Here is a 215,780-nt window from a genome sequence, read left to right on the forward strand (position 1 = left end):
GGCCTACCTGCTGTGCTAGCGCTCCAGCCCAAGACAAGAAATTATTATTATTTTTATTTCTTTTTGTCACATCCTATGGTGTTCCACCAACAATGTAGCATTGAGAATTGAACTGGGGTCTGAGCATGAAGGCAAGTTGTCTTAACACCTGTACCAATTTCTTGGGTTCAAGAAAAGCAAATTGGGGGCACTTGTCTACTTAGGGAGATTTATGAGCAGTGTCATGAGACAGACGCAAGCTTCCCATGGCAGTCAAAACTTCATGAGTTCCCAATTTGGCAGGTGAAGCTCAGACTCTGTTATTAAGTAGGTTTGATCACCCAGACTCCCATCACCATGCTGCCTCCCGGCCGAGAGACTAACACAACTTATATTGTATAATTTGAATGCAAGAACCCCAGTTTGATCCCGGGCACCTCATGGTTCCCTGAAAACCGCAGGGAGTACAGCCCCCAAGGTGGGTAAAAATGAATACGAGGGGAGTAAGTAAGTAGCAGGATTTGGGTCGTCAGCGGAAACTGGCGACTCCGGAACCTTCGGTCTGGGGTCTCGGCAGCGGCGGACTCCGCGAGCAAGCGCACAGGGGGCATGCCGGGAACCAGAGCCCGTTTCCGGGAGTCGCGGGCCTGGCAAGAGTCGGCGCGGTGCAGTTCCCCACGGACGCGTTCCTCGGACGGGGAGCTGGGCGCCGGGATTTGCGGGAAATGTGTCCCAGAAAGTTACACACCCACTCCAACACAGAGACACCGCTGCGGTGGCCGCCGGCACAGTCCCAAGGCGCCTTTAGGCCAGCCGGGAAGGGCGGGCAGGAGAGAGCGCGGCGCCGACCGGAAGTGCCATGCCGTGGGCGCGGGGCCCGCCGGGAAATGTAGTTCCTTCGGGTGTCCTGAGGCGGTGGCCTCCAGTCCCGCGGACCTGGTAGACGATCGGGCGTGCTAGACACGGGATGGCTGGGCCCGTGGGCTCCGGAGGCCCGATCGGGGCCGGGGGCCTGGCAGGAGGAGCACGGTCCAAGGTAGCCCCGAGCGTGGACTTTGACCACAGCTGCTCGGACAGTGTCGAGTACCTGACGCTCAACTTCGGGCCCTTCGAGACAGTGCATCGCTGGCGGCGCCTCCCGCCCTGCGACGAGTTCGTGGGGGCCCGGTACGTAGGGGCCAAGAACCTTGGGAACGGGAATGGGTTTCTGAGGGGGTTCCCCAGGGTGGGGCTCAGGGTTGAGGCCGGGACGTGGTGTTCGGGCTCTGATAATGGATGAGGGTGGTGGGGGTGCTGCTGTCCCCGGGAGGGGCCAGGACGGGGCTAGGATGGGATGGTCCTGGAGAGGGTAGTAAAGCTTGCTTTGTGGCTTTGGAGCTGGGGCTCCGAGGTGTTTGGCGGCGGTATGGAGTTTAGATAGTACCAGGGGAGTGCCAGCGATCCCCACATGTGGAGCCCTTTGGGGGAGTGGAGCCCTATTTAGAGTCTCCATGGATCGGTTGTATTGGTCCAGCTCCTTGCCTTCCTCCTTTGCTGAGACTCATTCCTGGGGTGCTCCCTGGAGGAACCGGACCTCAGTGCTGTTCACTCTTCTTTCCTTTCCAGACGCAGCAAGCACACGGTGGTGGCCTATAAAGATGCCATTTATGTATTTGGTGGAGACAATGGGTGAGTCTGTTCATTAGGGTGTTTGCACCAGGCAGGGAGAAGCCCGAGACTCTGCAGCCCCACTGCCTTCTTTCTAGATATTTGTTCAGCAGTGAGCCTGCTTCCTGACCCGGGAGGTTTTCAGCAAAGCACTGGATGAGTAGCACATGTTCAGTTCATGGCAATGTCTCACTTGTCCTGAGTGAGTGTACACAGCCTTGGAAACAGCACGTCCAGGGGTTGGGGAGATAGTTGGGACGTCAGTGGTGCCTGCCTTGCATTCTCAGTGTTCAGCCCTCCCTCCCCCCGCACCAGAGGCCACTTAGCACTTCAGGGTGTGTCGTTACTCTGAAACAAAAACAAAAATCAGGGGCTGGAGCGATAGCACAGCGGGTAGGGCATTTGCCTTGCACGCGGCCAACCCGGGTTCGAATCCCAGCATCCCATATGGTCCCCTGAGCACCGCCAGGGGTAATTCCTGAGTGCAGAGCCAGGAGTAACCCCTGTGCATCGCCAGGTGTGACCCAAAAAGAAAAAAAAAAAAAATCAGGAGATGTGGGATGCTTTGTTGGTGGGCCTGTCTCCATTCCTCTGAACTGGCCTCCGTTTTTTTTTTTTTTTTTTTCTGGGTGAAAGATAATGGCCAAGGCACCATATGTGGTCAGTTCTGGCATGATTTCCTGTGACGCAGTGCCCAGGAGCTGGTATTGTAGGGAGGGAAAGGGCTCGGCGTCTGCGCGATAGGCATGTTTGTGCAGGGTCAGAGGAGGTCTGCTGCTGCAGACAGAGAGGCCCTTCCGGAGAGGGGGCCTGAACCACGAGTAAGAATGAACCCAAAGCAGAAGTGTGCGCTCTGCAGGGTGATCTGCAGGGGCACTGGCCAGAAGCTGGTAGTGGCAGTGCAGAGCAGCACGGGGCAAGGATGCTGGACAGAACTTTCATGTCTTGAGTGTTTTCTAGTGTGGTCAGGAAGGACCAGAGGTCCCTGCCAAGGCCCCTGGAAGTAGGAACCCTGGTGGATAGCTGCCTGTGGCTTGGTCTGGACAAACTAGATGGGGTTCCAGGTTGGCAGGTGCTTCAAGGCACTTATCTGCATTTTGGGCTTTCCCTTCGTCTAGTGAGGGTGGCCATATGCCTGTCCCAGCTTTGTTCCCCAGGGGCCCTGGCCTGCTGCCCAGGTAGGGCTAGCTTCTTTTGATGCTTGCACCTGCAGAGCTCTCTACGGGGAGAGGCCCTGGCAACACCTACAGACTGGGTAGCTGTCTTTGGGCGTCGCCTGCCTGGCGTCCAGCCAGCCTCCCCAGCGGTTTCTTCCCATGGAGCAGCAGAGGGATCCGTTTGAAAAATGTAAGCTGTAGACTGTTCCTCCTCGATCACGGCCCTGGGCAGGTGCCTTCCATGTCTGGGAAAAACCAGATCCTCCCCACAGCCCTTGAGTGCTACATGCTTATGTTCCCTTATCCCACTTTCTCGGCCACTTCCCCACGGCTGGCTGAGTTTTCGTTGGGCTGGCACAGCTCTGGCCTCCCTCCTGCCCTTTCCCCACCCATGTGTATCTCTCTCTCCCTCTTCCTCTTCCTCAGTGCATCCCACCTGCTTTGCTGGCCCCCAGAGCACACAAAGGTTCATCAGGGTCTGAGGAGTCAATACAAGTTTGTCGCAGGAAGGAATGAAATAAAGGAGCAAAATCTAACCACAGATGGTTACCAGAACCTTAAGGCCTTGCCTGCAACCCTTGAAAGACCTGGGGGCCAGTGCAGTGTGGGGACAGCCAGGGACACCACAGGAGGGAGCTGAAGCTGGCCTTTGCATGAGAGCTACATGGTGGCAACCAAAAGAAACATGTTTGCTACAAGATGGCCCTAGGAAATAGAATACAAGGGCTGGAGAGATAGTACAGTAGGGTGTTTGCTTTGCATGCAGTTGGTCGACCTGGGTTTGATCCCCAGTGTGTGTTCACAAAAGAAGAGCCGGGGGCAGCAGGGCTCTATATCTCCTGCTGCTTGCCCGGGGAGGCTGATAAAGATGGGCAGGCAAAGGAAGGAACGAGTGCCAGGCTAGTTGGTGTCAATTGCAGTTTATTCCATTCTCCATTCCCATCATTCCCATTCTGCTTCTCTCTCTCCCAAGCCCCACTCATTCTCACTTCTTTCACCATGTGCTTTGCTTCTTTGTCTTCCCCCTGCTTCTATGTGTGTTCCCCCCCCCCTTCTGTGTGTTTCTCCTACTTCTCCTACAGTCTTAGTTTGTATAGCAATCACATAGGGTGGTAACAAAGGTGGGTCGGAACATTAACACATCAACAAACAGGTACGACCACTCCTCAAGGACAAAAATCTCATCTAAGGAGATTACTAGGAGATCCTCTCAAGGGTGGGATCCAAACAAGGGTGTGTCACTTTCTTCTTTTCTCAGCTAGTAATCCACTTAAATAGTTGTAGTAAATCTACTTCTAATGTTTCTAGCAATGTCATTTTGTATGAGCACAGTAAGAGATATAAACTTAAAGTTTGGTTCTTCCTGAGGACATCTTACTATATGTTCCAGATCACAGTCCTCAGGCCAGGCTAGTCTTCCTAACCCCAGCAAGGTCCTAGTCTCGTCATTACCTTTGGATCATGACAGCATTTGTCTATGATCATGCCTTCAACTTATGAGTATTGTGGCGCTTTGGCCTGGCCCATTTTGATGCCAGGGTAGCTCACAGCCTGCCCTGGGTCCATTCCGTCCCTCGTCAGGACCCCGCTTTTGGGGTGTAAGGAACTAAGGGCAACTGAGTCGAGAAAGCAGATGCCCAGGAGTAAATATTATTCTCAGTCAATCAATTCCCAAGTTACAAGAGCATACTATTAACTGTCTTCCTGTGTCCATACAGAAAGAACATTGCTTTAAGGTAAACTATGCAAAAGAGAGAAGAGCAATATTTATCTTACAATATAAGTTCAATGTCTTAGAAGGATCTGATCTTACAAGTTAACAGAATCTGATTAGGGGAAAGGTGATTAAGTGGTTGGGAAGGAGGGTGCAGAGAAGAGTTTACAGATAAACAAAGGAATGGGAGTGTCTCAGGAGCACTGTGATGGGTGTAACCAAAAAAACCTAAGTTCCCTGCAGCAAGGCTGAAAGGACAAACCCAATGTTCTCCTACATCCCAGCACCCCTTATGGTCCAGAAGGCCCTGTGAGGAGTATTCCCTGAGCCTAGAGCCAGGATTAATCTTGGATTGTGGACCTCAACAAACAAAAAAACAATAAAAATAAATAGGATACAAATGTGTGCTGCTGTTGCAACTTTGTGAAGACTGCCTGGGTACAAAGAATTTGTACCTGCCCTTGGTTGAAGGATTGGGTACACCCCAGCTTTTGCTATTGGCTGTTGCCAGGGCCTTGGGCAGGCCCTCCCTCTCCTGGCTGTGCTTCTCTCCCTGGAGGAGAAGACTGAGCCGCACAGGGTGCCTGTGCCACTTTGCTGACCAGGAACTGGAGGTCTGTCTTCCCTCTTGCCCACGAGGGCTGTGTGGATTTTGTTGTTACTTGTTTTGGAGCCACATCCAGTGCAGCTCAAGGGACCTGGAAGCCCCCTGCCCCGCATGCCGAGCCTGCACACTGGCCCTTTGAGTTACCTCCCCAGGCCCCTGTTCCATCATATCTTTCTATTTGGAGGGGGTGCCCACCCCTAGCGATGCTCAGGGGTTCCTCCTGACTCTGCACTCAGGAATTATTCCTGGTGCTGCTCAGGGGACCATATGGGATGCTGAGTATTGAACCCATGTCGGCCGAATGCAAGGCAAGCTCCCTACCGCTATATTATCATTCCAGCCCCTCATCCTGTCTTTAATGCAGCACTTGCAATGGCTTTGCTGTAGAGTGAAAGTATATCAGGTGACCCAACGGGCAGATCAATACCACCTTGTGGCAGAGTCTCAGAGCTGGGCATGCTCACACACACACACACACACACACACACGCACATGCACGCACATGCACACGCATGCACGCACGCGCGTACACTCTTATGTGGGAGGCTGGTGTGGGGAAGCATGAGCCACGTCAGACTTTGGGGCTCTGGCCCAGGCCCACAGGCTGGTCTGGGCCCCTCTAGTGCAGGACTGTCCTTCATGTTCACTGTTCATCCTTCAGGCATCAGCAAGTTGCCTGGGACTGTTTGGGGCCAGATTCTCCCAGATAGGTTCCCTGTCCCCTGTGCCATTCCTTTCTGGGAGTGCAGAGGGGACTCACCCTGCAGAGCTGTGGGGGAGCCAAAGTCCTCTCCGCTGTCTTTCAGGAAGACGATGCTCAACGACCTCCTGCGCTTCGACGTGAAGGACTGTTCCTGGTGCAGGTGGGTGTCCTGTTCTCTCTGTCACGGTGGGTGGCTGCACACTGGCTCCAGCTCTCCGGCTGCAGCATCCCTCTCGGGGGCCCCAGGGGATGGTCCTGTTGAATTAGGGGATCTATTTGATCCCCTGGCGATCTGCAGAACCTGTATTCCCCATGTGAGTCTTGTGTCCTGTGCATGTTTGTGTGTGTGCTGGGTCCCACACATGCCCTGCCAGGAATGGCTTGGCGCTAAGGGTGAAAGGCTCTGGAGTCAGGAGACTGTTTGCTCCTGCAGAGCTCAGAGCTCAGCGGTTCCCCGTGACTCTGTCCCCTCTGGTCACAGCCGTCCTCGGGTGGGTTTTCACTATACACACTCACCTTTTTTCTGCTGGTGTTACTTCTAGCTCAGGGCCCTTTTATTTCAATATTGTTTAAATATGTTATTGTAATTTTTCCCCTCCTGTGCTCGCCTTCAGGTTGCAATGCTGGCACACTGACGTGGCACTTCCATGGGGTCCTTGCACATGTGCTCACCGGGGGTCGCGTTCCTACCCAGGCACACAAAGCTGGTGGTGGAGCTCTCCAGATGCCATGCTCCCTGGCCCGGGCAATCACATGCCCTTTGAGTTGCAGCACTCACTGGGGTTGTGCCTCATTTTTGTTTTGTTTTGGGGCCACACCTGACAATGCTCAGGGGTTCCTCCTGACTTTGCACTCAGGAATTACTCTTGGAAGACTCAGGGGACCCAATGAAGTATCGGATCGAACCTAGGTTAGCCGCCTGCAAGGCAAATGCCCTACCCACTGTACTATTGCTCCGGCCCCAGTTGCACTCCATTTTGTGGTGCCCACAGATACGGTGCACCAGTAACTGCTGTGATTCTGGGGATTGCAGACAGAAGAACTTGGTGCATATGGAACATGGTGGATTTGAACCCATGACCATAGACTTGCAAGGGATTCAGCCACTGCACAATTCCTCTGGCTCTCACTGCCCCTTTACTGGAGAAGGATATGGGGACCCAGGACCCACGACTGCCAGGCCAGGCACTTATGGTGGTACCACTGCACATACCCCCAGGAGGCTTGGGTGTGCTAGGAGTCAGCCATTTCTGTGACACTTGCTGGTAGAATACGGTCATCAGTGATAAAATTATTTTAAAAATATCTCTGACAATCTGACAGTCCTTTGCTAAAAGTCGATTAAGTATAAAGTTTTGATAGAGCAGCCCCTGGGAGCTGGGGGTGAGATCATGATCTGTCCCCTTCACCCAGTGCCCCAACCAGCACTGCACTCTGTCACCTCCACCGCCCCACCCCCCAAGTGGCTCTGGGCCACGGAGTTGTGCTGAGTGGGTGTCCCTCCCCAGAAAGAGCAGCCCGAGAAAAGCGACATAGTTTTTCATTCAGTAAGTTAACTCTCGGGAGCCATGTGGCGCCATACCCTGTGCCGTGTCTGGGTATGGATGGTACTAGAGTAACACTTTACTGTCCAGTTGAAACAGCAGATTATAAGATACCATGTGATTGAATTTTTTTGTGGCAAGGGGGCCACGCCTGGCACTTCTCAGAGGTTACTCCTAACTCTGCACTCAGGAATTAACTCCTAGCAGTGCTAGGGGAACCATATGGTATGCTGGGATCAAACACCAGTTGATTGCATTCAAGGCAAGCACCCTACACGCTCTACTATTTACCTGACCCTTCACGTAATTCAGAGGGTTTTTTTTTTGTGTTTTTTGGGCTACATTTGGCGATGTTTAGGGGTTACTCCTGGCTCTACACTCAGGAATTACCCCTGACAGTGCTTGGGGAACTATATGGGGTGCCGGAGATCAGACCTGGATTGGCCGCATACAAGGGAAGCAACCTACCTGCTGTACTATTGCTCTGGTCCCATGATTGAATTTTTTCTACTTTTTGTTTTTTCTACTTTTTGTTTTTTTAATTGAATCTCCGTGAGATACAGTTGAAAAGCTTTCATGATTGAGTTTCAGTCATACAATGATAAACACCCATCTCTCCACCAGCGCACATTTTCCACCACCCGTGTCCCCAGTATCCCTTTTGGGCATTATGGTATGCAATTCAGATACTGAGAGGCCATCATGTTTGGTCCTTTGACAACTTTCAGCACACATCTTGCTCCCAAGCCATGATTGAATTTTTAATTTAAAAACATTAGAGGGTTAGAAAGATGGACTAGGAGGTAGCAGTTTTGCATATTGTTGATCCTCTTTCGAATCCTCAGCCTCACATATGTGATCCCACAAAGCACCACCAGAGGTCACTCCTGAGCATAGAGCCATGAATAACCCCTGAGCATGTGTGTGACCCCCCCCACCCCCCAAAAAAAGAAAAAAAATCACGCAGACATAACTGTGTGTAGGAAAGGCGCAGGATACAGACAAGATTTCTGATAAAGAGGTTACACATAAGTTTTAGTGGTTTTTTTGGCCTGCAGGGGTTTCATTGTTTCTGCTCCTTCTGGGCAGCTTATCTTTGCATGTACAAGTGCGTGTGCTGTGCTGGGGGAGGAACTTGGGGCCTCACCTATGTCAGGTGTGTGCTCAGCTGCCGAGCTGCGCTCTTATTGGCAGTTTTTTAAAGTTTTTCTAATAGGACAGGTATTAGCCCAAAAATACAAAATAAAAGGAAGCAAGGGGGAGGCAAGTTTCCTGTGTGTATGCAGACCACATGTCTGACACCCCCCCCAACACTGGCCCCCACTGTCCCTTACGCTCAACCCCAGGGCCTTCACCACTGGGACCCCGCCAGCTCCCCGCTATCATCACTCGGCCGTGGTCTACGGAAGCAGCATGTTTGTCTTTGGTGAGTGGCCGTCCCCAGGGGTCTCGCTCCCACTCCCCGCCTCCCCTGTATGCCTGAGGCCTTCTGCTTCTGGGCTTCGTTCGGTCCCTGAGGGGCCAAGGATGCTTGCTGGGTTGGGGGCCCTCGTGGGGCTGCTAGGCTAGCCAAGCGGGGCTGGAGCTGCCTGCCTCTGTTCTGGGGCTCTGTCCACCAGGTTTGGGGACTGTTTCTGTTCATTTCCGTGTCCTCAGAACCGAGCACAGAGGTGGTGCTCAGGGGGTGCACTCCGGGGAGTCCCAGAGGCATTTACTCATTTCATTCATTCATTTACGTGGGGGCCTGCTAAGCTGTGCTCTGGGGGTCACTCTTGGTGATACGAAGCCAACCAGGCCAGACAGTTGACTGCTTAGGCATGGCTGTGTGCTGCTCAAGCCCTGAGAGGCTTCTGGGAGGCACCAAGGGCCTCCAGGGCTGTACTGGACATGATGTGTTTGGGACCAAGCCCAGGGCCTCACACATGCACACCATGAGGGTGACCCTGGAGCCATCTCCCGGTCGCCCAGAGTGCATTTTCCTTGTGTTTTGGTTAGTTTTGGATCAGCTGTTCTGGGGAGGGCCAGGGTGCGTTTTCTTGAATCAGATCCCATCCTCCTACTGGGGTGGAAGATTTGGAAACTCGGCCTTCAGGTGTGACAGCTTCCGCCCTCTCCACGCAGGGGGCTACACGGGCGACATCTACTCCAACTCCAACTTGAAGAATAAGAATGACCTCTTCGAGTACAAGTTTGCAACGGGCCAGTGGACAGAGTGGAAGATTGAGGGCCGGTGAGGGGCTCTGCCGGAACTCTGGGGGTCACCAGATGCTGAGTGGCCGGGACTGGGCCTGAGCGCAGGAGCACAGGATGAAGGGGGTGGGGGGCTGCAGCAGGAGCGGGCATTAGTGCTCACTCCTGACTGCCCCTGGCCTCGATGCCTGGGCACCCTCTGCCAGGATGTAGAGGGACTTGAGTGCTTGCCAGGAGTCCTGCTTTGTGGCACCACCTCTGGGGACAGACTCTGTGCCCACTCTGTGGGTGCCAGGATTCCACGTCAGCCTGATGACCCGGTCCCAGTGAGGGGCCCCAAAGTCCCCAGTGGGGGTCTGACAGCTTGCAGTGACTGCTCCCCAGGCTTGGGGTGGTGAGGCTCGGGGACCCCCGTAGCCTTTCCCCTCATCCTGTCTGCATGCTGCAGGTTGCCCGTCGCCCGGTCAGCCCACGGCGCCACAGTGTACAGCGACAAGCTGTGGATCTTTGCGGGTTATGATGGCAATGCCAGGTGCGTAGCGGCCTAACCTCTGCACAGCCCTGCTCTGGGTGGGCCCTCCGGAGTGGGGGAGAGGAATATTGACAGTCCAGGGGTCAGGCTTCTGATGGAGTCATACAGGGGTGAGAAGGGGCCGGCTGCCCTGGGGTGGGAGGTGGTACCTGGAGGTGGAGAGTAGGGAGACTGGGAGATGGGGAGCAGCGTCCCTGCAGGGTTCACCAGTGTTTTCCTCCTGAGTATATAAAATGGGCGTGGCCATATTTTTCTTCCTTTCTCTTCTTGTTTATTATTCTGACTATAACTATAGCCCACATGCATTGGCCCACACTCAGCTCTGTAGACATCAGTGTGTTTTAGTGGTGATCTTGTGTGATGGGACCTCGCCAGGATCCTCCCCTGGTCCTGGAGGGGTGACCAAGCAAGCTGTGTCTTGAGTGTTCCTGCCCTGGACGTGGTGTGCCACTTGCTCCTGTCTCAGCAGAAGCGCGTGACACGGCCTCCCCCTGCCCCAGCTCAGTGCCTACCTCGAAGCCACCTGTGGGCCCCGGGCCAGAGTCCCCGGCATGGGATGCTTTGTTCTCCTGGGAGCCATCCCTCCCGGCCAGGCCTCAGGTCTGACCCCTCTGTGCTCACGCAGGTTGAATGATATGTGGACCATTGGCCTCCAGGACCGGGAGCTCACGTGCTGGGAAGAGGTGAGGAGTGGAAGGGCACCCTGACCTCAGCCTGGCTCTCCCTGGCCACTGCTGCTGCGCTGAGAACCCATTCCAGCCGAAGTCACTGGTGATGAGAGGCTGTGGGCCCTAGGGTGGCAGGATGTCAGGTGGGGGCGGGGTGTCCTACGCACCGCCCCATCCAGCTGCTGTCAGCTTGTTACCCCTCTACCCCCTGTTGTAGTGATTCTAACCCTATTTCTTTAACTGGCCCATTTGGGTGGCGAGATGAGACCTAAAGCTATTTTGTAGGGCCAGGGAGATGGCTTATAGACCGGGCACAAGCTTATATGCAGGAGTCTTGGATTCTATTCTGGGCACAGCATGAGCCCCTGAGCACCACCAGATGTGCTAAAAACAAATCAACACAAGTTGTTTTGCAAAAATTTTTCAGTGAGGCCATGATAGTGTGCACGCCTGGCATGAGCAAGGCACCGATTCCAGTCCCTGGTACCACGTGACCCCCTGGACATTGCTGGGATGGCCCTGTACTGCAAGGGCCAGTAGCCCCTGGGACCCCCAGTCACTGCTGGAGAGGCCTCTCCCCACCCCACACAAGAAAGGAAAGCAGAAAGATCAGAACCCACATTTATTGAAGTTTTGAGGTGGTGCTGCGCGCGGGGCAGACAGGGCTGCCTTCCCTTCTCCCGCAGGTGGCCCAGAGTGGGGAGATCCCCCCATCCTGCTGCAACTTCCCTGTCGCCGTGTGTCGGGACAAGATGTTCGTGTTCTCAGGGCAGAGTGGGGCCAAGATAACAAACAACCTCTTCCAGTTTGAATTTAAGGATAAAACGTGAGTGCTCTTGTGTGGGGCCTGCAGACAGGGCCCCACTGCTCTGGTCTCCCCAAAGCTCCTCCCAGCCAGGGCACTGTGTGCATAGGTGTGTATATGTATGGGTGTCTGTGTGTATGTGTGTGAGTATATGCATGATTGTGTGTTAATGTGAGTATACATGTGTGTGAATATATATGTGATTGTGCATGAGTATGTATAAGTGTGCGTGAGTATGTGTGTGAATTGTGTTTGAGTGTGGGTGCATGTAGTGTGTATGTGTGATGTTTGTGATGTGATTGTCATTGTGCATGTGTGTGAGTGTACGTGTGTGCGTGTGAGTCCATATGTGTATATGCATGATTGTGTGAGTGTATAAGTGTGTAAATGTATGTATGTGCATGATTGTGAGTATGGGTGTATATGAGAATGTGTGTGTGTGTATGTATGTATGTGTGTGGTGCCTCCTGGAGAGGGAGCTAAGGCCCTGTCAATGGTCATGTGTTCACAGGTGGACTCGCATCCCCACCGAGCACTTGCTCCGGGGATCCCCACCGCCCCCACAGCGGCGCTACGGGCACACCATGGTGGCCTTTGACCGCCACCTCTACGTGTTCGGTGGCGCGGCTGACAACACGCTGCCCAACGAGCTACACTGCTATGACGTGGACTTCCAGACCTGGGAGGTGGTGCAGCCCAGCTCTGACAGCGAGGTGCGGGCCCCAGGCCACCCGGCAAGTGGGGCCTCCTCACCCACCCCCAGCTCCGACCAGGGCCTGGTTCCTCTGGCCTGCTTTGTCATGTGGGCTGCCACTCTCTGCGTCCCCTCGTGTCCAGGGTGTGGTGCATGTCCCCTGGGCCTTGGTTCAGTTCTCTTAGCTGTGCTGGAAGGGCCCTGTCTGTGGCCTTCCTTTGCCTTGTCCACATCACTAGGGTGGGGACAGTGCGTGGTGTGTGGGCGCCTGCTGGCCTGTGCTAACTGGTCCGTGCCCACTTATCTGTCCGCATCTGTCCACCCCAGGTTGGTGGGGCTGAGGTGCCAGAGCGAGTGTCCACTTCTGACGAGGCGCCTACCCTGGCCACTGAGGAGCGAGGTGGCTTCAAGAAGTCCCGAGATGTGTTCGGCCTGGACTTTGGGACCACCACAGCCAGGCAGCTCGCCCCGCCAGCCTCAGAGGTGGGAGCCTGTGCCCTCATTCCCGTTCCCTCAGCCCTGGAGTCTGGCCACACGTCACCCTTCTCACAGATGGGGAGACTGCGGCTCAGAGCACTCCTGGTCAGGTCATGGCGAGTGAGCGGGAGCCGGCCCTGGGTACAGCACGAGGATGGAGCATCTCCTCTGCCCTCCCCGGGGCCTGCAGGGGCCTCTTTGCCCACTTGCCCACTCCTGCCATGCCCAGGGGCTGCACCTCCCTCTGGGCCAGTGGTGCCCGTCCTGGGCCACAGCCCGGCCACCTAGCCAGCCCGGATGTGGGATCCTTGCCCCTCCCGGACCACCTGCTGAGTGGCCCCTTCCTCACAGTTGCCCAGTGGGAGGCTCTTCCATGCGGCAGCTGTGATCTCAGACGCCATGTACATCTTCGGGGGCACCGTGGACAACAACATCCGCAGCGGTGAGATGTACCGCTTCCAGGTGGGGCTCCTGGGCCTGCGGGCAGTGGATGGGCCCCATGTCGGGAAACCAAGACCCAGTGAGTGGGGGCAAGGTGCCTGGTGCCCTTGCGACGTGGCAGGCTGGCAGTTCCTCCGGGAGGCTTGGTGGCTGGGGTGAGGACTTTGGAAAGTCCTCTCCGACTGAGGGTCTGGCCCTGCAGTTCTCCTGTTACCCCAAGTGCACGCTGCACGAAGACTACGGGCGGCTGTGGGAGAGCCGCCAGTTCTGCGACGTGGAGTTTGTGCTGGGTGAGGTGAGTTCCCTGCCAGCTCGTGGGGCACAGTCTGTGCTCAGCTGCCCTGGGTCCCTGCGCTGGGTCCTCCACCCAGGCCCTGTTTCTCCTGCAGAAGGAGGAGTGTGTACAGGGCCACATGGCCATCGTCACAGCCCGAAGCCGCTGGCTCCGGAGGAAGATTGTCCAGGCGCGGGAACGGCTGGTCCAGGTGAGGTGCCCGCCCTCCTCTCCCCTCTCCAGTCCCGCCCCACATTTGTCAGAGTGCCCTCCAGCTCGCCTTGCTCCCACAGAAGCCAGAGGAGGAGCCCCCTGGGCCGGCTGTGGGTGGTGTCCAGCTGCCCCTGCTGCGTGTAGCCATCCGTGAGGCCGAAGCCCGGCCCTTCGAGGTGCTCATGCAGTTCCTGTACACAGACAAGATCAGATACCCCAGGAAAGGTTGGCCAGCAGTGGGGCGGGAGGGCCCGGGGGCCAGGTGGGCAGCTCGAGGCTGTGGCCAAGCTGCTGCCTGGTCCCCACAGGCCATGTGGAGGACGTGCTGCTCATCATGGACGTGTACAAGCTGGCCCTGAGCTTCCAGCTGTGCCGCCTGGAGCAGCTGTGTCGGCAGTACATCGAGGCATCTGTGGACCTCCAGAACGTCCTGGTTGTGTGTGAGAGCGCTGCCAGGCTGCAGCTGGGCCAGCTCAAGGTGCGGGCCGGGGACTGCAGCCATCCCCCTGCCCCCCCACCCGCCTGCCCTGCATGCTGAGGCCTGACCCTGCCTGCCTCCCCCCGCCTCTCTGTCCCAGGAGCACTGCCTGAACTTCGTGGTGAAGGAGTCCCACTTCAACCAGGTAATCATGATGAAGGAGTTTGAGCACCTCTCGTCCCCACTCATCGTGGAGATCGTCCGGCGGAAGCAGCAGCCACCCTCGCGCGCCCCCTCAGACCAGCCCGTGGACATTGGTAGGTAGCCCTCTTCCGCGCCCTGCAGGCTCTCTGCTGAGGTGCCTGCCCTGACAGGGATGGCAGGGCTGTGGGGCCTGAGGTCTGAAGTGCTCAGGGCCGCAGCGACTCATCACCCAGCCATGCTCGGGGCAGCTCTGAGGTGGCTGGGGGCCTGTGCGGATGGGGATTGAACCCTGAGCACGCACTCAGCCTTAGTAGCTCTCTCCATACCCTTCTGTTTCATTTTGGGGTCATGTTTGGTGGTTCTTAGTGGATCATGTGGTGCTGGGTGTTGAACCCGGAGCTCCTCCCTGCACAGCACACTTGGCCCTTTGAGCCCCCTTCCTGGCCCACTTAATCTCTTTAAAAAAAATCTTTGTGGAATTGGGCTTGAGCAATAGTACAGCAGGGAGGGCGTTTGCCGTGCATGTGGCCGACTTGGGTATGATCCCCGGCATCTCGTATAGTCCTCTGAGTACCACCAGGAGTGATTCCTGAGTGTAGAGCCAGGAGTGACCTGTTGAGCATCGCCAGGTGTGACCCTCAAACCAAACTAACCAACAAAAAGCCCTTCTTCTTGGTGTCAGGGCCTGACATGCAGGGCAGGTGCCCCGCCCTGAGCTAGTCCCTGGCCCCAAGTCTCTCTTGGTGGCACGGCTGCTGTTCCAGTCTGCTGCGGCTTACAATAGCCTGTTGGCCTCTGAGGCCCCCTCCTCAGGCCAGTGCAGGAGCAGAGTGTGGGTCAGCTCTGGCCAGGCTCAGGGAGCTGCACTTGGAGTTCAGCGACTAGGACCAGCAGGCCCAAGTGCTGTTTGGGGAGCGGGAAAAGGTTTGCTGTGAGGCCCCCGGTGAGGGGCCGCTGTTGAGAGGGGCCACTGTTGTGTTCAGGTCAACAACGGGCTGATGTGAGGAGCCTGTGCCTGTCTCTAGGCTTTCCAGGGCACAATCAGATGCTGCCCTTGGGCCCGTGCCCTGGAGGTACCTGCTCAGGGCCCCCCTCCCCTTTACCTTTTATCCAGGCACGTCTTTGATCCAGGACATGAAGGCGTACCTGGAGGGGGCTGGTGCGGAGTTCTGTGACATCACACTGCTGCTGGATGGGCACCCACGACCAGCCCACAAGGCCATCCTGGCAGCCCGCTCCAGGTGAGGAACGTGGCTATGGGCTGGGCGGGCACAGACTGGGCAAAGTCTCCTGAGAGCCAGCCCTTGTCTGCAGCTACTTTGAGGCCATGTTCCGGTCCTTCATGCCTGAGGACGGGCAGGTGAACATCTCCATCGGGGAGATGGTGCCCAGCAGGCAGGCCTTCGAGTCCATGCTGCGCTACATCTACTACGGCGAGGTCAACATGCCGCCCGAGGACTCACTGCATCCTTGCCCCGAGAGTGCGCCCCAGGGGACCTGGCCCCCACTGGGGCATGGCTGCCCTGCTCTAGTTGGGCATTCCCTGAGGTTCCGCCGTCCCTTTACTGGGATGGAGGACCCTGTGGGGGCTGAGGCATTCTGCAAGTATTTACTAGGGTATTTGCCAGGCCAGAGGGTGCTGTGGTTTCCTTTGGCCCTTCTGTTTTGTTTGGATCACACCCAGCAGTCGCTCCTCATGGCTTACTCCTGGCCCTGCACTCAGGAATTTCTCCCGGCTGTGCTCGGGGGACCATACGGGATGCCAGGGATGGAGCTTGGGCCATATGCAAAATGCCCCCCTTTCTCTACTATTACTGCTCTGGCCCCTCCTTTGGCTCTTAAATTGGGCCTTTGACATTCCCTGTGTCCTGCCTGGATTGGAGCTCCAGGCCTGTCCCTCAGGGTGGGGTCAGGAGCCAGCAGGAGGAAGCGGCCACATAATGGGGGTAGGTACCCAGTGGGTGGGTTCTCCTCTGGTCCACAGCTCCTTAACCAGCCTCCAGCTACCTGTTTGCGGCCCCCTACTACTACGGCTTCTACAATAACCGGCTGCAGGCCTACTGCAAGCAGAACCTGGAGATGAACGTCACTGTGCAGAATGTGCTGCAGGTACGCCAGGTCCCTGGGCGGGCAGGCAGTGGGCGAGGCCAGCGGTGCTCATGCACCTGCCCTTGCAGATCTTGGAGGCGGCGGATAAGACGCAGGCGTTGGACATGAAGCGTCACTGCCTGCACATCATTGTGCACCAGTTCACCAAGGTGAGCCCCCCCCTGCCACCCTGCAGCCCTCACTCCCCTTTCTGTGGGCGAGGGCTTAGCCTGGAGTCAGCCATCTTCCATGGTAGCAGACCCTGGGGCTGTCCGCCCTTCACCCCAGCCTAAGCTCTGCACTGGGGGTGGCCCCCACCAGAGGCTCCACAGCCCACCCTGGCTCACCCACAAACCCAGCGCTCCTGCTCGGCTCTGCTTGCCTCCCACAGGTCTCCAAGCTGCCCACACTGCGCTCACTGAGCCAGCAGTTGCTGCTGGACATCATCGACTCTCTGGCCTCCCACATCTCTGACAAGCAGTGCGCAGAGCTGGGCGCCGACATCTGAGGGCCTCAATGGTGCCAGTGGACGGTGACCACACCTGGCCCCCCTCTGCTCACTGCAGACTGCAGGACTCGGGCCTGTGGGTCAAGGAGCAGCAGGATGCCCAAGGCCTCTGAGGGAGCTGAGGGGAGAGGCCACAGCTAAAGACACAGGCAGTCCCGGAAACTGAAGGAGGCCTGAGTGAAGGGCTCAGCAGTGGGGGCAGGCAGAGATCCTGTCCCTGGCCCCACTGTGGGGTGGCCATTGTCCCCCACCCACTAGGTTCCTGAATGTTGCCCCTCACTCTTGCCAAGGTCAGCATAAGCTTTTTCTGCCACCCAAGTGTGGCCAAGTGATGTGGCAGCATCTAACTCAAGATGAATTTTTGTTTTTATTAGCCACAGCCAGGGGTGTTCAGGGCCTACTCCTGGCAGGGCTCAGGGGACTATGTGGTGCTATGGATGAAACCCACGTCGGCCGTGAACAAGGCAAGCGCCCTCCCCACTGTACTGTGGCTCAGGCCCCTGACTCTAGATGAATTCTGAAGTGTGAAGAGGATGCGCACTAGCCACCAAGTCAGCTTTCTGATGGGCTGAGGGCATCGTCCTCTCTGCCATGCTGCCTCACTGGCTAGTACCCACTGTGCTCTCGGTACAGCCTGCGGCTTCCCATGGCAGAGCACCCAGTTGCCTGCCTGGTTCTCCCCTGCGTGGTCAGCACCTTCTGGGGTGCTGAGACCCAGCCAGGTGAGCTCCTCCCCTGATCAGGGGACCTCTGGATTCTGGAGTTGGGTCTCCTGGCTCCTCTGCTCCTGCCTTGCTCTGTAGGCTCCCACCTGAACTAGGAAGCCAGGTACAGCATACAGTGCTCTCCCTGTGTGTATCCTCCCACCCCCATAGACACTGGCAGTCCATTCCAGCTAAAAGCAGATCAGTCTTCAGAAACAGGATCCTCAGGAACCCAAGGAAGCCGCTCTAGGGGGACACCTTCCTGACCTTCCTCTGGCTGTGCTTTTTACCTTCCTCTGGCTGTGCTTCCTGCAAACATCTGCCAACCCCCTGCTTAAGAGCCCAGGGGAAAGTGGGCCCTCAGGCATGGAAAGCCCATCCACGAAGCTAGGAAATGGCCCTGGGCAAGATAAGCTTCCCAACACTTGCCAGCCCTGCGTCCCAGGTGACCCCTATGACCAGTCATAGCTTCCAGACATAGGTGTGACACAAATAAATGAAATTACATCAGAAGCCCCCCCAAGGGAAACCTGAATGTTGTGTGGTGGTTTCCAGAACTAAAGGAATTACACTGGCACTTGAGTCTGTGTGCACACGTGTGTGGTCCTGGGTGCTTGGGGGTGCACACCCAGAAAAGGTCATGGGGCTCAAATGGCTCCAGGCTCTGTGCCAGACAAAAGTACATGAGTGAGGCTGCCCATTTCTAAGGGAGCTAGAGACAAAGACAAATGACACGGGCTGGGGCCCAATTGCTTTCAGGCTCCCCACACTTGCCTCACATGGCAGCCTCAGTTCAGAGATGATGGACACCCATCTACCTGCCCTGTTTTGCAGGCTTCCAGCTGCCAGACAGGCAGCAGGCGGTTGGCCTGCTTGCAGAGCCCCTGGCCAACACTGGCAGAGCAGGCCTGTGGATGGAAACTGGCTGTACCCCCATGGTGACTTGAGTATTTCCAGAAAACAAGCTTGCTCATGTCACGGAGGTTTCAAGTGCCAAGGAAAGGGTGCTTGGCCTTGTTCCACGTCTTACTCCTGCCGCCTGGTGCTGTGCAATACTGCATAGATGGGGGCCGTCAGACTTCCACAGTCAAGAGTTGGGCTGATACTGTGTGACCCCCCTCAGGGCCACAGTCCAGCCTGGGAAAGGAACCTGGTACCCAGAGAGGAGCCCCCAACCTCCAGCTGAGTCAGATAGCAGGTCCTCCTTCTAGAATCCACTTTATTATGGCATCTCATGGTTCTGGTAGACGAAGAACTGGTTGGGTACCTCGGCAGGTAGATTCAGAGGGTGGCCAGAGGACTGGCAGGGCAGTCTGTTAGGCCTGGTCCAGTGGCTTCTCCCTCAGGCCATGCTGCTGCTCAGCTGCATGGCAAAGTCCTGCACATGCTCCTTGAGAGTCTGTCGGGCATCTGCCTGTGCCCGCTTCTCCCGTGCCCGCTCCTGCTGTAGCTTGGTCAGCCGCAGCCGCAGCCTCTGTTCTCGCCGCTTGCAGGCCTGCAGCTGGCGCTGAGCTTTGTCCAGGGCATCAAGTGCGGCCTCAGCCCGCCGCTTCCAGAGCAGGGCACTGCCCACCTGGTAGCTGTGTTCGTTCTGGATATAGGCACCCGCGGGTGGAGGGAGACGCAGCATGTAGGCAGAAGGGGAGACTGGCCGCGGCTCCAGGGGGGACGACTCCCTCTCTGGCGACGGTGATGGCTGGGCGCTGCAGCCCGCTTCGTCTGCCTGGGCACCCAGGGGCCCCAGGAGGTCTGAGAAGGGGCTACTGAGGCCGGGCTCCAGCCTCCCCACGGGGGAGGCAGGTAGAGTGGCAGGTGCTGAGGCCTCTTCCACAGGAAAGCAGGCAACATCCGCGGGGGGAGGTGACGGGAACGGAGTGCTGGGCCCTCGGCCCTCAGCGCAGCTGGGGGAAGACACCAAGGGGCTGAATCCCGGGCTCCCAGGCCTCCCAGTCCCGCGCCCTTCAGCAGGGTAAGAGGGAGCCTGGACCTACCGCTTTCTGCAGCGCCGGAGCCGGCTGATGTCTGCGGCCCCAGGCGGGTAGCTATGCCCCTTGGTCTTACTGGTCCGGCGCAGCTTGGAGAAAGACTCAAATATGGTGGGGACGGCGCCCTCTTTCAGCCTATGATACCCGCTGGGAGGGAAGCAGCGGGATGAGAGGGGGAGCGAAAGCCCCTAGGTGTGTACTGGGTGGGGAAAGGAGGAGCCACCTCCAGGCCAGGCCGCCCCCCCATCCCACCCTGTGGCTAAAGGGTGCGAACAGGCTCCCCAGAGGGACACCGAGGCCCAGGCGGGCGGCAGTCCTCACCTAATGCCCACCAGCTCGAAGCAGGTGTCCTCGAAGTGCTTGGAGCAGAAGTAGATGTACTCGGACGCGGGGTCCCACAGGCCCTGGCCGCTGGGGTCCAGCCGCTGGCAGTTGGCCAGCCACAGGCCTCGCCGGGGGTTGTCCTTCTTGGGCAGTCTGCGGAGCTAGTGACGCGTGAGCGCCCGGCCGCCCGCCCCCTCCGCCCGCACCCCGGGCCCCGCCGCGCCGCCCGCGCGCAGCGCCCCGCGCGCCACCACGCACGCGCGCTGACCTATGGAAGGAGATGCCGCGGTTGCGCGTCTCGCGCGTGTCCCGAGTGCAGCAGCCGGCGGCGGAGCAGTGACGCGGCATCTGGGGAGAGGCGGGAGCTGGGTGGCGGGCGGCCGTCCGGGCCCGCGCCGCCTCCACTCGCCCGGCTCTCCCCCGGGCCTGCCCTCGCCCGCACCCCGTCCCAGCCCCGGCTCCGAACTCCCGTCTGCGGCACTCACGATCTCGCCATTGCTGCGCCGCCGAAATCTCGCGAGGAGCGGCCGGCGGCGGAAGTTGATACCATAGAGACGAGGAAGCGCGTGGCACCCGCTGCGATAGGGACGGGCCCCGGAAGCGGCGGCAGCGGGCCGCCTGCCAAGGCCCCACCTGGGGCCTTCCCCTTTGTTCTTCAGTGGCTAGCCCCTGGCCATCAGTCCCCGAGCACCGAAGGAGTGGCTGCGCTCGGCTGCGCCGATGCCGCGTGGCGCCCGAACCCGGCGGGCAGCGGGCAAGGACACGCCCCCGCGGGAAAGGGCGGGACGAATGGTCCCTAGAGCCGCACTGCCGCGAAGGGTGGGCAGTGCGCACGGAGTTAATGGGTCGGGCAGGCTAGGTCGTAGCGCGCCGGGAGGGAAAATGGCTGGGAACAACTAAGACCTGCACTTAAAAGGGAGCCTCAGGAACTGGGGTGCTGCGGATGTTTGCCTCCCTCGCCCCTCCCACAACACAGGTTGAACAGTCTTTCCAGCACCCAGTTGAAAGATTACTATTCTCTGATCTAGAGAAATTGTAGAGGTACAATAAGGTGCTTGTCTTCTTGCATTTGACCAACCCCAGTTCAAGCACCAGCACTGCATACCTTATCTTGAGCAAAGAATATCAAGTAAGGCCTTAAAAGGACTTACGAATGCTGAAGATTAGACAAAGCAATAGCACAGTGGGCACTGTCTACTGAGTAAGATGCTTGCCTTGCACATGGCAGACCCTGGTTTGATCCCCATCACCATATGTCCCTGAGACCTACAAGAGTGATCTCTGAGCACAGAGCCAGGAGCAGCCTCTGATCACTGCTGGGTGTGGCCTAGACTATCCCCCACCCCAATAAAAGAAGATTGTCTATTTGGGAGTCATGCCTTGTACTCAGGGGCTATTCCTGGCTCTGGGCTCAAGAGTGACCCCTGGTGGTGCTCAGGGTGTTGGGGATTCAAACCAAGGTCATGACTGTTACAGCAGGAAGACAAGGGACTAGCCTCCTGTACTATCTCTGGTCCTGAAAAGAAAGATCTAGACAGGCAGTTTTGTCACAGTGAAGTACAAGCAACAGATGCCAGATGCCGCAATACAGAAACTTTAATAGGGAAACATATCTTGTTATAGCAGAGGGTGGGGATGTGGGTGCAAAGGGAGGGCCTGCCAGCCCCATGCTCCCATTCAGTACTCCTCCCCTTCTTCGGCCTCTGCTTCCACGGAATCCACGCCCACCTCTTCGTAATCCTTCTCCAGAGCTGCCAAATCTTCCCGGGCCTCCGAGAACTCCCCTTCCTCCATGCCTTCGCCTACGTACCAGTGCACAAAGGCGCGCTTGGCATACATGAGGTCGAACTTGTGGTCCAGGCGGGCCCAGGCCTCAGCGATGGCGGTGGTGTTGCTCAGCATGCACACGGCCCGCTGCACCTTGGCCAGGTCCCCCCCAGGAACAACGGTGGGGGGTTGGTAGTTGATGCCCACCTGCCAGGCAAGAGGAAGATAGAATGAAGTTGATATTGTGGTCTCAGAAGTGGGTAGCTTAATTCTAAAATCTAGCTGCAGGGGTCAAAGAACTAGTATAGCAGGCAAGTCGCCTGCATTGCGTGCAGCAGACCTGGGCTTGATCTCTGGCCTTCCATATGGTCCACAGAGCCCTGCTTGAAGTGATCCCTGAGAAGAGAGCCAAGAATAAACCCTGAGCACCCCCAGGTGTGGCCCAGAAAATAAACCCAAACTAAAACCTGTAGCTGTGAACTTATATAGAAATTGGTCTTTTTTTCTGGGGGGTGGGGGCTATGGGGGTCTCCCAAGCAGTGATCAGGGACTATAGATGCCTCAAACAGTTGTCAGAGATCAAACTTTGGTCTTGAGTATGTAAGGCATTCACCCCTGACCCCTGAGATACCTCCCTGATCCTTATTTAAATCTTGTTTTGTATTTTGGGGTCACACGCTCAGGGATTACTCTTGGCTCTGCACTCAGTAATTACTCCTGGCAGTGCTGGGAGGGGTATATATGATGCCAGGGATCAAACCCAGCTTAGCCACATGCAAGGAAAATTCCCTAAAAGCCGTACTATCTTTTATTTAATATTCCCTGATTATAGGCTTTCACTTTTTGCTTCTGAGCTACACCCAGCAGTGCTCAGGGATTCCTTTTGGCTCTCTAGGGACTGCATGCAATTTCAAGGCTCAAACTTTGATGTTCACATGCAAGCACCTTACCGGTTGCAATCATTCCAACCCCAACTTGCACTACTACATTCACCCACATAATAGAATAAAAGCACTCAACTGACCTCAGCCCTCAGGGGACACCAGGGCCCCACCCAGCAGTGCTGGGGATTGAACTCCAGACCCATTTGAGACCTATGTCCCCAGACCCTACCAAAGTCTATATGCATTGGTTTGGTTTTTTTCAGAGGAGCGTACCCAGTGGTTACTCCTGGTTCCACTCCTGGAAGGCTTGGGGGACTAAACGGGGTGCTGAGGATTGAACCCGGTTGGACGAGTGCAAGGCAAGTGCCTTGCTTGCTCTTCTATCTCTCTGGCCCCTTTATATGCATTTGTAAGGTTCTACTTGTGATGGCAAAACTGGAGACAATCGTCCCCATCATGGAGAACTAGCTAAAGTATAATATACTCAGCGTGAAACACCATACACAATCATGAAGAAGAATGGGAAACCTATCGTAGCATTGAGATATGTCCAAGATATAGTGTCTAGTTGATATAAAGAAGGCTTGACCCATTAATTATTAACGATAGAGCCCTGTGCAGCTAGGGGAATAGGCTAGCGAAGGGTAAACACCTGGGAGTGTGCCAGTGATCTCTCCTGGTTGCAGCAGCCAGGCATAGCCAGATACAAACCCGTCTCCAGGGCAGTTAGGAGGGGCAGGAAGAAGGCACAGGGGTTCTGACCCAGAGCTGCTCGCCCATGTCTAAAGCCAGGCCTGCTGGCTCCTCTAAGTGGAAATGCTGGATGTCCCTACGGCTCCTGTGAGCAGAGTAGTGTGCCAACTTCATCAAAGAAACATGCAGCCTTGCCCCGCTGCTGTCCGCATCACCCATGCAGTACGAGGCACGATACGCCATGCTTGTGGAGTGAGATCTGAATCTGTCCTTTTTTTCAGAAGGGGAGGAGGACTTTAGCTTCTTTGGCTTCTGCACTGAGCAGTGTGATCGCTTGAGCAGACGGATGTTAAAGAAAATCGAGTGTCACACACTCGGTCTGACAAAAAGGCCTTTAGTGAGGGCTCAATGCCCTGGGGACCAGGGCGCAGGAGAGCTCGGGCTGCCTTTACTCCCCACAGACTGGCCTCCTACTGCCTCACGGAAAACCCGGGCACAGGCATGGTGCGGCCACACGTCTCCAGGAGGCTGCTCTGGACGTCCTTTCCTCTCAAAGCTCTCCACACTGAAAGAATGTTTCCTCAGTTTACATCAAGAGCTAGGTATCTAGACAGAGAATAAAAGATTTCAACTTCAAAGAACAGCCTCTAAGGTTTGTAAGGCTCCTGTGTAAGATTTACAGAGTATTTTCAGATCCACCAAAAGCTGTTTAATCTTACCCTTTTCTGTGATTCACTTTAAATCTGTCAACTGAGGGCTGGAAAGGCAGTCCAGAGCTTAAGGCTATTGTCCTGCATGTAGTCAGCCCCGATTTGGTACCCAGTACAGCATATCATGCCGCTGAGCACCACCAGGAGTGACCCCTGGAGCCAGAGCCTGGAGTAAGCCCTGAGCATAGATGGCTGCAGCCTCCCCCCACCCACACACATCTGTCAATTGGAAGGGGGGCAAAGGAGGTAACAAACGGATATTAAGGTTCATGCCTTGCATGCAACTGAGAATGGTTTGATCCCTGGCACCCCCTGGTCTGGCCAGGAGTGACTCCTAAGTAGAACCAGGAGCACCGCCAGCTATGACCCAAACCTGAACTCCTGCCAACTCTGTCAATTATATACCTTCAAGAGATGCCCAGATGTCTTAAGGTCGGGAGGACAGGCTCAACAACTTTTGTTTAGACAAGACAGAAGCTTGGCCATTTCAAACAGGAAAAGAACAACACATTCTGCTTCTGCTCATTTTCAATACTGTGTGATCTTGGAACTTACAAGTCCCCAAACACCTTAGGTACTCACTAGACTTTACAAATGCAGGGACCAGGCCAAAGTGATAGTCTAGTGAGTAGAGGTCTACCTTACATACGGTTTGATTCCCTAGCACCTCATATGGGTCCCCCTGAGCACAACCAGGCATGATCCCTGAGTGCAGAGTTCAGAAATAAACCCCGAGCACTGCCAGATGTGATGCAAAAGCTCATCTCTGCCCCCATCCAAAAAAAAAAAATCACCCCAGCACAAACGCAGAAGCATTATCTGTGTCACACATAAAACTGTGAACAAGGACTTGAACAAAGAAGGCAGAGTATGAATAAACCCAGGCATGGCAAGGGGCTGAGCTGGTCATCAAAACGTGCCTGGTGTTCTATTTGGCCTTCAAGCCTATTCTGCGTCCCTCTGGACGAGCACATTACAACACTAGCGTGGCTGAAGGAGGCACCTAATTACTGATCGAATTTGTGTCCGAGCCAGTGTTCCCAACCTGGTTTGAGGTAACAGCAGTGAACCATCATGTGCCCCCCCCCCCGCCCTGCCCACTGAACACAGAATAAATTTAAAGTTCTCTTTACAAGAAACATTCTGGAAAATTTAGGGACAGCAGGTGATGAAGACCCTGGAAAATCTAAAAACCACTTTTCTCTTTTGGGGACCATACACAGTGCTCAGGACTTACTCCTTGCTCTACATTTGAGGGGGCATATATGGTTGCTGGGGATCGAGCCCAGGACAGCCACATGTAAGGCAAGCTAGTATCTACCACCATTCCATTATCTCGCTGGCCCCTAAACACCACCGTTTCTAACTTGAAAAACAGTTCCATAGGCTGACTGCTGCTTGGTGAGCAGCAGAGGAACACAGGGACACATCACTGTATCAGACTGTCAGCTCTCTAGCACTGCTGCCCCGCAGGCCTTGGTGTGAAAGGTGTCTCAGGCTACAAAGTCCTATGTATTAGAAAAACCAGCTCACAGACATTGCAGTGTGCCTAAGCTAGAAGATAAATATGGTATTTGGGCAGTTTGGGGGCAGATGTGTGGCTCTAGTGGTAAAAGCACAACTTTACATCTATGAGGACCTGGGGTATGTGCCAGGCACCAACTTCCGTGGACAAATCAGCCTGAGGGATAGCAGAGAGGCGATGCAGCACCCTGGAGGGTGGGCCCCGAACTCTGAAGTCCAGTACCAACAGGGCTCAACACAAACAATAAAAATATAGAAACAAACATATACAGGATTTGGGAATTAATTACTCAGTTTATCCTCCTGCAGCCTAGTTGGCACAGATTAAGGACAGTCTCTGCACAGGGGCAGCTGCCAGACCCACCTTAAAGCCCGTGGGGCACCAGTCCACGAACTGGATGGTGCGCTTGGTCTTGATGGTGGCGATGGCGGCGTTGACGTCTTTGGGCACCACGTCCCCCCGGTACAGCATGCAGCAGGCCATGTACTTGCCGTGGCGAGGGTCGCACTTGACCATCTGGTTGGCCGGCTCGAAGCAGGCGTTGGTGATCTCGGCCACCGACAGCTGCTCGTGGTAGGCCTTCTCGGCCGAGATGACCGGCGCGTAGGTGGCCAGGGGGAAGTGGATGCGCGGGTAGGGCACCAGGTTGGTCTGGAACTCGGTCAGGTCCACGTTGAGGGCCCCGTCGAAGCGCAGCGAGGCCGTGATGGAGGACACGATCTGCCCGATGAGGCGGTTGAGGTTGGTGTAGGTGGGCCGCTCGATGTCCAGGTTGCGCCGGCAGATGTCGTAGATGGCCTCGTTGTCCACCATGAAGGCGCAGTCCGAGTGCTCCAGGGTGGTGTGTGTGGTCAGGATGGAGTTGTAGGGCTCCACCACGGCCGTGGACACCTGGGGGGCCGGGTAGATGGCAAACTCCAGCTTGGACTTCTTGCCGTAGTCCACCGACAGCCGCTCCATGAGCAGGGAGGCGAAGCCGGAGCCGGTGCCACCGCCGAAGCTGTGGAAGATGAGGAAGCCCTGGAGGCCCGTGCACAGGTCAGCCTGCGGGGAGCACAGCAGTGAGGCAGCGCCCAGCAGGGTGGGCCCCGGACCCCCGAGCCCGACCCAGTCACCCCCAGACTGGCCACTCTGGCCCGAGTCTCGCCCTGTGCCCTCCGCGCCCAGGACCAGCGCGCGGCCCCCTTCACCAGTTTGCGGATCCGGTCCAGGACCAGGTCCACGATCTCCTTGCCGATGGTGTAGTGGCCCCTGGCGTAGTTGTTGGCCGCGTCCTCCTTCCCGGTGATGAGCTGCTCCGGGTGGAAGAGCTGCCTGTAGGTCCCTGTGCGCACTTCATCTGCAGAGAGGGAGCACGCGTGTGCCGGACACTCCGGGCCAACCGGGAACCCCCTCCACCAGACACGCTCTTCCTCGCGAGTCCCATCTCCCGGGAAACGTGTCTGGGTGACTTGCCGGACACAGGGGTGCTCCTTGCCTCCAGGCAGGGCCCGTGGGCTCTTGGTGCTGGTGCCAGCTCAGCGGGTCCCAGACCTCCACCCGCACAGGCACCGGGCCCCAGGGCCACGCTGTGAGACCAGGTCAGGCTGCAGGGGGATGGCCTCTCACTCGGGGGGCTACTGGAGGCCACTCTGGCAGCTGTCCATGCCCCCACCCCCTTCTCATCTGGAGGATGCCAACCACTGTGCTCTCCTGCCTCGCCCTGTCCGAAGGCAGGTCAGGCTCCTCGTGCAGCAGTGGTTCCGGCACCCGACACTGAGGGGTGCCCCACGGCAGGGTCCCGAGGCAGCTTTTCCCACTCAGGTTCCCTGAGGTGGGAGCGTCAGGCCCACGCTCCTGCCAGCCTGGGATTTGCTCACGTCCCTGGCCGCAGCGTCCCACCCTCCCACAAGGTCACCCAAGTGCCTACCAACCACAGTGGGCTCCAGGTCTACAAACACTGCCCTGGGCACATGCTTGCCAGCCCCTGTCTCGCTGAAGAACGTGTTGAACGAGTCGTCCCCACCGCCGATGGTTTTGTCGCTTGGCATCTGCCCGTCAGGCTGAATCCCATGCTCCAGGCAGTACAGCTCCCAGCATGCATTGCCGATCTGGACCCCCGCCTGGCCCACGTGGATAGAGATGCACTCGCGCTGGGGACAGGAACACAGTCGTGAGACCCCTGGTTGCCTTGCACACACCCCGCCGTATGAAAGACAATGTCACGTTTGTTTGTGTCAGGGCTGTCCCCAAGCTCACCCCACTTGAGCCTGCAGCCCGCTCCTGCCTGTGCACTGACCTGCTCTCAACTGCCCGAGTGCCCAGTCAGACCTGGGTCCTAAGTGTCTGTTGCCACCCCCACCCGTCTCCTCGCAGAAGCCACACAACACAGACAGTAAATTCCTCATTCCGGCCCGCCACAGTAAACCTCGGCAGCAGACACCAGCATTATGTCGTTGTCGGAGTATCAGGAAACAGCTAAGGAAATCTGGGCAAGCAGAGTATACCGGGGCCAGGTGGCCGAGGCTCAGGCAGTAGGGGTGCTACTTCTCCCCACCCAGCCGTGCTCCCTGCACTCTGGCTGCCGGGTTACTTGCTCAGGCTGGCAGCGCAGGCTCCAGGGAGGCAGGGGTCAGGCTGGCATTCTCCAACTGCTGTGGCTGCCAGTTTATCGGGGCGACAGCATGCAGTGGTAGCATACCCCGCACTGCTACCCTCTCTGCCCAAGCAGCCACGCTCCCCTCACCCTCCCCTCTAGCCTAAGACGTCACGGTGCCCAGACATGAGAAACGCTGACTTCCTGCTCTGTCATTTAGTTATTCTTGCATCACCCTTACGTTTAGGAGTAGCACCTTTCAGAGTCTCCCAGAGGACACCCCCTCTCTTACCAGGAGCCCGATCACACAGTCACCTGCCACTGGCTCCATTTTAGTCACACGCTCTTCACAGTGAAATCTGAGGTGTACCACCCAATTTAAATTCTAAAGGCATAATTCCAAAAACTTGGTTTTTTGAATTTATGATTCCAAATCCCAGTTTCTATGATACACGCACAAGCCAGAACCACCAAGGGATCAGCACGGCAATCCCTTCCCATCTCCCCTAGAGGGAACACTCAATGTTTTCCGTTTGTTTTTTAGGGATCACGTCCAGAAATGCTCAGGGGTTACTCCTTTTTAAAAAAAAAAATTTTTTTTCAGGTGTTACTCCTGGTGGTGCTCCGGGGAATCATAATGGATGCTGGAGGAATGAACCCAGGTCAGCCATGTGCAAGGCAAATGCTCCACCTGCTGTACTATTGCTCTGGCCCAGGAGCACTCACTCCACAAAGAACTTCTTGGGCCAGAGAGAGAAGAGTACAGGGGCAGCCAGCCTCACACCCTGCCACCCCTAGTTCAGCTCCCAGCACTACACATGGTTCCTCAAGCACCATTGGGGGGTCACTTCTGTCTTTGTTGTTTTTTTTTTTTTTTTTTGCTTTTTGGGTCACACCTGGCGATGCACAGGGGTTACTCCTGGCTCTGCACTCAGGAATTACTCCTGGTGGTGCTCAGGGGACCATATGGGATGCTGGGATTTGAACCCGGGTTGGCCGTGTGCAAGGCAAACGCCCTACCCGCTGTGCTATCGCTCCAGCCCCTCTGTCTTTGTTTTGTGTTTGAGCCTCGGGTTACTCCTGGCTCCACACTCAGGAATTACTTCTGGCAGTGCTTGGGGGACCATACAGGATGCTGGGGATCAAACCCAGGTTGGTGATATGCAAGGTGAGTGCCCTACTTGTTGTACCATATCTCCAGTCCCCAGGGGTCACTTTTTCAGGGAGCACCTGAAATAACTCCTGAGCACTGCCAGGTGTGATCCAAAAAACACAAGATGAAAAATCAATAAATGAAAGAACTCTGCTGACAAGGAAGCAACTGCTCGGCCCAAGGAGCTGAGAAACCCAGTCACACCATTTTTAAATCCAAATCACTCATTTACCTCACATATATCCAGACACCCTGAATTTCACAAGATGCCTCATTTGGTCTTTAAGTCACATGACCCCATTAATATCAGAGTAACCTCTCTGATCTGATAAAGTACCCCAAGTCCTTCATTTACAAAATGGGAACCAGGGGGCTGAATGGGTTGCAAAACCACTTCCTCCTGCTGCTTAACTTAAAAAAATTTTTAATTGAATTACTGTGGAGCAATAGCACAGCAGGTAGGGTGTTTACCTTGCATGCGACTGACCTGGGTTTGATTCCTCCATCCCTCTCTGAGAGCCCGGCAAGCTACCGAGGAGTATCCCGCCCACACGGTAGAGCCTGGCAAGCTCCAAGTGGCATATTCAATATGCCAAAAACAGTAACAAGTCTCACAATGGAGACGTTACTGGTGCCCGCTAGAGCAAATCAATGAACAATGGGACAACAATGACAGTGACTGTGAGATTACAAAGCCCATTACAAAGTTGTTCATGATCTGGTTTAATTCATACATTGTTCCAACATCCATCCCTCCACCAGTGTGAATTTCTCAGCACCAGTGTCCCTCAGTTTTTCTACCAACCCAGATCCACACCCCACCCCCGCTGGCAGAATGCTTCTATGGCAGGCACTGTTCTCCAGGAAAATCATTCCTAGCTTTCAACAGAATGCTACTGGGAGCAAGGGATTAAGATAAATTGAGGAAATAAGGCAGAATGGGAAGGTAGCAAGACTCAGAAATCCAAAAAACAGGCGCCAAGGTGGAAAGCTACTGAGAAACAAGGACAGCTGACTGCTCTTTCTGCTCTGTCTCTGCTCCTCTGTCAGAAGAAAGCATCCATTAAGACAAGCTCATCTTGGAGAGGTGTGTTCTATTTGTCCCAGTGTAGAGACCCTTTGATATGTAAAAGTTTAGTCCATTTAGTCTAGGAGACACGTAACAGTCTATAGAATGCAGCCCTTGTTCTAGTGATTTTTGGCTTAAAGAAATACAAAAGGAACCAGAGCTTAGTACAATGAGTAGAGCATCTGTCCTTGTGTCTTCTGGACCACCTCCCTCCTGGAGTAACCCCTGAGCATTGCCTGGGTGTGGTCCAAAACACAAAAACTCAAAAAATATGGAATGTGTAGGACAGACAGGGACCTTTGGCTCAAAACTCTTCTTCCTTCTTTTTTCCTAATCCCTGCGGCAACCCTGCTTAGACCCTATTCATCTATACTGGCCACCAGCAGAAAGTCACTATCAATTCTTTATTGCCATTTTCACCTAATAGTTAAAAACATTTATTTGCTCAGCTGTCTTTCCCTATAAAAATAGTCTCAAACCTCTCTTATTCTCCTCAAGCTCCAGACTTATCAACTTTTGGGAAGGTCGCACAAAAATTTCAACTTCCTGCCACCAAAACCATCTTTCTGGGTTTTGTTTGAGCCAGACCTCATGAGGCTCAGAAATTACTCCTGACTCTGCACCAGAAATTACTCATGGTGGGGATCAGGGAACCATATAGGATGATGGAGATCAAACCTGGGTTAGCCTCCAGCTACGCAAGTGTCCGACCTGCTGTACTATTGTTCTGGTCCCCAACTGGCTGAAGCTTTACCTGCAGAATGCAGGAGTCCTGGGTTTGCCCTGAGGTCCTGCTGTAATCGTCCCAAGGCACTGACAAAAGACAAAAGTAGCCCTGGGAGTATGGCAGGAAGGGGAGTGGTCAAAAAAGAAAAAAGAAAAAAATGGCATTTCTGTTTCCAGTTACCAGCTAAACTAGATACTTTGAGGACAGCGCGCGCTCTCTCTCTCTCTCTCTCTCTCTCTCTCTATATATATATATATATATATATATACGTTTAAAGTTTTTAACTTAAGTTTTATGTTTTCTAAAATTTTTTTTACTTGTTTTTGGCTTTTGAGCCACACCCCGGTGGCTCAGGGTTCTGGGGATCAAACCTGGGTTGGCTGCATGCAAGTCAAACACCTACTTACTGTACTGTCACCCTGGCCCTGAACTAAGTATCTACCTGCTATGAATATATCGTACATATTTATATGTATTGTTTTTTTTTTTTGCTTTTGCTTTTTGGGTCACACCTGTCAATGCACAGGGGTTACTCCTGGCTCTGCACTCAGGAATAACCCCTGGCAATGCTCTGGGGACCATATGGGATGCTGGAAATCGAACCCGGGCCCGCTGAGTGCAAGGCAAATGCCCTACCCGCTGTGCTATCGCTCCAGCCCCTATATGTATTATGATTTGGGGGCGACTCCCAGGACAGTGCTGGCGGGGAGCATGCAATGTGGAGATGGGGGTATGCTCCCACAACCTAGAACTGCAATGTTTACTGGAGAGCAGCAGCAACTCGTGGGGCGACTGAGTCTCAGGGCGATAACATGCCCTGTTCTAAGGGTGGGCGCCGGGAATTGAACCCAGGGTCTCCAGGCTCTACAGTGCACATTCGTTCAACCCTGAACCAGTCTGTCCCCCTTTAAACTTTCTGCATTGATTCGCGTTAAGCGCAGATGTGCAAATAGATGTGCAAAAAGATGGGCTTTTTGGGGTCTCTGTCACTTTGAGTAGCACAGGAAACCCAGACACACGGGAGGAGATGCAGTCCCCCCCTACACCCTATCCCCCTTCCCCCCCACCCCCGGCTTCCAGAGCCCACCACTCCCTGAGGCATGCAGGCAAGGCTGCTGCCCTGGGACTTGGTCGGGGCCGATTTCCGGGGCTCCACCCATGTTTCCGAGCACTCTACATGCTGGGCTCGCCCATGCTGCAGACGTCCCTGCCCACGGGGGCCCACAGGGGAAGAGGGGGCATCCCAGGGTACCAGTTCCGGACGCTCCTGCACGCCCCAGCCCCCCTCTAGCACGCACAGCTTTTGGGTAGTCTCACGTGGCGAGCATCTTCGCTCCTCCTGCCTGGCCGCAGGCAGAGTGCAGAGGTCCCGGGTCTGGGCAATGCACACTTGCTCTGCAGCAGCGCTGCTCTGCCCGGCCCGGGGTCTTACCATGGTGAGCTCCGCAGCTGCTGCCCGGTACCGCGCCTCGCTACTCGACCTCAACCGCCTCCGCCTTCGCCAGCGCCGCGCGCCCAACTGTCTCCGCCCCCACGCTCTGCGTGCTGCTGATGCGCAGGCGCCCTTGGGTCTGGAGAGCTAGTGGGGTGGACCGAGGCCCGGAACTCCACTTCTGATTGGCTGTTGCCCAAGCATCAATGCATGACGTTTTGTGATTGGGCATGTACTTGGCGGGAAGGCTGCTGATTCCTTGAAGACAGCGAGGGGGCGGGTGGAGGGCAGAAATCCTTGAACTTTAGGCAGAAGGAGCCACAGCGGCCTCTGTGGGAGGTCCCGGACATTCCATATACGTATGCCTCCATGCATAAAAATGTCTGGACTATGACCTTGTGCTGCTATCCCCTCCTGGGGCATCCCAGGCCTTTCATTTCTCTGCACTATTGAGGCTTTTGCCAACTTGGCTGCCTCCAAGAGGCCTGCTCGTCATCTATCCAAAGTCACTTGTTGTTCCCCCCATTTATGTATTTGTTTGTTTGTTTATTTATTTATTTGCATTTTGGGTCGCACCCGGCGATGCTCAGGGGTTCCTCCTGGTTCTGCACTCAGGAATTATTCTTGGTGGTGCTTGGGGGACTATATGGGATGCCAAAGATCAAACCGGGTCAACAGCATGCAAGGCAAAGCCCTACCTGCTGTACTATGGCTTGGCCGTTTCTCTTTCCCCCCCCCTCACCTCTTTCCTAGTTTTTGTTTGTCCGTTTGTTTTTGGGTCACACCCAGCGATGTTCAAGGGTTATCCTGGCTCAACACGCAGGAATTACTCCTGGCGGTTCTCAGGGAATATATGGGATGTCAGGGATTGAACTCCGGTCCACTGCGCAAGGCAAAGACCCTAACCACTGAGCTATAGCTCCTGCCCCTGCTTTCCTAGTTTAGAAACTCCGTTTGCAGCCACCACTAGATAGATTTACTTACTACTTCAGGGAGGAATGAACTTCTGGTTCCCATATAGGAGGGTAAACCCCAGGTTCTCTCCTACGCAAGAATGATGTTGGGGCATGGAGTGCATCTAAAGGACTTCAGAAAAAACTCATCTGGCTGTTTATCCCCTAAAGACCAACTTAATTTTCTGTAGGCTCCAATGTATATTTACTTCTGGTTTTTGTTTATCAGTTTTGTTTTGTTTTGGAGTCACACATAGCAGTGCTCTGGTTACTCCTGGTTCTGAACTCAGAAATCACTACTGGTGGGCTCAGGGGACCATATAGGATGCCAGGGATCAAACCCGGTCAGATACATGCAAAGCAAGCGCCCTACCGCCCCATCTAATGTGTATTTTGAGAAAATCAGGGGAAGCAGAATCCCCCTGAGCAGAGCCTCCAATTCTGGTAATGGCACACACTAGAAGCAAGAGTTGGAACTTTCCTGTAGATCTTCCCTCAAAAAGGCTTTGGCAGCATGTGAGGGGTCAAGAGAGAGTCAAGGAGACATAAAGAAATCCTCCCTGGCTCTTCTCCCGAGGAGAGATTTTTGTTTTGTTGTCGTTGTTTTGGGACCATAAACTTGTGATGCTCAGAGCTTACTCCTTGCTCTGCACTCAGGAGCATTCCTGGTGGTGCTCGGGGAACCATATGGGATGCCAGGGATTGAAGCCGGGTTGTTTGTGTACAAGGCAAATTTCCTGTTCATTGTACTATTGCTCCAATCCCTAGGAATTTTTCTTTTTCTTTTTCTTTCTTTCTTTCTTTTTTTTTTTGCTTTTTTGGTCACACCCGGTGATGCATAGGGGTTACTCCTGGATTTGCACTCACTCAGGAATTACTCCTGGTGGTGCTCCTGGGGACAAGATGGGATGCTGGGAATTGAACCCGGGTCGGCTGTGTACAAGGCAAATGCCCTACCCGCTGTGCTATGGCTCCAGCCCCTTTTATTTCTTTTTCTTTTTTAAAAATTATTGATTTGTAGGATTACATAGCTTCAGGTAGTTTAGGTTTATTGGGTTACTCCCGTCACAGTGCTCCCATTCCTCTGTGTTTATTTGTAGCTTCTTTCTCAGTGTTCTGTTGACTTGTAAATAATGTCTTTCTCTTCTCCTTGAGTCCTTTGCATAGCTTATTCAGAGCAAGTCCTTTTTGTATGGACAAAGAAAGACATTTATTAATATGCCTTTGCAATTGGGATTTAATTGGCTTTGAATATTATTAATTCCCGGGCATCTGCTTTCTTGACTGTAGCCTTGGTTGCCCTCAGTTCCTAGCCCTCTAAAAGGCAGGGTCCCAACGGGGGACGAGACGGACCCAGGGCAAGCGGTAAGTTATGTGCTACCCTGACATTGAGATGGGCCTGGCCAAAGTGCCTCATTCTTAACTATAAGTTAAGAGTCTGATCATGGACAAGTGCTGTCATGATCTTAAAGTAATGACGAGACTAGGACCCTGCTAGGGATAGGAAAGACTAATCTGGCCTGGGCACTGTAGTCTGAGATTGAGATGGCCCCAGGAGAGCAATTCTAAAAGTTTAATGCATCTCTTGCTATGCCCATACAAAACGATTAATATTATGAATGCTCATGTTTGTTGGACAAGGAGAGGAGAAACACAACCATGGGATTTCATCATTGATGGGTCCTGCTGAAAAAGTATCTGTCCTAGAGAATAGGTGTTCTGCTATTGTTATTGAACCTTTTGTGCCTAGCATTCTATTTTCGTAAACAACACCTGTTTCTTGTTAATTGCACCGTGCTTCGAAAACAATTCCTAATAAGGAAACACGATGTCCTGTCACGCCCACAAGGTGTAACTAGCCTATCAGCTGTAGACACTTGGGCATAAACAAGCAGCGAGAGGGATAAAAGGGGGGAAGTCACCTAGCTAGAGGTTCCTCCTCCTGGGTTCTCCTCTTTCCCCGTTTCCCCTCCTTCCCAATGCATGAGAAGGTCTCTGAATAAATTGCTGCAAGAAGAATCTCCGGGTTGCGTGTTTTTTTTACATTGATTGGTATTCTGTGGTTTACAATAGTATTAATATTGGTTTCTCATTCACATCATTTCCAGTACCACACCCATCACCCGTGTATTGAGTTCTCTCTCCCAAGGGCCGCAACCTCCCTCCCCTCAACCCTGCCAGCTCAGTAGTGTGGATGAGTTCTCACATTATGTTGCCTTTGGTCCTTTGTTGTTACCTCACCGTGTATCTTTAAATCCCACATATGAGAGAGATCATTCTGCATCTGTTCCTTTTCTTCTAACTGAGTTCACTCATGGTACCCTCTAGTTCCATCCATTTGTGGATGGAAAAAATACCATCGATTTTTCCACCTGGATGACAAGATGACACTCGGGCATCTCACAGCCCAGAATCCTCCATGTGGAAGTCAAAGTGTCCCATAGGAAAGGAGGAAACAAGATCCACAGTCACTGAGGGGCAGATGCCGGCAGGGTGGGGCTGGCGACAGGCAGCAGCTCTCTTTTGTACTCCACTCTTCGAGCAGCCGTGTTTATGCGGAGCCCAGGAAGAATGGTCTTCACGGAGTTAGCGAGGGCATCAAACTCTCGGTTCACCTGAATATCCTAATAAGAGGGTACATGGTCACCTTCTGGTTCTTCTAGACCACAGAGGTCTCAAAGAAAAGCCCCGGGAAGCTTTTGTCTCTTCATCACAACAGTCTCAGTATCTCCTAAATCACTCAAAGAAAGAAAGAGAAGGGGCCCAAGGGGGGGCTTTAGGGGACCGGCTCTATTTCTTGGTCTATATTCTGGTTTTTGGATATCTGCTGTTTCCGAAATTTTACCGAGCTCCAGCCTTCATATTCAGGCACCTGAAACTATTATTAATAGTACTACATACCACAGGGCATTGCCTCAATCAATAAAGATTTTTTAAAAATTAAAGCAACAAAGGGCTAGAGAGAGAGTACAGGAGATAAAGTGCTTGCCTTGCACTGGAGTCTATCCCTGGCATCCCACATGATCCCCTGAGCACCACCAGGGGTGACCCCTGAGTGCAGAGCCAGGAATAAGCCCTGAGCATTGCCTCCCAATACTCCCCCCCACCCAAAATGAATTCTTTACCTGTCTTAAAAAAATAAAAGTGCTGTTTGTTTTTTCCCCCTACACTAAAGGGGGGATGTGCTGGGAAGACTTGGTGTCCTGAACTCCCTCACACCCACACAACTGAGTCAGCACCAGGATCTGCCTACAGTTGGGTAAGAAGCGGAGGGGGCCGCCTGGCAAGAACTGAACGTGCAAATCCAAACCTCCCGGAGCAGAGGGCATTGTGCTGCCAGGCCACCTGCTCTCCTTCAGCCCAGAAAGAACCCAGGCAGGGGTCCAAGGTGAGACCCTGTACCAGCTCTCACTGAGCACGTGCATCGCGCTGCGAACTGGAGGGAGCCAGAGTGCCATTGCCACTTAAACTCAGGCCCGGTGGAACTCAGCCACCACGCACAGTGCAGGGCACTCTGCTTTCCTGACCTCCGCTATCTTCCTTTCACCTGGAGAAAAGGACACCTCCAAGGGCTGCTGGGAGGAACCGAGGAAAAATTTGTGAAAAGCTCTTACAGAGAAGTCCAGCAGCTCCAGGGCAGACACGGGATTATTCTGCACAGACTTGAGGAGGCCCAAGCAGCCTTTACTTTGCATGGGGTTCCTGGATACCTAAGAAACACACACATCCACACACAGAGTATGAGAGAATGAAAGAGAGCAGAGAGAAGCAGAGAGGGTGGGGGAGTGTGAGAAAGGCAGAGACTGGGAGAGGCAGAGGGTGCCCGAGAAGCAGAGGCCAGAGGGCCATATGAAAGAGGGTCTCTGTTCTGGCTCAGACCCCCACAGTCTCAGCTCAAAAGGTGTCTCTGTCACACAGAATGATTTGGGTGAGGCTTTGGGGCCAGGGAAGGGAAGAGACTGGGTGTACCTGGGGGGAATCCACCCATGCCTGATTCTGTGTATGGTGCCTACGATGCAGACACATCCCTGTGCTTCCCTTGCTGGGGGCAGGAGAGGAAAAGGAGATACCACAGAAACAGGGTGAGAAGTGCCGGCAGAGTTCTCAGGTCAGAGTCTAGCGGGGTGTGTGTGTGTGTGTGTGTGTGTGTGTGTGTGTGTGTGTGTGTGTGTGTGTGTGTGTGTGTGTGTGTGTGTGGGTAGGGGGTTGCAACAGAGCTGGGCATTTTAGCAAGAAAAGCAACAGGAGCAAAGCAGCGATTTGTGTGCAGAGAATGTGGAGCAGGAGGGGTGAGGGCTAGGAGCTTCAGGGAAGGAGTGAAGAGAGAGGCTCAGGCCTAGCTCAGATCCTGAAGGAGAGTCACAGGCTCCTGTACATTTATGCAGAGAGGAGACCCTGGTGGGCTTAAAGGAAGGAGAGACAGAGACAAGGATCTGGTTCTGAAAGATGACCTGCTAGCAGGGGAGAAGGCTCAGAAACCAGGGAATTAATGGTTGTGGGGCTGGAGTGAGGGCAGGGCATTTACCTCAAGTGTGGTTGACCCAGGTTACATCCTCTGGACAATACACGGTCCCTGGAGCCCAGCCAGGAGTAATCAAAGAGTAAATAAATAAACATTTATTTATTTATTGAACTGGAGTGATAGCACAGCAGGCAGAGAGTTTGCCTTGCATGCAACCAACCCAGGTTCAATTCCTCCATCCCTCTTGGAGAGGCGGCAAGCTACTGAGAGTATCCCGCCCGCACAGCACAGCCTGGCAAGCTCCCCGTCGTGTATTCCATATGCCAAAAACAGTAACAACAAGTCTCACAATGGAGACGTTACTGGTGCCCACTCGAGCAAATCGATGAACAACGGGATGACAGTGCCACTAACTAATAGTGCTACTTATTTATTTATTACAATTTCAACAGAACTCACATGGAGGAAATGGGGAGTTGAGGGTGGCAGGCAGCTGGTGCTTTCTGCAAGGACTGAGAGATGGAAGTGAGGAAGAGGTGATAGAAAGAGGGTCCAGTCCCATGAGAGAGAGCCTCTTCTTCTTCCCCATGCATTCCTGCCCAGCCCCCGTTTTTAGATGATGTTCAGATTCCACCCTCAGAATCCATGGGGGGACTGTCCAGTAGGTGGAAAAAGAGTTCCAGAGCTTAAGAGAGGTCTGGGTTTCAGCAGGAAGGGCGATGGAGAGGGATGTGGACCTCAGGCTGGGGACAATGATGTCTGGGGGAATCTTGGGTATCTTAAAGAGCTGAGGACCAAGCTGGCTGGATGTGCCCCTCGAGCTGGCAACTGTGTTCCCGAGCTCTTGCAGGAGATGGATCTGTTCCACCATCCATGGAGCCATGGATCGCCCCCACATCCCCTCCTCCCTGCTGAGTCCTGCTCTCAGTCCTGCACTTTTGGCAACCTTGGACACAGGGCACCGGGCTGTGCATGCAAAGCCTCAGGAAGGTCTAAGTGGAGGCCAACAGAATGCAGCTGATCCTGGGTGCCACGAAGGCCAGGAAGAGTACAGAAGATGAGGAGGAGAAGCAAGGATGCTGGGGGCAGGGCAGGGGACATCAGCAAGAGGCTGAGTGGGAGAGAGCACAGAGCAGGTACTGACTTTGCTGGGAGGGAAGGGGTAGGATTCTGTGGGAGAGGGTGACGCCTGTCAGGGCCTGGGCATCCAGGAGTGGTCATAGGAGGAGGCCAGGAAGTCTCAGAGAGAGGCCACTGGGCTCCCAGCCGCTGCCCCTGGAGCAGGGAGGTTGGGGGGAGAGTGTGTGTGCCCATGGCCTCCCAAAGCCGCACTCACTGCGAGTTTCCTGAGTGTCTGATTGACCCCAAGGCCCAGGCCCAGGTTCACAGCTCCATCCGCCGAGATGCGGTTGTTGCTGTAACAGAAACACACGTGCTCAGGACAGTCCCCAGAGGACCAAGGGGTCCCAGCAAGCAGGACTGCTTAAGAGTCCAGTAGAGCAGGTCCTACTGCACATCCCAGTATTCCCACTCCCAGGGGCCCGGGCAGGTCGAGACTTACTGACCCCACGTGGCCGTGTGTGCTGACAAGGAGAGCTGCGTGGCTTCAGGCTTCCCACAACCCTGTCTCTGCATGGCCCCTGCTGAGGCCCACTGCAGGCCCCCGTGCTCTCTCCAAGTGCCACCACCTGTTCTCTCTAAGTCCCCTTCTCACCTCCCACTGCTGAGCCCAAACTCCCGGTCTCCGTTCTCTGGTCTCTGTCTCCAGTGGTCCCCCATCTCTCGGCTCTGCAGACCCCAGCTCTGGCCTCCAAACCCAGCTTCTCTTGTTGCCATCCTTGACCTTTGCCCTTTCAGCAGGAGGAAATCAGGATGGCCAAAGGCTAAGGGCACTGGGATGGCTGTAGGCTGACTCTGCTCTTCAAAAGCCTGGGCGGGCTCAGCCACAGCAGCGTGACTTATAGGGCCTCTGCCTGGTTCCTGACCAGGCCTTGAGGCCTCTCTCTGGTTGTGTCCTAGGCATCTGGCATGGCGGAACAGGTCCCACATGCCAATCCTCACCGCCTCCACCACACCCCCACATGCCGATCTGAGGAAGAATATAGACCCACGACCCAAGGTTCAACCCCATTATTCAGACTCAGCATCTAAAGGAGGAAAGTTCTCTCAGGGCACACCCCCACATACACAGACACCCCCACACATCCCACACCCCTTACACACAACCTCACATAAGCCCACAAAGACACACACACATGCATGCATACACGTATATACCACACACATACATACATCTACGCCCTCACACCCACCCACATGCAAACTCACACATGGCCACACACTCACACCCCCTACACATACTTACACCACACTCTCGCACACTCCCAATACGCCCTCATACCTATATACACTCACACACCCACACACCCTCATACCACTCACAAATCCATAAATCTTCACACACAAACACACACACACACCTACACGCACTCACCCACACACACTCACACACCTACACACAGTCAAACGCTAACACACTCTCATACCCCCAACCCCCCCCCACTTAACCCAGGCTCTGCTGAACATGCTTCACACACTCCTCCTCCTATGCAGCAGGAGCTACAAGGCCCAGCACACAAATGAAGAAGTTAAGCAGGACAGTGCTGGACTTTTCACACTGTCCTGGTTGATGGCAGGAGTTTCAGGAATTAAAATAGTGAAGGAAGGGTGATGGAGCAATGGCACAGCGGGTAGGGCATTTGCCTTGCACATGGCTGAGCCGGGTTCGATTCCCAGCATCCCATATGGTCCTCTGAGCACCACCAGGGGTAATTCCTGAGTGCAGAGCCAGGAGTAACCCCTGTGCATCGCCAGGTGTGACCCAAAAAGAAAAAAATAGTGAAGGAGGAACCAGAGAGGTAATATAGTGGGTAGGAAGCTTGCCCCGCACTCAACTAACCCAGGTTCAGTCCCTGCCACTGCATATGGTCCCCCAAACCTCACTGGGAGTGATCTCTGAGCACAGAGCCAGGAGTAAGCCCTGAGCACCACAGAGCACACCCCCTACCCTGACTGAAAAAGGTGCAGACGCAGCAAGATCATAAAGACTGGTCCTCAGGGTGGATGCAGTCTGGTCTCTGGGAGCTGGGGGCACCCCATGCTCCTCACCTCATGTAGAGCTCCTCTAACACATTGTTGGTCTTAAGGGCTTCACCCACTGCAGCAGCTCCAGGGTCCCCAAAGCCATTGTAGGAGATGTCCAGAACTTTCAGGAAGATGTTGGCCTGGAACAAAGAATAGCCCCAGCACACGGCAGGTTACATAGGGAAGGCCTGGGACACAGCTTCAGGAACCTGAAGGCTGAAAGTACAAAGAACACAGCCCAGTGGGCTGGAGAGTCCAGTGGGCAAAGCTCTTGCTTTGCATGCAGCTGACCTGGGTTTGGTCCCCGGCACCATACACAGTCCCCCTAGACCTGCCAAACACGATCCCTGAGCACAGTGTCAGAAGTAAACTCTAAGCACCACCTGGTGAGGTCCAGAAACTTAAAGTGCAGGGCCCAAGTGGGGCAGAGTAGGCAGACTTGTGGGCAGCCTTGTGACTTGGTAATAGTGGCCTTTGAGGTCGAGGCCCGGCAGCTCTGTGTGTGTTTGAAGGAGGGTGAGAGTCTGAATGGGCCTAGAGATGGGCAACTGCCGAGGGGCTCAGCAGGCCTCATATACCAAGAACTCAAGAGTCCATATGCACTTAGAGGCCCCCTGAAGGGCAGGGACCCCAGGCGCAGAGTGGTTTGGGAGCTCAGAGGAGGCTGCAGGGAAGGCTGAGGGCTGGAACCTTTCATGGAGCTGTGACGGGGGAGATAGCCTGGACTCTCCAGGATCTCAGGGTCACCCTTGATGAGCAAGGCAGTAGCATCTGCTCCTTGAAGATGACCCTCCCCCAAAAAAACAAAAAGCTGGCACAGGGCTCATTGCAGGCACCCTTCACCACCCCCTGGCAAGACTGGAGCCAACCCCAGCACTGGTATCCAGGGCGCTAGCATCTTAGACATAAAGGGGTCTTCTCAGAGGAGAAGCTGCAAAGAGTGCCAGTCGGCCTGTGCCCTGAACTGTGGAAAGTCCCCCATCAGCCAGCTGTGACGTCAGAAAGGCATGTGACATGCAGCAGCAGATCCTTGGTGAACGATGTGAGACTGGGCACAGGGCACTGTTGTCATGAAGTGAGGCTGGAAAAACAGAAGTCACCCAAGAAAACCACTCCTGGGGCTGGAGGTGGCCTCGCCTGCAGCTGTTGTGGACCACCCGGGATCAATCCCTTGATCACCTCCAGGGGTCAGTCCTCAGCACAGCCCCTGAACCCTGCCAGGTGTGGCCCCACCAGCCATCACCCCCTCCAGAGAAATCCTGTTTCAGGGTTCATGTCCAAAGAGTGGCAAAGATAGAGGTCGAGGCCCCCAGGAGGTCCCCAAGAATAGCCCTACAGTGTGGTGGGTCTATACCTCCAGTCCTCTGGCGAAGGCCACAGCTCCTGGGCCTCGGAGGTGATTCCAGCTTATGTTAAGCTCCGTGAGTCCTGTGTTTTCTGCTAGGGCTGGTCCAAGCATCTCCCCTTCAGAAACGGCAAGAGAGAGAGAGTTTCATAGGATGCCGGGCACTCTGCTGGGATCGAGGACCAGAGCAGAGCCCAACGGGAGCCTGTGCAGGGACTTCACATGGCACGGAGGGGCTGCAACCCTAAATCTACGGAGTATAAGTGATGGCAGACTACAGACAGGCGGGGTGCGGGGGAGGAGTGAGAAAACAGACCATATGCTGGAGACAAAGAAGCGGCATGAGCATGCACGCACACGTGCGCGCGCGCGCGCACACACACACACACACACACATCATGGAGCACAGGAGCAAGGTGGTGTCGCCGAGGGAGCAGGTGAAGGAAAGATGGGAGGGCACCAGACATGCTGGGAGGTCTCAGGTATTTGGGCCTAAAGCCTGCCCAGTAGATAGGGGGCTTTAAGAAGGCAGGATTCCTGCATGGTAAAGGGGGTGGGCTGAGTGAGCAGGAGTGGCCGTAAGAGGCTGGGGGAATGGTCAGGACATAATGGGCAGGAGGCCACAAGCTGCTGCAGCTGAGGAGAGTTAGGAAGTGGTGGCAGAGGAAGGAAAGGCAGGGTGGAGTGTGGGATAAGAGAGCCAGAGGGGCTGGAGAGGTAGTACAGCCGATAAGGCGCTTGCCTTGAGCATAGCCAATCTGGGTTCAATTCCCAGCAACCCATATGGTTCCCTAAACACTGGCAGGAGCAATTCCAGAGTGCAGAGCCAGGAGTGTCTCTGGGTGTAAGACCTAGGGGAGGGGGTGCGGAGTCATAGTACAATGGATAGGGCACTTGCTTTACACACATCCAGGCTCTATCCCTGGGAACCCATATGGTTCTTTGGGAGGAAGGAAGCGAGGGAGAGAGAGAGGGAGGGAGGGAGGGAAGGAGGGAGGGAGGGAGGGAGGGAGGAAAGATTGAAAGGAAGGGAAGGATGGAAGTAAAAGAAAGAAGGGAAGGTGTAGGATAACATTGGTTTGCCCTTCCTCCTTGGCCACAGGGAGCTTGGGTTTGTTGACTGCCCCCAACCTGTCAATTACCTTTGCCTCCTGATCAGACTCTGCTGACTTGTAAATATTTTTAGGTCCTTTGCATAGTTAATTCAGAGCAATGTCCTTTTTGTAAGAAGACAGTTAATGCTATGTTTTTGTAACTTGGTTAACTTAACCAAGGTAGTTAATTCAGAGCAATGTCCTTTTTGTAAGAAGACAGTTAATGCTATGTTTTTGTAACTTGGTTAACTTAACCAAGGTAGTTAATTGACTCTGAACGATATTCACTTCTGGGCATCTGTTCTCTCAAATTTAAAAAATTTTTTTTTTCTTTTTGGGTCACACCCGGCAATGCACAGGGGTTACTCCTGGCTCATGCACTCAGGAATTACTCCTGCGGTGCTCAGGGGACCATATGGGATACTGGGATTCGAACCCGGGTCGGCCACGTGCAAGGCAAATGCCCTACCCGCTGTGCTATCACTCCAGCCCCTGTTCTCTCAAATTAAACCTCAGTTGCCCTTACTTTCTAGCACCCCAAAAGCAGGGTCCCTATGAGGGACTGGATGGACCCAGGGCAAGCAGTGAGCTACCCTGGCATCGAAATGGGCCAGGCCAAAGCACTGTAATATTTAACTATAAGTTAAGAGCATGGTCAGGGACAAATTCTGTCATGATCCATCTAGATTAGGACCCTGCTAGGGTTAGGAAAGATTAATCTGGCCTGAGCACTGTAGTCTGAGACCTATAGCGAGATGTCCCCAGGAGAGTTTATCCTACAAGATCAATGTATCTCTTACTGTGTCCATACAAAATAACTAATATTAAGAAGTGGAATTAAGATGTTAATTAAGAGGGGCTGGAGAGATAGCACAGCGGGTAGGGCGTTTGCCTTGCACGCGGCCGACCCGGGTTCAAATCCCAGCATCCCATATGGTCCCCTGAGCACGGCCAGGGGTAATTCCTGAGTGCAGAGCCAGGAGTAACCCCTGTGCATCGCCGGGTGTGACCCAAAAAGCAAAAAAAAAAAAAAAAAAAAAAACAAAAAAGATGTTAATTAAGATACTGGACTAAGGTGAGGAGAAACACCCCTAGGTAGTATTTCCCTCCCTTGAGCCTGATCAGCAATCAGGAAGGGCTTTTGATATATTGATTGTGCTACTGGACGGGACGTGGTGGCTACCCTCAATGCGGGGAGTTGGACAGAGATTAGAGAGAGACCAGGGCAGCAAGATGGAGTGGAGAGACTAGCAAGGGGGACAGAGGGAGAAGAATGTAGGGGAAGACTGCATGAGCAGGCACGTGGAGAAACGAGAAACGTGGCTGAGAGAGGGAGCGCGGAGAGATGAGTGGGAGAGACAGGAGGAGATGGGAATGAGGGGCAGCGTGAGACTAGAATGGGGAGCTTAGTGAGACTGGAACAGGTGTGTGGGGAGAATGGAATAAACAGCAACTGATCACCAACCAGCCTGGCCCTCGTTTCCTCCTTCATCTGCCCATGACATTGGTTGTCCCGGGTGGGCGAGTGGCCCAAGTCCACCGAACGCAGGTGGTGAGAGAGAGCCGTGGGGCTCCCTAGCCGCCCGGAGATCATACAGGAAGAAGAGCTGCAACACTTCATTTGTGAAATGGGCAGAGCCCCACCCACCACTAAGCCAGTATCACCTGCTTAGTTCTCAAAAGCACCAGCACAAACATGCCCCCAGGAGGCTGCTCTATGGGAACTCTGCCCCTCTTCTTCGCCTGGCTAACAGCTCCTCATCCCTGGAACCTAGGCTTCTGCCATCCGCCAGCTTTGCCTGCCAGGCTCACTGCAGTGCACTGTGGTTCTGCCCTTCCAGGCCCTGCATTCCACTGTTCCCTCCCACCAGCCTGGTTGTCCCTCGGAGACCTGAGTTTGACACCTCTCCCAGCACCTAGCACCACTCTGCTGTGCCGGGCAGAGGGAAAGGCTGAAATAAACTGAGCAGCCAGCCTCATCTAGCACCACAGAGAGTTCCCCGGGTGTGTGTGTATGGAGGTGGGCAGGGTGGGACCTGAGAACTCAGAACTCAGGTGCTGGAACCCAGCCAGCTCTAGAGAGGATCAAGTATTTACTGGGTTGGGAAGGAAGAAAAAGTGTCCCCCAAGGTGAAGGGAAGCCCCCTTTTTTCTTTTTTCTTTTTTTTTGGTTTTTGGGTCACACCTGGCGATGCACAGGGGTTACTCCTGGTTCTGCACTCAGGAATTACTCCTGGCGGTGTTCAGGGGACCATGTGGGATACTGAGATTTGAACCCGGGTCGGCCGCGTGCAAGGCAAACGCCCTACCCGCTGCGCTATCGCTCCAGCCCCCGCTTTTTTCTAAACAGATAGATGGCAAAAAGTTTCTTCTACCACACATACCCACCTCCCAGAATTCCAGTGGTTGACTTTTTTTTTTTTCTGGGGGGAGAGGATTTAGATCACACCTAGAGGTGCTCAGGGTTTACTCCTGGCTCTGCACTCAGGAGTCACTCCTGGTGTTGCTCAGGGAGCCATCTAGGATGCTGGGAATCAAATCTGGGTCGGCTGCATGAAGGCAAGTACCCTATCCACTGTACTATCTCCCTGGCCTCAGCTTGGCCTTCTTGACCCAGGGCCTGAGCTGGGTGCTACCATTACCCTTGTGCCAGGTGGGACCAGATCCAAGTTCCTTCAGTCCCTTGTGGGAGCTGGTCCCACTTACAGACCCTCGGGGAAACAAAAGCCTGTCCTTTGAATATCCCTCCCCACAGACACATGTGTAGCTTTCTGCCCCTCCTAGGCTGGGTGGCTCCCTGGCATGCAGCAGCAGAAGCACAACTATACATAGACTGATGAAAGTCTGCAAGGAGCTTCTCTTAAACTTCTCCGTGTTGTTGCAATAATTTTCTTAAAGGGCAAAATGAGTCTCTAAGCCATTAAATTTTAGGGCTGATTCTCCCAGGCTGCCACCTTGCTTACTCTAAAACAGAGTTGTGGGGCTGGAGCGATAGCACAGTGGGTAGGGCGTTTGCCTTGCATGCGGCTGACCCAGGTTCAATTCCCAGCATCCCATATGGTCCCCTGAGCACCGCCAGGAGTAATTCCTGAGTGCAGAGCCAGGAGTAACCCCTGTACATCGCCAGGTGTGACCCCAAAAAGCAAAAAAAATAAATAAAAATAAAAATAAAATAAAACACAGAGTTGTGACTCTCAAACACTTTAAATCAGACACATGTCCTGGGGCACCTGTTAAAGTATGGGCACAGAGGCACCTCCTCCAAGAATCTGATTTAGACAGACCAGGGCCCAGGAACCTGTGAGATTTTTTTTTTTAAATAATTAATTAAAATTGGGGCCGGAGCGATAGCACAGCGGGTAGGGCGTTTGCCTTGCACGCGGCCGACCCGGGTTCGATCCCCGGCATCCCATATGGTCCCCCAAGCACCGCCAGGAGTAATTCCTGAGTGCAAAGCCAGGAGTAACCCCTGAGCATCGCTGGGTGTGACCCAAAAAGAAAAAAAAAATAATAATAATTAATTAAAATTGGTTTAGTTTTTTTTTTTTTCCACACCCAGCAATGCTTAAAGGTTACTCCTGGCTCTGAACTCAGGAATCACTCCTGGCAGTGCTCAAGGGACTATATAGGGTCCCAGGGATTGAATCCAGGTTGGCTGTGTGCAAGCAAATGCTCTATCACTCAGCCCCACCTGTGAAATTTTTAATCCCCGGTCACTGATCATGCTTCTAGTTAGACTAGATAGATGAAGATTGGTGGGTAGGACTGTGATCTTGACAAAGCTAATGGTCATGCAAAGGTCCTGGGGTGAGAGACAGGGTGGAAGATCCAGGAATCCCTCTGATGTCTTCCATGGTTCTTGGAGTAAAATGTTCATGCCTTTTGTTGAGACCTGCAGCCCCGAAGGCCCTGTTGCCTCTCCACTGCTCAGCCTGGCTGTTCCCCCACTGGGTTCCTGGCTCATCACACAGTCAGTCAGGCTGGGAATACACCTGCTTGCTCACTGTTTGGCTGGAAGTGCTCACCCTTTTTCTTGCACGGTTGGTCCTTTCCCACTCTGCACACTTCAGCTTAAATGTCACCTCCTCGTGGAGGCCTCTCCAGCACCCCTCTAAATAAGGAGCACCCATTCTTCTCTGGAGTCACACCTCGGGTATCTTTTGCAGCATTGGGATTTCTCCTATTCCTTAAGTCAGAGGCGATCTTTTTTTTTTTTGTTTGTTTTTGGGTCACACCCGGCGATGCTTAGGGGTTACTCCTGGCTCTTCACTCAGGAATTACTCCTGGCGGTGCTCAGGGGACCATATGGGATGCTGGGATTTGAACCCAGGTCGGCCGCGTGCAAGGCAAACGCCCTACCCGCTGTGCTATCGCTCCAGCCCCCAGAGGCGATCTTTTGTTGAGCCCCAACGCTCCAGTTGTCAGGGCGAAACTGACACCATGACAGGCGGCAGAAATGAGAAAAATCAAGTAGGCCTCAGGTTCAGTTCCTAGAACTGAAACAGATTCAGTTTCCCAGCAATGAAACAGTGCATAACTAGTCAACCTGAACCCACCGGGAAAGTTTCTGGGCTCAGCAAGTGGGTTCAATTAATCAATTCTCACAATGCCCCAGAAGTTGCTTTTTGTTAACCCTAAAAGAACGAGAAGTCTATGTAATCATAAAATTGGTACTGATACTGGAAATTATTGTTTAATTGTTGCCCAACCACTGTTACCCTAGGCACTTGCCAAAACACCTTTGTTCAGTAACTAAGTAAGATTCTTTTCTGAAACAATAAGGCATGTGGTGCTTATGCAATCAAACCCTATATAAACTGCTTGCTGTCTAAAGTCGGGGTCGCTCTCAAGAGACCGCTCTGTGGGTGAGATAGTTGACCCCAGTATGTCACTGTCACTGTCATCCCATTGCTCACTGATTTGCTCAAACGGGTACCAGTAACGTCTCCATTGTGAGACTTGTTGTTACTGTGTTTGGCATATAGAATATACCACGGGTAGCTTGCCAGGCTCTGCCATGCAGGTGAGATACTCTCGGTAGCTTGCAGGGCTCTCTGAGAGGGGTGGAAGAATCAAACCTGGGTCGGCCACGTGCAAGGCGAACGCCCTACCTGCTGCACTATTGCTCCAGCCCGACCCCAGTATACTGGAATAAAACTCCTTCTGCTTTTGCATTATTGAGTTAGTGTTTCTGTCTGTCTTGCCGCTTGGGAGCCACGAATCCCGGGCTTAACACAGGGGCTAACTCTGAGACTGGGAAGCAGACAGCAGGAGGCAGTTTAAGGGTTTTGTCTGTAAGGAGCAGCAGGCCCAAGGAGGAGGCGGGAGCACGACCAAAGCATGGGTGCTCTGAGGACTCCTGCACCCTCCCCGAAGCCCTGCCCCAGGAGGCTGAGAGGCTCCGCGCCACACCAGCTGGGTGTTACCTGCTCGGTCGTTCAGCTGGTTATAGCTCAGGTCCAGGCACTTCAGGCGGGTGTGGGTGAGCAGGAGGTCAGCGAGCGAGCGGGCAGCTTGCTCCTCCAACCCGTTCCCTGCCAGCTGTGCCCTCCAGATGCTGGGGCTGGCTGCCAGGGCGGCACAGATGGTACGGGCTCCTGCTGCTCCCAGCTGGTTTTCCGACAGGTCCACATCTGGGGGCGAGCACCCCTCCTCAGGCAGAGCGACCCTCCACCTCCTGTCTCCCCACCCCCCTTCTGTTTCCCTTTGCTTCTTGGATCATCCTCCATTCAGCCCTAGCCTCTGTGTCCACAAGCTTCTCTGTCAAGGGCTAAAACCACCTACTCCAGGTGTGAAGGCAACGAGGGGACAAGGCAGTCACCTGCTGTAGATTTAGGTGTCCACCGGAGGACCCACCCACAGTGCCCTCGAAGTCTCACTTTCAGAGACTGGCAGGGCCCAAAGACTCTATTGGACAACAGAGACTCACCACAACCCAGGGGCTGGTGGGATGGTGGGGGGGGTATGTCACAAATTGGAAACTGAGGCTGAGTGAGGGTGAGCATCTGGTTCAGGATCACTCAGGTGGATCACTTAGGCGGGTCACTAAGGATCACTTAGGCAGCAGAGACAATATTTGTCCCCAGGTCCACACCCTCAGCCGATCCTCCCTCCTCTCGGAGTGCCGAGGCCCTGCCCTGCTGGATCTCAGGAAGCTCCCAGCCTGACTTCAGCTATTGAGGTCACCCTAAGCTGGGAGATGCTGGCCTGCAGGGAAAAGGAGGGGCGAGGGTGGGGGAAGCCAGGAAAGGAGAGGCACCCAAACTGTACTCCCACCACACCAGGATGGAGGAGACCCAGTTGTCGGGGGCTCGAATACCTAAGGACAGGGAATATGTAGGAGTTGGGCAGAAGGCTCCATGTTTTCGAGTATCTGATCTTCCTGTGGAGCCCCAGTTTGGTCCCCAGCAGTGCAGAGAGGACTCGGGCCTGCTGAACACATACCACAGAGCGTGCTGCTTCTGCTCAGGACTGCCGCGAGCGCCCGGGCACCAGCCTCGCGGAGTTCGTTGTCCCGAAGGTCCAGCCTCTGGATATAAACATCGACGGCCAAGGCGGCAGCCAGAGCCTGGGCCCCCTGGGTCATGGAGAAGGGCCTGAGCAGGTGCTTCCAGGGCTGGAGTGCCTGATGCTGCCCACCGCTGGCCTGGCTGGTGTCCCAGGCTCCACCAGCTCAGTGCTCCCCAGAGGGAGGCATACACATGCCCAGAGGACCCAAACTTCGCTAGGCTTCTCCCTGTTCTCCCCTCCAGGGACCTTCTCTGTCACCCCTCCCAGGAGCTCTCCCAGAAACAGGGGCCCCCACCAGGCTTCTTAGCCCCAATATTTTTTAAAAGAGTTTAAGATTATTTCAGAAATATGGACCACTGGGGCTGGAGTGATAGCACAGTGGGGAGTGCATTTGCCTTGCATGCGGCCAGCCTGGGTTCGACCCCTAGCATCCCATATGGTCCCCCAGGCACTGCCAGGAGTAATTCCTGAGTGCAGAGCCAGGACTAACCCTTGAGCATCGCTGGGTGTGACCCAAAAAGCAAAAAATAAATAAAAATAAAAAATACGAATCACTTCACAAACTTGCATGTTGGGACAGCAGGATAGTACAGTGGGTAGGGCACTTGTCTTAAACATGGTCGACGGCGGGTTCTATCCCTGGCACCACTTATGATCCCATGAGCCCACCAGGAGTGGTCCCTGAGCACTGCCAGGTGTGCTCCTCACCCCCGACCCCCCCAAAAAAAACCCTTGTATGTCATTCCTATGCAGGGGTCTGGCCGACATTCTCTATATTGTTCCAGTTTTAGTACATGTGCTGCTAAAGTGAGCACAGCCTGTTTTTATTGGGGAGGTTTGGGTCACCCAGCTATACTTGGGGGCTACTGAGGTGCTTGGGGGTCACTCCTGGCCATGCTTGGGGGACCATACATGATGCCAGGGGTTGAACCAGGGTGGCAAGCATGCCAAGCAAGCATCTGTACTCTCTCTCTGGTCTTCCCCAGTCCTTTTATTGCTCTGTCATAGACAGGATCCCATCTGGGACCCAAATGTGGGGAATGAGCCATGCCAGGGACAGAAGAAGGCTCGGTGTAGGAGGGCACAAGTAGGCCCACCCTCATGGCTGCTGCCTCCAGGGTCCTCTCTCTCCAAACCTGGCCCCATGATCCCTCCAAGGAGTACCTGAGGCCCCAGGCCACGGTGCCGCAGATTCAGCTCTGGGGACTTCCCTTTGCGCAAAAAGCAGGAGGCAGGCACAACTCCATGAGCCCTGCAAGAGCTCAGGTAGAGCGTGTCCTTCACCAGTTCTCCAAGATCGTGGGTGTCTGAGAGGAGACAGGAGTGAATGTGGGTCCTCCCCAGGTACCCACCAATTCTACCCGGCCTGTGTGACCCCTCCAAAGGCCTCTCCTTCCTTGTCAGGGATAGAGGTCCAGAGAAAGCAAATCCATTCCCCAACTCCCACATTTTATAGTAGCTAATCCTGGTTCCAGACGGGGTCCTGCCAATCTGCGGGTACCAAAATGTACCTCATATCAGCTGTGTGAGCTTTGAGGGGAAAACACCAGAACCCCTTGGACGGTCTACGCAGTCTATATGTCTGTGAGTTTAGATTATCCTACCCGTTGGAAAAACAGTCCCAAATTGATCAGGACCAGATTCGCCTTCCTAGGCTGCTGGGTGGAATATTTTTATTTGTTTGTTTGTATTTTGGGTCACAGCCAGTGGTTCTCAGGAGTCACTCCAGGCTGTGCTCAGGGAGGGGATCGAACCCGGTGTTGGCTGTGTGCAAAGCAAGCACTTTACCCTCTATTCTATCTCGGGCCCCATGGTGGGATTTTTTTTTTGTACATTAACATGGTTCTGGAAGGGGACTGTGAAGGAGGAATTCCAGATGCCTTCAGGAGTCAGGTGGCTAGAGGGGGTCTGGGGTCCCGTGGGGTTCCACGTAGGAGTGCGCGCCTGGCTGCACAGGACTTCCGGTCTCGTGCCCACTCTGTCCCAGCTTGCCCCCACAACCCCTACGGGAGTAGCACCCACGATGCTCCCGCTGCCACTCCACCCAGGGGCACCTTCGGTCTCCAGGTCGGAGTCCGAATCCGCATCGAAAGACTCTTGGGCTTCCTCTGCTTCCTCCGCCCCTGGGAAGCCCGCAGGACGTGGCGCGGCCTCCTCGCCCTCCCGGGACCGCGGCTTCATGATGACGCCGCCTGTTTCGCCGTCTAGGGCACCCAGCTTCAGTGCCGACCGAGCCTGGAGAGCAGCCCCGGGGGTGGGGGCGGATACCCTGGCTGCAGGGACCAACGGCACGTGGGCTTTTGCAAACTGGCAGCCCGCTCAGCCAATAGACTCTCAAACACGCCCACCCCCGCCGTTGCCCGGGCAACCCTGTTGTTGGTTTCAGAAAAAAAAAAAAAAAAACATCGCTGGCTCGTGCTGACCTTCAGCAAGTGTCCCAGGCTGTGCAGTAAGAGCACTCGCCAGGGCTGCGCGCAGGGATGGATGCCCGGAAGGCACTCATTCTCCCTGCCGCCCCCAGACGTTGCAGCATCACCCAGCCCGCCTCCAGAACTTGTACTTGAGCTTTGCGCCTGCGGAGAGGCGGCTCTGCAGGGCGTCCCATGGGAGGGACTGGGGAACTTGGCAGAGCCTTTGCAGTCTTCCCCTCTGGAGTCACACTGAGGCTCTTTGGATCTCAATCCTCTGTCTGCACCAGAACATACTCCCTTCTTAGCTCTGGAACTTCAGGATCTACTAGTACCTGTATAGAAATTAGTTTATTTCTTTTGGTTTGGCTTGGGAGCCACACATGGCTGTACTCAGGGCTTACTCCTGGTTCTGAGATCAGGGGACCATATGGAGTGCCGCGGGCTGCACACAAAGCCAGCATCCTACACACTGATTTACTCTCTTGAGTCCTCTTCTGGGTTCCTGCTGTCCCCAAATCAGCCTATCATAGTAATCTATAACTGTCATCCACCCTACCACCAAGTTGGGGGGCAAGGGCTGCTCCCCTCCACTTGCCTAGAGCTGGGCAGAGGGTGCAGGGAAGGATGGAAGGCCCAGGCCAGAGGAGCCCCACAGAGGGGGCGGGGAGGAGGCTGGTCCCTGCCGTAAATGGAAGTGTCCCTTTAATAGCTGCTGCCTGGCCCTGGCTCGCTGTGTCCAGTTCAGCTGTGGCAGCGGTTCTGGCTGTGTGCTGACTCACACCCAGCAGGAGCAGGGGCAGGAGCAGGAGCTGAGGGCATGGGCTCTCCTGGGGCCGAGGCCTGCTGGGGGTTCCTGGAATACAAAACTGAGAAGTATGTGTTGACCAAGAACTGGAGGGTGGGTGCCCTGCAGAGGCTGCTGCAACTGGGGCTCCTGATCTACGTGGTGGGGTAAGAGTGGCTCCTGGCCACGGGGGCTGGGGCCTAAGGACTGCACCTGCTGGGCTGAGGGGAAATTGCCTGACTTTTTGGGTTCGTGGGAGTGGAGGGACAGAGTGGGGCCAGGCAGGGGGTGGGGTAGGGAGAAGGAAGGAACACCATGGGCATAGAGGGCATAGAGGCCCCCCAGGGGACACACATGATCCCTCTCCTGGTTCCTATCCCTGGCTCCTTGTGGGGTTCTGAGCTCATTCTGGGTGGAGCAGGGGTGGTACTTAACAATCGTGGCAGCTGGAGCACTGGTGATAGTGGGGGAGACCCTTCGGAGTTGGGGGTCAAAGGGCTTTTTCAGGAGACAGCCGGGTAGAGCCGGGGGCAGGGGACTAGCTGGTGAGGAAAGTGGCATCTTGGTCTGAGGGTATCGGGGCCCTGATGCACAGCTGAATTCTGGCCTGAGCTGGGCATTTGGGGCAGGAGATGATGCCTGGGAGCTTGTAGGGTGCTCGGGGAGGGTTCAGCTCTTCCCGCACTCACTGCCCACCTCCCACTTCCCCTAGGTGGGCACTCATAGCCAAGAAAGGCTACGAGGAGCAGGACCTGGACCCCCAGGTTTCTGTCATTACCAAACTCAAGGGGGTTTCTGTGATCCAGCTGGAGGATTTGGGGAACCGACTGTGGGATGTGGCTGACTTTGTGAAGCCATCACAGGTGGGTTGGCCCCATGCTGCTGCGGGAGGTGAACACCCCCAGACCCGCCTTCACATCGAGACGGCCCCAGGGGCCTATGATGGTGGGGGAGGGGGGAGGGGGCAGGTAGTGTCACAGGGCTGTCTGGAAAGAGCCTCCTAGGAGAAATGGCTTGGGGGGCTAGGAAGAGGTTTTGGCGTGGCCTGGGAACAGGTCAGGAAGCTGGGCCAGAGGTGTTGCAATTACAAAGGCGGCCCCCAGGAAAGAGGGCCATGTCTGGGCTCGCCTGGCCTGGAGCTTTCTGAACACTCTTCCCCTCCCTAGTCAAATACTCCTGTCCTGGCCCCTTCTCCTTTGTTTTGTTGTTGTTGTTGTTGTTTTCTTTTCTTTTTTTGCTTTTTTGGTCACACCCAGCGATACTCAGGAGTTACTTCTGGCTTTGCACTCAGGAATCACTCCTGGTGGTGCTTGGGGGATCATATGGGATGCCAGGATCGAACCCGGGTCGGCCGCATGCAAGGCAAACGCCCTACCCACTGTACTATCGCTCCAGCCCCCATTGTTGTGTTTTTGCAGTACTGGGGATCAAACCCAGGACCTCGCACAGGCAAGGCAGTTGCACTGCTCTGAACCCCTTCTCCCTTTATCCATGTGGTCCATCCCTGTAGTTTTCATCCCTGTGCTACTGATGTCCAAACTGCAGTCACCGCAGCTACTGGCCCAGGGCCCTGCTGCAGTTGCATGCAGGCAAACAGTGTCCACAGAGGAAACAGCTCTACCTCCCACTGCAGCCTTTCGGCAGGCAGCGAGGGCCCTGACAGCCCCCAGTGCCCTGTCCCTCCCTGTGGTCCAGCCCATCTCCTTTCTACCCCTTGGATGAGGCTGAGGTTTCAGTGGGTCCTCTAAGTGGCCAGGTTGAGATTTCTCAGGGGACCTCACGGGTGTTCTTGTGGTGGGCCATCTTGCACCCCACTCTTGGAAGTCCAGATTGTGGCCACCACATTTCTTCATATCCTAACTGCTGCTCCAGCACCCCTTCCTCATGTGCAAACCCCGGCCCCTGATCCCTGGCCCCAGCTATGTGTAGGTTCACCTTCCTAAAAGCCCAGGTGGACATCCAGTCCAGCCCAGTCCTGGCTCTTCTGTGGTTCTGGGAAAACTCTGATGGGTAAATGGGAACATGAGAAATGGACAAAAGAACAGACAGGGGCTCCGGAAAGGTGAAACCCAGGCAACCTTCCGGTCCAGCCCCAGTGGGCCTTGCTAGAGGTGATTCTTTGGGACATAGTGCTGATGACTGGAGGGGTCAAGCCCACCCCTCCCACTAGCAAACTGCAGCCTCACCCCTTGAAGGAGGGATAGTGGGGCCAATCCTGGTACTTGCCTTCTAGGGAGCGAATGTGTTCTTCTTGGTGACCAATTTCCTTGTGACACCACATCAAGTCCAGGGCAGATGCCCAGAGGTAAGGCCACCAGCCTTCCGGCACCCCTCGATTCTTCTGCCACTGGCCCTGGGTCACTGTCCATGTCTTCCCTTTTCCTTCCCAGGAGACAGAGGGTTCAGCATATATCTCTGTATTCCAGTCCCCGGGCTAAAACCTTTCCGTGATTCATTTCCTTTAATTTTCGCATTAAAGTTCTGCTTGCTAGAAATTTCTGTGACTCCCATTTAAAAGGCTCAGGGGACAGAGACATAGTACAGGGTTTAAGACACTTGCCTTGCTTGTGGCCAAACCTGGTTTGATCCCTGGTACCTCATATGGTCCCATGAGTACAGGCTGGGAATAGCCACTGAGCACTGTGGGGTGTCTGTGGGGTGTGACACCCCTCCCCCAAGGACAGAGGTTTAGTGAGAACAAGTCACCTGCTAAGGTACTCCAACCCATAGGTGACAAATGCTCTCCATTATCCCATAATCCTTGAGAAGTATCCAGAGCCTCTCCATCCTGACCCTTTTTTTTTTTTTTGGGTCACACTTGGCGATGCACAGGGGTCACTCTTGGCTCTGCACTCAGGAATCAACACTGGTGGTGCTCAGGAGACCATATGGGATGCTGGGAATCGAACCTGGGTTGGCTGCATGCAAGGCAAACGCCTTACCTGCTATGCTATCACTCCAGCCCCCTAGCCCTACTTCTGAATCTTTTGAGGTTCTCAGAGTAACCTCTGACTGGACACATGCTCAGGTGGGCTCTCAGATCTAGATCTGGCTAGAACAGCTACCATTCTCTAAGCCTGGCTCTGTGAAAGGGTCCTTCCATACTGGAGAGCAAATACAGCACTTCCTGCTTATGCTGAGTGCAAGCTCATTGATAGCTGGGTATTTTTCACCACAACTGGGGTTTCACCACAACTGGGGTCAAGCCATAGTTCCTCACCTTATTTTTCCCCATTTCTCATCTGGAAACAAAAGAGATTTCCCCTGAAATATTTTCAGGAGTAAAGGAAATTTTAATTTTCCTTTCCTCCTTGATGGCAGATAATATAGACCAGAGATTCAGAATCTGAACATTCTGGCTTTCCTCCAGAGTTGAGGGCTTTTTCCCCCTAGCTTTTTCATTGTGATAAAATATACATAATGGGCCTGGAGAGATAGTACAAGAGATAGATTAAGACACTTGCCTTGTATGTGGCTGATTCTGTGTAATCCCTGCCACTGCATACAGTCTCTGGAGCATTACAAGAGTGATCTCTGAGTACAGAGCCAGGAATAAGCCCTGAACACAGCAGCATGTGGCCTCCAAACCAAAATATATGTACATATTTATAGAAATATATAGTGTGGTATTTATTATTAACCATTTGTAACTGTACGATTCTCCAGCTGTAGGGTTTTTTTTGTTTTTGCTTTTTGGGTCACACCCAAGCGATGCTCAGGGATTATTCCTGGCTCTGCTCTCAGGAATTAGTCCTGGTAGTGCTTGGGGGGCCATATGGGATGCCGGGGATTGAATCCAGGTCGGCCGCGTGCAAGGTAAACGCCCACCTGCTGTACTATCGCTCCGGGCCCCGTGTAGGTTTTGTTTGGACCATTGGGGCATGGCCCTGGAGGCTGACCTCTACAATGATGTCATTCTTATTTATTTTTGGTTTGGGGGCCACACCCATCAATGTTCAATGCTTACTCACTCTACACTCAGTACTCAGGAATCACTCGTGGAAGGCTCGGTAAACTGTACGCAGTGCTGAGGATCAAACCTGGGTCAGCCACTTGCAAGCAAGTGCCCGATCTTCATGCTATCACTCCAGCCCAGGGACTGCCTGTATATACAGATTAAGCCAGGGTGGCCAGGAGGTGATGGCTGTGGGAAATCCAGGGTCACACACCTGCTAGCCCTGGGCCCCAGGAAAGCTCCCAGGAAACCCACTCTTAAGTGGGGAGTTAAGGAGAGCAAGCAACAGAGACTGCCTGAGCCAAGGCCTCCACTGTGTAAGCTGAGACTGGGTGACATCAGCCTTGACTGGGACAGAGGAGGGAGGGGACTCACCTAAGCTATTGGGGCCCTGGCACTCTGCTAAGGAGTTGGACTTGACTGCTCACTGGAGCGCGGCTGGGGTTCGTGGATGGGCTCAGTGGAGGGATGCTTGTATCTCTTTGCATTAGGATAAAGCACTCAGGCTGCCCGAGATATAATGTGGGGGGTGCATGCTAGTCGCCTGGATGAAGAGGGGTTCCTTCAGAGGAGGCAGAGTGGAAGGGCATAGTTATGACACAGCCAGGAAGAACAGTCAGGGCCTCACTCTCCTCTGCCCAGCAATCACAGACACCCCTATCTCATTTGGAATCTGAGTCCTGTGACACCTGCCCGCCCCCATGTTGGGTGACCCTGGGCAGCAGCATCCACTCACCCAGGCAGATGTCTGTGAGACCACCTTCCTCCAGGAAGTTTGCTGCTTGCCACCTAGCTTATTATTCTGTTTTGTTTGGGGGCCACACCCAGCGGTTATCAGAGCTTACTCCTGGTTCTGTGCTCAAGGAGCAATCTTGGCAGGACTCAGGAGACCATATGGGGTGCCAGGGATCAAATCTTGGTCAACCCCTGCAAGGCAAGCACCCTACCCACTGTACTATTTCTCTGACCCCTCCTAGCTGATTCTTGCCCTCTGAGGTCATGTACTGGCATGATGTCCCTATGCTGCAGGAGAATAAGCAGGGACGAGAAGACACTGTAGGTCCCTCAGCAAGTGGGCGAGCCTCCTTTGCATAGGCCCCTTTGACTAGGCCCCCCTGAGCCTGTGCACCAGGAACATCTGTCTCTCACGCACATTTATTCCTGGAGTCCATTTCCATGTGCTGTATCAGACCGGTGGAGTTGGTCTCCATGAATCATCTGCCCCACCAAGGAAGGGCATCAGGAGAGTCTGCCTTGGGAAAAAGCACCCATAGCCCTCCAACAGACTGGGGCTGCTCCCTGCTCTGAATACCCTTTATTTCGGTTTTTATTTTGGAGGGGGCATTCACCTGTGATTCTTGGCCAACTGGGCTTGTGGTTCAGCACAAAGGTCTAAGGCTGCTCAGGTCCTGTGGTGCTGGGGATACTCAGGCCACCCCAGTTATGAGGTGGGGGCTTCCACGGCCGTGCTCAGCAAAGCTCAGGGGACCATGTGACCTTGGGAATCAAATCTAGGTCACTATACTATCCCTGTACCACCTTCCTGTCCCTGATTGAAGTTTTATTTGCTTGTTTTGTTTTGGGGCTACACCTGGTGATGCTCAGGGTTTTCACCTGGCTTTGTGCTCGGGGATCACTCTTGGTGGGGCTCAGGGAACCATATAGTATGCCGGGGATTGGACCCAGGCAAGTGCCCTACCTGCCGTACTCTTGCTCCAGTGCCATTGATTATTTTTTTTCCCCGGGGGTCACTTCCCATGATACTAAGCCTGAGTTATGGGTCTGGCAGTTCAGTGCTGGTGCCCAGTGGTGCTGGGGGCCACCAGGGCCATAGCTGGCAGTGCTCAAAGGGCAGGTGGTGCCAGGGATTGGAGCCAGGGCCTTGAACATGCCAGACCTTTCCTCTATCCCATGAGTCAAATCCTGGGCCCTGGCATCTCTTATTTACCTCCTCCAGATTTCCCATGAACCCCCAAACTCAGGGCAGTGTATGAGGCGAAGGCTGGGGAGGGCGTGTCACTGTATACTGCGGAGCAGGGTGGTGGACAGGAGGCGCCCTTGGGGTCACTCTTTTCTCTGCCCCCCTCAGCACCCCTCTGTCCCTCTGGCTCACTGCTGGACTGATGCGGATTGTTCCGAAGGGGAGATGGGCACTTACAGCCACGGTAACTGTGGGCTCTGTCTTCTGGGGCCTCCTTCAGGAAGGGGTTCTGGGTGTGTGCTGAGACCCCGCATGGCCCCCAGCTCTGTCCCTCCTTGCTAGTATGTTTGGGGTCACACCAGGTGGTGCAGGCGGGACTGTGAAGTGTCTCTCATCACAAAGTGCTCTTGCACCCACAGCCATGCTCCATGCCTCTGGGCCTTCTCCTTGGCCTCACCTGGCTCTCCTTCCATCCCACCTCTGCCCTGTGTAGCGCTGTGGGGTCTGGCTTGTCTTGTGTTTCCCAGGCATGAAAACTGGCCGGTGTGTGCAGTTCAACGGGACCTATAGGACCTGTGAGATCTGGGGCTGGTGCCCTGTGGAGAGTAGAAGGCCCGTGCCCATGTGAGTCCCTCTGCAGCCCAGGGCAGGGGCCAGGGTGGCCAAGCATCCCCCTTACTTTCCTATCCCTCTCAGGAGACCTTTGCTGGCCGAGGCCCAGAACTTCACACTTTTCATCAAAAACACAGTCACCTTCAGCAGGTTCAACTTCTTCAAGTAAGCAGGGTGGGTCCCAGAGGGCCCGAACACTGCTGTCCCCGACCTACCATCACCTCTGGCCTCATCCCCACCCCCAGGTCCAATGTCTTAAAGACCTGGGACAGCAACTATTTCAAGCGCTGCCGCTACGACCCGCACCACAGTCCCTACTGTCCCATCTTTGCAATCCGGGACCTCGTGACCCAGGCCGGAGGGGATTTTGAGGACCTGGCGCTGCAGGTGGGTGTCTGGACGTCAGGGTTCTGGGAAGGTCGGGGAGCAGGCCCGGGCTGGAGAGCAGAGATGTGCTGTGTGCAGGGTGGCGCTGTAAATGTCTACATCTCCTGGGACTGCCACCTGGACGCTTGGGACCCCGACTGCCAGCCCCAGTACTCCTTCCAACTGCTGGAGAGAAGCTACAACTTCAGGTGTGACCCCGGTTCCTGGGACAGCTGCAACACCCACCCTTCCCTGCCCCACTGTGTGCAAGGGGTCGAGCCGCAGGAGGGGTGCTCATAGCCCCGGCCCCCAACAAACACTCCCCATCCTCTCTAGTCCTCCCCACCACCAGCCCCACACAGCCTCTTCCACCACTCAGGGACTTGCATATTTTAAAACATATTTTTTTATTGGGGGCCACACCCAGTAGTGCTCCTGGCTCTGTGCCTAGGGATCACACAGGGATCACTCCTATTGAGGCTTGGTGGAGATCTGGGGATCCTGCAAGGCAAGAGCCTTCCCCACTGAACTATGTCTGGGGCTGGGGGGATGGAGTCAGTGGAGAGTGGGCAGAGCAGGCCCCAGAGCACCCCTCCTGCCTCCAGGACAGCCACTCACTGGTGGGCAGCCTCTGGCGTGGAGGTCCGGAGCCTCTTCAAGCTCTATGGGATCCGCTTCACCATTCTCGTCTCCGGGCAGGTAGGAGGGACCTGGTGGGGGGCGGGGAGTGGGGAGGGGGCCACAGTGTGGCCTGGAGGCTCAGCCTGGGGCTCTCTCAGGCAGGGAAGTTTGGGCTCATCCCCACGACCATCACGCTAGGCACGGGATTGGCATGGCTGGGCCTGGTGAGTCTGACCTATGGGGCTTCCTCGGTGGGAGCAGACAGGGCCTGGCATGGCTGTTGAATTTTGGGGATGAGGGATGGGGAAATGGAAGGAAGGCCGGGAGGGGGCTGCAACGTGAGTCTTCCCTGCTCGTCCAGATCAATGTCTTCTGTGACGTGGTGCTGTTGTATGTGGACACAGAAGCCCCCGTCTACCGGGACGCCAAGTATGAGGAGGTACGTGGCGGTCGGCCTAGGCTCTGCTGCACTCCGGAGAACAGTGGCCTGAGGCCTGGCTGTCCCTGACCTACTGACCCCATCTGCAGGCAAAGGCCCCAGAGATGAACATCTCCACCGAGCAGACGGACCTGGAGTCTGCACACCCATCTCCAGATGCCCAGGTGCCTTAGAGGGGGCCTCGCACTGGCCCCATTGCTGCTGCTGCTGCTGGTAACTGCTGGTAGTTGAGCACTGGTGCACAAGTGTGGATGGGCCTTCCCGGGCTCTGGGGCCCCTCAGTGGCCACTGTTGGGGGACAGGCATGGGAAGATGAGGTGGGGGAACCCTACCTTTTGTGATCTGACAGACATAGCCCCAACAGGGGAAGGGTGCTCCGGGATCCACCCTTCACTCCCAGATATGCTCTGTCCGCTCCCAGGTGGCTGCTGGCCCTTTCTGGGGTGCTGCCCGGGTAGCAACAGAGCCAGATTTGTGCAGAGACCTGTAGTGCAGCAGGTGCCTTGAACAAGGGGGAGTCGGGGCCCGCCACATTGCAAGTGCTGATCCAGGCGGGCACCACTGCCTCTGCGTCTGGAGAAGCACCTCGAAGGCTGCAGAATTCCCGGGGGCGCCCTCTCATCAGCTGTCTGCACCGGCTTCCGCCCACTCTGCCTGGTTCCAGCCTCCTCCGCCGCCAGCACCTGTCAGGAGGAGCTCTGGCACTGAGGCCTGTATCCCAGCACCCCAGGCAGGGAGAGTCAGGCCTGATCCCCCCCAGAGGGTGTCTCAGGTGGTCTGGTGCTGGGTGCCTGGACAGATGCCCCTGAGCAGACAATTGAGTCCCAGAAGGGACACAAGCACCAACCTGGCTCAGAGCTTCTCAGCTCATGCGCATCCTCCACTTCCTGTGGCTGCACTTGGGCTCAGGGATTGTTGGAGTGGGGGAGTGAGTGGAGCGGATTTGGGAGCCTCCCTGGTGACCCCAGCTTGACCCCTAGGAGCTGCTCCTGGGGACTGTTGTGGTGGGAGGGTATACACGTCAACATCCCTGAGAACCTATCTGGGCATCTGCTCATGCCAGCCTAAGGCAATGGGAGATCTTAATCACGACCAAGGGGAGAGCCCAGAGACTGGCAAGAATGTCCTCAGCACAGCATAGTCCTCAGGCTGGCCCAGCTCTCCTGGGAGACTATCTGCAGGAGCCTGTGCACCACGGCTGGGAGTTTCTCTGGCTTAGGCTGATGGTTAAGAGCAGAGGGATGGTGTTGCAGGAGCCACAAACCTCTGGGTTCTTGGATAGGGGGCAGGGATGGGAGCCCCCACCTCACCCAGGGAACGAGGGCTGCTGTCTCCAGGGTTCCTGGTGGCCAGGATGTGTTGGCGGCTGGATCAACATGGGCCAGGCTGGGGCTCAGACTGGGCCTGCATCTGGCATCATCTGGGCCCACATCTGGCATCATCTGAGCCTGCATTTGGCTTCATCTGGCACCTGAAGGCTCAGCTAAGACTTGGGAGGAGGGGTCCCTGCTGCTCTCAGAGCAGCACCCATGGGGAGGTGATGTGGGTTCAGAAGGTCTTCAGGGGTGTGTGACCCTGAGGCCTAGTTAGCGGGGCTTACAAGTACCTGGTGGTCCTTGACACCACCAGAGGGGGATCCCATGTCACCAGTGCTGAAAATGCCAGAGTAAAACCTGCCTGAGCCAGCAGCTTTCCGCATTGTTCTTATAGGCAGGATGCAGGGGTGGTGTCGATGATGAACGGACTCTGGTCTCGGAGAGGTTATGGGGTGTGTAGGGTGAACCTGAGGCTGGAAGTCAAGAACTGGGCTACACAGCTCAGGGTGATATAAGAATTCACCGATTCCTCTGCTTCTGTTTTTTTCTTTTGTTGCTGTTTGTTTGTTTTGAGGTTTTATTTTTGTGGGGGTCAACTGCCAGTTGTGTTTGATTTGGGAGAGGGGCAAGGGCACTTGCTAGTGACTCAAGGTAAGGGCCCAAGGAAGCGGTGCAGCTCAGGTCCTGCAGTGCTAGAACACCCTGGTGGGGCTCAGGGGGCCTCTAAGGATGTATCTGGAGATGCTCGGGGGACCCTGTGGTGCTGGGAGGAACCAGGGCTGGCTACATACCAGGCAGGGGCCCTCATCCCCATCCTCTCCCTCCTGCCCACTTCCCCTTCTTCATGCAGGGGATAGTTACAAGCAAGTGAAGCGGACCCAGAAGCTTAGACACCAGAGTTCCCCACTCTAAATCTGGATGGGTGCAGGGAGGGAGCCCCACATTCTGTGCACTATCAGGGGTCGCCAGGTGAACACCCTCCCCACACTCCCTGGCTTGGGCCTGATGGTGGAGGCAACCCTGTGAGAGCGCCTGCACATTCCCGGGCAGGCCTCAGCCACTGGCATATTCCCAAACAACCAAAGGGGACCCTGGAACTCCACTACCCTGTCTAGACAGCCTCCTAGTGGAGGTGAGGTGTGGAGTCAAGACTCTGCTTTGGGGAATCCACCTGCAGGAGACATGGGTGGGGAGCCTGTGGGGAGGAGCCTGGCCCCACCCCGTCGTGCCCCCTTCTTTGTCTGCTGTATGAGTGCCTGCAGCACCCTGGAGTTGGGCAGGGGTCACCAGCCTGTGGGCTGAGCGGTGTCCCACTCTCAGCACTGCTCTGCCCCCTTGCAGAGTCTTTGCTGCACATGGGGGGGGGGGGAGGGTCATCACTTGGTTCTGGAGGAAGGAGGCAAGTGAGGACTCAATGCCACCAAGAACGCCACAATGGACACAGCAGGCGGGCCACAGGGCCAGCCAAGTGGTTATTATTGTGGAACTCTGGGACGGGGGCTCTCCCCCCATGCCCTTTCCACCCGTCCAAGGTGCTGAACGGTCATCCATTGCTAGGTGCTGAGCAGTGAGACCATGCCACCAGCGCTGGGGGGGAGGGGGACTGCTCCAGCCCCAGCACTAAGGACATAAGGTGCTGAGACTCCTGCACCAGGAAAGGGGAGCAGACCTGAGCCACCAGGGATGAGGGGGCTCCCGGACATCCTCATGGACAGGGAGGCTGCTCCACACTGTCAGGCTCCTGGGCCGTTGCCTGGCTGGGCGGCTGCACGGCTTGCACGCTCTCGTCCAGGCTTCCGTCGGGGAAAACCACATAGCGGGAGTCAGTGAGCCCCGGCCACTCCCGCTGGTTCTCCTTGCTGTGCCTGATGCCATAGCCAAAATAGACCACGAGTCCTGCAGGGGCGACAGGAGCCTGAGGACCAGGGCCCAGCCCCACCTGCCCTGCTCCCGATCCCCCCACCCCCAACCCCGCCCCAGCCCCGCCCCCGCCCCTTCACTCACCAATCAGCAGCCAGATGGAGAAGCGCAGCCAGGTCAGGTAGCTCAGCTTCAGCATGAGGCAGATGTTGAGGAGAATGCTCAGGGCCGGAAGCAGCGGCACAAAGGGGATCTGAGGGGGCCAGGGCAGGAAGGGCTGGGTGGTGGGTGACAGGTGGCTGTCTGCCTGGCCTGGCTTCCCAGAGAGTCTAGAGATCACTGCCCACTCAGCCGGGTCATGCAGAAAGTGGGGAGCAGGGCTCTCATGCAACCAAAGGGTTGGCTGCACTGACAGCCAGGGGGTGTTGGCTGGGAGGAGGGGTACCTGAAAGGTGTCCTCTTGACGCTGTTGCTGGTGGGCCCCGAGGACAAGGAGGCTGAGCAGAAACACGGTCACGCTGAGCAGGAGTAGCAGGGTGTAGGCCCAGTATGGGAGGTGCAGAGTGGACTTGCCGAAGACCAGGACACAGCCCAGGGTGATGGCGGAGGCCACCAGGATGCCAAGGGCCCATGCCACAGCCACGCCAGGGCCACACGCACCTAGGAAGCTCAGGTAGGGCCTCAGAGCTGGCCGGAGTTGCCCGGGCTCAGGCGCCTCCGAATCCACCAGCTGGATGTGGTCAGAGAAAGAGTTGTACTCCTTGGTCATGGGGCCGGGGCTGGCCAGACCCGGAGAACTGGATGGAGGCGCCTTCTGGAAGCGGAGCACAATGATGCTGGAGGCCACAAAGGTGTAGGCCAGGAGCGTGCCGATGGACAGGAACTGCACCAGCGCCTCCAGGTCCAGCAGCAGCGCCAGCAGGGCCATGAGAACCCCAAACACCAGGATACCCACCACGGGCACCTGTGTCCGGGGGTGCACCTGGGCAAACACCTGAAAGAAGAGCCCATCGGCAGCCATGGCATAGACGATGCGTGGCAGGGAGAAGAGGTTGCTGAGCAGGACGGTGTTCATGGCTGGGGCGGAGGGTGAGCAGAAGGTTAGCATGGTGGACAACACCCCCCACCCAAGAGCCAATGCTAGGGGCCAGGGGTGGGGGGTTCCGTAGGAACACGGGCAGGAGGGGCTCTCAGGATGAGAGCTGTGGGGTGCTGGTTGTTACCCTCCTACCCCAAACGGGGCCTCCTGCAATACGTGACAGACACTGGAGAAGCTGGGTAGGGTTTGCTTCCCCAGAGCTGCTCTGCAGGGGAAAGGGCCTAGAAGCACAGGCCAGATCAACAGTGGTGCACACAGCTGGGGAGGGGGCGGCGGCAGTGGCAAGCAGAGCCCTCCGCAACAGGTCTGAGTGAGCAACTAAGGATTGGCAACTTCCTGGGCCGGTTTGCAACTGGCAAAACTGACATCCAGATGGGGATGTGATCCCCTAGGGGCTGAGAGCAGGACCTCCCTGCCCATGTCCTCCCACCTTGCCCAAACAAGCCTCTTACCGCAGATGGAGCCCGCTGCCACGATGAAGCCAGCCCAGCTGTAGCCCCGCCGGTAGAAGGCATCGGCAAGCGCAGAGTCAGGGTCCAGGCTGTGCCAGGGCACCATGAGGGTCAGCACGGTGGACACGAGGATGTAGGCCCCTGCCGCCAGGCCCAGGGAGATGGCGATGGCCAGAGGCACGGCCCGCTGAGGGTTCCGAGCTTCCTCACTGGAGGCGGCAATGACATCAAAGCCCACGAAGGCGTAGAAGCAGGTGGCGGTGCCCGCCATGATGCCCGAAAAGCCAAAGGGCGCAAAGCCACCTTCCTCAGCGCTCCAGTTGTGTGGGCGGGCCAGGATGAATCCCAGGACGATGATGAAGAGGATGACAACCAGGCTGATGGCTGAGAAGGTGTGGTTGAGCCAGGAAGAAACACGGGCTCCACAGGAGACAAAGGCGGAGGCTACGAGCAGAATGCCAGCGGCCAGGAAGTCTGGGTAGTGGGCCAGGAAGGGCACCTGCCACACGCCCACATGGACCTCAGTGAAGTTGCGCAGGCGGTGGCTAAAGATGGCATCCAGGTAGCCGCTCCATGCCCGAGCCACCGCGGCACCGCCGATGAGATACTCCAGGAGCACATTCCAGCCAATAAGGAAGGCCCACAGCTCACCCATGGACACGTAGGTGAACAGGTAGGCAGAGCCCGTGCGGGGCACGCGCGCCCCGAACTCAGCATAGCACAGGGCGGCCAGCAAGGAGGCCACTGCAGCCACCCCAAAGGACACCAGGACGGCAGGACCTGCCATCTCCTTGGCCACAGTGCCCGTGAGCACGTAGAGGCCAGAGCCCACCATGCCGCCCACGCCCAGCAGGGTGAGGTCCAGGGTGGACAGGCAGCGCCTCAACGATGTCTCCATGGTGGACTCCTCCAGGGGCTTCAGCCGGTTCAGCCTGTGGCAGAGGCGAGCCAGCCCTGCGGTGCTGGGCAGCCAGCGGGCCATGGTGGGCAGCTGGGAGAGCACCAGGCCACGTATAGCACCTACAGAACCAAAGGGGAGTGACAAGAGGCTTCAGGGGGTTCTGGCTAGCCTGGGCGGCCCCTGTTCATGCTCTGGAGACCAGTTGGCTAGAGACAGGGTGTTTTGTTTTGTTTTGAACCGCTACTCCCCACACAAGGCTGAAAGGACCGGCAGTCCCAGGGAGCAGCTGGGAGGCGCCCTGAGCTGCGGGATCCAGGACAGGTGGAAACCGGAGTGGGTTTCCCTGCAGCCGCCAGGCTGGGCCTCCAGGAGCCGGAACTGGGGCGGTTCTGCAGCCCTGGGCGTGGTCCAGGCGGACACCTGGCTGGCCTCCTCCTAGCCGGTCGCCCGGGGAAGGGAGGGGGGGAGGGGGAAGGGGGCGGCGCGGGGAGCGGGGAGAGGGCGGGGTGGGGGGTTGTTCCCGGACCCTGAGCAACAAACCAAACACCCACTGCTCCCCCATCCCAGTCAAGACCGCACGCCCCGGCCCCGCGCCCCGGGACCCCCTGCCCCCGGTATGGCTGGCTCTCGGCGCAGGTCCATACCGTGGGACTTGCTGCGTGCGACCCACCTGCTGTCGTCGTCGCCGCCGCCGCAGCCGCCGCCGCCGCCACCGCCGCCGGGCGCAGCACAGCGCCGCGCCCGCCCCGCCCGCCGCCCGCGCAGCGCCCGCCCCACCCCGGGCCAGACTGCGGGGTTCACTGCGTCCCGGGGAGCCCCACCCGGGGCCGCCGCTCCCGGGGGGTCGCGTCACCCGCGGGCCGGGGGCGCCGGGGCTCACCTGCTTGGAGGGAGTGGGCCTGGAAGGGCACCGGCCGGACCCCCGCTGGGTCTCAGGGAAGTTGCACGGAGATGGAGAAAACTGCATCCAGGTAGCTGCTGCTGCTGCTGCTGCTTCCAGCGCCGGACTCGCTGCCTGACTGCCGGCGTGTGGGAGCTGCCGCTCCGGACCAGACTCGGGAACGGGAGGGCCTGGGCAGCCCGTCGTGTCCTGGACAATGGGTGGCACCGTGCCACCCTCCTTCAGGGCCAGCCTTCCCAGGTCTAAGCTGCTTCCTCTGAGCCCGGTGCTGCAGAAAGTGCGAAAGATCGAAAGGAGGTAAGCAGTTTCCTGGGCTCCATAGCCCTCTTGCCAGTAGGGCCCCTTGAACCCCAGTGACACCCCTTTCTAAGTGAGGAGCACATGTCAGGCCTAAAGATCCTGGGGGACTCCAACACTTCCTACTCAAGGCTCTGAGTGTCCAGCCATGCCCATGTCCATGCTATCAAATTCCCCTATCAAGGTTATTCACTCCTGGGCTGGAGGACAGTACAGTGTGTAGAGCACTTGCATTGCATACTGTCAAGCCGGGGGATTCCCAGCATCCCGTATAGTCCCCAGAGCTGTGCCAGGAGTGATTTCTGAATGCAGAGTCAGGAGTAACCCCTGAGAACCACTGGGTGTGGCTCAGAAACAAAAGAAAAAGATTGTTCACTCTTGACTGGGGTATTTGTCCTTCTACAACACCCCTCATTTCTATAACAGCCCCAATTTTGTTGGGGTTGGAGTGATAGCATAGTGGGTAGGGTACTTGCCTTGCACATGGCCGGCTCGAATTCTATCCCCTGCACCCTATATGGTCCACTATGCTCACCAGAAGTTATTCCTGAGCACGCAGGCGGAAGTACCGCCTCAGCACCACTGAGTGTGGCAAAAAACTAAAAGAAACTTATTTTGTTGGGCTGGAGCAATAGTACAGCAGGTAGGGCGTTTACCTTGCATGCAGCCAACCTAGGTTTGATCCCCAGCATCCCATGTAATCCCCCAAGCACCAGCAGGAGTAATTCCTAAGTGCAGAGCCAGGAGTAACTCCTGAGCATCATCGGGTGTGGCTGCTCCTCCGCCCCCCCCAAAAAAAAAGAATAAAAGAAAAGAAACGTATTTTCTTTGTCTTGTGCCACACCCAAAGGTCTTTAGGGCTTACTCCTGACTCTGTGCTCAGGGATTACTCCCGGTGGTGCTTGAGGGACCATATACAGTGCTGGGGATCTGTATATCTGAATTTGGCAAGGCTAGCGCCCAACATGCTATACTGTCTCTGTGCCGCTCCCTCCTGCCCTTTTATAATTTTATTAATTTTATAAATGAGATGCTGATTCATTATTGAAGATTTATAAAGTTCCTTAGCATGCTAGGAATAAACATGCCTTTCTTTCTTATAATTTTATCTATCAATTACACAATACTGAAACTGATAAGAATGTATTTAACATATTTCTACTTGTGAGGAACAAAATATACAGAATAAAATTAAGGAAAAAATTTGGCTTACAAAACATCAAAAAGGATCATTTTATCAAGGTAAGGGGGTTAAGCATACAGGAGCCCCAGCATTGGTCTCTAGTAACACATATTTCCCTGAGAAGCCCCAGGAGCAACCCCTGAGCTGAAAAATCTGTTGTGCAAATCTGTTTTGCAGAAATGTCAACCTGATCTTAACAGTCACATAGAAATACAAGAAACCAAGAGTTTTCAATACCATCTTTAAAAAAAATTTTTTTTGTTGAATCATCATGTGGAAAGTTACAAAGCTTTCAGGCTTAAGTCTCAGTTATACAATGCTCAAATACCCATTGCTTACCAGTGCACATATTCCACCACCAGGAGTCCCAGTATACCTCCCCCCACCCCGCCCCGCACCCCCAACCTGTGTAGCTGATAAATTTCATTTTACTTTTCTCTTTACTTTGATTACACTCAATATTTCACAAAAAAACTCACTATTATTGTTTGGAGTTCCCCCCCCCTCCCAAAGTCAGACCTGTTGAAAAGAAAGCATTTGATAATTTGTTTTCCATTGCTGACAATGAAGAGATATGGATTTCTGTATTTTAGTAACTAAGTCCAGGGAAATTTCTGCCAGAAATTGCATCACTGTAAGATCGTACCTCCCTTTTGTGGTCGTCATAAGATGGTGGCCGGGGCTCAGTTCACAGTCTAGAGACATTTCTGCAAGAAGCTGCTGGTGCCCAAAGTAGTTTAGCTGGCCTCCGGGGCCATGGTCGTGCAGCAGCGAAGAGGCTGCACATGTGCGGCCACAAGGATTACATCTCGGCGGAGGGAGACGTTCAATACCATTTTGAAAAAGAACAGTCAGGGCTGGAGCAATAGTATAGTAAGCAGAACCTTTGCTTTCACGCAGCTGATCTAGGTTAGATCCCCTGCACCACATAATATCCCCTGAGCACTGTCAGAGTGATCCCTGAGGTCAGAGCCAGGAGTAAGCATTGAACACAACAAAGTGTGCCTCCTCTCAAAACAAAACAAAACAAAACAAGATAAAAAGAAGTAAAAGAAGAAAGGAAAAGAACAAAGTCAGAGGACTCATACTTCATGATTTCCAACCTCATGACATAACTAGTAATCAAGTCATCACCTTATTGAAATAAGAGTAGACATATAGATCAGTGGCATACAATTAAGACCCCAAAAATAATGCTCATATTTTTCAACTATGGCCAGTTTAAATATATGGTCAATCATTTAAAAATGAATTTTATTTGGAGAGGGATGTGGGCCACACCTGAATGTATTCAGGGACTATTCCTAGCTCTGCTTAGGAATGGCCCCTAGTGGTATTCAGGGTTCTAATCATGGGTGGCAGGACTCAAGGCAGGCACTATAAATCTTTACTATATGTCTGATGCAAAATATATATATATATATACTTATATACATACACATATATTTCTTGGGTTTTGAGCCACACCCAGCGGTGCTCAGGGTAAGTCATGGCTCTGCATCCAGGGATGACTCCTGGCAGGAACTGAGAGATCAAATGCAATGTCAGGACTTGAACATGGCTTGGCTACATGCAAAGCAAGGGCCTTGACTGCTGTACTATTTATTGGTCCCTGACTTTATTTTTTTTTTTTTATTTTTTTTTGGTTTTTGGGTCACACCCGGCGATGCACAGGGGTTACTCCTGGCTCTGCACTCAGGAATTACTCCTGGCGTTGCTCAGGGGACCATATGGGATGCTGGGATTTGAACCCGGGTCGGCCGCGTGCAAGGCAAACGCCCTACCCGCTATGCTATTACTCCAGCCCCCTTGACTTTATTTTTAAGAGCAATTTTAGGTTCTCAGCAAAATTGAGGAGAAGGTATTGAGAGTTCTGTCTGTCCCCCCACCCCTCCTTACAACCTCCCCCACTATCAACATCTCCCATGTGAGGTATACTTGTTACTGTCAAGGAAACTGTCTGAACATACCACCATCAGCTAAAGTCCCAAATTTTCATGAGAGCGTAGGCTTGGTGTCTGACACATGTGCATTGCCATAAACCCGCCATTACCATTCTAGATTCACACAGAATTGTTTCACAGTCCTAAAATTTCTCTGTGCTCTGCCTAGTCATCCTTTTAGCCCCATGAACTCGCAGCAGCCATTTATATTTTCTTTCTCACAGAGTTGGAATCATTGTATGCGATCTTTTCAGATCTGTTGTTACTCCCCCCTGCAATTCGGACCAACAGGGCCAGACATCTGGTGCATGGAGTCTGCATTCTGGGAATCACCAGGATTGCCTAAAGGTGCTCAGGGACCTCCACATTGATCATACTCAGGGGGCCTTCAGGGCTGCATTGAGCAATACGCTAGGGGCCATGTGGTGCTAGGGATCAAACCCAGAACCCTCACAAGCAAAGTATGTGCTCTAACCCTTTGAATCATCTTTCTGGACCACTAGTTAATTTTTTGGGGGGTGGGGTGGGTTTGAGCCACACACACAGCAATGCCCAGGTGTTACTCCTGGCTCTGCACTCAGGAATTACTTTTGGTGGTGCTTGGGAACCATATGGGATACTGGGGATTGAACCTAGGTCATCCGTGTGCAAAGTAAATGCCCTAACCACTATATTATCTCTGTAGCCCCATCACCACAGTTGATTTTTTACAAAGATGCCAAAACAGTTCAATAGGGAAAAGAATAGTCTTTTGGGGCTGGACCCCTAAAGAGAGTAGGGCACTTGCCTTGCATGCAGCTGACCTATGTTCAATCCCCAACATCCCTTATAGTCTCCCAAGCATCACCAGGAGTAATTCCTGAGTGCAGATCCAGGAGTAACCCCTGGTCATCTCTGGGTATGGGTTCCCATCATTATCATCATCGTCCCGTTGATCATTGATTTTCTCAAGTGGTCTCAGTAATGTCTCCATTCGTCCTAGCCCTGAGATTTTAGAACCCTCTCTTTACTTGTTCTTCCCAACGGTGCCGCATTGGAAGCTCTTTCAGGGTCAGGGGAATGAGACCCATCATTGTTACTGGTTTTGGCATATGAATATGCCATGGGGAGTTTTCCAGGCTCTCCCATGCAGGCAGGAAACTCTCGGTAGCTTGCTAGGTTCTCCGAGAGGGAGAACTAGGATATAAGGGAGCTTGGTTTTATAATCTCTGGATGTTGGCCGTTGATGGGATTACACAGTGCCGGAGGCAGTTTCTGGGTGTGACCGTCTAGCTACTGGAAAATGGGGGATCTGGGTGCAAGAGGCCCAGTCCTGATCCAAGCAGGCTTGGAGATCTCAGCCCCAGGTCCCACACACCTGGGTTCCTCTGCCGGTTCCTTGCTCGTCCGAACGTGTGGAGAGGGGCCTTGAGCATGACTGTGGCTGTGCTCTGGAGGTCTTCAGCTGTGGGGGCTCTGCTTGGGAGAGGGGAGAGAAACTCAACCCACCCCCTCCAAGGGGCCCTGGTGAAGACAGCCAGGCGTGGGTGCAAGAGACTGCAGAGTCTTATGGGTTTCTCACTAAATAATCTTTTCAATGAACTGTGCTGGGGTGACTGGATATACACGTGCATATGAATTAATTTGTGGAAACTGTGTACCACATCACAGACAAACAGTAACTAATTACTGGATAGAAGATTTCATATTAAAGCTGAAACCATAAACTCACTACAGAGAGGCTGGAGGGTGTGCCTTGGGTTAACAACAACAACAAAAACCACAATGGAATGGACACAGAGAAGTTAATTACTGGGCCCTGGAGGCGGTACACAGTGCACTCTAAGGGCCCTGCCAGAGGGTAAGGCAGGGTGCAGGCAGAGTGTGCCAAGACCCAGGACACATGCCTTTATTAGGGCTTGCAGGCTGAGTGCTCTGGCGTTCCAGGGCTAAGACAGGATAGGTGGAGACAAACAAAAAGAGCAGGGTTTGATAAGTCTCGTGGAGGTTTTATCTAACGGCACACAGGGGAAAGGACCCCCGACAGACAGGATGGGGGGTGTGGGGGGATGAATGCTTATCATAAGGGCTGTTCGGGGAATCTTATCAGAAACTCACATTTACTTGTGACTTCTGGCTGTTATCTAGAGCGTGCAACCTCCGGAGGAACTATTACCAGCTTAAGTTCCTTGTAGACCAGGCACTTCACAGAATGCCTGCCGAGGTAGCAATATAATAGAATAGCTTAAACTCTTTTTTTTTTTTTTTTTTTGCTTTTTGGGTCACACCCAGCGATGCTCAGGGGTTACTCCTGGCTTTGCACTCAGGAATTACTCCTGGCGGTGCTTGGGGAACCATATGGGATGCCGGGGATCGAACCCGGGTTGGCCGCGTGCAAGGCGAATGCCCTACCCGCTGTGCTATCACTCCGGCCCCAATAGCTTAAACTCTTAACGAACTCTTAGAGGAAAACATAGAAGTAAAGTCTTTATGTCCTTGGATTAAGTTATGTTTTCTTGTTGCTGGGAGGACAAATAGTGCCCAGGACACCTGGGGCACGCCCGGGAATTCTTGGCCAACCTGGCTGATGGCTTAATGTGAGAACCCAAGAATGTGCCACCCTGGCGGGGCTTCAGGGGTCTCCAGGGCTGCTCCTGGGGATGTGCGGTGCGGTGGCCCATGTGGTGCCAGGGATCAATTGAACCAAGATCATCTGCATGCAATGTGACCCCTGCGTTATCTTTCCAGTTCCCATTTCTTTCTTGTAGAGGGGTCACACCTGGCTAGGCGCTTGGGGGTTGGGGGTTGGGCTCTACCTGATGGTACTGGGGGAGGTATGTAGTGCCCAGATCATACTTAGGACCACACACATGCAAGTCATGTGCTATGCCTTGAGCTCTTTCCCCAACTCCTAAGTAACAATTTCTTAATAAAATACCAAAATTTGAAACAACCTAATAAAATTGTAGATCATTCATCAAAATTATCAGCATTTTTTTTTCTTTCTGGGTAACACCTGGAAATGCTCAGGGATTACTCTTGGCTCTGAACTCAGAAATTACCCTTGCTGGGGGCTGGAGCAATAGTACAGCGGGTAGGGCGTTTGCCTTGCACGCGGCTGACCCAGGTTCTTATCCCCAGCATTCTATATGGTCCCCCGAGCACCGCCAGGAGTAATTCCTGAGTGCAGAGCTAGGAATGACCCCTGAGCATCATTGGGTGTGACCCAAAAAGCAAAAAAGAAAGAAATTACCCTTGCTGGTGCTCAGGGGATCATATGGGATACCAGGGATCGAACCTGGGTCAGCTATGCGCAAGGCAAATGCCCTACCCACTGTACTGTTGCTCTGGACCCCAAAATTATCAGTTTTTATGCTTCAAAGGACACCATCAAGGAAGTGAAAAGAGTGTCAGGAGAGATAATACAGCTGGTAGAACACTTGCTTTTTTTGCGGCTAGCATAAGTTTCATCCATAGCACCCTATATGGGCCTCTTAGTCCTGCTAGAAATGAGCCCTAAGTGCAGAGCTAAGAGTAAGCCCTGGACAGGGGCTGGAGCAATAGCACAGCGGGTAGGGCATATGCCTTGCACTCGACCAACCCAGGTTTGATTCTGAGCATCCCATATGGTCCCCTGAGCACTGCCACGAGTAATTCCTGAGTGCAGAGCCAGGAGTAACCCCTGTGCATCACCAGGTGTGACCCAAAAAGAAAAAAAAATCTCATCAAAGAGTAAGCCCTGGACAAAGCCAGATTTAGCCCACAAAAAAAAAAGAAAGAAAAAAGAAAAGATAATCCCCACAAACAAAAAACAAAGTGAAAAGGTAATCTGCAGAAAGAGAAAAAATACTTGTAAATTATATCTGATGAAGGCATTATATCCGGAATATATAATGAATACTTATGCAGAGATGACTCTGTACCCTGCTCGAGGTTGAGTTGTCTGGAGCACCCCAGCATCAGTCCAATCAGAGCCCTAATAGCTGGAAACTTTCACACTCCTCAACCACTGCCATGCTCACAGCCAGACTCCACTACTGGGGATAAGCCTCATCGGAGAAATTAATCTGTTGAAAAACTCAGGATTTGGGTTTTGTGACTGAAATATCCAGGCTTTCATGAAGTCGGGGATGGCCTACCTCCCCCATCTTTCCTGTACTTCTGGAAGCCTTGGCAGTCACACTCATGAACCACCTCTGTGGCCAATTAATCTCATTAGCCAGCCATGATCCAGAGACTCAAAAATAAATCTTGAAAGAGATCAACAGATTGCAGAGATGCTCCTGGATCCCGTGAGAGGCTAAGTCTTCAGGGGCACCCAAAGTTATCATCCAGTTAAAACTTTAATCCAGCTGTACCTCCCCACTCAATCTTTTGAAATTACCGGAGTGCATAGCCACATTCACAGCCACATGACACTTCAAACTCTACATCACTGATCAACTGAGAGTAGCACACAACATTGGATGGGATGTAAAGTAGAAGGCAATGAACCTTGATGAACAAAATATAAATACTCAAGGCTTAACCTGTAGCAACATGTTAGTAATCTCTTATCAGGGATTTAATGGCTCCATGGTGATATACAACAATCTTCACTTTCTCCTAAGAAAGCATTTTTAGCAAATTATTTATAACAAGCAATATAAAATAAATTACTGAGGACCTGCTATAAACTTGAGGGGTAGTAGGGAAAATTAGAAATAATGTTGGTGGGAAGGTATAATGGTGGTGGGATTGGTGTTGAAATATTGAATAACAAATGATCATGAATAACTTTAAATAAATAAATAATAAAGAACACTTGGAGCTGGAGCGATAGCACAGCGGGTAGGGCATTTGCCTTGCACGTGGTCAACCCGGGTTCGATTCCCAGCATCCCCTGAGTACCGCCAGGAGTAATTCTTGAGTGCAGAGCCAGGAGTAACCCCTATGCATTACCAGGTGTGACCCAAAAAGCAAATAAAATAAAATTTTAAAAAAAAGAACACTTATAATTCAACAATAAAGAGATAAGCAATCCAGTTTAAAAATGGGCTGGGGGAAGGGCAGATAACATAGGGGATAAGGTTGACTCTAGTCCACCCCAAATACTGCATGATTCACCCAAGCATTACCACAGGTAGTCCTGGAGGCTCCTGGGCACCTTCAGGTAGCCTGGGCAATAGCCATATTATTTTCTGCCCCCCCTTTAGCTATTTTTTAATATTCCATTTAATTTCTTTTCAGTCCAGCCTTTCATATGAAAATTCCAATGCACTCTGGGTGTGTGCTTAGAGTTAAGAGATGGGGTTCTTCTTCTTTGGGGGTAAGCACTGATTCTCCCGCTGATGCAGGAATGGGGGAGAATCTTGGGGACAAAGAGTGACAAAAAGTCACTCTTCCAGGACTTTGCAGTTTGAGGTGTGCTTGTTGAAACAAGGTGTGTGGGTGGACAATGGCCTCCAGCCATCAATCCCCATTTGCACCCTACCCACGGCCCCAGGTCCTCCTTCTGAGAAAGTATCACTCCTGAATTGTATGTTCTTAAGAAGTCAGGTCACATGGTTGCCTCCAAGATTCAGAACTTAAAAGTTCTTAGTGACCTAGGATACTTACATCAGCATCAGTAAAAGGTTGCTAACAGGGGGCTGGAGATGTAACTCGTGATAAGATACTTGCAGAGTTCCATTTCAGAAACCTTATGAAAAAGGTTGCTAGCCTTATAGTCGTTTTATGTATTTGCATAAGCTGAAGTCTGCAGCCCCTATAACTTCTGACATCCTGTAAAGACCACTCTTAAGTACGTTTCTTGGAGGATTATATTGTTGGGTGCAACGGTGTCAGCCACAGAAGCAAGAGGCCGGGCTGACCACCGACTGCTTCCTTGTCTCAGCAGCAGCTCCTCCCCAGGCGTCAATCACGCCGATTCCCGCCAACTCTGCACGAGAAATTAATTGAAGGCGCCTCTTCCCGCCCAAAGACTTAACCAATCCGTGTGGCTGTTTCAGTCACCTGTGAGAACAGCCGATTCTGGTTGGGCTTCAGGTCTGGGCTCCGCCCCCCCGTCGGGCGGTCAGAGCCAATGGCAGTTGTGGGGGCGGAGAGCCAATCACGACGTGCTGCTTGGCGTGGTGGGGCTGGCAGTTGATCTCTTGGCGTTGGACTGAGCGGAGGTGGAGTGCGGCGCAACCCAGCAGCGACCACCATGGTATGGCGGGCGACAGGGTGAGGGTGGCCGTCGCGGGAGGTGGTGCTGTGGGGCACTGGCCCATGGTAGCATTGGGGCGTATGCTTGGCCAGATAACGCCAGGAGCAAGCGGGCACACGCCGCTGGTGCAGCCGTCTGGGTCTCTGCCTTGCAAACTCTCCGCTAAGCGGCACCAGCTCTCCTGTTAGTCCCTGTGAGCATCTTGTGCAGACAATACTGACGAGTCTTGAAATAGGAATGCTAGAAAACCATATATGTTGAGGATCCTGCTTCCTCCATAGAACGTGGGGTTTTGTTTGTTTATTGGTTGTTCGTTTATACTTAAAAAAGTCAAAACCAGGTCTGGAGAGATAGTACAGAACTTAAGGTGCTTGCTTTGCATGCTGCCAAAGCCTGGTTCCCCGGCACCAAACAGTCGCCCCGGTACCACAGGGAGCATCCCCTCCCCCAGGCCCACTAGGTGTGGCCCAGCCCCCTCCCCAGTGAGATTAAAAACAAAACCAAGTAAACAGACTAAGAACCGGAAGCGGAAGCGGTAGTGCAGGGGGCAGGGCTCTTGCCTTGCACGTGGCCGAACAAGGTTTGATCCTTATCTGGTCCCCCATGTGCATTGTTACTCAGAGTGTACTGTTCCACCATGGAGGCAGCAGTGCAGCCTTTGCTGTGGGTACTTGGGTGGTTCACAGTGCATGACACATAAAGCTGTAAGGAGCAACTCCGTGGGAAGTCTATAGATAATAGTTTTTGTAGATAATGCAGACTGGAAAGATAGCACAGCGGTAGAGCGCTCGCCTTTCACTCGGCCGACCCGTGTTCGATTCCCCCGCCCCTCTCGGAGAGCCCGGCAAGCTACCGAGAGTATTGGGCCCGCACAGCAGAGCCTGGCAAGCTACCCGTGGCGTATTGGATATGCCAACAACAGTAACAATAAGTCTCACAAATGAGAGACGTTACTGGTGCACTGGTGCTTGCTCCAACAAATCGATGAGTAACGGGATGACAGTGACAGTAGATAATGCCAGATTTCCTTATATCATCAATACTCCAAAGCAGGGTAGGCTTTGCCTTTATATTGTTTTGGGGCTAGAGCAAGAGTCTAGTGGATAGGATGCTTGCCTTGCATGTAGCCAACCAGGGTTCTATCCTTGGCATACCATATGGTCCCTTGAGTCCTCCAGGAGTACCAAATGTCTTCCCCTGTCCCGTCCTCAGTCGTGTGGTTCCCCCCACCCTGCAATCGCAGGGAGCAACCCCTGAGCACTGCCAGGTGTGGCCCTCCCAAAATTAGTAAAGTTTGCTTTTATATCCTCAGCTCATAGTTGACCTAAGTTACTATTGAAATCATATACAGTTTTTTATCAGTGACCCCCCAAGTATCTCTCCTGCATTTCTTCTGGGGGGGCACGTTCTGTGGTGTTCGTGGGCTCCTCTTTCCTGGCTCAGGACTGACCCCTCTAGCTACTCATACATACATACAGTGTATGATAGAGGGGGATCCAACCCAGAGTGTGCCAAATGCAAGGCAAGTGCCTTAACCTGTCTCTAGCCCCTTCCTGTTTCTCAGAAGGGATTGTGACTTGAGATAAATTGAATGGAAACTCCAGAAGTAAGTTTTATTTTATTTTATTTTTTGCTTTCTGGGTGACACCTGGTGACGCACAGGGGTTATTCCTGACCCTGCACTCAGGAATTACTCCTGGCGGTGCTCAGGGGACCATATGGGATGCTGGGAATCGAACCCGGGTTGGCAGCATGCAAGGCAAATGCCCTACCCGTTGTGCTGTCGCTCCAGCCCCAAGTTTTATTTTTCAATTCTATGATATGCATCTAAGAGTTTTTTTACGAGTTTCATTACCTTCTCAAATATTTGTCCCTCTGCTCAGTCTCTGGTAAAAACAAAGATTTCCATCCCCCACCCCCAGCTCATTATATATTTTTAAATTACAACTAGATTGAATGATGACCATGCCATTAGTTTCTTGCTTACCACTTTACCACATGACTGTCACAGATATTGCACTTTATTTGCAAAAAAGTGGGGTTGGTCATCATGTAAAGCTTTATTTATTTACCTGGCTTTTTGGGTCACACCCAGTGTTGTTCAGGGATTATTCCTGGCCTTGCACTCAGGAATGTATCCTGCTGGTGCTCAGGGAACCAGATGGGATGCCAGGGACTGAACCTGAGTTGGTTTCGAGCAAGGCAAATGCCCTACTCTCTGTGCTATCGCTCCAGCTCCTCATGTGAAGCTTTTTTAGGGAAAAAAGATGTGGGTCCAGAGAGATATTACAGGAAGTAGGGCATTTGCCTTGCATTTGGTTGACTCAAGTTTAAATCCTGGACACCATGTAGGGACCCCAGAGCCATGTCAGGAGTCACTCCTGACCACAGAGCCAGGAATAACCCCTTAGCACTGCTGGGTGGAGCCCCAGTCCTCCCCACTCAAACAAAACAAAACGGTGCTGGCTTCCCGGCAATGAGTGAGAAATTGTCCTGAGCACAAAAGCAACAAAAATAACCAAAAAATTGTGTAAGGTTAAGGCACTTGCCTTGTGTGCAGGGGACCTGGGTTTGATCCCTGGTACTACACAAGGACTCTGAGCTCTGCCAGGAGTGGTCCCCGAACACAGAGCCACAAGTAAGCCCAGTACACTGCCAGGTGTGGCACAAAACCGAAAACTTAAAAATTATGCAGATATTACTGGGAAAACAACGAAAACAAATAGGATTACATGATGGAATGATGATACCAAGGATGAGGGCAGAAGCAGAATTACTAGGCTTCAGGCCAGAGCAATAGTACAATGGGGAGGGCGTTTGCCTTGCATACGGCCAACCCAGATTCGATCTCTGGCAACCCATATGGTCCCCCGAACACTGAGTGCAGAGCCAGGAGTAGCCCTTGAGCATTACCAGATGTGACCCAAAAAGCAAAAAAAAAAAAAAAAAAAAAAAAACCACCAGAATTACTGGGCTTCCAGATGGTTGGTCATAAGTACTAGGAGATCACAGTGGCTGTTAGAAAATTAGACTATCTGAAGTCACTTGAGATTTCTAAACTGTAGTGTAATCATAATTATATGATGGGAAAGTAATCCATGTGTGCTTAAAGTCTGGGTCAGGATGTGGTCCTCTTGATTGCAGGTTTTATTTCTTGTGCCAAGGATCAAACCCAGGGCCTCCAGCATGCAGAGCAGATGCCAATGGCTGAACTGCAGCCTTGGCCGTGGGCTCAGTGCCGGGGCATCTGCTGTGCATGTTGAGATTAATAATTTGTGTCTTCTCTTTTCCTGCATCCATTGGTAGGAGAATTTTCAGTTTGTTCAGCTGAAATAAAATAACCTTTTAAAATTTGTTTCTGGGCCCCACCTGACTGTGCTCAGGCCTCTGTGCTCAAGAATCACTCTGGTGGGCCCTTGGGGATATCACGGATCAAACCCCAGTCTGCTGCATGCAAGACAAGTGCCCTAACTATTGTACAACTGCTCCAGCCCCTGCTCTTTTTTTTAATTGAGATTCTGTGGTTTGGTTGATTTTAATTGATTGAGATTCTGAGATTCTTTTTTTCTTTGGCTTTTTGGGTCACACCCAACGATGCACAGGGGTTACTCCTGGCTCATGCACTCAGGAATTACCCCTGGCGGTGCTCAGGGGACCATATAGGATGCTGGGAACTGAACCCAGGTCGGCTGCGTGCAAGGCAAATGCCCTACCTGCTGTGCTATTGCTCCAGCCCCTGAGATTGTTAATAATGGTTTCTCATGCACTTAATTCCAGCACCACATCCATCACCAGTGTACCCACCTCCCTCCCCCAAGAACCCAGCACCCCTCCCTTTTCACCATCCCGCCTCACTTATGTGGACTGGTGTCTTGTTATGAGGCCTTTGGCCCTTTCTCACTATTTTGAGTGAACTTTGGTAGTGTGTTTAATGGTAGTTTGTTTAACATGGTCAGATGTAAGAATAAGTTTTTTTTTTTTTTTTTTGCTTTTTGGGTCACACCCAGCGATGCTCAGGGGTTACTCCTGGCTTTGCACTCAGGAATCACTCCTGGCAGTGCTTGGTGGACTATATGGGATGCCGGGGATCGAACCCGGGTCGGCCGCGTGCAAGGCAAACGCCCTACCCGCTGTGCTATCGCTCCGGCCCCAAGAATAAGTTTTTTAAAAAAGAAAATAACCAGAGTGACTGGTCTGTTTAAAAAGTCTGTTTAGTTGGGGAGAAAAAAATATATATAAAACCGCCTCTTTTTTTCTCTTCCAAAAAAAAGATGTATTGCCATGGGTTGTTCATGGTACCTATAGCGTGTTAATATCTTTGTCTTGGTAGTCATAGTCACTCATGGTTGAAATTAGTCATTTGTGTCTTCTCTTTTTTACTGCATCCATTGGCAGGAGAATTACCAATTTGTTCAGGTGAATTAAGGCTTTATTGTCTTCCTCCTGTTTTATATTTATTTCTGTTCTTTTTCTTTTTTTCCTTTTGCATAATTTGGAAATCTGATCCTGAGAATTTTCCCCCTCTTCTGGTTGGAGTAGGCCTTGTGAGGTCCAGCAGTTCCTTGACTGGGGTCTCCCGCTGGGTCACAGGCTTGCACACTAGGTCGTGGAGTGTGTACTCGCTTGCAGTGCCCTAGAGCCAGACCCTGCTCTCTTGTGGTCATGGCTGCGTGGGGTGAGACCTGCCGCCTTTTGTCTCCGAGCAGGCATTTAGCCACTGAGGTCCCCTAGGCTCCAGAACACTTGTGATGCCCTTTTTTTTTTTTTTTTTTGCTCTTTGGGTCACACCCGGAGATGCACAGGGGTTATTCCTGGCTCTGCACTCAGGAATCACCCTTGGCGGTGCTCAGGGGACCATATGGGATTCTGGGAATTGAACCCGGGTCGGCCATGTGCAAGGCAAATGCCCTACCCGCTGTGCTATTGCTCCAGCCTCCGCCTTTTGTCTTCTTTTTTTTTTTTCTTTTTGGGTCACACCCGGCGATGCACAGGGGTCACTCCTGGCTCTTGCACTCAGGAATCACCCCTGGCGGTGCTCAGGGGACCATATGGGATGCTGGGATTCGAACCTGGGTCGGCCGCGTGCAAGGCAAACGCCCTACCCGCTGTGCTATCGCTCCAGCCCCCTTTTGTCTTCTTTATTCATTTTTTAGTTATTCCACTTCATCATCTGTATTTATTTTGTGATTCTTTGGGGCTATAATTTTCAGTTTGTATCAGTCTACATTGAAGTGATAGTATCTTATCACTTAACAATATACAACATTTTCATTTCTCTTTTTTCAGTCTTTGTGCTGTTGTCATTTTTTATTTCTATATGAATCCTAAAATTGAAATAAATCATTTTTTTCTTTAACATTCATTAAAAAACTTGAGATATGGTTAAAAAGTCATGCTTTCCCACGTTTTTAGCAATTTTGGAGTTCTTGCTTTGTATAGTTCCAGTTTTCCTTCTAGCATTGTTTTTCTGCTCTCCAAAGGAAATTGCTTTAATATTTTCTTGCCATATGATCTAATTTATCCAATTTCAAATGTGTGAAAGTCCTTTACTTTCTTTTCTAATTTTATTGACAAAATTGAAGTATGTGCTTTGACAAGATTTAACATTTATTGACTTAACCCGAGAAAACTATCACCTCATTATATATATATGTATATATACATATATATATATATAAAACATATCTATATCCACTCCCGGTTTCCTTGTACCCCTTTGTTTTTTTTTTGCTTTTTGGGTCACACCCAGCGATGCTCAGGGGTTACTCCTGGCTTTGCACTCAGGAATTACTCCTGGCGGTGCTTGGGGGACCATATGGGATGCCGGGGATCGAACCCGGGTTGGCCGCATGCAAGGCAAACGCCCTACCCGCTGTGCTATCGCTCCGGCCCCTCCTTGTACCCCTTTGTAAAGCCTCCTACCTGCCCTGACCTTAGTTTGCTTTTCTCTGTTTTCTGGAGTTGTACATGTGTGACAGCATTGAGTTTTTTGTTACTTCTTTATTGTGATTATTTTGAGATTTATTCATGTTCTTGCATGTGTCACTATGACTTTTTTTTATTGTTGAAGATCACTTTTTTTCCTTTAGTAAGATTTAGATGACCCAAAATTTACTTTTAACATTTCTTTGGTTTTGATTTTTGTATTTAAGCCACACCTGGCTATGCTCAGGCCTTACTCCTGGCTCTGCCTAGGGATCATTCCTGGCAGGGCTCAGGGGACCATATGAGATGCCAGGGATTAATCCAGGGTTGGCTACCCACGTGCAAGATAAGCGTCCTGCCTCCTATATGCTGTACTATTGCTCCAACCCCCTGTTGTTACCACTTTTAAGTAGTGTTTCTTGTTTATTTGTGTTTAGGTCATACGCTGCGTTCCTCAGTGCTTATACCCAGTTGTGTGTTAAGGGGTCAGTCCGGGTGGGTCTGGGGGGCATGCAAGAAGCCAGGGATCAAACCAAGGTTGACCGTGTATAAGGCAACCACCCTCTGGACTATGGCTTAGTGTCCAAGTCCAAGTAGTCTGTTCCTATATACAGTAGGCTGTATATCTGCCTGTTATATAACCATCATCACCACGTCCAGAACCTTTAAAAATCACCCTCTAATCCTTCCTCTGTAATACATCACCTGCTGTTAGCCCCACTTCTTGTATTTTTGTAAAATATCAGATACTGATCTTTGTTTGATTTAGGTCTCTTTCACAGCACAGTGTCCCTCCTGACCTTGTTATTTTCCCTCCTTTACCCATATGAACATATTTTAATGTTCCTGTTTAATAATCCTACATCTGTCATTTCTGAGTCTGTTTTTGTGTGTGGGTGTCTCCCAAGTAGTTCTCATGAAGACTAAGGGCCCTCTTGGGGACACTCAGCCCAAAAGTTCAGGGCTGGGACCTGCTCATGTGCACTCAGGCCCAGTGTTGCTGGAGGCCGCACCTAGCAGTGCTCAGGGGGCCCTGTGCTGAGAGTTGACTTGGGGTCTCTGCATGTGAGGCCAGCCCTCCCTCCCTGTGAGCCAACTCCCTGGCCTTGCCCAGTCCGATTGCTCTGCTGCAGGGAGCAGGTTTGGCACCCAGCATTCCTCTGCTCAGGAATGTCCCCTGGCAGTGCTTGGGGGACCATATGTGGTGTAGAGGATTCAAACCAAGTGCCTTAACTCCTGTAGTATCACTGTGGACTGTCATCATCACTGTCATCACTGTCATCCTGTTGCTCATTGATTTGTTCGAGTGGGCACCAGTAATGTCTCTCATTGAGAGACTTACTGTTACTGTTTTTGGCATATCCAATATGCAGGGGTAGCTTGCCAGGCTCTGCCGCCCTGGCGGGCTCGATACTCTTGGTAGCTTGCCGGGCTCTCCAAGAGGGGCAGAGGAATCAAACTCGGGTCGGCCGCGTGAAAGGTGAACGCCCAACTACTGATTGATTTTTCTCTTCACATGGTCTCATTTCAGGGCCCTTAAAAATGTGTGTTTGTGTGTTTTGAAACTGGATACCAGACACTGGTATTGTTATTGGGTGCTAGATTGGGGTGGGGGGGCACTCTGTGGGCTGGTGGCATTCTCTGCTGATAGCTGCCCCAGTGTCCTGGGTCACTCTCTTCCTAGCTTCCACTGCCTCAGCCTCCCTGATGCCGAAGCCTCCTCTTGGCACAGGCCCCCTGAACTGGGTCCATGGGGCAGGGCTGACTCTGCTCCCTCTTCCATGGCCTGGAAACTCCCACACAGTTTTGGGGGCAGTTGGAGGGCTGTGAGGAATCACGACTTCGTCTGGCGGCTGACAACTGCTCTGGGATTCTTCAGGCCTTGCCAGACAGGCAGGAAAGCAAGTCATCTCTCGGCGGAAGGAATGTTTCTGCACTGTGTATGCTATTGTGCAGTACAGCTCCCCTGCAGTACTCCGTGCCCCAGGGCTGCTCCCAGCCATGCAGGTCCAACAGGCGGGCCCGACAGTTCAGTCCTCAGGCTAACTGATGCTGAGCGTCTTATCCAGCAGTGAGGGGGGTTGGTGGGGATATGTGATGCCAGGCATTAGCCATGGGGCCTGGTGCAGCCAGCCTTTGAGACATCTCCCTGGCCCCTAAGGCATGTTTTATAGGTTAACAGTTTTTACAAATTGCCTGGGATACAAGTTTATGACTAGGTCTATTCATAGTTCAATAGTGTTTCGGTCCATATTGGATAACAGTATTCTGATATAAAGTGATCACTGGAGGTTGATGAGATGGATTGTCTGAGAAAACATTAAGAAACAAAATGCAGGGGCTGGAGCGATAGCACAGGGGGTAGGGCGTTTGCCTTGCACACAGCCGACCCGGGTTTGATTCCCAGCATCCCATATGGTCCCCTGAGCACCGCTGGGTGTGATTCCTGAGTGCAAAGCCAGGAGTAAACCCTGAACATTGCCAGATATGACGCAAAAAGCACAACACACACAAAAAAGAAACAAAATGCTGGGTAAATGATAACTGTATGAGTGAAATGCAAACACAAAAGTTCATAAGTTTGTAACTGTACATCACAGTGATTCTCCAATAAAAAATAAAAAATTAAAAAATTTTTTTAAAAAAATAAAATGCTGTAGGGCACTTGCCTTGAACATGGCCAAACAGGTTTGATTCCCTGTGCTTTGCCTGGAGTGATTCCTAAGGGAAGAGCAAGGAAAAATGTCTAAGCATCCCTGGGTATGCCTCCCAGCAAAAAGAAAAAAGAAAATGTTGAGGCCAGAGTGATTTAAAAAACATCCCCCCAAAAGTTTTACAAATACTGAGTTAGGGGGCTGGAGTGATAGTAAAGCGAGTAGGGCATTTGCCAGGCACATGGCCGACCCAGATTCGATTCCTGGCATCCCATATGGTTCCCTGAGCACCGCCAGGAGTAATTCCTGAGTACAGTGCCAGGAGTAACCCCTGAGCTCTGGGTGGGACCCCCCAAAAAATTAAGTTAGAATAGCAGTTTGTATTTCAATGGACAATGTTTACTGTGGTGAGTAAAAGTGGGTCTCATGACTGTGTTCCTGTCCCCAGCGCGAGTGCATCTCTATCCACGTGGGCCAGGCGGGGGTCCAGATCGGCAATGCATGCTGGGAGCTGTACTGCCTGGAGCATGGGATTCAGCCCGACGGGCAGATGCCAAGCGACAAAACCATCGGCGGTGGGGACGACTCGTTCAACACGTTCTTCAGCGAGACAGGGGCTGGCAAGCATGTGCCCAGGGCAGTGTTTGTGGACCTGGAGCCCACTGTGGTCGGTAGGCACTTGGGTGACCTCGTGGGAGGGTGGGACGCTGCGGCCAGGGACGTGAGCAAATCCCAGGCTGGCAGGAGCGTGGGCCTGACGCTCCCACCTCAGGGAACCTGAGTGGGAAAAGCTGCCTCGGGACCCTGCCGTGGGGCACCCCTCAGTGTCGGGTGCCGGAACCACTGTTGCACGAGGAGCCTGCCCTGCCTTCGGACAGGGCGAGGCAGGAGAGCACAGTGGTTGGCATCCTCCAGATGAGAAGGGGGTGGGGGCATGGACAGCTGCCAGAGTGGCCTCCAGTAGCCCCCCGAGTGAGAGGCCATCCCCCTGCAGCCTGACCTGGTCTCACAGCGTGGCCCTGGGGCCCGGTGCCTGTGCGGGTGGAGGTCTGGGACCCGCTGAGCTGGCACCAGCACCAAGAGCCCACGGGCCCTGCCTGGAGGCAAGGAGCACCCCTGTGTCCGGCAAGTCACCCAGACACGTTTCCCGGGAGATGGGACTCGCGAGGAAGAGCGTGTCTGGTGGAGGGGGTTCCCGGTTGGCCCGGAGTGTCCGGCACACGCGTGCTCCCTCTCTGCAGATGAAGTGCGCACAGGGACCTACAGGCAGCTCTTCCACCCGGAGCAGCTCATCACCGGGAAGGAGGACGCGGCCAACAACTACGCCAGGGGCCACTACACCATCGGCAAGGAGATCGTGGACCTGGTCCTGGACCGGATCCGCAAACTGGTGAAGGGGGCCGCGCGCTGGTCCTGGGCGCGGAGGGTACAGGGCGAGACTCGGGCCAGAGTGGCCAGTCTGGGGGTGACTGGGTCGGGCTCGGGGGTCCGGGGCCCACCCTGCTGGGCGCTGCCTCACTGCTGTGCTCCCCGCAGGCTGACCTGTGCACGGGCCTCCAGGGCTTCCTCATCTTCCACAGCTTCGGCGGTGGCACCGGCTCCGGCTTCGCCTCCCTGCTCATGGAGCGGCTGTCGGTGGACTACGGCAAGAAGTCCAAGCTGGAGTTTGCCATCTACCCGGCCCCCCAGGTGTCCACGGCCGTGGTGGAGCCCTACAACTCCATCCTGACCACGCACACCACCCTGGAGCACTCGGACTGCGCCTTCATGGTGGACAACGAGGCCATCTACGACATCTGCCGGCGCAACCTGGACATCGAGCGGCCCACCTACACCAACCTCAACCGCCTCATCGGGCAGATCGTGTCCTCCATCACGGCCTCGCTGCGCTTCGACGGGGCCCTCAACGTGGACCTGACCGAGTTCCAGACCAACCTGGTGCCCTACCCGCGCATCCACTTCCCCCTGGCCACCTACGCGCCGGTCATCTCGGCCGAGAAGGCCTACCACGAGCAGCTCTCGGTGGCCGAGATCACCAACGCCTGCTTCGAGCCGGCCAACCAGATGGTCAAGTGCGACCCTCGCCACGGCAAGTACATGGCCTGCTGCATGCTGTACCGGGGGGACGTGGTGCCCAAAGACGTCAACGCCGCCATCGCCACCATCAAGACCAAGCGCACCATCCAGTTCGTGGACTGGTGCCCCACGGGCTTTAAGGTGGGTCTGGCAGCAATCCCTGCCTCGTGCTGCCCCTTTGCTGAACATCCTTGTTCCAGTGAGCTGAGATCTGAGCCGTAATAATGACCCCAAGCAATCATTTATCTTGCTGGTTTTTTTTTTTTTTTTTTTTTGCTTTTTGGGTCACACCTGGCGATGCACAGGGGTTACTCCTGGCTCTGCACTCAGGAATTACCCCTGGCGGTGTTCAGGGGACCATATGGGATGCTGGGATTCGAACCCGGGTTGGCCGCGTGCAAGGCAAACGCCCTACTCGCTGTGCTATCACTCCAGCCCCTTTTTTTTTTTTTTTGACTAACAGGAATAGCTTCATGTTAAGGATTTCTTTTTTGGTTTTTGGGTTGGGGTGGGGGGACTGTAGAATTAATATGAGAAATGTAGGTTGCACTTAAAATGTAAGACTGTAGGGCCAGAATGAGAGCACAGCAGGTAAGACTGTGCTTTGTATGCTGCCCTTCCCAGTGCCCCATATGGTCCTCTGAGTTCACCACGATTGATTCCTGAGCACTGATCCAGGAGTAAGCCCTGAATACCACCAGTTGTGAACCAAGAAACAAAAAAGAAATATAGGACTGTCCATGATTCAGGTGGATTTTTGAAATCAAGTAAAGACATAAACATGTAAACATATTTTCATGACTATAATCATCAAAGTATACTAACAGTAAACAAAAATATTTTATTTATTTTTTTTTGCTTTTTGGGTCACACCCAGCGATGCTCAGGGGTTACTCCTGGCTTTGCACTCAGGAATTACTCCTGGCAGAGCTTGGGGGACCATATGGGATGCCGGGATCGAACCTGGGTCGGGCGCGTGCAAGGCAAACGCCCTACCCGCTGTGCTATCGCTCCGGCCCCATAAACAAAAATATTTTAAACTAAAATAAACTAATTTAAAATTACTTGAGCTGGAGTGATAGCACAGCGGGTAGGGCATTTGCCTTGCACACGGTGGACCTGGGTTCGATTCCCAGCATCTCATATGGTCCCCTGAGCACTGCCAGGTGCAGAGCCAGGAGTGACACCTGAGCATTGCCAGGTGTGATCCAAAAAGCAAAAAACAAACAAACAAACAAAAAACCCCTATAAAATTACTTATAATTAGTTATAATTTACAACTGTTTATCTGTTCCCCAAAACAAAAATATTGTTTAAAAAAAAAGGTTACATTACCAAAGATAGTACAGTGGACAAAACACTTGGTTTGCATGTGGTCTATCCAGGTTCAATCCCTGGCTCTCTATATAATCGGGAGTACTGCAGGAGTGATCCCTGAGTGCAGAGCTATGAGTAAGCCCCGAGCACCCCAAGGTGTAGCCCCAAAACAAAAGCAAATAATAAAAGTCATATGAAAACAAAACAAAAAGTTCTGGCATTACTATGAAGTGTTGCGACCACATCTCACTTTAGCCATATGTAAACATTTAATATAATTTACTTTTCTTATGCAATGTTTGATTTTAAAAAGTCTGTCTGAAATATTCTAATGACAAAATAGCAGCATGTCTATTTCCCTGTGTGTACCCTGGCCCAAGTTTCCCTAAGAAACGTCCCTCTTTCCAGGGGTAGGAGTGTGGGGGCCCATAGCAGCCGGTTGTCAGGCTACACCTAGTTCTGTGCATAGGGATCACTCCTGGTGGACTTGGGTGACCATATAGGGTGTTGGGGATTGAACCCTGGTCAGCCTGTCCTCAGTCAGCTGGGGGTGGTGGGGGAGATGCTTCAGCAGAGACAGGAGCATCATCTTATTGACGCCTGTGGAGAAAACCTTAAGAGTTGTGAGCAGTGTCCCTTTTCAGACCGTGGGCCGGCCTCTTGCCTGGCATACTGTTAGGTGTTGTCCACAGTCACTGCCCGCAGGCCACTTGGTGCTGAGCCAGGGTGGCTGGCTCCCCGGTTCTGTTTTGTCTGGCAACCAGCTCTCTGCCCTTCTTGTCCAGCACACAGCGGCCCAGGGTCTGTTTGCAGGGAAACGGAGCCTTCGCCAGCCGCCAGCACACACTTCTGTGCCTTGATTTCTGTGAAAGCAGCCCTGAGGCTGACAACCTTAATGTAGTGTTTTCTTCTTTCTCTGCCAGGTGGGCATCAACTACCAGCCCCCCACCGTTGTCCCTGGGGGGGACCTGGCCAAGGTGCAGCGGGCCGTGTGCATGCTGAGCAACACCACCGCCATCGCTGAGGCCTGGGCCCGCCTGGACCACAAGTTCGACCTCATGTATGCCAAGCGCGCCTTTGTGCACTGGTACGTGGGCGAAGGCATGGAGGAAGGGGAGTTCTCGGAGGCCCGGGAAGATTTGGCAGCTCTGGAGAAGGATTATGAAGAGGTGGGCGTGGATTCCGTGGAAGCAGAGGCCGAAGAAGGGGAGGAGTACTGAACGGGAGCATGGGGCTGGCAGGCCCTCCCTTTGCTCTCAGATCAATCATTAAAGTTTCTGTCTTAAAAAGCTTTCGTGGTGCTCTTGTGGGGCTGCGCCAGGAGGGGGGTGTGCGTGACATGGCTGCTTCTGTGACCCAGACCCAGGGAAAGGTTCCAGGTCGCAGAGGTGTGCCCAGTTCCAGGAACACCTGATTTTGAAAATCACGCTGGCCGTTTTCGAGGCCCCTCCATGGATGGTACATGCGAGAGCTCAGCACTGGGGTTTTGAAATCTGAGCCAAAAAAAAAAAAAAATCTGAGCCAAAACGTCCTGAAAACTCTTATCAAATGTATCCATTCGGGGCATGCTGGGGCAGTTTTTACTGGGTTCACCCCAGCACATTGGATGGAGAAGTTATGACGGTTCATCTTTTTACAGTGCCTGGGATCAGAACCAGGTCTCATACATGCTAGGCAAATGTTTCACTCTAAAGCCCTATCTTTTTTTTTTTTTTTTTTGCGTCACACCTGGCGATGCACAGGGGTTACTCCTGGCTCTGCACTCAGGGGACCATATGGGATGCTGGGAATCCAACCCAGGTTGGCCGTGTGCAAGGCAAACACCCTACCGGTGGTGCTATTGCTCCAGCCCCTTGAAGCCGTATCTTTGACCTCACTTTCCCTCTGATGGCAAAGATTCCTCCAGAGCCCTGCCCCCAGCCTACCCCGAGCCCCACTCTGCCCCCATTACCCTGGGAACAGGCTCAGGACTTCAAGCAAAATGTTGGGCTGTTTAGTTTATAAATAGAAACACTTAGAAATAACACACAAGCTATTTCTCACACCTGAAAACAAGGTCCAGCAGGGTGAGGTAATTGTTTGAAGTCACCTGATTCCATCAGCTGTAGTGTGACCGAGTCAAGCACACAACAAATTCTCCATCTTCGTACTTTAATATACATAAGAGGTGACAGAAACAGGTGTTTTGAGTGGGATCCTGCATTTCCCAAAAACGGTTTATTACGAACTGCTGCCCAGGAAGCCCCCATGGGGAGGCCGTGTGGATAGTCTGTGCCCCTTAGGTGCTGCTCCGAGGGGGACTCTTCCCGGGCCCAGCCCCCTTGGGCAGCCGGGTTGCACTGGGCTGTCGGGGCATCCTCTGGCTGGAACCTTCCCGGCCGCTGCGTTCTGCCAGTGCTGAGCCTCCACTGAGGGCAGTGCTGCCTTTGTTTCTCCCTGAGCAGACATAGAACACAAGTGTTAGGGCGCAGGGCAGCTGCCGCCGTGACTACACACCTGCCGTCCGTGTGGTCCGTCCAGGCTGACAGCCGCCTGGGGCCAGCACTTCCGAGAAAAGGCCTGGTCAGAATACAGGATGGTGGCAATGCAAAGGGCCTGGGGCGGGGGTCACCAGTCCCCAGTCCCACCCCTCACCCCCAGACTGCCAGCAGGATGCACGTGTCACTTGGCCCATGTTCAGGACCCACATCTGACCTACAAAAACCAGCATGCAGGGAGCACGTGGGTGAGGTGTGGAACCTGTGGGCTTTTCCTCAAATGCCTCTTTTCCTCCCAGCACTCGGCAGACAGTTGGTGGTGGAGCCTTGGGCTCCTGGGGTATCCCATGTACCCCAATGAGCCTTCTGCCAGGAAATTGGCGCACAGGATGCTTGGCAATCGCTCAGGTGGGGAACTGCTCATTATAACTGCCATTCCTTGATCTGGGGCTTTCCAGGGGGAGGTAGCACACCCAGGGGCTCTAGGGGCCGAACCCGGGCCTCCCATGTTGCAGAGCATGTCTCTGCCCTCGACATGTAATTTTCCTATTTTACTTTGTTACAGGGCTGGAGCGATAGCACAGCGGTTGGGCTTTTGCCTTTCACTCAGCCGACCCGAGTTTGATTCCTCTGCCCCTCTCGGAGAGCCCGTCAAGCTACCGAGAGTATCGAGCCCTCTCGGCAGAGCCTGGCAAGCTACCCGTGCGTATTGGATATGCCAAAAACAGTAACAATAAGTCTCTCAATGAGAGATGTTACTGGTGCCCGCTCAACAAATCGATGAGCAACGGGATTACAGTGACAGTGACTTTGTTATGAAAAGCTGTGAAAAGAGCTCAATTTTAGTTGCAGTGCTCAAGGGACTGCTCTAGCTCTGCTCAGAGATTACTCTTGGTATTCTGGGAACCGTAGGCAGTGCCAGGGACTGAACTGGGCTGGCCACGTGCAGGACACGCTTCTTAACCTCTGCACGGTCTCTCCAGCCCCAGGGGTCAGTCTCAGTCCCTGGGCTCAGGGTGCTGATGGAATGAGCAACCCTACGGGACATGGCTGGCCCCTAGGTTACAGTCCTCCCTACTGGCTGGCTTGGTCTGTCCCGAGAGTTCTGGGAGAGTATCTGACCCTCCTGTTCCATTCCAGTCCTTAGGTCGAAGGCCTGCAGTGGAGAGTCAGTTGTGGGAGAGGAGGTGCAAAGGGGTCTCTCCCAGGTGCCTGTTTCTGTTCTACCGCCTGCCACCAAGCCAGTGGAGGGCTTGATGGAAAGCTGCTGACCCCTCCAGGGTGTCAGATTCGACTTTCTACTGAATGCAACAAAAATCCCCCAAGATCCTTTGAATTTTTGAGCCACATCTGGTGGTGGTCAGAGGAATCACTCCTGGCAGGCTTAGGTGGACCACCAGGTGAAGCCTACCCACTGTATGATCTTTCAGGCCTCCTTCCCAAGACTCCTGCAGGGAGGGGATGACCTTTCTTAAGAGTTTCTGGAAAGTTCTTCCTCTGAAAATACGGGGCCCTGGAGCCTGAGAAGGTAGAAGTAAGCAAGGTAAGAATCTTGCCTTGCATGCAGCAGACCCAGGTTTGATCCCCAGTACCCCATATGGTTCCCCAAGTACTACCAGAAGCAATCCATGCGTGCAAAGCCAGGAGTAAGCCTAAAGCACTGCCAGATGTGGCCCAGAAAGAACAAAAGAAGGGTTCTTTGCTGTGGGTGGCCGGGGCCTGGAGCAGTGCTACTGAAGTGACAGCCCTGACTGCATCTGCTCACGTCTCTTAAACACTCGATTTGGCAAAGGCATTACAGTTCTCGAGCGACCGGTAGAAGCAAGGCAACTTGGTCTACCAGTGAGTTACGAGAAAGACACTGAATCGTCACCACATGTTTCCTTTGGGGGGGCAGAAAGCCAGTATTTTAGTCCCTAGGGACTAGTCAGCGAACAAGGGTCCTCTTTGCTTGCTGGGGACATGCTATGCCCTGGAAGCCCTAGATCTGCAGCATCTGGTCTGACACAAACTCTCAGCAAGGGAGAAACACTCCCCAAGCACAGCTCGGGCCTGGCTTGGTCCCAACAATTGGCAGGGCAGGTGGGTGGTCTGAGGCCTAATGTGGACGCTTTCCTGTACCTGCTATTCATCCTCTCCTCCTTCCCCATCTCTGTGTAACCACCAGGGCCCTTCTAAAATATCCGAGTAAGAAAACAGCAAAGTCATCTTTAAATCTTATGAGGTCAATGTACCCTGAAAATACAAAAACTAACAGAAGTTGAGTGATGAAAACCACTGAACAAAGCAGTCTATTTGACCCAGCTCTGCAGTTCTGGGAAACCTTCAGGGGTCAGGCCATCAGTTTGTGGGGGGACCTCCCCATTTTACACCAGGCGGTGGGGGAAATGAAAAGTGGTCTATAGCGCCCAGCAATGAAGACCTGCTTTTTGGGGTTTTGTTTGGGGACCACACCCTGCAGTGCTTGGGGGACCATGCACTGGCCAGGATCGAACCCAGGACTCGGGAGTCCCGAGAAGTCCTCAGGAAGCAGGTGCTCAGCCTGAGACCTGCTTTGGGAACCCCGGCTCAGCCATGCCCTCCCTGGGAGTTGGTCACTGGGTCTCCTGTGGTGAGGACTGTGACTGTGGGCTGTGCAGGGGGGTGGTGGTGACGTGTTCCCCGGCCTGGTTCCCAACAGTCCTGGTTCCCAACATTAGGCAGCGGTGACTGAACACCAAAACTACCCAGCTTAGGTGGCTCACAAGCCAGTGCTCCTCTTGCTCCCTAGTTAGGCCTCTGGCCATTTAGCATTTTTTGTTGATTCTCCCCCTCCTACACAAAACCCTGAAATGCACAAGCTTGTCAGTCAGTGGTGACTCGGGGCGCCACCAGACCTGGCTGGACCACTCTGCCTCTTAGCTCTGTGGTGGCCTGAGTGACCTAAGCTGCCACCCTGCAGGCTCTGTGGTTAACTGTGGGAAGCTGCGATTCAGAAAAAGCAGAACGCAAGGAGCTGGAGACAGTGTAGCGGGGAGGGCGCTGGCCTTATGCGAAGCTGATGCAGATTTGGTCCCCAGCATCCCACAGGGTCCCCCAAGGCCTGCCAGGAGTAAGTCCTGAGAGCAGAGCCAGGAGTAAGCCCTAAGCACCAGTGGCGTGACCCCCCCAAAAACTGCAGCATCCAGACCGTCCCTTCTCTCTGGTGCCCAAACCCCTTGTTTCAGTGATGATTCGAGACCCCTGAGGTGAAGAGTAGTGATGGGGTGGAAGGGCTGGTGATGCTGGGGGAGAAGACACGACAGCAGCACTGGGAGGCTCACAGGATGTGTCACAGGACTGGAGGCGGAGGTGGGGGTGTCTCACTGTCACTGCTATGCCCTCTGGGGCAAGGCACACAATGGGGGATTAACCAATGTTTCCCCAACACTGACCTAACACTGGGGGTGGTGCACGCATACTGGGACCACGGAAACTCAGTCCTGTGCTAGTCTAGTGGGTAGGGTGCTTGCCTTGTACACGACTGATCCAGGTTCTATCCCTCGTGCCCCACAGAGTCCCATAGAATCACACTGCCAGGAGTGATTCCTGATTGCAGAGACAGAAGAAGCTTCTGAGCATCACTGGGTGAGGCCCCACAGCAAAACAAAGATTCGAGTGTAACTGGAAAATTCTTAGGGGCCACATTAAGAAGAAAAAAAGGAATGCAATAAATTTAATAATACATTTTAAACAATCCCAAGTATCTGATATGGAAACATTTCAACATGTAGTCTGTCAGAAACTTATTCATGAGATGTTACCTTCTCTTTTTGTACGCTCCTTTGGCACTGGAACCCATTTCCTATGTGATGGCGCCTAACTCCCCAGTGGGCTACGCAGCAGACAGCACAGCTCTCTGCCTGGGGTTCAAATTCTGGATGGAAGCTCATCTCGCAAGTCCTCGAGGAGGTGCTTCCCAAAGTGGCCTACGGAATCCTCACTGGGGGACACTGCCACAACAGAGGGGGCTGACAGTAGCCTCAGGGACAGCTGTCATGAAAGTAAGGGGTATTTTTTCCCCTTCTGGGAAGGTGGCAGTGGGCCAAAAGAGTTTAGGAATCTCTGTCCTAGAGAGGCCTTTCCCCCTTTGGTTTCTGGACCACACTCAGAGCTATGCCTGGCCTCATGCTCCTGGTGGTGCTTGGGGGACCAGATGGGGCGCCAGGAATTCGAACTTGGGTTGGTCATGTTTAAGGCAAGTGCCCTGCCCACTATACTGTCCAGCCCCCAGGACACTGTTTTTCCAGGGGTGAGGCACACCCTCCTGTGCTCAGGGCTTACTCCTGCTTCTGCACTGAGATCATGCCTGGCAGGACTCAGGGGATATGGGGTGCCAGGGATCAATCCAAGGTTGGCGGCATGCAAGGTAAGTGCCCTACCTGCTGTTTTCTAGCACAGGACATCTTTTTTTTTTTTGCTTTTAGGGTCATACCTGGCGATGCACAGGAGTTATTTCTGGCTCTGCACTCAGGAATGACCCCTGACGGTGCGCAGGGGACCATATGGGATGCTGGGAAAAGGCCCTATCCACTGTGATACTGCTCCAGCCCCAGCAGGACATCTTTTTGTTATGTAAGTTTCCAGATGCCTGAGAGATACTGCTTGCCTTGCATATAGTCAACCTGGTTCTATCCCTGGCTTGATCCTTTGCACTGCATTTGGTCTTCTGAGCACCACCAGGAGTGATCCCTAAGCACAGAGCTAGAAGTGAATCCGAAGTACTATCTGATGTGGCCCCAACACCCGCCTGGCCTGCCAAACCACCCCCCACAAATGTCTGTCAATTTAGAAGCCATGGAGCTAGTGAAGGGGTTAAGGTGCTTGTAATGTGCTTGCTTTGCATTCAACTGACCCTGGGACCACATGGTCACCTGAGCACCTCCAGAAGTGATCTCTGAAGAGCCAGGAGTAAGCCCCGAGCACTGCTGGGTGGGCCCTAAACCCCTCAAGAAAATAAGAACAAAATAACAAAAAGTAAAGTATGAATTTCCTAAATTTCAAGAGAAACACTCAGCAGAGGTGAGTTTCTCCTCAGCCCCTAACTTCGACAAACATCCCCATTCTACTTCTGCGGTCTTCTGAGGCAGAAATGAGCAAGCTTGTTGGTGACAACAACAGCCCCCAAAGCCAGGTGGATGACCCACGGTGCCTACCATATAATTCATCCAGCCCAGGGTCTGGAGCAGCTCCACCCCAGTTCTGTGGGAGCCTAAATCTCACTAATCCCAACAACCCTGAGCTCCTGTCTCCACTCTAGCTGATCACCAAAAACCCATCTCAAGTTTTCCCCTTTTTAATATTTTTTTGGGGGGGAGAGAGGGGTGTTTGCCAATACTTGGCAACGCTCAGGGGTAACTCCTGGTTCTGCACTCAGGAATTATTCCTGGCGATGCTCAGGAGACCATATGGGATACTGGGGACTGAACTGGTCAGCCACGTGCAAGGCACCATGCTGTCACTCTGGCCCGCATCCCTCCTCATGTTCTGCACCCCAGACCAGGCCATCATGATGGGCAGAAGCACTGGACAACCTGCAGCCTTGCACGCTGGTGGGGGCGCCTCTGCCAAGGCCCTCGTCTCCTGCCACCAAGCATCCCAGGTTGCCCTCTGTTCTTGGTGCACATCTTCCTAAGCCTCAGTGCCACCTACTAATTCCCCCAATCTAACGGGACCCCAGGCCTGAGCACCGGAGAAAATGAACCATTTCCCTGTACCCTTGCAGGGCTCCCAGTGCTACCCCAAGATTCCCTGACTCTACCCACCTCTCTCCCCCAAGGTAGAGGCTCTACCTTGCAGCTCCCCACCCCTGCCCTCCATACAGGGCACTGGCACCCAGAGGCTCTGTGGGTGGAATCTGGGTGGGACCTCGACAGGCAAGGTGGGTGATACGCAGAAGCACCTACGGGATCTCAGGCCCTCCCCCACCTGGGCCCTGTACCTCCTCCTCACTGCCTTGGGCAGTGCCTGGAAGGTGCCCCGCAGCCCCAGGTCCAGAACCAGATGGGAAAGAGGAATCAAGGTCACCCCCATCAGGCCGCCACTGAGGTGCTGCCAGCAGCTAAGAGGCCCCAGCAGTGCTCACGCTGGCCTGGGGCCCGCCTCTAGGGTGTGGGCACCACTACAGCAGTCGTGAGGGCAGGAGCATGGGTGCCCTTCCCAAAAGAACACAACTTTACTATTGTCCCTATAGCACAGGGACTTTGTGCTGTGCCTAAGCTGTGCCAGGGGTGGCCTGAAACCCTGATGCTCCTGCAACCCAAAGCTGCTCTGGCTTGGTTGCGAGGGGGGGAGGGGTAGAGGAGGGGGAGGGTGACAGTGGTCTCCATGGCAGCTAGTAACTAATACCAACCCGTACCCCTCCCCCCAGCAGAGAAACCAATAAACGCGACCTGCGAAAGGAGAGAACAGGCAGCAAGAGAGGCGGAGGGACCCGGGGGGCCCTGGAGAGAGAGGCGAGTAGGTGGCAGCCGGGCCGTGGAGCAGTGCCGGAGAGGCCGCAGGCCTGGGGGCCGAGGAAAAGGAGGGCCTTGCAGGGGGGCTACGGTTCTTGGCAGAGAGAAAGGCCGCTGGAGGTCGGAGAGAGACAAACAGAGCAGACATTGCGGGTCAGTGAGGCAGCCCACAGCCTGGAGTCTCTCAGCACAGGGGTGCAGATGCCTAGGGCACTCTTGGAGGGGAAAGGGGAATCCCTACAGCGTCCTGGCAAGAAGCCAGCCTGGAGGGTTCTGCCTGCCAGTGGGAGAAGCACCCCCAGAAACCAGCATGTGTTCAGACCCGTGGTAGACAGAAAATTAGGCGGGGAGGAAGCCTGCAAAGCTGAGCCCTGCTCTGAACCTGGCAGGGGACTGCTATCCTGACCACGGCAACAGGCTCCAGGGTAGCTCTGCGAGCCCAACCCAGGATAGCCCCAACCAAGTGTGGGCTCCCCCAACTCGTCCCTGGAGGCTGGACAAGCCCCAGAGGGAGCTGTTTTGCAATTCTTGGAATGAAGGTCCAACAAGAGGTGAGAAGCGCCCGGACCACGGGTGTCTCCCACTTGGAGTTGCCCTGATTGGGACCTACGAGTCCAGGGAAGCGGCTGACACCGAGCTGGGGACTGCAGGGCATTGCTGCCTTCCACTGGGCCAGTCCTGGGAGGGCCCAGTGGGTCCTGGGAAAGTATCAGTACAAAGACCTGGCCGCGAAGAGCCATGCAGAGACACATCCCGGCGGCGGGGCCCCGTCCCTCACCCCATCCTCATGCCCACTGCCAGGACCACAGGACACGGCGCCGTGCCCAGCTCTGACCTCTGCTCTCCGGAACGGTGGCCGCCGGTGCCTGCACGGCCGCGGGGTCCTGGGGCTCGCTGGCCAGCCTCTGCCCGGCACACATGGACTTGAGCATCTGGAAGACCGCGAGTGGCGCCACGTTCAGCTTCAGCAGGTCCACCAGGATCCTGGGGGGCACAAAGGCGGTACACAGTGAGCCCTCCCTCCGCTCCGGCCTCGGCAGGTCAGGCGGGGCCGCAAGAGGGCCAGCAGTGACGCGCGTGTGGAGGGGTGGGGGGCTGGGGGCTAGGGTAGGGGGCTTGGATCTGGTAGACCCGTGGGCTGGGCGGGAGCGGGGAGAGGACCGGGCGTCTGGGAGGGTCTCTGGGGGGCGCCCACCCGCTCACTTGAACACGTCGGGGTCGATGGCGCCGCCCGCCGCCTGAGCCAGCTCGTACAGCTCCATCTCCTCGGCGCTCAGCACCTTCTTCTGCCGCAGCACGAGCTTGTGCAGGGCGGCCTCCACGCCCGCGGGCGGCCCGCGCCCGGGCCCGGGCCCCGCGCCGGGCGCCGCCATCCACCGCGCCGAGCCGGTGCGCGCGCCTCTCCGAGGGGCTCGCGCGCGCCCCCTATCCCGACGCGCACGGGCGCTGCGGAGGCGGCGACGAGCCGCGCTGGGGCTCCCCGGCCCGTTAGCCGATCATCAGGGGCTTCCGCGCCCGGCGGTGGCGTTAGGCGTGCGGGCAACCGTGGCCGACGGCGGGCACCAGCTCCTGGCTACTCCGGTAGCCCGCATCGGTCGCTGGCGCTTAGGCGGCACTCGACGCTCGGCGCAGAGTGGGGCCACCCCGCGGTCCGAGCCGGTGCTGTTCCGCCTCCCTCCCTTTAGGGGCGCTTCTCGAGAGCCCTGTTAGAAACGGCCTCTCCCGACGCGCGCTGTTGATCCTGCGGGGCGTGAGCACCGGCGCACGCGCATTTTGAGCTGCGTAACTAAGCCCGAAAAGGCCGGCGGGGGTGTGTGTGTGGGGGGGGGGGGGAAGTCGCTGTGCGCATGCGTCCCTGGCGTTGGCGCCCGAAGGAGGAGGGGGCACGTTTCCCGCCAGGCGTTTTGGGGACGCGCGTCTTGATGACGACATTTCGGCGCCGGGCAGCCGAATGGCGGCTCCCATGTCTGAGGCAGGCGACGACGTTATGGATTCGGCAGGTGGGTTGGCGCGACGCGCGCGAGGCGGCCCGGCATACGGGCTGCCTGTCAGAATCTCGGACGAAGAATTCTCCGTTCGTCCGCGAGCCCTCGGCTTCGCGCCGGGCCTCGGTGTCTCTGCTCGGGCCGGCCCGGGCGGGCCGAGGAGCCGAGGGTCGGGGCTGTGCCCCCCATGCCACCTTCCCGGCGCCTCGCACACCCTGGCCCGGTGGGTGCTCGGTTTAACCTTTGTGGAATGAGTTGGGAGGGGGAGAGATGGAGCCTTGGGCTCGACATGGGGGTGCGGGAAGAAAAGCCGGGGCGGGAACCGGTAATCTCCTTGGAGCCGTCCTCCCCCACTGGGAGCCACGACGCCTTCGTTTCTAAAAGGGGCCCCTATGCGCTCCGGGTTTGGGGCGGGGGGGGTCATGTCCTACTGTTCAGAGGGCGGCCGTCGCAGTAACGCTGGTTTCTCAGAAGCTAACCCTGCCTGCACCACAAGGTCCCGAAGGAGTTTGTGGGGTTGAGTTGGGGGTGGCGGGATGAAGAGGACGTGTGAGGCACGCGGGGAGTGAGCCTGGAAACCCGCACGGAAGGAGTAAGGGACATGACCTACTAGCAGATTCCCCCGGGTGGGAGCTATTGAGTAAGCGCTGGCCAACCTAGCCGAAAGGTAAAGAATGTCGGGCCCGAGCGGAGGTTTGCCTTGCATCACTCGAGCCCTCTAGGAGTGACCCCTGAGCGCAGAGCCAGGGATAAGCCCTGAGCACCGCCGGGTGTGCACCAAAAACAAAACAAACAGAAAAGGAATGTCGTGCTTTACTGCATCTGCAAGGAAGACCTGATGTCTAATGAGAAATGCTTGGGATTCTCAGATTGCTAGCGTCTGAATAAAGCCTGTGTGTCTCAGGGCCAGCAGACAAATTCATTAATAGGGGCAGTCACTAGACTGGTACGACACATGGCCTTTCCCCTACCCTCTCTCTTCTCCCCCTTCCCTGTCTAGCTCCACCTGCTCGAATTCCACTGAACTTTTATCAAGATGCAAGTCTTTGGGGGCAGAGTGATAGTACAGAGGGTAGAGCTTGCTTTGCGCTCAGCTTCTCTTCCCGGCATCCCGAGATAGTCCCCCAAGCCCCACCAGGAGTGATCCCCAAGCACAGAGCCAGGAGTAAGTTCTGCACACCACTGATTGACCCAAGCTGGATGGCGGAGTAAAGATTCTGCCTGTTGTGAACAGAGCTTCCTTCTGTTCTGGTCCTTTTCGAGTAGAGTACAGCATAGTCTGGGGCATCTCTGAGTCATCTCTCAATCAGTCCTTGCTAACTGGTCTAAAGATGAATTGGGGGAGACCCAGTAAGTGTTCCTAAGAGTAGGTGGGTGCTATAGGCAGCTCCTCCCAAGCCCCCTGACTGCCTAAGCAGTCTCCTTGTTTTTGTCCTCTCTGCACAAACACCGCAGAGTTGCAGTCTCAGTGCCCTTCCTGGGGCCTCCAGGAGAGCCGTGCCAGGACAGCCCAGCAGCAGCTCAGTCCAGCACTGGGCACTTTCCTTTTCTAACCTGGAGGTTGCGCCTGGTTTTTGGAGGGCCTCTTCTGAGACTCCCTTCTCTGGGGAGCTTCCTTCTCCCCTCAGCTCACTTGTTTTCACAAAGGACAGGTAATGAAGAGGAAATTTACCAGTCTTTCTGATGGTGAGGAGACCTAGCTGTGTATTCAAGTCTTGTTCCTGCTGTTTACCCGCTGGGTGTTTGAACCCGCCCCCCCCACCTTGTCCTCTTTTTTTTTTGCTATACTGATCTCATTGGGTTTAGCTTAAGATTTAGTACAGGGGCAAAGGCACTACCCAGTTCCATCTTGGACACCACATATGGTCCCCAAATACCACCAGGAGTGATCCTTGTGCATTTCTGGTTGTAGCCCCAAAACAAAACATGGGACTTGACTGATCTGTGTGCTGACTTGATTTTGTCTTTTTTTTTTTCCACAGTGGTTTCTTAAGACAGCCATTTTTGACTCTCCAAGGGCCGACACCATGGCGTTCCCTCATCTGCAGCAGCCCAGCTTCCTACTGGTAAACACCAACTGCCCCCAAGGGCACCAGTCTGAGACTGTAACTGAGATGCCAGCAAATTCTTCCCTCTGACTTGAGAAACTTCTGTGGCCAGAGCATGTGGTAGAAGGAGCACTGGGTTGAATCCTTAGGCTCCGCTCTGCCTCCTGTTTGTGCAGAACTTGGGGTGGCTTGAGTCAAGGACTTTTTGCACTCCTCCTCCCCAAGATATGGGGAGGAGTAGGTAGAAGGATAAAAGTATTTTCCTGTCTTGTAACTCCTTAAATGTGATGTGGTCTTATCATGTCTGTTATCTGTGAAAGATGGAGGGACGCTGCTTTGCTAACGGCAAGCTGATCGCACCCCAAGTATGAAACATGATGCCGAGAACACCATGGTGTGTAGCGAATGTCTGGGATGAAAGCTTCTAATTCCAGTTCTCAGAAGATGGTATTTTGGGGGTTGGTTTGGGGCACACCCAGCAGTGCTCTCGGCTGTTTCTGGCTCTGTGTTCAAAATTGACCCCTGTGGTGCTCGGGACCATAGGTCATCGTGCTAGGGACTGAACTAAGTCAGTTCACCTAATCCCTGTACTGTCTCTTCACACCCAGAAAATACTTTTTCAATATTTAAACAGCGAGGGAAAGACATTCTACCTCACTATACCATTCTAGAGCTAACCTCACCCCTGGCCTGCCCTAAACACTAAACAGCCTTGTCCCCTCTGATTTTGGAAGCCTCACCCTGTGTTCAAGTAGATAGGACCTTTGATTTCCATGGCAAAAAACCTTGGTGAAAATTCTGGCATTTCCTCCCAATTTTTTTTTTTTTTCTCTTTGAGTCATACCCAGCGATGCACAGAGGTTACTCCTGGCTTATGCAATCAGGAATTATCCCTGGCAGTGCTCAGGGTACCATGTGGGATGCTAGGAATTGAACCCAGGTTGGCCGAGTGCAAAGCGAGTGCCCTACCCACTGTGCTATTGCTCCAGCCCCCTCCTCCCGATTTTGATGCAATTGCTTGGGGCTCCTATTGCCCATAGACCTATATCCTATGGCCTCAGGGAGATTTCTTAGTTCTTGTCTTGAATGTCTTCTTGAATGTTGACAACTTAGCTAAAAACATGTTCTGTCTTACCACAAGATTATGTGTTCAGTGGGTTCATTTTGTACCAAGTAAAGGACATTTTGGTTAATAGGGCTTAAATGCCCCTAAGTAAAACTCTGTTGGGTATGTTCACAGGAATGATCATCGTGGTGTAATCGTGTGGCCAGTCACATGAGAAGTTCACAGTTCAAGTGTACACATGTAGTGAATGAGGACTCTGGTCTGTGAGGAGGGACCCACATAATAGGAATCTTTTTCCTGTCTTGGGGGTGTACAGGAAATGAGGCTGCCCTAAGGACTAAAGATCATCACATCTTAGCCTTTCCCCTTAGCATCTTTTATTTTTATTTATTTTTGGCTTTTTGGGTCACCTCAATGATGCTTATGGTGTTATTCCTGGCTCTACACTCAGTAATTACTCCTGGTGGTGCTTGGGGGACCACATGGGGTGCATGGTCTCCTGCATGCAAGGCAAATACCCTACCCTCTGTACTATTGCTCTGGCCCCGCGTAGCATCTTTTAAACCAATGCTTAACCAGAGGTTCTGTGGAGCCAAGGATATTCCAAAGGGGGCCACGGTGCAAGACAAGGGGATCAACTGTTAGGATGGGATGACCTTAGGAAGTAAATAAGGCAGGAAAAGGGTCACAGTTGTAAAAGGTCAAGAAATCCTTTTATTAAATTTTCTCAATGGTATTTGGGTCACACCCAGAGGCTCTCAGGACTTATTCCTGGCTCTGTGCTCAAAGATCACTCCTGCTAGGGCTCAGTTGGATTGAACCTTAGTTGGCTATGTTTAAGGCAAGCACCCTACCCGCTGTTCCTGCCCAAGAAATGCTTTTTTTGACTACTGACTGGCATGACTGACAAAGTGTTGGGGATCCAAGCCAGTGGTGTTTTGACTCTTAGCCATGCTTAAATTACTGGGATTTTTTTGTGGTTGTTTCGGTTTGGTTTGGGACCATGCCTGATGGTTCTTGCTATATACTCAAGGACCACTCCAGGGGTTCTGGGGACCCCATGTGGTACTGGGGATCAAGCTGGGATTGGCTGTATGCAAAGCACCACCCCCGTACTATCTTCCCATACTGTCTTGCTGTCCCTGGGATTTCTGAGTCACTTCAAGCCAGAATATCAGTAGAAGCTGCCAAGCAAATAACACTTGTAGTCATTTTGCTTTGCTTTTTCTTTTAGGCTAGCCTGAAAGCAGACTCTATAAATAAACCTTTTGCACAGCGGTGCCAAGACTTGGTTAAAGTCATCGAGGATTTTCCAGCAAAGGTACAGCCCTGCTAAGGTCTCTGCTAACATATCTCATATGCTCCTGTTTCGTTTGTTTTGGGGGCCACACCTGGCAGTGCTCAGGGCTTACTTCTGACTTGGATCATATGTGGTACTGGGGATTGAACCCGGGATCTGCTACATGGCAAGCGCCCTATCCACTGTACCATCTCTCTGGCCCCTGAAAAAATATATATATTTTTTGGGTCACACCCGGCGATGCATAGGGGTTACTCCTCCTGGCTCTGCACTCAGGAATTACCCTGGCGGTGCTCAGGGGACAATATGGGATGCTGGCAGTCAAACCCGGGTCAGCTGCATTCAAGGCAAACGCCCTATCTGCTGTGCTATTGCTCCAGCCCCTGAAAATATTATTTTACACCAAACTCAGAATCAGATAGTAAGTGTAAGGAACAAACTAGCCCGGACAAACAAGAAATTATAGATTCAGGAGCACATTCCGATAAAGTATGCTGCACCCTTCTTTTTTTTTTTTTTTTTTTGCTTTTTGGGTCACACCCAGCAATGCACAGGGGTCACTCCTGGCTCTGCACTCAGGAATTACCCCTGGCAGTGCTCAGGGGACCACATGGGATGCTGGAAATCAAACCCGGGTCAGCCGCGTGCAAGGCAAATGCCCTACCCGCTGTGCTATCACTCCAGCCCTGCTGCACCCTTCTTTAGCAGAACTCTTCTAATTAAACCACTCCATTATATGCTAATTTATTTCACTGGGCCAGGCCTGAAGCAGTGCTGCTGGGTACAGCACACTTCCGAGGGGAAGGAGGGAAAGCCCTCTCTTCCACAGACACCCTTGTGCCAATATTCCAGGGGGCTGATCTCAGAGTGGGAGTGACCCCAGAGAGTGGCTGGGAGAGGAGGGAGACTTGCCAGGTATCCTGTGGACACACTGTTGCAGGAGCTACATGCCATCTTCCCGTGGCTGGTGGAGAGCATTTTCGGCAGCTTGGATGGCATCCTCGTGGGCTGGAACCTTCGCTGCCTTCAGGGACGTGTAAGCCCAGTGGAATTCAGCATTGCAATGGAGTTTCTAGACCCAGGGTAGGTTCACCGAGAGGGATTGCACATTCCCTCATAATGATCTCTGCATTTCTCCAAGCAATGGCACCTGATGGCTTGCAGTTCCTATACTCATCTTTGCTGGTTTTGTCTCATGTCCAGTGGCCCAATGATGAAGCTGGTGTATAAGCTTCAAGCTGAAGACTACAAGTTTGACTTTCCCGTCTCCTACTTGCCTGTAAGTCGGCATGGTGAGAACAGTGCCTGGGACATAGGGATGTGCCTGTGGGATGGTCCATAGGGGCTTGATGACATTGGAAGAGCCATCATGTCTGTTCAGGGCCTGAGAGGCATCACAAATCAATAGGCCAAGTTAGGGTGTAGGTTTGTTATGGGCCACTTACATAACATTCAGGGGCCCTGGGGCGACTCCCAGCATTCTTCAACCAACCGTGCCAGACAGTTCAGTTCCCAGGTCTGATGCTGTGGTTCTGCTGATCCCAGCAGTGCTGCGAACCATAAACTCCTGCTGTCCTGCTGGTGCCTCTGGGGTTTATATATTGCCAAGACTTAAATTCAGGCCTCAACACATGTATGATATTTGGTGGGGTAGGGGGCAGCTCTGCACTCAGGAATCACTCCTGGCAGTGCTTGAGAGACCATATGGGTTGCCTGGGATCGAACCTGGGCCAGCCATGTGCAAGGCAAACACCCTCCCTGCTGGACAGTCTCTCCGCCCCCATAAACCATATTCTTTGAGAAACCTGACCCTCAGGTTGTTTTATCTATTTTTTTTTTCTTTAAATGGGTCCTTCATGCTGCCGGTGCTGAGAGTGCCCTCCTTCCTGGTCTGCTCCCAATTGGTGGCAGGAGGGGCAATGGGCTGGGGTCTCCCATCCTTCAGGGGCAGATGCAGGGAGTGAGTTCTCCACATGTGGGAGAAGCTAAGGCAGTGGTGCATGTTTGCGGCGAGAATGTGAGAAGGCCTAGCTGCACGGTCTCTGCTCTGGGCTGACCAACCGAAACTTCCTGGAGGGTCACACCTTCCGTGGTCCATGTGCAGAGCCATCCTCAAGCCCCCTTCTTCTCTACAGGGCCCTGTGAAGGCGTCCATCCAGGAGCGCGTGCTCCCTGACAGTCCTTTGTTCCACAACAAGGTCCAGTTCCCCACCACGGGGGGGCCGAGCCTGCACCTGTGCCTCAGTATCCTTTTTCACCTCCTGGGGGTGGGGGGAGGGACTGGGGGGACCAGCACATAGCTGCCTGTTTGGCCCCTGACAGTGATCCTCAGATCCGTTTGAGTATTACATGTTCTTCTTCGCTTTGAGTCTCATCACTCAAAAGGTATGAGAGGGATTGTCTCTGCAGTTTGCAGTTCAACACCTCCTGCAATTGGGGTTCAGGTGGACGGGGAGTGGGGCAGGTTCACCACTCTTACAGAACAAGGAACAGCTGAGAGCCAGCCTTGGTCCTTCTCTAGCCTCTTTTTGCCTCTTCTCGCCCTCCTATCTTTTCTCCTCCACTTTTGCTCTCGGGCTGTCATTCCTTTGTGAAGATGACTGATGGCGGTCAGGCCTAACAGGTCGTGTGGGCTCCTGGAGCTCAGGGCGTGGGGGCTGCATTCTGGACAGGATTAAGGGGTGTAGTCAGGCCCTCAGTGTGGGAGCTTTTCTTCTAGCGCCACCTGGGTGCATCATCCATGCATGTGGCATTGGGCCCTGAGACAGCTGGGTGATGGCATCAGGCGGTGTGTTAATGGAAGTTTCTTTTTCAGCCTCTCCCTGGGGCCCTCCACGTCCGAACTTCAGACTGTGCCTATTTCATCCTGGTGGACAGGTACCTGTCATGGTTCCTGCCCACAGAGGGCAGTGTGCCCCCTCCACTCTCCTCCAGCCCGGGAGGGCCCACTCCAGCGCCAGCTCCCAGGTAATGTTCTTTGGCTGCTGTCAGGCTAGCCGGTATACGTGGTGCCCATGCCTACCGTTGGCTGTTAAGGCCTGGCCCTTGCGCTAGGAGTGACTTGATGAGCGAAAGTTGCTCTCAGATACATGATCATCTTTCTCAGGACCCTCCGTTTCTCTTATACTTAGACCCCCCCCCCCCCCGCCACAGTCTTAGCCACTTTCGCACAGATACATGAGGGGCAGGGAGGATTTCAGGGACTTTGTCTAAGGCCCTGAGAGTCCTCACCTGGATATGTTCCTGCAGTGGGCAGTGTAGTGCCGTCACTGCCTTTTTTGCACTGAGATTTTGTTTTCTCCTGTTTGTCTGTATTTGTTCTTTCCTGAGCCCCATAGGTAAGTCATACACCTGGTTCCCCATTGCCTCTAACTGTCCCAGTTTAGTTCTAGAAGCCAGCGCCTCTTCCTGCCCGGCCACACCGGGGCGGGAGAGTGAGGGGAAGCTCTGAGGCCTGAGCCCACAGGGCCACATGCTTTGATTTTTCTCATTCCCTTCTGTCTGAAGTGCCCCTCCCCCATGAGCTCTCTGCCTGATATCCCTATGGGGTCCAGGATGTCGTTGACTTGGGCTCCTGGGCGTTTCCTCCCGGACCAATCAGGGATTGTTGGCAGGGGCACCACAGTGATATACATACGTATACATGTGTGCTCTTGCATGTGTGTATGTATGTATATATTTGTGCATGTGTGTGTTCATTCATGTATGTGCTTATGTATGTATGTATGTATTGGGAGGCGGGTTGCTCTGGAGCCTCAGCTGCCAATGCTGGGAGACTTCTTCCAGTTCTGTGCTTGGAGATCGCTCTGGGCAGTGCTTGGAGATCTCGTAATGCCAGCTTCCTACATGCAGAGCCGGTACTCAGGGCCTTCTGAGCAGCAGCTCTTAGGATTCATGTGCTCAGACTGGCGGTGCCTGCAGGCTTGGCTGCCAGGCCAGGAGGATGTTAATCAGACTTTTGTCAAGTTAAATAAACAGAAGGTCCCTGAACCTGCTAATACAGGGGACTCTTTGGGCAAACACACCAAGACCACATAGTTATCACTCGTGTTAGTGTCCTTTGATAATCCTCAACCGAAAGCTCTTACTGATGGTCGCCTGATGACCATTTTCTCATTACATCTCCTCTGCATGTACTCCACGAAGGAAGACTTTTCCCCTGCTAAGTGTACATGTGCTTCAGTGTGAACTGGTTCCATCACGATCCCCCAGGTTTTACTCTATTTTTTTTGATGTCCTGACTGCCCCTGCCTGTGCCAGCAGGTATCAGAGATTGTTTTGGTGTCTCCTACAGGACACCAGCTATGCCCTTTGCTTCCTATGGCCTGCACCACACCAGCCTCCTGAAGCGACACATCTCTCACCAGACGTCTGTGAATGCAGACCCCGCTTCCCATGAGATCTGGAGGTCAGAAACGCTGCTCCAGGTGAGAGCCGGGCCCTCTGGAACCTCTGAAGAGAATGGGCTTCTCAGCTGCCTTCCTCTCCCATAGGGAGAGCCCCTCCTGTCTCATGTATGGTTTGCAAAGATTCCTCCTCATTCTATGGGTTCCCTTTTTACTGTTGATAGTGTCTTTTTATGGCACACTTTTTTGGGGGGAAAGTAAGGCAGGGGGTTGGGCCATACCCAGCAATGGTCAGGGGACCATTTGAGGTTGTGGAGATTGGACTGGGGCCAGCAGCATGCAGGGCAAGTGCCTGAACCCCTGAATTATCTCTCCAGCCCCACAGTTTCAGTCCTCATAAACTCCTGTTTGTTTTTTGTTGCTGTTAGTTTTCTGCACTTGTGGGTCCTAACTGAGAAACAATTGTCAAATCCAGGGTCCTGCTTTTCCTCATGCTTGCTGCTAAAGTTTGACAATGTAACTCTGGGGAGGCCTGGGCAATAGTACAGAGGGTATTTGCCTTGAATGTGGTTGGCCTGGGTTCAATCCTATATGGTCCCCTGAGTACTGCCAGATATGGCCACTTCCCCTCAAATAAAACAAAAGACAGTTTAGGGGCCAGATGAGTGCAGATTAGGCACTTGACATGCATGCGGCTCACCCGGTTCAATACCCTATGTCTCATATGGTCTCCTGAGCATGGCCAGGAATTACAGATACCTAAGTGCAGAGCCAGGAGTAACCCCTGAGCATAGGCAGGTGTGGCCCCCCCACCCCCAAAGTAGAAACAATGCCTTCTCCCCACCCAAAAAAAAAAGTGTAACTCTTGAGGATTAGGTCTTTGGGGCCACTGGAGGCAGTTTTTATATGTGCATGAGCATAGGGTCCAGCTTTGTTCGTCTCTGTTAGCTGTCCAGTTTGCCTGTGGTATGGGTTAAGAAGACCACCTTGTCCCCACCGAGAGATGGTGATGCCCATATTAAGTAGGTTCTTTTGCAGGTCTTTGTTGAAATGTGGCTTCACCATTATTCCTTGGAGATGTACCAAAAGCTGCAGTCCCCACATGCCAAGGTATGTTGCTGCCACGCCACCCCTATCTCATCCGGTGAGCTGCCACTTGTCCCCAGTCTCAGTTAGTTTGCAAGGACTCCTGGTGGAAGGCAGAAACCCCCCATCCCCTCACCCTGCTGCAGAGCAGCCGGGTTTTGCTGTGCGGTGGGCTTGCTTCCCCGTGCCCAGGCTGGCGGAGGTCTTCTCTGGAGTCCCTTTGCCTGGAGTCCCTCCCTGCCAGTAGGAATGGATTAGGTGGTGGCACTGCTACTCTGGGGGTGCTTTGTATGCCTCTGCCAGCAGACCCGCCCTGCTCGCCCTGCCCTTCCCCTCCCGCATGCACCCATGCCTGTCTCTGGGCTCCCTCCCCACACTGGCTAGCCGAGCCTGCTTGGGTCTAGTTACCAAGCGGGAGTGAGGGTGCTCCTAGCCCCCTGGTCGCCTGGCCGCCTGCCGTCATAGCACACAGCTTCAGCCCGCAGCTACTGTGCCTCATGTGCTGCTCACATTTTTTGCTGCCAGAAGCTCTCTGAAGAGTGAAGGATCTGGGGGTCAAGCTGAAAACAGCAGCCCATGGCTCTCCTGGGTTTCGGAGAGATAGAGCCTCAGCTCATGCTGCATCTTCCCTGTGGGGAGGGGAGAGGAGAAGAGAAAGCCGGGACCCCAACTTTGGGGGTGGGTCCAGGCTCCCGCCTGCTCCTCCGCTTCCAGGCCCGACCTGCTGCATGTTCCTGGAGGCTGGCACGCTGGCTCGCCTGTGTATGCGGCCCAGACTGTGGGAACTGCTTCCCCAGGGTATTCCTGCCTGCTCGTCCTGCCACCCTCACCGGTGCCAGAACACACTTCTGTTTCTAGCTGCTCATCTGCCAGCATGAAGGGCCTCTCCACAGCCTCCTGAGTTGCCCAAGTCTGTCCTGGGATGGGTGGACCCTGAATTTCCAGTGTGCATCTCCAGCTTTGCATGTTGGCTTCCTCTTGGCCAGACCTTGAGGTGGGCGCGCTGCTGAGGACGAGAGAAAAGAGATGTCTCCCAGGTCCCAACCGGGCCTGCCTCAGCCACCTATAGAGGCAGCAAATGACCAAAGAAGGCTGTATTCAGGCCTGAAGGGAAGGAGTCAGCTGTGGGCATCCCGCACCCCTGCCGCCTGCTGGGCCCAGCCAGGCCCAGGATACCAGCCTCACCAACTCATCTCACGCTTTTTCAAGCTCCAGAGTGACTGCACCCAACTTGGTGGGAGCAGAAATTGGCCTAAAGTCTGCAATGATTATGCAGTGAAGCACGCAGGCCCTGGGGTCTGTGTGTCCCTGACTTGAAGGACATAGGCTGTGTCTCTCCTGACGGCCCCTGGTATTCCTGGGGCCCAGTGGGCTGTAGGAACAGCCCAGCCTGCAGGCCATTGCAGGGTGTTCTCTGGCCTGGCTGGCTGGGGTGGGTGCCCCTAGAGGAAGTGCTCCCTTGTTGCTTACTGAGCAGCTGCTGCCCCAGTCTGGCCCTAAGGAGGCTGGAAAGTGCCCGCTCCTCCTGGCAGCCCTTCTTCCCCGCTGTCCTGCAGAGCCTGGTGTGCGCTTTGTCACTGCTTGGGGCAGCCTGCTTGCTGAGTGGGGCTTCTTTCTGCAGGCCTGCCCAATGGGTAGCTCAGGGCCTGGGCGGTCAGGGCGTGGTCAGGGCTGTTGCAGGGTGTCTGGAGAGGAGGGGCTCCTCGGTCAGGTGGATGGGGCTGCTCTCAGCCTCAAACTCCAGAGGGCACCTGCTGGGGGGGAGTGTCAGGAAGGGACACTGGTTAGCTCTTAGACACAGTAGTCGGTGTCTAAGACAGCAGTCGGTGACATTGTGCCTATAGTGATCAGGTCAGTTTCTTCTCATGGGGAAGTCTTCTCAGAAAGGATCTCAGGACCTTCGTCCTGAGAGTGTCTCCTAGAAACTGTTGCAGGCCCCAGCAGCAGGGAGCAGGATGCTGGGTGACTCCAAGGATCTTTGTTGTGCCCAGATCTGTAGGCAGGTGGAGAAGGTGCTCACCAGGAAGGGGATCGGTCTGGCGGCAGTGGGCAGTAGGCAGCAGCCAGCTGACCCGAGGCTGCTCGGCTGGGATGTCTGAATTGTCACTGATGTTTTTATTTTTTTTTGTTTTGTTTTTGTTTTTTATTTTGTTTACTCTCCTTCTGGGCTCTTCCTTCTCACCGTTTCCTTTCTTCCCTTTCTATCCAACGCCCCGCCCCTCCCTCCTCTCCTGCTCTCCCTGTCTCTGCCCTTCTGCGCCTTGGCTTTTGTTGTGTTGTCTCAGCTGGAGATTCTGCACTACCGACTCAGTGTCTCCAGCGCCCTCCACAGCCTCCAGGCCCTCCACGCCTACCAAGTACTGGCCTCTCCCCTCTGTTCTGTGTCCCCCTGCCCCGCCCTGTGGTGAGAGCCACAGGGCAGTCAGTGCACTGGTAACGCGCGGGGCTGGCTGGGGGCTGGCTGGGAGGACTCCGAGGCCTCTTAACGCCAGAGCAGGCCCGTGAGTGAGGGGTATTTTGGGTATCAGCCTCCAGCTTTGTGGGTTAGCCTGGGATGGAGCCAGGGAGCTGGGTGCTAGGGCGCAGCTGACCGTGGGGACAGGTGCTGACTGAGCTGTTTGCCATTCGTGGGTGGTGGAGGATTACATGTGGGGGCTCGGTGAGCCCGCTCACCCAACAGTGCTCTAGCAGGAGTCCCCCGGGGGCAGGTGTGGATGGGGTGCTACTGCCTGTACCCTTTTGGAGGTGAGAGCTGAGCAGGCAGCAAACACACAGTCTGCTCAGGCTGAAAGGACTGGGGGCTTCGGAGGTTGGTGTGGCACCCCCCAAAACCCAGCCATCCAGAGCTGTGCTGGCAGCCAGGGGAGAGTAGGGTGGTGACTAAGTATGAGCTCGCTGTCTGCTGGAATGGAGTGACGAGCGCGGCCCACAGCAGGGTCCCTGCTGCGAGGAGAGGACGCTTCAGAAAGTCCCACCCGGACAGCAGGGTGCTGGGGTGAGAGGAGGGCCCAGTCCTGTTAGAACATGTCCCTGGAGGAGCATCTGGCTCTCCTCAGTGGCAGGAGTGGGCCATGATGGCACCAGAGGCAGCCCGTGTTCAGCCACGGTTGCTGGGGTGCACCAGAAACACAGGGACAACAGGGCTTCCCAGTTTCCACGCAGGTGCACCCCTGAACTGAAACAGTAGAGGCTGTGGTCAGGCGAGGGACCCTGGCATCGATGCCCTGCAGAGCTTGTGTTACAAAGTTGAAGCCTGTTGAGTTTTTTTCTCTACAAAGTGGTGCGAATTCACTCACAGTCTAAAACCTAGTTAGACAGAGAGTGATCTAGAGCCCGTGGTTATGGTGTTCCCGTGGTGGGCAGACCTCCAGGGAAGGTGCTTGGATCTTACAGGCTTACTAGATCTGGGGTGCCAGGTGGCACATGCTGTGTCAACTCCCTCATTGTCCAGGATTTGGATCAGGCTTTTCCATCAAGATGGTTGGAACCCATGAGACCTGTGGCTCGGGGTGGGGAGAGCCGTGTGTTACTCTGGGCATCCAGAGATTGGATCACCATGCAGTGGGCTCCTCCCCTGGTTCCCCCTTCCCGCCCACCGTGGTCTGGAGTCTCCCCTGTGCCCCTTCACCTTCTTAGACACGGTCCCATAGAGTCTGTATCTCAAAAAATCCATGAGAACTTGAGCAAAAGTTGGACTCAGGCCAAGGAGATAGTTCCAGGGTAAGGCACGTGCCGTGTAGTCATGCAGCCAGCACTGCTTCTAATCCCCTGAGCACCTCCAGATGTGGCCCCAAGTCAGAACCCCAAGAGTTGGAGTCACAGGCTTGCGAGGCTCCCAGAAGGAGCATGCTTGTCCAGGTCTGTTAGCAGTGGAGGCGGGGCTGCCCTAGTAGGAGGGGGTGCAGCAGAAGGAAGATGGTGTGTCCACCTGAAAGGGGCAGCTGTGGCCCAGCAGGCTGGCTGTATCCCTCTGGGAAGGGGGTTGGGTGCGCCTGGCAGGGGTGTCTGGTTTACATACAGGGCGATGCAGCTCCCAGACCCAGTGATATAGGGGCCCCTCCGCAGACTGTGCCGCGTCCTCTCCGCAGGAACCCTTCTCCCCCACAGAGGAGCACGTGCTGGTGGTGCGTCTGCTGCTGAAGCACCTGCACGCCTTCTCCAGCAGCCTGAAGCCCGAGCAGCTGTCACCCTCTGCACACTCACATGCTACCAGCCCACTGGAGGAGTTCAAACGGTGTGTGCGTGCCACCGCGCCCCTATCTTGGAGGTGGGAGGGGCCGTGTCTGTTGCTGCTTCTCTCCCAGGAGCCCTGGGTGGAGGAGCGGGCACTTTGGAAGCAAGAAATTGGGGAGATAGGCCTGCTGTCTTTGCAGCAGGTGAGGGGGTGGGGGGTGGCATCCCAGCTGAGGTGTACATGGAGCCACATGGGGTCCTGGGATGCTTCTGAATAATGGGCTTGAGCCTGGCCTAAGTGCCAGGGGTGCAGCAGGGAACCACGGGACAGGCCTATGAGGTGACACCCCTTCCCTGCCCACACAGGGCTGCCATCCCCAGGTTTGTCCAGCAGAAGCTCTACCTCTTCCTGCAGCATTGCTTTGGCCACTGGCCCCTGGATGCGTCCTTCAGAGCTGTGAGTGTTTGTCCCTTGCACCTCTGCCTTGAGCATTGTCCTGTGGGCAGGCAGGGATAAAAGGGGGCTCCCAGGTCCCTGCTTTTGTGAGGGGTACAGGAAGAGGTCAGGACCGCCCACCCCCTGTTCCCCTCCACCCCCCACCCCCGTTCCCCTCTGGTAAAGTGAAGGCCCTGCAGTTGGGCACCCACACCTGGGAGCCAGACTTTCGGTCAGACCCCCTTGCTGCCTGCAGTGCCTGCCTGGAACACCGCTGTCCCCCCAGGTGCTGGAGATGTGGCTGAGTTACCTGCAGCCGTGGCGGTATGCCCCTGAAAAGCAGGTTCAGAGCAGCGACAGCCAGCCCCGGAGTGTGTCTGAGAGATGGTGAGCCCATGCCCTGTCTTCTAGGGACCCTATTCACAGGGTGACTCTGCCCTCGTCCGGCCCGGTCACCATGTTTCAAACCCTTAGCTTTGACCCCAAACTACCCCCTCAGCTCTTCCTCCTGGGTATGTGCGGGCCACTGCCCCTTCCTCACCCCACACCAATCTGGGCTCCCCACTGGGGCCTGCACAGCCCCTGCATGTTGGAGGCTTTGGAGGTCGCAGTTGTCCTCGGGGGCTAGGTGTCCCCACCTCTGTCCTGCCTCTGCCCACCCCAGGCCTCCTTCACCACCCTTCCAGACTCTTACGTGAGTGGATGCCTGGAAAGACCTGGGCACCCTGGTGGGGGAGGGGTATATCTGCAGCGTCCTGACACCACACCCCGCCTCCAGGGCACCCTTTGTGCAGGAAAACCTACTCATGTACACTAAGCTCTTTGTGGGCTTCTTGGGCCGCGCACTCCGCACTGACCTGGTCAGCCCCAAGAACGCGCTCATGGTGTTCCGTGTGGCCAAAGTCTTCGCCCAGCCCAACCTGGCTGAGATGATCCAGAAAGGTGAGCCCTCAACCCGCAGGAGGCAGTGGTCTGGGTGGGCCCTCCCACAGGGCCCTGGTTCCTCGTATGGGCGGGGGTGTGCTGGGACACTCGTGGTCACCACAGCACCAGTGTCCTGCGTCCCCTTGGCAGAGCAGGCGAGGCTGGGACTACATTGTGCCTGCGGGGGCCACCCAAGCCTTGGGCTGCATCTGGGGATTTGTGGCCATGGTGGCATCCTAGACCCTGAAGTGCCCCTGTCTTGGCAAGCTCCTAAGCCCTCCTGCATGAGTTCCCCTTCTTTCTGGGGTTGGCAAGGCCTCTGGAGCTGGACCCCTGCCCTGTGCAGCCTGGGCCTTTGGGGACCTCAAGAGACAAGCGATGTTTGTACCCTCGGCAGCCGAAGCCAGACTCGTATCCTGCCCTAGGTGAGCAGCTGTTTCTAGAGCCCGAGCTCGTCATTCCCCACCGCCAGCATCGGCTCTTCACAGCGCCTACATTCACTGGGAGCTTCCTTTCATCATGGCCCCCAACTGTCACTGACACCTCCTTCAAGGTGAAGAACCACGTGTACAGCCTGGAAGGCCAGGACTGCAAGTACACCCCAATGTTCGGGCCCGAGGTCCGGACGCTGGTGAGTGATCTAGGCTCCATGGGGCTTTGAGCTAGGGAGGCGGTGCACGTTTGTAGAAGGGCAGGTGGGTGTGGAGAGGAGTCTGTCGTACCCTTGCCTTTTTTGCGTTTCTTTTAAATACAGCATTTGTTAGGAATTGTTCACATTTGGGGCTGTAGTATAGCAGAGAGGCACTTGACTTGCAAGAGGCTGACCCAGGTTCAATTTGATTCCAGTGTCCCATATGACCCCCCAAGCCTTGCCAGGAGTGATCCTTGAGTGCAGAACCAGGCATAAACCCTGAGCACCACCAGGTGTGGCCCCAAAATAAATGAAAACAAAGAATTGTTACAGAATATTGCTCCTTAAAATTCACTGTCAGGTGACTAGAGTGAGATTGTCCAGGGTTAAGGTGCTTGTCTTGCTTGTGGCTGACCTCAGTTGAACCCCCAAGCCCACAGTCCCCACAAAGTGACCCCTGAACACAGGACCAAAATTAAGCACCAAGTACTGCCAAGTGTGGCCACCAAACCAACAATGGAATATCAGTAGTCAGGGGCTGGAGAGAGGAGCCCACGCTTTGCACACTGAAGGTTTGATTGCCGGCACCACATGATCCCCTCACACCAGCAGAGCCAACTCTCAGCTCTGCTCAGTGTGACCCCTCCTCCGCCCCTGGTTCTCCCCTAGCACCCTGTTACTGTGTTGGTGGCTGGTTACTGGGAGGCGGTCCCCCATCCCCAGCTCGTGACCCCCTGTCTGCTTTGTAGGTCCTGCGCCTGGCTCAGCTCATCACGAGGGCCAAACAGACAGCCAAGTCCATGTCTGACCAGTGCGGAGAGTGCCCCAGCAGCCACCCCTTCCTGGCCTGGCTGGGCTTGTGCTCCACTGACACCAGTGGCTCCTGCCCCACCAACGACCTGGACGAGATGGGGCAGGACAGTATCCGCAAGACGGACGAGTACCTGGAGAAGGCCCTGGAGTACCTGTGCCAGATGTTCCGAGTACACAGGGGGGCTATCCCTTCCCTGGGGTTCTGTCCCCACCAGCCCTCCCAGCTCTTCTGTGGGAGACACACTGTCCCCACAGCACCACCTCTGGGTTTCCTTGTGGCCCTTGTTTGGATGGTGGGTCGGCCCAGCCCCCTCTGTGTACCCCGGATCTGATATAGTCTCTCCTGACAGCTCAGCGAGGCTCAGCTGGCCCAGCTCACCCTGGCCCTGGGGACAGCTCAGGATGAGAATGGGAAGAAGCAGCTCCCAGACTGCATCGTGGGTGAGGACGGCCTCATCCTCACGCCCCTGGGCCGCTACCAGGTCAGAGTCCCTGTCCCGGGCGGCCTCCCCCTGGGCCAGAGCAAGCGCAGGTGCACTTCCTGGGCGGTCTTCAGAGTCAGGGCTCATCTGCATTTGCCTCCTCCCAGATCATCAACGGGCTGCGCAGGTTTGACATCGAATACCAGGGGGACTCGGAGCTGCAGCCCATCCGCAGCTACGAGATTGCGGGGCTGGTCCGCGTGCTCTTCCGCCTGTCCTCTGCCATCAACCACAGGGTGAGTGTGCGGGCGGGCACCCCCACCTCCTGCCCTCTTGGATGAGAGGCACTGGCCCACACTCTGCTTCAGTTTGCAGGCCAGATGGCGGCCCTGTGCTCGAGAGCGGACTTTCTCGGCAGCTTCTGCCGTTACCACCTGATGGAGCCTGGGCTGGCCGACAAGCGCCTGCTGAGCCCCGTGGGTAGGGCTGGGATGACCAGCCGTGTCCGGGGCCCTAGGCTGAGTCTGCGCTTCCTGGGAAGCTACCGCACGCTCCTGTCCCTGTTACTGACCTTCTTTGTGGCCTCTCTGTTCTGCATCGGGCCCCTGCCCTGCACTGTAATCCTGGTGCTGGGGTACCTCCTCTACGCCATGGCCATGACCCTGCTGACTGAGCGAGGCAAGCTGCACCATCTGTAACCACAGGCGGGATGGCACGAGGACCACCTGGGCAGCGGGAGGCACCCCGGGCCTGAGCTGGCCCACCTGGCTCTTGTAGGCAGGTGCTTCTGATGCTGAGGCACCGCCCAGGAGGTAGCAAGGCGAGGACGACGTGCAGTCCCAAGGAGCGGCGGTGAAGAGTGCAGGCGCCCCACAAAGGCCTTGACCCCGACTGAGGGGCCTTTCTCTCCTGGCACCACTTTAGGATTTCTCCATGGGAAACGCAGATGTGGGCGTGTGGTTGGTTCCAGGGAGGGTGGGCCGAGCCTTCCCTGCTCTGCTCTCCCCTTCTCAGCCTTGCCAGGGATGCGTCTGCTCTCCCTGGGGGATTCTGGGCTCCTTTCCAAGGAAGGATCAAAGACCCTGGGAGAATCCTGAGACTTTGATCAGGTTCTCCAATTCCTAACTCTAAGTTTTGCCACCACCTTTGACAAAGCAAGCAAGGGTTGTTGTCCTTTGTCCTTGCAGTAATTCCAGCCCTGGGTTGGATGCCTGCTTTGAGAACAGATCTCCGGGAGCACAGAGGCTAACTAGGAGCGTCTGTCCTCACAGGTGCCTGGGGAGGTCCTGCTTGCTCAGGGCGCTTCTCTCCAGTGCAGGGACTCTGCTGGCTCCCTCGAGTCACATCTCACCCACCACCTGTTCCAAACCAAAGATGGCCAAAAGCATTGCTTGTTATCTTCAATAAAATCAAGTGCTCAGAAACAGTCACCTTTTCATAATCTGCAGATACTCGGACAACAGCCCCCATTCTCACAGGGTCTTGAAACCTTCATCTAGCAATGATGAACCACAAAGAATACTGAATTGTAATTTTAAAAAAAAAAACAAAACTTTGGTTTTATTTCCATGGAGTATTTTAAAAGAAGCTTTTAAATGCTGGATTTTGTATTTTGGTGTATATTTGGAACCTGTGACCAAAATGTAAGTCAAACTATTAACCAGATGTCAATGTGAATAAACCCATTGCTGCCCCAGAGCACTTGGGGCTGCAGATCTGGCCGCTCACTGGGGGCGGGGCGGAGCGAGGAGCCATGTGGACTCAGGCAGATGGCAGCTCTACTAGCCCTGATGGGAACTGGCTGCCCTCTGACTTGGAACCCATGCTGGGTTCCCTGCAAGCTGCCTTATTAGCACATTAGTTTGCCATCATGAAAGCTGGTCATTTCTGTGGCATCTGGGAGCTCAAGGAGCTAACCACCAAACATGCATGTTGAACTCTGCCTGGCCCAGGCATGGCAGCTGCTTGGGTCAGTTGATGGGCAGAGGGAGTTCACATGGCCTGTCCCATGGGATACAGGCTTTGGCTAGCAGGCTTTGAAGAGTGGGCGTTACCCTGAGACCATGGTCTGGGATCAGAGATGAGTGACACTTCCAACAACACCCCCTTCACAGCTGCCCCATGGATGGGGAGCCCTCTCCCTGCCTTCCCTAATCCCCCGTAGCACACTGACTCCCTTTCCCAACAGTCGCTCTTGAGAATTCCTACTTACTGTCCCAGCCAATGGCCCATGATCAGAGCAGTGCCTTAAGATGATGAAGGGGATGGAGCGATAGTGTGGGCAGGGTGCTTTCCTTGCACACAGCTAACAGGTTCTCTCTTCCGGCATCTCGTGGTTCCCTGAGCAGCTCCAGAAGTAATTCCTGAGTGTAGAGTCAGGAGTAGCCCCTGAGTATTGCTGGCTGTGGTCCTTTAAAATATATATATAGGGCTGGAGCAGTAGCACAGCGGGTAGGGCGTTTGCCTTGCACGCGGCCGACCCGGGTTTGATTCCCAGCATCCCATATGGTCCCCTGAGCATTGCCAGGGGTGATTCCTGAGTGCAGAGCCAGGAGTAACCCCTGTGCATTGCCAGGTGTGACCCAAAAATTATATATATATAAAGACTTGGGTTTTGGCAGGGGTGGGGGTATCAGGCCACACCTAATGGTGCTGAGGGCTCAATCCTGGCAGGACTCCAGGACCATATATGATGCTGGGAATTGAACCGTCTGAGTTGGGTTGACCACCTGCAAGGCAAGTGCTTTACCCACTGTACTATTTCTCTGGCCCTAGTTAAGTTCTTTCTGCTCAAAGTGGGAAAACTAGCTGGATATGCACTTAAGCTTGGGGAAAAAAAGCTGGGACTGAACAAGACAAGTGCTATAACTCCTGAGCACTGCCGGTGTGACCCAAAAAGAAAAAAAAAATGGCCCAAACCACAGTGACCATGAGAACCAAGCCAGGGGGCAGACCTCCTGGTCACAGAGGCTGCATGCATGCTGGATCACCTTACCTTATCTATACCTTGTACCAAAGCATCTACTTAAGTCTTTCATTTGTACTATTCCTTCAAATAAAACCATTCAGTAGCTTCCTTCCTCCCCAAAAATAAAAAAAAAATTGATTTCTGAGAAATTCCTCATTTCATTCTGGACCAGATTAACCATATTTTGTCATTTGCCTTGATTTTCCAATAGAAGGCACTATGGATCTTGGTTTAAAGATGTTTTATTATTTTCAGTTTGGGGTCACACCTGGCTGTGCTCAGGGATCACTCCTGGTGGAATTTGGATACCAAGGATCAAACTAGGGGTTGACAGCCCGTAAGGCAAATGTTTTGACCCCTTCCTGTGCTGTATCTCTAGACCCATAGTCCCCCTATTCCCTAGCTGTGACCTCTCCTTCATTTAAATGATTTTCACCTGTGGTCCCTCAGAGTCCCACTCGAGCATGGAGAACTGACTGCCTTCAAAGTCCTGACCCGGCCCTTTCTCAGCAGCTCTGCCTTCCCCTGCCTCCGCAGTAGCAGCTCAAGCTCCCTCTTGTTCTCCCACTAGTCTTAAGTTTTCAGACACCCCCCCCCCCTTGAGAAATTCAGATGTTCACGGCCTCCCGGATTCAATTCCTAGCACTACAAGTGGTCCCCTACGCCTGCCAGAAGTGGTCCCTGAGCACTGAGTCAGGAGTAAGCCCTGAGTAGCTTCACCTAAAAAGGCACAAGCTATCCCCGAAAAACCAAAAATGTAGGTGCAGCCTATTGGTGCCTGCCTTGCACACAGCCTAGGTCCAGGTTTGATCTCCAGCATCCCAAATTGTCCCCTGAGCACCGTCATGAGTGATCCCTGAGCACAGAGCCATAAATAAGCCCTAAGCACCCCGGGTATGATGCCAAACCCCCAAAAGAAAATACCTTCCTGCTCAGAACATTTTATCTGCCAAAGTATTTGACAGTCTTGACAAAACTTGAATTTTTCTCTTGACTCAATCACATTGGTTTGTTTCTCTGCAAGTTTGGAATTTAAAATTATATTTTAGGCAACATGCATGATGTGTCATAGAGACTGCATTCTTTTTTTTTTTCTTTTTGGGTCACACCCAGCAATGCACAGGGGTTACTCCTGGCTGCATTCTCTGCAGCCCCGGAGACTGCATTCTATTACCATTTTTTTTCTTTTTTTTTTCTTTTTTGGTCACACCCAGCGATGCTCAGGGGTTACTCCTGGCTCTGCACTCAGGAATAATTCCTGGCGGTGCTCAGGGGACCATATGGGGTGCTGGGAATCAAACCCGGGTCGGCCGTGTGCAAAGCAAACGCCCTACTCGCTGTGCTATCACTCCAGCCCCTATTACCATTTTCTGAGCTGAGTTTTGTTCTAGAGGCAGTTAAATTACTGAAACCATGAACTTGGGGAAGACGGGATTTCAGTGACAGTAAGGTGGATATATATGTGTGTATATATATGTACATATATATATATACATATATATATGTGTTGTCTTTAGTCCTAAACAAGATCACTATTTTCTATAGCACATCCTTTATTCCCAAACTGTGGCTTTTCGGGTTTCCATAGAAAACGGAGGTTTTTCCAAACTAACTCCTCTATCAAACCACAAAATCGTCTCCCATGGAACTGGCAGCAAATGAATCTCTTCTCAGTTCACCATCGCAGTCAGGCTAGACACACATTTGAAGGGAGTGTTTCCTCCAGTTCCTCAACTGCTGAACCCCCAAACTCTTGCGCCTCCCCTACCTCTCTACTCACCCACTTTCTGCCGGAGGTATTGGGGACTGAAGAAACCCCTCAGAAACGCCCCGTTCTATCTTTCCAGAACTTTCTTCCTACAATTTCCGCTGCTTTTGGTCCTTTCCCAGGTTCTTCAGACCGCTCTTCAGATAATCTGCCCACGAGTTCTACTGTAGGATAGTGATGTAATCATTGAAAGCAGAAACTCGACCTTTTGAATTTTGATCCTTGTACCATCTACTAAAATAAAAAATGTAGGGGCTGGAGGCACAGCAGGTAGGGTGTTTGCCTAGCACGCGGCCGACCCGGGTTTAAATCCCAGCATCCCATATGGTCCCCTGAGCAGCCCCAGGAGTAATTCCTGGGTGCAGAGCCAGGAGTAACCCCTGTGCATCGCCAGGTGTGACCCAAAAAGCAGAAAAAAAAAAAGTAATAAGGGCCAGAGAGATAATACAGGGATAAGGCTCTTGCCTTGCACACAGAGGACCCTGGTTCAATCCCTGGCACTCATATGGTCTCCCCTCATCGCCAGGAATCCTCACCTGTGCAGGTGAGGATTCCCCAGGTGCCCTGGAAAATTCGAGAACCCGCACCTGCAGGCCCCTCCTCAGAGGCCCCGCCTCCCAAGCCCCGCCCTCTCACCGCCCCTTGACGCGCCCCGCCCCGTCCAGGCCCCGCCCCCGGCGAGCCCTGCCCCGCCCCCGCCCTGCCCCCTCGCTTCGCCCCGCCCCGCGCCGCGCTCGTTTCCGTGGCGACGCGGCGCCAGGCCGGGGCAGCCCGGCCACCGAGTGGGCGTGCAGTGGCAGCTGCTGAGGCAGCGAGAGCTGAGACATGAGCGTGACGGGGGTCCCGGGCGGGTCTCGCACTTCCAACGCCCCGTTCCTGAGCTCCCGGTCTTCGGCCCGTCCTCGCCAGCGCCCCCCCGCGGTCCCCATGGGTGTCACGGGGCAGCACGGCTGGCAGCCTGGGACCAGCGGCGAGGCACAGAAGCGGGTCGTGGACCTAGAGAAGAGCCTGCAGTTCCTGCAGCAGCAGCATTCGGAGACGCTGATCAAACTCCATGAAGAGATCGAACACCTGAAGCGGGAGAACAAGGGTGAGTCCCCGCGGCAGGCGGGGGCCGGGCATCCACCGCTGCAGGGCTCAGAGAGAGATGCAGATCGGCCCTCCAGCCCCGTGTACCCCGAAACCTAGGAACAGCGCGTGGCCTTCCGCGGGGTTCTGGGGACACACTGGGCAGCCAGCGCCACCCGAGCTCTGTTGCCCCAGTCAGGTCACATAAAGCGGGTGGTCATGGGCAGCGCCCTCCCTCCGCCCACCCCTCCTGGGGAGGGGGAGAAGCTCAGGCCCTGAGTCTCTCTAGCACCCACCCCCCTTGACTTCCTTTATTAGACGGGGTAATGGGTGGTTTTGGTAGCGGGAATTGAGGCATGTTAAATATTGAGCTATACACCTCCCCCCGCCGCCCCACCCGGCCTGGGCTGCCTTAATGTTTTTTGCTTTGTTTTGGGGCCACACCTGGCAATGCTCAAGGGTTACTCCTGGCTCTGAACCCAGGAATTACTCCTGGCAGTGCATGGGGGACGGAACCCACCCAGGTCGATCGGCTGCGTACAAGGCAAGCGCCCTACCCGCTGTACTATCGCTCAGGCTCAGGCTCCTTAACATTCAGTAAAATGCATGCCTCTGAGGATGAATTGTCACAAATGAAATGAATGAGAGGCAGACCTGCAGACCCCCAGGCCCCCTATGACCTTCCCTGTAGGGCAGAGCCCTAACCTGACTCTGTAAGTGACTCCTCACCCCCACGGGCCAGTCCTGAAGTACACCAGAGGCCTTTCCTGATGGCCTTAAGGCTTCTGCCCACACATCTGGGGGCTCTGGGTTTCTCACCCGCTTCCCTTCTATTGCCTTCCCTGGACCAGTGGTGCCCACCACATCAGGATGTTCTCTCCAGAGTCGCATTTCCCGGAGTCTCACCCCAGTCCCTCCCGAATGCAGCCCAGGTTTGTCCCAGGTGTTAATTGTGGCACTGAGCATATTGTTCCCCTCCCCGTGAGCTCCTGGACCTACCTGGCCAAGTGGTTGTGGATGGCATAGGCAGAGACACAAGTTGGAACTCTGGTGCAGGGCACAGCCAGATGCACGATTCCTGGCTGAGCACACCCCAGGCTGCAGCACCTGTGCAGGGTCCCTGTGCCCTACTGGAGGGAAGATTGCCAGGGCCTTCGCAGGAAGTGGTCAGGAGAAGCCACGCTCCTTCTCTCAGAGTGGTACCCAGGAGAGCCTGTTTGCTTTCAGATCTCCATTACAAGCTAATAATGAATCTGAAGCCATCAAAGAAAGGTAAGAGGCCCTGGAGTGCCTAATGGGAAGTTACCATGATAGAGAGCACCTTGCTGCTAGATGCCCTGTGGGGAGAGGTTGTGAGAGGCCCAGCCTGGTCTGGGTGATGAACGCAGTCAGTGCCAGAGGCACCATTCTTGGGGCACTCCCATGCCTCTTGGGGCCTATGCAGTAGGCGCTGCAGTTTCTCCCGAACTGCCTGGGCTGCCTCTGCCCCGTGCCTGCCTTGGTCACACCTGAGGGTGACAGATGGCTTTGGGCCCTGGGCATCCTCCTACCATCTGAGATGGTGCAGACAGGGAATACAGAGACCCACAGCCTGTCTGAGGCTCATTCTTGTCCCGACTGTGGCCTTCACCTTCCCTGTCCTCCAGCCCACTCGGCCTGTTTGGGCCCCACTTTCCCCACTGCCTTTGGGGGCCAGGTCTGGGTGGTGGCAGCCTGGAGCGCCCTGTCTGGGGAGTGTCCAGGGCTCTCCCTTTGTGGGAGACACAGAAGTGCCAGGGCACAGCCATGTTCACCAGCGTGGCCTGGGTCCCTCATGGGACAGGGGGACAGGCTGCTCTCCAATTAAGGACCAACTACTGCCTCTGACCCCAAGTCAGCTTCTGGAGGGTCCTTCAGGAAAGGGTCCACCTTTCCTGACGTCTCTGCTACCACAGTGTAGGGGAGGGCTTTGTCGGAATGTGGGGTGCAGGCCTGGAAGCGAGCCTGAAGTCTCCCCGCTGGCGTCAGCGCTGATCCTGCACCGTCTCCCACAGGCAGCCTCTCCAGCTCCAGCATCCATTCCGTCAAGTCCTTCTCAAACTCCACAGTGTCAGGTGAGGGAGCAGCGCCCGCTGGTGCTGAGGTGATGCACCCTGCTGGGGTCTCAGGCAGGCCTGGGTGAGAGTATGAAGCCCATGGGGTCCTCTTTGGGGCAGACCTTGGGAGGCAAAAGGGAGGCCCTGGCAGCCAACTGAGCTGAAGCCACAGGATGGGGTGGGATGGGACGTGGGTGGACGACAAAAGCCAGGGTGCAGAGGACACGGCCCCACGCAGGGAGCCTCCCTACCCCGGTGTGGGGGAGGCAGGGCTGGGTGGGGCTCATTGGCAGAATGTCCCTGAGCCTCGAGTGGTCTTGCAGAGAAGAAACGCCGCCCGGGAGAAGCCCTCGCCATGCCCCAACCCAACAGACAGGACACAGGTGAGGTGCCCTGTGCGGCCCTGGGCTTGTGGTGTCCTTCTCAAGGGGAACCGAGAGCTTCTCCTCTCCCCGCTGCAACCCCAGAAGCATGGAGGGACCCCAGGTGGGCAGTGGGCTGTGTCTTCGCAAAGGTGACCTTGTAGGCTGGGTTTCGGACTCTTGATGCAGTTCCATCTTCCCCCAGCAGAGTTCAGCCTGGGTACAGCTTGGGGAAGTCCACACCCACCTTTACCAAGGCCTGGGAGACAGGCCAGCTTCCACACTGCCCTTAGCCCACAGCCAGAGGCCCAGTCTCAGGCCTGCATTCTCTCCCAGCACCCCTTGGGGGCGCTGTATGACCCCTCCTGACCCAGGAAGGCACAGAGGCAGAGGGCGGGGGTTCCTTGAGCGCTCACAGCTGACCCTGGAGCACTGGGCAAGGCAAGTGACTGGCCTATCTGGGTCTGACCTGCAGTCAACGCTCAAGGCAAGGCCAGGCTCCAGCCCAGCTCCACCAAGAAGCAAGACTTGAAAAGCGACACTTGCCAGAAGATGGACCAAGAGGAGGAGTCCCTGATTGCGACCTTACTTCATAAGCTGGACAAAGCCTCTGGGGTACAGGGGCAGGCCAAGTAAGGCTTGCCTGCACCCCAAGGCCCCAGAATTGCACAATAGGGTCACATTCTAGAAACGGCACATTGCCTGGCTTTTCCATGTGGTGGGCCACCAGCATAAAGCAAGCTCCTGAAAGCACATCGGGTGGGCGCTGCGTTGCCCTTTCCCTTGGTCTGGGGTTCTATACTGTGCCGATGTTGTTGAGGGACCAGTGGCAGCGCCTGACCTGTTTTTGGAAAGAAACTAACAAAGCCACTAAGTTACTTTTCAGTTTTGGGCTTACACCTGGCAGTGCTCAAAAGATACTCCTGGTCCTGTACTTGCAGTGATCCCTACCAGGGCTCAAAGGACCATACGTGGTTTTGGGAACTGGTCTGGGTTTAAGTGCATACAAGGCAAGCATCTTAACCTTTTATACAACATATTTTTTGCTTTTGGGCCACACCTAGGTGTTCAGGCCTTGCTCCTGGCTCTGCACTAGGGGATCACTCCTGGAGGGCTTGGGGGACCATTTGGGATGCCAGGGTTGAACCTGGGCTGTCCACATGCAAGGCAAATGCCCTACCTGCTGTACTATTGCTCCAGCCCTTGTACTACCTTTTCCTCCCTGGGAACAAGGCAGAGCCCCAGGTCCGCCCCGCCCCCCCCCCCCGGAATGCACTTGGTTAATGGCAGGCATGGAGCCACAGTTCAAGGCAATACCAGGCTCTGGTGATCCCAAGATTCTGGGTCTTTCCTGGACAATAATGACCTTTGCATCTGAAGAAGGGACCCAACCGCCCCTGTATGGTGCTACCAAAGAACAGACCCCTCTCTCTGCACAGGGTGGAGCTGCCCTCTTGGGAAACACCACTGGGTGTGGGGCCAGGACTCTGGGGTGCCTGATGGCTGGAGCCTCACCTGCCCCAGAGTTCCGGGCGAGTCTCTGTGGACATGCCCTGCCCTGTCCCCTGGCTGCCCTGGGTAGACGGTGTCAAGGCTCCTAGAGGCCACTGGCCTTGCTGCAATGGCTGTTTCAGAGAGGAGGAAGCAGAGGCCTTGAAGCCAGCGGCCACCTCCGGGCTTGGCAACCCACACAAGGGCAAGCCCCCACCGCCGAGCTTGCCCACGCACATGCGCAAGCCCACCACGCTGCATCAGTGCGAGGTGGTCATCCGCCAGCTGTGGAACACCAACCTCCTGCAGGCCCAAGAGGTGAGTCTGGGCCCTTGGGGAGTGGCCCCGGGCTTCTGCGGGCACCATCCATGTCTCTCCCCATATTTCAGCTGCAGCACCTCAAGTCCCTCCTGGAAGGGAACCAGAAGCTCAAAGCTGCCTCTGAGGAGGCTGGGCTGAGTTCTCCCAAGTAAGTGACCCTTGCAGCACCCCACTCCTGCCCCCAGCACAGTGGGAACTGGAGCCTGGGGCTCACTGCCAACCCTTTCACCCAGGGACCAGGAGGCCCTTCATCCAGGGGCCACGCAATTCCCCAAGGTCCCCAACAAGGGCATTGCTAAGAAATGGTGAGTCCCCGGGCTTAGGAGGGGTGTGCCCCCGGGGCCTGGGCAGTGGGGCCAGGGAAGCCTTCTGCCAGGTGCACCGTGACTGCCACAGGAGCCTGTGCTGACCTTCCCTCTGTCCCCACCAGCTTGATTCTGAGCCCCTCGCCCATGGCGGAACGTGCCATCCTGCCTGCACTGAGGCAGACCCTCAAGAGTAACTTTGCAGAGCGGCAGAAAAGGCTGCAGGTGGTGCAGAGCCGGCGGCTCCACCGCTCAGTGCTCTAGGCGCTGCCCAGCCCCACCACATCGCTGCTCTGCAGCCAAGCCCCCCACATGCAGGCGGCGCTAACCCTCAGCATTCCAAAAGGATCTGAATACCCACCAGCGGGCCCAAGTCTAGATAAACGAAAACTCATGGCATCTAAGTTTCAGCACTGAGGAATTATTTTCTTGCTCATTATTTTATTAATCTGCACTGACACAAAACCACTATAATCCGAGTATTCTCCTACCCTTTGAAGACTAGAAATAAAGCTGTTTCTCCCAATTGTGACTCATTCCTCATTAGCAGGCACCGGGGCCTTTGCACCTATATGTACCCCGTAATGGGGGGCCTGCCCCCTCCCTTGCCAGCTGTCCTGGAAGAACAGCTCAGGAAGATTCCAGTAGCTGGGGGCCCCAGCAGGCTTCCTGGCCCGGGCCGGCTTGGCTCCTGTCCAACAGACGCTCCAGGTCAGTGGGTCCCTCTAGGCCTTGCACCACCCCTGTACCCTGCCCTCACGGTGCTGTCCCACATCTCCTGGGCACGGGTAGCTCAGCCAATCTCACCTGGCAGCACAGCCCTCAGGCTCCATGGCTGCTCCCTCGTGGCCTGCTGCCCTTTCCTCGCACCGGAAATCTGTGGGTAAGCTGAGACCAGGAGCTGACCAGTGTGACGGACAGTGAGGCACCTGAAGCCTCTAGCCCATGAGGAGCCCAAGGCGCCCTCCAAGGGCTTCGTGCTCCAAGATGCCCCCTGGACCACCACCAGCAACGGCGAGAAGGCTCCAGACATGAGCAACTCTGAGAAATTTCCCAGCTTTGGGGGTGCTCAGGTGGCTCCCTAGACCCTCCTCTGGGGCCTCAAATGATAATAATCAGAGCGGGACTCAGCCTGCTGACCCCATCAACTGTTGATGCCTCTCCCCAAGGTCTCACAGTGAAGGCTCTGGCCTGGGCCTCAGGCCGCTCCAGCCACCTGGCTCTGGGCCGGCTGCACGGTGTGAACGCTAATGGGCCCAGCCACACCGCCATGCACACACACTCTCGGCTCCCTGGTTAACCCAGCATGTAAGGCCCTCCTTAAGGTGGGGGGGCAGGGCGGGGGTGCCGCACTGTGGCTGACTCCACTTCCTGTGTCATGACCTTAGGAAATAAAATTTCTTGACTTTATAAAAAAACAGTAACAACCCCCCCCCCCCAAATAACTGAGGTCTGGGCGACCATGATCAGCTGCAAGGTGGGGACCTGGCTTTGCTGTCCTCATTGGACACAGTGACAGACTGATGACAAACACAGGAATAATAAATTTATTATAAGAACCACAGAGGACATGGTAGTGCACATATAAAAAGGGGAACCTCTTGTCATCAGAGGCCAGTGGCGCCCTGTCGGGGAATTCTCGGACTCTGGAGTGGCTCTGAGGACACTGGGTTTCCAGGTGACCGACCCCTGACCAAACATCCAACTAGTGGGTACAGTGTCAGGCACAGGGTCTTCCCAGACACCCCCAGGGCTTGGAAGGGAATGCCATGAGGTATGAGGCCCAGCTGGCGAAGGGAGCGTGCAGTAGCCCCTGGTCAGCCTTCCCTCTGAGACACGGTGGAGCCCCGAATCCGGGAGCTTTGCGCTCACGTGGCTCTTATGCCAGTGGGGGCACAGTCTGAACCTCAAACTGATCAGAGATCTGTGGGTTTGGAGGGTTTCCTATGTGCTCCCTGTTCCCCTATAGAAATAAGTGTTCATACACACACACACATTCACACACTCGCACACATGCACGCACGCACGCATAAACACACTGCTCTAAGGAGACCTTGAGATCCCGCAGGTACTGAGTGTGGCCACAGCCCTGGAGAGGCTCGGGGAGAGCAGCGGAGAGCCCCAGCCAGGGGCGTGTGTGACTCCCTGAGGAGGTTCTGTCCCACCAGGGTGCAGCCAGCTCCATGGCCACAGGTCCCAGTCTTGTACAAGTGTGGAAGAACATTCGGCAGGTCCCCACGGCAGAAGAGAAAAGCAAGAAAGCTAACCTAAGCCCAGGCTCTCCAGGAGGCCAAAACCCAGAAACGTCCAACACGAGGCAGACGTCTTCGGTGTTCTCCACAAGGCTGCCAGCTGCCCCCGAGGTCCCCAGAGGGCAGGCGGAGGGACAGCCTGCAGCAGCAGTGGAGGCGGCTAGGTGGCCGAGAGGCAGGCCTGGTGGATGCTCTGGGCCCAGGTGTTGAGCAGGGCTGTGACCGAGTGCTTGTCGGGGAGCTGCAGCAGCCTCGAGGTCATGCACTGATGCACAGACTGCAGGAAGGGGTTGGCGTCTGCAACAGAGCGACCGGCATGAGCCCCCTCGGTCCCCAGATTTCACAAGCAACTGAGAGGGGGCTGCCCTGCAGGCATAAACTGGCCTCTGGGATATTCTCTGGCTCCCTGAGCACACAACCCCGCCACAGCACCCTGGGATCCGGCACCCACCAGGACCCTGAGGGGCTGAATGAGGAAGTGAACATGCCTGGAACTTGGGGCATCCTCAGTGAGTCTTGGCGCCCCAGTTCATTCCTCAGGGGGCCGGTTCCCATTGGTGGGGTTCCCAGCAGGCCCAAGGTGGGCGCCCCTAAGCCCAAGCTCCTCCCCGCCTCCCTGGAGGCCAAGCAGAGACCTTCCTTGCCCCATGCTGCTGAGCGACGTGCTCCTGCCCATGTGAGGGCAGCGAGTGGGAGGACTGGGCCATGCTCTGGGCTCACCCACCGTACTGCCACTGCCGGTCAATCCACAGCGGGCTCTGGGCGGGGTAGTCGGCAGGCACGCTGACCTCCAGCGGGGGCACACTAGGGAGATCCTTGTCATCTGTAACACACGCAGTCACACCTGAGACCTGGCCCTGGCCCTGCCGCCCACACAGCCACCTCTGCCCAGTGAGGGGAGGCATGAGCGTGGGTGGAACCAGGACTCAGCCTCCGGAGGTGTGAGGAGGGGAATGCGGGCAGATGGGCTGGCTCCTGAGAGGCTCAAGAGCACAGGAGGGCCTGCAGGAGACCATGCACATGCAGCCCAGCTGCCCCACCCCTGCAGACACTCACCCAGCTTGCATATCAGGTGTACGGTGCCATTGTTACTGCAGTGAGATGGGTCCAAGTTCACCAGGAACTTGGGGTCTAACCTGGCCACCTCCCCCTGGAGCACATTGGGAATGTTCTGTCGTTCGTCATCTTCAAGCTTACGTTTCCGGGTGCATACCACTGGGGCCCTGGAGAAGGCAGCACCAGTGACCAGACCAGGCCAGATGGCTGCCCAGGGCCCGCCGCCCACCGTGGCGCCAAACCCCGGTGTGTACGCACGTGATGGGTGGGCCGTGGATGGCGGTCATAGCCGGCACAAACGTGCGGTACAGGGAATGGTTGAAGACAGGCGAGCGAATGTTGGCCAGGACAGCATCCAAGAGGGGCTGGCACAGGTATTGCTGCTTGGTTGGAGGCACCGGTGGGGGTGGGGGGGTGGGCTAGAGAGGATTAGGTAGCATTAGCAGCAGCATCCACTCTACCCCAAAACCCAAAGCCCACAAACTCACAGCCCAGCTCCCTGTGGCACTGCAGCGAGCCTAACCCTGCAGGTCAGGGTGGCCGCTCCTGGACAATCTGCAGCTTCCCTGAAGGCTGCCCCCCCTCGGAGGCAGGCCCAGGACTCAGCCTGTGGGGATTCTGCCCATACCCCCATGCCGAGCAGTACGGCTCTGTCCAGAGCTGCCTGCACTCCACTCACCACCGCCATGTCATTCTTGAGCTTCTCCAGGGCAATCTCACACTTCTGCAGTGTCTTCAGGGGGCACCTGTGGGGCAAGGGGGTGTGAATGATCCTCGGTGTGGGAGTGGGGAACTGTTGGCTCGCAGGTGCTGGTCCTGATCACTGCCCACCCGGCCTCCCCGCGTTGGAGAGAGCCAGCCCCAGGCCTTGTCACTGCACTTCTGCAGAAACCCTAGTGAGCGGACCAGAATCCAAGGGAAAGTGGCCTTGAGCATTGACAGAGGAAGATTCAAGGGCACAGATGGACGTCTAGGTCCCAAACTCCCTGCCCAGCAGTATCACCCCAAGAGGTCCAGAGGGGTCGTCCAGCTTGGACGAGCAGGATCTGCAGTAGTCAGCATTCTACTTGCTCAGACAGGTGGAATAGGGAAGACCTTCTAAAAGGAGGAAATGGGCCGAAGTGACAGTACAACAGGTAGGGCGCTTGCCTTGCATGTGGCTGAGCCGGGTTCAACCTCCGGCACCCCACATGTTCCCCCAAGCTCTGCCAGGAGTGATCCCTGAGCTCGCCAGCCCCACTTGGCACCCTTCACGGGTGGACCCTGTCCTGCCCCAAGGCCCAGGCGCAGGCTCACCGCTTGGAGGGGTCAGTCAGGATGTCCAGAAGACTCTTCATCTTACTCAGGTCTTTTTTCCTGTCTGGAAAGATGAGGGGAAACTAAGACTGGACCAGAGGGGTCCGTGCCCGCCCCCTACCCCAGCCTTGGGCCCCACCTTCGTTCTTGTCGATCTTGTTGATCATGCGGCGCAGCGGCTCAATGTACTTGGATAGCTGCTTCAGCTTGTCCAGGTACTGCTGCTCCTCAGCCTGGCTGGAGCCGGCAGGACTCATGACCGAGCTGGGATTCACTGTGGGACACTGCCCGGTGAGCGTGAGGCCGACCGACAAGGCCCAGATCTCTGCCCACCCTCCGAGAGGGATCCCAGGGCTCACTATGCCCTCAGGAGATGGGCGTGACCCTCAGCACCTCAACCTGCAAGGCCAGCAAGTGTTTGGGCTCAGGCCACGTCCACCCCCAGGCCTGACTTACCAGGGGTGTTCAGAGGCCCCGGGGAGGGGACGCTGAAGTTCTGTGGGGTCCGCGCAGTTACTGGACTCTGGGAAGGTTGTGGTGAGGGGCTGGGCAGGAAACTACTGGGGGAGGGGGCCGGGCCAGAGCTGCAGCAAAGCAAAAAGAGAACTGTCTGGGAACCGTGGCACTGGGCAGGGCTGGAGCTAGGAGTCGGGGTGTCTGGCCAGGCCTACCTGACGTTGGAGTTGGGCTGTGAGCTGGGCTGGCCAGGCTGCGGGGATGGCTGTGGGGGCGGGGGCATCGACTGCGGGGTCTGCACCTGCTGGCCGGGCGATGGCGAGGACAGGATGGCGAGGTTGCTCTGGCTGACCTGCAAGTGCAGGGGGCTCAGTCTGCTCGCCTGCGCCCCACCCCACCCTGCACACACAGGCTCCTGACTCCCCGGCAGCCTCGCACTCCCGCCTCTGGAACGCATGCGTGTGCAGGCCCACACACACATGCATGCGCGCGCGCGTAACCCAATGGACCAGTCCGTGCCCCTGCTCCCAGGTGTGACAGGTTGCAGAGGGGGGTCCAGGAAGGTCTCTGGCTCTCCTCTGAGGACCAGCGAGGACCATGTCGTGGCCGCAGGATGATCTTCCTGGTGCCAGTCCCATGTGGGCCCGCTTCCGAGAGCGGGTGTCACCTGTGCCAGCACCTCGGCTGGAGCTCCTCAGCCTGGCGTACGGGCTGGGACAGGATGGCCCACATCCTGACTCTTCAGTCTGGCTGCTAAGAACCCCTGCACTGACCAGTGGGGGCTCACCCTGCCCCCCTGAAGTCCTCGTGATGGAGGGGGATGTACAAGGATCGTGTACACCACTGTGATCACTCGGGGTCCCCCAGTGCTCTCTGTGAACTGTGGGACCACGTGAGGCAAACACAGACACGCGGGAGTGCCATGGTGAGGCCCGTCTCCCAGGAGCTGTCACGGCAGCCAAGGCTCCACTGGCCGCAGAGCTCATGAGCTTAGGGGTGTCTCCCAGGGCTCTTCAAAGACGCCCCAGACCCAGCTCGCCCCATGCCAGCATGTCTCCAGGGTGCTCTGACCACCTCCCGAGGCCAGGCTGCAGGCACTCTAAGGGGATGGCTGCCTTCTTAAGCCTTGGCTCTGCAAAGTCCAGATGCCGTGGGGACTCAGACACCCGCCGTTTTGCCTGGTCCCACTTGTTTCCAGCACTGTTGACCAAGCTCCTGCAATGCAATGGCACTTCCCGCCTGCCCTCGGACCCCCCACCCCTTCCATAGCGTGGGGACCAGGACGCTGGTGTGGTAGGGAGCACCCAGGGGAACACATGGCACTTTCACGACCAGTGGCAGCTGGTTCCATGGGAGAGATGGAGGGGACAGTATCTCTGTCCGGAACTGGGCCGCAGCTGTGAGTAGGGCCAGGCCCCTCGAGTCCCGCTGCCAGCAGCCAGGTCTGCAGTAGCCCTGCCAGATGAGCGTGCAGGTTTCTGACTCAGGACACGCCTTCACAGCACGGGAAAGATGCCCCCAGGTGCCACCAAGCTTCCAAGATGAAGACGGCGATCAAATCGTCCCAGAAAGGTCCATGCAGACAACCTCTGCAGTGCCCTTGGCAAAGGCCCTGGGGACCTGGGGTGTGCCTGGCCTCCAGCAGGGATTTCCGTCCTTTTCTTGCTCCTGGAGTCTGGCACCCAGTCCCCTCCCCCTGACCTTTTGTCCCTCTCCAGAGCCAGGTGCCCCCCGTGCCCTGGGGAGTCACGGCAAAACTGCTCGGGCAAACAATTCCTTCCAGGTGCCCAGATCTCGCCTGCACCCTAAGGTGTCGCTGCTGGGAGAACAGGGAGGCACCCACACAGCGCCATGCCTCTATCCCATGGCTCACTCCCATGGCTCACTCCCCAGAACATCGAGCGGTCTTTTCATTTTGTTTTGGGGGGGCTGGGGCGATGCACAGATGTTACTGCTGGCTCTGCACTCAGGAATCCGTCCTGGAAGTGCTCAGGGGACCATGTGGGATGCTGGGGATCAAACCGTGGTCAGCTTCGTGACAGGCAAACGCCATAATTACCCACAGTACCATCTCTCTGGCCCTCATATTTTATTTATTTATTTATTTATTTTTTGTGGTGCCTGGGGTCAGACTCAGGGTTTCCACATGTAAGCCAAGTGCTCTACTTCTGAGCTCTAGCCCCGACCCTGGAAGTATATTTCATTTATTTTTTCCTTTGGGAGGGCGGCACACCTGACAGTGCTTGGGGCTTACTTCTGGCTCTGCGCTCAGGAATCACTCCTAGTAGGGCTCAGAGGATGATACGAGGCCACATGCAAGACGAATGCCCCACCAGCTGTTCTACTGCTCCAGCCAGCCCCTTAAGCATATTTGCTTTTTTGTTGTTGTTGTTGTTTTGCTTTTTGGGTCACACCCGGCGTTGCACAGGGGTTACTCCTGGCTAATGCACTCAGGAATTACTCCTGGCGGTGCTCAGGGGACCATATAGGATGCTGGGAATTGAACCCGGGTTGGCCGAGTGCAAGGCAAACACCCTACCGCTGTGCTATTGCTCCAGCCCCCCGCTAAGCATATTTGAAAGGCGCCCTCAACACTAGTCTTCGGGGAAACAGCATGTTTGTTCACACCCTCTGCTCTGGGTTTCCTGGAATGCACATAGCTCCCTAGGTACAAGAGAGGGTGGGAGACGAAGGTGAGCGGTCTGCGCAGCCCGGGGGCATAATCGCCCAGAGCCCACCTCTTGTGCTGGGTCCCGGTTCCATCCTTCGCCACTGTCACCATACCACTCACCCAATCCAGGCCCTTCATTTCTGAGAACCATTTTCCCAACACCCAAAGCAGGCCCTTCATTTCTCAAAACAATTCATGATTACTGAGGTGGCCAATGGGGTTTCCTTTGAGGGCATTTAGGACCTGTGCACTGGGGGGTCCCAGACCCGAATTCCAACTGCCACAAACACATCTGGGATGGAGAACAGCCACCCAAAGAGCTGTCCTGAGAAAGAACCAGTCCCGATCAAAGACTAGGAAGACAGGACCCTCGGTTTCAGTTCAAGGTGGGGTTTTCTGACCCTCACATGTGCACTGAGGCTCTGCCTTCCCCACCCCTCTGGAGAGAAGAGCTACCCATCATGTCTGTGTCAGCACTGGCATAGCCACAGGTTTGTGCCCGCCGGAAGAGCAGCCTGTAGGTAGGTGTCTGCCTGCTTCTGTCACCCATCCCTCACTCACCTGCTTACAGCTGTGGGGGAGTCCAGGCACTCCACCTGCCCAAACCTGCCTTCCTAGAGAGCTGGGACAAGTGTCAAGAAGGGCTCCTGGGCCATAGCGCAGGGAAGGGGAAGCAGGGAGGAGGTGGAGAGCAGGCAGAGCAGAAGCAGCCAGAGGGCAGGAGCAGTGACAGAGCCAGGCTGGCAGGTGCACAGCAGGCTGGTGTGGGAGCAGTGTCCTGTGAAGCCTGGCTTCCCCCCGCACTCGAGACGAGCCCTGTGCTTCTCCTGGTCCCTGCCCCTGAGGTCCCCAGGAGTCACTTTCCAGAGCAAACAGGAGCTTTGGTTCCTCCATGGCGCCGCCTGCTCACAGCCAACAGGGAGCAGCAGCGGCTCCCGTCTACAGCTGCCGCAGGTTCCTGCCTGTTCCCAACTGTTGGAAGAATCCATGAAGTGCCCATGACACAAAAAAAGCAGCCACTGGACATATGACAGGGACAGCGGAAGGAGACCGAGGTGAGAGGCCATTCTCAAGAAGAGATGATGCAATGCTGTATTAGTTTTCTCTTCCGCTCGTTTTCTTGGACCCAACTTGCTTCCAGGAGAACAAAACCAGTCAGGCAGTGGACAGCGAAGAAAAGCACACCAAGCTTGTGTGGACTCGCTGTAGCTGGGCTGCCGGCCCTGGAGGGCAGGGTGAGACACCTGCGGTGACAGCAGGGCAGCTCCCAGCTCGTGCCAGCACCAGGCTCCTGGGATAAGCGGTCTTTCCTTGGGAGACCAGATTCAAAAGGCATTGACACAAACATTCCAATTCTGGAGCCAGCGTGACAGCTCCCTCCCTGGCCAGCTGAAAGTGCCTGGTGCTATGGGGGTGGGGGAAGAGTGTGGGGACCCTTCTGAAAGGCTGAGGCTGGGAGTTTATCTTCTTTCAGAGGGGCAGCGGCATCTCCAGTCTCCAGGGCTGCTGAGGACCAGCAACACGAACCGAACATTGCTTTGGGTGCTATGCCCCTGGGTGCTGCAGGGTGATGGGCAGCAGCCCCCAAGGGGAGCCTGACTCAAGGCCAGGCACGCGCCAGAGTTCTATTCTCTGTCTAAGGGTCAGCCCCGGGCCAGAAAGACGAGAGCGTGATGCGCGGGAGCACACGAGTGGCACATGGTAGGCCTGGGCTTGCCGCCCAGCACCGCCCGGTGCCTTAAGCACCACGGAGAGCAACCCCCAAGCGCTGCAGCAGGAGTCGTGTGTACCACTACCACCAGCAGGACCAACTGACAAAAATCCAGTCTGTGTGCTGATGCCAGAATGATGCTTTCACACCCAACGCCCGCCCTGACTTGGTCAACCCAAGAGCTCCAGGCCAGAGGGTATGCCAGAGGAGAAGGAGCAGAGCAGAGGCCACGAAAAGGAAGACCGGAAGGAACAGGAAGGAGCAAGGGGTGACTGAGAGCAGCCCTGAGGCTCAAACCTGCACCTCTACAGAGCGGGAGCACGCGGTTTCCCCTCGCGCAAATTCCCGCCACTCCATCTCCCACAGCCCAATGCCACCGTCCGAGAGGTCAAGGCCAAGAACACAGGCTCCAGTCAGAGACACAAGTGTCTGAGGTGACCCTGGGGTCAGGATGCACGGAGGAGGGTGAAAGCTGAGCACCTCAGGAAGGCCACTGCCACCACCACACGTCTCGGTGGCCTGGGGGCCAGACCAGTGAGGCGCCCCCCTGCCACGACCACACCACCCAACAAGTGGTATGGACAGTGCCAGCAAATGTGCTGTCTGGGCTGGGCCTGCTGTCCGCTAGGATTCCACAGGCCTCTCAACAACGGAAACTGAATTTCCAAACTGTTGCACACTCAGATTCTCACAGCGTGCCCACCCAGAGGGGCAGGCTGCAGCCCGGGAGCCATCACCACTTTAGTCTCCAGCGGAGAACGGTGCCTGGTGAATGGAATGATATGATGACTGTTAAACAAATAAACACTCCACAGAAGATTCCAAATGTCATGATGATGGAGAAGCAGGAATTCATGAACCTGAAGCAGGGTGACATGCTCAGATGTCCTATCTATCCAGAGGGGACAGGAATATGTGGCAAAGTCACAGTAAACTTGAGGAGAGCGTTCGTCGTATAGTAAGTGCCATTTGAACGGCAGCCTACAGGGAGCCTCATGGCTCCTGAGCACCTGAAATGCAACTGGCATCACAGGACTTTTAATTTCATTTAACTTTAATTTAAACATAAACAGCCACATACGGCTGGTGGCTATCATATTAGAAAGCAGAACTTACTGCTTAGCGTCTGGTTTTATTTTTCCAGAGAAATGACAGCAGCATAACTACTGAAACACTAAATTTGTTTTGGTTTTAGACCTCACCTGGCAGTGCTCAGGGCTTATTCCTAGCTCTGCACTGAGGGATCACTCTCCTGAGGCTTGGGGGATGATCTGGGGTGCTGGGGATCATACCCAAAGGTCAGCTGTGTGCAAGGCCAAGTGCCCTACCCGCTGTACTATCCCTAAAAAATTTTAAAAGCTTAGATCCCTCTTTCTCCAGAACATGAAATATTAAAACTATCCAAAATTCAAATGAAAATACCCAGATATTGACTCATATTCCCTCAAGAATCAGCAGCTGGGTTGGTCTCAGGTAAGCTGTGGGCCCTGTGACGGCCTCTGTGAGGGAAGTCACCAGTGATGACAGTGACCCTCACCAAAGGGGTTCCATTCAGAGGGCCCGAGCTTCCCAGAGGCCCTGGGCGCTGCCCCGTAAATACCTGTGCCGAGGGCTGTCCGCCCATGGGGATGGAGCTTGACGGGACGGCTGACACGGCGCTGGAGGGCGGGAACCGGGCTCTTTGCATCCCGCCTTGGGCGAAGGCTGCGGTGATCATCTTGAGGACAGAGGGACAACAGACAAGGTGATCGCAACAAAGAAATGCAGTGCATGGGCAGGTGGCGAGGGGTGTGTAGCCGCCGTGATGGGTGAGGCATCTCCAGGGGGGCTCAGGGAGCCTGAGGGGTGCAGGGAGGCCAGCCTAGGTTCAAGCCCGCAGCACAGAGGTCTGTCATGGCACCAGGAACGTAGGAGCCACCAAGAACACAGCTGCCACCTGGTCGCTGTCTGCTTGCCGCTTTCCTTAAACCGACCTCCGATCTGTGGACAGGCCAGACTTCCAGAGCTGGGTGGGAGCCCCAGGTCAGATGGCTGAAGAGAGGATCAGGACTCACTGTGAGAAGCGACCAGTCACTGCGCTGAGGCAGCATCTCAACTCGACCATACCGCCAAGAAAAGAATCTCTAGGCGCCTTCACTCTTGCAAGACTGAGTATCTGCTGAGGAACTGTTTTGTGTTTTTTTTTTTCCTTTTCTCTTTTACAACCCAAATAGGGATGCCCGGGACGCTGCTCAGCTGCAGCTCCCACAGGCAGGCCAGCTCCTAAACATGCAAGAGGACGGCAGATTCCAGGGAAATCGCTGGCACTGCTCTGGCCCCAGCCTGAAATTTCTGGAAGCACAGAGGCAGTGAGGGAGGCTGAACACGGCCCAGGTCGGGGTCTGAGCCTGGCTTGCACCAACAGGAAATTGGTGGTGGTGGTGGTGTGGGGGGGGGGGGGGTCCGGCCTGATTCCTGGTGATCAGGGTCTGTGTGTTCACAGCTGTTCACACTAACCCAGTACAGATGGTCAAGGTCAGAAAAGAAGCTGGACTGATGTCCAAGAGAAGGAACGGTCTGCCTGGAGGCGTGACATGGATGTTACTCTGAGCGGGACGTGGGGGTGGGGGGCAAGTGTCAGGGACAGGCCTGTAGGAGGATCTCTGTCCCACACGCGTGTCAGACACTCACACCTTTGGGTGCATGCAGCAGGCACCAAGCCAGGGACGGCACAAGCAGCAGCAGACGCCAGCCGGAAATGATGCAGGGGCTGTGGGAGTAGGCAGCCTGCAGCCAGGCGCACAGGCCCCGGGAGACCAACATCCACTCCCATCCTTCAGAACTAAAGTCGGGGGTCGGGAGGGTATGAGAGGGCTCACCCTGGATGCAAGGCCCAGGTCACAAAGCCCCGGGGAAAATGTGCCTCTTCTACAGAGGCCACTGCCCACACTGAGGAGGGGCTCCCAAAGCAGTCCCCCTCAAACCAGCTCTCAGCAGAATTGGGGCGTGGGGGATAAAGTGGCGTCCACAATCAGTGGTGCACTCAGAGGTTCCTCCTCCGAGAGGTTCCCCCAGGATGGCTCAGCAGTGTTTTCCAGAGAGAAAAAGCCTGGAAGTCAGGGGTAGGAGAGAGGCGCAAACTGCTTTCTAGGGCGAAGGAGAAGTGGTGAAGAATGAAGGTGAGCACCTGTCGCCCACTGGCCTGCGGGGAACTAAGAGCTCCCACAGCAAACCCTACAGGTGCCCCAGGACTTGTTTACACCATTGGAGGAGCCACAGGAGCAGCACAGCACCGGCCCCTCATCCACCCGTCCTCCGGAGCGCCTCTGCTCCGTGCACAGCGGGCTCCACCCGCTGACTGTCAGCCCAGGAGCCAGGCCACCTGCAGGCAGGGCAGGGAGGAGGGCCACTGATGAACCCGAAAACTGCAGTTATGTCTTCAAATACTAAGAGATAGGGTTAAAAGACAAAAGAAAAGGAACTCTATGGAACTGGACACCCATTTCTGTTGTGGATTTATCTGCCAAGCCTCCTACTGTACCCTACTCACCCCCACATTGAGGGCCAGTGATGCTGCCCTTCTCTCTGTGAGTCATGTGACAAATAAGGCAGGTTTTACTTGGGACACTACTAATGCAAACTCACGCCCAGAATAAGAGCCTGATCGCTTATGGGGCCCACAGTCCTGGCGAGCGCTTGACAGGACCCTTCTTTGTCTCTGCACTGTCCAGTGGGCACTGATGAGAGACGTGTGACAGGCTATCCACTGGTCTATCTCAGTTCTTCCTTCACTGAGCACCTGCCCTCTTCTGTGTGGAAGCCAGGACACATACCCACCAAGTCCTGAGGCCCAACGTGTGAGTCCCACACAGGGAGCCCCGCCTGAACTCTGATCAATCACTGGCTGATAAGACCTGAGGCTGCAGAGTGAGTCAGTGCCTCACCCGCATGAAGTGCCAGGAAGCATCCAGAATGTGCCCACATATTAGAGCATGCATCACTGGTAACAGCAAAACATGTGGAAACAATCCCAGGATTCAAGAGAAAGATGACAGATAAGGGCAACAGAATATATTCATAAAAGGAACACTACGTACGAGAAAGCATGGATCCAGGGTTTCATCACTGGAATGATTTGCTCTGGAATGCTAACGAGAAGGCAGCCACACAGACATCTAATGTACAGTATGACCTGGACCATGTATGAAAACTGAAAAAAGGTGCTGTCACAGTATTCCTCCTACACTAGAATGCATCCTTTAACATTCTCTCAACATTTACCTCCTAGTGTTACCACTTATCAAAGTTCTGCGGTTGGGGGCAGAAAGGGAGGTCAAAGGGCTGAGGACATGTTCTGTGTGTGGGTTTGACCCCTTACAAGGCACAGGTCCCCAAGTACCACTGGATGTGGCCCCCAAACAAAAAGAGGTCTTGTAATTTAAGTATCTGTCCCCTTATCTCATCCACTCTGCCAACGTGGATTGCACAGGAGGGCTGTGAATGCAGAGATAAGCGCAGGAGGGCTAATCACACCTCATGGGTGCTGAACAATGCAGCCAGGCAGAGCCAACACAGAGACACACCTGCAGAGTGAGGCAGAGGCTCTCGAGAAACTGGACATATTTGCTCCTGGGCCTAAGAACACTTCGCTCCCTCTTTGTGCACCAAGGGATAGTACAGTGGAAGGCACTGGCTTTGCATGCTGCTGGCCTGGGTTTGATCAACGGCACCCCATATGGTCCCCTGAGACCCACCAGAAGTGATCCCTGGAAACAGACCCAGGAGTAAGTCCTGAGCACCACAAGGTGTGGCCCAAAAGCAAAAAAGAACAACAACAACAACAACAACACACACACACACACACACACACACAAACATGCACACACCATAAAATGCCAAACAGCAGGCTGGGAACATGACTCAGTGGTAGAACAAAAGCTTCATACATGTGAGGCCCTGGGTTTGATCTGTGTGATCACAAAAAAAAAAAATAAAATAAAAATCAAACAAAAAGCCTCCAAACCTGCCAACCCTTTCACACTCCTACTGGTCTGGACTAAGATACAGAAGTTTCCGTGCAGCAGGCATAACAGGGAAGGGGCCCTCACAGAGGAGGTGGGCTGGGTGGTCACTGTGTCCTGCCATGACCAGTTGTGACCACATACCACCTCCTCCTCTGCACAGGATACCAAAGGAAAGACACTGCCGGACACAGGGTGGGGACAGCAGAGACAGACTCCAACTTTGTCACGCAGGGTGTCCAGTTGCCTCCCTGGCTACAGACAGAAGTCTGCAATCTGTCTGACACCAGACCGCCTAGATAGGCTGGCGCTGACCCTGTGACCCGGGAGCTGATGTCCGGGCTCAGGGCAGCCTCGGGTCCTCCGCTGTGCACTGCTGGAGCATCCAGGACACACCAACAACTCGGCTGGAGAGAACAGCAGCCGAGTGGCACCTCACGCACAGAACACATGACAGCCTAGAGGCACTTGGGACACAGAGCTGGGCACTGGACACGAACTCCCAGGTGCTGGCCAGGAGAAGGGCAGCTCAGACTGTTCAGCACAGCCACCCAGGGCAGGCGGGCACCAGCACAAACTCTCCTGAGACAGACTACCTGAGCTCCCCATTCCAGGTGAAGACAGAAAGATCAAAGGCCTCTCAGCCCTGGTCCTCACCAAGACACTGGCACAGTGTGGAATGGGTTAAAGGCCCCCGTGTCACTAACCCAAAACTGGTCACTTGTCCCATCTACAGCCGACATATCAAATCCCCCTACAGCCTGGCCACATTCCTTAGCACAGGGACGAGCAGCTGAAGACCGCTGGATGCAGGCTCTCAGCAGAGATCTCTGAATCCCTGCAGCAAGCCACAGCCATTCCGTGCTCGTGCTACAGCCCAGCGAGCTCCGGTCCATCCGCAGCTGGCCAGTGCTCAGCGCGAAGGCCAGGCTGAGCTCAGGATGCTCCTTCCCGATGGAATTCTCAGAGGAGACAGAGAGAAGGCGGAGAACGGCAGAGGAGAGCGCACACCATGCGACGATCATGGGCCAGCTCAGGCGGGCACCAGGGAAGGGAGCCCCGCACTGGACCGTCGTGGCCCCTGGTTCCACTGGGCCCCTCGTCATGGTGAGCCTGGGACCCAGCATCACGCATGGTGGGCAGGCACCTGCCAGCAGGACGGAGTCGCTGGCTTTAAGGGTTCTCACCTGGACGCCAGAAGCCACTATCTGGGAGGCCTGAGCTGCAGGGACAGCTGTCTGCGGCTGCACCTGGGGCTGCACCTGGGGCTGCACCTGCTGCACCTGGGGCTGCACCTGCGGCTGCTGCATCACCATTGGTGCTCGGACCTGGGGAGAAGCAGGGTCTGTCGTTACGTGGGGCAGAGGGCCGAGCACCCACGTTTCTGTGGGGAAGCTTCAGACCGCAAAGCCTTTTGTGAGAAGGGGAAGGGGACGGCCCTGACCTCACAATCTATCATGACACCCTACTCATGAAAAATGGCCCATAAGCCGGAGTGAAAGGAGAGTGGGTAGGGCGCTTACCTTGCAAGTGGTGACCGGGTTCAATCCCCGGCATCTCATACGGTCCCCTGAGCACCTCCAGGAGTGACTCCTGAGTGCAGAGCCAGGAGAAACCCCTGAGCACTGCTGGGTGTGACCCAAAAACAAACAAAAGAAATGCCCCACACTAACTTGGCACGGTCAAGTTCCATGTCTTTCAACTGTGGCCAGAGGTGTGGTGTCCTCACCAACAGCACCACTGACAGCCTCAGCGGGCGAGCAAAGCAACAGGTCCGAAGGCCAGGTAGCCTGCCTGCTCTCAAGGCCAAGGCAGTGAGGAGACCAAAAGGAAACTGGGACCGGTCAGTAGTCACTGCAAGTGCTCTTACACTCCGCCACCAGTCTGCCCTGTCAGGTGTCCTAGTCATCATGCCACTCAGTTTCTGTGTGGCCCTGTCCCATGTGACTTGTGCATAAAAAAACAGAAGAGGCTGGAAAACACAAGGAATCCAACAAGGAAAACTTTGACTTGGTGACAGTGTCTTCTCTATGTCCACGTGGGTGACTGTACGTGCTTTGGAAGGGTGAAATCAACAGTGCTTTACATGAATTCACCTCTCAAAACCATGGTCAGGACAAGGGTCTTGGCTCAGGACATTACACCAAGGGGTCTGGCAGAGCACCGAGACACCCGTGACACCAGCCACACTGCGTGGAAGGCAAACTGCTGCCCCGGGGGTGTCCAGGCAGGGCAGAGCAAACCATGACTGCGTTTTTCTCCACGGAGCATGGCGCTGGCAGACCAGCTCCCACTGCCTGAACAGACATGCCATCGAGAAGCCCCAGAAACCCGACAGCCACTGGGCTCTCTGGTCAAGTTCATGCCTGGCACACACAAGAGCCAGGATTGATCCTCAGTACTGCAAAGCAAAGCCAAAGCGACCCCAGGAGGGCTGGGGAGAGCCTCAGGGGGCCAGAGAGCTCCCTCAGCACACAGGAGGCCCCAGGCCCGTTACGGGTCCCATAAGCACTTCCGGAAGCAACTCTCTGAGCAGTACACATGATAGCCCCCGAGCACAGCTGGGGTACCCCCCTAATATACACAGAAACACACCGTGAGAAGACTTGACAGCGCGCGGCGTGCCTGGGGACTCACCAGCTTCAACTGTGACTGGTATAGCATCTGTCCAGGGAGGGCCGGAGCCTGAGTCACCAAAGGCTGCGTCTGGGACTGCGGCGGGAGCTGGGAAGGCTGGTTCTGAGCAACCGAGGGCTGCTGGGGCTGTGGCGGTGGCTGGTGGTGCTGCGTGTGGTGCATCTGCTGCAGCTGGGGGGGCAGGGTTTGGGAGGGGGGCGGCTGAGGCTGCTGCATCGGAGGCTGCGCCTGCAGGGCTGCCTGCTGCTGCTGTTGCTGCTGTTGCTGCTGCTGCTGCTGCTGGAGTTGCAGCTGTGCCATCCGCTGCAGCTGCTGTTGCTGCTGTATCTAGAGCCAGGACAGGGGAAGAGGTAGCTGGTCACACACCCGCTGGCCCCTGTGTCCATCTGGCCTCCAGGAAGTCCACCCAGTATGCTCTCTCGTAGGGAGAGGGACACTGAGGACATACCAACTGTGAGCATGTACCCTGACCACCAGAGGCTACTTTACTCCTAGATATGCCAGGAAGAAGGGAGGTTCAAGGGAAGTGTCTGGAGGTAAGGAATGACTGGGTGCAGCCCCTCAGAAGCTGGGGCCCACCCTCGTGCAGGCACAGACACATGTCTGCAACCTCTCCAGTGACGCTGTTTAGTCCCCAAGCTGTTGATGGGAGGAGAAAAAAAAAGGAGAACCGAAGATTCCCTTTAGATTCTGAAATCCAGTGGGGAAAGGAGGGAGTAAGCCAAGGTCCAGAGTGGGGGAGTGGAGAGGCCCCCAAAGGTCTTCCCTCCCGCAACCAGGAGCAGACCTCACAAGAAGTGCTGAGCTCAGCTAGGCCGCAACTGCGAACCAGAGGAGGGAGGAAATGTTTTCTTATGAGCAGGGGCTCTAATGCGACGCTGGCACTGCCTTCGGGACAGTAGACGGGTAAATGAGCATGGCAGCCAGACGCCGAGACTCAGGAGTGAGCAGGGGAGGCACACGGGCCTGCAATACAAGCGCCAGCAGCCCCGTGTGTCAGGAAATTCTCCCTTCAGTTAATTCTTACATAAAGCACCCAGAAAAGCCCACTGATCCGGCGCCCCAGCACCTAGCAGGCAAGAGGGCTGGGAAGAGAGCTGGGGACTGGGTCACAGGCAGGAGGCCGGGGCTGCGTCCTCGCACCGCCAGGCACAGCCCTAGACCAAACCCAGAGAGGAGCCCGTCTCAAACGGTCCCCGTCTCCCCTTTCTGAGAAGTCAGGGCTGCCATCAACGGACGCCCGGGGTGCAGGAGGCCCAGCGGGGGAGCAAGAGCGCTTGGTACCTGCTGCTGGTTCTGAATCAGATGCTTGTTGAGCAGGTGCTGCTGTTGCTGCTGCTGCTGCTGCTGGAGCTGCTGCTGCTGCTGCTGCATCACGGCCTGGAACTGCTGCTGCATGGCGTTCTGCTGAGCCTGGAACTGCTGCTGCTGTTGCTGCTGCTGCTGTTGCTGCAGCGCCACCTGCTGCTGCTGGAACTGCTGCTGCTGCTGCAGCGCCACCTGCTGGAGCTGTAGCTGGGCTGAAGGGGAGAGGAGAACATCTGGCGCCTGGCAAGGGAAGCTCCCCGATAGCTAGTGTCCAGGGCCACACCGGGGTGCAGAGCACAGCAAGACGGCTGCCAGCCCACGCAAAAGACTGGGACGAAACGCCCCACTAAATGAGAGGCGGGCGCGAGGGGAGAGGTAGCTGTGTCAGCCATGGAACTTCCTGGCAGGAATAATACAAAAATGATGATAATAATGGGAAAAGAAGAGGGTAAACCGAGTCTCTAGTCTCTTGGATGGTTCCCAGGCCCAGTCCTAGCACCCACGAGTCTACTTTCTATCTCCATGGATTTGGAGTTGCCTCTTCTGGACATTTAACAGAATCGGGATCTCCCAGTAGGTGGCCCCTGGGCCCCTGCTTTTGCTTGCTTAACATTTACAACATGCAGCATACATCAGGATTCAGGTCCTGTGCCGTTGAACAGTACGTGGGCTTCCCACATTCTGTTACCAGCTGAAGGACATTTGGGCTGTTTCAACTCTTTGGCAATTATGGGTAATGTTGCTATAAACAACTACTTTCTCTTTTTTTGATTTTTTGTTTTGTTTTGCTTTTTGGGCTACACCCAGCCATGCACAGGGGTTACTTCTGGCTCATGCACTCAGGAATTACTCCTGGCGGTGTTCAAGGGACCATATGGGATGTTGGAAATAGAACCCGCATTGGCCGCATGCAAGGCAAACGCTTTACCCACTGTGCTATCGCTCCAGCCCTAAACAACCACTTTTAAGATTTCTTTGTGGTGCAGTTTCCTCTGATACAGACATTATCTAAACAATCTAAAACTGACTGCAGAGACGGTCACACACAATTCTGTAAATATACTGAAAACTACTAAGCATGGGACTCTAACAGTATGCCCTGTGCATTATAATTTAGTAAGGCTGTTTTAGTTTTTGGTTTGTTTTTTGTTTTTTTGTGGGGGTTAGGGGGAGCACACTGGGCTGTGCTCAGGAGTCACTCTTGGCAGTGCTCAGGGGACCACATGTGCTGCCAAGGAATGAACTCCGGTGAGCTGTGTGTCAAACAAGCACCTTACTTGCTGTATTATCTTTCCAGCCCCAAGCTATTGTTTTTATTTATGATTTTTGTTTGTCTGTTTTTTTTGGGTCACACCCAGCATTACACAGGGGTTATTCCTGGCCCATGCACTCAGGAATTACTCCTGGTGGTGCTCAGGGGACCATATGGGATGCTGGGAATCGAACCCGGGTCGGCCGAGTGCAAGGCAAACGCCCTACCTGCTATGCTAACGCTCCAGCCCCTATTTATGATTTTTCTGAAGGGCCATACCCACTGTTGCACAGGACTTACACCTGGCTCTCAGGGATCACTCCTGGCAGAGTTCCGGGAACCACGTGGGATGCTGGGGAATCAAACCTGAGTCAGCTGCATGCGAGGCAAGTACCCTACCCACTAGACTATGGTTCCAGCCCCTCAAGTTTTATTTATTTATTTTTCTTTTTGAGTCACACCTGGAAATGCACAGGGGTTACTCCTGGCTCATGCACTCAGGAATTACTCCTGGCGGTGCTCGGGGGACCATATGGGATGCTCGGAATCGAACCCAGGTCAGCCACATGCAAGGCGAACGCCTTTCCCGCTGTGATATCGCTCCAGCCCCGCTCCAAGTTACTTTTAAAATAGTACTTAACACAGACAGATCCTTAGGACACTATGCCCACTTTATCCCAATGTAAGATGTTTAAAAGGGTAACAAAAAGGGGCCAGAACAATAGTACAGCAAGTAGTGCACTTGACTTGCAGGAGGAAGTCCCAAGTACCACTGGGTGCAGCCCCAAAACAAAACAAAAAAAAGACATAAAAATCACGATCAGGAGCTGGAACAATAGTACAGCAGGTAGGGTATTTGCCTTGCATTCGGTTGACCCGGGTTCGACCCCCAGCATCCCATATGTTCCCCCAAGCACTGCCAGGAGTAATTCCTGATTGCAGAGCCAGGAGTAACCCCTGTGCATCACCAGGTGTTACCCAAAAAGCCAAAAAAAAATAATAATAAATAAATAAAAACAAAAAAAAACACCTCATGATCAGAGCATTGAGCAACCGTACAGCGGCCCGAGCAACAGTACATGCCTCACACATGGCTGAGTCAGCTTTTATCCCAAACAGCCCATATAGTCCCAAGCTCTATCAGGAGTAACTCCTGATTTTTAAAGTGGGTTTTACAGGTACATAACGTATCTGATACCCTTGATCCATTACCCACCCTTCCTGACTTTCACTAACTTGATCTGGGCCTATCTTCTTACCCCAATAAAGCAGACTTATATTAAGAAGCAAAACAGAATATACTCCATTGGGTTCAGTCCCTGCTCTTGATATCCAGGAATTAAATTCCAATTCTTCACTGCTCTGTGCTTCAGTTTCCTCAGCTGCAGAAAATAATAGTTTTTACTCCATGTATTGGACTCAAAATTAATTCACTATGGGTAAGGCTCTCACAATAGTGCCCAGATGCATATTGAGACTGGCTTGGACCCATATTACTCTAAACAGGTAATTTTTTTTAAAAAATGAGGGCTTTCAACCGCATCCCTCCTGACATCTGGGGTAGGACCATTCTATTGCTGGGGACTGTCCTGAACACATGAACTCATTCAGCTGAATCGCTTTGTCCACCAGATCCCACAATGCTTACTTCCTCCTATGAAAATATTTCTTTTAACATTTTCCACCTGTCATCTTGGAAAGGACAGCCTGAGAAGTAACAGTAAACAGTGAGAAAACATGTCACTTAAAAATCCTTTGGGTGAAGGTCTCATAAGGCTTTTTTATAGAAGCATCTGCTTCTGGTCCTTGGAAGAATTTTGCTGACACACAGCGAGGCTGACAGCTCTATTCTCTAAGTCCTTATTGCTGCCTACCAGCACCCTGACTACTGGTCAAACTGCTCCTCTGCAGAAAATGGCTGTTCCTAAGATACTCTTCTGCTCTTTGGGGCTCCACTCGGGCCCTCTGAGCTTCCCTCAGCCGCCTTCCCTCACACACCATCCTGCTCCCAGAATCTCCATTTGCTGACTGCATCAGATGTTACTCGGACTTTCTCCACATCTCCTTTTTACGTATGTCGGGGGGGGGGGGAGGTGGAGGGGATGCTCGGCGATGCTCAGGGGTTCTTCCTGGCTCTGCACTTAGGAATGACTCCCGGGAGTGATCGGGGAACTACATGGGATGCCAGAGATCAAAACGAGGCCAGCCATGTGTAAGGCAAGTGCTCTAGTTGCTGTCTGTCCAGCCTCATTTCCACATTTCTTATCCATGCTTTCCTATTTTTCCAGTCCCTCTTCTCTGAGTTACATTCTAGCACAATTTCTCCAAAGGCAGTTTATAATTCACTGGAATATGTGTGTGTGTGTGTGTGTGTGTGTGTGTGTGTGTGTGTGTGTGTGTGTGTGATTCCTCAGCTGGATTCAATCTGCAACTTATTCATTCACACTTCCTTATTTCAACAATATTTAGGAGGAAAAGGGTTTCAGACATACCCATTTTTGACTCAGAATCGCTAGGGGATCAAACCCCTGTTGGCTGTGTTTTATCCCCTGCATAATCTCTCTGGCGCCACCTTTCAACAATTTTAACTCATTTCAACAAGATTACTTGGTTTCTAAGAACTCAGATCTGCTTGACTTTCCCACTAGTCTCAGAGTATTTGTTCATTTAGAATTCTGTTCCGTGAAACACACGGGGTCCACAGCTCATCTTTTTTCTGTGTGCAGTGCCCGGGGATCTTCCACATCTGTAGCTTGCTCTGTTTCAGATCGTGGCATCTCTGCTTTCTCTCACCGCTGATTCTGGATTGTGTGTTAACTGCCCTTCATCTGCAATTGCCACAGGCCTAAGCAGGGAACACTTTCCTCCAATTTGCATTTCCTTCTGAGGGAATGAGAGATGCCACGGGGTCCCAGCATAAAGTACGGTGGAAGGAGGGATCCCAGGTTGCTTTCCCCCACTTTGCAGCAGGGAAGAAAGCAAATCCTCCCCTCTATAGACCTGGTAATATTAAGTGCAGCCTCCCCAGGAGCCAGTCATCTAGAAGGAAGACCAGTCATCAGCACCCTGAAAGCCAAACTAAAAATCCTTAAAAAAAAAAAAAAAAAAAAGTCAGCTCTGTGTGCATGTGATACAAAGTTCACTGAGGAAAACAAAATGACACACAGTGCAAACTCTGTACTGAGCAACCAGCCTCATCCCCAGGCAGCGGTTTCAGTGTTTCTGTTATGTACAGGGGTCACGGGGGATGATCACGGCCCTATCAAAATTCTGATCCAGACCTGCCCCCCAATGCACTGAATAAGTGTGAAGTGGCTTTAATTAGGAGGTTGTGGCAAAAATGGACAACAGGTGTCCCTCTGGCCACAACACCAATATCAGGTACCTGAGGCAGGCAACAGGTCAAAGGCAATGAGGAAAGGTCATTGACAGACAGCTGCAGGCGACGAGAGAACCCACCTCAATCGTCCCAGAAGCAGGTCCCTCAGAAGCAGTTTTTAGGATGTAGGTCAAGGTCAGACTGGGGAGTGTGTGCGCAGGCTAGCAGAGCTGTATCACTGAAAAAATAAGTTTTTGGAGGCAAACCCAGCAGTGCTCAGGGGTACTCCTGGCTCTGCACTCAGCAATTACTCCTGGCGGTGCTCAAAGGACCATATGGGATGCCGGGAATTGAACCCTGGGCCAGTATGTGAAAGGTAAATGCCCTACCCGCTGTGCTATTGCTACAGCACCCTGTACCACTTAATTCCTGACAAAATCTTAGGTTGTAAAGAGTATACCAGGTGAGCATTATTTTTTTGGACGAGTGGGGCAAATCCAGCAGTGCTAGGTCTTATTCCCAGCTCTTTGCTCAAGGGTCACTCTTGGCGGGGCTCAGGCGACCATATGCAATGCCGAGGACCAAACCCTGGTTGGCCACGTGCAAGACAAACACCCTACCAGCTGTACTGTCACTGGCCCCTCAGACAAGTATTCTAAACACATACAATTGTACATTATTTTTACATCATTTAAATCAAATATTAGATTTAAAAATAATCCAGCATAGCAGGATATAAAACAGCCAGATGGACAGCTCAGTGGTCAGGGAGCTGCGCACGCACTAGATCCAAGGTTGAAGCCCAGCCTGGCATGAGTGGCCCTGGCGGTCACCAGCACTGAAGGGTCTGAGCAGCTCTGCATCCTCAGGCCCTACCACTGGACCACCCAGGCCAGTTGGCCGAGTATTGCTGGGAGCGTATCCTCAGCACTGTTTGAATAAAAGGAGTCAGAGTCAGCACTTCTCTGGGAACTTTCCACAAGCTCTCCCCGTGTCAGGGCGCTGAGAAGGCAAGCTAGGCATGGGAACTTGGGATGAAGAACTGAGCTAAGGCACTTTAGCACATGCAAATTAGAAGGCAGTCTGAGTCAGGTGGCAAGATGTCAAACAGAAGAAAATGAGATCCTAGGGGCTGGAGATAGTATAGTAAAGCACCTGCCTTTGATCCCGGACACCCCATATGGTCCCGAGCCTGGCCAAGAGTGAGCCCTGAGCACAGAGACAGGAGTAAGGCCTGAGCATTGCTTTTGGGGAGAGAAGAGGAGGATGTAGAAAGGAGGGGAAGGAGGGGTGTGAGGGAGAGGAGGGGAGGAGGGTGACACTAGACAGGCATTCCTGAGACAAGAGGGTCATGGGGTCTAGGCTGCTTTGTGCCTGAGAATACCTCATAACACACCTATCTCTATTTCTACTGTGTGTGTGTGTGTGTGCACATGCGCGTGTGTGCACAAGAGTCTTATATTACATATTTCGAACAGCTGAGGTCCTGGGGTCAGAGAGATAGCGTAGTGGTTAGGGCGTTTGCCTTGTACACAGCTGACCCAGATCTCATATGGTCCCAGAATCTCATATGGTCCCCCAAGCAACGCCAGGAGTAATTCCTCAGTGCAGAGCCAGGAGGAATTAAGCACCCTTGAACACCACCGGATGTGACCCAACAAAGCAAAGCAAAACAAAATAAAAAACGAAACTGGGGTCCTTAGATGGGGACTCAGACCCTCAGAACCTCCTGGTCCTCTGCTCCCCAAGTGGAGGGGAGGGTTTCGGAGTCACTGAACCCCTCTAGTAGCCAAAGGCTTGGACTCTTTTCTCACCATGCACAACAAAAATGAACAGAGAGCTCGTTGGAGCATCTCCATGCTTTCTCCCAAACCTTCCTACGCAAAAGAATCATCGCAGATTGCCTACCAAGGGGCAGGCTCCCTGCCAGCGCGGTACTCACTCTGTGGGGTTGCAGTGGACACAACAGCCATGCCATGTGGGGCCATCCCTGAGGTACCAGGGGGAGGTTGCCCTGACAGGGGCATCGGTTGACCCATGGCACCAAGGCCTCCCATGCTGCCCAGGGACTGTCCTGGGCCCCGAGATGGCATGCCGATTCCAGCCGCTCCAGCAGCGGGTCCACCAGTCAGGCTCTGGAGCGCATTCATAGGGTCTGTGGGAACACAAGGGCACATCGTCTCAGAGCCACGGGCCAAAGGAGGCTCTCAGCACACACACTTCCTCCTGCCTCCCTTAAGGCACCAAACTGCGAGGGGCCAGGGTCCTGGGCACTTCCCAACACTGGCCAGAGGCCAGAAGAACGGGTGCTTAGCACTACTTCAGACTGGCCTGTGCCAGGGTCCTAATGCAGATGGACAAAGATGCCCTGGAGGGCCAGTGGTGGCACCTGACTCTCAAGGCTTCTCCTGGTGGGTGAGACATGACTAGGAATTCAGACACAACAAGGCTGGGCCTTCCTCAAGGAAGTGTGGGGACGGAGTTGAAGTGCTCCATGGGGGTGGAACCAGAACCCACTTCAGCAGGATCTCTGAAGGATCCCCACAGAGGAGTGCTCAGGACAGACACTGGCATCCAGGGCCACCACATCGGAGCAAGCTAAGATTCGCAGGAGGGAGCCACAGGTCACAGAGGCAGGAAGCTGCTCGGGCTGGCGAGCAGTGCCCAGGCCCGGAGAGGGAGCCTGAGACCAAGATCAGAGCAGTGTGAACTCAAGGTACACGCCACCTGCTGAGACAGGTACAGCCCTCTCAGGGGAAACCTGCCCCAGAACCGGGTGTCCACGGTTCTTATGCTCCAATACCGAGAGTTTGGATCTGCCTCTGGCATGGACTCTAGTGCAGCTGCCCCCAGATGGCAGCTGAGAATCACGGCAGCACACGGGTAGATGCGGACAGCTCGGCCACGGCAAGCAGGACCAACTACAGCTCTGCTGCCATGGCGAGACAACAAAAATCTTTAAAGAGAATTTACGTGGCAGGCTGGAAGGGGCTCCCTTCCTAAAGACTATCTTCCAAACCCCTTTCACTGGCAGCTTGGTCAGTGAGATCAGGGCTGCCTCTTAGACGGATCCCCTTGGGTGAAAAAGCTGCGAAATTTAAAAATAAGGGGGGTTCAGAGAGAGAGAAAGAGAGCTCACTGCAAGCATAAGGCCCAGGATTGATTTTTCAGCGCTACTTGGTTCCACAAATTGGAGTTGTGCCAGGAGTGACTCCCAAGCACTGAGCTGAGAGTAGCCTCTGACCAATACAAAAGTAAAACAAGGAAAAACAAACAAAAAAGAGGAGGGGGGCCAGAGAAATAGCTCAAAGGCTGCAACGCGTAGCTGGATGACACATGGCCCTGGATGTGACTCGTCAACCAACACCATACAGACCTCTCACGCATTGCCAGGTGGAACCCTCGTGGTCCCCAGCAGTTGTGGGGAGGACACCATAAAAACAAAAATAAAAAACAACAAAAATCTTAAAAGTGAATTTACAGCTATCTTCTAAGAAATACTAGATTGCCATATGAAACATATCCTAATAATTCTCTTCCTAGAGTTTTAGGTAATATCATACTCATTTTTTTATAACTTTTTTTTTTTGGATGGGGCAGAAACAGTATTTAAAATGCAAGGAGACAGGGTTGTCAGACTGCATCCTCTGCAAGGATGAGAAAGGATGTGGGGGAGAGGGGGCGGCAGGAAGAGGGGGTGGAAAGAGAGGGAGGGAGGCATGGCTATTCCGTTCTCATGACCAGAGTGATTCCTCCCGTGAACTTTTTCCTCTAGTGACAACCTGGGCACATGCAGTATCCACAATCTCATCCCTGCTGTCTCAAATTCGAGGCTGGAAAAAAGCTTGGATTCAAAATGGAAAAACTTACCACTGACGGAAGCTTGAGATTTCTTGTTATCTATTGGGAAAAAACATACACACACACCAAAGTAAACACAGTTTTATATAACTGGATGTTTCCACAGTCAGTCAGTCCTGTAAACATTTGCCTAGAGGTCACTTGTTAAAACTAAGCTCACCCTGCTGAGACTCTGACCAAGCACACCTCAGAGCAGAGTGGGGGGTTTGTGTGTGGCAGTGCTGACATGGGGCAGGGAAGGGGACACAGGACAGAGGGTGCAGAACCACCCTGTGGTCAATGTGGGGCTTCTGAGAGCCACCCCACCCCCACCATGATTGAGACCTCTCCAACTCTCCTTCCGTCCCAGGTCCTGAGCAACAAACAAGAGAGCTGCAGAATTCTACACCATGCCCAGAATGATGCTGAGAGCTCTCAGCGCCTCCAGTTCGAGATCTCCATGTTCTAGAAAAGGAAGCTGACGCTGGCCAAGCCTGACTCCAAGACAAGTCCGCCTGGCCCCAGCACCAGGGGGAGAACTGCCACATACAGCTCTGTTCTCTCCCAATGAGTCAGAGAGACGGCCAAGGACACCCTCCGCCCAACCCCAACATGCGGAGTTCTCTGCCAGGATGGGCCAGGGAGGGTCACTGGGGGCTCATTTCCAGGCTACTGGTTCTGGCTCCTCCTACACTATCAAGTGCCAAGAGAGTGAAATCAAGTGGAGTTCACCCTGCTGGCCATTTTGGTAAAAGGTGAGCAAAGAAGTGATACCTAGGGGCGAGGAAGACACAGAGCAGGCAGGGTGCTTGCCTCACCTAGAGCCAACCTGGGTTCAATCCCCAGCACACCGTATGATCCCCAGCACCCCAGCAGGGACCCCTGAGCACAGAGTTAGGAGTAAGCCCTGAGCGCTGCCAGGTGTGGCCCAAAAAAATACAAGACCAAAAGGGGGAAAAAAAGTGGTCATCTGCTGATCACATGGGTGCACTAGGGCTCTCCTGGTGTCTCGCTGACACTGAGGCCGCACTGCCACTACAGTCCCAGGCGAGCCACGGCTGGGCTTGCTGAGTGCCGACTAGGGCAGGCAGCACCAGAAGGAGCCCATCTCCCAAGGGCACTGGCTGTAGACAGGCAGGAGGCGCTGCTGCTGGAAGCCAGGGCGGGCCACACCCAGTTTCCTTTAGGGCTGGCAGCCATCCAGAACACTCCATGTCTACTTGCTTATACACACAAAAACAGCAGAAACCCTGACCCGATGACACATTCCCGTGGAGCCCCAGCTACTGCCAGGTCTGCCTGACAGAGCCACACGAGGACCCTCAGGATCACAGGAAGTGAACTGGGCCAAGGCCCAGGTGGACTTCAGGAAGCTCCGAGTATGACAGAAATATACAGTCAGGTCAAGCCTCCACGGGACAATAAAATCAAACAGAGGGAAGGAAGTTTGTGTTCCACAGTAAACTACTTATTTAAAAGGTGTCCAGAGATCAATGCATCCGTCCTTTGAAAAAAGGTGATTAAATGGACAGCAAAAAAAAAAAAAAAAAAAAGAAGAAAAAGAAAAAAGGCAATCCAGTTTCGAAGACTTTGAAGCAAACATTCCCATTATGCCAAATTCAGTGTTTTTGAGGCCTTACTGCCCAGAGGACGGTAACCATGGGATAAAAAAGGAAAAGTGGTGAAGAACTCCCAGAGAGCAGAAACATTCACACGGACATTCTGACCCAGGCACTGCAGCCAAGAAAGCCTGCACTCGCGGACAGGGCCAGCCTCGCACGGTCACAAGCACTCAAGAGGGTAAAACTTTACTTACGGATGTCTCGGAAATGGATGATGAGCCTGGCCACAAGAGAAAGGTACTCGTCCTAAAAGTGAAAACAGGAAGCAATTTAGCTCCAGATGCAGAGAGGTGTGGCCACTCCTTCCTGCGCCCTCACATTCCCACCCCCCAGCTGAGGGCTGCCAGCTGAGTACCACCCCCCCACCTCCCCAAAGAGACTCCGAGGCCCCTCTGGAATCCACCTCTCAGAAAAAAGTTTTCAGTGCTGGCTATGAGCAGACCAACAAAAGGCAGGAAGAAACAAAACAAGAGACACTGGGAAGTTCCCGATGGCTGCCACTTCCACACTGGTACCAGCGCTCACCCAGACAGAAGTCAGCCAGCTCAGACCCAGTCCTTCACAGAGAGGATGAGAGGATGAAGGCCGACAGGGCAGCCAGGCAAGCGGAGACGGAGACCGAGACGGAGGAGGGAGGCGCAGGCCGCTTTTGTCTCTGCACTATTTGTATCAAAGTACTTTCGCTTTTAAAGCTCCAGCCTGTTGCTTTCTCACTGCTGACGCTGTCTTTGCAAGCAGGGCTGGACCCATGCCCTGGCGGTGCTCTTTTGGGAAGATCTCTGTTCATCTGAATTTGCGGCACAGTGCACAGGCAAGGGAGGAGGACACAGCACCACTCACGGGTGGCAGGGGAAGGTCATTGCCTAAGGCCCTTATTGTCCAGGCTGCCATGTTCTGGGACTGCCCAACAGGGCCACCTCCCACTGACTTGTCCTCTTTGCAACCAAGGACACTTAACTCCAGGGAGTTTTCCCCATGGTCAAGGAGAGACATGTGAGCTACAATCTAACTTCTGGGAATCTGAATATAATATGTTATGTTATGTTATGTTATGTTATGTTATGTTATGTTATGTTATGTTATGTTATGTTATGTTATACCCTTGCTCTCTTCCTGCTCTCAGAGCCCTCCTGCTACAGGAGTAGGCAGGCTAACCGATGACACCCATACAACCCAGCTGGTCGGGATTACCCTTGGGGCACAAGCCTACAAACTACTGAGACTATCAGGAAAACACAGGCAGGGGAAAAAGTAAAATAGAAGTCTCAGAGCAGTGGGAAGCTAGGCAAGAGGGAGTGCTGACAGCACTTCTTAGTTGGGCGCTGGAACTATAGAACAGCAGGTGGCGCTTGCCTTGCGCATGGCGGACCCAGGTTCAATCCCCAGCATCCCACATGGACTTTCAAGTATCACTGGGAGTCTTTTCAGAGCAAGGAGTGACCTCGAGCATTGCTGGGTGAGACTTTAGGAAAGCCTCCTAAACCTTTATCAGCCCACACCTATCTCCAAACTCCACTTTTCCTTTGGCCAGGGAATGGGCAGAGGAGTGAGTGCACAGAAAGGCAAAGTTGAGTGACTACACGCAAAGGCAGCAGAGAGAGGGAGAGGGAGGCTCTGGGGAGCACAGGGGCACTTAAGAAGTCCTATTTATTTGGGGAGGGGGGTCACACACAGGGCCTGAAGAGAATAGGTGGTGGGGTGTCTGCCTTGCAGACATGAGGCCCCAGATTCGAGTTCCAGTACCATCCATATGCCAAGTGCAATCCCAACAGGAGGTCATGTGACATCCCTGGTGCCAGTGCCAAAACCATGCACTCCCCAGTGTGTGCAGGCTCATCCCAGCAGGCACCACGATCAAATGCGCAAGCACTGCAACCAACCTGAGCCATCACAAACAAACAAACAAACAAAAAAAAAAAACAGGAGGGAAGAATCTGTGTCTTCTACATTTTCCTAAGGGGTAAGAGGAAGCAGATGTGTCTCTGGGGTGGGGTTGATGCTTCCAAGTGGTGCTCAGGAGGCCTAGGGACCCCTCCTGGTGATTCCTGACCAACCAGGCCGGCAGTTTGAAATGAGGGCCATATACATGACGCTGCTCAGGCCCTGTGATGCTTGGGCCTCCAGCACCAGCTGCATACAAGGAACATGACTGACTCCCTGCACTATCTCTCTGGCCCAGCGACTAGATACTTTTCCTCATATACAAGACAGTCGGTGAGGCTTGGATGATGCCTCCAGAGAACCCCTGCACAGAAACGTGACCGAGGGCTAAGCGCTGGAGGGGCAGATGTCAGCAGAGCAGGTGGACCAGCACCGTCAACTCCTGGTTGAGGCTGCCGGCAGATTGGGGAGGAGGGAAGGAAAGTGGTCATAGGACAGGGAAGCAGGCACAGAACGCAGTCACACTGTCCCCAGGAGAATGTCCTGTGGGTTAAATACAGCTCTGAAATTCTCGCACCAAGGTCAGGTCATCCGGGAACATTTGAGCTTGAGTCCCGTGGGTCTGCTGCAAGAACTTACTGAAGACCACAGGACTCCCTCCCCTGGAAGAACGCTTTGCTCCCCGGGTTCCTAACTGCCCCTTGCTGATTTGGCTTCCTGAGTGGACTAATTCCCAGCCTCAATCTACTCAGGTTTTGGTAGACTTTCGCTTCAAAAGCACTCCAAATTCCTTGCAACTGCTCCAGGAAAATGGTTTAGGATTATATAACCTCAAATTATAGCTACCCAATCTGTACCACCTGACACTTTTAAAATGAAGCATCCCTGAGGGTTGGAGAGACAGTAGAGCAGATAAGCATGTGATGTGCTTTATCCCAGAGTTCTTTCTCTGGCCCTCCATACTATTTTCTGTTTGAAAATGGAGAATTGGGGCCGGGAGATAGTATGGTGGGTAGGGCACTTGTCTTGCATACAGCAACACTGGTTTGATCCCTGGTACCAGATATGGCGCCCTGAGCACTACCAGGAGTGACTCAATCGCCCCCCCTCAAAAAAAAAAAAAGCATAGGGGGGAAAGGAAATCAGAATACACATATTTGCTTTTGGCTACAGAAAGAAACTAAGAGGCGAAGGAGATAGCTCAATGGGCTAGAGCGCATGCTTGCATGTGGGAATCCTGGGTTCAAATCCTGGCACTATAGGATCCAAGCACCACTGGGAGTAGCTCTGGAGCACTGCCAAATATGAGTCCAAAAAAGGAGGGTGGGGGAGAAATGTCAGGCAGAGAAGCCAAATTAGTAAATCAGCGGTTACTCCAGAGGTATGAGATGACTTCCCACCTGTGCGTTTCACACCAGAGGCGAGTTCTCTGACCACTGAGAGAGAAGAGAGCACCAATTCTGAGCACAGCAGACGAGTGCATGCACCCTCGTTCCACCCCAAGAAAGGAGGAGAGGAAGAGAAAAGGAGTTTTTATAAAAAAAAAGGGATTAATGCCAAGATCTTCCACTTTATTTCACATTTTAATTTTATTTACACTAATGGTAATACTGGGTTTTTTTGTTGCTGTTTTTCATTTTGGGGCATACTCAGGAGTTACTCATAAATTACTCATAAATTTCTGCACTCAGAAATTTCTCCTGACAGTGCTTGGGGGACCATATGGGATATTGGAGATTGAACCCAGGTCAGCCATGTACAAGGCAAATGCCTTATCCCCTGTACTACCTCTTTGGCCCCAATATTGACCTGTTTATTCTGAATGGGTTTAATTATTACTGGTTTTGGGGCCACACCTGGCAGTGCTCAGAGCTTACTCCTGGATCTGCACTTCGGGAACGACAAGGGAAGCAGGGGACTGAACTCAGTCACATGCAAGCCACGCACCATAACTGCTGTACCAGCTCTCTGGCCCAAGCAAAAGTCTTTTTTTTTTTTTTAAATCCAAGCAAAAGTCTTATAAGGATAAATCTGATTTAGAAATGTCAGTGTAAAATTATGGAGGTTGCTGTTATTTCAAAATTATGATTTCTTCCCTTTATTCACAAAAAGGCACAGAAGCTAGAAGTTGCTGAGAGCCCACACTGAGTACGCTGACTTCTACTTCCCTTTCTGTTTTTTTTTTAGGTCACAGGTGGTAGTGCTGAGGGCTTACTCCTGTCTCTGTGCTCAGGGTCACTCCTGGCAGGGCTCAGGGGAATAAGCAGTACCTGGGTCAAACCTAGGTCGGCTGCATGTGAGGCGAGCACCCCAACCTCTGTTATCTCTCTTAAACTGTAACTAAATATAGGGATCACAAAACACACACACACACACACACACACACACAGAAACGCGACATTAACAAAAAGCATCTCAAAACTCAATGTCCAAAAATTAAATGCTTAATTCAATGCTTAGTAAATCTGAGGTGCTTCAGGTGGAGCTCACTAGTATTTCATTGCTAGAGAGAAAAGGGGTCACATGAAAAAATTAAAACAGCACTGTTCTGACAAAACATTTCACTCTAAAAAGGAACCAGAAGTGCCTTCTGAGTGCTGTATCTGTGTCTTATAAACGGGAACCGGTAAGGGCCAATTCTGACCTGAAAGCAAAACAACTTGGAGCCACCACAGAGTTGCAATAAGAGGCACCAAGAGTCACAGAAAAGGAAAACAAACACACCTCCTACGGCCAAAGAGACAGTACAGCAGGTGGGGCACTTGCCTTGCACACTGCAGACCCAGCCAACCCAGGTCTGATCCCTAGCACCCACCCGGTCCTTCGGGCCCAGCAGCAGTGATGCCTGGCTGCAGGGCCAGGAGTAATTCCTAAGCACTGCTGAATATGGCCCAAAAGCAAACAAAAGACAAAACCTCAAAACCAACAACAAAAACCATTTCTTTACAACATCTAATACAGAAAGCCAGAACAAGTAGTACTTAAATTCCCTCTTAAAAGATGCAACTATACGGGGGCCGGAGCGATAGCACAGCGGGTAGGGTGTTTGCCTTGCACTCGGCCGACCCGGGTTCGATCCCCGGCATCCCATATGGTCCCCCCAAGCACTGCCAGGAGCAATTCCTGAGTGCAAAGCCAGGAGTAACCCCTGAGCATCGCTGGGTGTGACCCAAAAACGCAAAAAAAAAAAAAAAAAAAAAAAAAAGATGCAACTATGCAGGCCAGAGAGACACACAGGGGCTGAGGCGCTTGTATCGCATGCGATCAAACCCAGTTTGATCTCCAGCACCATTATGGCCCTTTGAGCACTACTGGGAATGACCCTCGGAACAGAAGCCAGGAGTAGGAGTAAGCCCTGAGCACCATGGACACAATCACACGCCCACCACCAAAAGAAAAGATAAAGTATCCAATGACGATCTATATAAGAGCAGAGCCATGGACCAGAGAGAGCGCCCGATGGGGCAGAGTGCCAGCTTTGAATGTGGGAGCCCCCCCTCCACACTGCACGGTCCCTCAAGTAGTGACCCAGGTACAGCCCGAGGGCACCGCCAAGAAAAGTCCAAAACCAAAAGAGGTGGGGGTGGACTGGAAAGATATTATAGCGGGTGGAGCAAGCACCTCTCTTGCACTTGGCTGACCCAATCTCAATCGCCAGCACTACATATGCCCACCTGCCTCAGCCCATCCAGGAGTAAAAAACCAGGAGTAAGTCCTGAGCACAGCTGGGTGTGCCCTAAAAATAAAATTTAAAAGAAAAAAAAAAAAAGGCAAGCTAGAAAGTCAGGCAAACTGTGGCCTGGTAGGGAAATGGAGGCGCCCGAAATATATAAAGCACCACCCTAGATGTACTCTGGCTACCAAGATCAGTGCATTCTCTGCCCTTTGGATATAACAACTAGTCCACAATAAATAAAGGTCCAAGAGGAGTGAGTCAGACAACAGTGAACGCGGTTGGCAGAAACAGGGGTGTAAAATATTGCTACTTAGGACATAAAAGGAAGCAAGTACCTGGGAGAAAAAGCCTGTCTCAGTGTAGAGGATACAAATATGGCCAAAAACAGAAAGCTGGTAGAAATAGGAACATTAAGGATGGTTCTAAGGGTTCAAAGGAAATGAGGAATGTGTTATTAGAACCAAGTGGAGGATCCTTCTTACACAGTGGCAGAAAGTTTTAGCTGGACTGCATCCTACAGCTGTGTAAGCAATGAAAAATGAATATCTGGTTGAACAGAATTCAAAGCACGCATTGGCTTCTCTGCTTCTTGGTGCTTACAGAACATTTAAGAGGAAAAAGATAGGGGCTGGAGAGATAGCACAGCGGGTAGGGCATTTGCCTTGCACGTGGCCGACCCGGGTTCAATTCCCAGCATCCCATATGGTCCCCCAAGCACCGCCAGGGGTAATTCCTGAGTGCAGAGCCAGGAGTAACCACTGAGCATTGCCGGGTGTGACCCAAAAAATGCGGAAAAAAAAAAAGAGGAAAAAGATAAATTAAGGGAAGAGTTAAGCAAAAAGAAACCTAGATTTGATGAGCTGGGAAATTCCCAAACTAGACTGCACAAAAATACTAAAATAGGAGATCTGCTGTCAGGAAAATGTACTCTGGAGAGAAGATCAAGATGCAGCTGGGTAAATTTTGCTAGACTCAAATAAATTAGGCATGTGACTCATGAACCCCCTCTGCAGATCTCACAGAAGCCAGGAATACAGATCACTATATTCAGGCAGCTCTCTGGAAGGCTTTTCTGATGGTAAGAGCCCTGTAACATACACAAGAGACACGAGATTTTTGTGGGTTAGCAGCTTGGAATGAAAGAAAGAGAAACCAGATGAAATCAAAGGAAGGCGCTGGGACTCCCAAAGTTCTACAGGAAATAGGTTGATTGTACTCAGCTGCAAACATGTGCTTCAAGGAAAGAAATGATGACCTTTAAAACAGAGCCCAGGGCTCAGAGGCCAAAATCCTGGGCCCAAACACAGGAGCCACCAAGTTTCCGGTAAGAGACAGAGGCAGGAAATGTACTGTCACTCTATATTTGCCTTTTCTGGATTTTTTTCCCTTCTTTTTGGTGCCAGAGATTGAATCCAGGTCTTGTACATGCGAGGCATGCGCTTGACCACTAAGCCACATCCCTGGCCCCCTTTCTGGACATTTTATAAAAACACAATCTTTAAAACATACAAGCCTTTTGTATGTTAACAACATACAATGACTTTTATTTCACTTAGCATATTTCAAAGTTCATCCATATTGTATCTGTTTGATTCTTTTATGTAGCAAATAACATTCCACTGTGTGAATAAACTAATTTTCCCCCTCATCCATTCACATACTGGTTACACTTGGCTGTGTTTGAGGGCAATTTCTAATTTGGTGCTCAGGGGACCATACAGTGCCTGGAATTAAGTCCAGAGCCACACACATGCCATACAGTACTGACCACTGAGTCACATCCCTGGCTCCCATTTGCAGACTTCTAAAAAAAAATCAGTTCTTGGGGCCAGAGTAATAGTATAGCGAGTAGGGCGTTTGCCTTGCAAGTGGCAGACCTGGATCTGATTCCCGGCATCCCCTATGGTTCCCCCAAGCACTGCCAGGAGTCATTCCAGAGTGCAAAGCCAGGAATAACCCCTAAGCATCACCTCATGTGGCCCAAAATGGGGGGGTGGGGGTATTTGTTTTATAGATATTTAGGTTGTCTAGATCTGTGGCTATTATCACTGTACAAGTTTTGGGGAACATACAGATATACATGACTTAAGTTTTTTGAGGAGGGGCCCAGTACAGCGGGTAGAATGTTTGCCTTGCACATGGCTGACCTGGGTTCGATCCTTGGCATCCCATATGGTCCCTCAAGCACTGCCAGGAGTAATTCCTGAGTGCAGAGCCAGTTGTAATCCCTGTGCATCGCTGGGTGGACCCAAAAAGCAATAACAACAACAAAAATTTTTCTCTTTTTTTTTGCTTTTTGGGTCACACCCGGTGATGCACAGGGGTTACTCCTGGCCTTGTACTCAGAAATTACCCCTGGAGGTGCTCAGGGGACCATATGGGATGCTGGGAATCGAACCTGGGTCAGCCGCATGCAAGGCAAATGCCCCACCCGCTGTGCTACTGCTCCAGCCTCAACAACAAAAATTTTTGAGGAATAGTCATACTCATACTGTTTTCCACAACAGTGACAGTTTTATGTTCCTTCCAGCAATGTATGAGATGGATTCTTTACATCTTCACCAACACACCTGTCTGTCATCTTTTATTATTACAGCTATATGAGAAGTGTTATCTCACTGTAGTTTTGATCTCTACTTCCCCAATGACTAATTATGTTACGGATCTTTTTATTCTGATGGAGAGAAATTAGAAGGTGAGTTTTGTGGACATACCCAGCAGTGCTGGAGAAACAGTACAGCAAATAGGGCATTTGCTGTAGATAGGGCTGTTCTGGGTTCAATCCCTGGCATTCCATATGGCCCCCTAGGCCACCAGGAGTGATCCCTCATCAAGAAGCCAGAAGTGGGGCTGGAGCAATAACACAGCGGGTAGGGCATTTGCCTTGCACGTGGCCGACCTGGGTTCGATTCCCAGCATCCCACATGGTCCCGTGAGCACCACCAGGCAGGGGTGATTCCTGAGTGCAGAGCCAGGAGGTAACCCCTGTGCATTGCTGGGTGTGACCCAAAAAGCAATAAATAAATAAAGCCAGAAGTAAGCCCTGATATTCAATCAGGTGTGGCCCCCAAACCAAAATAAACAAAGCTATTAATAAATAAAATCGAAGTGGACTCCTTATCCAGGTCAAATTTGGTAGGCAGGGAGGTTGGGCTTCATCCTTCTGTGCTCGGGGATCACTACTGACAGAGCTCTTGGCTGGTATTATGGTACCAAGGATCAATCCCAGGTTGGCAATGTGTAAGTCCTTTACTAGCTGAAATCTTTTTAAAAAGTAAGAGGCGATGAAGAGATAGTAGAAAGCTTAAAGTGCTTGCTTAGCATGAAGTTGTGTCTGCAATCCTGGTTCAAATCCTGTTACCCCATATGGGCCCCCAAGCACTACCAAGTCCCTGAAGAGTGCCACGAGTGGCTCAAATCCCTACCCTCCCCCACCACAAAAGAAAAAAGCAATCACAATGGAAAAAATAGAATTTAATAAAAAGAAAAGAACCTGAGTGTGGCAGACTGGTGTTTGATCCCCATCACCAACCACATATGAGCCCCAAGCTTGCCAGGAGTGATCCCTGTGCACAGAGCCAGGAGTAAGCAGTAAGAATTTCTAGGTGTGGCCCTCCCAAGAAAGCCCCAAAAAATATAAATAATAAAAGAAAAGAGCTGGAGAGAGTATAGCAGGGAGGGCACCTGACTTGCACTAGCTGACCTGGGTTTGATCCCTGTCATCCCGTATGGTCCTAGTCAGGAGTGAGTCCTGAGCATGGCCAGGTGTGACCCCAAAATAAAATAAAACAGAGAAAGAAGCAACTTCTCTCCATGCGACCAATGATCTGCCCTACAATTTTCCTCACAAATAAACTGGAAAAAGAGAAAACAGTCACAAAGATCTTGTTTGTGCAGACTGCTTTTTTCAAAACCTACTACATGCTACTACATGCTACTGGAAATACAGCTGAAAGCCAGACAATCCGAATTCACAACCAGGGACTAGGGATGTAGCTCACTGGCAGAACCCCTGCTTGCAGAAATGAAACCAGGAGTGGGATCCCTAGCACCACCATGCAAGTAAAGTGCAATCCCAGCAGCGTTACCATCCATGCTATCAGAAGCCCAGTGTGCAACCACTAACAAGCACCGCCACTAAAGCATGTGGCCGCTGGCAGGCACCTTCATCAAGAAGAACCTCAACCAAGCACGTGATAGCAAGTGAACACCACAGTCCAAAGTGGGCATGTACACCAAAACTAGAGCATTCAACCAAAGCGTGGGCACTGCAAACAAGTGTGACCTACTTTCACTGCAACAACAAAGAGAAGGTGGAAAAAACAGGTATTTGTTAATTTCATAAGCGGCAAGGAGCTGCTTCTGTTTTTCATTTTTGGAGGTGCTCAGGAGACCGTATGTGGTGTAGGGAACTGAACCCAAGTAGGCTGTGTGGAAGTCGAGAACCCTACCTTCTACCATGGCTCAGGCCTTGAAGCAAGAACTGTTCAAAAGATACAGATAATAATACAGTACTGCAGGGTGCAGCCTCCAAACAAAAAGTAAGGGAGCCATGATTACAGAGAAGTTGAGTATGGAAAAAGCAATGAATATTTTGTTCACTTTGTTATTAAAAAAGAGAAAGAGAAAAGAATTCACCACTCTGAACAAATGTGTTTACTAAGGGTGGAGCAGGAAACGTCCTGCCTGTCAAACCCTTAAACAAAGCAGAGCTAAGAAGCGCTGCCTACAATTAGGCCTTAGTCATGAACCCACTGCACCCACGCCTTTTTAGCAGATATGAATTAGAATGCATCTCATGCCTCAGTACTTGGTCTCTGGAATAACTGTTCTTAACTAAACAGGGACAGATGTACTCAGATCTGGTCAAGGTCCCCTCAAAAGCCTGAAGGCAGGAAAGTATTGCCTCAAATCAGACACACATTAAGTGTCCTCTTCCTCTCTTGCTGGGTGCAATTTGTGCCAGACCCAGGATGTGATCTTTCCTTCTGATGTTCTCAACCTTCCTAGTTCCTGCACTTTACCTTTAGCCGGCCCAAATGGAATTCAGCTCCGCATTACGTATTTCTACACTGCAACAGACACTGTAGACCTTTGCACACAGAGAAAGTGCAGGCAGGCATCAGGGAGCTAGCTCAGCAGTCAGGGGTGTGTGCCTGCATACACAGGGACCCAAGTGCAAAGCCGGCTCTGTACTGGTGTTCCCCAGTCCCACATCACGGGTGTGACCCTGAAGGCTCCCAAGCAATGTCAAGAGTGGTCCTGGTGGCCATTGGCAATGTCAGGCCCAAGAAGCACTGCTTGGTGGGGCTCACTGAACGGTCCTGCCTAGCTGACTGAGCACTGTCAGGCTCCTGGGAGCAGCATCCTCACGATCCCCACAGAAAAGCTCTAGTGCAGTAGAGATGGTGTGTTTAAGTATAAATTTAAGGGGCCAGAGCAATAGTATACAGTGGGTAGGGTGTGCCTTGTCCGTGGCCAATCTGGGTCCAGTCCCCAGCATCCCACCAGGAGTGATGCCGAAGCGCAGTCAGGAATAGGCCCTGAGTACTGCAGGGTGCAGCCTCCCAACAAAACAAAAGAAAAATTTAAATGTAAGGCAACTAAATGTCAGGGTTGGAAAGATAGTACAGTAAGCAAGGTACTTACTTGCTTTCTATGTGGCCGAACCCCACCATGATCCCTGAGAGCACAGCCAAGAGTGGCCCATCCCCCTACCCCCACTGCCAAACAAAAAAAACAAACAAAAAACCCAAATAAATGAAGGTTCAGCAAGACCCCAGTTGTAAGTCCCTGCAGCCTGCTGCTGTGTGAACTGATGCAGAGGAGTCTCATCCAGGGATGCCAAACGGAATGCTGGAAGTTGATATTATCCTTATCTCCTACCACCGCAGGCAGTTATTTTTATTTCCTCAACCTCCTTTAAGCAGAGGTAAGGTATAGAAATGAAGGTGTTACGGAATGAAAATGAATGTCTGCATCTGAAGAGATAGTACAGTGGGCTGCATACAGCTAACCTGAAAAATAGTCTGGCAGGTTCTTAAAGGCTAGCCATAGAGTGATCATCTGATTCAGCAATTCCACCCATAGATATACACAAGATAAATTGGAAACATTATATCCATAAGAAAACTGGTACACCAATGTTTATAGCAGTGTTATTTTAAGAGGCAAAAAAGAAACTACCTGAATGTCCATTAACTGATGAATGGATAAGCAATGTGACAGAGCCATAGAACAGTATACATGTCAGGTCAGAGAGATTATATAGTGGGTAAGGTGCTTTCTGCCTGTCACACAGTAGACACAGTAACACACATGGTCCCCTAAGCCCCTCAGGAGTGATCCCTGAGGGAAGAGCCAGGAGTAAGCCCTGAGCACAGCTGGATGTGGCTCAAAAACAAACAAACAAACAAAATTTTGTCAGTAAAAAGGGGCAAAATACATGATACAACAAGGTTCATGAATGAACCTTTTAAAGATGCCAAGTGAGAAGGGAGAGAGATAGTATAGTGAGTAAAGCTCTTGCCTTGCACAAAGTTTACCCTGGTTTGATTCCCGCCACTCCATATGGTTCCCAAGGCCCTGGCAGGAGTTTTCTCTAAGTGCAGACCCAAGAGGAAGCTCTGAGCACCACCTGGTATGGTCCCAAGCCAGACCAAAGCAAAAAACACATGCTGGGGCTGGAGCAATAGCACAGCGGGTAGGGCCTTGCACGTGGCCGACCCGGTTCGATTCCCAGCATCCCATATGGTCCCCTGAGCACCGCCAGGAGTAATTCCTGAGTGCAGAGCCTGGAATAGCCCCTGTGCATTGCCAGGTGTGACAAAAAAAAAAAAATGCTAAGTAAAATGAGTCAGTCACAAAGATAGATACTGTATTACCACAGCTAGCAGGGTTACTGAGTATTGAGAGAAAACAGATAGTGACTGCTAAAGGGTACAGAGTTTCTTTCCTTTTTGGGCCACACCTGGCTTTGCTCAGCACTTACTCCTGGCTCTGCATTCAGGGATCACTCCTAAAGGGCTTGCGAGACCATATGAAGTGGTCCCCATATGGCATGGCGGGGATCCAACCCAGGTCAGCTGCATGCAAGACAAGCACCCAGCCCCCATCTCTGCCTGCAAGGCAAGCATTTCTCAGCCCCCAAGGGTATGGAGTTTCTTACAGAAAATGTTCTAAGAGCCAGGAGTAAGCCCTGAGCATTGTCAGGTGTGGCTCCCCCCCACCCCCAAAGTGAGAGTTAGATTGTTCAAAAGGCAAGAGTGCATGATTTGCATGTGGGAGTCTCAGGTTCAATTTCTGGCATCACATGGCCCTTCCCAAGACATCACCAGATGTGGTTCCCAAAAATAAATAAAATGAGAGTGTAGCAATGATTGCATAACCTTATGACCATCCTAAAGACATTATCAATGAGTGACTTGTGTTCAAGAAATTAAATCTCAATAAAGCTAATATAAAAAGAGGAAAACGAGGTGGGGGTGGGCTGGGTGAAGAGACGGTACATGCAGCCTATCTGGATTTAATCCCTGGGATCCCATATGGGTCCCAAGCCTGCCAGCAGTGATCCCTGAGCACAGAGGCAAGACTAAACTCTAGTATAGCCAGATGTGGCCCCCAAACAAAGCACAAGATAAAAAGAAGAAAAGAAGGGCTGGAGTGATAGCACAGTGGGTAGGGCGTTTGCCTTGCACGCAGCTAACCCGGGTTCAATCCCTGGCATCTCATATGGTCCCCCAAGTACTGCTAGGAGTAATTCCTGAGTGCAGAGCCAGGAGTAACCTCTGAGCATCGCTGGATGTGACCCAAAGAGCAAAAAACAAAAAAGAAAAGAGGGGGGCCGGAGCAATACAACAGAGGGTCAGATTCTTGCCTTGCACACAGCAGACCTGGTTTCCATCCCTGGCACCACATATGGTCCCAAGCCCCGACAGGAGTGAACCATGAGTGCAAAGTCATGAATAAGTACTGAGCACTGCCCTGTGGCCTCAGAACAAAACAAAAACAAAAAAGGAGGGGGAGAGCGAGGGGAGAAAAGAGGGCCAGGAATGTGGCTTAGTGGCAGAGTACAGCCTTGTATGTATAATTAAAAAAGGTTTTTCAGATATACTTATGGCAGAGTCCTCCCCAGTCCATCTCTGTGCCCCCTGCTCTCAGGGATCCTTGCAATGACATGCTCACAGACATAAACCTGGGCATTCTGACCCTGATAAGACCATTTTGACAGTGCCTGCTTCAGAACCTGCTTTCTCCAGCTGGGACCTCCACCATTAAAAAAAAAAAAAAAAACCATCAAAACATCCAATAAGATCTTCTAATTTCCCCAACTGACTTATTTAAATATGGTTTATCCACACTGGTATTTAATCAAGGGCATAAATAACTCTCATTTTTCATTCTTGTTTGTTTTTGGGCCTCACCCGGTGATGCTCAGGGTTTACTTCTGGCTCTGTATTCAGGGATCACTCCGGGCGGGCTCAGGGGATCATATGAGATGCCAGGGATTAAACCCAGGTCTGTCACGTGCAAGGCAAGAGTCCTACTCTCTGTACTATCGCCCCCACCCTGCATCTGCTTTTAATTATGGGCATGTAATTCTGTGTCCTAGAATGACAGTACCACAGCTGGGCACAGGGTGATCAGAGTGACAGATGGGTGGAGAATCAGCACTGGCGCTACAAGGCGGGCTAAAGAGCAGGCTCTGAGCATAATTAAGCCCCAGGGATCAGTCCCTTCCGGCCTCTATTCTGCTTCATTTTTGCTAAAACACATCTGCCTCAGAGAGAACAGAGATGAAAAGAAGGAGGTCACATGAAACTCATGGCACTCCCCCCCCCCCCCGCCCTGCCCACTGCCTCCAGTCCAGGGCAAGAGTTTGTTCACAGTGAAAATATTCCCCGTCCCCCCCACATGAAGCTTCTATGCTCAGGGACTCCCTCAGGCCCTCAGTCTCTATGAGCACCACCTTCATTACTTAATAAAAGGGACAGTAACCCTTCTAGGTCCGCATGCCAGGACCATGTGGGACTCGTGTGAGTTTTCCCTGAGGGCCTCTGGCCAAGGACAGAGTCAGAAATGAGCCCTTCTACAGAAGCAGCTGGAACCTAAATGAGCACCCTACAGGATTCATGGAACTGAATCATGACGGAGGGTGCTGGCAGTGAGCCTGGGCCTCCATGCTGGGTGCCTAACTGGCACCCTCTCTACCCCTATACTAGACATGTAGGGAAACTCATGAAGTGCTGCAGGCAAAACCAACAGAGCACATGACCTATCCATGAACAGTCACTTTCTCCCCAATTTCCAGGCAGAGCGGTTCCAGAGTTGGTGTCACGCCCTTTCCCTTTCCCAGCCTCTCTGCCAGGGGCCTTCCCACCCTTACCCGTGTCTTGGCCTTCAGGAACACATGGCTCTCCATATCCTTGCTGGATTTACTGTGGGCCACGCCAGCTTTTCTCATGGCATCCTCGCTGAAACACAAAGGGAGAAAGATGTTAAAATACACCAGCATATCTTTTTGTTTGCTTTTGGGCCACACCTGGCAGTGCTCAGAGATTACTCCCGGCTCTGTACGCAGGGATCATTCCTAGACAGGACTCAGGGGATAATGTGGGGTACCAGGGATCAAATCTGGGTCAGCTGCATGCAAAGCAAGTGCTGTACCCACTATACTATCTCTGCAGCCCTACCATTTCCCTTGGCAGCAGGCCCGACATAGTGGCTGCCTCTGGGTGACCGGGACACCAGTCTGGCTGGGTCGAGAAGACGTGTGAAGGAAGGGCACTCAACAAAGCAACGAAGGACAGCTAAGGACAGCTAAGCAGACAGGAGGGAGAAATGGGAAAGTCACCAGGGAGCAAAGCTACTTTGCTCCAGGGGGTGAGGGCCAAGCCTGGGATCATTCACTAGCACCACAAATTTAAATGCACAGCTGAGTGGCCAGCTGGCCTCTGGAGGGTCTGCTTCTTTCAGTAAGGCAGTGGGGGCTGGGGGTGGGCTGGGAAGAAAATACAGGGATTAGGGCACATTCAAGGATCCAGTTCAATTCCTGGTACCACAGAGTCCTTGCAACTCTGCATCCTTGGGCCCTCACACTGCCCTGCTGGGCCTGCTGGCCAAGAATCCCAGAGGCCTCTGGGCTACCAGAGCACCACTTGAGAGGCCCCCATCAGAAAAGAGCAACGGGATGGGGATGGGGGGCTTAGAAGAGGGCTCAAAGGACTGGAGCATGTGCCTTGCATGTGGGAGCCCTGGGTTTGATTCCTTGAACCCTATGGTCCCCTGAGCACCATCAGGAGCAACCCCCAGCACTGCTGGTGTGGTCCCAACAACAATTAAAAAAGGAAAACAACTCAAAAGAGCAATGGGAGGGGCTGGAGCAATAGCACAGCGGGTAGGGCGTTTGCCTTGCACGCGACCGACCTAGGTTCAATTCCCAGCATCCCATATGGTCCCCTGAGCACTGCCAGGAGTAATTCCTGAGTGCAAAGCCAGGGGTAACCCCTGTGCATCGCCAGGTGTGACCCAAAAAGAAAAAAAAAAGAGCAATGGGAGCCAACCTCCCGCCTCTGGCCTCCTCAATAAAACCTAGAACCAAGGGCCATGCCAAGTTGCCTCCTACTTCCTCCCAAGTCAATATCCCTGCGTGAAACAGGTTCTCCAGGAAGGATAAAGGACACAGCCCCAGCTTCAAAACCTCTAGCCGGGGGTGGGGGGTTGGGGGGGGCGGTCAGGAGACAGGCCACACAACTGTGTCAAGCATCACAGAACCAAGACTGCTGATACAGGACAGGAAGCCCTGGGGCCCTATCACAGGCCTCATTCCACTGAGGCACGCCAAGCCTCTCCGGGCTCCAAGGCACGGGTCTGAAATGGGGTGCACAGCCGGCATGAGGCAAAGCCTGGCACGTCTGCTCGAAGCCTGCCTCCTCCCCCACAAGATGGGCCTCTGGTGCCTGTCTCCCCAGCACAGGACCTGCTGATGAACGAACAAGTCTGTCAGGGCTCTGCTGCCTCACTGTGACGGAACTAAACAAGGCCAGTCCATCCAGTGCCAGAAAAAGAAAGCTCTCTGACCACTGCAAGCACAGGACCCCCAGGGTACTGGAAGAATGTGCACATCGACGGCAAGAACATGTTTGCAATCAAATACCAGAGATGTCCACATCCGTATTCCCATAAAGAGAGCAGGAGAAGGACACTCACTGCCTGCCACCCGCTGGGAAACTACCCTGGTCAGTTTCCTCACTCCCGCATGAAGGTCACAAGAGGCTCCTGCGGAAAGACAGAGTGAGGGGAAATGTGACCAGGGCCACAAGAGAGGCAAGAGGCACACGGGGGAGGACAAGGCAAGATCTGACTGGTGGAGAAGTGAGCCCCCAAAGTCCAGGTGGGACCTACATGCACATCTGAGGCCGCTGGTGTGGGGAGACCCTGTCCGAGTGGAAACACAGAGGCACCACCTGGTGTGCCCTCCTCTGGGGGTCACTGCTTGGTGGGGGTGGGGGTTGGGGGGATGTACAAGTACAAACTATTTGGCAACAGTAAAAAGTTTCTGGATGTGCAATAAATGAAAATTAATTCAAAAGATGAACCCAAGGTACTTTTGGCAGTGCTGGTCTGTTGCATTTCTTGGGCAAAATAGGGGTTTCAAGTTGAAAACAATTCCAGCAGCCCTGCTGAGTCACTGAGTTTTCCCACCCACAGAGGGGACTGTGCAGACCCATTTCAGCAGGTGCCCACCTGCATATCCTGGACAGTGCCTGGTCCTCTCCTGCCTTCCAACAGCACCCCTACCTGAGGGCCACAGGGGTCACCTAAGGAGAGCAGGAGACACAGGCTAACGGTTCAGGCAGCCTGGGTGAGAACCAGGGAGACCATAGTAGAGGGCTGCTGAGGGTTTTGGGGGTGGTATGCAATCACACTGATGGGTTCTGCACCTAGGACAGAGCAGGAGGCCCCAAAAGGGCCTGGATACCCCAACTGTGGCAGACACTTGGCATATGCATACAGACAGGACACAGTCTAAAGGGAATAGCTCCGAGATGGTGGCCCTCACCAGGTCTGAAGGCACCTGTATGGTGAGCCAAAGGCAAGGCAGCACTGGACACCCAGGGACCTGCTGGAGGGGCACTCTTGTCCATCTTGGTCAGGACAACAAGGTGTCAATGTGACAGCGAGTGACACAGAACCTGGGGATCATCGACAACCAGGGGCCAGAAATAGATACAGCGTAGCCACAGGAAATGGAACGAGACAAATGGCCAGCTCTGGTCCCAAGCTGGGAAAGGTGCTGAGGAGCCCCAGAGGCAGGGTGTTCCTCCACCAGGCCCTGCTGGCCGCTGCCAGGCTGTTCAGACAGACCCCGCATGTTTGCTAGCTGAAGAACAAACACAAGTCCTGGAACGGTGCTCAGTTTTGCAATCCACACCTTAGAAGTGTTGCAGATCCAGTTCTTCCCTTTTGGGTGGCAGGAGTACTGGGGATGGAACCCTGGGCTTCATACACGCAAACTGTGCACTTTCCTACAGAGCCCCATTCACCACAGGGCCACGCTCCTAGCTCCAGTCTGCCGATCACACACCAGACAGCAGAAGATGAGGCAAGAAAGAAACCTGGCAATTATGCTGTTAATATTCTACATCTTTCTCCGAGGAAAGGGCCTATCTTTCCTTTTCAGCTGCCTCAGCATTCTGTCAAAGGCACCTGTGTGATCTGCATTAGGAGGGCATGTCACAGTGCATCTGACGCCCAAGCTCAGGGGTGGGTGCCTGCCCATCCTTCCACACCGGGGGGCTGACACACCATCACGAGGATGTTCCCCAAAGCCCCCCTCCTTCCTCCCCGACCCAGGCTCTGCCACTCAGTGCTAGTCACTCTGTACCTGGCAGGCCACACCTCAGCTTCCATCTCCGGAAAACATTCCTTCCAGGAACTGTGACTTAAATGGTGGCGAGGGAGACATAACAAGAACAGTCCCGGGGCTGGAGCAATAGCACAGCGGGTAGGGCGTTTGCCTTGCACATGGCTGACCCGGGTTCGAATCCCAGCATCCCATATGGTCCCTCCGAGCACCGCCAGGAGTAATTCCTGAGTGCATGAGCCAGGAGTAACCCCTGTGCATCGCCGGGTGTGACCCAAAAACCAAAAAAAAAAAAAAAAAAAAAAAACCAAAACAGTCCCAAACGCCAAGAGATTACATAATTAGAGAGAAAACTAAAAGAGCAATGAGCCACAAGGCGCTTTATCCCTGCGCAAGCAAGCTTGGAGAACTTCCGGGAGGCCAGGAAGAAGATGCTTTGCCCCATTGGGGAGGTCAGCGAGCAAAAAAGGTCAGCTCACGAAGGCGGCCCACAGTCTCAGAGTATCCACTGCCACCAAGGAGGCATCAGCACCAGAACAGAAGGGGTCTGGTGGCTTCCCCCTGGGCATGACAAGATGGACAGAGGACTGACACTAGGCCAAGCATACGGCTGTCCTCTGCACCCAGTAAGTGTTCGGCTGTCATCTGGTTATCATTATGACTCCCCAGGGGAACCTCACTGATGGCACAAGCATCATGAGCTACCGCCGTCGGGTTCAGCAGAGGTGTGTCACTGTCCAATCCTGCCCAGCAGGGACACAGAGGACAATGCCCTGCCAGCAGCACTGCACCCAGACCCGGTGTGCACTGGAGAGGCCTCTTCACCTCCCCTGCCTCCTCCACTCTCAAGCCCACATCCTCTCCCCTCTTGTCATGGCACTGGGGGCCAACCCTCCAGCTGGGCCTGTTTCGGGTCACACTCTCTGACACTGGGGCTTAGTTTTGTTCTGTGTTTCAAAGCATATCCAGCAATGTTCAGGGGCCAGAGAGCTGAAGACAGAGTCAGGGATCAGCCTGGTGTTCCCACATGCAGAGCACACATTCTAGCCCCCTGCTCACCTCCCCAGGCTTCCTGGTCCTATTCTTTTCCCACCATCTCCGTCAGGTCGTCAAGTCAGACCACTGCAATGAGCAGGGTGAGCAACCCAGGCTGCGTTCCCTTGCCTCCAAGTTTTGGCTCCTCCCGACAAGGCCAGTAGCCTGTCCAGATAAGGAGTGCACATGCTCCTGGGGCCCCTGCCTCGCACACCCGCTGTTCCCACTGCAGCCACTTCAACCACACCTGAGGCATCTTCGGTGGATGCTTGCTGGTTGCCTGCCAGGCCACTGTCCTCTATCTTGAGGGCAGAGACTGACATCCACCTTGGCCTGCAGTAAGCAGTGATCAGCACCACACAGCACCATCGCCTGTTCAGAACCCAAGGAGAGGCGATGCTCTGTATGCTGATGAGACACACGTGCAGAACAAAGACCCAGCGAGGCAGGCACAGGGGAAACAACCCCCAAACAAGCATGTGCAGGTAGCAGTGGAAGGCATGTGCTGGGTCAGGGGGAAGTACTGAGCAGCTGGACTGCAGGTTAAAGAGGGAGGGCCTGGGCACAAGTATCATACAAACTGGGGCTCTAATTCTGATGTGGTCATCTGCCAGCTCCTGGCCTGGGAGGAGGCATCCCATCCCCACAAGTGCATGCTTTCATAAAAGAGATCTGAAAGAGCGGAGGCCAGGGAGAAGGGAGGTACATGAACAGGCAAGATGTGAGAAACCCGGCCTGCCTGCTCCTCCTTCACCTCCTCCCTATCACCAAATTGGGAAACTCAATTTGTTACTAGTCATTTCTAGTCCATGCAATCTGAATCAATGGACTAAAGTAATAAAAACTGAAGGGCAGGGGCCATCGGGACACTACAGGGGTGAAGGTATGCACCCTGCACATGGCCGAGTCTGTTTCGATCCCTGGCATAATGCCCTTGGAGCACTACTTCCAGGTGTGGTCCCTGAGAAAAATCACCTCAGGGCCCAGGGAGCACCACATTCTTGCACCCTGTTGGCTAAGAACTGCTAGCAGGACCTCTGGGCTTTGTGAACACCCCTTGGGAGGTCTCATCCTCTCTCATCCTCCTCACACTCCCCTACACCCTCACAAAAGAGGTGTCCCTGGGAAGGTGCATCAGACATAAGCTCATAAGCTGGCTATGTGCTAATGGTCCAGTTTGCCATGATGCCGGCCATGGTCTTGGGCAACAACTCCAGCAACTGAGTGTCCTCACTGAAGATGAAGGACAGGACCAGGGCCCATTACGAGGCTGATCTGCGAATTAATGAGCTAATATCACAGAAACTTGGCATACAAAGTACTAACGACAAGAAAGTGTGTGCTAAAGAAATCAGAGAACAGTTTGTTTAGCTGCACAGTAAGGCTGCATCCCAAAATACCCCTAAGGCTCCCTTCTGAACAGATGATGGCAGAGAATGCATGCTGCTCCCTCATGCAGAGCTGTTCTCCCTAGGAGTATGCCCTGTGCAGCCAGCTCCACAGCCCCAGTGGGCTACAGATGCCCTCAGAAAGCACCACCACACAGGTCCCACGCTAGGGAGCACGTTAGCTGGCTTCCCCTGCCCTTCCATCCACACTCCATACCAGTTTAGGCTGGATGCCACTCACCTCCCAAGCACCCTCTTTAACACTGCCCCTTCTCTGGGTCGACCTTCTTCTCCCATTGCCAAACCCATGCTTGCAGTCCCAGAAGAGCGAGTTCCCCTGGTCTCCTGTTAGAACAGGAAGGTGCTTTCCTCCCCACATTCCAGCCCTCAGGTAGCAAGGATAGCCTCACCTACCTCTGCGACAGCGTATCTACTGCGCAGTGGAAATTTCTCCTGATTTGAGTACCACAAAAGCCCAGTGTGGGGTTAAGTCACACCTGGCACACACAAGGTCCTAGATCTGAACCCTGGCCCTGCTGAAGATGGCCCTGCGGCCCAAACATTGTCTAGCCCAAGCATCAGCAGAATGGCCCCAGTGCCCAACACTGCGAGGCGTGGCTCATTGTTTTTGAAAAATCAAATCTTGGGGGTTTGAAGATGGCTCAGTGGGTCTGAGCAATAGTATAGGGTTAAAGTACTTGCGTGAAACATAGCTGACTCTGGTGGGATCCCAGGTACTGCACATGGTCCCCCAAGTATCACCAGGAGTGATCCCTAAGCAGAGAGTCCAGAAGAAGCTCTGAGCACCACTAGGTGTGGCCCCAAAACAAAGTATATAAAAATAATGTCTGTCTTGCAAGTACAAGGCTGGTAAGGCTATGAGTAATCCCTAACACCATTCTGCATGCCCGACTGATGCCAAAGGCTCTATTGTTTGGGGTTCCCAGTACCACAAGGTGATCTGTGACGCACTGCAATTAAAGTACCTGCAAGTACTGCACTATGTGACCCCCCCCCCCACGCACAGACACATAGTATGTGACCCTGATGAACACTGCAACCCCATATATAGATCCCTGGTCATCAAGGAACCACCACCACAAAGATGGGGATGTGGAGGCAGGGAGCTGGGGGAGGAGGGGAGGGAGAGACACACAAAGCAATGGCCTCTCTGGAACAGGAGGAATTTTTCCCAGCCCTAGCACACCCTCACCACATCCGGAGAAAAAGGTTCCTGTGAAGATGCTGCCACCAAGTGTGCAGGATACTGGCCCACCAGGATCGGTACAACCCCTTACCCTGTGTGAAAACCTGCACCATCAGAACACCAGAGGACAACTACAAGAATAGCAATACCATACTGGGGAGAGAAAGCTTCCCCTGATCTCCAGAAGTAGGCTCCATAAAGGGAAAACAATTTCACAAGATTAAAAAAGACTCAGCCACATTTTTACCAGCCATACTTTGGGCCATGAGCAGCTGTAACCCAGCCCAACATGCAAGAGGCAAGGCTCGGGCAGTTCTGCTCTCTATCTGGGTACACCCTCACCCTGAGCCTCTGCAACGGCCCCACATCTCCAGGGGCAAGCTACCACAAGGGTTGGTCAATGTTTGGTAAAGCACAGTTCAGGCCTGAATCTACACTAACTGCTTGCCCACTTGCTTTCACCTTCACAGTCTGGCCAATATGGCAAATCAAGACTCCAAGGAAAGCAGAAATTTGGGGGCAAACAGAAATTCGGCAAAGAAATGTCCGGAATGCTCTTTAGAGGCCCACAATGGCTCTGTTGTAAAGACACCTACTTGCCTTGTAAGCCTGAGGCCTGGAGTTCCGAGCGCTGCCCACACACACCAATCCCAGTCCCTGGGGTTCTGGCCCTGTGACAGAGCATGTGATCCTGGGAAGCAGGACAACTAAGAGCTGTCCAAGCCCCATGGCCAGGAGGGTGACCCCAGCGAGCAATCCCCAGCCTCCCCTGTGGCCCCCGATCCCCAGCAGAGTGATCCGAGTACTTAGCCAGAGTAATCCCTCAGCATCACCTGGCGTGGGCCAAAAACAAACATGTTTAAAAGTTTTAAACAAGGAGAAGAGGACTGGCTCTCAAACCCTGGGGCAGAGTCAGACAGAGGTGGAGGGAGGCTCCCAGGATCATCCCTGAAGGCGGCATTCCAGTTCTGGGAGGTAAGTGGCTGAGGAGGCCCAGTGAGATGGCCCAGCAGCACTGAAACAGAGATGTTTCTCAATCCTCCAGGAAGAACTTCCAACCTAGATGTCTATATATATCCAACCTGGCCCAGCTGCCAGAAACTGAAACCCGTGAATCCTCTCTCTGGAAGCTAGGGGAAGGAGGGAGAGAACCACAAAAAAACAGGACCCAGGATGTGGAAAACAAGAGACGGGAGCCCCGGCAACCAGGGCTATCCTCACTGTGCCCTTCAACCACTGACCAGAAGCCTCCCGAGGGAGGGCCAGGGAAAAAGCCAGAACTGACCCCTGAGTGCTGATAACTGTACCGAGAGGCCACTGGAAGATAAGGGAAGAATCATCAAAACATATCTGGGAGTTGGGGGAAAGGCCACTATTTTCTTGGGAGGAAAGAGAAAACCATCACAGTCTACCACTATTGCTGAGCTGTCAATGTCACTTCCATGGGCATAAGCACTCCTTACTGGGGGTAGAAGGAAGAAGCTGAGACACGTAAGAGCTGTAAAGAGAGGGGTCGGAGCAATAGTACAGCGGGTAGGGCATTTGCCTTGCACACAGCCGAACTGGGTTCGATCCCTGGCATCCCATATGGTTCCCCAAGCACTGCCAGAAGTAATTCCTGAGTGCAGAACCAGGAGTAACCTCTGAGCATTGCTGAATGTGACCCAAAAAAGAAAAAAAAAAAAAAGAGCTGTAAAGAGAAAGTCAATAGGTAGTTCACAAACTCATACATGAGAGTTCACAGTGATTCAATTAAAAAAAAAAACAATACTCATGCATGAGAGGAACTCATATACACTTCTTAGACCCAGGTACACATCAGAACCTTGAAAGCACCAAGAGTAAAAGGAAATGCTTGGTGAGGAGGGAACCACCCCACAAGTCCTCAGAAAAACATATGTTCATAATATTACCCTGCTGAAGTCCTAAAAGCAATGAAAAGCTGGGAAGTAGACTAGAGACTGAACACGATGGTCACTCAATACCCCTGTTGCAAACCACAACACCCAAAAGGAGAGAGAGAAAACAAATTGGAATGCCCTGCCACAGAGGCGGGGTGGGGTGGGGGGAATGAGATTGGGGGGTGGGAGGGATACTGGGTCCATTGGTGGTGGAGAATGGACACTGGTGGAGGGATAGGCTCTTGAACATTGCATGAGGGAAAAACAAGCACGAAAAGGTGTGAATCTGTAACTGTACCCTCACTGTGACTCACTAAAAAAAAAAAAATTTAAAAATTTTAAAAAAAGCAATGAAAAGCTGAATAGCAAACTACACATAAGTGTATGCCACAAAACCCGTATCGAGAAATAGTCCCCAGCTGCTCTTAAGAAACGTCTCATTCAGACAGGGGAGACAGCTCCTAGGACGGGCACACACAGGAGTCCCTGATTGATCCCCAACACCGTGGTCCCTGTGCACTCCAGGTGTGTGCCACCCATCACCCGCCAAGTAAAGCTTCCATTTCACCAATGATTTTGACTCCAAGGAGTATCCCCAAAAGCCCACCACACATTCTACAATTCTCAGAGGAGGGGTACAGCCCAGCACCGAAGGGAGTTTCATCCCACAGTGGGTAGAGATAGGAAATAGTGAGACACTAATCACTCACGGGAACCAAAGTCAACACCTGGTCCTGTGGGGAGAACCTTGACCTCACAGCTAACTAGAAGTATGTGTGCCAAACTATATCACAGACTCCAATTTCTTTTATTTTCTTTGTTCACACACTTCTGTATTCTGGGTCTTTTTTTTTCCTTCCAATTTTTGTGTCACACCTGAGGGGGCTTAGGGCTTGCTCTGTGCTCAGGATCATTCTTGGCAGGGCCTAGGGGACCATATCAAGGGACCAAACTAGGGATAGCCACGTGCAAGGCAAGCACCTGACCCACTGTATTGTATCATGCCAGGAAAAGGTATTTATTTATTTTGGTTTAGAGGCCACACCCAGCAATGTTGAGGGATTACTCCTGGCTCGCACTCAGGAATTACTACTGGTAGTGCTCAAGGGACCACATAGGATGCTAGGGATTAAGTCCAAGTCAACCATGTGCAAGGCAAGGTCCTACCCGCTCTACTCTGTGGCCCAGGAATGAGTATTTTAACCTTATAGAAAAAAATGTTCAAGGAGAGAGAGAAAGAGAGAAGAAAAGTGTTTGCATTGGTGGTAGAAAATGTACGTTGGTGAAGGAACTGGTATAGGAACACTGTATGACTGAAACCCAATTATGAACAACTTTGTAGCTATGGATCTCACTGTGATTCAATTTAAGAAGAACAAATGTTTTAATGATATGATCACAGAGACTTATGACACTTTCTTTTAATATTACTTTTTTGGGGGAAAAGGGGAGCTGTTGGGGCAAACTCAGTGCTCAAGTGTTATTACTGGCTCTGTGCTCAGCAGTGACACCTGGTGGTGCTCAGGGGGCAGTATGTAGTGTCAAGGATTCAAACCAAGGGCGTGTCTTACCTCCTGTACTATCTCTCCTGCCCCCACATTCCTCTTGGCTTATTTGACTAAGCTCTCCAATTTCCCTCTCTATTCCCAATCAACCAGATGAATGGAAAAAACTATATGTAAAAAAAAATTTACTGCTCTTAAAAGGGCATGCTGTTACTTGAGCTAGTTCAGCAAGCTACTTGAGCTTCCTCAAGTACTCCTGTCCGCTGGTTTAGCCTTAAGAGAACCGAGAAAGCAGGAGAGGTCTTGAAATTCCTATCAGGTACCAATTCTGGGCCCAGGCCTGGCGCTACTCCACTTCAAATATTCCAGTCCTGAACATACCCAACTCACCAGCTGGCCACCAAGTGGTAAAGATACTCCCTGCCAATGAAGATTTGATTAAAACACTTATTGCACATGATTCTGTAAATCTGAGGAGGGAAAGTCTCTCTCCAAGGGGCATATACTGGGACTGGAGAAATAGTACAGTGGCTAGGGTGCTTGTCTTGCTGCAGCTGACCCAGGCTCAATCTCCAGCATCCCATACGGTCCTGAGCAAGCCAGGAGTGATTTCTAGTGCCAAGCCAGAAGAAATCCCTGAGCACTGCCAGGTGAGGTGAGACTGAGAGGAAGGAGGAGGGAGGGAAGGAGGAGGGCTTGAAGGAGGGAAGGAGAGAGAGAGGTGTAAGAGAGGAGAGGAAGAGGAATGGGGGGGAGAGAGGGAGAGAGAGAGAGAGAGAGAGAAAGAGAGATACACTCCAAAACTCAAAGCTGAAATTGCATGCAGTTTAGGATGTGATTTAATATAGTCCAAGAGAGTGTAAAGAGGAATAGAAGTGTTGCTCATGTATCACTAACTCATAAAATACCTAGGTTTTTCCATTCTGCTTCTGAGACTGTTTGGAAAAGCCCTTTATGGAGGAGCAGAGACAGGCACATGGCTTGCATGCAGCTGACCCTAGTGCAATCCCTGGCATAACACAGTCCCCAAGCTTTGCTGGGTACAGTCCTCGAGGTGCCCGGGCACTGGTGGAGTGGCCTGTGCACCACTGCATCCTTGCGCCCTCACAATGAACCATCAGTGTCGTTGGCCAAGAATTGCTGGGAGGGGCCCCCAGGCCTCCCAAACACAGCCTGGAAGCACTCCCACCCAAAAAGTCCATTATGGAACCTTTAACAAGTTGGCAAATATGTGAGATAACTGAGCAGAAGGGCCTGGAGGAAGCGTCCCCCTGAGGGAATTTGGGACACACCTCTCATGAACCTGGGTGGAGGGCACACCTTGATGCAAGCTGGCAGGGCTAGACACTGCCTCACACTTGCCCTGAGCACTTCTCACCACTGACCCATCTTCTAAGCTCTTTCTCACCAGCCATCCCAAAAAGCCTATCACTTGGAGGTGGGTTTGGAGGGCTGTCTTGGACTTGAATTCACAGGAGAGATTCTCTGGTAGAAAAAATAAAAACTAAAGGCAAGAGGGTCTGAAAAGATAACAGAGCAGGTAAGGTGCTTGCCTTGCATGTGGCCAACCTGGGTTCCATCTCTGGCACCATATGCGGTCCCCCAAGTCCGCCAGGAGTGATCCCTAAGCACAGAGCCAGGGTTAAGTTCTGAGCACCGCCAGGTATGGCCCCCAAACAAAATCAAACAAGTAATTAAAGGTGGCTGACCTTCTGCTTGCTGCTCCACTAACCCGGGTGAGGTCTGAGTCAAGCTGACATCACTGGGCCTTTGTTGGGAACAGGAGGCAGTGCCCGTCCTTACTGGGTGGGTCCCTGTAGCCTCCACACCCAACCTACGTCCCATTAACCTGTGCCCACACCACAGCTCCTGAAGCACAAGGCTGCTTACACAGGGCACAACGGATCCACTCAACAAATTACATGCTGCTCAGTAATGCTTTCTTACTGTTTTACATGCTTTCTACTATTCTGTGTGGATGCCCAAAGACAACTACCTTCAGCCTAATCTCTCAGCCTCTTCCACAGTGGGTGACTACAAAGACTCACCCCCAGTATGGCAAGAAAACTAGAAAATCATCAGTAGGGAAAACAGAGAAACCCACCATGCTCAGTGGACGAAAACATATCAGTGGAGACAAGCTACTGGCAAACCCTCAAAGACTGTCTGCAGTGACACCATGCAGAGGATAGGCAATGAGTTCAAAGAAATGATAGCACAGGTAGTCAGCAAAGCACAAGAAAGTAGGAGCTCCACTGAAATAAAAAAAACCACTATCATCAGAAATAAAAGAAATAAAGAACCTGGGCGGCTGGAAAAAAAGAGTACAGGGAGTAGGGAGCTTTCTTTGCCTTACACATGGCCAACCCAGGTTCAATTCCTATCACCCCATATAGTCCCCAAGCACTGCCAGGCATAATTCCTTAATGCAGAGCCAGGAATAACCCCTGAGTATGGCTGGGTGTGCCCTTCCCAAAAAAAGAAAAATAAATGAAAAATATGGTAAGTGATATAAAAAAGTCAACACCAATAGATGCTCTGAACAGCAAAATAACAGAAGCTGAGCAAAAGACCAAGGAGCTCAAATAAGAGGAGGAAATATAAGGAAACTGAATAGTCTGAAAATAAACAGCATACCAGAGAAATATGAGACTGAGTTCAAGAGGAACAATGTAAGAATTATTGGAGTCCCTGAAGAACAGGAAAATAAATGTGATGGATAATCAATACAGAAATCATCAATAAGAACTTCCCAGAGTTGAGGATTACAGGCACCAACATCCAAGAGGTCCAAAGGGTCCAAGCAAAAATAGACTCAGCCAGGGAAACTCCAAGATACACTGTACTCAAAATGACAAAACTCAGAGATAGAAGAATACTAAAAGCCAGATTAAAAAAAAAAAGTTACAGATCAAAGGAAATGTAAGATGTACTGCAGATCTATCCAAGAGCCGGAAGAGTTTGGAGGAATATCACTGTATCACTGTCATCATCCCCTTACTCATCAATTTGCTCTAGCAGGCACCAGTAATGTCTCATTGTGACAGTTGTTGTTACTGTTTTTGGCATATCAAATACGTCACGGTAGCTTGCCAAGCTCTGCTGTGCGGGTGGGATACTCTTGGTAGGTACAAAAAAAAAACCAACGAAATGAATACCTCACCAAGAACACTCTATCAAGATAATCATTCAAATTTGAAGAAATAATTCAGAGTTTCATGAATAGGCAACAGTTTAGAGATTTCACAGTCTTGAAACCAACCAGCTTTGCAAGAAGTATTAAGAGAGCTCTTTCGGGAAATATATTTTTACAGATATATATGCACACAAGGCTCAGTCTTTAACATGTTAGTGATCTTTTATAGAAGGGCTTAATGGCCCCTGAGTAAAATACAACAGTCTTCACACACTTTCCTCTAAGGAAACTTTTTTGGAGCATTTTCGGTGGTCCTTCATAACAAACAAATTATTTCGGTTCTGCTTTGGGGAAGGGATGGAAAGATCCAAAATATGGTGGTGGGGAGGTATAATGGTGGGATTGGTGCTCAAATATTAAATGTAATCAAATATTGTGAACTACTTTATAAAAATAAAATAAAATTTAAAGAAAAATAAAAGAGCTCCTTTAGGGGCCAGAGCAATAATATAGCGGGTCAGGTACTTGCCTTACACATGGTCGACCCAGGTTCAATTTCAGTCCCCTGAGCACTGCCAGGAATAATCCCTGAGAGAAGATCAAGGAGTAGCACTATAGCACTGTCATCCCGTTGTTCGTTGATTTGCTCGAGTGGGCGCCAGTAATGCCTCCATTCGTTTCTGTCATGTGCTAGTGTAGCCCAATCATATCTGCTCGCTCCAGGAACATGAAATAAAGCCTGTTATTGTTACTGTTTTTGGCATATCAAATATGCCACAGGTAGCTTGCCAGGCTCTGCCATAGATCTAGGAGTAAGCCCTAAGAACCAATGGCTGTGACCTCCACTCCCCAAAACAAAAGCTTATTTAAAGGACAGAGGAAACTTCCCATGATATGCCATTGTGTATGGCACTAACGGCGATACTCTACTAGATTAAAAAAGGTTAAAAACATGCAGCAATTAATCATCAAAAAATGACTTTTAATGATTTATTTGTGGTAACCCTATTTGCCACACGTTTAAGTTTTATCGGACCAAGTAATATGAAGTAAATGTTATATGCCTGCCAAGGAGACAGGCTGAGGCATGGAAGGGAGCCTGGGGATATTGGTAGTGGATTGTTGTTGGAATAATGTATGTCTAAACAACTCTTATAGGATGACATTACTTTGTCCTCTCCCCGCTTGCCACGAGTAGCTTGTCCCGGTTTTTCCCGGAGTTTAGGCTTACCCCAGTCTCACCCATCAAGGTGTTCCCGAATCTCTCCCATCCCTTTGTTTAAGCTGTAATCACTTCTCTATGCTCTCTTCCCCAAAAACAGTTAAGCAGCTTCTCCCCCTAATCTGACTGCTAATTTGTAAGGTCAGACCTTCCTAGGATACTGAACTTATAAGTTAATATTACCTTTCTCCTCTCTTTATGCCTTTTGATTAATTTACTTTAAAGCAATGTTCTTTTTGTACAGACACAAAAAGATAATATTATGTTTTTGTAACTTGGGACTTAATTGGCTTCGAATATTATTCATTCCTGGGCATCTGCTTTCTCCACTTAAGCCTCAGTTGCCCTTACTTCCTAGCACCCAAAAGCAGGGTCCCGATGAGGGACGGGATGGATCCAGGGCAAGCGGTGAGTTATGTGCTACCCTGGCATCGAGATGGGCCTGGCCAAAGTGCCTAATTCTTAACTATAAGTTAAGAGCTTGATCATAGACAAATGCTGTCATGATCCAAAAGTAATGACAAGACTAGGACCCTGCTAGGGATAGGAAAGACTGATCTGGCCTGAGCACTATAGTCTGAGAGCGAGATGGCCCCAGGAGAGCAATTCTATAAGCTTTAATGCATTTCTTATTGTGTCCATACAAAATGAGTAATATTATGAATTCTTATATGTTTGCTGGAAGAGGAGAGGAGAAACACTCATGAGACTCAGCCCTTGGGTGGATTCTCCTGCTGAAAGAGAATCAGTCCTAGGAGAAGCATCCCCTGAGGGAAAGGAACCTTACCCTATTGATTGTGACCACACCTATGTGTACGCCCCAACCCTCTCATGCTGGGGGGATTTAACTAGGCTGTAAGAGTGGATTGGAGGGCCAGATCCACAGATCCAGAGAGAGATCCAGAGCTGGGAGAGAAGCAGAGGGAGAGAATGAAATAAACTGATCGAGCAACCAGTTTGGCCTTCTTCCTTCCGTCGCCTGCCCTTGACCGACAGCCACACACAATGGTTCCAGGGCACCGAATTCGGGCGGTGAGACGGAGCCACCCGGAGAGGCCGTGAGTGCACACGCCTGTCGGTGTGCCATTTTTTTACAAACTCTATTATAAACAACTTTGCAAATTAGTGCCTTAGTAATTTTTTTTTTAATTAAAGCAAGAGCTGATGATGTAGCTCAGAAAGATTGCACCTGCCTTTAGCGTGTCCTGGGTTCAAGTGTCAATGGGGGACAAGGATTTCTAAAGTGAAATTTCCTGGGCTGGACTGGAAGTACAAAGGCTCAGCATTTGTCTTGCCTACAGTTGACCCAGGTTTGATCCTTGGCATTGCATATGGTCCGCTGGGTACAAACAAAAATGATTCCTGAGCCAGAAGTAAGCCCTGAGCACTTCCAGGTGTGGCCCCAAACCAAAACAAGTACAACTTCCCTGTATGGATGGTGGACGTGTAACTGGTTCCATGCAGGACAGTGCTGATAGGCAATAGCCTCAGGCTAGCCCTTGGGGCACAGTCCAGAGAGTAAGTGCATGGACCCACCAGAAAACAAGACTCTAACACACCTGCTGCCGTCTTCACACAGCTGACATCTGTAATTAATCCAAACATCTATCCAGCAGAGAACAGAAACGGAGTGTGGGATAGAGTCACTGAAGGGACTACAACACAGCATAAACAAGAACAACTGCTACCCATGAGGATGGCTTTCAACAGGATGGTGAGCAGGAGGACGCAGAGACAAGACTGCAGGCAGTATGGCAGTCATGACAGAAGGTTAAGAACAAAAGTCTGGTGTGGGGTCTGTACCTGCTGGCTGCTGGACCTATTCAAGACGCAGGCCTGGCAGTGGCAATGGGGCACGTGTGGAGTCACACTAAAGTCATGTCCTTGAGTCGTTCACTAGTGTGTGACATTTCAGTATGAAGACACAGTGCACGAGACAGCAAAGTTCCCGCGTCCTGGCTCCCGGTCTCTGCCCTGCCACATCCCTGGCTCAGGACGTGAGTGGCCTCACCGACTCAGAGAACCTGGCAGGGAGTCACGGAAGCTTTCAGACTGAACCCTTCCAGCATGCATCAAAGCAGACTGGCAGTGTTCCAAGGGCCCAGCGTGACCCATCAGCTTTATAATGGGGGCTCCAGTCCACACACAGCTGCCAGTCCACTTCCTCAAACATCTCCTCTGATGGTGACTGAAAGGAAGCTGAGAAAGGAGAACAGAAGGTTGGTGGGGGCAGGGATCAGTCACTTGTTAGCCAGTAAGTATTACCTCCCACACCCCCTAAAGCCTACACAGGAAGGAGCAGGAGTATATAGACTGAAAAGAGTAGGAAGGGGGTGGGGGAGAAGGTCCAGGGCAGGCCTCTATATGCCCCACCCACTGTGCCACCCACCCCTCACCTAAGACTGGATGCAAATCTCTGTTCAAAAGCAGCCAGGTCACAGCCCACTCAGATCCCCTAGGCACCCCACCCTCCAGCAGGTTACTAGGCAACCTGAGGGGTCAGAGCTAAGGAGAAAACAGGCTCCAAAAAAAGGGGGGGGGAAGGGGAGAATCAGTGAAACCCAGGCAGGAGTACGCCTGAGCATGCTGCAATGGACTTTCCATCAAAAATAGTCTCAAAATACAAAGTTTAAAGAACGGGGCTGGAAGACAGTACAAGGGTGAAGAAGCTTATCTTGCACCCGGCCAACCCTGGTTTGATCACAGAGCGGAGCCCTGTGACCTGTGAGCTGCAGCACTGCAGAGCCCTGGCACACTCTCAAGCACATGCACTGAACCTCTGCTGGACTGAGGACCACCCAGAGGGACCCCCAGGGCCTCCCACCTACTGCATAGGGACAGAGATGTTCAAAGGAAAGAGAAGTGGACTCAGAAAGGTCAAATGACTTCTCTAAAAAGGAGCCCTAACAAAGAGTTACTCCACCAGGAGATAGTTAACTCATCTAGTCACGAACTTCTTTCTATTAACAGTCCCACCCTCTGTTTGTTATTAAATTGGAAAGGAGGACAGGGAATATTGGTTTAAAGGGCTGAATCACATGCTTTGCTGGCATGCAGGAGCCCTGGCACACATGATCCTGAACATTGCAGGGAACAACCCCAAAGTACCAAGAGTAGCCCCCAAACACTGCCAAGCATAATCCCCCAACCCCTCCAAGCCAAAAACATTCAAAGTGGAAGGAAGCATCGCTCACAGAGGTGGAGGTTTCTAGAAAAGGACCTCTGGGCTCCTATTGCACCCCTCTGTTCTTTAAAACTGAGTACTCATCTGACCTGTTAAACAGGGCCACAGAGGGGCTGGAGCAATAGAATAGTGGGGAGGGCGCTTGCCTTGAACGCAGCCGAACAGGGTTTGATCCCCAGCATCCCTTATTGCTTCCACCAGGAGCAATTCCTGAGTGCAGAGCCAGAAGTAACCCATGTCAATTGTAGCCCCAAAGGAAGAGAAAAAAAAAAAGAAAGAAAAGAAACAGAGCCATAGAGCAACAGTCTGGACTCCTTTACTTTCAAATAAATTAATCAACCCCAAAAAGACTTAGATAGGGAAGCCAGGGATAACTCAGTGGCAGGGCTCCTGCCTTGCAGGCATGATGCCAAGAGTTGGACCCTGGTACTGTCACATGCTGTATGCAAGCCAGTGCCATAATAAAGTGTGGCATCGCCAGCATGGCACAACAAGGGGTGTGCACAAGTACCCTCCAATCACCACCACAACAAGGGGAAGGGAGGAGGGAAGAGGCTGGAGGAGGGAGGTGGGTTCGGGCTACACCCAGTGTGGTTATACCACACTCCTGGTGGTGCTCAGGGGACAATGAGATGCAGGAATGAAGCAGGGGCTCCCGCATGCAAGCCATGCACTCCAGCCTTCCACACGCTCCACCTGCTGCTGAGCAACAAACATCCCCGCCTGGCTCCCATGTGATGGACATCTTCATTCCAGGCTCAAATGCTCTACTGCTGACACACTAAGGAAATGAACACGTGAGAGTTCTGTGATACACAGCATTGTCAAATGACCCTCCTCCTAGAAGGTCTCATTTCTGTGCCCCCCATAGTCACGATGGCACCTGAACAGGGTACTGTTGGGGATCCTTTTTCTCAGTATGCTGGAAGAAGAGATTCAGACTTGGGAATAAGAGGGACTGAAGGGGGGGCTGGAGCAATAGCACAGTGGGTAGGGCGTTTGCCTTGCACGCAGCTGACCACAGTTTGATTCCCAGAATCCCATATGGTCCCCTGAGCACAGCCAGGAGTACTCCTGTGCATCACCAGGTGTGACCCAAAAAGCAAAAAAAAAAAAAAAAAAAAGAGAGAGAGAGGGTCTGAAGGATAGTACAGTGGGTGAGGGCTTGCCTTACAAGCGGCTGTCCCGGGTTTGATCCCCATATGGTCTCATGTACCACCAGAAGTACCTTTTTTTTCTTTTTGGGTCACATCCAGCAATGCATACGGGTTCTCCTGGCTCTGTACTCAGGAATTACTCCTGGCGGTGCTTGGGGGACCATGTGGGATGCTGGGAATTGAATCTGGGTTGGCCGCGTGCAAGGCAAACGCCCTACCCGCTGTGCTATTGCTCCAGCTCCCATCCAGAAGTAACTCTTGAGTATCACCAGATGTGGTCAAAAAAAACCAAAAGCAAACAAACTTGGGAACAAAAGTAACACAATCAAGTAAGGGGCTGGAGAGGTAGTATAGTTAGGGCTCTTGCACACGGCCAACCCGGGTTCAAGCCTATGATCCCCTGAGCAATGCCAAGAATGATCACTGAGCACAGAGCCAGGAGTAAGCCATGAGCACCGCTTGGTATAGTCGTTGGCACCAAGGTGGTTGGTGGGTAGGCCGAGCCATAGTACAGCAGGTAGGACATCTGCCTTGCACACAGTCGACCTGGGTTCAATCTCCGGCATCCTATAGAGTCCCCTGAGCACCACCAGGAGTAATTCCTGAGTGCATGAGCCTGGAACAACCCCAGGGCATCATCAGGTGTGACTCAAAAAGCCAAAAAAATTAAGTGGCAGGTGGAGCTGGGAGATAGCTCAGCCATTAGGGGGGCACACGCTAAATCTGGGCTGGGATCCAAGTTCCAATCTGGCACCGTAAGCCCCCGCTACATATACACACACCGCCAGGTACAGCCCTGGAGGCCCCGGGCATCAGCAGGGTGTCCTAGTGTCCCCAGCACAACAGTGCAAAGAATCCTTGGGCCCAAGGATTTGAATCCCTTGGCCTGGATGGCCAACTCTGGCCAGGAGTGGCCCCAGAGCCCTGAGCACTCCTGGGGAGGCCCTCCCCAGAGGAGACAGTTTGTCTCTCTTTTCCTAAGGGGTTCAGCAAGCATTGTCTGGAAGATGCACAGCGTACCTATAAGCAGCAGGGCCCTCTCCTGCATGCTTCCATTTCCTCATCTTAAAAACCAGATGAACACGACGCCTCCATGACTAAGAACCGACCGTGCAAGCAGAGGCCATAAATTTGACTGCTGGCACAGTCCACACACACTGCACACTCAGGGACTCACAGCGCAGCAAGAGAGTGTGCAAATCTCTCACACACAGCCAGGTGTGCATGCACTGCAAGCAAGCCTACACAAGGAAGGGAAGTAGTGGGGGGAAATGCAAGTAACAAATGTGCCTACTAACAGGGCAAACAAAGCGCCAATGGGTTTACCTGCCAACTCCTGCGCTAGGGCTCAGCAGCACAAACCAAGCACAGGGCTACTGCTGTGAGAAAGACCCAGTCACTCACTGTCACGCCTGGCACAGAAACATGAGGACAGAAGGTGGAATCAGCGGTGACAATTGCTTCCTAATTGATATCAAGAGCACTGGAGCTTGGGCATGATCAGATAGGCCGGGCCACTAGCCTCAGGGAATGAACAAACATCTGAGTGGAGGCTGAGACACACCCAGTCAATCAACCGGCAAGCTGTGGAGAAAGCAGCCAGGATTGTAGCTTACCTATGGGGAAACAAGGCCCCAGACTCTCCCAGAAGAGGCGTAGGTTGAGATAAGCCACAAAAGTGGCTGGTGCCCCACTTGCTTCTGCCTGGGAGAGAGACCACAAACCACAGGCAGGATTTAGATGGGCTTCAGGGAGCTCCAGCTTTGCAGGCACCTCCAGACCCTTGGGAGTTGCTGTGTTCGGTTTTGCTGTGTTCCTTTTGTTTCTGGCTAAACAGCCTCTATTTTCCCTATCAGTGTAAGTGGAGCTCTCTGCCACTCCTAGGTCCTCAGCTGGGTAGTCACATTAGCTTGGGGACTGTCTCAGAAGAGGGAGCAGACAGTCACCATGACCTGACTCCACTCCTGTTTTCTCAGCTCCCCACGCACTTGGTTGGAGCCCCCATACAGAACTGCCCCCTCCAGAGGCCTTTTCCCTCTGCAACGTGCAGCCTGTGCCTCTACTACAATCCACTGTACTGAGGAGAGGAGGCATAAAGTCTCAAGAATAAGATAGCAGAAAAAGTTAAAAGATCTTGGAAGAAATGAGTGATGAAGCCCTTTCACTTGCTCACTGCCTACCCATTCTGCCAGAAGCAAAACTGGTTGCTTTACACTCATTTGTTCTACAGGCACCTACAGACCACACGGTAGTGAAGCACTTGCCCTCCAATCCCTGAGGAAGGCCCAAAGGGCCGCCCGGGGCTCTGGACAGTCTTCTGGGGTCCTGCAGAGCGTGAGCATTTAAGGAACCCAGCAACCTAACAAGGAAACTCCCACAGGAGTATCACAGTTCCCTAACCAGGCTCAGGGCTTTCACCTTCATGCTCCAAAGACCCCACACCTGCAAGGTCCAAGGGCGGGTGAGGAGGGGAAGCCACGTGACCCATCACCAAGCCATCCGCCCTCTGCTGCAGCCAGAGCAGAGTTCTCCATTTCCCTCCCAACTTCCCTGGGAGATAGGCCAGACTCCTGCCATTATATAGATAAGAGACACAATCCACAAAGATTAAGTGCCCAGCAGAAAGTTGGGGTTCTAGAGCTTCACAGCAAAGAGAGATTGCACACACTACCACGTACTCTGAAAAATATCCTGGCACTTTGAACAAGTGTTTTATGTGATAAGAGCCAAACTTCATGGAAAGACACAGATTGGGGTTCTATGGGAAATAACAGGAAATACAATATCGCGGAGTGGCTGGCCATTTTAGGCATGGAAAAGTCCTGCATATTTGATACTTAAGCAGACATCTAAACAAAGAGAAATAGCTATCATGAATATAATAAAGAGAAATCTACCCATTGTTGAAAACTTAAAGACTTGATAATGATTTAAAGAGAGAACAAAGAAAATACTACAAATTTGGGGCCCAGAATGATAGCACAGTGGGAAGGGTGCTTGCCTTGCACGAGGCCAACCTGGATTCAATTCTCGGCATCCCATAGGGTCCCTCAAGCACTGCCAGTAGTGATGCCCAAGCGCAGAACTAGGAGTAAGCCCTGAGCTCCCCTGAGCATTGCTGGATATGACCCAAAAAGCCTAAATAAATAAATTTTTAAAAAAATTTTTTTGTTTTGGCTTTTTGGGTCACACCCGGCGATACTCAGGGATGACTCCTGGCTCTGCACTCAGGAATCACTCCTGGCAGTGTCCGGGGGAACCTATGGGATGCTGGGAATCGAACCCGGGTCGGCCACATGCAAGGCAAACGCCCTACCCGCTGTACTATCCCTCCAGCCCAAAATTTTTTAAAAATACTACAATTCAAGAAACAAGTCCTGAGGGCCTGGAGCAGGGTGGTGAGAGTCTCTGGGAGGGGCACCTACAGTTCTGCTCTGAGGGGGAGGCTGGAGATTTCTGGCAAGGCAGTGGAGAGTAAGGGAAGGCACAGCCAGAACAGACTGAGAACGGGGGTGTGGTGGAGGCCTCGAGGATGGCTTGAAGTACCCCACGGGCTCTCCTAAAATGTACCAAATGAAGGAGCTGGAGAATAAACTTTTAGGGGGGAAAATGAGCCAGTTCTCAGAATCATTGTCCTCTAGGCTCTTGACAGACACTTCAGAGTAAAAAGGGAAGAGTAACCCAATTAGTAATATTTTCCCTTCCACTGAAACTTCCCACTTACTCCCTCCATCTATTGTAAATTACCTGCATTCGAAATTTTCCCCAAGAGCCAGGGAGCACGCTGAGAAAGGCAGAAGGCCAAATATGCACCCCGGAGCCCTGAGTTCAGGCCCTGGGAGCCATGGTCCCCTGTGCTCCACACACCCCCAGTTCCACCAGGTACCGCCACAAATCAATGACCAAAAATCTTTTCTCAAGATGACCAATTTTTTAAACAACAGCATCAACACCAGAGCTAGTTATAATTAATAGCACGTCAAGGATCCTAATCCAAATCAAACAATACCTCTCAAGCACCCTCCTGCAAATCCTCTTAGCTGTGAACACAATAAACCAAGGCAAGCAGAATCACGATACTCAAAAGAGACCCTGGAGAGAAAAGAGACAATCTGCGTCCTGAGAACCCCAATCATTTTCAAAGACAGCCTTTGAAAATGCTTGTCCCTAGAGGTGGTAGGCAGCAGGGTTTCTAAGCCCAAGAGCCTATTAGAAAAAGTATTAATAATAATAATAACACATATATCCCATTAACCAGCAGAAGGAACTTTCCAGATATAAAGTTACAGCCTTTAAGCAGAAACATCAGTGAGAGTACTAAGTGGTAGCGCAGAGGCAAATATGCGGAAGGCTCTGAGGAATTCCATCTCAGGCACCACATCACCCCTCTACCCCGCACTGATGGGAACCGCCCTGGTGGGTCCTGAGCTGGAACCTCAGCAGAAAGAGCATCTCGGGAGAGGGCCCGTCCATCTCCCCTGAGCACTGCTGGATGTGACTTTGATACAGAAATAATAAAATACAAACATCGCTCTAATCTAATCTGAGCCCATAGAGAATTTTCTCTATCTGGAGTCTTTCCTTCAGCTAAATCAGAAAAATGTGGAAGAATCCACCCTGCCATAGAGGGTCATAGAAAAAGCCTGAGAAGGGGCCACAGAGAGAGTACAGCAGCTAAGGTTCTTCTTACCCTGCATGTGGCCAACCTGGGTTTGATTCCCAGCACTGCACACAGTCCCCTGGACACTTGCCGGGAGTTACTCCTGAGCACAGAGCCAGGAATAAGCTCTGAGCACTGCAGCGTGTGGCCTAAACCTTCCCTCTCCCACCAAAAAGGCAGAATAATATTGGCAGAACAAAGACTAACCCCCGTGTAACAGTCAGCAAGTAATAAGGATATCTTGGCTCTAAAACCACCGCCTTAGACAACATGAATGGACTTGGGAGCAATTCTACCCCAGAACCTTCAAGATGTTGGCAGAGGTAGACCCCTGCCAACATCTTGATTTCAGTTTTGTAAGATCCTAAACAGGTCCTACCTCCAACCTACACGGCAGTCTGTTCATAAATCTGTGTGTTGTTTTGAGACCCAATATTTGTGGTAACTTGCTACGGCAACGAGACACACACACACACACACAGAACCTGGTTTCCCGGGAAGTAAAAGGAGGGTGAACGATGAAGTACCCAGTCAGTCCTCAAGTCCCGAACATCCATGAAGGTCTTTCAAAAGCCCCATTTATCTTCTTATGCTCGCCAGTTCTGGCCTGCCCCAAAGAGGAATCTGTGCCTCAAGTGGGCGGGCCCGCAAGACTATATCTGACAGGCAACTCCAGCGCATCAAAAAACAATGCTCCTGGATTCTGCAGCCTCTGCAGAACTGACCTTCTAGCCCACAGCAGGGCCAGAGCCACTCGCTCCAGTCCCCATTCCTCCCACCCCAAGAGGTTTCCCAGCATTCAGCCCCACTTCCTTCCTTCCACGAGCCGCACCCCACCCCCTCCATCCAGTTAGTCATCAAGGACTGTGGATGCCCGCTCTCCCCTTTCTCTGGAATCATCTTCCTCTTTCAGTTTCCACCACCGGCCAGTGTGGGCCTTTAGAAACCTCCTGCCTGACTAGGTCTGTCCACCATTTTCCAGAGCAATGTGACAAGGCGCTCATCTAGGCAGTGGCAAAACAGGAATGAAAAAGGACAGATCCCACTGCCCCCAACCCCTGACCCACAGCAGAACGTGTAAGGGCCTAGCTGGCTCCCCTTCTCTGCGGCCAATCTGCCTCCAGACTCAGGGGATCTCCCCAGCGCTGGCATCTCACCACCTCCGAGCAGGCCCCATGCCAAATGCAAGCTCAACTGCTTCAGCACAGCACTCTCACCGCCGGCGCGTCAGCACCTGCACGTTCTCATTCCATCACCATCACCTGAACCTCCTTCCGGCTGAAACCCCACAACTCAGCCCACAGCTGCTTAGTCTACCCTGCCACAAAGCACCACGGCCCTGAATTTCGCCCACTTGTCTTTTTTTAGGATTCAACTGATTCATCACTTACTCCACCAGGCTGCTCCGAGCCAATTCATGGAAACCGTTGGTTCTTCCTCAGGGAAAGACACCCCCCCCCCCTATAACTGTGCAGGTCCTTGGGGGCGTTCCGGGGGAGGGTGGGGAGTGGGTGAGTAACATGGGGTGTCCTAAGCAACTTTAGATCACTGCAGCCAACCCAAAAAAGGAGCTTGCAGGGCTGGCTCACTGGCGCACTGGACTATGCGCAGGTTCTGCAGGCAAGAGGACAGGGTTCCATCCCTACTAAAGCGCGGTTTTCAATGAGCAGCGGCGGGAGGGACCCCCACCCCTACACCCGGCATGGGCGAGCCAGAAATATTCTCTGAGTCCACCGAGTGTAGCTCCAAACCTCCAGGACCCCCCACCCACTCACCCAAAAGACAAGACTATATCATACCACGCACTGGGGGGGAGGGCTGGATTTCCGCTGGGGTGAAGCGGGGGGCGGTGGGGAGGCGAGTAAGCCCCAGTATGTGGGCTCAGCAGCCGAGACTCTGCAAGCGGCTCCTACCGCAGCTCTCCGCTGCCTGCCGCCAGCCCACCTCGCAGACCGACGGCGACTCCCCAGGTAGCCAGCCCCGACCTCCCGCCCGCGGCTCCTCACCGCCCACCGCCCCAGCCGCAACCCCGCCGCCCGCCCACCCACCGCGCTGCGCGGTCCTGGAAGCCAAAGCCCCCAGACCTGCCGCGACCACTGAGGGCTGCCCTCCCTCCCCCCTTTTTCCTTTGGCAAATTCCGTGCGGTTCAAAGCGGGGAGGGGGAAAAGCACACAATCCAAAGCACACAAATGACGAACCGGAGAACTCAGGGCCGTGACTCATAAGCCGGGGCTCGCGGGTTTGCAGAGGCCGGCCCCCGGGAGGCTACAGGCTGCTCGCCCGGGGGTCGCGGAGGCCGGCGGGGTCCCCCGAGTCCTGCCCCGGCCGCTCCGTCCGCGCCGGGGAGGGTCGGGAAGGGCGCGGGGGTTGGGGGGGGAAGGTCCGGAGGCTCCGCCCGCCGCCCCCGCCCCTACTCACATTTGACTGACCAGCTTCTGCCGGAAAGCGGTGCTCCGCCAATCGGCCTCCTGCCCCGAAACGTCCATCCCGGTGTCCGAGACCCCGCTACCCGCCACCCACCCGGCCGCCGCTCTCGCTGCCGCAGCCGCTGCCGCCGCCGCCGCCTGAACCGCAGCGCCAGGCCCAAACCCGGAAGCGGTCGGCGGGGCCCTTGGCCGCGCCGGAAGGGGGGCCGGGAATTATGGGAAATGGAGTTGCGCGCGCGGGCTTGTGGGAGATCCCCGACCGCGGGCGGGCTCGTTTTCGGAGGCTCCCGGGTCCTGCTCGGTAAGGCAGCCGAAAGACTCCGACTGCGCCTGGGTAGAGAAGGTCCGTGGTTGTGTCGGGGTCCTGGTGCTGCCCTCAGCCGACTTGTACCTAGTCGCTGATATTTTCTGAAATTTGGTTTAAGCAAATTTTGGTAATCTGCACCCTGGGGATGGGGAGATGCCTCCCTAAATTGCCAGGTATCTTCAGTATACGATGTATCACTGTATCACTGTCATCCCGTTGCTGCTAATGTATCAAGTATTTTTCAGCATCCAGCTTTCCTTCGATATCCTTATGGCCTGGTTTCTAAAGAGTGACACACAGGGGCCAGAGATATAGCTCCAGTGATCAGAGTTGCATGCAAAGCCCTAGAGCCTGAGTTGGAACCCCCGTTCCATAGGCACTCCTATCTCCAGCACCTTTGATCCTGACTTTGATCCTGGAGGCCCCTGGACACTCTGGGATGGCTCTCGTGGTCCCAGGTACCACAAACTCTGAGCAACACTACATTTTTGAGCCCTGCTAGCATTGAACTGGATCCCTGAGTACTGCTTGGGAGCCTACCCACACGAGGGGGGCGGGAAGAAGTAGCCAACATCTCCCTCTATATAGAGTACCTAGAATAATGCTTGGCATGTAGTATCAGCTGAACCAGTATTTGTCAAAAAAGGAGGGAGTAAGCAAAAAGGGAGGAAGGGAGAGAGAGAGAGAGAGAGAGAGAGAGAGAGAGAGAGAGAGAGAGAGAGAGAGAGAGAGAGAGAGAGGAGGGAAATGCCTGCCATACAGGGTGGAGGGGAGGGAAACTGGATGGGGACATTGGCAGTGGGAAATGTACACTGATGAAGGGACAGGTGGTGGATTATTGTAAGACTGAAACCTAGTCATGAACAACTTTGTAACTGTGTCTCATGATGATTCCATTTTTTAAAAAAATGGGGGGAAAGGGAGTAAGGAAAAAGAGGAGAAATTGTCAAAGTTCTACTTAGATACAGACATTAATACTACTGATCTTTCATTTAACAGCAGAAAGCGTAGGTCATAGAAGGGGTGATAACTTTATATATGCATATATATAAAGGAATGTAGGGTTTGCTCTTTTTTTCTTTTTTTTTTTTTCTCTTTGGATCACTCCCGGTGATGCTCAGGGGACCATATGGGATGCTGGGAATCAAACCCGGGTCGGCTGCGTGCAAGGCAAACGTCCTACCTGCTGTGCTATCACTCCGGCCCCAGGGCTTGCTCTTTAAGCCCGTGTTCTCCCTTGAACATGTGTCTCGCTTGTGTGTCTCTATATTTCTTTGCTTGATTATTTTCGCTCTGGAGAATCCTGGGTTTTCTCTTGAACACATTTCCTTTCCTCTCCTCTTACATATTTCTAAGCAAGTTTCATTCAATAAAAACTACCTTGCTTTACTAAAAGTAAAAATAAATAAATAAATAAATAGGAGACTTTGGATTTGGTCACGATCACGATCACGATAGCCCGTTAAACACCGATTTCTCGGGTGGGCCCAGTAACATCTCATTTCGTTCTTTCCCTGAGATCTTAGAAGTCCATCTGGATTTGGCCCTCCCAACAATGTTGCACTGGGGGCTCTTCAGGGTCAGGAGAATGAGATCCAGCTTGTTACTGGATTTTGCATATAAACACACCATGGGAAGCTTGCAAGGCTGTCCCATGTGGACAAGAAACTCTCAGAAGACTGCCAGTTTCTCCCAAAGGGAGAAGCAGGCTAAAGATAACGAGCGGCCGCTTGCGGCCGCATGCTTCTGAGAGCTTGCTTTTAAGTCTCTCTCTCTGGATATTGGCTGTTAATGGGATTACACACACCTGGGTTCCTCTGCCGGTACCTTCATGCATGAGGCCTGTCCGAACGTGTGGAGAGGGGCCTCCAGCATGGCTGTAGCTAGGTTCCGGTGGTCCTCGGCCACCGGGAGCTCTGCTTGGTGTGGGGAGGGAAGCTGGAGTCCATCCCCTCCGAGGGGCCCCAGGGAAGACAGCCAGGCGTGCAGGCAAAAGACTCTCTGCCTTGGATTTGGTATTTAGTTAAAACATACCTATGTGTGAAGATAACTCTGTAAGGCTTCCTTTTTTTTCTTTTTTTTTCTTTTTGGGTTACACCCGGTGATGCACAGGGGTTACTCCTGGCTCTGCACTCAGGAATTGCTCCTGGGGGTGCTCGGGAGACCGTATGGGATGCTGGGAATCGAACCTGGATTGGTTGCGTGCAAGGCAAATGTCCTACCCACTGTGCTATCACTCCAGACTTCTACCTTACCATCAGCATGTGTGAAATGTATAAGATTAACTATTCTAGGGCCAGAGAGATAGTAAAGCAGATAGAGCATTTGCCTTGCATGAGACAGACCCGGACTCAATCTCCCACGTCCCATATGGTCCCTCAAGCACCACCAGGAGTAATTCCCAAGTGCAGAGCAAGGAGTAACCCCTGAACATCACCAGGTATGACCCTAAATAAATAAATAAATAGACTAACAAGCTCTGCACCTCAAAGGAAATGATGATCAGAGTACAAACACAGCCAACAGACTGGGAGAGATTATTTGGTCACCGCTCATCTGACAAAGTGTTAGTATCAAAGATATTTAAAGCAGTAGTAGAGCCCTACAAGAAAAAAAATTCAATCCTATCTAAAATGGAGAGAAGAGATGAATAGGAACTTCTTCAAATGGCCAAAAAGTATATAAAAGATGCTCTACATCATTAATCATCAGGGCAATACAAATCAAAACAACAATGAGATATCACTTCACACCACAGAGTCTATGCATCTTTTTTATTTTCTTTTTGGGTCATACCCAGTGATGCACAGGGGTTACTCCTGGCTCATGCACTCAGGAATCACTCCTGGTGGTGCTCCGGGGACCATATGGGATGCTGGGAATAGAACCTGGGTTGGCCACGTGCAGGGCAAACGCCTTCCCGCTGTGCTATCACTACAGCCCCCTATGCATCTTTTTGATGCATTCACACCACGAATGCATCAAAAAGAACAACAACCAGTGTTGGTGAGGATGTGGAGAAAAGGGGACCGTGATTCATTGCTGGTGGGAATGTCAACTAGTCTAGCCTTTTTGAAAGACAATATGGGCATTCCTCAAAAAACTTCAAAATTGAGCTTCCATATGATGTAGCAATTCCACTCCTGGGAATATACCCCAAGGGCCCAAAAGTACAAATTATTAAAAAAAAATCTGTGCTCCTATATTTATTGCAGCACTATCTACAATAACCAAAATATGGAAACAATCCAAATGCCCACAAACAGATGACAGGATAAGTAAGTACATATACACAACAGAATACTATGCTGTCTTCAGAAAAAATAAATTAATGCAAATTGCTGCAATAGGGGTGGATCTGGAGAGTATCCTATTGAGTGAAATCAGCCAGAGGGATTGAATAGACCCATTATTAACTCATATGGAAAAGAAACCTGCTAGGGGAATATCAAATGCCCAATGGCAATAGAAATGAAGAGCTGAGAATTGTTCTTCAGTAGGAAGCTTGACACTGGGCAGGAGTGAGGGGGATAAGTTAGGGAAGGGAACACCAAGATGATGGGCAAGGGGAAAGTGCTCGCCACAGACAGGCTGGGGGATGGGAGGGAAACTGGGGACACGTGGAGGGGAGCAGGCACTGGTGAAGGATTTGGTGTTAGAACAATATACACCTGAAACTCCATCATAAATATCTCTGTAGCTTGGTAGTTCACAGTGTTTCAATTTAAAACAAAAAAAGGAAAAAAGAAGATATGTGGGGCCAGTGAAGTAAGTCAGCAGGTAAGGTAAGGCGTTTGCCTTGTACATGGCTGATCCGACTTTAATTTCCAGCATCCCACATGGTCCCCTGAGCCCATCAGGAGTGATCCCTAAGTGTAGAGCCAGGAATAAGCCCTGAGCATTCCCAGAAGTGGCTCTCAAGATCAAAAATAAAATAAAATATATTTATACCACGTTCTTCCAATTAAATTGAAAAATCATGTAAAACACACAAAAAAGGTGACCACATAGACATTTCAGTGTCTCTCTGTTAGACTTTGTACCAATGGCTATAATTTGTAGAGGTTGGCCATGAAGAACCTAAACCACATTGGTTAAGCTTCAGACATGGTGAGCTGGAGCAATAGTACAGTGGGTAGGTTATTTGTCTTGGCTTATGGCTGACCCAGGTTAATTTCCCCTGGCATTCCATATGGTACCCTGAGCCTGCCAAGAGTGATCTCTTGAGTGCAGAGCCAGGAGTAAGCCCTGAGCAATGCCAGGTGTGGCCCAAAAACAAAACAAAAAAATGTTTTAGGCACAGGATTTACTGTTTGGCCCAACAACAAGGGCCTGTTGGTATAGAAGATAGTCTAGGTCATGGCTAGAGGATAGGCATTGGCACAGACTCGCTAGGTGGAGGTAGACCGAGCCAGCGGCAGAAGACCAGAGGACTTGAGATAGAGAGGGCCACAGACCTCCTGACCTCAGGGGGAGAAAGGATCACCTCAGGATGTTTGATCTTGAAGACTGAAAAAAAGAAAATTTGACATTTTGTTCTGTTGCACAAGGTCTGTCTCTGCTCAGCCAGCTTGAAGTTGATGGCTCTAAAACCGACAAGACAATGGCTTTTGTTTAATTGTGAAGCACCCTGGGGGAGCAAAGCAAAGGAAACATCTGGAGTCTACAGTCCCAGCTTGTCCCAGTCTTGTTCACAAACTGCTAGAAACAGCAGCATGAGATAATGGCTGACGGCACTCTTGTTTCTAAGGGCATTTGTAGACGAAGAGATTCAAATAACCTCCAGTTCTTCCATCTTCCCAAGCACAGATCATGCTTGGTACAGTAACTTAGATCAAGGGATTGCTTTAAGATTATGAATAGTGCTTCTTCTTTATCAATCAACTATGTTCATTAGAAACCAAAACTTAACCTTTTTTTGTGAAGGAAAATGTTAGAAATTAGGGGCTGGAGCAATAGCACAGCGGGTAGGGCGTTTGCCTTGCAGGCGGCTGACCCAGGTTCGATTCCCAGCATCCCATATGGTCCCCTGAGCACTGCCAGGGGTAATTCCTGAGTGCAGAGCCAGGAGTAACCCCTGTTCATCGCCGGGTGTGATCCAAAAAGGAAAAAAAAAAAGAAAGAAAGAAAATGTTAGAAATTAAACAAAATAAATATCTTTTTCTCTGCAGGTCATGTAGTCCAGATGAAATACATGTCTTGTATGGATAAGGCCCTGGAGTTTGATCCTGATACCACAAAATAACACCACCAAAAGAATAATTATGTATTCTGTTTGTGCATGTAATTTGCATGTAATTGTGCATGTAATTCAAAATTTGTGGTCTCTCAGGTCAGTCTCTAGAGCAATCTGCTGACTGTTCTCCTGGTTCAGGTGACCTCCCAGCACTTAGCCAAAGTAGGCCCAGGTATGGCCCTTAACAATCCTTCCCATTTCTCTTCCAGTTACTTAGGGGCCTTCGGATTGCTCAGTGGTAAAGTATCTGTCTTGAAAGCATGAGGCCTTTGACACCAAGAGTTCGATGCTCAGCACCGTTTCACATGCCCAATCCCAGTGGCTCTGCTCTTTAGGATCCCTGGTGCCACAAAAAAGTATGCAACCTCCTGTGAACCAGAACCAAGTACCTAACAGCACAATCACATGTGTGGCTCCCTTAAAGCACAGCAACCAAGTGTGCAATCCCCAGTGAGCACTGCAATCAGGCAATCCCTGGCCATGGCAGAAGCAACAGCAGCAGCAATGAAAGGAAAAGGAAAAAATAAGAATTCAGGGATTGGGGGCGGAGAGATAGCACAGAGGGGGGGAGGGCACTTGCCTTGCACACACTGACCCAGGTTTGATTCCTGGTCCCCAGCATCCCATATGGTCCCCCAAGCACCGTCAGGAGTAATTCCTGGATGTAGAGCCAGGAATAAGCCCAGAGCATAGCCAGGTGTGGCCCCAAAACTTAGAAAATGAAAAACCAGCAGGGATTGTTACCAAGAACAGTTCAACTGTCTGAGCGAGACAGTCAAAGGGTAAAGATTGCTGACTCATCCCTTCCCAGAACACAGACCCAAATCACACATTGATAAACCACAGTCCCTAAAAAAAAAAAAAAAAAAAAAAAAAAAAAAAAAAAAAGCCAGCTGGAGAAACAGAAGCTACAGAGAGAGGAGGCCCCATTGGAGTGGGTAGGAAAAGCAGAAATGGAAAATTTCAGACGTTCCTGCACCCCCACACTGGCAGGAGGGATGGCTCTGATCAGAGCCTTTCTCTGGAGACCAAGGATCCTGGAGACAATTGCAGAGGCTGGGTTTGGGGACTGCCACGTGAGCAGCGCCCACACAGCCAGGTGTGGAAACCGGGGAGGCTTTTCTCCCGTGTCATGAGTAGGGAGCAGAAATCTGTCACTAAGGACTGGGGATGTGGGATCTGAGAGACACCGGCAGATGCCATACTGTTAGGAAACCACCGAGGAACTAGGACCAAAGAGTGAAGTCCCCTCTATTAGGGCTGTGGGGGAATCCCTGAGGTCAGGGCAATTTTGGTGAATCACGGCTCAGCATTGTTTTCTGCCCGGGTGTAACCTGACACTCCTCAGGGTTGGAGAGGTAGTACAGCAGGTAGAGCACTTACCTTGCACAGGGCCCACCGGGTTCTATCCCCGGCACCACATATAGTCCCCTGAGCCCACCAAGAGTGATTTGCTGAACATGGAAAATATCATGTTAAGTGAAATGAGTCAGAAAGAGAAGGATAGACATAGAAAGATTGCACTCATTTGTGAAATATAAAGTAACAGAATGGGAGACTAACACCCAAGAACAGTAGAGATAAGTACCAGGAGGATTACTCCACAGCTTAGGAGCCTTTTCCCCCTCACATGCTGAGAGGAAAGGCAGCTCAGATAGAGAAGGGATAGAGAAGAGAAGGAAACGGTGCTAGGAGGGCCTGGTCAGGATGGGAGATGTGGGCTGAAAATAGACTATAGATGAGACATGATGGCCACTTAATACCTCTACTGCAAACCACAACACCCAAAGGAGAGAGAGAGAGATCAAAAGGGAATGCCCTGCCACAGAGGCGGCGTGGGGTGGGGGGAGGATAGGGTGGGGGTGGTGAGAGGGATGCTGGGACCATTGGTGGTGGAAAAGGGGCACTGGTGGAGGGATAGGCACTCGACCATTGTATGACTGAAACGCAAGCATGAAAGTTTGTAACTCTGTAACTGTACCTCATGGTGATTCACTAATAAAAAAATTAAAAAAAAAAAAAAGAGTGATTGCTGAGCACAGAGCCAGGAATAAACAAGCCATGAGCACTGCTGGTTATAGCCCCCAAGCAAAAGAAAACAACGCAAGTCTCTGCCTCCACAGGGCCGCAGGTAGCTGGGGCTGGAAAGCCCTAATTTGGGTTTGAAGAACTCCCTGGGAGCTAAAAAAGCTCTCCTGAGGCCTCCTCCAGAGAGGGGGTTTCTCTAGTACTGCTTCTCTTGCATTCCACCCCCACAAGACCAAATTTGGTCTTGGGTTATATATGTACATGGTACTTGCGTACATACACCACCCAGCCGTGCCCTGGAGTGACTGCAAAGCCGATTGCCCAGACAATGCCTGCTCCCTCCTGTCGGAGCTGGCAGCATCCAGGCCCTGGCAGCAGAACTGGTTCTTCCTGAGAAGGCTCTGTTCTCAGAAGTTCCTGGAGAACAGATCCCAGGAGCAGCTTACCCTGGGACCTGCTTCATGTGGGGTTGCTCCCTCCTAGGACTCCGCCCTTAGAAAGAGATGTTGGAAGGTGTCTGTGATGTTGGCAGTCTCTTGCAGATGACACCCATAGACCCTGAGGGCACCTCCGTTTTTTTCATCTGGTTCCCATTCCTGGACTGGGCCCTGACTGTTGGGCAAATACCATTTCTGCTGTGCTATTTTTCCAGCCCCTCAGAAGAAATCTTAAAGGCCTAGCGAGGCCAAGAGAGAGAAAAGTAACACTTCCATACAGCCAATCCAGGTTCAATTCCTGGCACCACATATGGTCCCTTGAGCCCTACCAGGAGTGACATATGAGCACAGATGCAAGAGTAAGCCCTGCGCACAACCAGGTATGAGCCGATATTCCCCGCCCCCCCCACATTCCACCCCCAGTAAATCTTACAGTCATAAGGTGTTGATAGAACGGGCTGGAACAATAGCACGGCGGGTAGGGCATTTGCCTTGCATGCAGCCAATCTGGGTTCGATTTCCAGCATCCCATATGGTCCCCCGAGCACCTCCAGGAGTAATTCCTGAGTGCATGAGCCAGGAGTAACCCCTGTGCATCGCCGGGTGTGACCCAAAAAGAAAATAAATAAATAAATAAATAAGTTAAGTGTTGATAGAAGGACCAAAGTGATATTACAGGGGTTAAGGTGCTTGCTTTGCAGGACTGACTCCATCGTGAATCCCTAGCACCACATATGCTTCTCTAGCACTGCCAGGTATTGCCCAACCCCCTCCCCAGATAAATAAAGTGCTGAAAGAAAAGAATTTTTATTTTGAGTCATACCCAGTAGTGCCCAGTTTTTAACCCCAGTGTTGTGTCACTCCCCATGATGCTTGTTGGGGGATCATTCAGTGCTGGGGATCTAGTTCAGGCCTCATGTCCACTTCTGATTTCTTTGTTGTTGTTGTTGTTGGATCATACCCTGAAGTGCTGGGGTCTCTTCCTGGCTCTACCCAGGGGTTCCTCCTGGCAGTGCTCAGGGAAAGTATGTGTCAGTGATGTTGGTGAGCCCCACTGGTGACTTATATAAAGCGGGGAGGAGAAAGACGGTCACTTTCTCCCCATCTGCCTCTGACACCCAGGACCCAAGATTACCGGGTTCTTGTCACTCCTTGCAGAAAAGAATTTCAGAAGTAGACAAGCATGAAATAAAACATTTTATTTGGAGGTTTTGAAGGGAAGGAGGAAGAGAAAGTGGGAGAGAGTGGAGAGTAACGTGCTCAAGAGAGAACCCGGACATCTCCAAGAATGGAGAGAGCCCCTACACATATCCCAGCATAATACATGAAATCATGAAAGTACACATCTTAAGAGGGGAGATGCGGGCAACACATATGCTCAGGCACCACATGAGCTCGGCCATGTGGGCTCAAGTAGCACATGGGCTCTGGCAGCAGATGCACACTCTTCCTTTGTTCAAAATCCTTTATAGGATTTTTCCAACCTGCCCCCACGTGGGGCTTCTACCTAGGTCAAAGTCCCATTGCTAAGGAGGTAGCCTTGGGGATAGGGTTGAGAATGGTGACGGTCTTCTTTGAAATTCCTTTCCTGGCCTTTTGTTCCTGCTGGAGTTTCTGTTGGAGGGGGTCCAGCCTTCTCAGGGTCCGTTGCTGGCACTAGGTGAGGGTCTTATCAGGCCTTAGTTCCTGTTTTCTGCAAGGTTGGCCTTTAGAACTTCAGAGCTATTACTTCCCAGGAAATTTACTGCCATTGCCTTGGGAGGAGCCTTCCCTATCTGCCTGCCTCCTGCCTTCATCTATAGCAGGGATAATCCCAGACCTTCCACATGCCTGTGATCAAGTCATGCAAGAGTGGGCTATTGCTCTGGCCCCAAACCCAGGTCTCATAAACTCAAAACTTTGAGCCATCTTCCTGGCCCAATAAAAGTATATTTCTGTCATTTACTTTTTAGTTCACACCTGAAGGTAATCAGAGACTGCTTCTGGCAATACCAAGAATTGAATCAGGGTTGGTCACATGTAAGGCAAGCATCTTTTTTTTTTTCTTTTTGGGTCATACCTAACGATGCACAGGGGTCATTCCTGGCTCATGAACTCAGGAATTACCTCTGGCGGTGCGCAGGGGACCATATGGGATGCTAGGATTTGAACCTGGGTCAGCCACGTGCAAGGCAAACGCCCTATCCGCTGTGCTATCACTCCAGCCCCTATTTTTTTTTTAAATATCCTTTTACAATTTATTTATTTATTTATTTATTTATTTGCTTTTGGGTCACACCCGGCGATGCACAGGGGTCACTCCTGGCTCATGCACTCAGGAATCATCCCTGGCGGTGCTCAGGGGACAATATGGGATGCTGAGATTTGAACCCGGGTCGGCCGCATACAAGGCAAATGCCCTACCCGCTGTGCTATCGCGCCAGCCCCTATTTTTTTTTTTCAAACACTGAGATTTACAAAGTTAGCATTATACAGTTGCCTCAAGAATTTAGTGTTCTGGGGCTGGAGCGATAGCACAGTGAGTAGGGCGTTTGCCTTGCACATGGCCAACCTGGGTTCGATTCCCAGCATCCTGTATGGTCCCCTGAGCACTGCCAGGGGTAATTTCTGAGTGCAAAGCCAGGAATAATCCCTGTGAATAGGCAGGTGTGAGCCAAAAAAAAAAGAATTTCCAACACCACCAGTACACATTAAACCTGTGCTTGCACACCCTTTTTGTTGTGGTGCTCTCTGAGGGGTGCACCCCTTTCTGTGGTGTTACACCTTACAGACTACAGAATGGCTGTAAATCCCTTGTGGTGCTGGGGCCAAGACTATAAAGTGGCCAGGATTTTGCTTTACATATGTGGGACACCAGGGATTTGAACCTGTAGCCGTGTGTTTGTAAGGCAGGCACGATTTTTGTCTGGTTCACATTGATAAACTCTTAACCTTACCATTCTGTACCAAACGATATACTTAGTTTTTCAGTATTCAGGAACATTGAAACAAATATTCTACTAACACAAAACTGTCCTCACCTTGTATGGGAAAAACAAATCAGCTTCATCTTTTACTAACAGAATTTGCTTGTCTTTTAAATAAGCATTGTTTTGCATTTTTATTATTCACACTTTTTAGACGTGCAAATGACCTCGAAGACAATAAAATGCTAGAATCTGGTAGCCCAGAGGGAGAGGGAGGTGTTGTAGATCAGTGTTTCTCAACTTAAAATTCTCTTCAATTTTCAAGAAATTCCAGAGGGCCACAGTTGAAAAATCATGTAACTGGGGGGGCTACAACACAAGATGAGGGAGTCAATGTGGGTCCGGGGGAACCACAGAAGGGAAGGAAACAAAGTTTGAGAAACACTGTTCTAGACAATGGATAGTCCTTCCTCAGAGCCCAAAAATGTTCCCATGTGTCTATAGAATACTTTACAAAACTTTTGTTTGCTTTTGGGCCATATCTGGCTGTGCTTTGGGCTTACTCCTGGCTCTGAGCTCAGGAATCACTCCTGGCGGGCTCAGGGGACCAGACTGGGTGCTGGGGATCGACTTTGTACAAGGCAAATACCCTATCCACTGTACTCTCTCTCTCTGGCCCTAGTTTTCATACTTTTCTTTTAATCTTTCTCACTCCCAAGAAGGTAACATTTTGCATCTCCATCCGTGGTGTGGAATCTGCTGGCCTTAAGAGCTCTCTGAGTACTGAGCACTGGTCATGTGGGTTGGTGCTGGGGACTGAACTTATGTCCTTGTGTTTTGTGCTCTACCACCGAGCCACATCCCCAGCCTTCATTGAAGTCATTTGAATAATTTTCCATTGTTGACCCTCTAATCTGCATTTGAATATAAATCACCAGCTGAGGGCCTGAGAGCTAGCATAGTCTGCATGACTGACTTGTTAGCCATTAGTGATCTATTCGACCTCACTCTCTAGCGCCCCAGAAGTTTGGGGACAAAACTGAGAGTTCACCTTTTGTTCCTAATTAATTGATTCCCCCATGAAGTGATCTTCCCAACCTTAGGTGCTTTCCAAGCTACTTCATTAGCAACAATCCAGTGGTGGTGTAAAGAAGTTTGTTATAAGTAGTAGGACACTCACTTAAAGTCACTTTCATTTTCTTTCCCACCCCTTTCCTTCACTGTGGTTGTTGTTGCAATGACCTGGGATCATCCAAACTGGCTGTGGTGCTCTCTGGGGTCACACATGAGGCTGCTGCACTTCCACACTAGTAATGATGTTCTCTGAGGGTCATACTCTTTATTGACTGGGGTGGGGGAGTCACACCCTGCTATGCTCAGGGCTTATTCCAGGCTCTGCACCAACAGTGCTTGGGGTATACTAAATGTGATACCAGGTGACAAACTCATATTAGCAGCCTGCAAGGAAGCCAGATCTTTACTCACTGTGCTATGGACGGGATCTATCTGAATATCTGACTCTGGAACTAGGACTAGATGGCTGCCTGCTTGCTTGCTTCCTTCCTTCTTCTCCCTTTCTTCTTTCTTTCCTTTCTTCCTTCTCTCTTTCCTCCTTCCCTTCTTGCTCCCTTATTCCTTCATTTTTCTTTCCTTTCTTCCTTCTCTCTCTTTCCTTCTTACCATCTCTTTCCTTCCATCTCTCCTTCCCTCCTTCCTTCCTTTTCTTCTTTCTTTTCTTCCTTCCTTCCTTCCTTCCTTCCTTCCTTCCTTCCTTCCTTCCTTCCTTCCTTCCTTCCTTCCTTCCTTCCTTCCTTCCCTCATTCCTTCCTTTTCTCCCTTCCTTCCTTCCTTCCTTCCTTCCTTCCTTCCTTCCTTCCTTCCTTCCTTCCTTCCTTCCTTCCTTCCTTCCTTCCTTCCTTCCTCTTTTTCTATCTTTCTTTCTTTGTCATATCCAGTGGTGCTTTCAAAACTTCCTCCTGCCTCCTGCCGGTGCTCAGGAGACCACATGGGGTTCCTGAGATTGAACCTGAGTCATCTGCATGCAAGGCAAACACCCTATCACTGTATTATCTTTCTGACCCCCAGGGCTATACTCTTTAGTTATGGTGCCTAGGCATCTCATTCTGGTTGGAGTATTTGCCAGGACTCCTGCCCTTGAAGCTCACACATGCTCCTCATGAATTGCACTTTCTGGCTGTGGTGCACATGTGCATTTTAATTGGTATGTCTGCCAGAGTTTTTGCCTTTGTGATGTGGTGCTCACATAACCTAGCTTGTGATTGACCCCAAAGAGCTTATGTCATAGGGATCACAGACCGAGCTGCCACAATTGTCCTTAACACATGCAGTGGCACAAGGATTGAACCAAAGGCCTCAGACTTGAATTTACTATAAGCTACTATACCATTCCAGAACCCCCCAAATACCTATTTTTATTTATTTTTATTTTTTTATTTTTTTGCTTTTTGGGTCACACCTGGCGATGCACAGGGGTTACTCCTGGCTCTGCACTCAGGAATCACCCCTGGCCGTGCTCAGGGGACCATATGGGATGCTGGGATTCGAACCCGGGTCGGCCGCGTGCAAGGCAAACGCCCTACCCGCTGTGCTATCGCTCCAGCCCCACCTATTTTTATTTTGTTCTGTTTTTCAGGCCACACCTGGCAGTGCTCAGGGCTTACTCTGACTCTGTGCTCAGAGATCACTCCTGGTGGGGTTCAGGGGACCATATGAAGTTTGAACCAGCACCCCTGTAGGTTGTGTGCAAGCGACCTACCCACTGTACTCTCTTAGGCCTCCCAAATACCTATTTTTTTGCATATTAAAATATCTCTTGATGTATTTTGTCACTTGCACTTCTCTTTTTGTTTTTCAATAATAACTGGGGTGCTCGGGGCTACTTTCAGGTCTGTGCTCAGAGGTTGTATATGTATGTATATCACTGTATCACTGTCATCCTGTTGATCATTGATTTGCTCAAGCAGGCCCAGTAACTTCTCCATTCATCCTAGCCCTGAGATTTTAGCAGCCTCTCTTTACTCGTCTTTCCCAATGGTGCCACATTAGAGGCTCTTCAGGGCCAGGGGAATGAGACTCATTTTTGTTACTGTATTTGGCATATGAATATGCCATGGGGAGCTTGCCAGGCTCTCCCCTGTGCAGGCAGTAAGCTCTCGGTAGCTTTCCAGATTCTCTAAAAGGGAGAACTAGGCTATCATGCATGAGGCTTGTCCAAAAGTGTGGAGAGTAGTCTTGAGTATGGGTGTGGCTGGTGTCTAGAGATCTTCAACGACCAGGGCTCTGCTCAGGGTGGGTGGGGAAGGAAACTCAACCCGCCCCCTCCAAGGGACCCTGGTGAAAATAGCCAGGCACAGGGGCAAGAGTCTCTGTGTTGCTCTCTTCCAGGAGCTTGGTTTTATAGTCTCTGGATGTTGGCCATTGATGGGATCACAGAGCTGGGTGCAGTTTATGGGTGTGACTGCCTAGTTACTGGAAAATGGGGAATCTGGGTGGAAGAGACCCAGTCCCAATCTGAGCAGACTTGGAGATCTCGGTCCTGGCTCCCGCACACTGGGGTTCCTCTGCCAGTTCCTTCATGCGTGAGGCTCATCTGAACATATGCATATATATGTATGTATGTATGTATAGTTAATTTAGAAGTGGGTTTTGGGCCAACACAATGGTCCTGGCTCTGTACTCAGGGATCATAACTGGTGGACTTAAGGATCATATGGAATGCCACAAATTGAACCAGGGCGAGGTGTATGAAGGTGAGCACACTACCTGCCATACTATGACTCAGGCCCCTCACTGTCAGTTTTTTTATTGTGGGGGGTCACACCTGTTCTACTAGGATCTGGTGGTCCTGTGGGCCTCACACATAAAAGACATGTGGTCTACCACTTGAGTAGTCACATCTGAGCCCCTTTTGTCACATTTGCTGCCAAAGTTTTCTCAATTTTAGTTTTTGTAGTGTTGTACAAATATTCATTCAGTCAGAGGTGCTGAGACAAGGAACGGGAGAGAAATTATTTTTCACGGAGGGCCTGGATTCGCTCAGATCCTGTGACAAAGATAGAGCATCCTGAGATCTCCTTTTATTATCATCCCACCATACACACCTCTGAAGGGCTCAATACAGTGATATCATGAATAAAGAAGTTACAGAAAGAACATCCAGCCATTAAGGCATTCTTTGTTTTGTTATGTCTCCAAGCCAGTTAGTTTCAACCTCTGGAAAGAAATGCAAAGCCAAACATTCAAGCCATAAATTATAGCCTCAAGCACCTGGGGTGTGCTTATCAAAGATAAGCTGGGTCTGGGATCTGTGAGAAGAGGAAGACCAACTCTTCCGTTATACTAAGGAGTTAGGCTATTGCTGAAGGCAGCTTAAAGAAAGAGATGCTAACACTTTTCAAACCAGTCCGGACGAGCAAGTCATAGCTTGCTCATTTTCATGGGTCCCGGTGGTCCTGCCTGTGTGTGGGTCAGTCTCCATGGGCTTTTCCTGACAGTCCAGTCGGGCCCCAACAGTATAGGGAATCTGATGAAATTTCTTTGCAGAAAGCATGTTTGCAACAGCTTACATTAGGTTGAGGTTTCAAAATCCATCTGTCATTGCTACCAATACTTTGTGGAGAGAGCACCTCTGCAGTGCTCAGTGGCCTTTGGGCCATTGCTGACAATACTGGCCTGGCAATACAGGGGTGCTATGCCTGGTGGTGCTGAGGGTTTTCAGGGCCACAGTGCTCCAGGGCCATTCAGTGCTAGAGGTTGAACTAGGGGCCTCATGTATGCCAGCTATAGGCTTTAGCTCTCTGCACAATCTCTCTAGCCCAAAATGCCAAATCTTTAACCATCTCTGCTTCTCATGTCTCTACTATGATATTTGCCACTTATATTTACTTAGTACCTATTGAGTGCTAGCCCTATTAATGGGTGCTGGGGTACAGCCAAGAAGGACAGATGAACTGTGTTTTTCTGAAGTGTTGGATGATGTCCTAGGAAGCAAAAACCCATTGGATGGTGATACCAGATTGTCCTGCACACCAGCTTCTGAAGTTTCCTCCTGTCTTGCTACTTTCCTCTTTGAGGACTTTCAGAACCACTGACTTCATCTGCGACATATTTTGAGATAGTTTCTCTAAGGAGAGGAGAATGGAGAGTGTCTCCCCTGATCCCAACTTCTTATCTCACCCCTGTCACTCATCCTTTGGGCACACACTCATGTCCTCATACCCTGAGTGTGCTCTGTTCCATTGTCCTCATCTCAGAAATCAGGTCCAGCCCAGCCATCCTCTTGGCCTTACTCGCCTCCATTACACATCGGTCACTAAGGCTGCACTGGGCTCCCAAGCAAAGGCTCCTAAGAGCTCCATCTCCTCTTCCCTCAGGGTCACCCTCACACCCTGGCCCACTGGGTCTTCACCCTCGTAGTCCTTTGGATTCCCTGTACTAATGGGCTTTGTGCCGTGCCTTAGCTCTCCTTACCCCTAAACTTCCTGACTCTAGGCATCACCTCTTCTCTGTATTTGGAGGGAACACACTGGCAGTGGATAGGGGGACTCCAGCTTGGTACTCATTTTGACTCTCAGCTGTAGGCTTCTCCCCTGAACAGGGGCCAAGGTCCATTTTACTGCCCCCAAATCTGCTCTGGGATCATGTGGAGCCCTGTCCCGTGACTTCCCCGTTTGGCTTCCCCGTTCCTCACTAACTCATTCATACTGGGGAATCTGAGTCTTTCACAGGTTTCCAACCAGCCCTGCCTGCCCTTACTCCCTCCTCTTCTGAGGCCAAACCTGTCTGATGCAGCTTTACCCAACCCCTTCCGCTCTCCAGTCTAGTCTCTGTCATCTTTATGGGGTGTGGACTAGGCTGTATCCAGTCTCCAGTGTTGAGTGAATATTCTTTTGGTTGGAGGCACAGAGACAGGACACGTGCGAGAGAGCGCGTGGAGGTCCAAGGCATCGATCTGGCTCAAGGCGAAGAGCAACTGCCAGAGGCCTCCTTTTATTCTATTTTTTATCAGTTACATCCTAATGACTTCATCACAGGGAAAGACTCACTAACGAGAGCATAAACAGTTATAGGATGAGCATTCGTCAAAAGAACATCAGGGTCTACATTGTCTTGTCAAAGCTATGTTGTCATGAGTAAAATATCAGAGGAAGATATGGAGCTGGACATGTAGGCTCTACAAATTACGTCCCCCACATTCTTGTGGTTGGTTACACACAGGGCAAAGAGAAGACTCATACTGATAACTTGAAGGTCAAACCAGATTAAGGATGTGTAACTGCTGCTTTGTACTGCCAAGATAATATATGACCAGGCGGGCATATGAGAGCATGCTGCACTTCTCCAGATCATACGGACTCACAAGTTTGATCTTGCCCACTTAATGTGAAAGTGGGCCTCAGTTCTGCTTCCTGCTTGCAGGGCAGCGTTCAGAGGCTCATCCTAATGTCCTGGCTTAGCACCAAAACTCCAGTGCACCTGGCAGGCTCAGAAACTCCTGGTAGCCTCCCAACTACTCTCCTGGATCTCACCTCCATGCCTTAGCTGACACTGACCCCTTCTAGGAATGCTTTCCCCAACCCCCCAAGTTCTCATCTGTTACATAGCTGGAAGAATCATCTCCTCCAGAGTCTTCCAGGAAAACCATGGCCACTGGTACCTGTGCTCCCAGAGGCAGGGCCTACGCTCTAGCTCTTGTATGAAACCCTCAGACAATTTTCTGGGCTCAGTTGGAACAGGGCATCTTTTTATTTTTTTCTTCCTCTATTTTTCCTTCTTTTCTTCCTTTCCTGGAAAGCTTGGACCTGACCCAGCTGTGCTCAGGGGTCACTCTTGAAGGGGTCATGTGACCATATGTAATGCTGGTGATTATATCCAGGTCAGTTGCATGCAAGGCAGGTGCCTTATCCCCTGTACTATCTCTCTGGCCCCTCTCTTCCTTCTCTTTCATCCATTTTTCTTTCTTTTTTGAGCCAGATCTGGTGATGCTCAGAGATGACTCCTGGCATGCTCATATGTGGTATGGGGGATCCATCATGGATCTGCCACATCTAAAGGAAGAAACTTACCTTTACATTATCTCTCTGGCCCATCACCTTTTTAAAAACTCTTAACATTTTTTGCTTTGCATGCAGTCTACCCGGGTTCGATTCCCAGCATCCCATATGGTCTCCCTAGCATGCTAGGAGTAACTCCTGAGTACATGAGCCAGGAGTGACCCCTGTGCATCGCCGGGTATGACCCAAAAAGAAAAAAAAAACAACCTCTTAACATTTATCTTAACATTTTGTCCTAGGCTCCATGGTTCACAATACTGTTCCTGGTAGGATTACATATGTAACACACTCCCTCATCACACCCTCCCCCAGAGTCCATTCCTGTCCACCGTCTCAGCGTTTCCCCATCACTATAACTCCCCACTTCCTTCTCCTGTGGTAGCTTCCTATCGAAGTCCAGTTCTCAGTTCATCGCCTTCCTTTTTAACCAAGAGCCTCTCTAGCCACATCCTCTCCCCATCCTCAACAGC

General features: G+C 52.9%; 11 protein-coding genes across 26 annotated transcripts; 5 read left to right on the forward strand and 6 right to left on the reverse strand.

The window, feature by feature from the left end:
* Positions 1-625: 625 nt before the first annotated feature.
* LZTR1 (leucine zipper like post translational regulator 1) lies at positions 626-18,631 on the forward strand. The gene is made up of 21 exons (XM_004607459.2): positions 626-1,146; positions 1,585-1,647; positions 5,911-5,967; positions 8,698-8,777; positions 9,473-9,581; positions 9,990-10,073; positions 10,699-10,756; positions 11,428-11,567; positions 12,058-12,259; positions 12,568-12,723; positions 13,069-13,179; positions 13,361-13,453; positions 13,548-13,643; positions 13,726-13,870; positions 13,954-14,123; positions 14,224-14,380; positions 15,382-15,508; positions 15,582-15,731; positions 16,271-16,376; positions 16,445-16,525; positions 16,747-18,631. Exons 1-21 carry the CDS (start codon positions 947-949, stop codon positions 16,861-16,863), a joined length of 2,502 nt encoding a protein of 833 aa, XP_004607516.1. The 5' UTR covers positions 626-946; the 3' UTR covers positions 16,864-18,631.
* Positions 18,632-18,768: 137 nt separating this feature from the next.
* On the reverse strand, positions 18,769-20,632 carry THAP7 (THAP domain containing 7). The gene is made up of 5 exons (XM_055118966.1): positions 20,362-20,632; positions 20,145-20,224; positions 19,874-20,029; positions 19,559-19,699; positions 18,769-19,468 (listed from the first exon to the last, which is right to left on the reverse strand). Exons 2-5 carry the CDS (start codon positions 20,222-20,224, stop codon positions 18,910-18,912), a joined length of 936 nt encoding a protein of 311 aa, XP_054974941.1. The 5' UTR covers positions 20,362-20,632; the 3' UTR covers positions 18,769-18,909.
* An 888-nt stretch (positions 20,633-21,520) lies between these two features.
* LOC101548571 (tubulin alpha-3 chain) lies at positions 21,521-32,493 on the reverse strand. The gene is made up of 5 exons (XM_004607460.3): positions 32,412-32,493; positions 27,365-27,587; positions 26,646-26,794; positions 25,819-26,499; positions 21,521-21,850 (listed from the first exon to the last, which is right to left on the reverse strand). The coding sequence occupies exons 1-5, from the start codon at positions 32,412-32,414 to the stop codon at positions 21,554-21,556; spliced, it is 1,353 nt and encodes a 450-aa protein (XP_004607517.2). The 5' UTR covers positions 32,415-32,493; the 3' UTR covers positions 21,521-21,553.
* A 3,053-nt stretch (positions 32,494-35,546) lies between these two features.
* Positions 35,547-52,113, reverse strand: LRRC74B (leucine rich repeat containing 74B). Its single transcript, XM_012932479.2, has 9 exons — positions 51,974-52,113; positions 51,084-51,226; positions 49,854-49,986; positions 48,836-49,042; positions 42,325-42,434; positions 40,995-41,110; positions 39,163-39,241; positions 36,979-37,074; positions 35,547-35,988 (listed from the first exon to the last, which is right to left on the reverse strand). Exons 1-9 carry the CDS (start codon positions 52,098-52,100, stop codon positions 35,833-35,835), a joined length of 1,167 nt encoding a protein of 388 aa, XP_012787933.2. The 5' UTR covers positions 52,101-52,113; the 3' UTR covers positions 35,547-35,832.
* An 849-nt stretch (positions 52,114-52,962) lies between these two features.
* P2RX6 (purinergic receptor P2X 6) lies at positions 52,963-61,255 on the forward strand. Of its 3 annotated transcripts, XM_004607588.2 has the most exons (12): positions 52,963-53,281; positions 53,827-53,977; positions 55,348-55,419; positions 59,159-59,234; positions 59,518-59,614; positions 59,687-59,767; positions 59,848-59,989; positions 60,068-60,177; positions 60,574-60,667; positions 60,748-60,813; positions 60,951-61,028; positions 61,118-61,255. In XM_004607588.2, the coding sequence occupies exons 1-12, from the start codon at positions 53,148-53,150 to the stop codon at positions 61,199-61,201; spliced, it is 1,185 nt and encodes a 394-aa protein (XP_004607645.2). In that variant the 5' UTR covers positions 52,963-53,147; the 3' UTR covers positions 61,202-61,255. The 3 variants fall into 3 exon arrangements, with proteins under 3 accessions (XP_004607645.2, XP_054974699.1, XP_054974700.1); XM_055118724.1 differs by lacking the exon at positions 60,748-60,813; XM_055118725.1 differs by lacking the exon at positions 55,348-55,419.
* SLC7A4 (solute carrier family 7 member 4) lies at positions 61,217-67,674 on the reverse strand. 3 transcript variants are annotated; one of them, XM_055118721.1, is made up of 6 exons: positions 67,327-67,423; positions 65,756-66,775; positions 64,650-65,281; positions 64,349-64,457; positions 64,014-64,240; positions 61,217-61,711 (listed from the first exon to the last, which is right to left on the reverse strand). In XM_055118721.1, exons 2-5 carry the CDS (start codon positions 66,735-66,737, stop codon positions 64,050-64,052), a joined length of 1,914 nt encoding a protein of 637 aa, XP_054974696.1. In that variant the 5' UTR covers positions 66,738-66,775; positions 67,327-67,423; the 3' UTR covers positions 61,217-61,711; positions 64,014-64,049. The 3 variants fall into 3 exon arrangements, with proteins under 3 accessions (XP_054974696.1, XP_054974697.1, XP_054974695.1); XM_055118722.1 differs by lacking the exons at positions 61,217-61,711; positions 67,327-67,423 and adding an exon at positions 67,537-67,674 and having other exon boundaries at positions 63,784-64,240; XM_055118720.1 differs by lacking the exon at positions 61,217-61,711 and having other exon boundaries at positions 63,784-64,240.
* A 38-nt stretch (positions 67,675-67,712) lies between these two features.
* LOC101548830 (tubulin alpha-3 chain) lies at positions 67,713-90,410 on the forward strand. Of its 2 annotated transcripts, none has more exons than XM_012932490.2 (5): positions 67,713-67,854; positions 86,177-86,399; positions 86,970-87,118; positions 87,265-87,945; positions 90,045-90,410. In XM_012932490.2, exons 2-5 carry the CDS (start codon positions 86,279-86,281, stop codon positions 90,339-90,341), a joined length of 1,248 nt encoding a protein of 415 aa, XP_012787944.1. In that variant the 5' UTR covers positions 67,713-67,854; positions 86,177-86,278; the 3' UTR covers positions 90,342-90,410. The 2 variants fall into 2 exon arrangements, with proteins under 2 accessions (XP_012787944.1, XP_054974698.1); XM_055118723.1 differs by lacking the exon at positions 67,713-67,854 and adding an exon at positions 77,128-77,149.
* Positions 90,411-91,255: 845 nt separating this feature from the next.
* Positions 91,256-99,832, reverse strand: MZT2B (mitotic spindle organizing protein 2B). Of its 2 annotated transcripts, XM_055118726.1 has the most exons (4): positions 99,275-99,832; positions 98,907-99,055; positions 98,009-98,185; positions 91,256-91,557 (listed from the first exon to the last, which is right to left on the reverse strand). In XM_055118726.1, exons 1-4 carry the CDS (start codon positions 99,442-99,444, stop codon positions 91,400-91,402), a joined length of 654 nt encoding a protein of 217 aa, XP_054974701.1. In that variant the 5' UTR covers positions 99,445-99,832; the 3' UTR covers positions 91,256-91,399. The 2 variants fall into 2 exon arrangements, with proteins under 2 accessions (XP_054974701.1, XP_004607519.2); XM_004607462.2 differs by lacking the exon at positions 98,009-98,185 and having other exon boundaries at positions 99,275-99,817.
* SMPD4 (sphingomyelin phosphodiesterase 4) lies at positions 98,965-121,459 on the forward strand. Of its 4 annotated transcripts, none has more exons than XM_004607590.2 (20): positions 98,965-99,111; positions 102,039-102,122; positions 104,405-104,491; positions 105,411-105,553; positions 105,674-105,749; positions 106,606-106,714; positions 106,803-106,855; positions 107,286-107,437; positions 108,765-108,897; positions 109,855-109,926; positions 112,188-112,259; positions 113,991-114,136; positions 114,442-114,532; positions 114,798-114,898; positions 115,290-115,453; positions 115,861-116,066; positions 116,816-117,049; positions 117,230-117,361; positions 117,469-117,597; positions 117,670-121,459. In XM_004607590.2, exons 2-20 carry the CDS (start codon positions 102,084-102,086, stop codon positions 117,997-117,999), a joined length of 2,469 nt encoding a protein of 822 aa, XP_004607647.2. In that variant the 5' UTR covers positions 98,965-99,111; positions 102,039-102,083; the 3' UTR covers positions 118,000-121,459. The 4 variants fall into 4 exon arrangements, with proteins under 4 accessions (XP_004607647.2, XP_054974692.1, XP_054974694.1 ...); XM_055118717.1 differs by lacking the exon at positions 98,965-99,111 and adding an exon at positions 99,958-100,071; XM_055118718.1 differs by lacking the exon at positions 98,965-99,111 and adding an exon at positions 100,081-100,279.
* A 1,285-nt stretch (positions 121,460-122,744) lies between these two features.
* CCDC74B (coiled-coil domain containing 74B) lies at positions 122,745-129,093 on the forward strand. Of its 3 annotated transcripts, XM_055118825.1 has the most exons (9): positions 122,745-123,127; positions 124,333-124,377; positions 125,139-125,198; positions 125,504-125,563; positions 126,018-126,174; positions 127,177-127,351; positions 127,423-127,502; positions 127,588-127,659; positions 127,785-129,093. In XM_055118825.1, exons 1-9 carry the CDS (start codon positions 122,863-122,865, stop codon positions 127,921-127,923), a joined length of 1,053 nt encoding a protein of 350 aa, XP_054974800.1. In that variant the 5' UTR covers positions 122,745-122,862; the 3' UTR covers positions 127,924-129,093. The 3 variants fall into 3 exon arrangements, with proteins under 3 accessions (XP_054974800.1, XP_054974801.1, XP_004607648.2); XM_055118826.1 differs by lacking the exon at positions 127,588-127,659; XM_004607591.2 differs by lacking the exon at positions 125,504-125,563.
* A 97-nt stretch (positions 129,094-129,190) lies between these two features.
* Positions 129,191-197,483, reverse strand: MED15 (mediator complex subunit 15). 5 transcript variants are annotated; one of them, XM_055118821.1, is made up of 18 exons: positions 197,316-197,483; positions 171,022-171,109; positions 156,274-156,325; positions 154,488-154,517; positions 152,560-152,772; positions 146,023-146,258; positions 144,739-145,065; positions 143,289-143,429; positions 138,702-138,818; positions 132,935-133,071; positions 132,720-132,847; positions 132,403-132,537; positions 132,264-132,327; positions 131,647-131,713; positions 131,226-131,386; positions 130,968-131,134; positions 130,636-130,734; positions 129,191-130,208 (listed from the first exon to the last, which is right to left on the reverse strand). In XM_055118821.1, the coding sequence occupies exons 1-18, from the start codon at positions 197,381-197,383 to the stop codon at positions 130,072-130,074; spliced, it is 2,367 nt and encodes a 788-aa protein (XP_054974796.1). In that variant the 5' UTR covers positions 197,384-197,483; the 3' UTR covers positions 129,191-130,071. The 5 variants fall into 5 exon arrangements, with proteins under 5 accessions (XP_054974796.1, XP_054974798.1, XP_054974797.1 ...); XM_055118823.1 differs by having other exon boundaries at positions 197,327-197,475; XM_055118822.1 differs by lacking the exon at positions 197,316-197,483 and adding an exon at positions 197,096-197,243.
* Between the last annotated feature and the right edge of the window lie 18,297 nt (positions 197,484-215,780).

This window comes from Sorex araneus, chromosome 11, assembly GCF_027595985.1.
Source record: "Sorex araneus isolate mSorAra2 chromosome 11, mSorAra2.pri, whole genome shotgun sequence".
In the NCBI taxonomy this organism is placed as follows: Eukaryota; Metazoa; Chordata; class Mammalia; order Eulipotyphla; family Soricidae; genus Sorex; species Sorex araneus.

Excerpts from the sequence above, each read along its gene's own strand:
- LZTR1 (XM_004607459.2), top strand. The coding sequence starts at position 947 with ATGGCTGGGCCCGTGGGCTCCGGAGGCCCGATCGGGGCCGGGGGCCTG. Across the intron at positions 10,757-11,427 it reads AGCTCACGTGCTGGGAAGAG|GTGGCCCAGAGTGGGGAGAT; the intron begins GTGAGGAGTGGA and ends CTTCTCCCGCAG. Across the intron at positions 13,871-13,953 it reads GATCAGATACCCCAGGAAAG|GCCATGTGGAGGACGTGCTG; the intron begins GTTGGCCAGCAG and ends TGGTCCCCACAG.
- THAP7 (XM_055118966.1), bottom strand. The coding sequence starts at position 20,224 with ATGCCGCGTCACTGCTCCGCCGCCGGCTGCTGCACTCGGGACACGCGC. Across the intron at positions 20,030-20,144 it reads CGCGGCATCTCCTTCCATAG|ACTGCCCAAGAAGGACAACC; the intron begins GTCAGCGCGCGT and ends CTAGCTCCGCAG. Across the intron at positions 19,700-19,873 it reads TTCGAGCTGGTGGGCATTAG|CGGGTATCATAGGCTGAAAG; the intron begins GTGAGGACTGCC and ends CTTCCCTCCCAG.
- LOC101548571 (XM_004607460.3), bottom strand. Across the intron at positions 26,795-27,364 it reads CCTGGAGCCCACTGTGGTTG|ATGAAGTGCGCACAGGGACC; the intron begins GTAGGCACTTGG and ends CCCTCTCTGCAG. Across the intron at positions 26,500-26,645 it reads TGGACCGGATCCGCAAACTG|GCTGACCTGTGCACGGGCCT; the intron begins GTGAAGGGGGCC and ends TGCTCCCCGCAG.
- LRRC74B (XM_012932479.2), bottom strand. The coding sequence starts at position 52,100 with ATGAAGCCGCGGTCCCGGGAGGGCGAGGAGGCCGCGCCACGTCCTGCG. Across the intron at positions 49,987-51,083 it reads ACCGTGGCCTGGGGCCTCAG|GGGGCCCAGGCTCTGGCTGC; the intron begins GTACTCCTTGGA and ends TCCATGACCCAG. Across the intron at positions 49,043-49,853 it reads CAGAAGCAGCACGCTCTGTG|ATGTGGACCTGTCGGAAAAC; the intron begins GTATGTGTTCAG and ends GCTCGCCCCCAG.
- P2RX6 (XM_004607588.2), top strand. The coding sequence starts at position 53,148 with ATGGGCTCTCCTGGGGCCGAGGCCTGCTGGGGGTTCCTGGAATACAAA. Across the intron at positions 55,420-59,158 it reads TCCAGGGCAGATGCCCAGAG|CACCCCTCTGTCCCTCTGGC; the intron begins GTAAGGCCACCA and ends TGCCCCCCTCAG. Across the intron at positions 61,029-61,117 it reads GGGACGCCAAGTATGAGGAG|GCAAAGGCCCCAGAGATGAA; the intron begins GTACGTGGCGGT and ends CCCCATCTGCAG.
- SLC7A4 (XM_055118721.1), bottom strand. The coding sequence starts at position 66,737 with ATGGCCCGCTGGCTGCCCAGCACCGCAGGGCTGGCTCGCCTCTGCCAC. Across the intron at positions 65,282-65,755 it reads GGCAGCGGGCTCCATCTGCG|CCATGAACACCGTCCTGCTC; the intron begins GTAAGAGGCTTG and ends CCTCCGCCCCAG. Across the intron at positions 64,458-64,649 it reads GTCAAGAGGACACCTTTCAG|ATCCCCTTTGTGCCGCTGCT; the intron begins GTACCCCTCCTC and ends TGGCCCCCTCAG.
- LOC101548830 (XM_055118723.1), top strand. Across the intron at positions 86,400-86,969 it reads CCTGGAGCCCACTGTGGTCG|ATGAAGTGCGCACAGGGACC; the intron begins GTAGGCACTTGG and ends CCCTCTCTGCAG. Across the intron at positions 87,946-90,044 it reads GGTGCCCCACGGGCTTTAAG|GTGGGCATCAACTACCAGCC; the intron begins GTGGGTCTGGCA and ends TTTCTCTGCCAG.
- MZT2B (XM_055118726.1), bottom strand. The coding sequence starts at position 99,444 with ATGGCGGCGCCCGGCGCGGGGCCCGGGCCCGGGCGCGGGCCGCCCGCG. Across the intron at positions 99,056-99,274 it reads ATCGACCCCGACGTGTTCAA|GATCCTGGTGGACCTGCTGA; the intron begins GTGAGCGGGTGG and ends TGTGCCCCCCAG. Across the intron at positions 91,558-98,008 it reads CCTGTTCTCTCCTTTCGCAG|GGAGAAACAAAGGCAGCACT; the intron begins GTCGCGTTTATT and ends ATGTCTGCTCAG.
- SMPD4 (XM_055118717.1), top strand. The coding sequence starts at position 99,994 with ATGACGACATTTCGGCGCCGGGCAGCCGAATGGCGGCTCCCATGTCTG. Across the intron at positions 105,750-106,605 it reads TTCCCGTCTCCTACTTGCCT|GGCCCTGTGAAGGCGTCCAT; the intron begins GTAAGTCGGCAT and ends TCTTCTCTACAG. Across the intron at positions 112,260-113,990 it reads AGGCCCTCCACGCCTACCAA|GAACCCTTCTCCCCCACAGA; the intron begins GTACTGGCCTCT and ends TCCTCTCCGCAG.
- CCDC74B (XM_055118825.1), top strand. The coding sequence starts at position 122,863 with ATGAGCGTGACGGGGGTCCCGGGCGGGTCTCGCACTTCCAACGCCCCG. Across the intron at positions 124,378-125,138 it reads TCTGAAGCCATCAAAGAAAG|GCAGCCTCTCCAGCTCCAGC; the intron begins GTAAGAGGCCCT and ends CGTCTCCCACAG. Across the intron at positions 127,352-127,422 it reads ACCTCCTGCAGGCCCAAGAG|CTGCAGCACCTCAAGTCCCT; the intron begins GTGAGTCTGGGC and ends CCCATATTTCAG.
- MED15 (XM_055118821.1), bottom strand. The coding sequence starts at position 197,383 with ATGGACGTTTCGGGGCAGGAGGCCGATTGGCGGAGCACCGCTTTCCGG. Across the intron at positions 138,819-143,288 it reads TAGTGGCTTCTGGCGTCCAG|ATGATCACCGCAGCCTTCGC; the intron begins GTGAGAACCCTT and ends TCTGTCCTCAAG. Across the intron at positions 131,135-131,225 it reads ATCCACGGCCCACCCATCAC|GGCCCCAGTGGTATGCACCC; the intron begins GTGCGTACACAC and ends TGCCTTCTCCAG.